The sequence below is a fragment of the Saccopteryx leptura genome, chromosome 9, assembly GCF_036850995.1.
Source record: "Saccopteryx leptura isolate mSacLep1 chromosome 9, mSacLep1_pri_phased_curated, whole genome shotgun sequence".
In the NCBI taxonomy this organism is placed as follows: Eukaryota; Metazoa; Chordata; class Mammalia; order Chiroptera; family Emballonuridae; genus Saccopteryx; species Saccopteryx leptura.
Window position 1 is genome coordinate 68,816,616 of NC_089511.1, and position 224,434 is coordinate 69,041,049.

Here is a 224,434-nt window from a genome sequence, read left to right on the forward strand (position 1 = left end):
CCCCTCTCTTTGTATATGGCTCCATGGACATGGGCAGTGGCGAATGCATACCGGCTGTCAGTGTAGATGTTGGCAACTTTTCCCTCTGCTATCTGTAAGGCTCGGGTTAGTCCTATTAGCTCTGCCCTTTGTGCAGATGTTCCTGCGGGCAGTGCTTTCTGCCACAGGACCTTATTTTCCATGGCCACTGCTGCCCCTGCATGTCGCTGTCCATCCTTAATAAAACTGCTCCCATCTGTAAAGAGGGTCAGGTCTGCCTTCCCATATGCTTGATCCCTTAAGTCCGGGCGGGAGCCAGTTACTGTGTCAAGGATTTGTTTGCAACTGTGGACCAAAGTGGAGTCGCTGGGTTCAGGGCAGCAGTTTTGAGGAACTGAACAGATGGAGGGTTCAGCAGCTGAGCCTGATACTGCATTAGCCGCACATTAGATAGCCACCTGTCAGGAGGTGCTTGCAGCACTTGCTCTACGTAGTGTTCCTCAATGACTTTGATGTCCTGCCCTAAAGTTAATTTACTAGCCTCCTTGACTAGTATGGAGGTGGCAGCAAGCGCCCTCAGACATGTTGGCCATCCCGAGGCTACAGGATCAAGTCTCTTGGACAGATAGGCGACAGGCCTCTTCTATGGCCCAAGTTCCTGGCTCAGTACCCCTAAGGCTACGCCTCCCTTTTCTGCTATAAATAGCTGAAAGGGTTTGGCCAGATCTGGCAGGGCCAAAGCTGGGGCAGCCGCCAGGGCCTCTTTCAGTGCTTGGAATGCTTGCTTCTTCTTATCTGTCCATGTGAACTGCTCTTCCTTACCCCTGGTCAGTTCGTGCAGGGGTTCAGCTAGTTCTGCAAAGCCTAATATCTACAATCGGCAGTATCCTACTGCACCCAGGAATTCTCGTACCTGTCTCTTGTTAGTAGGCTCGGGGATCTGCAAGACCGTCTGAATTCGCTGGCTGGACAATGTCCTTTGCCCTCCCTGTAAGTTATACCCCAAATAACTTACAGTTTGCATCACAATCTGGGCCTTCTTGGCGGAGACTCGATACTCTATTCACCTGAGATCTTGTAGCAGGTCCGAGGTAGCTTCCTCATACTCTCCTTCGTCCTTGGCAGCTATGAGGATGTCATCCACATACTGGAGCAGTACGATTGACGGATGGGAGAAGCGGAAAGCCTGCAGATCTTTGCTGAGGGCTTCATTAAAAATGGTGGGGGAATTCTTAAACCTTTGTGGTAGTCTGGTCCAAGTGAACTGCCCCACCAGTCTATTGTCTGGGTCATTCTATTCAAAGGCAAAGATCCCTTGGCTCTGAGGTGCTAGGAGAATACAAAAGAAGGCATCCTTCAAATCCAGGACAGAATAATAGGTATGGGTTGGGGGCAATGAGCTCAGTAAGGTATACGGATTGGGCACCGTGGGATGAATAGTCTCTACCTGTGCATTCACCTCCCGCAAATCCTGGACCGGATGATAGTCTTGGCTCCCTGGTTTCTGGACAGGAAGCAGCGGGGTGTTCCAGGCCGATTGGCACCTTCAAAGGATGCCTGCCTCCAGCAGGCGTTGCAAGTGCCGGGTGATTCCCTGTCTAGCTCGGGCTGGGACCGGGTACTGCCTGATCTTAACCAGTCTAGCAGTGCTAAGCAGTTGCACCAGGACAGGCGGTTGGTGAGCAGCCAAACCTGGGGGGTTGGTTTCCGCCCAAACCTCAAGTACCCAGGCGCGGAGGGCATTTGGAACCCCTTCCTTGGCCTCCTTACCTTCTAGGACGGTGGCAAGTAAGTGTTCTTCAGGCACTGGGACAGTTCCTTCCATGCTGACCTCTGCCTCTTTGTTCCCCATAGGGCTTTCCTCCCGTCGGAAGGTTATGGTGACCTGAACTTTCTGCAATAAGTCCCTTCCAAGCAGTGGGTAAGGGCAGTCTGGAATGACTAGGAAAGAGTGGGTGATGGTGCCTTGACCTAAGTCAGTAATTCCTGTGGTGGCCCATGGGTAGGCTTCTGCTTTGTCCGTTGCCCCTCTTATCTTAGTAGTTGTCTTCTGCATCTGGCCCTGTGGTTTCTTTAGGACTGAGTAGGTGGCTCCCATGTCGACTAGGAAGTCTATTAGTTTTCCTTCGACTGTTAAGGTGACCATGGGCTCCTGGGAGCTGGCGGGAATGGAGCCCTGGCCCCGTCAGTCTAAGGTTTGGAGCAAGACCTCTGGGCTCTGTCTTGGCCCTTGGCTGTTGGTCTTTAACCTTGGACACTCTCTTTTCTAGTGCCTTTTCTCTTTACAATAGGCACATTGATCTTTTGCTATTCACCATCCCTGGCCCTTCCTCTGTCCCCCTTTCCCTTTGGGGGGAGGTTTCTGGGCAGTGGCAGCAATCAGAATTTTGGCAACTTCCTTCGCCCTGCCAACCTCCGGATCATCCCTATTGGCATACATCTTCTGGGCTATCTCTAATAGCTTGCTTCTATTCTCTCCCTCGAACCCCTCAATCTTCTGAAGCTTTTTCCTAATATCTGAAGCGGCCTGAGTCACAAAGGCTATATTTACTAGTCTCCTGTTCTCTTCTGCCTCAGAATCTAGAGGGGTATATACTCTATAAGCCCCTATGAGTCTCTCTAGAAAGGCTGCTGGGGATTCCTCTCTTCTCTGGATGACTTCACTTACTTTGCTAAAGTTGGTTGACTTTCTAGCTGCTGCCTTGAGCCCCCTCAACAGAGCCCGGCAATACTGGAGGAGTACATCCCTTCCCCCAGCGGTATTAGGGTCCCAGGTAGGAGGTTGAGACGGGAGAACGTCTTCTATTTCCCTTCTTCCCTACTAAGTTTCCCTTTCTTCTCCTAATACCGCCTTAGCAGCTTCTCTCATTATTCTGTCCCTTTCTTCAGAAGTGAAGAGGGTTTGTAAAATCTGCTGACAATCATCCCATGTGGGCTCATGGGTCCTAAAAATGGTCTCAAGGAGAGATATTAGTCCCTGAGGTTTCTCGGAAAATGGGGGATTCTGATGTTTCCAATTGTATAAATCACTAGTGGAAAAAGGCACATAGATGAGGCGAGGAGGTGCCCGTGGGCCAGCATCTGGTGCCAGCGGCGCCTCCCGGAGGAGGAGGCAAAATGGCTGCACCTCCCAGAGGAGGAGGAAAAATGGCTGCCCTCCCAGAGGAGGAGGCAAAATGGCTGCCCTCCCGGAGGAGGAAACAAAATGGCTGTATCTACCCACACATCCATATACAGGTATTGGTCTGGGTGGGGAGCCCTATAGACCGTGGCTCTGACAGCAAATAAAATTAGAAGGTCAAAAGTGCCCTCTGTGGGCCATCCTACATTAAATGCAGGCTATTCCAGCTGGCTCAAGGTCCGGAGGAAACCTGGACTTGGCTGCGGACCTCCGTACCCCTGAGCCCTCTTCTGGAAATCAGAAAAATTCTTCAACAGGCACTCGAGCAGGGATCCTGGCACAGACTCCTGTTGTCCCATCCTAGATGACTCAGGAATAATGAGAAAGGGTAGGATACAGGCAACACACACTATTAACACAAGGAACACACTTGTCTCTCTCACACTCAACTCAGTCATTTGAGCTCAGACAAAACGCAGCGCAGCGCAAAACAGATTCTAATGTGACCAGTCACTCCCAAAGTTAACTCCTAGAGTTAACAATTCCTTTCAGAAAACGGCATCCCGTTCTGAAAGCCCTGGGTAGGTTACCAGCGGCGTCCCACCTACTACCTCAGGTTTATATGCTCCGGAGCCCAAAACCAAACCAAATGAGGATCCTCCGTGAATACTTACTCAGCTCGAGCTGTCCTTCCGGTCTCCGACCCAAAACTCCGCCAAGGGAGAATCCCGGACGAGCCCCCAAAATGTAGCATCCACCGGGTATGAGAACAAACGTAGGAGACTTTCAGGAGTTAAGATGTTACTTTATTGGCCAGTTTAACCTGCGCAGGGGTGAACTCCCGAGATGTCCGGAGACACCGTGCCCACAAGAAGCTGCAAATGGGAGCCGCGCCTGGAGCTTACAGCCAAGCCCTTATATATCCTAAGTGAGCAAGCATAGGACAGAAGCAGATGTGGCAGTTTAGCTATTGGCTAGGGAGGTCACACGCAGCATAGCAACAGGGGCCGGTTTTAGCTTAGTGGCAAATTTCAAACCTAAACTTCTGATAAGGGTCTCTGACCTTCTTTGTTCCTAGCCTCATAGGAGCCATATCAGCACTTACTGTTCCTTCAATAGTTACACTCTTTGGCAGCCCCAGTACTCCCTGAATCTAACAGTTCCCAACCCCAGGTCTAGACAATTCTGCCCAGCACTGCTGGTCTGAGATGGAGGTATTTTATCCTCTCCTCCTCCCACTTCAGTGAACTTATCCCTGGATCCCAACCCCCAAGCTTCGCCAATGTGGAAGTTCACCAGACTATGGAGCTTAGAAGAGAAAGTTGAATAGAAAGTACAAAAGGTGGAGAGGGCTACATTTCTCTTTTTGTCATCACAAATGGGGTTTATTAACACTGCAGTGGTTCTATCCCCAGTCAGGGCACATGCAAGAATCAACCAATGAATGCATAAATAAGTGGAACAACAAATCAGTATTCCTCTCTCTCCCTTCCTCTCTCTAAATAGCAATAAATAAATAAAATTGAAAACAAAACAAACCACTAAAGTCTGTCCTTCCCGGCTGATGCCTGATCTAGGCCTTGCCTCTTTGAGTTGTTGATCAAATTGTGATATGTTTCTGTTGAAGCTGCTTTCCTGTGCTTCTCTTTAGCAGTCTTCTCTTTAAATAGGTTACTCTCTTAGCAGGAGGGGATAAAAGTTCCAGCTCTGGAATTAATGTTGAAGAAGTCCTGCTTGTCCTAAAAGTTAATTTTATCTTCCCTTCTCAATCATGCTGTGTCTGGTCTGACTGGCACAGCATGTGTACTGGTTGCCCAGAGCAGAGTAGCAGCGAGTCTGCTGGGTGTGCCGGGGTAGGACCAGAGTGTTTGGGCCTGAAGGTCCACGAACCATTTGAACCTTGCCTACACCTCTTAAACTGCTCTGATATTGTTCAGTAGTGACTTTGTAGAACTTTGAGCTCCTCTCCTCCAGTCTAGCCAGCTGCTCTTTGTACAGTGCATACTTCTCTTTACCACTAGACCTTTCTCTTCTGCTGCTTAGCTAGGTGCTTTGCCTTAGCGTGCTCCTCCTCACTTGATATCCTCTCCAGAAGAATAGCTCTGGTTAAGAATAGCTCATTGGCAAAAGCCAATTCTCAGTTCAGTACTTTGCTTTGTTTTAATCATTTCTGACTTTCACATTCTTTCTTTCTTTTTTTTTTTTTTTACAGGGACAGAGAGAGAGACAGAGAGAGGGATAGATAGGGACAGACAGACAGGAACAGAGAGAGATGATAAGCATCAATCATCAGTTTTTCGTTGTGACACCTTAGTTGTTCATTGATTGCTTTCTCATATGTGCCTTGACCACGGGCCTTCAGCAGACCAGGTAAGCCCTTGCTCGAGCCAGCGACCTTGGGTCCAAGCTGGTGAACATTTTGCTCAAGCCAGATGAGCCCGCCCCTCAAGCTGGCAACTTCAGGGTTTTGAACCTGGGTCCTTCGCATCCCAGTCCTACACTCTATCCACTGCACCACCAACTGGTCAGGCTCTTTCTTTTTTAATAATTAAAAATTTTTATTATTTTTTTATTGATTTAAATTTATTGTGTTTACATAGATTCAGGTGTCCCACCAAATACCCCCCCCCCCGTATTCCTCTCAACATCCCACTTGCCCCCCTCCTCCCAACACCCTCCTCTCTTCTCTCCAGGATTTGCTTTTCTGCTCTCTATAACGCTGCGCTCTCTCTCTCTATATATATATATTTATATATAATTTCACCAATCTCCCTTCTCTGATCCCATCCTCTCATCCCCTTTCCCTCTGTCCGCTTTCCCTCTGGTCCTATTGATCCCGCCTCTGTCTCTATTCTGCTCCTCAGTTCATATTGTTCATTGGATTTCTCAAAAGAGTGAGGTCATATGATATTTTTCTTTCTCTGCCTGGCTTATTTCACTTAACATAATAGTTTCCAGGTCAATCCATGTTGTTGCAAAAGGTAAGATTTTCTTCTTTTTCATGGCCCCATAGTATTCCATAGTATATATGTACCAAAGCTTTTTTTTTTTTTTTTTTTTTACAGAGGCAGAGATAGACTGAGTAACCCCCTGCTGGAGCCAGTGACCTTGGGTCTAAGCTGGTAAGCTCTTTGCTCAAGCCAGATGAGCCCATGCTCAAGCTGGAGACCTCGGGGTCTCGAACCTGGGTCCTTCCGCATCCCAGTCTGACGCTCTATCCACTGCGCCACCACCTGGTCAGGCTGTACCAAAGCTTTTTATTCCACTCGTCCACTGACGAACACTTGGGCTGTTTCCAGATCTTGGCTATTATGAACAATGCTGCTATAAACATGGGGGTGAATTTCTCCTTTTGAAATAGTGCTATGGTGTTCTTGGGGTATATTCCTAAAAGTGAGATAGCTGGGTCAAAAGGAAGTTCGATTTTTAATTTTTTGAGGAATCTCCATACTGTTTTCCACAGTGGCTGCACCAGTCTGCATTCGGGTTCCCTTTTCTCCACATCCTCACCAACACTTATTCTGTGTTGTTTTGTTGATGAGCGGCATTCTGACTGGTGTGAGGTGATATCTTATTGTGGTTTTAATTTGCATTTCTCTAATGATTAGTGATGTTGAGCATTTTTTCATATGCCTATTGGCCACCTGTATGTCCTCTTTTTTTATTTTATTTCTTTAGAGAGACAGAGAGAGTCAGGAGGATAGATAGGGACAGACAGACAGGAATGGAGAGAGATGAGAAGCATCAATCATCAGTTTTCTGTTGCAACATCTTAGTTGTTCATTGATTGCTTCTCATATGTGCCTTGACCACAGGCCTTCAGCAGACCGAGTAACCCCTTGCTTGAGCCAGTGACCTTGGGTCCAAGCTGGCGAGCTTTGCTCAAACCAGATGAGCCCGTGCTCAAGCTGGCAACCTCGGGGTCTCAAACCTGGGTCCTCCACATCCCAGTCCGATGCCCTATCCACTGCATCACCGCCTGGTCAGGCTGTATGTCCTCTTTGGAGAAGTGTCTGTTCAGTTCTTTTGCCCATTTTTTTATTGGATTGTTTATCTTTCTGGTGTTGAGTTTTACAAGTTCTTTATAAATTTTGGTTATTAATCCCTTATCAAACACATTGTCAAATATGTTCTCCCATTGTATGATTTGTCTTTTTATTTTGTTAATATTGTCTTTAGCTGTGCAAGAACTTTTTAGTTTGATGTAGTCCCATTTGTTCATCCTGTCCTTTATTTCACTTGGCTGTGGAGATAAATCAGCAAATATATTGCTGCGAGAGATGTCAGAGAGCTTACTTGCCTATGTTTTCTTCTAAAGATGCTTATGGTTTCATGAGTTACATTTAAGTCTTTTATCCATTTTGAGTTTATTTTTGTGAACGGTGTAAGTTGGTGGTCTAGTTTCATTTTTTTGGAAGTACCTGTCCTATTTTCCCAACACCATTTGTTAAAGAGAATGTCATTACTCCATTATATGTTCTTACCTCCTTTGACAAATAACAATTGTCCATAAAGGTGCGAGTTTATTTCTGGGTTCTCTGTTCTGTTCCATTGATCTATATGCCTGTTCTTATGCCAGTACCAGGCTGTTTTGAGTACAATGGACTTGTAGTATAACTTGATATCAGGAAGTGTGATATCCTCCCACTTTATTCTTCCTTTTCATAATTGCTGAAGTTATTCGTGTTCTTTCTTGTTTCCTTATAAATTTTTGGAATATTTGTACATCTTTGAAGTATGTCATTGGTATTTTAATGGAAATTGCATTGAATTTATAAATTGCTTTGGGAAGTATAGACATTTTAATGATGTTTATTCTTCTTATTCCCGAACACGGTATATGCTTCCACTTATTTGTATTTTCCTTGATTTCTTTTATCAATGTTTTGTAATTTCTGAGTACAAGTCTTTAACCTCCTTGGTTAAATTTACTCCTAGGTACTTTATTTTTTTTGTTGCAATAGTGAAGGGAATTGTTTTTCTTAATTTCTTTTTCAGACAGTTCATTGTTGATGTATAAAAATGCCTCGATTTCCAAATATTAATTTTATATCCTGCCACCTCGTTGAATTCATTTATCAGGTCCAGTAGTTCTTTGACTGAGACTTTAGGGTTTTCTATGTACAGTGTCATGTCAATAGCAAATAATGATAGTTTTACTTCTTCTTTTCCTATTTGGATACCTTTTATTTCTTCTTCTTGTCTGATTGCTGTGGCTCGGACTTCCAGAACTATGTTGAATAAGAGTGGTGAAAGGGGGCACCCCTGCCTTGTTCCTGATCTTAAGGGGATTGCTTTTAAGTTTTTCCCATTGAGTATGATGTTTTCTGTGGGTTTGTCATACATGGCCTTTATCATGTTGAGGCATATTCCCTGTATTCCCACTTTGCTGAGAGTTTTGATCATAAATGGGTGCTGAATTTTATCAAATGCTTTTTCTGTATCTATTGATATAATCATGTGGTTTTTCTCCTTCCTTTTGTTTATGTGATGAATCACATTGATTGATTAGCAAATATTTTACCATCCATGCCTCCCCAGAAAAAAATCCCATTTGATCATGATGTATGATTTTTTTTCATGTATTGCTGGATCCGGTTTGCTAATATTTTGTGTGAATTTTAACATCTAGGTCCATCAGGGATATTGGCCCATAGTTTTCTTTCTTTGTAGTGTCTTTGCATGGTTTTGGAATCAGAATTATACTTGCCTCATAAAAGGAGTTTGGAAGTCTTTCCTCCTCTTGGATTTTTTGAAATAGCTTGAGAAGGATAGGAGTTAGTTCTTTTTTGAATATTTGGTAAAATTTGCCTGTGAAGCCATCTGGTCCAGGGCTTTTGTTTTTTGAGAGTTTGTTTTTTTTTTTTTTTTTTTTTACAGGGACAGAAAGAGAGTCAGATAGAGGGATAGATAGGGACAGACAGACAGGAACGGAGAGAGATGAGAAGCATCAATCATCAGTTTTTCGTTGCAACACCCTAGTTGTTCATTGATTGCTTTCTCATATGTGCCATGACCGCGGGCCTTCAGCAGACTGAGTAACCCCCCCACACACTTGAGCCAGTGACCTTGGGTCCAAGCTGGTGAGCTTTGCTCAAACCAGATGAGCCCATGCTCAAGCTGGTGACCTCGGGGTCTCGAACCTGGGTCCTTCCGCATCCCAGTCCGTCACTCTATCCGCTACGCCACCACCTGGTCAGGCTTTTGGGAGTTTTTGATAACTATTTCTATCTCATTTATTGTAATCGGTCTGTTTAGGTTTTCTGATTCTTCCACATTGATTTTTGAAAGATTATGTTTCAAGGAATTTGTCCATTTCTCCTAGGTTGTCTAATTTTTTGGCATACAGTTCTTAATAGTATTTTCTTACAATCCTTTGTATTTCTGCTGTGTCAATTGTTACTTCTCCATTCTCATTTCTAATTTTATTTATTTGAGTCCTCCCTCCTTTTTTCTTGGTGAGTCTGGTTAAAGGTTCATCAATCTTGTTTACCTTTTTAAAGAACCAGCTCTTGGTTTCATTGATCCTCTGTATTGTTTCTTTAGCCTCTATGTCATTTATTTCCGCTCTGATCTTTATTATTTCCTTTTTTTTTTTTACTTCCTCTGGACTTTACTTGCTGTTCTTTTTCTAGTTCTTTTAGATTCAGGATTAAATTGTTTATTTGAGCTTTTTCTAGCTTCTTAAGGTATGCCTGTAACACTATGAACTTCCCTCTCTGGACTGCTTTGCTGTGTCCCATAGATTTTTGCCGCGGACCAGCACAGCTTCCAAATAACGGTGCGGAATTAAGGAAACACACTTTGTCAGAACAAAACCGATGGGACCGGGAGGACCCCTCAAACTGCCTGGCAGCATCTGAGTGCCTCACAGCCCCAGTTCGCTTTATTATATGGACCTATGCAAATCAAGGACCCTGATACAAAGTTGCACATCAAAGGCTAAGACAGGAACTCTCCCAAGGAAAAAACAGGATACATTAGTGAAATTTACAAACATCTGAAACAAACAGAGTCAGAGGAAGGGCATGTATATTGCTTCCTGCAACCCAAGGAAGGAAGTGGAGTGGGTGCAAACACTCAGCATTAAAGCCAAATATGGAGATGGAAGAGGGAGAACTTAGCCCCCTGCCAAGCCTCGAATCTATAATGGCTTTTTGCCATTACCGGTCCACAACATATTCCCCTTTTCTTTTTAATTTGTGTGCTGAGATTTGCACTCATCTGATTTTCTAATTTGGAGGCAGACGGAAAAAATACAGAACAAACACAAAATTAGTATAGCCAATGCTAACAGGTACCCAAAACAAGTATACCAATACATCACAGTGATCAAAGCCTTTAAGCAAACTCTTTAAGCTAATACAACAAGAATCTATAAAAGAGTAATGTCCTTAAAGTGTTCACCAAGTCCAAGTTGGCACCTACACCATTCCAAATCTCTGCAAATGCAACCCAACCCCAGTTAAGTCCATCAAAAACTGTCACAGGAGCAGGAGTCCAGGAAAAGTCCACTTTCAGGAGAAGTCCACATGGCACTGGAATTGCTGTCACACTTCCACACTCTGCAGCTAGCATCAAAGTCCCAATGACCGCTGCTTCCCAGCTGGCAATGACCCAGGTAGACTGGAAAAGCCATCTGCAGCACGCATGAAGACGGAGCTTCCATTTTCTTTAAACTGGAAAGATGAACCCAGGGGTCCTATACTGGAGCTTTACAGCCATGGAGTGGTGAGGAGAACCTTGGGATACACTAAGCTGGGTGGCAGAGGTAAATTTGTAAGTTGGCAAAAAAAGGAAAAAAAGAGCTCTGAATTAGGAGTAGGTCCTAGCCTAAACTATGAGTGGGGCATTGAGGCAGGAGGAATAAAGGAAAGACTATATATTAATCAAAGCAGCAGAAAACAGGACTATCAATACCCACAACAGAGATCTTCGAGGGAAGAATAAAAAACCTGAATATTCAGGCAAGACCTAGTTAAATGACCCTTGTGTAAATGAGACCAGTCTACCAGCTACTTGGAAGAAATACCCCAGGCTCGTCCACAGTGTCGAAGATGGGGCCGACGGCCCTGGGCACCTTTTAGCCTTCAGTGGTAAATCCCAGTATTCTGGGCAAGGTTAGGTCACAGGTGGCTGGAGCAGGGCTGGAAGAGACTGAACCCTCCCTTAGAGGAGCGAGGAGGAAGCCTACCTTCCAGTGTGTCCCTTCTTCCTCACAGCAAAGGCATGTAAGCCTGGCAGGCTTTGGCTTAAATGACCATCCTTTCCACTATTGAAGCAGGGCCCTGATGAAGTTCCAGTTGGAGCGTTGGAGCCTCTGAGGGCGTATGCCAAGAGCTAGTATTTTACCTGATCTCCTTTGGGCTTTTTCGGCCTCTTGGTACCTTAAAAGCCATGCTCAGAAGATCTCACTGAGGGGCTTGAGAGTCCCTATCTGCCTATATATCTGGAGCTATTCAGAAAAGAACAAAACAGTGTCATTAGCTGGAATCAAATAAAAGTAAAAAAAAAAAAAAAAGGGTAGTAGTTTGCCAGACAAAAATTTGGGCATCTCTTGTACATCAGCATTCAAGATAAACTGTTTGAAGTAAAAAGCGTAACAGGGTAGACCTGCAGGAGCTCCAGGACATGACTCCCCCCCCCCTTTCTTTTTATATTATTTACAATTGAATCACACTTTACAATATTTTGACTTCAAATATTGCAAGAAATTCTTGACTTTGTTAACTTTTAACAAAAATAGAGTAAAAGCACCTCCAAACAACATTCCCACACTTATCAAAACACCCCCTTAACATTAATTAACAGGCACTTTAGAGAGTACATATCAAAACTGAAAAATCTCATTGTGATCTTCATTATTCTTCTACAGCAAAAAAAAATCTTTACACCTTTATTATGTAAATCTATGCTGCTTCAAGCCTTTCACTTGCGGCCTGGAGCAGCCTGGCCAAACCAGCAAGTCTTTTGGATCCAAAATGAGCGTGCTCTACTTATTCCAAACAAAATTATATTTATATAGGGAAATGAAATTATTCCTGTTTTGTTTTCAATACTACAGTCGGCACTTCCAAAACTATTATCATCATTATTTTTCATGTAAGGACTTAATTCAGGCCTTATAAACAAAAACACTTAGACATTAAACAAAGACTTCACATACAATCACACAAATCAAGAGTGAAACCCTGGGTTTTAGAGATTAAACTATGGCCTGCTTGATCTTAAGTAGGGCTACCTTAATAGGAACGTAATAAGGATATATACTAAACAGAGATCTCTCTCGAAAAATCTCAAGACGGCCGTATGAGATTTCTATTCAGCAATACCCAAATCAGGCCCCCCTTTCGCCTTCTTTTCAAGCAATGGATCAGGAAAATAAAATGATCTAAAACATTAAAAAAATTAGATAATAATTGAGAAAGGGAAGAGAGCATAGTAAGTCTTATGCAATTGCTCTTGTAAAGTGAGTCTCTCATCTAGAATCATGGTGTCTCACCAGTCGTTCAGGGATCTACCAAGGAGCTTCAGCAGACCTAGGAAAAACACACACATATCCTCGGCCCCATAAGAGAACAGGGTCTGGCCCTTGCCAGATTCCTGTGAGTGGGTCCCTCCATCGCACTTCAGGGAAGGCTTTCCTTGCAGGGTTCCAGAGTCTCTCTGCTGCTGAATGACTCTGTACATCAGTATTCAAAAAATTTAAAGTGAAAAGAGCATGACAAAGAAGATTTGCAGGAGTTTGAGGGTATAATTCCCCTTTTTTAATTTTTTCCAATTGGTTTTTAAGTGTTTGATGTGCACGCTCTACAATGCCTTGACCCTGGGGATTGTAAGGAATTCCTGTCCTTAGGTCAAGTCCAAAAGTCTGACAAAATGTAGTAAATGCTTTTCCTACATATGCAGGAGCGTTGTCAGTTTTAATCAGTTTAGGAAGTCCAATAATAGAAAATGCATACAAGCAATGAGCTATAACATGTTTAGCAGCCTCTCCTGTTCTGGCAGAGGCTACTATAAATCCAGAATAAGTATCTACTGTAACGTGGACAAAGGATTGTTTGCCAAATGAAGGTATATGAGTAACATCCATTTGCCAAAGTTGTCCCGGTAGGAGTCCTCGAGGGTTAATTCCAAACGAAGGGACAGATTGTAATATAGGGCACCTTGGACAAGATTTAACAATCTGCCGTGCTGCTTCCCGAGAAAGTTGAAACTGTTTACGCAGGGCTGCAGCGTTCTGGTGATGGATAGTATGAGACTGAATTGCTTGATCTGTCATGGTTGCTCCAATAATTTTCTTTTGGGTAGCTTGATCAACAAGGGCATTCCCTTGCGCTAAAGCTCCAGGGAGCATGGAGTGAGCTCGAATATGTCCTATAAAACACAGAGCTGTATGTTGACGTACAAGTCTTTGAAGAAGGAGGAACTGCTGAAATAGTTCCTCATCAGCAGTTGTCCCTAAGACAGCAGTCTCTATAGTGGAAACAACCATAAGTAAATATCTGCTGTCTGTATATAAATTAAAGGAGGAGTATGGCAAATGCTGAAAAGCCATGATAATGGCATGTAATTCTACTCTTTGGGCTGATTTTAAGGTGACTGTTTCAGTATAAAGCTGTCCATTGATTATTAAGTCTGCTATTCCTGAGCTGGATCCGTCAGTAAAGATTGTAGGTGCTTCAGGAATGGGCTCATTAACAATTGTCTTAGGAAATATAAAGGTAGTAATTAATGAAAATTGAACTATTTTATCAGCTGGGTAGTGAGAATCAATTTGGCCTGTAAAATTTGCAAAAGCGATTTGCCATTTTGTGGAAGTTTCCCAGAGCCATTGTTGTTGATCCTTTGAAAAAGGAACAACAATAGTCTGTGGCTCAAAACCTATAAGCTGCAAGAGTCGCCTACACCCCTTGATAATCAAGGAGGCAACAAGATCAAAATATGGAGATAAAACTTTCTTAGGAGTAACAGCTAAATGAATCCATTCAATAGGACCTGAAGCTTGCCACAATAGTCCTGTTGGAGTGTAACTTGAGGGACATATTAGTAGGGCAATTGATTCCTCAGGATTTATGCGTTTTAGTTGTGCTTGCTGCAAGGCCTTTTCTACAAGCTTTAAAGCTTGTTGTCCCGCAGGTGTAAGTAGCCGAGGAGAAGCTGGTTCAGCTGAGCCTCTAAGAATATCAAAAAGTGGCTTCAGTTCTCCAGTAGTTAATTTCAAGGAAGGTCTAAGCTAATTAATGTCTCCTAACAGTTTCTGGAAATCGTTTAAAGTTTGCAAATGATCTGTCCTGATTTCTATTTTCTGTGGGCGAATTTGTTGTCCCTCAATAATTTGTCCTAAATAAGAAAAAGGTAAAGATTGTTGTACCTTTTCAGGAGCTATATAAAGTCCTGATTTTTTCAGAGAATATTCTAGTTGTTGCAAAATGGTCAACACAGTGTCTTTATCTGGATGAGCAATAAGAATATCATCCATATAATGAATTATGTATGCCTTAGGGTGTTGCCTTCGTACTGGAGAGATGGCTTGAGCAACATATTTTTGGCACAAGGTAGGACTATTAGCCATACCTTGAGGCAAAACTCTCCACTGGTATCGCTCCATGGGAGCCTGAAAATTAAGTGAAGGAACACTGAATGCAAAACGCTTGCAATCATGAGGGCTTAAAGGAATAGTAAAAAAGCAATCCTTCAAATCAACAACTACAAGGTGATAGTTCCATGGAATGGCAGTAGGAGAAGGAAGTCCTAGCTGGAGAGGACCCATAATTTCCATAGTCTTATTTATTGCTCTCAAATCTTGTAATAGCCTCCAGTTTCCTGATTTCTTTTTAATGACAAATATAGGCATATTCCATGGACTATTAGATGGTTCAATGTGCCCAAGCTGTAGCTGTTCCTGTACCAATTGAGCAGCTGCCCTAAGTTTCTCCTGAGAAAGGGGCCATTGGTCTATCCATACAGGATTATCTGATTTCCAAGTAATTGGGTCTGCACAGTGCATTATTGGGGTAGCAGGAGCTACCAAGGCCCCTATGCTAAATTTTGATATCCTAATCTATGCCTTCTGGTATTGGGTGCCACTTCTATGGGGGTGAGAATTCCTCGCTGTTCTTTCCCTAGACCCTTAGTGGGCAAAAATCCCTGATCAAGCATTTGAGTGCTAACTAAACTATTAGGACTGACAAGCAATGCCCCCATATTTTTCAAAACATCTCTACCCCACAAATTAACTGGCAATCCAGGGAGCACATAAGGCTGAAAAAAATCCAGAATGACCTTCTTTATCTTCCCATTGTAAAAAACTAGAACTTTGTTGAGGGGATTTACTCTGCCCTATACCTTGTAATTCTGTGGCTGCTGCATGAGTGGGCCAGGAAGGAGGCCAATGTAGCTTAGCAATAACAGATACATCAGCCCCAGTATCTAAAAGCCCTTTAAATTTATGCCCTTGTATTGTTAGTTCCATTTCAGGGTGTTCCTGGCCTATTTTTTGAATCCAATAGGCAGTATCAGTGGAGCCAAATCTTTGATTCTCTCGGGGTCCCTTTAGCAGGGTTTGGCCTTGTCTTAAAAGAGGTAAAAGGATTAATTGAACAATTTTCATATCAGGGGAGATAGTGACTATATTCCTCAAAGTGTGAACCATTACTTTAATTTCCCCTGTATAATCAGAGTCTATCACTCCAGGAAGAACAAAGAATTCCCTCATAGTTAAACTACTTTTGCCTAACAAGATTCCTACTGTGTTACTGGGAAGTGGCCCAAAAATTCCAGTGGGTATGGCTTGAGGTCCCATCTCTGGAGTCAATACGAATTGGGAGGTGGGACTGAGGTCCAGTCCTGTACTGCCTGTTGTTGCCTGGGATAGTTGGGCAATGTTTGGCCTGCTGGAATCTGAATTTGCTGAGGAAACACTGACATTGCCCCTATTGTTTGATGGAGCCGGGGAGGGCCCCGTTGTTCGTTTCCCTGCCCTCCGGTAGTACATTTAGGCCTCCCCTTATTCTTCCAATGTTTCCCATGTCTACAAAGTGGGCAGAGGTCCGGAGCCTTAAGGGCTGGCTGTCCTTGAGGGAGAGGCCGAGACCAATATCCGGGGAAAGCAGGGCAATTTTTAGCAAAATGCCTCGAACCCCCGCATTGAAAACAGTTTCCACGGGCAAAAGTACTTCCCTGACCTTCCTTCCTTCGCTTGTTCTGTCCTTTATCAAAATTTTGTCCTGGAAATCTTGCCTTATTACCTGTGGTAAAGGCAAGACCTTGCATGTATGAAGGCCCAACATCGGCGCAAATTCTAATATAATCCTCTATATCTCCCTTCTTGCGGTGAGGCCGAAGTGCAGCCTGACAAGCAGAATTAGCATTTTCATAGGCTAGTTGTTTTATTAAAACCTTTCCCACATTTTTATCCCCTACTATTCTTTCAACTGCTTGAATTAGCCGTGAGACAAAGTCTTGAAATCGCTCGTCTGCACCCTGCCTAATTTTACCAAATTCTTCTGCTTTGGTCCCTGGAATAGGCAGGCATTTCCATGCCTGTGTGGCTAGCTGATTAATTATATCATAAATAGTTGGTCGATACTCTAATTGAGTATGGGCATACTGTCCTTCTCCAGTTAACATATCTACAGTAACAGCAACCTCCTCTTGCTGATTTTTCTCATCCAGCTCTATAGCCTTTTCATGAAAGTTTGACTTCCACAACAAATAATCACCCCCAGAGAGACAAGCACGAGCAATCGCCTTCCAGTCATTTGGGGGAAGAGCCTTTGCACTAATGGTATCTAATAAACCAAGTGTAAAAGGAGCAGTAGGCCCATACTGAGCACAAGCAAGTTTAAGCTCTTTCAGAGTTTTAAAAGGTACAGGTTCATGTTCTCGCACTAGTCTCCCTGTATCATCCTGTCTTTCCACAATAGGAAAACAGGCAAAGCCATCTATTGTTTCCCCTATATTTCGAGCCTGGTCTATAGATTGTTGGAGAGGAGATTTCCCAGATTTTGAGCTATAGACTATGGAATCAGCCCGATAAGGGAACGGAGGAGCAGAGGGTTGAATGTAGGAAGGAGCTGAGGGCAGCGGAGGCCCCGCAGCTAAGGCAGCCATAGCCACGGATTTTTCATCCCCCCTGTCATCCTCAGACTTCAAGTTATCCTCATATTCACATCCCTCTGTTTCCGGCTTACCCTGATACTCTTCAGACAATGATTTGTCTTCATATGGAAACATTTTTACAAAAAGGTCCCTTATTTTTTACCCTATCTGTCCCATATTCTTTTACTCCCAACTACACTTTCCCCAAAAACTTTCTTTACTCACTGTGCGCACTTCACTTTGGGGAGTTCCGTCACCTTCCTTCAGTTTTAGTTTCCTCGTACTCAAGTCGTCTGTTCGGGCGCCACTTGCCGTGGACCAGCGCAGCTTCCAAATAACGGTGCGGAATTAAGGAAATACACTTTGTCAGAACAAAACCGATGGGACCGGGAGGACTCCTCAAACTGCCTGGCAGCATCTGAGTGCCTCACAGCCCCAGTTCGCTTTATTATATGGACCTATGCAAATCAAGGACCCTGATACAAAGTTGCACATCAAAGGCTAAGACAGGAACTCTCCCAAGGAAAAAACAGGATACATTAGTGAAATTTACAAACATCTGAAACAAACAGAGTCAGAGGAAGGGCATGTATATTGCTTCCTGCAACCCAAGGAAGGAAGTGGAGTGGGTGCAAACACTCAGCATTAAAGCCAAATATGGAGATGGAAGAGGGAGAACTTAGCCCCCTGCCAAGCCTCGAATCTATAATGGCTTTTTGCCATTACCGGTCCACAACAGATTTTGAGTTGTTGTAGGTTCATTTTCATTTGTTTCAAGTAAATTTTTTATTTCTTCTTTGATCTCATTGTTAATCCATTCATTATTTAATAACATGCTATTTAGTTTCCAAGTGTTTGAGTGTTTTCCAGTTTTTCTATTGTAGTTGATTTCTAGTTTCATGCCATTATGATCTGTGAAGATACTTGATATGATTTCAACCTTCTTAAATTTATTGAGACTCGCTTTGTGTCCTAACATGTGGTCTATCCTAGAGAATGTACCTTGAGCACTTAAAAAGAATGTATATTCTGCTGCTTTAGGGTGAAAGGTTCTGAAGATATCTATTAAATCGAGTTGACCTAGTGTGTCCTTTAAGTCTGCTGTTTCTTTGTTAATTTTCTTTCTTGAGGACCTATCCAGTGATGTTATTGGGGTATTAAAATCCTCTACTATTATAGTGTTGCTGTTGATCTCGCCCTTTATGTCCATCAAAATCTGCTTTATATATTTAGGTGCTCCTATATTAGGTGCATAGATATTTATAATGGTTATATCTTCCTGTTGGATCGCTCCTTTTATCATTATGCAGTGACCTTCTTTATTCCTTACTATAGCCTTTGTTTTAAAGTCTATTTTGTCAGATATAAGTATTGCCACCCCAGCTTTTTTTTTCATTTCCATTTGCATGAAATATTTTTTCTCTCCATTTACTTTCAGTCTATATGTATCTTTTTTTTTGAGGTGGATTTCTTGTAGGCAGCATATGTATGGTTCCTGTTTTCTTACCCATTAGCTACCCTATGTCTTTTGATCGGATTATTTAATCCACTTACATTTAAGGTTATTATTGTTATGTAGTTGTTTATTGCTATTTTATTCTTTAAATCTCTATTTTTCTTTTACTAGATATTTTTCCCCTTTGTTCTGTTTACAACAGGCCCCTTAACATTTCTTGCAGCATTGATTTGGTTATAATGAATTCCTTGAGGGTTTTTTTTTTGTTGTTTTTATGAGGGGTGTTTTTTTTTTGGTCTGGAAAGCTTTTTATTTCTCCTTCAATTTTAAACAATAGCCTTGCTGGATAAAGAAGTCTTGGTTGTAGGCTCTTGTTCTACATTACTTTGAATATTTCTTGCCATTCCCTTCTGGCCTCAAGTGTTTCTGTTGAGAAGTCCGAAGTCATCCTTATGGGGGCTCCTTTGTAGGTGATTGACTGCTTTTCTCTGGCACCTTTTAGTATTCTTTTTTTTAACTCTTAGCTTTGGTATTTTAATTATGATGGGTCTTGTTATAAGTCTCTTTGGGATTCTCTGTGTTTCTTGAACTTGTGGGACTTTTTTCTTTATCAATTTAGGAAAATTTTCAGCTCTGATTTCTTCAATCAGGTTCTCTATGACTTGTTCTTTCTCTTCTCCTTCAGGAACCCCTATTATGTGGATGTTGTTTCTCTTCATGTTGTCACAGAACTCTCTTAGAGTTTCCTCAGACTTTTTGATCCTCTTTTCTTTTTGCTGTTCTGCTTCCATGCTTTCGCTTATCTTGTCCTCTAAATTGCTGATTCGATCCTCTGCTTCATCCAGCCTGCTTTTAATTCCTTCTAGTGTAGTCTTCATTTCTGATATGGTGTTTGTCATTTCTGTCTGATTCTTTTTTATGATTTTAATGTCCTTTTTATCTCTTTGCTTATGTGCTCATTTTGTCCCTCTATTGTTGCTCTAAGATCCTTGAGCATCCTAACAATCATTATTCTAAACTCTGCATCCAGTATTTTAGTTATTTTCATTTCATTCATTCTTTTTCTGGTGATTTCTGTTGCTGATTCATTTGAATTGCACTTTTCTGTCTTCTCATTTTGTCTCTGCTTAGACTACTCCTTTGGATGTGTTGTTTGTATAGCTAGCTGATTATAGGGTTGATGTTGTCTGCCTCCAGTTTTCAGTTTTGTTATTTCCAAATCTTCTTGGGATGGCTTCAGCTATTTTTAATCTGCTGTGGGCTACTTGTTGCTACTGCTCTTTTTGCTGTTTGTGACAGTGTTTTCTATGCCTTAGGTGGGTCATGTGTGAGGAGTCTTTCCTTAAGATACCACTCTAGCTATGGTTGTTAGGTCTTGAGCTGATACTCTCTGTATCTGGCCACTGAATGTACCAGCCCTGAACCTCCCTGGCCAGACCTGGTGCAGACCAGTGGGGGGTCACTGCTTTTTTATTAAACGTTTTTTTTTAATATTTTTATTTATTGATTGATTTTTTAGAGAGAGAGGAGTGAGAGAGAGAAAGACAGAGAGAGAGAGAAGGGGGAGGAGCAGGAAGCATCAACTCCCATATGTGCCTTGACCAGGCAAGCCCAAGAATTGGAACCGGCGACCTCACTGTTCCAGGTCAACGCTTTATCCCACTGCGCCACCACAGGTCAGGCGGGTCACTGCTTTTGACTGGCCCTTAGCAACATTCTTGGAGCTACAGGCAATCCAGAATTTGTGTCTGCCTCTGCTGGGCACGGATGCCATTGTAACTATCACTTGCACTCATAGGCTGATTTTTATTCACTCTTGGTCAGTGTTTGTGGCCTCTCTATTCCTGAGGTGAGGTTTTACCGCCAGCCCCCCCTCTGCCTTCACCTTCTCAGGCTCGTCAGGCCACAGTTTGGGCTGCACTGCAGGCAGGGGGACTCCTCACCTTGCTGGGCTCCGCCCCGCTGGTGCGTGGGCTGCCTCTCTGGGCTCCACCCCCACAGTCATGATGGATGACTCTTAGGGCTCTACTTCTCTCCTTCAGTGTAGGCTGCCAAGCTCTGGCCTTCATGGGTGTACGAGCTGCCTCTCTGGGCTCCGCTTTCTGCCACTGCCACATAGGTTGCCTCACTGGGCTCCACCCCCATCCACCTTGCGGGCCAAGTGCTGCAGCTGCCCTCCCACCCTCGGAGGGTACTCAGCAGGTTGGAGGGCCTGTGTAGCCCAGACCTCAGCACTCAGATCCTATGTCCCTGATGCGCCCCCTGTTTCTAAGTGTCTCTCTGCACTGATTGGAGCAGGAGAGCCTCTAGTGGGTGGGGTAATTGCTTCCCTTTGTTGGCTTGGTTCTCCCAGGAAGAATGGGCAATTTAGGTTTGGGGAGAGATCTAGTACAGGAGTCAGGGTGGCTGTCCCCCACAGTCTATCCCTGTGTCCCCAAGACTACACTCTTCTCTCACTTCTCCAGACCTCTCAGCGCTCCCCATTCCCAGAGCCCCAGGTAGGTGGCTGTAAACGACGTTTTCTGTATGGTCCTTTTAAGATGAAGCCTGTGTCTGAGAGTTCTGTCTCCCTCTCGCAAACAGTAACCTGGCTCTTCTTTCAGCTAACTACTGTCCGTATGCCTCCTCTAGTCTCTGGGACTCCAGGCTGGTGTTCTGATCCTGTGGCTGAGGGCCTACAACTCTCCAAGAATCCCACCCCACCATAAGACACTTTCCAGGCCACCTATCACTCCTGGGAATGGGGCAGCCCCTTCTGCATCTCCGCCTTTCCTACCAGCTCAGTGTGGTTCCTTCAATGTTGCTTGGTTATAGAGTCCTCTTAGTTTAGTCCAAATTGGGTTTTTGAGTGATTGTTCCTAAGTTAAGATATAATCCACTTTGGTTCTGGGAGGTAGGAGTTGAAACATCTGCCTACTCCATTGCCATTTTTCCTTTCTCTAAAATTTTTATTGTTTAAAAAGGATTTTCTTGATTTTTAGAGAGAGAATAAAGAGAAAGAGGTGGGGAGGAGCAGAAAGCATTAACTCATTGTTTCTTTCCATATGTTCCTTGACTGGACAAGCCCAGAGTTTCCAACCAGTGACCTCAGGATTTATCCACTGTACTACCACAGGTCAGGCTGATTTTCATGTTCTTTCTTGGCTTGCTCCAGTGCCAGCTCCTCAGCTACTCTTCCTTTCAATTCTTCATCAAAAACTGAGGCACTATAAGCACCAGAATACCACTGAGACTTCCATCCAGATCAGGGGTCCCCAAATTACGGCCCGCAGGCCGCATGCGGCCCCCTGAGGCCATTTATCCAGCCCCCGCCGCACACCCGGAAGGGGCACCTCTTTCATTGGTGGTCAGTGAGAGGAGCATAGTTCCCATTGAAATACTGGTCAGTTTGTTGATTTAAATTTACTTGTTCTCTATTTTAAATATTGTATTCGTTCCCATTTTGTTTTTTTACTTTAAAATAAGATATGTGTAGTGTGCATAGGGATTTGTTCATAGTTTTTTTATAGTCCGGCCCTCCAATGGTCTGAGGGACAGTGAACTGGCCCCCTGTGTAAAAAGTTTGGGGACCCCTGATCCAGATGGAGAGGTTTCCTTCATGGGATCAATCACTTTTCCCAAAAGCCAGATGCCCTGTACCATGGTGATGTTCTGTTTTCACTCTCATTTCTCATTTGTCTTAAATGAGACAAATGAGCAGGTGCTGGAGGTCCAGCCCATGGCTTCCTATGTCCTGCAAAGTCCAAGTGTCAGTCCATGAACACTTCAGACCCCATATGCACACAAATGTGTGGACATGCTCATACTCTTGCTTTGCTCAGCAGGAACAAATAAGATTAACATTTAGAAATGTAACTTTCCATACTTTTTCAAGTCTCTACAACCATATTTGTATGTAGGTTTGCATATAAGTATTTAAAAGTTTTAAAATAATAAAATGGTATATTATTTAATAATAAATAGGATAATAATATACACATTTTTGTGTAAATTGCTTTTTCACTCACAGTGTACCATTCGCATTCCTCAAGAACAACAGTTATAAATCTTTTTTTTTTTCAAGTTTTTTTTTTTTTTTTTTACAGAGACAGAGAGAGAGAGTTAGAGAGAGGGATAGTCAGGGACAGATAGATAGATGAGAAGCATCAATCATTAGTTTTTCATTGCACCTTGCAACACCTTAGTTGTTCATTGATTGCTTTCTCATATGTGCCTTGGCCGCGGGCCTTCAGCAGACTGAGTAACCCCTTGCTTGAGCCAGCGACCTTGGGTCCAAGCTGGTGAGCTTTTGCTCAAACTAGATGAGCCCACGCTCAAGCTGGTGACCTCGGGGTCTCGAATCTGGGTCCTCTGCATCCAAGTCTGATGCTCTATTCACTGTGCCACTGCCTCATCAGGCTATAAATCTTTTTAATGGTAGCTTAATGTGTCATAGCATATGTGTACTATACCATAATTTCATCAATAGGTTTCCAATTAAAGATATCTGTATTGTTTTGTCATTGTTGTTGTTTTTAATTTACTTGAGAGAGAGAAACAAACAGACAGACAGAAAGGGGATGAGGAGCATGAAGGTAGTAGTTGCTTCTTGTATGTGCCTTGACCTGGCAAGCCTGGGGTTTCAAATTGGCAACCTCAGCATTCTAGGCTGACACTTTATCCACTGCACCACTACAAGTCAGGCTGGATTGTTTCTTCACTTTTTCCCCAGCAACACTGATACCATAATAAACATTCTTGTAGTCATATCAGTACATATTCACACTTTTATTTCTTTAAGATGAATGAGAATTTGAATTGCAATGTATATGTGTATTTATAATTTTAGTAAGTATTTCCAGATTACTTTCCAACACTATGACAGCAGTGTATGAAAGTGTCAGTTTCCCCATATCCTGGCAAGTGAAAGATGGTAACAATAGAATTTGTTTTGTTTTTGCCTATTTTATGAATGAAAAATGCTGCCTTATTGTTTTACCTGCATATTCCTGACTACTAATAAATAGATTAGAGCATATTTTAAGTGTTCATGTAGTTAAAAATACATATATTTAAATAGTTCCTGTTTTAATTAAGAAGCTCTTTTTTATAAACTTTTATTTAATGACTTGAGAGAGGTAGAGATAGATTTGCTGTTCCACCTGTTTATGCATTGGTTGACTCTTGTATGTGTCCCACCTTGAACCCCTAACCTTGGTGTATCCAGACAACACTCCAACCAACTGACCCACCTGGTCAGGACAGCTCTATCTTGATGTAGTTATATAATATTCTAAAATGTCTTATTTTTATTGTATTTAAAATTTTTTTAATTTATTGATTTTAGAAAGAGAAAGAGAGAAAGATCGATCTGTTATTGTATGTGTTCTGACTAGAGATCACACTCACAACTCCTGCATTTCCAGAAAATGCTGTAACCAACTGAGCCATCCTGCCAGGGCTTATTTTTATTGTATTTTTTTTTTCATTTAGATCTTCAAACCTAGAATTTGTTTTTATATCTAGTATGAGGTAGGAATCTGTATGTATATTTTTCCATATTAATAGTCAGTTTTGCCAATACCATTTTTTAATTGATAGACTGATTTTAGAGACACAGAGAGAGGAAGCAGGGGAGAGAGAGAGAAAGAAAGAAGAGAAAGAGCGAGCACGTGCATTTATTTACTGTTCCACTTAGCTGTGCATTCACTGGTTGCTTTCTGTATGTGCCTAGACAGGGGATTGAACCCTCAACCTTTGTATCTCAGGATGCTCTAACCAATTGTGCTTTTCAGTCAGAGCCCTCCCCCCTTTTTTAAACTTCCTTATTAATTGTAGTTACACGAGACTGATATCAAGGCTATAAAGCCAGGTGCTGGCCATTTGGCTCAGTGGATAGAGCATTGGCCTGCCATGTGGACATCCTGGGCTCGACCCCTGGTCAGGGTACACTTGAAGAGCAACCGCTTCTTACCTCTCCCTCTCGCCCTTTTCTCTCTTTTCCCCTCTCGCAATTGGTCTGGGCATTGATCCCAGGCACTGAGGAAAGCTCTGTTGGCAGTAATTTTCAACCTTTTTTTTTTCATGGCACAAACACACACTAATTACTAAGGTCAGTGCCCCTGACTAAATACAACCATTTTCATCTTATGGCACAAATAAATTAGTTACTAAGGAAGAAGAGGTCAGGGCCCCTTTTTCTTTAGTAATTAGTTTATGAGTGTGTAAGAAACAAAGGTTGAAAATCACTGGATTAGAGCATCAGCCGTAGATGGGGGTTGCTGTGTAGACCCTGGTCCAGGTGCATGTGGGCATCTGTCTTTCTACCTTCCCTTCTCTCACTTAAAAAAAAAAAGCTAGAAAGCCAATTTATTTATATAAATAGAACTGCCATGTCATCCAGAATAGTAATGTTGGCTCCTTGACCCCCCCTCCCCCCGCTCCGTGCATAATTCTACATAGGAAAGAAATGACTGCTGAAGGCTGGCTGCCCAGGACAAGTGATTAGAGGGTGGGAACTTTCAGCTCCACCTCAGACCTCTAGGGAGAGGAGAACATGTGCTGGAGATGAACCTCTATCAGAAACTCTTTTGAATTGATTGATTGATTGATTTTAGAGCAAGAGGAAGGGACAAACATCGACTTGTTCCACCTATGCATGCATTCATTGGTTGCTCCTTGTATGTGCTCTTATGGACAATCCAACCCACTATGTTGGCATGTCCGACAACACTCCAACCAACTGAGGTATTTGCCAGGGCTTTATAAAAGACTTTTTTTTTTTTTTTTTTGACAGAGACAGTGAGAGAATCAAAGAAAGGGACAGATAGACAGGAAGAGAGAGAGAGGAGAAGCATCAATTCTTCGTTGTGGTACCTTAGTTGTTCACTGATTGCTTTTTTTTTTTTTTTTTTTTTAAATTTTCTGAAGCTGGAAACGGGGAGGCAGTCAGACAGACTCTCGCATGTGCCTGACCGGGATCCACCCAGCATGCCCACCAGGGGGCAATGCTCTGCCCCTCTGGGGTGTCGCTCTGTGGCGACCAGAGCCACTCTAGCGCCTGGGGCAGAGGCCAAGGAGCCATCCCCAGCACCCGGGCCATCCTTTTGCTCCAATGGAGCCTCAGCTGCGGGAGGGGAAGAGAAAGACAGAGAGGAAGGAGGGGGGGTGGAGAAGCAGATGGGCACCTCTCCTGTGTGCCCTGGCCGGGAATTGAACCCGGGACTCCTGCACGCCAGGCTGACACTCTACCACTGAGCCAACCAGCCAGGGCCTCACTGATTGCTTTTTGTATGTGCCTTGACCAGGGGGCTCCAGCCAAGTCAATGACCCCTTGCTCAAGCCAGCAACCTTCGGGCTCAAGCCAGTGGTCATGGGGTCGTTTTGATGATCTCAAGCTCAAGCTGGCAACTCTGCACTCAAGCTGGTGACCTTGGGGTTTTGAATCTGTCACCTAAGTGTCCCAAGTTGATGCTCTATCCACTGTGTACTGCTTGATTAGGCTGTTGTGTCTTTTTAAATATAATTTCAAACTCTCACTTATTCTACTTGCCATGATGTCCCATTTCTAACCTTTCAGCACACTGGTAATTGTATTGATAATATAACATTTCATAAACACCAGCAAGTGTCATAGAGGCACTATTTATATACATATATACACACATGTATACAGGAAGGATGTCCATAAGCTTACTCATATCTTTCTCAAAAAAGCTGAGAATTTCATTTCTTTTTTTGATGGGATACTGACTCTCAACATTTTATATATTACATCTTACCAATGTTGAGAACCAATTTATAAAATATTTTGTAGGATAACGTAAAGTTTAAATAGAACAAGGCCAAGTATGTCAGCCAGGAAGGGTGAAGTGCCTGTGCAGATAGGAATTGGAGAGAGTGTAGGAGGGAGGGAGGCACAGGATCTGGCCACTGATTGCATAGAGAGCATCAGTCTGAAGGAATACTTCCAAGATGATTCCAGGAAGAAAGAGACCATCATCACTTTCAGAAATGAAAAGTGACCAGTTCTAAGGGAAGCGTCTCAGTTTGAGGTACAAAGATTTTATCTTAATTTATTTTATAATTCATTTTTAGATTTTATTTATTCATTTTTAAAGTGAGAGGAGAGGGAGAGAGGAGGCAGGTGTGAATGACTCCTTGACCAGGCAAGCCCAGGGTTTTGAAGGGCAACCTCAGTGTTCCAGGTTGACGCATTATCCACTGTGCCACCCACGGTACAAAAATTTTAGATGGACCTTAGAGATACATTTCCAACACTGTAATTTAAAAAATGAAGTTCGCACAAGTAATAGGTGCAACATAGGCAGGACCCACATAAAGCTTAAGGGACGATTTATCATAAGCTTGGAGAGGTCCTTGAAAAACAATAGAACTGTTGCGTTCCAGAGGCAGATGCCCTACCAAGCTTTGGCTCTAGATCTGCCAAGTATTAAACAGTCCTTAGTTTAGGCGAGACAGGGAGTGATAAGAGTCCTGGAATTGCAGGGAAAAGTGGAAAGTAGAGAGGCTTCAAAGAGGGAAGAAACTAATATTTCTGAGCTCATGTACTCCTAACTTTACATTTGGCCATCTCATTTCTCACTACAAAACCTACAAAATAGGTACAGTATTACCATTTTAGAGATGAGAATCTTGGATTTAGAAAGGCTAAAGAAATTGTTCAAGCTAGAAGGGAACCATCTCAAATTGTAACTCAAACACAGATTTATATATGCCACATCCTGCTCACTCTGGGCTCTCCTTACACTCATTTTATGAAGTCCACCCAAAAGGGCATTCACACACATCTGGAGCCAAACTGGGGACAGAAAGCAGAATGGCTGAGTCCCATACCCCCTGATCAGAGGGTCTTTGGGTGAGGGAGGGCATGTTTAAGCTTTTAACACTGTACACTACTCTTTATAAGTCACCAATTTTCAACCTTTCTTCACCTCAAGGCACACATAAACTACTAAAATTCTGTGGCACACCAAAAAAAAAAAAAAATCATACATATATATTTTACTGATCAGACAGAAAAATAGATAAAATTTTTAGTCATTCACACCAGACAGCTATTGTGTTGGCTGTTGTCATTTTTAAATTTGACAGTCTAAGGGAAAAGAGGTCAGTGCCTTTGACTAGTCGGGTTTTACATGTTTTAAAGTCTGGTGGCACAGCGGTTGAAATCGCTGCTCTAAATGACAGAGTGAGGGAGAAGATCAGAGAGAGGCAAGGAGGAGCTGTGAGAATGAATGGTGAGGAGCTAACGCGCCCTTTTGCCTCTACCTAAACGTTGAGACCCGCAGTGAAGCAGTGAGCGTATGGGAGGGAGCCAGACCTTGGTCAGCTGCCTTATCACCTCGCAGGGACTACATTCAAGCCTTAGTTTAAATCTAGAGCAAGCAAGGTGTGCACTCCAGACAGCAGTAGAAACTGGCAATGAGAAAACTAAAACTTGAGCCACCAGCGACAGATTTCAGGACTGTCGGAAAGAGAAGTTAAGAAAGAGGCGAGCTTGGCCGCATGACGCAGCCAGCGCGGAGGGGTGGGGCCGCCGCACCCCCGGCGGCTTTCTCCGCAGGCCCACGCCGTTCCGCCCGCCACGTGACCCGCCGTGTTGTGGTTCGGCCCGCGTGGGTGGCGGGAGCCGCGGGAGGGCGGGGGCGAAGCGCGGCGGGTCACGTGACAGGGTTTAAATCTCCCGCAGCCCGAGCCGCGGGGGCGCCAGTGCCGCGAGTGCGAGCGGGAGCAGAGGAGGTGAGGGAGGAGGGCCAGAGAGGCAGTTTGAAGATGGCGGACGAGGCTGCGCTCGCCCTTCAGCCCGGCGGCTCCTCTCCGGCGGTGGCGGCCGAGAGGGACGCCGCGTCGCCGTCCACCGGGGAGCCGCTCCGGAAGAGGCCGCGCAGAGACGGCCCCGGCCTCGGGCGGAGCCCGGGCGAGCCCGATGGGGCGGCTCCTGAGCGTGAGGTGCTGGCGGGGGCCGGGGGCGGCCCGGCGGCGGCGGGCGGGGAGCGAGAGGCCCAGGCGCCGGCGGGCGGACTAGCAGACAATGGGCCGGGCCTGCAGGGCCTATCCGGAGACCCGCCGCCGGCCGAGGACTTCGACGACGACGACTACGAAGAGGGCGAGGAGGAGGAGGAGGAGGAAGAGGCGGCGGCCGTGGGGATTGGGTACCGAGGTGCGCAGGGCGCGGGCGGCCGGGACTGCGCATCGCCTCTCCCCTCTCCCGGGACCCCTCCTGGGTGCGGTGGAGGTGGGGGTGTCTGGGGCGGGCGGGTGGGAGCTGAGCGCTGCGTCTGCGGCGTCCTTACCGTCCTGCAGCCCGCAGCCGCGCGCCTCCGGGCCTCCCGGCCGGCTGCGGGAGCGGCCCGCGGGCTCGCTCGCCCCCACCCCTCCCCGCTTCCCTCCGTCCGCCGCCCGCCGGACGGCCCGGCGCCTGCGCAGCCGCCGGGCCGGGAGGCTCTCGCGGTTGGTTTTAAAGATGTTTCTTTCTCCTCTTACCCTTTTAGTGTATCGCTTTTGTTAAACATCATTCCCACTCCTCACCTCCCATCTGCTACTTTTGCCTGTATTTTTGTACTGACCTTTTGCAGTTGTCTTTATACACTGACACTTATGCAATTTGTGACTCTTTTTGTGGAGGATCTTAATTTTTATGCTTGTCTTAAATTTTAAAAGATCAAAGCTACTTCTAAAGTTAAGAAAGAGTCTTCAAATTTTCAAGAGCGTTTCTAAAGCGTTCTGTGGTGCCATTAATAGTGGGCATAGGAGAGTAACAGTACTTATAGAGCACTTTACGTGAATAGTATTTTTTCTCTAATGTTTTTTTTTTTTAAAGATTTTATTTATTCATTTTAGAAAGAAGAGAGAGAGAGAGAGAGAGAAAGGGGGCTGGAGCAGGAAACATGAACTCCCATATGTGCCTTGACCAGGCAAGCCCAGGGCTTCGTACTGGCGACCTCAGCATTCTAGGTCGATGCTTTATCCACTGTGCCACCGCGTCAGGCTTTTCTCTAATGTTTTAATATTTTTAAAATTAGATATAATCTTTTATTGTGTGTATAATTAACCCTGGAACACGAATTGACATTTTCCTGGTATACTAAATCAGATGTGTTATATATCATGTCATCTTTAAGTAAGGTTTCATATTTTCTATGTGAGAAATATGTGTCTATCAATATTTGCTTCAGTAAATCTAATTAGTGGACTGTTGGACTTTATGTAAAGGTAACGTGTGTGTTAGGGACAGAATCAAAAGACCTCTCATTTCAAGAAGCAGTTTAGGCCCTGGTCTGGTAGTTCAGCTGGTTAGAGCATGTCTTCCCCATTTGCCGAGGTTGTGGTTTGGATCCCTGGTCACTGAGCATAAGAGAATCAACCAATGAATGCATAAATAAGTGGAACAACACTTTCTCCCTTCCCTCTTCTCTCCTCTCTCAAATTAAAACAACAAAAAACCAAAACAGTTTGATAGAGGAAACAAATAAAGCTATCTTACATATTTAGAGGATTGCAAAGCGGCTGTAGATTTATTTGAACAACTTTGGGTAAATTTTTAATTGACAAGTTTCATGAGCTCTGTTTTTTGTGATAAATTCATTCTTAGCTAGATTAGTATTTTTTTGTGTTGGATTTAGTAGACTTAATTTATATCTGGAGTTTTGATGAGCTGAAACATTTAGATTGTGGTTCGAATCCCTAAAGATAAGGCTATACTGTGCCTTTGAACCATGCAAGCTGACTCAGTAGGCATTCTTTACGCAGGCAGTATGAATGGTGAGTGTTTTATTTAATGTCATTACATCATAACCATTACAGATCCTCATACATTTTAGATGCAGATTCTTTCAGCAGCCTTTAGTTACTTTTGGTTTCTTTTGCAGATAACCTTCTCTTTGGTGATGAAATAATCACCAATGGTTTTCATTCCTGTGAAAGTGATGAGGATGATAGAACCTCACATGCAAGTTCTAGTGACTGGACACCAAGGCCACGGATAGGTATGGTTTCAGAGCGTTAGAGCATAAATACTGTCTTTTTCTTTGTATTTTCATTTTATGCCAACTAAAAATATAATTCTTTCCCATTACAACGTGGTTGATGAGGTTCCTTTGGTACTTGCTAAGATTTAAGGTCAGTTTATGGTTCTAGGGAAAGTCTAGTGCTTCTGTTTTTCAATAGCTCTGGTGTTTCTCAAATAACCAGGTTCTTCGCACACCTCAGGTCCTTGGGTCCTTTCCATTTATTTCCCCTGTGTGGAATGTTCTTCCTGTAATTAAGAGTATCTTGTTTTCATACTTATTATTCTTAATTTTCTCTTAACACGTCACTTCTTAACAAGCTCTGTATCTTTTTATTGTTGTGTTTCCTATACTAGAATATAAGCCCCATTGAGGACAGGGTTTTGTTTTGTTTTGTTTTTACTAATTTGTATACTGTTTTGTCACTTGGTAGAAAAGCACCTGACACATCATTTGTGCTCACAGTAAATCTATCCATTATGGATGAAACGGAAAAGGACAGCAGTAGGCAAAAGTAGGTGGACAGTTACACAAATAATACAATAATACAAGAATAAACTCTCATGTACTCACAACTATAAACCTACTTGAGCAGTAGAGAGCAGTATCAGGTATTTACACCTAAGTTATAACCTGATTATCTGAAAAGTGATCTTTTTCTTAATGTGCTTTCATTTCTAATTATTTAATACAGTGATGATTAGTTCCTCTTTAGTGTCTTCAATGTTACTGTGTTTTTGGTTTTCTCAAGCAAGAAAACTGATGTAAGAAATGTCAGGGTAAAGAAATAACGCTCAAAACATGAGCATTATATGTATCATTTTGGGAGATTGGTTAAGATCAAGTTGAATATTATTACTGGAAAAATTTTAAAAGGTAATAGGTACGTAAAGATTGCCTTAGATAGATATATAGGTTTTCATATTCTTTTCCCTTATGGCTTTAATGATAGATAGTATGGGCTTTTGGGACTGGTAGGATCTTTTCTATATTGATTTGTAGAACCTTTTTGTACATCTTCCAGTTATTATGTTGTATTATATATTTCTGGATTTTAACCATCCACATTTAACTCTGGTAATTAGTTTCACTGTAAAAATACATATTTTGTATTTTATAATTCAAGGGGAAGCCTCATCTCCCTAATTTCATTGGGACATAGCATTATCTGAGGATGTCATAAGAATGAAATACCTTTAGTTTTATTTTTTAAATTTATTTATTGGTTTGAGAAAAAGTTAGAGAGGCATCTATGGTTTTGTTGTTCCACTTACTTGTGTATTCATTGATTGCTTCTTGTATGTGCCCTGATCAGGGATTGAACCTGCAACTTTGGCATGTAGGGATGATGCTGTAGCCACCTGAGCAACCTGGCCAGGGCTGAAATACCTTTGTATGGCATTTTATTACTTTATTTTAAACACATTAAATTCATTACTTAATTCATTACTTCAGAAAATAAATGAGATTTTAATTTACTTGGATGTGGATTTGATATAATTCTTTGTCCTCTTAATATAGGTCCCTATGCTTTTGTTCAGCAACATCTTATGATTGGCACAGATCCTCGAACAATTCTTAAAGATTTACTACCAGAAACAATTACTCCACCTGAATTGGATGATATGACACTGTGGCAGATTGTTGTTAATATTCTTTCAGAACCACCGAAAAGGAAAAAAAGAAAAGATATTAATACAATTGAAGATGCTGTGAAATTACTTCAGGAGTGCAAAAAAATAATAGTTCTCACTGGAGCTGGGGTATGTAACATGTATAAAACTCTAAAAAGGAGGAGGTCGTAAATGTCTTATGCCTTTTCCAATTGAACATTTTTCTGGTGTAGTAGAATTTATACTTACATGATAATGGTGTTTGTGTTTGGAAGCTGCTAAAAGAAGGCACGGCAGCAGTTGCTAAACTGGTTTAGTTTTTTAAAACCTCTCCAATAACCTTAAAAAAGATTTCCATTTGTTAGTACAATAAATAAGTGGAAATAAGACACAATTTTCACCTACATTATAAAGGAGATTCAGAAAATTCTGCTTGCATTAAAGTGTGCTAGGGTATGATGGAGAAATTGGGTATTTATTTCATCTTTTTGTATTTTTCTGAAATGAGAAGCTGGGAGGCAGAGAGAGACTCCTGCAGCCGCCCAATTGGGATCCACCTGGCATGCCCACCAGGGGGCGATGCTCCATTGCAACCAGAGCCATTCTAGCACCTGAGGCGGAGGCAGTGGAGCCATCCTCAGTGCCCAGGCCACTTTGCTGCAATGGAGCTTTGGCTGTGGGAGGGGTAGAGACAGAGAAAGGAGGGGGGGAAGAGTGGAGAAGCAGATGGTTGCTTCTCCTGTGTGCCTTAGCCAGGAGTCAAACCCAGGACTTCCACACACTGGGCTGATGCTCTACCACTGAGGCAACGGCCAGGGCCGGGTGTTTATTTCATCTTCATGGGGAAACCAGGAACCTAACTTATATTCACAAATAACTTAATGCTCGGAAGGTAACAGATTCCTACCTCCCTCCATTTAGATTAAGGTGATGTGATTGGGGTGGCTTGACATTTTTCATTTGCCCCCTCCCACACCTCCATAGAATTGCAGTTAACTAGTATGTAAGGCTGTTGTGTTTGTGTGTTTAATATAGAATATGTTAAGTCACCAGAGCAATACTGGAATAAAATTCAGCCATGCTTTCTGCCATTTTGAGTTAAGAGACAGTGCCACTTAATCTTAAATGATCCTCAAGAATAGTAATGCTTGCCTGACCAGGCAGTGGCACAGTAGATAGAGCGTCGGACTGGGATATGGAGGATCTAGGTTCGAGACCCCGACATCTCTGGTTGAAGCGCAGGCTCATCTGGTTTGAGCAAGGCTCACCCGCCTGAGCCCAAGGTCACTGGCTTGAGCAAGGAGTTACTCAGTCTGCTGTAGCCCCCCGGTCAAGGCACATATGAGAAAGCAATCAATGAACAACTAAGGTGCCACAATGAAATATTGAGGCTTCTCATCTCTGTCCCTTTCTGTCTGTCTGTCCCTATCTGTCCCTCTCTCTGTCTCTGCCAAAAAATAAGTAATGTTTTACTCCTAGACATGATTTAGATAAGTTTGGTTTACCCTGAGGTCAAATGGATCTGGTAAAATTGTGAAACAAAAGGTAACATTGAAATCCCTATTTAAAATGTCAAGGTTTATTTGTAGGAAAAGCATGTGTAAATCTGTTCTTAAAAATTAAGAATTGAAATAATGTACAACATAATGTTTTAAAGAAAATACAGAAATTTAGTATTTTTGAAGTAGTATGCCTCTAACTAGATGAGAGATTTCTTTGGAATCAATTGACTTACAGAAATTTTTGCCTGCTTTCTGGTTAAAATAATTTGAAATGATTTACTCACTTCTCAATCCATTCGTAGTTGCTTTAATTTGTTGGTTAAATGCTTAAAGGTTTGAAATTTTCCTGATTTAAAATTCCTTACCCCATTCTGAATGGAGTGTGGTGGATTTAGTAATATTTATTTTGGGGGTGTTTTATTTCCATTTTAAGTTGAAATAGGGTGGTATGTCTGTTACCCAAAAGAATTTAACACAAAAATATTCTTCAACTCCTCCCTAATTGTACTAGAGCAATTACAAAGGTAGAGGTAGAAGATTTAATTGTACACGTTGTGCCCTGTATATTGCAGGTTTCTGTTTCTTGTGGAATACCTGACTTTAGGTCGAGAGATGGTATTTATGCTCGCCTTGCAGTAGACTTTCCAGACCTTCCAGATCCTCAAGCAATGTTTGATATTGAATATTTCAGAAAAGACCCAAGACCGTTCTTCAAGTTTGCAAAGGTACTATGAACTCTCCTAGCTATTCCAGTGGCCTCCTCTCATGAAAACGTTTTCACATCCAGGTTTCTTAAGCTTAATAGTCATTGTCTAGTAACTTGGGTACTAGTGCTGTGGTGTGGAGTAAGAACACTAAAATGAGTCATTTCACTTAGAATTCCTTCTTCCTAGAAAGGATTCTCATTTACTTTTCTTCATTTTAGGGTTGAGTTTATTTTCTAAGAGGAGGCTATTTCATATTTTTCAAATTTGCACTTCAGTAATGGCTTTTACATTGTCCATGCATTTTTTAGAGGTCAGTAGACCAAATAAAGTGATACCACTTTTAATTTTTTTTATAGGTCATAAAGATTTTAACATTTGCTTTGCTATGCTTTATATTAGCCAGGTCCTAACACATGAAGATGTGCCTGAAAGTTTGTGGTTAGGGGTAGAGAGGATTCTACGGTTGCAGTTTAGTGTGGGTGCTCTATTCTGCTCTAGACTCTGTAGAGTTAACAGTTCAGTTCAGAAACCGCTAGCCACCTGGGGCTATTGAATACCTAGTGTATTGAGATATGATATAAGTGTGGAAGACAAACCAGATTTTGGAAACTAGTATGGGAAAAATAGAATATGTCATTAATTCTATTATATATAAACAAATATTGATTATATATAGAAATGATACTTTTGATATTGGGTTGTAAATTATGAAAATTGCATGCTTTTAATGTAGTTGCTAGAAAATTTTAAATTACATACATGGCTCACATTATATTTTTATTGGGCAGCTCTACTCTAGAGTACAAAGCTTGACAATACACTATAGCAACGATTTTCAGCTGGTGTGCCATAGCGCACTGGGTGGGTGCTGCAAGAATTTTTAAAACATCAGTATCTATTTAGTCAGGGCACTGACCTCTTTTCCTGTAGATTGTCAAATAAAAAAATGACAACACAATAATAGCCATTAGTGTGGGTGAATCAGAATTATATATATTTTTTTTAAGTCAGATCGGCAGAAAGTACTTTTTTGGTGTGTGGCAGAATTTTAGTAATTAGTTTGTGTGTGCCATGAGATGAAAAGTGTTGAAAATTACTGCATTATACCATGCCCAAGAGATTTTAGTCATTAGAAAACTTTTTCCCCATAGTTTGGTCTTATGGAAAGAAATTGTAGAATTGTTTTTGCTATGCTTCAGCATATTTTAAAGGGTTCTCTGTATTAGTGATTATTTTTAGTGAATCTAGAAGTTAAATGAACCTGAATTTTAATTAAAGGGTAACCTCAGCCACTTTCAAACCATGTGGACTAGTCTGGCTGGTGGTGGCGCAGTGGGTAGAGCATCAACCTGGGTTGCTTTTCTTTTTTTTTTTTTTTTTTTTAAATTTTTAGAGAGGGGAGAGGCAGGGAGAGAGAGAAACATTGATCTGTTGTTCCACTTACTTACGCATTCATTAGTTGATTCTTATAGGTGCCCTGACCAGGATTGAACCTACAACCTTAGCATTGCAGGCTGATGCTCTAACCAACTGAGGTCCTGGCCCAAGGCCTTAAATTTCTTGAATATGATTTAATTGCTAAAACTGAAAACTAAATTTAAGGAATTTTCAGGCTACTAAGAGAATTTTTAATTTTTCTAACCATCAACTTGAAACTTGTGAAAATTTTGAATTTTTTACTTTATGTATCAGCATAAAGTAAAATATTTAGCCTTTCAAACAGACATCTGGTTCATACTGGATTATATATATATATATAAATAAATAATGTAAAGTTTCTTTGCTTTATTTTCTTTTTATTAATTACAAGATTATGAAGTAGTAAAAATTTACTAGTCCTGGTAGTACTAATGTGTGATGTTGCAGACCAATGAAATATCACATAGTTACAGGTTTGAATTGGACAGAAGATACTGGCTTTATAACAGCTCTAGTTAGCAGAAATGAACACTTTTAGAAGGCCAGAAAGTAACTAGAAATTACTTTGATCTTATACCTGATTATAGAAGATTGATTCACTAGTCCATTTACATAATGCTTATAAGACTTGTAATTCTGTGTTCTGAAAGGAAGGACTTGTCAGTCCCCACCAGCCCTCTCATCACTTCAGTATGTACTAAATTACTTGGTAAAGTAGTAACCTGACACTTGGTAACTGAGAATAGAAATAAATAGCAAGGTGAAAACGATTGTAACTTTAGTTGTCTTATATGCAAACTGGGTGTTCATTTGTAGCTTAAACTAGCTTTGGTATATAAGAATCTGTAGAAATAATTTAGAATTACAATGACAGACAAATTATTAGAACTTTAGACAGTACATAAAAGAAATCGAGACAGTACATGAGAAATACGTGACTTACAATAAAATGGCGCACTGTTGATGAGTCACAGTGTTTTAACCCCTGTGTATAGGGTTATATACCACCTGGGAGAAGAAAGGGTTGGAGGGGATGGAATATTTTACTTTTTTATGAGTTTTGTATATTTTTATTGTTAATAAAATGAATATAAATTCATTTATAAATTCTATTCATTTATCTCTAGAGATAGGACGGGAGAGAGAGAGAGAGAGAAAAGCATCATCAATATGTTGTTCCAGTTACTTATGCATTTATTGGTTGATTTCTTTTATGTGGCCTGACTGGATATTGAACCCTGCAGCCTTGGCAAAAGGGGACAATGCTCCAACCAACTGAGCTTTCTGGCCAGGGCCTTAAGTTCATTTATGAAGTACAGCCTTTTCAGTCTTACATAAACTTAATTTTGCTTGATTATTTTTCTGAGTTTTCATTAGTTTCTGTTAAGAACTAAATAATTAACATTTGCAACTATTACTCATATAGAACTGTTGTACTTTAATGTTCACATTAGGAACTGCCTAAAAGAAAGCTTCTAGTTGCTGAAGTAGCACTTAAATAGTAAGAGGTAGAAGGGACTGTGTTGTTATTGGGTATAAAAATAAATAGTTGGGATAATAATTAAGGAGAAATAAGTAAGGCCACGGAAATATAGTATCCAAAAATGAAGAATGGGGAGGGTATGTAAATATTGTTATATTTTACTACATTTATAAAATATTACATGAATAAAATATTAATAACCTAAAATTTTCTACCATTTGCTATACTAGACAAAAAGTTTAAGACAGTTGATGATTTTTGCTAGTTAGAAGAGAAAATACTATAAATCTATTGGTGAAATTTAGACATTCTGTTTTTGTTTTTATTTTTTAGATTTTATTTATTCATTTTAGAGAGAGGATAGAGAGAGAGAAAGGGTTGGGGAGAGGAGCAGGAAGCATCAACTTATGTGCCTTGACCAGGCAAGCCCAGGGTTTCTAACCAGCAACCTTAGCCTTCCAGGTAGATGCTTTTATTCACTGCGCTACCACAGGTCAGATGAAATTTAGGCATTTTGGAAGGAAAGAATTTCCTTAATGTATCGAGCCATTGATTGTATGTAATTATTGAGAAGAAACTTAGATTTTATTTATACTGGAAATTTCAAGTAATAGAGAGGTGTGTTAAAGAGGTTACTGGCCCATTAGAGCAGTGTCTAAATCCATTGACATTTTGGGTGGTTAATTCTTTGCTGTGAGGAGCTGTCTTGTGCTTTGTAGGTATTTAACAGTATCTTCCTTCCCACTAAATGTCATTAATACCCAACCCCAGTCTTGATTATTAAAAAGGTCTCCACACATTTCCAAATGTCCCCTACAAAATTGCTCCATTATAACACAGGGTGCCTAGCATTGTTACCACTTTGAAATTTTTTACACAAGAATTGTTAATATTAAAGCTATATAGCCATGTCCTGAACCATTATCACCCTGCATAATAAGGGCTCCCAGGAGTCTAGAATAATTGACTGATGCTGATAAAATTGAGTGGTTATATTAAGAGCCAGTAAAGGTGAAACTGAGGATATATAAAATAACTTTTTTAAAAAAGAATACTGTATCCCAATTGTGTAATTGTTATCCTGTATATAATTCAGTGATTTGTTTTCCCCTTAAAGTGATTAAAACTCAAGAAAAAGTAGAGAGGAAAATGTGAACTGAATTTTACTCTTCTAAAAATATATCTTTATATTTATTCAATAAATTATCACTTTATTAATAATGTGCTAACCTACCAGATTATGTAGTTATAAAGTTGAGGAATCTTTAAACCAGTTTATTACCTAAAAATCAAAAACTGCAAGCCAAAAAATTAGCCTCAACACCATTTAACTAAAGACAATATGTTAATACCTATGTGTATGTCAATTACAGATGTAGAAATATAAGTATGAAGTATAGCTGGATATATATTACATTTTTATTATAAAATTGGGCTCTTTTTCCTACTGATACTGAATTTGTAGTATTTTCTGTTTAATAGACACTTAAATTACTTTATAATTGTCATACTGTAATTAATCCTGTAAGCATACATGCATACATGTGGATGTGTCCTACTTTCTGTTATTACAAAAAGTGTTGCTTTGATTATCCTTTATGATGTTTCCAGTGTTCTGAAAAGGAAATTGTTAAGTGTCCTGATACATTTTGCTGCATTGCTACCTGTGAAGGTTGAATGAAATATCTACTCCCACCAAAAGTATATGAGGGAGCTGGCTGGTTCACTCAGTGGATAGATTAGTGACCCAGCACATGGAAGTCCTGGGTTTGATTCCTGGTCAGGGCACACAAGAGAAGCCATTGTCTGCTCCTCTCTCACTTCTCTCTCCCTTTTCTCCTGCAGCCAGTGGCTTGATTAGTTCAAGCGTTGGCCCTAGGAGTTGAGGATTGCTCGGTTGATTTGAGCATGGGCCCCAGATGGGGGTGGACGGGTGGATCCTGATTGGGGTGCACTATCTGTCTCAATATCTCCCCTCTTCTCACTTAAGGAAAAAAAAGTATAGGAGAAGGTCCATTTAACATGCCACTGCCCACTCCCTCAAACCTTTTGCAGTATATTATTAGCATTAAAATATATATTTTTAAAATCTGTTTGTGTTGTGTCTGTGTTGTGAATATGGTTTAAAAAGAAATTCAAACAGTACAATACATAGATATCATTTGCCTTTTCCTTTAGTCTTCCCTGCCTCTAATCTCTTTCCTCAAAGGTTACTTTGTTTTCTTGGGCCTTCCAGGAAAAAAACCCACAAGTAAACCTGTGTGTGTGTGTGTGTGTGTGTGTGTGTGTGTGTGTGTGTGTAGGGGGGGGTGTTTTAAGTTTTAGTAATGCTTTGCAAATGATTACTAACGGAATTATATACGTTTCTCTAACCTTGATTTCCCCCCCACTTATTCTTGGAAATAGCTTATAATGGCATTTAACAGATATATTTAAGAAAAGGCTGTTTTGTTTTATAGTTGTGCCACAATATATTAAGTCAGTCTTTTGTTAATGGATAGCTAGAGTTCAATAGAAAAAATTGGCATTTTTTCTCATTAGTATTTTATTTTAGTTTATTAGTGTGAGTGATTGTTTTTTACAACTGGCCATGTGTATATCCTTGAATCATCTGATTATTCTTGGGTATTTTTTCCCACTGGGATGTTTTTCTTTTACTGATTTGTGGGAACCCTGTGTATTTTTTTTTTCTTTTTACAGGGACAGAGTCAGAGAGAGGGATAGATAGGGACAGACAGTAACGGAAAGAGATGAGAAGCATCAATCATTAGTTTTTCGTTGTGACACTTCAGTTGTTCATTAATTGCTTTCTCATATGTGCCTTGACCGTGGGCCTTCAGCAGACGAGTAACCCCTTGTTCGAGCTAGCGACCTTGAGTCCAAGCTGGTGAGCTTTTGCTCAAACCAGATGAGCCTGCTCTCAAGCTGGCGACCTCGGGGTCTCGAACCTGGGTCTTCTGCATCCTAGTCCGATGCTCCATCCACTGCGCCACCGCCCGGTCAGGCAAACCCTGTGTAGTCTTGAGGAGTGTTTTTCTGTTAGAGGGAGATTGAAATTCCAGCCTCCAGTAATCACATGAAGATGTGCTAAATGAAATGTACTTACTTAATTAATTTTATTAGACTAATTAGCCTAACAAATGATGCTTAGCTTAAAAGAAAAATGTGAAACTTGAGCATGAGGGCTCAAACATTGAAAAGGTATTGCTTGGTGGTTAATATCCACACTTTGGTATCAAAATGAGGTTTGAATGTTAGCTTTGCAACTTACTGGTTCTTGTGACTTTCGGCATTTTACTTCCGTGCTTAGGTGTTTTCATCTGCAAAATGGGGATATATACCCCACAATATAGCCAGCAGATCTTTTCTTTGTAGGGCCAGGTAGTAAATGTGACCTATTTTGTGGACAACGTAGGAGCTTTTTCATATGTTGTTTTCTTGTACAACTCTTTAAAAATAAAAACCCAGCCTTCATCCTAGTCTCTAGCATTATAATAAATTGCTCTTGTTTTGTCTAGTATATACTAAAACCTCATTAAATGGTAACTAATAGCTTGACTAATTGAAATTCTCTTGTGTTAGGTTAGTACAAGGGTTAGCAAACGACAGCCTCAGTCCACATGTAGCTTACTACCTCTTTATACTGTCTGTGAGTGGAGAGTTTTTAAATGGGAGGGGGAAAAATCAAGAGTAATTTTTCTTGGTATATGAACATTATATGAAAATTCTAATGTTGGCGACCATGAATAAAGTTTTATTGGAATACAGCCATGCTTATTCATTTGCGTATCATCTATGGTGCTTTTGCACTACAGTGGAAGATTAAGTGGTTGCAACAGAACCCATAGGGAGGACCGGGACAGTATGGCCTTTGAAGCCTTAAATATTTGCTGTCTGGTGTCCCTGTGTGTAACAAGTTTGCTGAACCTAAAGTTTCTCAGGGAACCAGACTTGGGAAAAAAAGGGCAACTGAATTTCTTTGTCAGGTGACTAACCTTAATTTGTAAGTGCTGATTAGGTAAGATGAGTAGTCTCTTTGAGTGTGGTTTTGTGCAATGAATGAAACAAGAATGTGAGGATTTTCCTAACCACGATTGATGGGGTTTTATTTCTTTCTAGCAGCATGGAGATTTTAGGGCAGTTTATTACCAACTCAACTTACTGCCACCCTCTGCTCTGTGGGAGAGGGTGGGTATTAACAAATAATAGCATCTCAAACTTTGATGAGTCCTTTTTTTGAGAGATTGCAATTAACACCCCTGCATTTGACTGGGGTCTCATGGGTAGATTCTGATTTTGAGAAGAAACCAAGAAGAGGGCATCTCTGAAGGAGAGCTGTTTCTGCATCTATGTGGCAGGTAGTTCTGAGCTTTAGTTTGGACCATATTGGTTGCCTATAGACAATTCTTGGATTGCTTTCATATTTCTGGACACAGCTGTTTGGAAGCAGTGGATATTTTTTAAAAAGTGTTTTGACCTTTAGTCCCAGCTCTGCTCTCTTTTGTTAGGGTCCCTGTGGCAATAATAGATTTGCCAAGTTCACATGATTGGTTCCTTATTAGGATTTTAGGATGTTCAGATTTGGGATGGCCTGTCGTGCTTAGAACAGGGATAGCATGACAAAAGTTCCAACACAGAAAGATGAATCCATACTTTTTAGCTGAAAGTCTTAACCCCAGCCGTTTGGTTTTTAGCAACTTTTTATGAAAAGCCTGCTTTAGAGTAGTATCTATTTAAAACAGTCCTTCCAGGGTAATTTTTGTTCATTATTTCAGATTATATTACTTAGTTTGAAACACAGTATTTAAATTTAATGGTTCAGACATGGTCTACTGCATATTTGGAAGAAAACACAAAAACATTTCAAGTTCTACATAAAATGTAGTCTTATAAAAGAAAAAAGCTTGCATAACTGATCCTCAACTACAGGAATTGATTTGTACTTTTTTTTTTTTTTTTTTTACAGAGAGAGTCAGAGAGAGGGATAGACAGGGACAGACAGACAGAAACGGAAAGATGAGAAGCATCAATCATTAGTTTTTCGTTGCACATGGCGACACCTTAGTTGTTCATTGACTGCTTTCTCATATGTGCCTTGACTGCGGGTCTTCAGCAGACCGATTAACCCCTTGCTCGAGCCAGCGACCTTGGGTCCAAGCTGGTGAGCTTTTGCTCAAGCCAGATGAGCCCGCGCTCAAGCTGGAGACCTCGGGGTCTCGAACCTGGGTCCTCTGCATCCCAGTCCGATGCTCTATCCACTGCGCCGCCGCCGGGTCAGGCTGATTTGTACTTTTAAGGGCTAAGCTACCGTGCACTGTTGTGGTTCGGACATGAAGGGAAACTGGAGTGTAGAGCTGATGCTAGTGTCTGCATATCTTTGTGATTCTTACCCTCCCCTTTATTTTATTTTGTTTTTTAAAGTTCCAAGATGGTATTTAAGAATATACAGTAAGACTTTATGGAGATAAATGCTTCTGGGTCTTACACCCCCCCCCCCTTTAAAAAAGAGCATTGGGGGGATAAAGTGCACAAAAGCTCATCTCCCAAATGTGGAGTCTTGGTGTCTTGGTACTCTTGCTCCCTGCTGCTCTGGACAGCATTTGTTCTTGTGTTTGGCATGCTTGTTACCACTTTTCTTCCTGATTTAGATCTTTATCTGTTGCCTAGCATATTCTAATATTTGTTAAAATTAACAGCTGTTCCCAGAAAAAGCTTTAATAAAAGACTGTGAGGCTTAATCCTCTAAATGTAAATATGAATATACTAGAACAAAACATCTTGGGGCTAAAACAATGGCTAGTACAGCACAACCCAGTCAGTGGTCTAGAACACAATGTGGCTTTCAATATTCTAATAAACATTGGTTTTATTAAGCTTTATGCTTGTTACTTCTATATATTATCTGTTTCTTAATTGCAAAGTTGTCCATGAAATTCATAATACTTTGAATGTGAAGCAGAATTTTTGGATTTTTTTGTAGCAGATTTTCAGCAACAAATGACACGTATGTAATAGATTTTATAAGGAGATTTGTTTATTATTTTTACATAAAAGGTATCCCGATAGTTTTTTAAAATTTGGAATAATAGGTTAAAACTAATGTCATTTATAATCTTACTAAACTTTTTTGTATAATATCAGAAGTGAAAGTTTCCCTGCCTGTTTATAGCTTGTGTGTATCCTTCCTGTCTTGATGTTTATATACATATCTTATATACATGTGCATATTATTTCCATTTTTACTTAATAACAAAACAATAAAAACAAAACACACCAGTGACTAACTTACTTTTTCATGTATGTCATGGACCATCTTCCAGGTCAGTGCATCTGAACCTCCCTTATTAATTTAATGGCTGCATACTCCATTATTATGGATGGTACCATAGATCTATCTACAACCTCTCCGCTATTGACGGACATGGTTGTTTCTAGTTTTTTGCTAGCATTGTAATAGGTTAGAGGCTGTAATGAATGGTAAGGAAGTAGGTGGCACTACTACTTTAATGAAAAAAGTAGAGAAGAAACTTCCTTTGCCATAATCACTTACTATATGAAATATAAAACACTGTCAAAAGTTGAGAGGACCAAAATTGATACTTTTTCTCTGATCTTTTTGCCATGTGTATATCTGAATTCTTTGTTTTTAAAGAAGAATCAGCATTGAAGCATTATTTGGGGGGAAAAACACACACACAAAATCCAGCAACTCAGCATTCATGAGCAACTCTATACTATACCAGTATGTGCCTGTGCAGTGGAAGGAAAACACTTTTGGTAAGGAATTAAACTTTAGCTTTAAACTTCCAACAGGTTGATATTTATAATGAATGATGAATCAAAAATTTTAATATTCTTAATGTTGACAGTACCTTTTTTTAGTTTTAAAAAAGTCACCATACCTTTAATACCTTTAATTACAGTTTAAACTATTCCCCTTTTTTCTTTAAAAGATGCCTGAATTTGCAGCCAACAAAAGTTAGTTATATCCTAAGGTGTGTATTTCTTTTGACTTTTATTAAAATAGCTGTTAACATTTATTAGAGATGTTTATGGGTTGATTTTATCCTTTTCAAGGGGCCAAGTTCAATAATTGCTGAGTTTTATACATTTTACAGCAACAATCCTTTTGTAGGTGAGTGTTGTACCCATTTAGATGCTATGAGATGCTCATGTAGTTTTTGAAATTATGTATACATGGGGGGTTATCTTTGGTAGTTTTATTTTTTTGTGAAACCTAAATATATGACATTTGTTATACTTTTTTTTTTATACTTATTTCTTAAATGTAATCTTCTTTTCTGCTTTTGCATTATATAGGAAATATATCCCGGACAATTTCAACCATCTCTCTGTCACAAATTCATAGCCTTGTCAGATAAAGAAGGAAAACTACTTCGCAACTATACTCAGAACATAGATACACTGGAACAGGTTGCAGGAATCCAAAGGATAATTCAGTGTCATGGTTAGTAAAATTCAGAATTGTTTTCTGTTGCTTAGTGTTGTTTTCTAGGAAAAATTAGAATAAGAAAGTAGGCTGCCATTCAGGAATGAAGATTAAGCTTTATTATTTACTCATGTTATCTAATCAATAGTGTATAAAATAAGAAAAATAGAATGCAAAATAAAAAACCAAAAGTATTAGCCTTGATATTTAATTGTACAAAACATCAGAAATCAATGGTTTTGGATTTCAAAAGATGTAGCAGTTGCATTTCATTAAATTTTTTGAGTAACCTTTTCTGGTTACAAAAGTATATTGCTCACAAAAATTAGGGGATATTTTACCACTGTATTTTGAAATATCCCCTAATTTTTGTAAACAATATATCATTAGCAAAGACATGATGTCTTTAGGTTATGAAACCAAAGGAACTGGGTTCAGATGAACAGGATGCAGAAATTTCAATCTATCACAAGTATGAACAGAACATTTTCTTTATGTATCTAAACTTTTTAAAACAAAACTGTTAATAATTAAAGTAATGTAATTGTAACCTTCCCACTCTGTCAAGTTTTAGCCCTGGAAGAGTTGGTTTATTGTATTGAAAAATACAGTGGTACCTTGAGATATGAATTTAATTCGTTCTGTAACTGAGCTCGTAAGTCAGTCAACTTGTACATCAAACTGCTGACACTGGACCTGTGCGCCACCACGCCAACTAGCGGTGCTTCCTGAATCTCGACTCATACAGTATCTCGGAATTTCGCTCGGATCTCAAACAAAAATATGGACTGAGTCGCAGCTCGTATCTTTTTTTTTTAGATTTTATTCATTTTAGAGAGAGGAGACAGAGAGAGAGAAGGGAGGGAGGAGCAGAAGGCATCAACTCCCATATGTGCCTTGACCAGGGAAGCCCAGGGTTTTGAACCAGCGATTTCAGTGTTCCAGGTCGATGCTTTTACCCACTGCGCCACTGCAGGTCTTTTTTTCAAAAGAAAATTTTTTTAGACGCAGCTCGTATCTTAAAAAAAAAAAAAAAAAAATCATATCTCAAGGTACCACTGTATAACTCTAGAGGTGTCATCATTTTAACATCTCAGCAATTAAGAATTGGATTCTCTCTCCCTATTTATAACTATTTTAATTATTTATTACCTAGATATTTTCCATGGACTCTCTTAAAATTTTTAAATAATCTAACGTTTCTGGTTAATTTTATATTACAACCTTTGTGTAGTATGTTTAATAAATGGAAACATTTCTTTAATAAAACATACATGTCGGTTATTTTAGGTTCCTTTGCAGCAGCATCTTGTCTGATTTGTAAATACAAAGTTGACTGTGAAGCTGTACGAGGAGATATTTTTAACCAGGTAATTTATCACCCATGTTTTAGGAATTATGTCTCTGATCTGTTTCTTCTTTTGTCTTCCAAACCTTTTCTTTTTCTGAAAAGGTATTCATGTGGTACAGGAAGAAACTTATTGGGAATCTGGGGAAATACACAAGAACATTTCAATGCCTTAAAGTGAAAACATTGGCCCTGGCTGGTTGGCTCAGCAGTAGAGCATCAGCCCAATGTGTAGAAGTCCCGGGTTTGATTCCTGGTCAGGGCACACAGGAGAGGCAACTATTTTCTTCTCTATTCTCTATCCCCCCCCCCCCCCCCCAAGCCATGGTTTGAGCAGAGATGGCCTTGGGCACTGAGGATGGCTCCATGGCCTTGCCTCAGGCACTAAAATAGCTCAGTTGCCAAGCAGCAGAGCAGCAGCCCCAGATGGGGCAGAGCATCCCTGGTAGGGGGCTTGCAGGATGGATCCCGATCAGGGATCATGTGAGTCTGTCTCTCAGCCTCCCTGCCTCTCAGTAATAAAAAAGAAAAAATTGAAAACATTGGTCCATATCTCAAAAATGATGAAATTGGCTCCTTAAAATAAAAACTGATTGTGAGTGAAATGTTGCTATATTAGTATTTCTCTTTACTCTCCCCTTTTATTTTTTATTTTTATTTTTTATTTTTTTTGTATTTTTCCGAAGCTGGAAACGGGGAGAGACAGACTCCTGCATGCGCCCGACCGGGATCCACCCGGCACGCCCACCAGGGGGCGATGCTCTGCCCCTCTGGGGCGTCGCTCTGTTGCGACCAGAGCCACTCTAGTGCCTGGGGCAGAGGCCAAGGAGCCATCCCCAGCGCCCGGGCCATCTTTGCTCCAATGGAGCCTCACTGCGGGAGGGGAAGAGAGAGACAGAGAGGAAGGAGAGGGGGAGGGGTGGAGAAGCAGATGGGCGCTTCTCCTGTGTGCCCTGGCCGGGAATCGAACCGAGGACCCTTTGCACACCAGGCTGATGCTCTACCACTGAGCCAACCGGCCAGGGCCTCTCCCCTTTTATTTTTAATTTACTAATTTTAGAGAGGAAGGGAGAGACAAACATCGATCTGTTTCTGTATATGTGCCCTGTCCAAGGGTCGAACCCACAACCTTTGTGTATGGGGATGACGCTTAAACCAACCAAACTAGCCAGCCAGGGCTTTACTTTCCCTTTTTAATTCCTATCAGATTCAAAATCTTGAATTATGGTGGTAATTCTTTAAATCATTAAAAAAAAATCATTGCAAGCCCTGGCTGGGTAGCTCAGTTGGTTAGAGCAGTGGTAGACTAATCTCATACAACGTCAGGGTGGCTAACTCTTCTGTGTACCAGTAGTTGAAAACCACTGGGTTCGTGTGTCATCCTGATAGGTCAAATATGACAAGATTGCAGGTTTGATCCCTGGTCAGGGCATATACGAGAGTCAACCAATGAATGCATAAGTGGAAAGACAAGTTAATATTTCTCTCTCAAATCTGTAAATAAAATTTTTTTTAAAGAATTATTGTAAAAGGTTTTCATGTATGCTTACTGCCAAAATACTGCAATAAAATATGGCAAAAAATAAAAACCACCCAGAAATAAATTCTATTTACTTACCTGCATTATATAATTGTGAAGAGGATAGTATATTAAAATGGAATCATATATCTTATAAAGTTATTTTAAAGGATTAAGGCTTCCTGGGTAGGGACATTGAACACACAATATAGTGTACAGAGATGTGTTGTAGAATTGGACACCGAAAATGTGTATAATTAAGTTAACCAGTGTCACCCCCAATAAATTCAGTTAAAAAAGAATTAAGTATATGTATAATATGTACGTGAGAGTGAGTGTGTGTCTGTGTGTATGCATGATACGTATATACACATTCCGGTATTTCTTTTTCATATACAGTGAACCCTTGAATATCAGATGTAGTTTTGAACAGATATATAATAGCATACACAGATAGTAGCAACAGTGTATAAACAAATGGTCAATGGGAATGGACATTGATGTTTAGGTTGTATCCACTTTCCCTGCTATTTATCCACAGCTTTTGTGTTTTGATGATTTTGAATTGAATTCTTAGGAAGTGTGGAAATGTTGATCATTTCTAACTTTGGCTTTTCCTCTTCTTCCACACCTCAACCAAAATTTTAAACATGCAGGTGGTTCCTCGATGTCCTAGGTGCCCAGCTGATGAACCACTTGCAATTATGAAACCAGAGATTGTCTTTTTTGGTGAGAATTTACCAGAACAATTTCATAGAGCCATGAAGTATGACAAAGATGAAGTTGATCTCCTGATTGTTATTGGGTCTTCCCTGAAAGTAAGACCAGTAGCACTAATTCCAAGTAAGTTAGTGATGATTTTTGGAGAATATTTCCATATATATTTCCATCACTGTACAATCAACCTAATGATCTTACTCTCTTTCTGGTTAATGAGTTGTGAAGAGCCAGACTTTATTTTTCAGATGACATTCTTGTTCATGAAGATTGAATAATCTGACTTTTGGTTGGGAGGGGAGTGGGTTACAAAATAATCTCAGATTTCTGATGTATATGAAAAATTTAAGACAAAAGAAACAGGTCAACTTAAATTGAGTTAAAGTGAATAGCTTGATAAAAATATAATGTATTATGTAAGCTAAAATTTGGGAATTGAAAATGATTGGCTTGTTTTTGTAAGAATAACAATCATGCTTTGTCATAATTGTAGTATGTGGATCTACTTTATCCATAAGGGTATTGGTGTGTTTAAAAATGCTCAAATATAGCCCTGGCCGGTTGGCTCAGTGGTAGAGCGTCGGCCTGGTGTGCAGAAGTCCCGGGTTTGATTCCCAGCCAGGGCACACAGGAGAGGCGCCCATCTGCTTCTCCACCCCTCCCCCTCTCCTTCCTCTCTGTCTCTCTCTTCCCCTCCCGCAGTTGAGGCTCCATTGGAGCAAAGATGGCCCAGGCGCTGGGGATGGCTCCTCGGCCTCTGCCCCAGGCGGTAGAATGGCTCTGGTCGCAACAGAGCGACGCCCCGGAGGGGCAGAGCATCGCCCCCTGGTGGGCAGAGCATCGCCCCCTGGCGGGCGTGCCGGGTGGATCCCGGTCGGGCGCATGCAGGAGTCTGTCTGACTGTCTCTCCCTGTTTCCGGCTTCAGGGGAAAAAAAAAAAAGCTCAAATATAATTGAAGGCCCTATTACAATCTTGTGGGAGCTTTCTTGTTAGATAACTGCTTTTCTCTTGCTGCTGTTAAGATTCTCTGTCTTTAACCTTTGGCATTTTAATTATATGTCTTGGTGTGGTCCTCCTTGGATTCATCTTTTGTGGACTCTGGAGTTGTATGTCTTTTTTTATTTTGCCAGGTTAGGAAATTTTTACTCATTTTCTTCAAATAGGTTTTCTGTTCTACAGTAGTGCACTCTCTCCTCTTCTTGAGACTCTATGATGTGAATGATAGTATCCTTGGTGTTGTCCCAGAGGTGCCGATCCTCAACCTTTGCTATTACAGTTGGGTGTTTTTCTGTTGTTTTCCAGATTGCTGATTTGTTTTTCTGACTTATCGAATTTGCTTTGAGCTCTAGTGTATTCTTATTTGCAGTTTTGATTGGGTCTTTTTATGATTTCTATCTCCTTTTCTATACTTTCTATCTCTTTGTTGAAACTCGGATTCATCTGTTGTCCCATGTCTGTTGAGTAGTCTTTATAAGTTCAGTGTTTTGAACTCCTCCTCTGGTAGATTGCTTGTCTCTGTTTTGTTTAGTTCTTTTGGTGGAATTTTGTTCTCTTTCATTGGGACATGGGTTTTTTTCTTCGTTTTGGCTGACTCTCTCTGTTTCTATGCATTAGTTAGATCTGCTGCAGCTCCCAGTCTTGACAGAGTAGCCTTATGTAGCTATCCTGTAGAGCCCAGTGGCACAGTCTCCTTGTCATCTGAACAGGGTGCTCCAGAGATGCCCCCTTGTGTAGATTGTGTTTCTTCTTGTTGTTGTTGGGCTTTGATTACTGCTGGTAGATCAGTGGGTGGGGCTGACCCTCATGCTGACTGGTTGTGGAGGGCCAGCTGCAACTACCACGGATGAGCTGTGGTGTGGGGGCTGACCCCACTGAGGATGAGTTGCGTTAGCATGGTTCTGGTGCCAGCTGAGGCCATCCTTGGGTGTATCAGTTATGGAGCTGGTTGAGGGGGGCTAAATCTGAAGCCGCCCACCAGGTGTACTGGGTGGGAGCATCTTGGGAAGGACTTCAGCCAATGCAGGCCAAGATTATCTGGGGCTTGTGCTGGTCATGGTGCAGCTTGGTACTGTGTGTGGTGGCTACTTGTGCTAGGGTTGGAAGTGCACAGAAGAGGCTCTGCTATGAACAAAGGCTGGCTGCCAGGTGTGCCAGACTTTGCACCCTTTGGTGGACACTACAGTGAGATGAGATCAGTTGCCATTTGTGTCAGGCTTGTGGCCACTTAGTTGGAGCTACATCACAAAGACTGGCTGCACTTAGCCAAGCCTACAGCCACCTGATTGGAGTCAGAATGCAAGTTGAGACTGGTTGCACTTGTTCTAGGCTTGGGGCTTGAACTTGGCAGGAGTTATAGTGCATTTTTAGTAAAATAACTTACTTTCTGTGCCAAGAACTTTCTTATACTCTTGAAATATATTAACTCATTTCATCCTTACTGCACCTTTGTGGGAAAGTAGTTATTCCCATTATACAGACAAGGAAATTAAAGTACAGAGTAAAAAAGTCTAAGATTGCTCAGAGGTAACCAGGTGACAGAACCTGACGTTTTATGAAAGATGTTTAACTGCTCATCTGTTTCCTTGATAGCTTGCTGAAATATTAATGGCTTGGTTATTAGTATTAGTGGCTGGTTTTTTGTTTTTGTTTTAAATGTTTATTTTATTGACTTTAGAGAGAGCAAGAGAGAGATGGGAACATCTGCTTCTGTATGTGCCCTGACCAGAGATTGAACTGGCAGCCTCTGAGCTTTAACCACCTGAGCCACACGGCCAGGGCATGCTTTATTTATTTTTTGGTATTGGGAGCATGTTAGATTTTTGCAGTATATTTGTTGTGGCTTTATTAGCTTACTTACCTCCTTCCCTTTTTCTAACTCTTATTTTTTACCCTATTTTTAGGTTCCATACCCCATGAAGTGCCTCAGATATTGATTAATAGGGAACCTTTGCCTCATCTACATTTTGATGTAGAACTTCTTGGAGACTGTGATGTCATAATTAATGAATTGTGTCATAGGTTAGGTGGTAACTATGCCAAACTTTGCTGCAACCCTGTAAAGCTTTCAGAAATTACCGAAAAACCACCACGAACACAAAAAGAGTTGGCTCATTTGTCAGAGTTGCCACCCACACCTCTTAATATTTCAGAAGGCTCAAGTTCATCAGAAAGAACTTCACCACCAGATTCTTCAGGGATTGTCACACTTTTAGACCAAGCATCAAAGAGTAATGTTGATGATCCAGATGTGTGTGTATCAAAAGATTATATAGAAGAAAAATCACAAGTAGTACAGACTTCTAGGAGCACTGAAAGGGTTACTGAACAGTTGGAGAGTCCGGATTTGAAGAACAATGGCTCCAGTAACGGGGAGAAAAATGAAAGAATTTTAGTAGCTGAAACAGTAAGAAAGTGCTGGCCAGCTAAGCTCGCAAAGGAACAGATTAGTAAACGGCTTGATGGTAAGAAACTATTTTGCAAGGTATAATTATTGTAATGAAGTATTTGCAAGAAACGAGCAACTGGCAGGTTTGTTGATGGGGTAGTTTTATGCAGCTGAATGTAACATTACAAAGTTGAGTAATCAAGCTAGAGAAAGATAAGTAGTACCATCTTACATTAAATGGGGAAGAAGTAGGTAGTGGGCTTGAAGTATGCTTAGTAGCTGTGTGTTACTCTAGGAAATGAAAAGGTAAGCATTAAATTGAGAAGAAAATTGGGCAATACTGAGTGCTCTGCCATCGTCTAGTGAGAGATTTATCTGGTAGAAATGATGAGTGAGATTTCAATACTTACTGTGTGTTAGCTGATTTATACACAATATTGGATTTTAATCTCATGAGATAGGAATGTACTATTACATCTCTGTAACAGGTGGGAAATCCAAGGACCATAAAGGTTAAATACCCCGTGCAAGGTAACAACTAGGATTTGGAAGAACCAAGATTAGATTCCAGTCACATCCCTACAGCCTGCCCTTTTAACCACTATGCTGTGTTGTCTGAGATCTAGAAAATTTCTGATTCCTCTCCATTAATTATAAGGAACAGCATCTACTCTGTTGCTACATGGCAGGTTCTTACCGATTATTATCAACATGGGTAAATCGCTTTCTCCTTTTTGGAAGTCCATGTGTAAGACCAGGTTAACATCTAGGGGAAAATCCTAATGTGATCAAAGTTAAAAAAAAAAAAAAAAAGACTAACATGGATGTAGTGATATTGTACAAACTTAAATCATTAAATCCGATTCCATTTACTATGCATGGTGAAAACTAACAACAAATCTTAGACAAATGAGTGTTCTGATTATTTGCTGTAAATGAATTTGTTTAGTTGAATAAGCCTTTGGACCTTTTCCATACTATGCATTGGAAAGTTCTGGAGACACAGTAATCAATCTAGTGATGTTTGTGTATAATTATAAAAACAGGTGAAATGTGAAAGTAGATGCTACTGGGACGTGATTAGGTTATAGAGACAGCTTTCCCCAAAAACCTAACTTCTGACTGTTCTTGAACAATAAGTAGAATTAAAAGTAGGGGAAGTTGGTCCTGGCCAGTTGGTTCAGTGGTAGAGCGTCAGCCTGTCATGTCAATGTCCTGGCTTTGACTCCCAGTCAGGGCTCACAGGAGGAGCAACCATCTACTTCACCCCTACCCCTCTCCCTCCACTTTGTCTCCTCCACCTCCCAGAGCCATGCCTTGATTGGTTTGAGCACATTGGCCCTAGGCGCTGAGGATGGTTTAGTGGAGCCTCCACCTCAGGCCCTAAAATAGTAGCTCGGTTGTGAGCAATGGCCTCAGATGGGCAGAGCATCGGCCCTAGATGGAGGTTTGTCGGGTGGATCTCGGTTGGGGCACATGTGGGAATCTTCTCCCCTCCTCTCTCTTGGAAAAGAAGCGGGGAGAAACTAGAGAAATCATAGAAGAATGCTTATTTTGCAAATGTGAGAGGACTCAGAAGTAGAAAACTTGCTATTGATTGTCCGATAATGTTAAGTGTCTACCATAGACAAAGTCTGCCTATACATTGGAAGACTTTTGCACTGGGTATTTTCTTTGAGTATCTTTTTGATGGATGAGTCAAACATACAAAATTCTTTGCCCCAGTAAACAAAGGTTAAACCTGGAGCTGTGTCCTTGGTATTATGCTTTGGTTTTACTTCAGTTTATCCTTAAAGGTGCAGGTTTTAGAATTAGACGCAAGTTGTTTCAGATCTACCTTGGACAAAGATATTTGATCTCTTGCTTTCTCAATCAGTAAAATGTAAATAAAATAGCACATACTTCACAGCACTGTGAGAATTTAAAAAGATAATCTATGAAAAGAGGATAAAATTGTGGCTGTTAAAACCGAATAACCACCTGACTTGACTCATTTTAGTTTGTTGTGTGGTCAAGGCTGAAAAGGAGGAAATGGGAGCAAAGATGAGAGAACTGAATCTATCTTGATGGTTGTCTTGGGCTGTGAAGTAATGATTTAGTTCTGGGGGCCCAGAAGAGAATAAAGCATTGTTCAGAAGCATGGACCAAAAGTATAGAAAGAAAAAGTGCAGCACAACCATGTGCTGGCACCTGGGGCCCCTTAGCAGACTGAGTGGGTGTGATTCAAAGGAGATGGCCCTATTAAGAAGTGCCAGATGGTTTTGTCTCTTAGCAGCTATCACATAAGTCCGTGACTCCCTCCTCTGATGGAAATTCATACAAGTGGCTTAGAAAACTGAAGAATACTGTGTTCTGAAACAGAAGGAAATAAGTGGTTTTTACATTGTAATTTGTAATCTGTTGGGATTGTGAGATCAGTTTTGTGACTTCTGATCAGAATGATCACAGTTAGGTTTTTTTTTACTGCAGGGGTCGGGAGCCAGATGTGGCTCTTTTGATGGCTGCATCTGGCTCGCAGACAAATCTTTAATAAAAAAAATGTTAAAAATATAAAACATTCTCATGTATTATAATCCATTCATTTCCTACCACTCATGTTCATGGTTGCGGGTGGCTGGAGCTAATCACAGCTGTCCTCCGGGACAACACCAAATTTTTATTGGATAATGCTTAACGTACACGGGTTGTTGTATGGCTCTCATGGAATTACATTTTAAAATATGTGGTGTTCATGGCTCTCTCAGCCAAAAAGTTTCCTGACCCGTTTTAGTGTATAAACTGGGTCATGGGATATGAAAAGGTTTGAAAGCCATTTTAAAGAAAACTAAGGTATGCCGAGCAGATGGCGAGTCACTGCAGATCAGTTATGACAGGCTTTTGTGAATCTGGGATATGGTGTTAAATAACATTTATTATATGTGAAAATAGACTTGGGTTAGAAGCTACTTATAAATTTAAGGGTAGAAAACATTTCATCTTTAATGTTATTGTTCCCACCCAGTTAAAAATTACAGTGTAAACAAGCTAAACCTAAACCATATCTGACCAAGCTGGAACTTCATTATTATTCATAGATGCAAACTGCTGTTCTTAAGAGTAGAACATATTAGATGAGATGCTCTTGACCTGGGTTCTATGGCTTGGGGGAGAGAGAACTCTTTTTACCATAGGTCAGATCTTATACTCTCAATGCAAATTTGGGAGGGGCTGGGAAAGAAGGGTAAAATCCATTCTAGATCAGTGCTTCCCGCACACTTCAGTGTGGGTCAGGACTCAAAAATAGATTCTGATTCAGTAGGTGGAAGTGAGGCCTGAGAATCTCAATTTCTAACAAACTCAGGTGATGCCAGAGTCTACAGACTATTTCAAGTAGATGGTGAAGCCATATTGATAAACTATTTTTAGGTTTATGAAAAATTTTAATAAAGATGCTTTAAAAGCATATGTGCCTTAAAGAAGTTATACAATGAACATGAATTAGGTATCTAATGTAGGATGTGCTGGATACTTCCGCCTCATCAGATTCGTTCAAAGGAGTTGGTTAACCTTTACTGAACATGATTCTCTTACATTTTTTTATAATTTATGACATAGGGTTGTTAAAATTATTTTTTTCCGGATGAGGAAATTGAGGCAGAGAAACCGCCTAAATTTACAAAGCTTTGGTGAGCAGCAGAACTAAGTTTTTGCAATATTACAGAGTCTACATCTTAGTTTTGAAAATCACTATAGTAATAATAGCCTCTACTAATGATACCTAAGTAAAAGGCAGAGCTGGAATCTGTATTTATTCCAGACAGGTCTATCAGACTGAGAGTTTCACAAAACTGGAAATAACATTTCTCTTTTATTGCTGTATTTTAGGTAATCAATACCTGTTTTTACCACCAAATCGTTACATTTTCCATGGCGCTGAGGTATATTCAGACTCTGAAGATGATGTCTTATCCTCTAGTTCTTGTGGCAGTAATAGTGATAGTGGAACATGCCAGAGTCCAAGTTTAGAAGAACCAATGGAGGATGAAAGTGAGATTGAAGAATTTTACAATGGTTTAGAAGATGATGCTGATATTAATGAGAGAGCTGGAGGAACTGAATTTGGAGCTGATCTGGAGGCAGTTAATGAAGCTGTATCTATGAAACATGAAGCACCAGACATTAACTATCCATCAAACAAATCATAATGTAATAATTGTCCAGGTACAAGAATTGTTCCACCAGCATTAGGAACTTTAGCATGTCAAAATGAATGTTTACTTGTGAACACATAGAACAAAGGAAACCAGAAAAGTGTAATATTTATAGACTGGTAAAATAGATTGTTGTTTTTTTTTAAATGGGTAATTTTCAACTTCCTTATTTCTGTACTTATACACTCAACACTAACTTTTTGTTGTTAAAGAAAGGTACTAAGTATCTTTAATCTGCTTTTGGTCAAGACCTTTCTTTTAAAGGTTCATTTGTATGAATACATCCATATGTATATAGTTTTGTTTATACATTTTGCCTAGTAAATTTCAACATGTTAAAAGTTTTCAAAAAGCCATTGGAATGTTAAATTAATGTAAAGGGAACAGCTTATCTAGACCAAAGAATGGTATTTTCACATTTTTCTTTGTAACATTGAATGGTTTGAAATCCTCAAGTCTTTGTTCTGCTAAACTTTTGATTCTTTATTAGCACAATTACCTATTTTTAAACACTGGCATTTTCCAAAACTTGTGGCAGCTAACTTTTTAAAAATCTCATGACATGAAATGTGAGTAGAAGTATGTCAACAGTAAGGGGGAGAGCACTCAGTTGTCTTTGCTTTTTTAAAGTAAGACTTGGTGCTAAGAGTTTCAGGAGTGTGATATTGTTCAAATGAAGATGGCTTTTGTACTTCCTGTGGACATGTAGAAATGTCTATGTTGGCTCATAAAAATAACCTATAAAACAAATAAATGCTTTGGAAATGTTTCAATTGCTTTAGAAATAATAGTGCCTGCCTGGGTCACCTTAGTTTTGAGAATATTTACCATTGTTGTTTAAATACCTATCACTGTGGTAGAGCTTACATTGATTCCTTTCCACAGATATTAAACTGCCAAGATGTGAATAATGCAAAAGCCTTTATGATCTGTAATGGTACTTTACCTGGGAAGAGTGTAATATTATGGACAGTTGCTTTTCTTTTCCATGGATGAGGAGAGTGACAGGTTACTGATTATGGTTCCAAAGTATTAAGATATTAATTATATGTAACTCAGCCAGTAAGTACATGTCTCCTGATGAGAGTATTTGGTGCAATAAACACCAAAACTGCTAGCTTAGTATTATGGAGATGAACATGATGTAACTTGTAATAGCAGAATAGTTAATGAATGAAATTAGTTCCTATTGTGTCTTTATTTAAAAGCTTAGCCTGCCTTAAAACTAGAGATCAACCTTCTCAGCTGCAGAAGCTTCTAGCCTTTCGAAGAATTCATACTTTATAAAATTGCACACTAAGCATTTTCTTCAGACTTTTTTTCGCAACATTACTCCCAAATTAAAGTATTCCTATGTTGCTTTGGTATTTATTACAGTTTTAAAAAAGGGTTTGAAATATAGCTGTTCTTTCAAACATAAAACACTCAGCTAGGACCATTATTACCAGAGAAAAAAAATTTTATTGAATGGCCACTTCCCTACCTAAAAGATGTCTCAATCTGAATTTATTTGGCTACACTAAAGAATGCAGTATATTTAGTTTTTCATTTGCATGATGTGTTTGTGCTATAGATATTTTAAATTGAAAAATTTGTTTTAAATTATTTTTACAGTGAAGACTGTTTTCAGCTCTTTTTATATTGTACATAGTCTTTTATGTAATCTACTGGCATATGTTTTGTAGACTGTTTAATGATGCTATCTTCCAACTTTTGAAATACAAAACCAGTGTTTTATACTTGTACACTGTTTTAAAGTCTATTAAAATTGTCATTTGACCTTTTTCCCGTTAACTTACATTGTTTAAACAGTTTAAAAATCTTGCAGTTTGTACAGCTTTGCGGGCTTTATTAGATACAGTAATTACTTTACATAGTAAATTTCTTCCTTCAGTTTGTCTAACTAGAATGATACTTAGGCAAACACTGATAGTACTTGTAGCAACTGGTGCATCACCAAAAGTTTCAAAACTAGTATTTCAATCGGTTTAGTAGGTAAAATGCAGAGGAAAGGCAGGGCCTAATAAAAACTTGACATATGAAGACTGGGGGAGGGACAATAGGAAATGGTGTAAATGTAGTGAATTGAAGAGCCCGTTTTCTCTGAAATTTAGTCTGGTGCTAGATTTTTCAAGTCTTCCCAAAAGGAACAAGACTGCAAAACTCATTGGGTATGAGCTTTTTGAGGCTGACCTGGATACCTACTTAGTCCATGACAGAAAGTACTATTGAAGAGGCAGGAACACACTCATTAAAAAGTGTATGTAAAAATAAATTCACTGCAGTTTCCTGCTCTCAGGTCTCCTTCCCTCTCTGGAAAACTTTTGAAGTGAATTAAAAGCTAATCAGCTTTACTAGAATGTCATTCTCAGATGTTATGAAATAATGTGTAACTTCTATCAATGCTGTTTTACATTACCCACCTACTAAGCATTTTGGGCTTTTTTTCTTTGTGAGAGGACAGGCAGGAAGGGAGAGATAAGAAGCATCAACTCAGCTGGGGCACCTTAGTTCAACTGCTTTCTCATATGTGTCTTGACCAGGGGGCTCCAATCGAGCCAGTGATCCCTTGCTCAAGCCAGTGACCTTTGGGCTCATGTCTAGGATTCCAAGTCTCAACTCCTAAACCTACGATTTAAAAGCAGTGTGATAAGCACTGCCAAAAACCTTTCCCCTCAGAAATGAACAAAGTCTACTAGACCTTAAGCGAGGATGCTAGCAGAAATAGAGTAAGGGTCTGTTTCTCCTCTTGAATGGTTCTCAACTGGAAACTTATGAGGTGACGCTCAGTAGGTTATATACTTTAGAGATAAAGATTTAATTGGGGCTTGTGCACAGAATAAGTACCCCAGATAGTTCAAAAGTATAGCAAGGGTTGGGAAAGGAATGGAGTTACCTTTTGCACTTAAACACTGTTCCCAAGGGATGGCCTAATGGAAGGCTGAGTTACATCAGTCAGATTCTATTCCCAATTTATTTCTAGAAATAGTTCATCAGTCAGCACTGCTGAGGGTGGGAAGCTACTGAAATAGGGTGAAAATAGTTTTCTTAGCAAAAGAAGAAAACTGAGTTTGGAAGGCCAAAGTGCAAAAGGAGAAGTGGGATGAGGCTGAGAACAGAACACTTGCCCCCTTTGCTTACAGAGCTCACTCACTATATGTATGCTCTATAGGTGAAGACTGCCCTATGCATATTACACTTTGATTTAGAGGGCTTTTTGTTAAACTAAATGCAATAATGTCAGGAAGGCCAAACATCTGTTAGTAAGAAATGAACCTCAATGAATGGTCCATTTGAGTAGACCTTATGCAAAGGCTGGGATCCTTGATTTAGGTCTGTCAGTTTTCTGGCTTTAGTTTATGCCAATATAAAGGCATGTCTTGGTTCTACTGCTTCCTCAGTCTGAACAGTGGCTATTGGTGAAACTTACTGAAGACAGGAGCTGCAAAGACAATTGCACTTCCAAATCTGTGAGGAGGCCAAATATTTTTAAGTTTAGCCAACTCTAGAACCCTTAAAAGTCCTATGCTCCTTAAAATTTAGTGAACTCAGGATTTACCTGCTTTCTATTCTGGTCTGTAAACCTTAAGGCGGCGGTCGGCAAACTCATTAGTCAACAGAGCCAAATATCAACAGTACAACGGTTGAAATTTCTTTTGAGAGCCAAATTTTTTAAACTATATAGGTAGGTACATTCCTTACCAAGGTAGCGCCCGCACCAGGCATTTTGTGGAAGACCCACGCCCAAGGGGCCAAAGAGCCGCATGTGCTTCGGGAGCTGCGGTTTACCAACCACTGCCTTAAGGCATAAGTCTTGTTTTGGTTTTAAAATGCAAATGAAAATTTTTGAAAAATTGTGCTATTTTAAAATTTTTACCTTGAATCTCCTTGTTAATGTTATCTTATGTCTCCAGCAACAGGAGGAGGAAAAGAGTATCAGACTTACCCAAATTCAGCCTGTACTGTTGTGTTCCCAGGTAAGATGCCAGGTCCTTGATCCAACATGGCTATTTCACAGATCAGTTTTATAGCATACTGAGGTTACTAAAGGGCAAAAGCACCGGACACATCCACATATTTTTATTTATTTATTTATTTTTACAGAGAGAGTCAGAGAGAGGGATAGACAGGGACAGACAGGAACGGAGAGATGAGAAGCATCAATCATTAGTTTTTCGTTGCGCATTGCGACATCTTAGTTGTTCATTGATTGCTTTCTCATATGTGTCTTGACCATGGGCCTTCAGCACACCGAGCAACCCCTTGCTTGAGCCAGCGACCTTGGGTCCAAGCTGGTGAATTTTTGCTCAAACCAGATGAGCCCACACTCAAGCTGGCGACCTCCGGGTCTCGAACCTGGGTCTTCCGCATCCCAGTCCAACGTTCTACCCACTGCACCACAACCTGGTCAGGCTCTACATGTTTTTGATGTGAACAATTACTACTCTCAAGGAATGGATGTAGAGGGAAATAGTATATCAGGTACATGGAATAATTTTCATAGGGAGGAATGCTATTTTGAGGGAAATTATCTTAGGTGAAAATACTGTTTTAGAGCTTCTATTTAAAAGGACACCTATGGCTCATCAGTAGAAGTTTTTAAGTTAAACTACCGTAAAGTACAAGGTTCACATCTCTTCTCCAGAAACCCTGTGCTCATTTTCATTTTGGGATTAAGAAAAATAATTTTATAAAGCACATATATTATGTAGCATGCCATATGGGTCTGAGGTAGCATATAAATCAAACAGTAAGAAATCAAACATGTTAATATAGTGGCACCTTGAGATACGAGTTTAATTCGTTCTGTAACCGAGCTCATAAGTCAGTCAACTCATATATCAAGTTTCTCCCATTTAAAACAACTGAAATAGATTTAATCCATTCCAGCCCTGTGAAACATCCCCAAACCACCCTCAATTATGAAAAAAGACATTTTTAAGAAACACGTATACTTTGCCAATGCATAACAAAATATATGAAATAAAAGAAAAAAGTTATTTAGTACTGTATTCTTACCTTGGAGACAGATGAGTGTGGCTAACGGAGGGGAATGGTGGAGGAGGAGGGAGGAAGGGATGCAGGCACTGTAGACACAAACTAAAACTGCACTTTAAATGTAAACTAAAACTGCATTTTCTTTAAACAAAACTAAAACTGCCCTTTCTTAAAATGAAACCACAAAAACTTAACTGTAAAAAAATGCACTTTCTTTAAACTTAACCTAAGCTTAACATGACGTATTTTTCATTTAATCACCACCTGTTTTTGCCCTTTGGGCTGCACTTTCTGCACTTTCACTTCCAGGACTTTGAATAAAAATCTATCCAAAGAGGTTTGCTTTTGCCTGCCTTTTAAAATGTAATGGAAATGTCACAAGTGTCATTAAAAAGTGCTGAAGCACAACTTGAAACTTTCTGGGTGTTTCTTTTCAATGAAACTTGAAAGCTTCTCCCACATTGCCAGTATGTCTTTAATTTCACTTGTAGAAATCACTTCCTCCGACTCTACCTCCTCCTCACTACTAATCTCTTGCAGAAGCTCCGTATGTTGCATCATCTGTAGGTCTTTCAACTCCTCAGTTGAGAGTTCCTCCTCATGTTCCTCGATGAGCTCGTTTACGTCACCCTCATCTACCTCCAGACCCATAGACTTTCCAAGGGACACAATCTCCTCCAATGCTTCTACCTTGGTCTCGGTCTCTGGTTCGAATCCTTCAAAGTCCCTGTCTGCAACAACATCAGGCCACAACTTTTTCCATGCAGAGTTCAAGGTTCTTCTTGTAACCTCTTGCCTTGCCAAGTCAATAATGCGTAACCATATCACGATGTTGTAGTGATCTTTCCAAAACCCTTAAAAAGTTAGATTTGTACTCTCAGTCACCTCAAAGCAGTGGCAGAACAAGTGCTTCGTGTAAAGCTTTTTAAGTTGTAAATGACCTGCTGATCCATAGGTTGCAAGATTGAAGTCGTGTTGGGTGGGAGGTAGAGGACTTTCACGAATTTGAACTCACTGAGAATGTCATCTTCAAGACCAGGTGGGTGGGCTGGAGCATTTTCAAGGATTAGAAATGCTTTCATTGGGAGTTTATTTTCTTGAAGATATTTCTTCACTGCAGGACCAAAGACAAGATTTACCCATTCAATAAAAAACTGCCGCGCAACCCATGCCCTAACATTGGCGCGCCACATAACCTGCAGTTTTTCTTTAAGAATCTTGTGAGTCTTAAAGGCTCGAGAATTTTCGGAATGATAGACTAGCAGTGGCTTTACAGTCACTGCTAGCATTTGCACACAATGCAAGGGTCAGACGGTCCTTCATGAGTTTATGGCCTGGCAGCTTCTTCTCCTCTGTGGTGATGAAAGTGCTCTGGGGCATTTTTTTCCAAAACAATACTGTTTCATCACAGTTGAACACTTGTTGGGAGATGTAGCCTTCCTTTGCAATAAGCGCAGCAAAACGTGTGATGTGCTCCTCAGCTGCCTTAACGTCAGCACTCGCAGCTTCACCATGCCTCACCACCGAGTGGATGCCAGATCTTTTTGAAATTTTCAAACCAGCCACGACTTGCCTTAAACATATCTTCTGCCTCTTTTGAGGTTGATGGTTCGTTCTTCTTCAAGTCGCCGTAAATAATACGTGCCTTTTTGCATATTACAGTCTCTGTCAATGTATGTCCTGCCAGCTCTTTCTCTTTCACCCACACCAGCAAAAGCTTCTCCATTTCTTCGTGGATATTTGTCCTTAATTGGGACAGAATTGTAGTTCCTCTCGCTGGATTTGCACTTTTGATGGCATCCTTTTGTTTAAGGATGGTACAAATTGTAGATGCACTGCAGTCGTTCAGCCTTGCCAGTTCAATCACTCGTACACCATGCTCATGTTTTTCTTATTTCTTGCTTTACTTCTGTCGACATCATTCTCTTCTCACCATTGTCCTTTACACTCACTTTCTTCAGCCCTATGATATCACACAAAAATAGTACAAAATGCAAAAATGATGGAAGAAAAAATACAGCACGAGATTTGACTTGATTCTGTGGGTAACACGTGAGAAAGAACAACATGCTGGTGTTGTGCTGCCGATACTGGACCCATGCGCCACCGCGCCATCTACCGGCAGCTTCCCGAATCACGACTCGTATTTCAGAATTTCGCTCGTATCTCAAACAAAAATTCAAAGTATTTTAAGATACGCAGCTTGTATCTTAAAAAAGTTGTATGTTAGTTTGCTTGTATCTCAAGGTACCACAGTAGTGCCACAATAAAATGTACAAATAGTCCCCTTTAATACCATAAATAGCCTCAACAATTCAGATCAGGTTTTAATACAAAAGGAGACAAGTTTTGTATGGGAATCAAAATTTAAGAGACTTTACCTGAGATATCACTTTTTTTTTTTTTTATCAAGAGACAGGAAGGGAGAAAGATGAGAAGTATCAACTCGTAGTTGCAGCACTTAGTTGTTCATTGATTGCTTTTCATACGTGCCTTGACGGGGGCGGGGGCGGGGGGGTCCAGTGAGCCAGTGGCCCCTTGCTCAAGACTGATGAGCCCACACTCAAGCCAGAGACCTCAGGGTTTCAAACCTGGGTCCTAATTATCCCAGGTTGCTGCTCTATCCACTGTGCCACTGCCTGGTCAAGTGAGACAATCTTCTTGAAGAATTTTGCATCTTGTGAAAATTTAAATATTAAATCAATCTTTATTTGAACAGTTTTCACAGCATATTTTTATAAATTTAAAAAAAATATTTGCATTATAGCAGAAAGTCACATGTGTTGCATCAACTGTTACAATTTAAAGATAGGAGATAACTAAGCATCAGCACTATAAAATTGCTAAGTTTTGTTTCTTAAAAATTTGAAGAAATACTTCTAAAGCACTGAAAGTTCTGACTACATAGCAGCCTGCAGCATCAATAATTTTGAAAGTTATAACCCAGTGATTGGTTCTCACAGAAACAGCCCATGTTTCTACTTCTGGCAACTGTAGGACAAAATTCTTCCATTACTATTTAAGCTTCCTGATCACCTCCCACTTATCAGTAGTAGCATCTCCAGATTCACTAAAGGAAAGAACTACAGTTATTTGATAACTCCTACTCATCGTTTAGGTTTGCACAAGGACATTGTAGCAAAAAAGCAAAGACTATGTTTTCACCATGCTAATTTTTTGCCTTTATAAGTTCTCAGAATAAGATTTAAATCATATTTTTAACCCTTAAAAGTCAGCTCAGTTCAATTACAACCATAGAAACTGTACTGGTATCAGAACATAACTATTTTATTACAAAACATTATTTACAAAATGAAAAAATAATCAAATGACTATTGCAGGCCAAAGTTAAAGATTTTCCACCCAGTAATTGAAAAAAATCAAGCAACATTTCCATGCACTCACACACCAGATCATTAGGGAAATATGCAAACTCTTAGAATTCATGTTAGTAAAACTTCAATGTATTCACAATACTTTTGTTTATTGGAAGATGGCAAAAAAAATCCAGGGTTCTGTACAGTAAGTTTAATATTAACACAGCTTGTACTTTTCCTTAATATTGTTCGGCTTTCATAAACACTGATAGCATCATTTTGCAAATAAGAATTATAATAGTACCTCTGTCACCTTGCTGAATCATCACAATAAAAACACAGTTTAATGCTTTTACAGTCAACAGAATAGTTAAAATGCTACAATTATATTAAACTGAAGCCTTCATTGTGATCAATAGCTTGGATCAGTTTAGAGCGTAGAGTTTCTTTTTCTGTGTATTTTGGAAGATCCAGAAGATTAAAACAGGTATGCGAAACTGGGAGATACTCCTCACCACCTCCAGTTGACTGGATAACTAGTTTTAGACTCTTCATACCAAGAATAGGAATGCGATCACTACCTGTCAAAAATACTGCCAAGAAAAATACCATTCAGCTGACCGTATTTATCAAAAACTATAGATTATCATCGTTATTTTCTACAGTTATTATAGCAAAGCTTTACATTAACATTGACTGTAATGTGGAAACCTATCTCCAGAATTTATGTGAGCATGACTTTTGAGACAGGATAATTATACATCCACACAATACTTTTTTCTTTATAAATGCATGTAATCTTACTACTAGCACACAGGAGATGTTTGATGAATTAATGACTATTGTCCCTGATAAAAAACATTTTGGGAGCCCTCCTTTTGGGAACAGCCATTTAGAACTAGTTTATAAATCAAATACAAGATGCAGTTTTGATCTGACAAGTCATTTTTAAACAAAAATTTGTAACTAGCAGTGAAACCTCAAATCACTTAAGAATGACCTGCCATTCTTATGATATGCAATATAATTTAATCAAGAGTCTCACTTCAATTATCAAAAAGAGATTGACAAAAAATATCCCAGGTAATAGCAGGATATCAAAAAAAGTGTCAATGATTTAGATAAATTCCAACTTTAAAAATTATTAAATTTTAATTAGTACGCCATTGTAACTAATGAAAGAAACTTTTATTATAAAAGTTATAAATAAAACAACTAAATCCTTGGCATAGTTCTATTTTCTCCAGGAATTCCCCAAGTTTTGGTGCAGAAGCAAAGAGATCAAGACCCAACAAAGGCAAGAGAGCTTTTGCTTTTAACAACCCTAGTTAATTGTAATCAGTATTATAGTTGTTTTCACTAAAAAGAACCAATTCTATTTTGGAGGCAAATTAAGTTTGACTTACGGAATAAGAAAACATGTAATAAACAGGACCTTGGAATAATACTATTAAAAAACTTCTATCCACCAAAGTGAATCAATTTCCTATGAGAATAAGTTTAATAATTAGATTCCATTCCCATAAAACATAGAACCATTTAGAAACACTTACACAGAAATTGCTTTTTCTTTTCCAATGGCAACTCATGAAATACATCCCAAAATATTTTTATCGTAGGGTGTTCTGCCCAATACTCCCCTTTGTATTCTGTATTCTAGAAAACAAACAAGCAAACAAACAAAACCTTTATTTAAAATTGAGGGATATTGTCTTGATTCTGAAAAACAGGTTTCACTTCCTTATTTAGCACATAAACATTGTTCAGCAGTTTGAAGCTCAACAAGATAGGATTGTAATATCTCTAAAAGTAGATATCTAAAAGATAAATAAGAATTACTAAAATGTTAATTATTAAATTCAACATGGAAAAACGTGATAATTATAAAAATTTTTCCCTATATTCCTGAATAAAAGTAAAACTATTTTCCATTCTATCTTCCCTTTAAAAAACTTTTACTAAGACCAACATTAATAATTTTCTGTGCTAGTCAGTTTCCAAGACGAGGGCTCCCTCAGATCTCTCTGCCTCTTCACTACTCATGCCCTTAGGGAGTCCCCTCCCACAATGAATAGGCCTGACCTCTGTAATCATTAAGATATTGCAGATATGAGAAATACATGACTTGTGAAGCTAGATCATGAAAAAACTGTGACTTCAGCCTCTTTGATTGCCCACACTTTGAGGGGAGAGCCAGTTGCCATTTCATAAGGACACTCAAACAGCTCTATGGAGAGAGGTTCGTGGCAAGGTCCTAGGCCACACCAGTGAGCTATCTTGAAAGGGAAACTCTTATCACTAATCAAGTCTTCAGATGGCTAACACACCAGTCAACAGTATCTTGACTACAACCTCATGAGAGAGCTCTGAGCTAAAATCACCAGGCTAAGACATTCCTGAATTCCTAACCCATAGAAACTGTGTGAGACAATATGTGTTCAGTTATTTTTAAGCCACTAAATTTTGGAGTGATTGCAGCAACTTCCCCTTTAAAAAATATCAGCACTAAGAAAAAAGGGTGATAGGGAGGAGAGAGAGAAGTAAATCTATACTGTGAAGTGAAGTGTGTGTTTTTTTTAAATCCAGCCACAGCTGCTCTTTTAGTTCTTAGCAAGAACCTTTCAGCATTAAGGCCTCTGGACACACTGTTCCCTCAGCATAGACCACTTGGACACAACTTCCTTTTTTCTTTGTTCATCAGGCTAATTTCTATTTATTCTTTGCGGTTCAGATTAAATATCACCTAATTCATTCAACAAATATTTAATGAATTTTAGTCAAAGTTTGGGGCGCTGGGGAAACTGCAGTGAACCAAGTCTACCTTTTGAAAACTACCATCTAGAAGAGGCATTCCCAGATTTGTGTAGCTAGGTTAGTACATACCATTCCACTAAACTCTTCCTTTACATTCATCACAGTTCAATTACTTAATGGCTAGTGTCCTTATTAGAGGGCAAAAACCAATCTCAATCTCAATACAGCTGTCTCCCTAATCTCCTGCAAAGTACTAGGCATCCAGCAAGAGCTCAATACATATCTGCTAATGGGCTTCTTGAATTTTGGACTCTATTTGTCTATGATTACCTCAATGGCCAAACTCTTGAAATCTACATGATACTTTTAGTAATTTGCAGAAAATGACTTTAATTCCAGCAGTCAGTTAATGTATTCACTTGTTTGAATTATATTCTGTGAGCATGTTAGTGAGGAATAAAAGGAGAACTGCTCAAGCTTTTTCTTTTTTCTTAAACCTCTGGATGGTTCTGGGGAAATGTGTACACAGTCTTGATGAAGAAAGGGCATTTAAAGTCACAAATCGTAATAACTAAAAATATAATGAATCAGAAAATGGAAAAAAACAAAGTATACTAACTATATTAAAATATACTAAAAATTACTGTCTTACTGAATTAATAATACAATCAATTACATATCTTCAGACAGGTTTTAAGTACTTACTGAGTACTAGGTTCTGGGAAAACGGAACAGATAAAAATCCTGCTTTCATGGTGATTACATTGTAATGAGGTGAAAAGAACAACAGACACTAAAGACAATTAAGTAAAATTTATATTTAGTTAAATTTAAAGATGAAAAATAAAGCAGGAGGTGATCGGGGGGCTGGATGAAAATGAATTTAGAAGTACAAGTTGGTAGCCACAAAACAGTCAGAGGGATGTAAAGTACAGCATAGGGTCAATTGTAACTATACTGTTCACTAAAGTTAGGGGATCTAAAATTGCTGGAATTAAAGTCATTTTCTCAAAGTCACTACATTTAAAGCTATAAAATATCCCCTAATTTTTGTGAGCAGTATATGCATAGTGTAAAATGGGTGCTAGAAATATTGGAACACTTTGTAAAATAGGTAATTGTCTAACCACCAACCAGAAATCAATACAACATGTAAACTGTAATTGAAAAATAAAATTAAAAAGATAATAATGAAAGGAAGACGAAGTGTGTGCACACGTGCATGTCTGCACTATTTCAGGTGTAGTTATCCAGTGAAGGTCTCTGAACAGTATAAAGACATACAGTGAGAGCAAGAACCATTTGGAATTATAAAGGTGAAGAGAATTCCAGGGACAGGCCCTGGCCGGTTGGCTCAGCGGTAGAGCGTCGGCCTGGCGTGCGGGGGACCCGGGTTCAATTCCCGGCCAGAGCACACAGGAGAAGTGCCCATTTGCTTCTCCACCCCCCCTCCTTCCTCTCTGTCTCTCTCTTCCCCTCCCGCAGCCAAGGCTCCATTAGAGCAAAGATGGCCCGGGCGCTGGGGATGGCTCCTCGGCCTCTGCCCCAGGTGCTAGAGTGGCTCTGGTCGCGGCAGAGCGACGCCCCGGAGGGGCAGAGCATCGCCCCCTGGTGGGCAGAGCATCGCCCCTGGTGGGCGTGCCGGGTGGATCCCAGTCAGGCGCATGCGGGAGTCTGTCTGTCTCTCCCCGTTTCCAGCTTCAGAAAAATACAAAAAATAAAATAAAATAAAATAAGAGAATTCCAGGGACATGGAATAGAGAGAAAGGCTCTAAGACTGGAGTGTTCCTGGAGGGCCCTAGGCTCAGCAAAGAAGCCAAGAACACTAAAGCAAAGTGAAAGAATAATAGGAAGTAAATCAAGGACAAATGGTGGAGGATCTCAAGTGTGAGGAGAAGCCATTATATTGTTTCTATTTTAGGGTGATTGGATGTGCAGCCCATTACCACTGGATTCTCCTTACAGTATAGCTTTTTCTTTTCAGCAGATCAGTTTACCCAACCCTCTCCTCCCGCTCCAACATATCTTCATGTTTCTTTCTGGGGGTACCACCTTTCCGAGTGCCATCTGTATTTCTAACTGGTCCCCAGATTCTAAAAAGCCTCTCTAGAGCCTTTTGTTGGGTAGGTCAAGGGACATAAAGGATCTAATAATTCCTTAAATTAGTTTTAAAGTAACTGTATTGCTTTTAATCCAACTCCACATCCCCACCACTATAACAACATGAAATAACAATTCCTGAGCCTTTCAGATTCTAGGGTGTGAAATGAGCTGCTTCTTGATAACCTTGTCCCTTCAGAGGCTTAGAATTCAATTTTCTTACCCTGAGTCACTCATAAATTCATCCATCTATTTTCCATCTCCCAAAACTACTTTTTCTCTTGTTCACTGTATTTGTATTTCTATTCATTTACTGTCATTCTAGTGAGATTTTGGGAGTGAGTAGACAAGACGTGCATTCATCCCATTATGTTTAACCAGAAGTCCGAAGTTATTTTTTAATTTAAAAACTCTAAGTTATCAACAGTAAAAATGATTTTATTTCTGGTGTATATGTAGTTTTATGACTTTGAAACACATGTATACATTATTCATGTAACCACCACCACCACCACCACCACCACCACCACCACCACATGGACACTGGAGTTTTTTTGTTTTGTTTTGTTTGTTTTTAATTCACTGAGAGGATGGGAGGCAGAGACAGACTCCTACATGTGCCCTGACTGGGATCCACACAGCAAGCCCGCTAGGGGGCAATGATCTGCCCATCTGGGGCAATGCTCCCATTGCTCAGCAACTGAGCTCTTCTTAGCACCTGAGGTGGAGGCCATAGAGCCATCCTCAGCGCCTGGGGCCAACTTGCTCTGATTGAGCCATGGCTGCAGAAGTGGGGGGAGAGGAAGAGAGAAAGAGAGAGAGAGAGAGACAGAGAGAGAAGCAAAGGGGGGGGTGGGGTGGAGAAGAAGATGGGTGCTTTTCTTGTGTGCCCTGACCAGGAATCAAACCCTGGACATCCACAAACCAAGCCAATAGTCTACCACTGAGTCAACTGGCCAGGGCCCTGAAGAGTTATATCACCGCCAAAGAAATCTCTTGCATTGCTGTTCTGCAGTTACACACTCCCTCCATCCCTAGCCTCTGGTCATAATAGTTTGGTTTTTTTTGTTTGTTTGTTTACAGGGACAGAGAGTCAGAGAGAGGGATAGATAGGAACAGACAGGAACGAAGAGCGATGAGAAGCATCAATCATCAGTTTTTCGTTGCGACACCTTAGTTGTTCATTGATTGCCTTCTCATATATGCCTTGACCGTGGGCCTTCAGCAGACCGAGTAACCCTTTGCTCAAGCCAGCGACCTTGGGTCCAAGCTGGTGAGCTTTTTGCTCAAACCAGATGAGCCCGCGATCAAGCTGGTGACCTCGGAGTCTCGAACCTGGGTCCTTCCGCATCTCAGTCTGACGCTCTATCTTCTGCACCACCATCTGGTCAGGCTGGTCATAATAGTTTTATCTAATCCTTTAAAATGAGCTTCTTTCATTCAGCATAAGGATGCTGAATCATCCCAGTTGTTAAATATATCAGTATCACATTTCTTTTTATTGCTCAGTAGGGTGTGGATATACCATAGTTCAATTACTCACTCAACCACCTGGGTTGTTTCCAGTTTTTGACTTGATTGAAGATTTTTAAACACATAAAGTTATAAAAATTGTGGTAAAATACACAAAACAAAGTCTACTAACTTCACACTTTTAAGTATATAGTTCAGTGGTGGGTTGTTGTTTTTTTACAGAGAGAGGGATAGATAGGAACAGACAGGAATGGAGAGAGATGAGAAGCATCAATCATCAGTTTTTCATTGCAACACCTTAGTTGTTCATTGATTGCTTTCTCATATGTGCCTTGACCGTGGGCCTTCAGCAGACCAAGTAACCCCTTGCTCGAGCCAGCGCCCTTGGGTCCAAGCTGGTGAGCTTTGCTCAAACGAGATGAACCTGTGCTCAAGCTGGCGACCTCGGGGTCTCAAACCTGGGTCCTCCGCATACCAGTTCGATGCTCTATCCACTGCGCCACCGCCTGGTCAGGCAGTTCAGTGGTATTAAGTACATTTACATTCTCGTGCAACCATAACCACCATCCATCTCCAGACCTCTTTTCATCTTGCAGAACTGAAACTCTGTAATCACTAAAAAATAACTCCCTATTCCCACCTTGTTTAGTAGTGATTTTTATGTAAATATTAACTGAATACCCTAGGAGTGGACCTGCTAGGTCATACAGCAAGTGTATGCTTAACTTTGTAAGAAAATGCCAAACTATTTCTAAAGTGGCTATATCATGTGTATTCATACCAGCAATATATGAGAATTCTCAATGCTCTGTATCCTTGTCTTAGTATTGTAATTTTTTTTTAATGTTAACTATCTTAATGGTTTTAGTCATTCAGTTTTAGCTAGGGCTTTATCCAGGCTTTGTCATAGGTGACACTTTTCTATATAAACACCACAATATCAGACACAAAAATGCCATCTAATTCATGCACAATTAAAACCCATTCATTGTAGAGTTAGAAGGGCATAGTGTTTTCCTTTAAAAGTGATAGTAATAGTGTAAAATGGAGAATAAACAAGAAGACAAGATTTCCATCAACAAACCATGTTTTCCTTTTTGCCTTTCCATTTAAACCAGGGGTAGTCAACCTTTTTATACCTACCGCCCACTTTTGTATCTCTGTTAGTAGTAAAATATTCTAACTACCCACCGGTTCCACAGTAATGGTGATTTATAAAGTAGGGAAGTAACTTTACTTTATAAAATTTATAAAGCAGAGTTACAGCAAGTTAAAGCATATAATAATAATTACTTACCAAGTATTTTATGTTGAATTTTCACTAAGTTTGGCAGAATAAATCTTTATAAAACAACTCAGTATAGTTAAATCTCTTTTTATTTATACTTTGGTTGCTCCGCTACCGCCCACCATGAAAGCTGGAACACCCACTAGTGGGCAGTAGGGACCAGGTTGACTACCACTGATTTAAACAATATCACAGATGTGTTCCCCCCTACCTTTTCCAATTCCTTCCAGTCATAATTTGTATTTCCAATGACCATTGCTTGTAGTTCATTAGGCTGGAAGAGCAGAAGTACTTTTCCTCCACAGACTTTATGAAAACCCGCATGAAAAGCATCGAATAAGGAAGCCACTGATTTATTGAATATGTAATCCACATAAGCATCAACAAACTCCTGCCTAGAAATGAAAAAAATCACACATGCAATATAACTTTTAAAAAGGAGAATATACTGTATATTGTGGTCTTATTAAAACTTTGAGTGCTCTTGTACTTTTTACTACTTATCTACAAATCTGATTAAGGGTTCAAAGGGGAGAAAGTCTTTATGGAGAACTTTATAATTCTTTCCATACAAAATCTGGTATGAGGCATGTAAACATATCTATCATTCACAGCCATTCTTAGGCTATTCCTATGTGAAACATGTCATTTCCTAATAGGAATAATAATGATGCAAATGGCTATTAAAAATTATTTTTATATCACAAATAATTTAAAATTTATATGCATCAATCCACATGCATCCCCCAAAAGAGTGATCTGCTAAAAGTATGAGGCAATGTAAAATGAGAGCTTTAGGAATCAGACTACTTGACAGACTGCAGTCTGTTTTCCTTGGGTTTCAAGAAATCTGGGACAAAACTTACTTTTAAAACTAAATACCATGAGAGGGCATTCACTACTCTTTTAGTATATAATCATTAAAGATTAAAAGTACAGGTTCTTTTCAAGTATATATATGTGTACACATACACAATCTTCTGATGCTTTTTTCCCCTATGATACAAAAGGAATCTGGAAAATAAAAAATGAAGCCCCTTTACCCAGTAATTAGAATTATGATTTTATTCAATTTGTTCTGCTACATACAAACACATCATGCAGCTATTTGGTCAAATAATGACAGTGAGTACTAGAGGATTTCAATACATATATATTTTTAATTATTAAGTGAGAGGTGGGGAGGCAGGGAGGCAGAGAGACAGACTCCTCCTGCATGTACACCGACAGGGATCCACCTGGCAAGCCTCCTACAGGGTAATGCTGCAGCTGCTCTGTTGCTCAGCAACCAAACTATTTTAGTGCCTGAGGCGAGGCCATGGAGCCATCCTCAGCACCTGGGGCCAAACTGCTCTAACCATTGGAGCCATGGCTGCAGGAGGGGAGGAAAGAGGGAGAGGGAGAGGAAGAGGGGGAGAGAAAGAAAGAGAGAGAGGGAGGAGAAAGGGAGGGGGAAACAGTTGGACAAACAGATCATCACTTCTCCTGTGTGCCTAACCAGGAATTGAACCCGGGACATCCACATGCCAGGACGACAGCTCTACCACTAAGCCAATTGGCCAGGGCAGATTTCAGTATTTTATACTCATTTTCCAAATTAAAAAGGATGATTCTACACATAAAATACTGGTAAACTTAGTCATCTACAGATAACTTTCTTAAAAAATTATAATTCCAAACTAAATTACATATATATAAGAAAAAAAGTCAAAAGAGGCCACTGTAAAATATAAAACATGACATTAAGTTTTGATAAGAAATATAACTTTTTCTAAATGGAAAAGGGGAGACAGTGAGACAGACTCCTGAATACACCCCGACTGGGATCCACCCAGCAAACCCCATATGGGGTTTGAATCAAAAGAGCTATTTCCAGCACCTACGGCTAACAGACCAACTGAGCCATCCTCAGCACTCAGGGCTGACACTCGAGCCAACTGAGCCACTGGCTGCAGGAGCAGGAGAGAGAGAGAAGGGGGAAAGAGCAGATGGTCGCTTCTCTTGTGTACTATCCTGACTGGGAATCGAGCCTGGGACATCCATACACCAGGTCAGTGCTCTATCCACTGAGTCAACTGGCCAGGGCCAAGAAATATTTTACAATTCACCTCATCAGAAAGTCAAATTTGTCTATACTAGTTAAGTCTCTTTAAAGTCCCTCAAGCAAAAAAGGCTAAATTGCTTTATACGCCAACATTTTTTCTCTAATACTTTCATTATGAAATAGAACTGGTAGTATAGGAATAAAAAAATTTAAATTATTCCTTTTTTAAAAAAAAAAATTGTTCATTTTAGAGAGGAGAGAGAGAGAGAGAAGGGGGAGGAGCAGAAAGCATCCCATATGCGCCTTGCCCAGGCAAGCCAGAGGTTTTGAACTGGGGATCTCGGTGTTCCAGGTCGACGCTTTATCCACTGCACCACCACACGTCAAGCCAAATTATTTCTCAAGTCAGTAATATTGTTTAGAAACTTAAAGAATTAGTCTAACAATAGAAACTTTAAAAGCAGAAAAAAATCTTTCTAAATAATTTTTCAATACCAAGATTAAAAAGAAGACAGCTGGAAAAACAATTTTTTTACACATTATTTTAGAAACATTCATTTTTATCAGAGACACATGCACAGTTAAAAATGCCAAACCATAATAATTCTAACAGCCAACATTTACTGAGCACATATATGTGCTAGGTACTATTTTAAGCATCTTGAAATTATTGCCTCATTTAATCCTCAAAATAACTGCAGGCAGTAGGTACAATTTACCATCCTGTTTTACAGAAAAGAAGACTTAGGCATGGAAACATCAAGTAAAATATCTAAATTTACACAGCTTCTAAGGAGCAGAATCAGGATTACAAATACTAGGATTAAGTTCCTGGTAACAGCCATTAAGCTAGTCTGTCTAAAGAATTAGAACAGAAGAGAACAAAGAAATTCTCTATACTACCCTTTCCACCAGAAATTACCGCTATTTGAAGACAACTATTTAACTCTTTTTACTATTCTTCCTGGTATTTACTTCAAACTTCAGTACAGTTCTATTGTTAGTCTTTGATTTTCATATTTAAATATTATCTAATGAACTATTTATTGTGAAAGGATTTAGCTTTCATTTAATTGCCCTTCTCTCACTTTGCTCCTATAATGTCCCCATTATAACAATTTTTGGTTCAATATTCATTGTTAACATTTTTATGATTACAAACATTATTCACAATTAAGCTACAGAGTATTCTATGCTTAACTTTTCTTAAAAAGAATTTTAGTTTCCCTTAGTTTGCTACTTGAACAAAACTGTCCCCAACTTCAACAGCACTGCCAACCTCTAGATTCATTCAAATATATTAGGTAGCATCAGCTGCACTTTTCTCCTGGAGACAAACATCCTGAAGGCCTCCATCCTCTTGATCCAACCCAGATCAGGTACTCCTACATGCTGCTGTACTTGCAGAAGGAACCTCTTTGCCTCTCTCCTATATTAAATTCTATTCATTGGGGATCCCGTGCCACCTTTTTGGTTTAATTGCCTGTTTTGGTAGAACACATCAGCCAGTAACTTCCTGAGAAAAATGAATTGGAAGGGAATTCTCTCAGAATCCGCATGTATAAAAACACAGGAGAAGCGCCCATCTGCTTCTCCACCCCTCCCCCCTCCTTCCTCTCTGTCTCTCTCTTCCCCTCCTGCAGCCAAGGCTCCATTGGAGCAAAGTTGGCCAGGGCACTGAGGATGGCTCTGTGGCCTCTGCCTGAGGCGCTAGAATGGCTCTGGTTGCAATAGAGCGATGCCCCAGATGGGCAGAGCATCGCCCCCTGGTGGGCGTGCCGGGTGGATCCCGGTCGGGAGCATGCGGGAGTGAGTCTGATTGCCTCCCCATTTCCAACATCAGAAAAATAAAAAAAAATAAAAATAAAAAATTTTATACACCCACATGCTTGATAGTTTCAAAGTTAAAATTTATTTTCTCCCAGAATTTTGACCTTCTAGCTTCAGTGTGATTTGTTAGAAGTCTATTATTCTGTTTAATTCTTTGCATGTGGTCTGCCTCTTTTTTCCTGGAAGGGTTGCCTTTTTCCAGAATTTTGAAATGTCATGTATTCTGCCGAGTATGTGTCTTGTTTTCACCTAAAGGCTTTCTTTTCTCTCTCTTTTTTAATGATTTTGTTTATTGACTTCACAAGGGTGGGTAGGTGGAGCAAGAAGTATCAGCTCATAGTGTGTCACTTTAGTAGTTCACTGCTTGCTTATATGCACCTTGACCATGCAAGCCCAGGGTTTAGAAGCTGTGACATCAGCATTCCAAGTTGCAGTTTTATCCACTGTGCAAGCACAGGCCAGGCATTCACTTACATGTTTTCTTAAAAGGCACTTCAATTTTTTTTATAACATTTCTTTGACAAATTTCATTCATTCCAATTCTTTTCATTTTTAACAGTATCCATATGGATCTTACCCTTATAATTTTTTTTTTTTTGTATTTTTCTGAAGCTGGAAACGGGGAGGCAGTCAGACAGACTCCCACATGCGCCCGACCGGGATCCACCCGGCACGCCCACCAGGGGGCGATGCTCTGCCCATCTGGGGTGTTGCTCTGTTGCAACCAGGGCCATTCTAGCGCCTGAGGCAGAGGCCATGGAGCCGTCCTCAGCACCCAGGCCAACTTTGCTCCAATGGAACTTTGGCTGTGGGAGGGGAAGAGAGAGACAGAGAGGAAGGAAAGGGGGAGGGGTGGAGAAGCAAATGGGCGCTTCTCCTGTGTGCCCTAGTCGAGAATCGAACCTGGGACTCCTGCACGCCAGGCCGACACTCTACCACTGAGCCAACCGGCCAGGGCTTACCCTTATAATTTTGAGGATATTGATTTTAGTTCCTTCATCTTGCATTACTTGCTTCTTTGGAATTCGTTTTTATTTTGGTCTTTCCTTAAATGTCTATTGACCTTTGGCTATCCAGTCACATTTAAAAGTTAGGCAGTGTTACAAGAGAAGAATCTTCCAATGAATAGTGTGAAATATATAGAAAGGAGCTGTAGATTCCCAAACTCTGTTTTCAGTTCAGCAAACTGTCCCTGGCTGTGTCTAACAGTCCCCAAACCCACAGTACCTTTATTTCAATCTTTCCAAAGGTATGTTTCCAATCTCTGCTCTGGCTAGAGACACAGTTTCCAGGCTACTGGTGTGATAAGGGAAGTGGGTTTCTAACTGCCGCTTATAACAGCCAATCTATCTGTTTCCAGCATTCCCCTAAGCCCATGCACTTTCTAACATGTTTTTATTCTCAATTGCAGAGCCTTTATTCTACCATATGAACTGGCTGCCTTCTTGGGTCCTCTTAGTCTATCTATCTTACGTTGCAGCTTTCCCTAGTTGGCTAGTCACCTCTGTTTTCTAGCATCCAAAAATGTTTTTGCTGCTTTCTCCCCTACCTTCTCTTTGCTCTTGTTTATGACTTTTTAACCCTTTATTAATATCTTGAAGGGATTTCAGGAGCAGAATGCAAATCACGTCCTCACTGACCATTTAAAAAGTTAAGTTTTATCTGAGTAAAAACTTAAAAATGTGACATGTTTCTAAATACAGAAAAAATGCCTACGGACTCTTACTGCTACCACTGATGCTGCTATAATTCACTTACCGATTTTGTTTGTTAACAGCTGTGTCTGCACCATTTAGAACCAGCTCTTTCACTTCTGTTGCACCAAAGTTTTCAACTGTGATCTATTTAAATTTTTAAAAAAAGTCAGTGTCAGACCCAAAACTTATTAGATTATTTTAATAACCTATTATTATATTCTACCTTTCATTAAATATAAAATAATCTGAGGTTAAACTCTGCTAACCACAAGCTTATTTGAATTCTGCATAAAGTCACAGTTACAAATTTTTATCTTCTCTAATAGTTGAAATCTTACCCTAATTATAAATTACCAAGTTAGCTAATAATAGGAAACTGAGTATTTATCATGTTTAAAATTTTAGAATGGTCATTACAGAGTAAAGTATTAGAAAGGATATTTTCCTTGGACAAGTAATACAAGTGTCAGAATGCGTTCGGCTTAGACCAGCAATGCATTCTTACCATATGAAAACTGCTGGTCCTGCACTCCTCAGACCTGCCTTGCTACATTCTTGACAGCAGGCAGTGTTTCAGTTGTGCCACTAACTTCGTTTATAAAGATAGTTGGTTATCTTGAAACTTTTTATTTCCCTTAGTAGTCTGCTAACTTTCCTGTAAAATATTACCGTTCCCACCTTTAAATCTTTTCTTTCTATTCCCACTTTTTGGAATATTATCCTCTTCTATTAAAACATTTTTTCAGTATTTGCTATCGATAAAAACACTATGGTGAGAGTGAGATGATAAGATAAAAAATGAATCCCTGCTCTGGAGTTTACAATCTAGTAAAGAAGAAAAAATATGATATGTAAATACCTCATTCTAATAAAGACAGAAACAAAATGCTATCACTCCACAGAGGAAAGAAAACTTCCTACTAACTAGAGAAGTACAAATACCTTGGGGAAGAAATGTCATTTGAAAAGCACCCAGATGAATGAGTAGGGCTCTGAAAATTTGGGAGGGGATGGGACTTCTGACTGGGTACACAGTTTGAACACAAAGAAAATATGAAAGTAGCTATCAAGTTCTGAAAAATGCATGGCACTAAAAAACAGTAAGGTAAGAGTACGTGAAAGAAACTGTGTGACATGACAGAACTTGGTATGAGTGGAAGAACAATGAAAAGTTAAATAACAAGGTTACCAGTATCTTTGTTGCCCACTCTAAAGCCATTATTCTGCAAGCAACAGAGAACCACTAAAAGTCTCTGGGAAAAATATGGCAGTGGGAATATATAAATTACCATAGCTCTTGAATATACTAAGCATTCACAAACTTGGTGATTGATAAATTAGAAATTAAATTGCTCAGAAACCAATGCTTAAGTCAGATGAGATGATAAATAAAGATTCAAAGACAACTGAGATATGCTTATGAATTAATTAAAAGGGGAATCAAAACTTCAATTGTACAGAAAAGTCTGAGGACTTTTTTCCAGAAAAAAACAATTATTGAAATAAATTTATTTCACCTTAAATCTATCAATGTTCTTAAAACTGCACCATGTGCCAATTCTTTTTTTTATGTGCCAATTCTTAAAATGATCAACAAACTGATCAATTTTTCTGAGGGGACACATAATTATTTTGGCAAATTGTATGAAGAGAATATGGTATCTTTTGTCAGCTTTGACCACAAGATCACAGAGGACTGTCTGGGAGGAAAACAAATATGCAAATAAAGTTCTAAAAAGAAAGAAAACTTAAGGTTTTACCTTTATTCAAGAATTTAATTTATAACATTCAAATTGTTCCTTAAGTGCCTTAGTATAATCCTTGCTGATTTTCTCTTCCTTAACTGTCAACTACATAGTCTACTTTTGCCAGATCCTCGTGTGACTTTGCCAGATCGACATGCTTTGCATGTGACTGGATGAGTTATTCAACATCCTTTTCACTAAATTAATACAATCTGCATCTTTTATCAGATTCGCAATTTCATTTTCCAAATATTCTAATATATTTGCCTTTCTATTATGTATGTCAGCCAACAATAAGTAAGACAAAATGGTCAAGGACAAATGTTAGTGTGAAGGAGAAAGAAATGTCTGAGAAGAAACTAACCTTTTAAGTGGTAAGTTCATTAATGAATAGTCTCACATTAAAATAACCATTGTTACTCTGAACAGTTTTGTAACTACAGTCTCAAAAATGAACACTTGAATGAAGAAGAGCTCTTATATTTATAAATATCTTTATTTTTTTTTTTAAACTTTATTTATTCATTTTAGAGAGGAGAGAGAGAGAGAGAAGGGAGGAGCAGAAAGCATCAACTCCCATATGTGCCCTGACCAGGCAAGCCCAGGGTTTTGAACCCGCGACCTCAGCGTTCTAGGTCAAAGCTTTATCCACTGTGCTACCACAGGTCAGGCTATAAATATCTTTAGCATAGTGATAAAGTATACTGGCTTTGAAGTCAGAGAACTGGGCATAAGTACTATCTCTAACAAGTAAGGACTGTTTTCAGTTTTCTTTATCTGTAAAACAAGGATAATAATACCAATCTCGTCAAACTGTTATGAGGATTAAATGAAATAATGCATGTACTAGGACTACCATCTAGTTAATGCTCAATAAATGTTAGTAACAGGGTTCTTTAAGCTAAAGAGTTCTTTAAGAAGTCCATCCAATCCTGCTCAGGGTACACAGAAGAATCAACCAATGACTGCATAAATAGGCAGAACAAAAATCAATGTTTCTCTCTCTCTTAAAAGAAAAAAAGGTTCATCCATCAAAATAAAGAAATACAAGGTACAGCCCTGGCCGGTTGGCTCAGCGGTAGAGCGTCGGCCTAGCGTGCGGAGGACCCGGGTTTGATTCCCGGCCAGGGCACACAGGAGAAGCGCCTATTTGCTTCTCCACCCCTCCGCCGCGCTTTCCTCTCTGTCTCTCTCTTCCCCTCCCGCAGCCAAGGCTCCATTGGAGCAAAGATGGCCCGGGCGCTGGGGATGGCTCTGTGGCCTCTGCCTCAGGCGCTAGAGTGGCTCTGGTCGACCCCTGGTGGGCAGAGCATCGCCCCTGGTGGGCGTGCCAGCGCGTGCCGGGTGGATCCCGGTCGGGCGCATGCGGGAGTCTGTCTGACTGTCTCTCCCTGTTTCCAGCTTCAGAAAAAAAAAAAAAAAAGAAATACAAGGTACAGCAGTTAAATAAAAGATATGATGAATAAGCAGACTACTCTTAAGTCTTTCCATCTTACCGTAAAATTAAGACAAAATGTTTCCTCGATATCATCTTCTGGATAATCCAATAATTGCTGCATGCTTCTGCAAAACAAAAAATGTTCCTTTTAGGTAAAACATTCTTAAGTATTATAACTATTCTGCTTTTGAGTAACTAACTATATAATTCTCATTCATTGATAAAATCCTTTAATTTGAACTTTTACATTTGTTGCAGAATGGTAGATGTACAATAGTAAACTTATAAAGTTGAAGAAAAATAATCATTCTAAGATGTTTATCTCTTCCTTAGAGTACAAGGGCCACGTAGCCACCCATTTTCAACATTTGCCCTTATTTATATTCAACATTCATTCCATTTTATGTAATAAATAAAAAGAAATTTTAAATATTCAAGCTAGGCATGAAGATAGTCAGAAGTAAAAATCCAAGTAAGTCATTTAACTACTCTCAGGAAACACCTTCCTAAATTTTACCTGACGTTAACAAAGTACTATTAAACCACTAAAAACCCAGCAAATGTTTTTATATTCATTAAGTCCTTTTCAGCAGAAAGTTTTAGATCAAAGTAACACATTGGGTTTTCCTATATTAGAGCAGTTTTTGTTTATTCTGAAAATTCAACAAGAATAACAATACACACCCATTTCGAAAAGGAAAGCTTTCTGTACATTTCCTATATCCTAAACCCCACCCTTTCCACTTTGTACAAACTAACCTCCCAACGTCAGGCATAAGTTCTTTCAAATCATCCAGGGATGGCTTCTTTTTTAACAGTTTCTTATATAAAGCCAAAGGAAAATGGAGGTCCACAATAGTAAAATTATAAATTGCTAATCCACAGATAACACCAATCAAATGGAACAAATCACTGTCTTCAAATGTCTAAAAATATAAGGAAAAAAAGTAAAGGCCTGTTCTCCAAGTTAAAAGAGTGAATATTTTCTGATTATAAAAACAAATACTTGTAGTAGAAAATATGGAAAATATAGAAAAAAGTAACAAATAATAAGAAAATGTTTATTCTCATTTCTATCTCTCTGGGATAAATAGTTGTATTTTCGCACATTTCCATTCAATGTATTCTCTAAGACAAAATTAAAACTGAGCTGAGATTGTATTACATATAACTTCAGAATGGGCATTTCCCCCAGAAATATGTGTTTCCATATCATTAAATAATTAATGATGACTAAAACTTTTTTCTGATTTAAAAATAATATATTCAAAATACAGAAAATAAACCATAAAAACTACTCAGAAGTCTATTCTAAAATATTTTTATGCATGTTCACCTATTGAAAGTTCAGAAAAACATTAAAACATATTTAAGCTTTTCTCATTTTTCTAATTACAAGTATTATCTTATGTCATCAAATATTCTTCCAGAAAATGATTTTTAATGGCTGCATATTATATCATATAAAAGTACAACGATTTGCTGAATTAGCTATTTTACTAGAATTGGACATTTAAATTATTAAACACTGAAAACAATGCTTATTCTACCTCTCTCCCCATCTTTAAAAAAGTAATATATAGTCACAGAAAAGTCTGTGAGCATGATAGTTAAAAGAAAAAAGTTTTTAAAGTAGATCTGGGGCACCAGATATGGTCCACTCACCATCTAGTCTCTATGTTTTCAAAGATAAAAATATTATTTACCTCACATGGTGGTTGTGAGGAGTAAATGAGATAATGTATATAAAATGATTTTAATGTAGTTCCTGAAGTACACAGTAAAGGCTCAATAAATGTTAGTTATTCTAACTACCATAACAAGTTTCAAAATAATATAGGCAAAACTGTATTTTGGTCAACAGTTTGAAGCATTTCCTTAGGAGAAATTTTGCTTCATAAGGGAAGAATTACAGGGTGAAAAGGTAGTTAAGCATACTGCCAAACTGTTTTCCGCCACATCTATTCCAGTTTCTGCTTACCTTTCTACATTTTCATCTACATGTACACACTACAAACACATGAACACACATTTCTGTCTGATTTAAAATGTCTTCTTTTGGTACATACTTTTTACTATTAGTGACACTGAGAAGTAGGGGTTTGTGTGTGCTTATGAAATACCTCATCAGGTACTTGGCCCATTTATCTTTTCAGGATCTAATGTTTTCTTATATATTTGTATTTGAATTCTTCAGGGTATTACCCCATGTCACATCTGTTATATATACACCCTGTCTGTTATAAGCTTTTTAATTGTACATTTTCTGTTATGTATAAAATTCATATTTCTCAGTGTCAAATTAATCTTTTTCCTTTGTGATCTGTGACACTGTGCTCAAGTTTAGAAAGTCCTTCTTAAATAGGGCAGGCTGCCTAATGTGTTACTCTCTCTTACTTCTTACATCTCTCTAAGTGAGAGTAAAAGAAGAAAAATGGCACAAACCCACACAAAAAAACTAGGGAAGAGTCTTAATAGCACTGAAAAGATGTTAATATTAAATAAAACAATATTTTTCTTTTTCCCCCTTCTTTTCCAAGTTGAGAGGAGTAGAGATAGACAGACTCCCTCACACGCACCCTGACTGGGATCCACCTGGCAACCCTGGTCTGGGGCCAATGCTCTGCCCATCTGAGGCTATGCTCGCAACCGAGTACCCATAACATCCAGCTTTGAAAACCAGTGAGGCTTATGCCTGGGAGAGCCAAAGGGCTATAAGAAACCCAGGTTGTGTTCTTTCTGAGTCCTGGGACAGATGCAGCAGTTTGAAAAGCATGTAGGAAATATATGAAGGTGACACACTGATTAATTTTAGGGTGTATGCTGGAGGAACAGGGATTTATTGGAATTTTCTCCTGAGATGCTGGTATGTGTGATCCCCCCCCCTTCTATAATCTAGCTGGTCTGACCCTGGCAGGCACTATTTCTGACACTCTCCATTAAACTTGCTAACACTGTTCACCACACCCTGGCATTTCCCTGAAGACCCACCCAGGCTAGTACACCTCCGAAGTGACTCGTTTTGCCACATTTGGTGGGTGACCTTAGTTGGCACCAGCACACACCAGTGTGTCTGCAATGGCATGGCTAAGCCTCATAGCCTGCCACATCAAAAGCCTGGCCTGCACACCAGTGAGTTCATGACTTTTATGTCAAGGCCTCACAGCCAGCAGGCCAGGGGCCAGCCTCACCTGCCAGTGTGTCCATAGAACTTGTGGCTAACATACAACAAGAGGCTACACTAGTCCACTAAGGGAACACCTCTGGAGCACTTGGCTCTGGTGACTAGGGGGTTTCTACTACTGGACCACACACAACACCAAAATAAGGCCATGTTTTCAAGACCAGGATATTTAGCCTACCTACTTCATACCTAAAAACAAACAGGTAAAATGAAAGAAAAGAATATGTTCCAAACAAAAAACCAGAACAAAACGCACAAAAAAAGAACTAAATGAAACTGAAGTAAGCTATCTATTAGATGAAAAGTTCAAAGCAATAATCATAAAGATGGTCATTGAACTTCCTAAACAAATGGGTCAACTCAATGAGAACTTTAATAAAAAGATAAAAATTATAAAAAAGGACCTATCAAACTGAAAAACTTAACTGATACAAAAAATTACAATGGTGGAAATCAGCATCAAATTAAATAATGCAGAAGAATGAATCAGCAATCAAGAAGAAAGGATAGTAGAAAATACCCCACTGAAAGATCAAAAAGAAAAAAAGAATTAAAAAGAATGAGTAAAACATTAAGGGCCCTTTGGGACAAAATCAAGCGTAGTAACATTTGAATAAACAGGGGCCCTAGAAGGAGAAGAGAGAGAGAAAATCTATTTGGAGCAATGGTAGCTGAATACTTCCTTAACTTGGTGAAGGAAACAGACAACCAAGTCCAGGAAGCACAAAAAGTCCCAAAAAGATGAATCCAAAGAGACCCACACCAAAACACATTATAATTAAAATGTTACAAGTTAAAGGTAAAGAGAGAATGTTAAAAGCAGCTAGAAAAAAACAAGAAGTTACATACAAGGGAATGCCCATAAGGCTATCAGCTGACTTTACAAAGAAAATAAAACACTAATTCAAGAAGATATATGCACCCCTATATTCACTACTGTATTAATTACAATGGCCAAGATATGGAAAAACCTTAATGTTCATCAATAGATGACTAGATAAAGAAGTGGATACAAGTAACATACACACATTACTCAGCAATGAAAAAGAATTAAATCTTTCCATTCGTGACAATATGTATAAACCTAGAGAGTACTGGCTAAGTGAAATAAGAGAGAAAGACAAACACTGCATCATTTCACTTACGTGTGGAATCTAAAACAATGAAACAAATGAACAAAGATTCACAGACAGAGAAATAGTTTCCACAAGGTTGAGTGTTTGGGGTATGGGCAAAAAGGTGAAGGGGATTAAGAGGTACAAACTTATTTACAAACATAAATCACTGATATATACAGTAGCATATAGGAAACAAAGTCTAGAATATCACAATAACATTTCACGGTGACAAATAGTGGACCTTTGGTGTTGATTACTTTGTAAGGTATGTAAGTGTGAAATTTCATTATGTTGTACATTTGAAACAAACAGCTTCAAAAAAAAAAAAAGGAAACAGGGAAAAGAAGTATGGCATATCACCAAACAAAAACTGACAGAAACACAAAAGAGAAGAACCAAAAGAGAAACAGAGCTGCCAGAAAACAAAACATAAAATGGCTATAGGAAATTTTCAAGCATCAATAATTACCCTAAGTATAAATCAACTGAACTCACCAATAAAGAGGCAAAGAGTAGCAGATTGGATCAGGAAGCAAAACCCAACCGTATGCTGCTTTCAGGAGACAACCTAAGCTACAAGGATAAAAGCAGACTCAAAGTGAAAGGTTGGAAAACTATTCTCCAAGCAAATAATACCCAAAGAAAAGACATACTAATATCTGACAACACTGACTTCAAGACAACAAACATAGTAAGAAACAAAGATGAACATTTCATAATGATAAAGGGGACACTAACTGTATCAAGAAGATATAATACTTCTTAATATATATGCACCAAATCAGGAAGCACCAAAATATAAGACATCTACTAATAGATCTAAAAACAGAAACAGACAAAAACACAATCATAGTTGGGAAATCTCAACATGCTATTGACAGCTTTAGACAGATCATCCAAACAGAAAATCAATAAAAAAATACAGGGGGTCCTTGGGTTATGACAGTCTTGACATATGATGTTTCAAGTTTAAAACATTCCCATAAAATTTTTTTAAATTTATTTATTCATTTTAGAGGAGGGAGAGAGAGAGAGAGAAGCAGGAAGCTTCAACTCCCATATGTGCCTTGACCGGGCAAGCCCAGGGTTTTGAACCAGCAACCTCAGCATTCCAGGTCAATGCTTTATCTACTGCACCACCACAGGTCAGGCCACTCCCATAAAAATTTTTAAAAATTTAGATGCGTTTCATATTATGCCATTAGCGTCATACTTACACAGACTAAGTGGACAAACTAGTTTGGTTGTGTGTGGCGGAAGAATATGCAGTGTTCTTTTTTCTGTGGATTAGTTGTATTTTTATGATCCAAATTATGATATTACAACTGTGCTAGGATAGGTAAGTGACTTAGGCTAGCGTATGTGTTTCAACTTATACCAAAAATCTGGTTCCATCACTGATATAGGAACAGATTGTGCTGTAACTCAAGGACCCCTGTATTGGTCTTAAATGACACAGTAGATCAAATAAAAATAGACATTTATAGAAAATCTCATCCCAGAACATCAGATTATACTTTTTTTTCTCAGTGTGCATGGAATATTCTCAAGGATAGACTATATGCTGGGCCACTAAATAACCTCATCAAATTCAAGAAGATTGAAATTACATGAAGCATATTCTCTGACCATAAAGCTTTGAAATTAGAATTCAACTGAAAAAAGGAAGTAAAGAAACCCACAAAAACATGGAAATTAACATAATTCTAAAAAAAAGACTGGGTCAAAGAATGACAACACAACATATCAAAACTTTTGGGATGTAGCAAAAGCAGTAATAAGAGGGAAGTTTATAACATTACAGGCTTATATCAAGAAAAAAGGGAGATCCCGAGTAAACAACCTAACATTACATCTGAAAGAACTAGAAAAATAATACAGGCCTCCCAAAGTCAGCAGAAGGAACAAACAGTAAATATTAGAGCAGAGCTAAATGAAATAAAGAACAACAACAACAAAAAAAACTTTAGAAAAAATTAATAAGACAATGATCTGGTTCTTTGAAAAGATCATTAAAAGTGACAAACTCCTAGACTCATTGAGGAAAAAAGAGAAATGACTCATATAAACAAAATCCGAAATACAGAGGAGAAATTACCACAGACATCATAGATATACAAAGGATCATACTAGAATACTATCAAAGATTATATGCCAATAAATTCAAGAATCTAGAAGAAATGGGTAAGTTCCTAGAACTATAAAATCTTCCTAGACTGAATGACACAGATGTGGAAAACCTAACGAGACCCATATGCAGAGAGAAAATAGAAATAACTATCAAAAACTTCCCCAAAAATACAAGTCCATGACCAGATGGCTACACCAGTGAATTCTACCAAATATTCAAAGATTTGGTACTTATCCTTCTTCAAGTCTTCTAAAAAATAAAAGATGAAGCAATATTCCCTAACACATTTTACGAGGCCAACATAACCCTGACCCAAAACCTGGCAAACACAACACAAAAAAGGAAAACTACAGACCAGTATCTCTAATGAATACAGATGCAAAAGTCCTAACAAAATGAATACAACAACACATTAAAAAATACATCTGAATACAACAACACATTAAAAAAATACATCACAATCAAGTGAAATTTATTCCAGGAGCACAAAGGATGGTTCAACATATGCAAATCAATCAATATAATATACCACATCAACCAAACAAAAAACAAAAACCGTATGATCCTATCAGTAGATGCAGAAAATGCATTCTATAAGATACAGCATCCATTTATGTTTAAAACATTCAATAAGCCCTGGCCAGATAGCTCAGTTGGTTAGAACATCATTCTGAAGCACAGAGGTTGCTGTTTTGAAACCCAATTAGGGCACATATAACTAATCAATGTTCCTGTCTCTTTCTCACACCTTCCCTTCCTCTCTCTAAAATCAATAAAATAAACATTTTAAAAAAACCATTCAATAAAATGTGTATAGAAGAAAAATAACTCAATATAATAAAGGCCATATATGACAAACAATCAGCCAATATCATAATCAATGGTGAAAAAATAAAGGTTTTTCCTCTAATAATCAGGAACAAGACAAGGCTGGCCATTCTCTACATTCTTATTCAACATAGTACTGAAAGTCTTACAGCAATCTGGCAAGAGAAAGAAATAAAAGGCACCCATGTTGGGAAAGAAGTAAAGGTATCATTTTTTACAGATGATATGATCCTGTATATGAAAAACCCCAAAGATTCTACTGAAAAACTACTGGAAACAATAAAGAGTAAAATAGAAGAATACAAAATCAATACACAAAAGTTTACTGCTTTCCTATATGCCAACAATAAAACTTCAGAAAATTAACTGAATAAAAACATTCCTTTTATTATTGCAATAACAACAACAAAAGTATCTAGAAATAAACAATAGATGTGAAGGATATATATAAGGAAAATTTTATATCAAGCATTATTGGAAGAAATTAAAAAGACACAATGAAACAGAAAAATCTTCCATGTTCATGGATCAGAAGAATCAACCTATTTAAAATGGCCATATTACCTAAAGCAATAAACAAATTTAATGCAATTCCCATGAAAATCCCAAACAAAAAAATCACCAGATTGGTATGGAACCATAAAAAACCCCAAATAACAAAAGTAATCCTGAGAAAAAAGAATGTAGTTGGTGGTATCACACTACCTAACTTCAAATTATACTACAGAAACACAATAATCAAAACAGCATGTTACTGGCAGAAAAGACATACCGACCAATCAAACAGAAGCAAAAGCCCACTAATAAAACCACATTTTTATAGATGAATAATCTTCGACAAAGGAGCCACAAGTACAGAATGGAAATAAGAAAGCCCCTTCAATAAATAAATGGTGCTGGGAAAATTAGAAAGCCACACGCAAAAGAACAAAAACTGACCATACCTTGTCCCCATGCAAAAACATTAATTAAAAATGAATCAAAGACCTAAATATAAGATCTGAAACAATAAATTACATAGAAGAAAACAGGTACTAAACTTACGCATTTTTGGCTGTAGATAACATTTTATGAAGTTGACCCCAAAGGCAAGGAAAGTAAAGGCAAATAAATAAATGAAACTGTATCAAACTAAAAAGCTTCTGCACAGCAAAAGAAACCAACAACAAAACAAAAAGTCAGCCAACCAAATGGGAGATAATATTCACAAACAACTTTGATAAGAGGTTAATATACAAAATATATAAAGAACTCACAAAGCTCAGCTACAAACAATCCAATTAAAAAAGGGGAGAAGACCTGAACAGATATGTTTCCCATGAAGACATACTAACAAAGAGATACAAGAAAAGATGCTCATCTTCACTAGCTATTAGAGAGATGCAAATTAAAACCACAATGAGATATCACCTCACACCTGTCAGATTGGCTGTTATCAACAAGACAGATAATAACAAGTGTTGGAGAGGCTGTGGAGAAAAAGGAACCCTCATTCACTGCTGGAGGGAATGTAAACTGGCATAGCCATTATGGAAGAAGGTATGGTGGTTTCTCAAAAAATTAAGAATAGAATTACCATATGACCTAGCAATCCCTCTAGTCTACTGGGTAGCTACCCAAAAAACCTAGTATGCAAAGACACATGCAGCCCCATGTTCATCACAGCATTATTCACGGTGGCCCACACATGGAAACAACCAAAGTGTCCCTTGATAGATGATTGGATAAAGAAGATGTGGTGCTGTACATATATACCAAGTGTCCCCAAACTACGGCCCGCGGGCCACATGTGGCCCCCTGAGGCCATTTATCCGCCCCCTCCCCCCCCCCCGCCGCACTTCCAGAAGGGACACCTCTTTCATTGGTGGTCAGTGAGAGGAGCACTGTATGTGGTGGCCCTCCAACAGTCTGAGAGACAGTGAACTGGCCTCTTGTGTAAAAAGTTTGGGGATTCCTGCAGTGAAATACTACTTACCATAAGAAATTATGACATAAGGCCATTTACAACAACATGGATGGACCCTGAGAACATTACACTAAATGAAATAAGTAAATCAGAAAAAGCTAAAAACTATATGATTTCACACATAGGTGGGATATAAAACTGAAACTCATGGACATAGATAAAAATAAAGTGGTCACGGGGGGGGGGGGGGAATGGGCGTAAAGAGGGATAACTATACAATGACAGAAAATGATTTGACTTTGGGTAATGGGCACACAACACAATAATTCAAATGCTATAGAAATGTTCACATGTAAAACCTGTGTATTCTTATTGATAAATGCCACCCTTAAATTTAATAATAAATAAATAAATAATAAAAAATAAATACATATGCTCAAAGAGCTAAAGAACCATTTAAAAAACTAAAGAAGCCTGACCAGGCGGTGGCGCAGTGGATAGAGCGTCGGACTGGGATGCGGAGGACCCAGGTTCGAGACCCTGAGGGTGCCAGCTTGAGCGCAGGCTCATCTAGTTTGAGCAAAAAGGTCACCAGCTTGGACCCAAGGTCACTGGCTCGAGCAAGGGGTTACTCGGTCGGCTGAAGGCCCGATGGTCAAGGCACATATGAGAAAGCAATCAATGAACAACTAAGGTGTCGCAACAAAAAAACTGATGATTGATGCTTCTTATCTCTCTTTGTTCCTGTCTGTCTGTCCCTATCTATCCCTCTCTCTGACTCTCTCTGTCCCTGTAAAAAAAAAAAAAAAAAAAATTAAAAAACTGAAGAAAAGCAAGATAACAATGTCTCATCGAAGAATATCAGTAAAGAGATAAATATTATGAAAAAGGATCAAATAGAAATTCTGGAGCTGAAAAGTACAATAACTAAAATGAAAAATTCATTAAAGGGTACAACGAAACAAAATTTTAACAGGTAGGAAAAAATCAGCGAACTTGAAGATAGGTCAATTGCAATGATCTCCTTTGAGAAGTAACAGCATAAAAGAAGAAATACAAACGCAGCCTCTTCTAAGAGACCTGCAGGATACCATAATGTGTACCATCCATCATACAAATAGTCAAGTCCCAGGAGGTATGAGAGGGATAGAAAAATATTTGAAGGAAGTGTTGAAAGCCAATTACGAGGAGCATATTGAAAGCAGCAAAAGAAAACTACCTCATCACATAGCAGGGCTTCTCAATGAGATTAATAGCTAATTACTAATCAAAATCCATGGATGCCAGAAAGCTGTAGAATTATATATAAAAGGGCTAAAAGAAAAAATTGGCAAATAAGAATTCTCTATTCAGGAAATCTCAGATAAATAAAAATTGAAGGTAGTTTATTGCTACTAGACCTTCTCTAAAAGAAATGCTAAAGTCTGCAAGCTGAAAGGAAAGAATGCTACACAGTAATGCAAACCATACAAAAGAAAGGTAAAGGTAGATAAAAAGGTAAATAAAAAGTTAATATATATTATTGCATTTTTGATTTGTATCTCCTCTTTTTTCCCTATATGGTTTAAAAAAGACAAATTCATAAACTAATGATAAATCTATATTAATGGGCACACAATATATAAAGCTCTAAGTCATGAAGATAAAATAAAGGGGTAGCCCTGGCTGGTTGGCTCAGCAGTAGAGCATGGGCCTGGCATGTGAAAGTCCCAGGTTTGGTTCCTGGGCAGGGCACACAGGAGAAGAGACCTTTTGCTTCTCCACTTCTCCAACCCGTCTCTCTGTCTTCCCCTCCTGCAGCCAAAGGCTTGAATGGTTGGACCAGAGTTGACCCTCAAGCCCTGAGAATGATCCATGACCTTGGCCTCAGGCACTACAATAGCTTGGTTGCCAAGCAACAGTGACCCAGAGCTGTAGCCCAGCTGGGAAGAGCCTTGTAGGGGCTTGTTAGGTGGACCCCAGTCAAGGGTGCATGCAGAAGTCTGTCTCTGCCTCCCCGCCTCTCCCTTAATATAAATGAATGAATGAATGAATGAATGAATGAATGAAGAGAGAATGACAGAACCATTCTAAGAGCAGAGTCTCTGTATATTATTGAAACTGGTATTAATTCAAACTAGATTGTTATAAATTTAAAATGCAAAAAATAAAAGAATTAAGCAAAGAAAAAAATCTTATAGCCACCAACAATGGTGTGGAGATTACAGAGGGAAACAGGAATGGGGGGAGGTAGAGGAGGGTAGAGGAGAGATAAATGGTGATGAAGGGAGACTTGACTTGGGGTGGTGAACACACAATGCAATATACAGATAAAGTATTATATAATTGTACACCTGAAATCTGTGTAATTAACCAATGTAACCAAAATCAGTAAAATATTTTAAAAATTAATTAAAATGTTAATTGTAACATTCAGAGAAACTACTAATAACAGAAATAGATATAAGGAAAGGAGAAGGAAATAAAACAATGCACTAGAAAAAATATCAATTAAACACCAAAACTGAAGAAGTACTGGAAGAACTGAAGAATGAAGAAAATATGACATATAGAAAACAAATAGCAAAACAGCAGGAGTGCTTTCTTATCAGTAGTGGTTTTAAATGTAAATGAACTAAGTTCTGCAATCAAAAGGCAGAGAACTGCACAATGAATTTACAAAAACAAAACAAATCATGATTCCTAGGTTGTCTACAAGCGTCACTTTAAGACACAATGAGGTTGAAAGTACAAGTTTATAAAAAGATATTCCATGCAGGGAATAAGCAGAAAGAGAGCACAGTGAAAAAAAAATACTTTGTCAAATATTGTTACAAGAGACAAAAAAGAATATATTGATAACAGTGTCAATCATCAAGAAGATATAACATTTACAAACATACACTGTATAAAAATATAGTTTCAAAATATCGGAAGCAAAAACTGTCAGAATTGAAGGAAAAAAACACAGTTCTAAAACAATAGTTGAAAGCCCACTTCCAATAATGGTGAAGACAATCAGAAGACCAATAAAGAAATAGAGGACTTAACACTATAAATCAACTAGACCTAATAATAGCTAATAATAGCTAGACCTATTACACTTTTCAGGATAGACCATATATTAGATCACAATAAGATTCAATAAGTAGTAGTTGTTGTTTTTACAGAGACAGAGAGAGGGATAGATAGGGACAGACAGGAACAGAGAGAGATGGAGAAGCATCAATCATCAGTTTTTCGTTGTGACACCTTAGTTGTTCATTGATTGCTTTCTCATATGTGCTTTGACCATGGGGCTACAGCAGACTGAGTGACCCCCTTGCTCAAGCCAGCGACCTTGTGTCCAAGTTGGTGAGCTTTGCTCAAACCAGATGAGCCCACTTTCAAACTGGCGAGCTCAGGGCCTCGAACCTGGGTCTTTGGCACCCCAGTCTGACGCTCTATCCACTGCACCACCGCCTGGTCAAGCTTCAATAAGTTTATTAAGACTAAAATCATTAACAAATTTTCTTGAACTATAATGGAATAAAATTAGAAATCAGTAACAGAAGGAAATATAGAAAATTTACAAATGTGGAAATTAAAACACTCAACATACAGGTCAAAGAATGTATCATCACAAGGGAAATCAGAAAATACTCAGAAACTAAAGGGAATGAAAACACAACATACAGAAACTTAAAGGGATGCAGGGAAAGTAGTGTTTGGAAGAAAATTTAACCAAGGAACCACAAAAAGAAGAGCAAATTAAACTCAAAGGTAGCATAGGGAGAAATAACAGTCAGTACTCCGTATCTGAGGGTTTCACATCTAATTGTAGATTGAAACAGTATTTTTGATCTGTGGCTAGGAATCTATGGATGCAGAGGGCTGACTATATGCATTGATCCATGCCATTTTTATATAAGGGATTTGAGCGTCCACACATTATGGCTCCCATGAGGTCCTGAAACCAATCGTCCTTGAATATTGACGGACAACTACAATAAAGATTAAAGTGATCAATGATATAGAGAATAAAAACAATGCACAGAAGCAGTAAAACTAAAAACTGATTCTTTTAATCTTTAAAATTGATTTGAGAGAGAAATATCAACTTCGTCGTATCAATTACTTATACATTCATTGGCTGATTCTTGTATGTGCCCTGACTTGGAATTGAACCCGCAAACTTGGGAATACTGGCTCAGCACTCTGACCCACTGAGATACCTGGCCGGGGCAAAAGTTGATTCTCTTAAAAGAGCAACAAAATTGACAAACCTTTAGATTGAATGACCAAGAAAAAAAGTGAGATGACTCACTTTACTAAAATCAGGATTGAAAGTAGAGATGTTACCTATCAACCCACAGAAATAAAAAGGATAGTAAGAGAATACTATGAATAATTGTAGCAAACAAAATAGATCATCTAGATGAAATAGACAAGCTCCCAGAAATATACAAACTACCAAAGAGATACTAGAAGAACTTAGAAGACCTAAAAAAAAAATCTATTTCAAGAAAAGAGCAAATCAATCAAAAATCTCCCAACAAAGAAAAGAGTGGGGCCAGATTCTAGGAAACATTTAAATAAGAATAATATCAATACTTCTCAAACTCTTCCAAGAAATGAAAGCAGAGGGAACAGTCATAATTTATTTTATGAGGTCAGCACTACCATGATACCAAAGCCAACGACATCACACACATAAAAAAAAGAGTACTATATTACCAGTGTGCTTTACAAATAAGGATGGAAATACCGGTCGTTAACAGAATACTAGCAAACTGAATCCAGTAGCATTTTAAAGGGATTATATACATCATGACCAAGTGGGCTTTATTACAGAAATGCAAGGTGGTTTAACATAATAAAATCAATCAATACAATACATCAAATTAATGGAAGTTAACTATATGATCATCTCAATTAATGCAAAAAAACTTTGGATAAAATCCAACATGCTTTAACGACACTCAACAAATTAGGCATAGAAGGAAACTTTGTTAACATGATAAAAGAGATTTATGGAAAAACCCATAGCTAACATCCCACCCAGATCAGGCACAAGAGAGAAGCATGTTCGCTATTACCATCTGTATTCAACAATGAATTGAAAGTTCAACTGTAGTTTGCTGAGTAGTTACCACTGCCCTCAGTGATAAAGGTAGGGAAATCAATGATCCTTAAAGATAAATAAATTCTTCCCAGATGGCAGTTAATCTGGTAATTATTATTCAATCCTCAACTCTAAATCAGCAGAAGAAATGGTCAACATTTTCAGGCTGACCATTCCTTAATTTATTTTGCTAAACTGAAATATGTAGTAAGCATTATTGTGTTCTGATGACTGAGTGCAAAGTTTATCATTTTTCAAATTACAGTAAGGCCGATTTCTAAATCAAATATGTCAGGAATCCAGGAATAACTCTTATTTACTGAGCTAACTTGATATATATAGGTATATATATATAGATGTAATTTAGATGGTTGGGCTTTTTACCTTATCAGAAAACCAAATGAGCCTGGAATCTTCATAGTATCTAAACATGCCATATTTAGGATCCAATAATTCCCTCATGATGAGTAAGAAAAATTCTTTGCGTACCCCTCCTGCATCAACAGCATCTTCTCCAACAAATATAACCTAAGATAGCATAATGCAAACATTGAATGCAAAGACATGACAGTATATACTGGAGACCTTATAACATGTTATTAATTACAAATAAGTGCTCAACAATAAACAGTTAAAACATTTTTTTAAGTATATAATTTTATTAAGTTTCAAAGATACACAAAAAAACAAAGAGGGAAACTCTAAACATATTTTCTGAAAAAGTCTCATCTATACAATGAAAAAGTCAAATTACCTTGAGTGGCTTTTTGTAGTCTACATTCTTTGTTTTCCTAAGGACTTCCATTGTATCTCCTACGATATTTTCTCTGCGTACCACCAGAATTAAGCAGGGATTCACAGATTCAATCACTGGGAGAAAAAGAGAGGAGACATTCTGCCTGTGGGCCTGGTCAATAGCCATCTAGAAAATAAAAGATCAAAATTTTAATGGCAACAATACTAAATAAACCAACTTCTACCTATTAATTAGATATCCTATATTCCCTATAATTCCTATCCTACTGAATTCATATAGCACCTAACAGTATCTAATACAGTACAAGAGCTTAAACTGTTCTGGTCTGATCAGGTGCTGTTCTGGCGCACTAAGGTCACAGATACATGATCCCCGGTCAGGGCACATTCAACAAGTAACCAATAAGTACACAAATAAATAAAATAAATAAGTAAAACAATGAGTTGATGCTTCTCTCTCTCAACTCAATGGAAAAAATTATAAAATAATAAACTATGTTTTGACCATAAAGAGTACCCTTCTGAATTTTTTATATTCACATGCAACAAATGATACCATTAAGTAATAAGCATGGAACTGTAATACTGATAAATCTAATCACTGTTGCTTCTCAAAAGACAACTAAGATGGAGAGTGAGGTAAAAAAAAAATAGCGTTTTAAAACAAATCTCCAAAAGGAATAAGAAACAACCTGGTTAAGGAGGTATTACAGAAATTCATCTAATAGAATGATCACCACATGTGCTCACAAAGCAAGCATTTGGCTTTTACCAATTAGAGCCTTTGTTCTTTTCCTGTGGTTTCCCTTGTTCTTGTTCTAAGATGAAAAATCCTACATTAAATGCACCAATGATTACCTTAGTTTATTGTTTTAACAAAGGCCATCAAAAAAAAAAAAAAAAAAAAAACCTAATTGATTTATGAGCTATTAATATAGATCCCTACAAAAAGACTTATTTTTTTCTGTTGCTGAAAATGGAAATAAGCACACCTCTAAATCCCCTTAGTATCTATTATTTAAATATCTAGAGAAATATTTTAAAGAAGGTCACTTCTTGTTCATTCAAATAATATATTTTTAAGATTTTTATTTATTCCCTGGATGGCTGGCTCAGCAGTAGGGCATCAGCCAGGCTTGTAGAAGTCCCAGGTTTGATTCTTAGGACACACAGAAGTGACCATCAGCTTATCCATCCCTCCCCCTTCTCTCTCTCTCTTTCTCTCTCTCTCTCTCTCTCTCTCTCTCTCTCCTCCTCCCGCAGCCATGGCTCAAATGGTTTAAACAAGTTGGCTCCGGGAGCTGAGGGTGGCTCTGTGGTCTCACGTCAGGTGCTAAATAACTCAGTTGCCAAGTAATGGAGCAGTGGCCCCAGATGGGCAGAGCATCGCCTGGTAAGGGGTTTGTTGGGTGGATCCCAGTAGAGGTGCATGTGGGAGTCTGTCTCTGCTTCCCTGCTTCTCACTCAATTGAAAAAAAAAAAAGATTTTATTTATTGATTTTACAGAGAGGAGGGGGAAGCAAGAAGTATCAACTCAGTTGCTTCACTTTAGTTGTTCATTGCTTGCTTGTCATATGTGCTTTGACAGGACAAGACCAGGGTTTCGAACTGGTGACCTCAGCATTCCAGGTCCACACTCTATCCAATGCACCACCACAGGCCAGGATGCACTAATTTTAAAAGAATGAAAACAGCTATCAACACTAGGGGAAGTGGTTAATTTTTAAAAGCATGTTTGGAATATTAAATGCCCCATGGTCTCTTCTTCTTTTCTTAGTGCACGGTCTCTATAGATATTCTATACCAGAAAAGGAAATTTAAAACCTTTTTTTATTTACAGGTTCAAATGACAAAGCAAACCTACTGTAGCCCTTCAAAGTCATAATGTAAACTAGTTTTAAAAACCCTCATTACAAACAAAAGAGTGCCAAACATAAAACAGAGGGAATGGAGGAAGAAAGGAAAGGAAGAAGGAGACAATGAAGCTCAGAAAAATATTTTTTACTTAAACTATTTTTTTTTTAATTCAGTGAGAGAAGGGGAGGCAGAGACAGGCTCCTACATGCGCCCTGATGGGGATCCACCCAGCATGCCTACCAGGGGCGATGCTCTACCCATCTGGGGCGTTGTTCTGTTGCTTAGCATTGGAGCTCTTCTTAGGCTTGAGGTGGAGGCCATGGAGCCATCCTCAGCGCCCAGGGCCAACTCACTCCAATCGAGCTATGGCTGCAGGAGAGGGGGAGAGAGGGGGAGAGAGGAGGGGGAGGGGTGGGGGAGGGGGAGGGGGAGGGGGAGTGAGAGGGGGAGGGAGAGGGAGAGGAGAAGCAGATGGGTGTTTCTGTGTGCCCTGACAGGGAATTGAACCCGGGATATCCACATGCTGGGCCAATGCTCTACCACTGAGCCAACTGTCCAGGGCCACTAAAACTTTCTTCAAGGAAACTTCATAATCCTCCTTCTAACAAATGATCAAATGCATCCTACTTTAACATCATTTCACCTCTAGTCACTTCTATGTTTTACCAACTATATAAATGAGATACATAATAAAGCAAGACTTGAAACAAACCAACATTTAATCAACTTTAGAGATCATTTAATTATTTAGAGATCACATATTTCTATAATGAAAGAGGCTTATACTATTTTTCAGATATACCATGACTAAAGGCTAAATTATTCTATTTTTATCTAAATACATATAAGTAGCCCTAATAAGAACATAACACATCATATGCAATAGTCCTCTATAGGTACCAAAGGTACTCTGCCAAAGAAAGACCATAAAAGTACAAATTGTCCCCAAAGATTATTGATTATAAGCGAGATTCAAATATTTAATTTTTTAAATTTTTTTTGAGAGAGGAAGGGAGAAAGACAGGAACATCGAGCTGTTCCTGTATATGCCCTGACCAGGGAATTGAACCAACAACCTCTGTACTCCAGGACTGAACAATCTGGCCAGGGCTTAGTTTTTGTTGATTTTTAGAAACAGAAAAAAGAAGGGAGAAACAGGAGAGACGGGAGGGGGAAGAAAAGTATTTGTTGTTCCACTCAGTTGTGCATTTTTTGGTTGCTTCCCATGTGTGCCCTGACTGGCAACTGAACCCGCAACCTTGTTGTTTTGGGACATTGCTCTTAACCAACAGAGTATTTACTTTTTTTAAAACTTCAATAAAACAATCCAAAAACCACTCTCAAATCTGATTAGTATTATACAATATTTTACCTGCATCTGTAAAACTGCATCTGTTTGTAACAAAGTAGTTTTTGCTTGTGCATCAAATACAAATGGGTATGTGCAGATTGTAACAGGAATATCTGCCAACTGGAAACAAAAAATTAACTCATTAGTACAAATTGGTTTTAATCATTGTATTTCTTATAGGTACTATCCCTTCTATAATAATAAAGTGATCACATTCTTAGTCATTCAGGAATTATAAATATGTTGCTAGTTTCTAAATACAAACATACCTCACAAATATTGCAGATTTGGTTCCAGATCACTGCAATAAAGAGAGTATTGCAATAATTCAAGTCTTAATCTTTCTGTTGGTAGAGGGTCTTACCTTCAATTTGTAAAAAACTAACATCTGGAAGCACAATTAAGTGCAATAAAATGAGATTATGCCTGTATGAAATATTTACTGATAATTAGATGAGGCACTGAAATAATCCAATTCCCAGTTTTAAGGAGGGAATTACTAAGAGTCCACAAAATCATAAATTACAGGTATTTTTTGCTTAACATATTTACTACAAGTTCCAGTGAAGAAAGTTGCAAGTTTATTCTAAAATTTGGAATCCCTAAGTTAAATATATTTAGTTCTTATATGTTAAGGCTAATAATCTAGCAACTGAAGCCCATGTTAAAGCAATCTGCTTATTTATTCATTTAACAATATTTACTGCCAGCCATTAGGGTGTCACTATTATGAGCCAAACAATCTGTTCATTCAACATACAAAATAAGCACTATCAGTATTATACCTTGTCAACCTTTAAAATTGGGAGAACTGATATATTACTAAACCTATTTTATCATGTTAGTCATCTCATAGACCAATGTTTTTCAACCGCTGGTCCACAGGAATTAACCACCCTGATGTTGTAAGAAGATTAACTCTTTTAGAAACAAAATTTCTGGCAGACTGGCACTGGTCTGCGAACTAGCAGTTGAAAACCACTGTTACAGACAATTACTTACTCTTACAGATAATGCAGTGATTGATTTCTAAGAGTTTTAACAGTGAAAAAAAAAAAGAAAAATGGAGCTATGAACTGCAGGTCACAGCTTCTTGATGTTGGACAAAGATGTACTCCTACTACCTACCTAATAAGGCAATATTTTTGTGCCAGCCCTGACACAGAGCTCCTGCTATAAGGCTTCCAATGAAAACTCAACACACCATGAAACAGTCCACTTCTTTTTAAGTGCTCAGAAAGTTCTTTACATTAATCTGAATCTGCATTTCTATGCATCACTGTGCATGACTCATTTTGTATTTCAGTCTTCATTTTGCCTTTGCAGGGAAGTATATATGGTTTAAATATTTCAAGTCCTCATGCTCTCTCCCTAGGTTGTCTTTTTGTATACACTAAATACTCCTAGTTTTCTCAGCCATTCTGAAAATAAATATGGTTTCCAGCTCTTCTCTTAACTATGGCCACAAAAAAACCCATAATCCAATAGTGCCCAATCAGTACAGAATATCCAATCTGTTTTCAACATATAAGACAACACTTGAATTATATTAACCTTACACTAATTTATTCTTCATTTTTCTTATGACAATTTTTACCTCTGTCCTGTATCCATGTCACTAGTTAGCTACTAACAGTAGAAAGTCATTTTACTACTCTGAAACTCCAAAAGACTGAGGTGATTTCTAAAGTCCCCCTTGGCTCCACAACTCTGCTTGATAATTTTATGTGCTACTTCTATTTGAGGATGAGAAAACAGAAAACGGTAAGCCTATAATTTAAAGCTAACTCTAAATGCTTCATTGGTTCAAGTGAGAAAAAAAGCGAAGCAAAACAAAATCTAGCCTATCACAGAAGTATAAAAGAAGTACTGTAATATTCCCAAGTATTAAAAAGACAGCTTTAGGATTGCTGATTATGTAAAACAAAGTGAAGATGATCATACTGAAAGTTTACTTAATTTTTTTGAGGCCACTTTGTGTATCAATTATGAGTTTAAAAATTAAAGATTATTTTACTTCTCTAATATATTGCTGAAAGGAATTATACAGGTATAATGTTAAAACAGAGATTTTAAAGTTCTTCATAAAATTCCTCTGAAATGCTATACAGGACAATTTCTAAATATTCATTTTTATAAATAATTATATATACATATGTTTATGTTTTAAAGTCACAAACAAGGAAACTTTGGCTCTCCTACCACTTAAGACAAAGCAAGTAATATTTTACTCTGAACATGAGACTATTACAACCAATCTTACCTCAGTTAATCCAAGGTTGACATCCTAAAGTCAGCAGTGCAGAATGTAACAATGAGGAAAGAGCAATATTAGTGTCTAAATTTAACTATTTCTATTCAAAGTAATATTTCATATATAGAAGAATACTGAATTAATGAAGTAGACCAAAATACATCTACAACAAAACTTATCCTTTCCACATGTATCTTACATAACTATGAATGTATCACCTTTGTTTTAGGTACCTAGTGATTAAAAAGTTACTGAGACTTGAACAAAAATTAGGCGTCAGCAGTCAAGCACCCCATTTGCAGAATTCAGGTAGAAGAGGGAAACTAAATCCTAGTCTAACTTGGTTTTGGAGTGAGAACGGCCTGAAAAAGTGTTCAAAAGTCTCATGGTCTAAATCAGACTTCACCAAAACTTTTAACTCCAATGGTGAATGATGGTTCCAGACAGTTATAGACAGAAAAGATGCAGCACCCAGGCATGTTTTAGTTTCAACTAATTACTATAGCAAACCACTACCAATGCTGGTGTCACCTTGATTTAAGGGCATCACATAACATTGTTCCAATTAGGTACAAAGAGAGGATACCAAAGTTATTGAAATAATTCACATAAATATGAAAGGTCTGGGCAGCTTAATAGAAATAAAAAGATACTTTTAAAACATAAAGGAAATGGAAAATACATAAGTATATTTTGGTAACCCAATGTGTAAGGAATCAATTCAAGAGTCTACAAAATATCAATGTCATTAGAAACAAAACGAAAGCTTTAAAAATAGAGAATTTTGAAGAAATATTTTAGTTGCAAGGGAGCACAAGTGTTCTTTAATTTCATTTTATTCAATGAAGAAAAATCAAACCCAAGAAGTTAAGTACTGCTATATTTTCCCAAAGCTGGTCTCCCAAGCTTTCTTCCTAGTTTGCTGGTGAGTATGTCATTTTACTAGCTAGCACTGTCCAGTTAAAGTACAAGAACTTAACTCAAGAACAAATATAGTGATAATTTATATACACAGCACAATATTAAATAAATAAGACATGCAACTTAAAAATACACATGTATATAGTATCAAAGACTATAAAAAATTACACCAATTTACCAAACATCTTAATTTATGTACCTCTATCTGACAAGTCTTTCATAGGTATATATAGATCTTAAAATAAACAAATATGCATTTTTAAAAAATGCTTAATTTAAATCTTAATGTAATTCAAATGGGCACAGACCCAGTATTGACTTTTCTATAATTCATTCTAAATTAGTCAAATTTTATTAGACATAAATTGATAATAAGTATGTATAGTAACTGAAAGTGTAAGAAAGGAAAGAAAAAAATAGTTTAATAGTAACCACTAAGGCAAATTAAGAGAAAGTTAACAAAGGGTAAGGAAATGTACAACTGAGAATAGTATCAAGAAAGTAGAACCTGACCAGGCGGTGGCGCAGTGGATAGTGTCAGACTGGGATGCGAAGGACCCAGGTTTGAGACCCCGAGGTCGCCAGCTTGAGCGCGGGCTCATCTGGTTTGAGCAAGACTAACCAGCTTGCACCCAAGGTCGCTGGCTTGAGCAAGGGGTTATTCAGTCTGCTGAAGGCCCACAGTCAAGGCACATATGAGAAAGCAATCAATGAACAACTAAAGTGTCGCAACAAAAAACTAATGGTTGCTTCTCATCTCTCTCCGTTTGTGTCTGTCTATCCCTATCTGACCCTCTCTCTGACTCTCCGTCTCTATGAAAAAAAGAAAAGAAAAATCATCAAATAGCAGAAGGTAAGAAGAGAAAGAAAGAACCCATGTGCCTTTGTTTTGCCAGATTATCAATGAGGGAGAAAAACAGATCAAAAGAAATCCAAATTTAAAAAGTTTCATACATCAAGATCAGAGCTGTGAAAAACAACACAAAGAGGCTTATACAAGTAACCAGCAGGAGCAGGAGGAGTAAATCAAAACTTCATAAAAACGCCTGACCAGGCGGTGGCGCAATGGATGAAGCATCGGACTGGGATGCAGAGGACCCAGGTTCGAGACCCCGAAGTCGCCAGCTTGAGCATGGGCTCATCTTGTTTGAGCAAAAGCTCACCAGCTTGAGCCCAAGGTCGCTGGCTCGAGCAAGGGGTTACTCGGTCTGCTGAAGGCCCGTGGTCAAGGCACATATGAGAAAGATCAATGAACAACTAAGGTGTCGCAATGAAAAACTGATGATTGATGTTTCTCATCTCTCTCTGTTCCTGTCTGTCTGTCCCTGTCTATCCCTCCCTCTGACTCTCTCTCTGTCCCTGTAAAAAAATAAATAAATAAATAAAAAACTTTACGAAAACATGTTAAGAGAAGAATTAGGTGGAAAAAGGATGGGGAAATAGAAGGGGATGAGATACAGTTAGAAATCTCACCGGTAAAAAGGCTATTACAAGGAAAACAAAGAATCTCATAGAATTAGTTTTTAATAGTTAGAAATCTGGGATGTGTATACCTGATAGTTCTTAAAATCCTTGACTGGTAAAGAACATAAATGAAGAAAGAATATTTTAAACTTTCATACTGAAGCAAAGGAATTATTTGAAGATCATAAGTCTTGTTCAATAATACTATACATGTGTGTGTATGTGTATATGAATACATATACACCCACCTGTATCATCAGGAAATACACTGCTCACAAAAATTAGGGGACCAGGGAACATGCAGATACTCTCGTACTTTCAGCCTTTTGTACAGTGCATTTTCACCAATGAAAGAAAAGTTGGTTTTGCATCTCATTTACATAATAAAACAACTTTCTTTGGTCGTTTGCTTTTCTGATGTTTTTGTTTAATAAAAAAAAATATCAAAAGCTGCTTTTTCTTATCCCTTCACATTCATTTTGAAATATCCCTTAATTTTTGTGAGCAGTATAGCATGTAAGTACCTTAAGATAGATTCTTTAAAACTTTACTTATAAGTCCAATCTAATGTTTGACTCAGTATTAAGATTAGTGATGCAAGTACGAATTTTATAAAGAGGCCCCAGGAAAAAGTCTTTATTATGTGCAAATGTGATATACTAAAGTGCTTTGAACTCTCTCAAAGAAAGACTCTCTGGCCCTGGCCAGATAGCTTGGTGGGTTGGAGCATCATCCTGAAGCACAGAGGTTGCCAGTTTGATCCCTGGTCAGAGCACATACAGGAACAGATCTAGGTTCCTGTCTCTCTCTTGCTCTCCATTCCTCTCTTTCTCTCAAGTCAATAAATAAACACTTTCAATGTAAAATGTCAGCCTTCTATTCCCAGAGATAAATTAGAAGAATCCAAATCTGGATTTGGGTTCTTGACTCTGATTTGTAAGATATTATATTAAATCCTATACAAATTAAGGAGTAAGTGGAAACTGTCAGGACAACCTATTCAATATCACTCTATCTATAAATAAAGGGAAAGCATGTTTGGAAGAGTAAAGTAATAGGGGGCAATTCTTAAGTATAGCAACCATAAAATAGATCCAAAGAGAATGAGAAGCAAAGACAAAAGCCAAGAAATAAGAAGGTGGCCCTCAAACTTACCAGAAAATAGTAGCAACAAAATAGCTCCGAAGAAATTCAATTTGATATCACCTTTGTTATATATCAAGATGAATTTGCATAAAGGCCTGCCACACTGGTAAGCAAATAATCAAACCATACCTTCTCCACTGAGCACAAGGTTATTGCTAACTAAAAAAATCCTATCAGACTGACATTTCTCTTAATTTGCTAATACAAGTAATTTATGATCTATCCATTAGATGTAAATTCAGATATCAAAGGACATCTGCTATAATTCACGGTGATCCAGGAGAATTTGACTCTCCAGGATAATGCTTCTAAAACTGAGCTTATAGATTCCTGGGGGATATATCTTTAGTGCTATGATCACTCTAGAAGAACTTTTTTTTTTAGTGAGAGGAGGGGAGACAGTGAGACAGACTCCTGCATGTGCCCCAACAGGGATCCACCTGGCAATCAGTCTTGGGCTGATGAAAGAATCAACCAAGCTATTTTTAATGCCTGAGGCTCACGTGTGCTCGGACCAACCACGCAGACCAACTTAGCTATCCTAAGTGCCGGGACCCTCGCTTGAACCAATCCAGCCACTGGCTGTGGCAGAAGAAGAGGGAGAGGGAGAAGGAGAAGGAGAAGGAGAAGGAGAGAGAGAGGGAGAGGGAGAGAGGAAGACCGGGGGGGGGGGGGGGGGGGGGAGAAGCAGATGGTCACTTCTCTTGTGTACCCTGACCAGGAATCAAACCTGGAACGTCCATATGCTGGCCGATGCTCTATCCACTGAGCAACCAGCCAGGGCCAAGGATTTTTAATTTTAGGTTTAGATCTCTGTATCTAGGACTTTATGATGTGCTTCCAGAGTGAAGGCCAAATGAGAACTGCATCTCACCCTAAAAGCAAATGTTTCATTGTAATTCACATAAAGAAAGGCAGCAGAAGTTATCAGGCATCTGAGAATCAAGGTTACTTACTACCTAACTTAACGTATGTGTCAGACAACCAATAACAACAACCACCATTTTACCAAGACTTAACTATGCTCCTGAAACTGCCCTAAGCATTTTAAATAGATCATATCAATTAATCCTCTCAATAACTAAAAAAGATAGGTGTTATTATCCCTAATTTACAGAAAAGGAATTAAGTAATTTCCCCAAGAACATAAAATGAATAAAAGAGGAGACAGAATTTGAACCTGTTACATTGCCTTTTTTTTTTTACATGCACACGAGTGAGAGAGAGAGACAAACACACACACACACACAGGAAGGAAGATGAGAAGCATCAACTCAGAGCTGTGGCACCTTAGTTTTTCACTGATTGCTTTCTCATATGTGCCTTGATGGGGGGTAGGGGGTATGCTGTCCAGCTAAGCCAGTGACCTTGGGCTCAAGCCAGTGATCTTTGGGCTCAAGCCAGCAACCATGGGGTAAAGTTTAGGATCCCATGCTTAAGCTGGCAACCCCATGCTGAAGCCAGTGACCTCAGGTCTTCGAGTCTGGGTCCTCAGTGTTCCAGGCCAATGCTCTATCCACTGCACCACCGCCTGGTCAGACTACACTGCTTCTTGTTCTTTTGGTATGAGCTAAGATTCCTGATCATCAGAACATAATCATTCTCCATACTAAACATTAACTTTATTTTAAAATTTGTGGTGTTATATATAATTTATAAATTTGTTATGGTTTTAAGAGTTCTTCTAAAAGCTAAGCACCAGGAGTTTAGAACTAGTTTAGGATTTGTATATTTTTAAATAAAACAATCATAAATAATGTTAGTGAACACTAAGCTTCTTAAGAAATTGTTTTACTTCAAAAGGAGTCCATATATCACTCCATTTCAAAAACACTGCTCAAAAACCTACAGTATTCTAAGTGGTGTGTTAGGTTTATATGCAGTCCTGGAATAAAAAAAAAGTTCATTTATTGAAACATCAATTTTCCTCAATGGCAAATAATTTAAATCTTGTTTCCATTGTAATAAACACAGGGTTGGAGAAAAGTAGGTTTACAGTTGTGAGAACATGAAAGAGTTTATTCTTGTATTATTATTAATTCTTATAGCAACTATTTTTCCACACAAACAACTGTAAATTTACTTTTGACCACCCTTTACTATGTCCAAAATCTGTGTTTGTTTAAAGATAACATGAGACTTCAAGGGAAAGTTAACCTCAAAGAAACAGGGTTTTCCCCTATTATGGATGCTGTGGGAAAAGAGCTTGAAAAGTTTTGCCTAGGTGAGACATTTAGTTTAAATAGGGAAGGGAAAGGAAATAATCATTCAAAACTTTCCTGAGGTCAAGTATTTTCTTTTTAAAAAATTGTTGTCTCTGGGCTCCAGTGACCAGTCTACTTTTTTACTGCTTCCTCTTCAAGGCAAAACTTCTTGGAAATGGCCTGTGATTGCTGTTCCTTATCCCTCACCTCCAATCTCCCTTATGCATGGCTCACCCTGGACTACTAGCATTAGCCAGGTTACCAGTAACCTTCATGTAACCAAACTCATCGCTCAATTCTGTAAGTTTATACTATTTCTCAATAACATTCAATAGTCTCTTTCATTTAATTTTGGTTTCCATAACTCTCTTCTAGTTTTCCTCCTACCTTACCCATCATGCCTTAATCTTTGTTTTCTCTCCTTTCCTCATTTCATCTCTAATTCCATCAGCAATTCTTGTCCCTTTACTTCTGAGAGGTATTCCATGTCCACTTCCCTCTTCCATCCATAAGCTGCCATCCTAGTCAAACCAATCATTTTATCTTCCCTATTCTACTAAGTCTTCTAACTAGTCTCCCCTCTTCCACTTTTGCTCTATTCCCTTCAATCCATTCTCCAGAGCTGACGAATGGTGATTTAAAAGCATAAATCACATTGTAATCCCCCTGCTTACCACCCTCCTCTAATGGTTTATCACAACACTTCAGATCAAATGCAAGTTCCTGACACTGATTTATAAAACCTCTGTGATCTGGTACTTTCCCATTTCTTGATCATTTTCCAGAACTTGTCCCACTCCCACATTTTAGAGCCATACCGGCCTATTTCTATCCTTCCAACATGTTAAGCTTCTTCTCACCCAAGGTCTTTTACTAGATGCTCATTTTCCCTGAAATTCTCTCTACTCTGATCTTATACAGCTGGTTCTTAACATTTATATTACAGCTCATACTTCATTAAATAAGACTTTTCTAATTATCCAATTGCATGAAACCATATAGTCCTTATTACATTCTCTTATTTTAATTCTCTACATAAGTGCATATTATTAACTAATATGTTCTGCTTTATTTGATTATTGTCCATCTTGTCCACTAGATTATAAAGTCCATGAGAACAGGGCCCTTAACTATCTGGTTCATCACTGCACTTCCAAAACCTAAATAAGTTCTTGTTAAATAGAAATTCCCAATAAATAATGAGTAGACCTAAAGCTGTAGCATAACTGTAAACTTGACCTTAGATTTCCAATGATTCAGGAAGTACGGGGATGGGGGTGGATCAACAGATCTCTCCCAATCCAGACCCAAGTATCAAGAGAAGCAAAGAATCTTCTAGAAGTGACCTAATACCTACAAGTGAGAGCACCCTAAATATAGCATGAACTAATCACATTGCCATTCAAAAACTACAATACTTTTTTAGTACCTACTAGACAAACTCCAGACACTATTATAGGTGCTGGTGAATAAACTGACAGAGAGCTTATCCACAATGAGCTTACACCTGTTGCCAGAAATCAGTGAAAAGCTACTCATCAATCTATAACTGCTACATACAAAATGCTTAAATTATCTGCTGCAAGGGTGGAAAGGATGGCTTCAAGTATACTTCAAAGGTTAGTAAATAAGAGTATTAAACCTGACCGTTTTATATCTAGCTGCTTACCCACTTTTATATTAAAATTTTGCAGGCCTAATTCAAGCTTTATAAGACTAGGCTTTCATTAGAAGGGGACATTAAGTGTCCAGTTATTAGAGACTTAGCCACATAGAAAGAAGTGTATATACATGTGGATATATACCAAAAACTCTGAATAAAATTAAAACATATAAAAGGAGAAAACACAGAAATAGAATCAGTGGTCCTAGGGCTCTGCTCCGGTAGTTCTGAGGCACTGATCTTACAACAGTCATACAGGAGCAGGCAAAAGTAGGTTTGCAGTGCCACTGGGACATTCTTTTGGGTTTATAACATACTGTAGTAACCATAACCTCCATGTCTTTTTCCATATGAACAACTGTAAACCTACTTTTGTCCACCTCTGTCCAGTATCGGGGACTCAGTATTGTCAACATTAGAGAATTAAGAGGCAAACACATGGAAAACAAATGACAGTTATAAATGCATGTCAAATTTGCATTTTTCTTTAGAAAAGGGTAATCTGTTTCTTTGGTTTAGCTTTGGTGTAAGAGTGAAATGTTTAATTATAAATATACATAATATATAGCCGCTCCTTTGCAATGTGTTTTTATTTCAATAATAAGCTCTAAAAAAACTTTGGTGTTTCAAAAAAATATATTGTTTTGTATTAGGACAAATGATAAAAATGAAATCATAAAATGCAATAGGAAACATACCATTCCATAGGCTTGTTGTTGAACCCAGTTGATATAATCATTCCTTATGTCTATCATTTCTTGTACTTCATGTATATAAAATTTATCATACTGTATAATCTGCCCCGTTTTCTCATTCACCTACAAAAAAAAGTATAATTAACAGTACATTTAACCAGTACCTAAGAAAGAGAATGAAAAATGTTTTAACAGAAAAGGCTTGAGATTTCTTAGCTAATTTTCTCTTCCTATAAAAAAAAATTTACTGATTGCCTATTATACACAAAATATTAGTTAAGTACTGTGGGAAACAGATTTATAAAATATGATACATGCATTCAGTACCTAAAAATCCAGTGAAAATAAAAAATATATAACCAATATGAGATATACGCCATTAAAACACACATAACATAGGGCCTGGCCAGGTGGCTCAGTGGCTAGAGCATCATCCTGAAATGCCAAGGTCATGGGTTCGATTCCCAGTCAGGCTACATACAAAAAGCAACCAATGAGTACACAACTAAATGGAATAGCTAAGTAGAACGGGTTGATGCTTTTTCTCTCTCCTGATTCCTCTTTTCTCTCAAATCAATGGAAATATTAAATATAAACTAGAAATTATATGTTATTATATATTATTATATATCACAATATTATCTATAGTATAGATATAATACATATTATATATACATATATATGTATATATAAACTAGATACTATAAGGACTTTTGGTTGGGGATGGTACTTAATAATAAGAATAGCTAATGCTTAAGGGTCTGAATAGAATATAAGAGGTAACATTTGAGTAGGATGTGAAAAATAAGAGACTGCAAATTAGCACCCCAGAAATTACTTAATAATTACAAAGGGAAAAACATCTCTTTACAGCAAAGAGAACCACCTTAACTGAGTGATCAAACTATTCACCACTGACACTAGGAAAAATATATTATCCTGCTGATAAAATGCAACAGGAAGAACAGACATTATCTATGAAGCCAGGAAATGTTTACCCTGAATCTAAGACTCTTGATACAAATTTAGTTTATAGGAAACATAAAGGACAGAAACAAGTTACATATCACCCTAAGAAAACAATCAGAAAATATCCTGATTGTGGGACTTTTAAAAGAAGACTGTCCAGGACTCTCCAAAAAGTCAAAGTAATAGGACTTAAAAACAAAATAAAACAGCAGAGGTTCCAAATTTTTTTCCATGAAAATATTGTCAAATCAACATGAGAGGAAGGGGACCGAGCTCAACCAGAAAGCAGAAGTTTTACCAGAAAGAGGAGTCGGTCAGAGATTGAGGCCCTCAATGTGGTAGATAAGAATAAAACCCAGAGGGTGAAGCCCCAAAAATCTGTAGGCAAATTCTCCCCACATCATTAGCCAACTCTTCCTATTTTTTTTTAAAGTCAGAGAGACTGACAGACAGGGAGAGAGAGAGATGAGAAACATCAACTCATAGTTGAAGCACTTCAGTTGTTCATTGATTGCTTTACGTATGTGCCTGGGGGAGGGGGGCTCCAGCCAAGCCAGTGACCTTGGGCTAAAACCAGTGACCTTGGGGTCTGAAACCTGAACGTTGAAGACGTCCCAGGTCAATGCTTTATCCACAGCACCACTACCAGGTCAGGCCCTTTGACCAGCTATTTTATTTTATTTGTTTGTTTGTTTATTTTAGTATATATGCTGCCAAAGGAAACACTTTGGCCTACCCTTTAACCATTAAGTCTACAAGGTGAGACTTGGGGGAGAAACACCTCAGCAGAAAAAGGCAACTGGGAGGCTACTCTTAAAGTAGACTTCAAGACAAGCATTACCAGAGTAAAAGCAGCACATTTCATAATGATAAGATGATTAATTTCTCAAGAAGTCCTAACAATCCCAAACAACAGTTTCAAAATACAGAAAGAAGCAAATCAACAGAACCACTATCAGAGTTGGAAATTTTAATACCCTTCTCTCAGTAACTAATAGGAAAAAATAACTAAATATAGAAGACTTAAATATTTTCAATTAACTCACTATTATAGAAGATTCCCACTCATTATTCATAGAACATTCACTAAAATAGACCATAAAACAATTCTTAATATATATAATATATATATTATATATATATATAATTTATTTATTTTACAGACACAGAGAGAGAGGGGGATAGCTAGGGACAGACAGGAACAAAGAGAGATGAGAAGCATCAATCATCAGTTTTTCGTTGTGACACCTTAGTTGTTCATTGATTGCTTTCTCATATGTGCCCCAACCGCGGGCCTTCAGCAGACCGAGTAACCCCTTGCTCAAGCCAGCGACCTTGGGTCCAAGCTGGTGAGCTTTGCTCAAACCAGATGAGCCCGCGCTCAAGCTGGCGACCTTGGGGTCTCGAATCTGGGTCCTCCGCATCCCAGCCTGACGTTCTATCCACTGTGCCACCTGATCAGGCTAATAAACATATTTAAAGGAATCCAAAGTATACAAAGTATGTTCCCTGACCACAATGGAATTAAAACTACAGTAACAAAAGGATAACTGAAAAATCTAAGAACACTGGCAATTAAACAAATTTTCTTGAATCCACCAGGGAGCTGAAGTCGTAAGACAACCAAGTAGCCTAAATTCCAGGAATGGACTGATACTTCCAAAGAGAAATAGGATGTCAGAAGAGGGTCACTGGCAGCAGAGCAAGAGGAAGATACTGCTGTCACATAAGCAGAAATCACCTAAAACTATAAGGAACTGCTTAAGTCTAACTATGGGATAACTTGACAGTATAAAATCCTTGGGAATCCCAGTTTGCACTCACATATACATGCTCAGTGCCCACGAGAAAGACTTGTTTCCTAGGAAAGAAATGGCTATCATTTCTTGCCTTATAAAGATAAGAGAAATGACTTTCCATCCCTAGGAAATGTGAACATTCTAAATACAATAGAAAAGAGTAATTTTAAAGTTAAGTCGGCCCTGTCCAGTTGGCTCAGCTGTATAGCATCAGACAGGCATACGGGTCCCGGATTCAATTCCTGTTCAGGGCACACAGGAGAAGTGACCACCTGCTTCTCTACCCCTCCCTCCCCAACCCCTCCTGTATTCATGGCTCGAAAGAGCAAGTTGGCCCCAGGCATTGAGGATGGTTTTCTGGCTTCACCTCAGGCACTAAAATAGCTCGGTTGTCCAGCAACGGAGCAGCAGCCCCAAATGGACAGAGCATCAGCCCTAGATAGGGGTTGCTAGGTGGATCCAGTTGGGCAAATGCAGGAGACTGTCTCTCTGCCTCCCTGCCTCTTACTTGATAAAAAAAATAAAAGTCAAGTCATTTAGAAAATACACAGAAACTTCACCAAAAGAATAAAAAGGAAAAATAAATACTCCATAAGGTTTCTTTCTTACAGAGACCAGAAGGACTACCTTCTTTATTCTCTTGCCATTTGCCTCAGTACTAAGCAAGAAGAGTCTGAAATCATTAAAGACGTTGTTAAGGGGATGAAACTAAAGAGGTAAAGGTTCACAGGGGCTTTTTAGTCATTTGTGAGGCTAGAAACTAAGCTTCTCCCTTAGGCCATGTCTCCCAAGAAGAAAATAGCCTCTCAAGAATACCAAATGGTGTAATTGAGATATATCTACCAGCTGTCAGAGATGTCTCAAATCCATCTTTAATGAAAACAGCTGAGGCTACTTTCTCATCTAACACTGAACTGCTACACGTATAAAAGATACTATTTCTTACACTGAGAGGAAGGGCAGGAAGGAACAGTAGGTAAATGAATGAATTATATATGGTTCCAATTTCAATTTAGTCATGTTTCAAATAAAATGTTCTACTTTAATTAAAGACATTATTAGTACACCAATAGCAAAAAAAACGTGGTTTAATTCTCATAATCACAACTAGGATTCAGTCTCTTTCATATGATAATCACCTGTAAATAACAAAAAAAAGTTATTTAAACTAACAAACTGTGTTCTCCACAAGAAAATATAAAAATAATTCTAATTCATTAGTATGCTCTTGTTCTGCCCAACTACAGACAGGTTATCTGTAAATACCTAACAAAAGTCAAATAATACCAAAGCTTCAAAATACAGATGTAGTATATCTTTTAAAAAAAACTTTAGATAAATTTTTTTCAAATTTCTATTATGTATCTTTTATGCCAATGTAAATCTATAATATAAATGTTAAAGTAAGCATCATTAATCTGTTGGCAGCAACAGGGGAAGAGGAAAATAAACTATTAGACATACCCTATGTAATATTTCTAAAACCTTTAATGCAGTATGAAGAAAACTGTTGAAAATTCTTCTTTCAGAAGGGGGAATGCCAATCTTGCAGAGTTTCAAAAGATGTACCACAACTTCCTTAAAAAGTTCTACAATCTTGAGGAATAGTGGAGGTTCAAGTACTGACCACCAGTTCTCTGTTATTAAAAGGTAAACACACAAATAAAATGAATTTAAATAATCACAATTTTCAAAATCATACTGACTTTTCTTCTAAAGCAATGGCTCTTAACCCTTTGAAAATCCCAGGAAGATACACATCAAACTATTTTATGTAACATTTCTACATACACATGAAATAATATTTTATGTAACATTTCTAGGGTTTACAGACCTCACCTCACCCTCAACTTAAAGGATACTATTCTAAAAGCTCTCAAAAGTAAAAATATACAGATGATGTGTTGTGGAATTGTGAACCTGAAACCTGTATAGTTTTCTTAACCAGTGTCACTCCAATAAATTCAACAAAAAGAGGGAAGAAAGCAAAAATAAAGGTCTATTAAATTTATATTTTTGGTTTCCTAAATTACATTAAAAATTCATCAAAAGTACCTTGGAGTCCCTGGCTGGTTGGTTCAGCGGTAGAGCCTACGCCCAGCGTGTCGAAGTCCTGGGTTTGATTCCCAGTCAGGGCACACAGGAGAAGCAGTCATCTGCTTCTCCACCCCTCCCCCTCTCCTTCCTCTCTGTCTCTCTCTCCCCTCCTGCAGCCAAGTCTCCACTGGACAAAGTTGGCCCTGGCACTGAGGATGGCTCCATGGCCTCCGCCTCAGACACTAGAATGGCTCCCACGGCAACCGAGCAATGCCCCAGATGGGCAGAGCATCGACCCTGGTGAGCATGCCGGGTGGATCCCGGTCTGGCTCATGTGGAAATCTGTCTGACTGCCTCCCCTCTTCTAATTTCAGAAAAATAGAGGGGGAAAAAAGTGCCTTGGAAATCAGAAATTTATTTTTTAAACAACACATTTTAAAACTGTATTGCTCCAATATTTAAGGATCTTTTCAAGCTTTCTCTCTCAACACAAAATTAAAATACTTTAAAATGCAAGGTACTCTGGAAAATCAAACACAGAAGTTGAACAATATAAAGTATGTGTGTCTTCCCCACATACGCTACTTGTTGTTATTAACTACAAATACCACAATCCTGAGGCAGAGAGAAAGAATACAAAAACTGACAACACAATAATATTCTGAGTCCCTGCTTCACTCTTTTATTACTAGCCAATTCCCTAGGATTCCAGGATTCTACCCCTTCACTTGTTGCTTCCTCTGCTAACCTTCAGTCTAAAAATTCTTGTACTGACTTAATTACATCCATAATCTTAGCTTCACATACCTAACGACCATTAGGAAGGAAAGCATTGGGTTAAATGTAGCAAGCAAACTATAAAGGCTAGGAGACAGAAATGAAATCCTTACAATTAGAAAAATTAAGAAAAATTTTGGCCAGAAATCACAAGCAGATACAGAACTCTAAGATCAGATAAGCAGCAGAATCTCATCTACACGCAGAGAAATAAATCAAATATCAGGAAATTAGCTAGTGAGGGAAACAGAAGGCAAAGGGTTTAAAGGAGTTCAAGGAGGATTAAATACCCATGTTAGTCCAATTTTAATTATTCTTCCTCCTTTACTTCTTTAATAGCAAGATCACTTTGTGGAGATGGGGGAGGGGAATATGAAAAACAATGATCTTTTCTGTTACTGTCTCTGCTATGGCATTTGATTAAAATTTTGATATTGCCTCCAACAACTTCAACACTAACATCAGATGACTGGAAAAAAGCAACAAAAGGAAAAAGAGGTTGAATTTTCCCCGAGACAATGACAAATAAGCAGGTAGCAAAATTTCAAACAGCAAAAAAATAAGACTTAGGAGCTTTTTCATTTAAAGAGGAAAGGTTTAAAATTAAATAAATAAATAAACAAACGTTAAAATTCTTACCAAGTACTTTCAGTGGTGCCTTTTCTAGGTTCACAAGAGCTGTACCAAAGGGAATTGCTATTGTTGTAAAGTTGTTGGAATCACTCATCAGGGGACATTCTGGTAGAGTAAGATAAAACCTCAGTGCTTCAACATCAGGTAAGGAGCTAGTCAGTTTAGGAATCAGGTTCTTTTCCAAACTAGCTGCCACCTATATTTTGACAAAGAGTAAAACCTACTTCATTTAAAATAAAAGTACTTTCAAAAAAAAAATTAGAACAAAAAAAGATAATCTTATACTACAGCAAACATGAAATGGTGAAAGAAAAAAAAAGTCTTGCAATGAATCAGTGAATGTACTTTGGAGCAAAATAAAAATTAATGCCTAAGCATTGCTAAGAGAATTCTTGTATGTTAGTCTCATTTAAACTCTCTACCTATGTGGTTATATAAAGACTTAACCAATATGGTAATTAAGGGTCTGCACAAAACATCTGAAAAGATTTACAGATTTTTGACAGCTAAATTATAAATGTTTTAAAATAAAACCTTATTTTAATTTTTATTTATATATTTAATAAAACCATACAAAGTGCATCATAATGAATATAAAACTGTAAAGTTAATTAGGTTACAAACATAAAATAACATGCAATAAAAAACCTCAAGAGGCTATGTAATCAAATATAAAGTAATTAGAAAACAAACCTGTTGAGATATCTGAGGATGATCAGGTTGTATAAGTTTGTGGAATAAAAGCCTAGCAGAATTCATATCAACCCCTGAGAATCTGGTGCCTGTTCTGTAGTGATCATCATTGCTATTCAAAAGAAGAGGGGAAAAAATTAAAACTTTAAAATTATTTCACTTATTTAATGTTTATATTTAATTATATTTAATATTTATATTTAATATTTTAAATATAATTTTAAAAATTCAGTATATCAAAGAGTTGCCACTTACCTAACAGCTAAAAAACTTCCATTCAGGCAACCAGAAGAAGAAAATGTTCCGTCTATTTCACTAAAAAGGAATTAAGAAATTACAAAATCACAAAATGAGAAATATTTTGTTTTTTTAAAATTAAAATTAATGTTTAATCTATTATTTAATGCTATAAAAGCATTGTTCTAATGCTCAATTAGAATAAATCAGAATTTTTTTCATAATAAAGATTGATTAAATAATACTTGAAAGATGAATGACTATATCCTTGAGTTTCTCAAATATAACTTTTATCCTCTGATCCACTGAACAAATCTGTTCTTAATAAAAATTTTTTTACAAAGACATGAACAATTAATTTTCTTAATTCCACACAGCAGTAAATCTCATCTGGGATGTTCTCTTTTTGAAGCCGACTCTTTGGACTTTTAAGAAGAATTTCAGTTTGGAAAACTATCTAAAATTTAAAACTGCTTATCAAGTACAGCCCCTCACCCAACATCAATACAACCTACCCTTAGAAAACTGTAAGCACTAACAAGTTCATCTATATGCAAAATAGTCAAGAAAGTAATACTCATATCTCCCAGGGAGTATAATTATTAAAGACAGTGATTACTATGAAGCTAAAAGAAACATATTTCAAGCCCAATGCTAAAGTGGCTATATTTAATATTTTAAGTCACTTCATATTATATACATGCAAGAATTATAATATAAATCTAAATGAAAACATCTCTTAAAGTATCCATTAGTACAGAAATTCTAGATATTTTAACTTTTGTATATAAACCACTCAGTGACTGATATTTAATAAAATAAAAATTCCTAAGTACAGGCTGCTCTACCAGGAGTTGAGAGGTTGTGTTTCTGTAGGTAAAATGTTTTTCTTACTTGGCTATCTCCACAGGAAACCGTCCAGAGGGATAGCTCAGCCACTTCTGAATCAGAGCTTCACTCACAGTCCAGATCTGCTTTGAAGTATCAGGATATCTAAAGTCATCTGGTGGCCCACAGTTCTAAATTTTAAAACAAGCAGATCAGTCAGAGAAAAGAGATATTATATATAACTTAAACCTAGACATATCATTCAATATACATTGTATTTAACTTTTTAAGAAACAGAAGTATCTATTGAACACCTATAACAAAAATTTCTTAAATGAGTAAGAAAAACCTTGTGAACTTGAGGGAAAAAAAATAAGGTAATTACTTTATAGCACACAAACAATATTAATGTGGGTTTAAAAATTTCTTCAAAATTATTTCAGCTTAATAATTATTTATATGATTACTATTACCTGGGGGTTAGAGTAATGTGAAAAGCTTTGATCTCCACCTGAGAAAATTCTTTTCACACAGAAACTTTCTTCAGACTCTGTGATAAAAAAAAAAATCAAGATTTATATTACATTTTTCAAAGCAGCAAATATGCTACCGGACTTTCTCTTAATCAGACCTCCCATTCATGAACTCAATGATATAAAATGAACTGAAATATTCTCACTGCTATGGAAATGAGACTGACCAAGTGACAAACCAAACATTAAATGGTCTCATAAGCATAAGCAGCATTTGGTAAGCTTACAAATCTTTCTTCTGACCTGCACACAAAAAAAAACAGTGGTGTTTTCTGGTCTGTATCTTTATTATCACAACAATTTTAAACTGAACACACAATATGGTTCTAGAATAGGCACATGAAACCTGTATAATTATGCTATCCGGTGTCACCCCAATAAATCCAATTTAAAAAAAAGAAGAAACATCAAACAAAAAAGATTTACAGGGAATAAACTGATGGTTGCTGGTTATAAAAACGCATGAGGATATAAAGTACAGCACAGGGAATAGAGTCAATAATTTTGTAATAACTATGTATGGTGCCACATGGGTACTAGATTTAGTGGGGTGGTGACTCTGCAAGTTATATCAAGTCAAATTACTATCTTGAACACCTGAAACTAATATAATATTGTACGTCAACCATAATGAAAAATTTTTTTAAAATAAAATGATGATGTAAAAATTGAATGAAAGGTGCAAAAGACAGTTCAAAAGAAAATTTTAAAAATTCATTTTTAAAAGAATGACACAAACAAGTAAAATGTTAACTCTTGAGTAAATATCTCATAGCACAAAATTATTTTCCTTTTGAATATAACTGTACAAATGAAAGACAACACCCACAGCTCTTTCATGGCAACTACTTACTAGTAAAATCCAAATCAGTTCCAAAAATATAAAAATGAATAAAAAAATTTAGTAGAAGGAAAGAAGGGGTAATAAACTCCATTTCAAAAAGATATTCAAAGACACTCTTCTCCTCCAATTGGAGAGTATTTATTATCAAAAATACTTCTGGGCTAGTAGAGTACCACATACCAATACAGCAAAGCTTCACATGTAACTTAAGGCTAGTTATTTCCAAATATAATCCATTTCTGGCATCCTATTTCCAACCTACACCCTTTATTCACCTATTTCTTTTTTTTATTTTTTATTCACCTATTTCATCACCTTATATTATTTGTAAACATAGTTACTAAAGAATTATAAGTTCATTTTAAAAAATATTTTAAATTATTTATTTTTAAAGAGAGAAATATTGATTTGTTATTCTACTTATTTTTGCATTCATTGGTTGTTTTTTTATGTGCCCTGACCAGGGGTTGAACTCACAATCTTGGCATGTTGGGCAATGCTCTTACTAACTGAGCTACCTGTGGCTGCCCAGGGCTCACAATTATAAATTCTTATGGAAGGGACCACATCTTAATTTCCTTGATTATTCCCTCCTACAAAAGTACACATTTATTAAAAAAAAACCTCAATACCAATTTAATTAATTGGAATACATAATACAGAATAATATTTACCTAACTTAGGACATCATCATAAGAACTTCAGAGTTCAGAATATTAATACGACCAAACCTTCCACAAGTAACAAGAGTGCTTTAAGGGCAAAAGCAACTTTTAAGAATAGATTAAAAGGGTAAATAAACTGATTATTCAACTTTAAAAAATCTTTTCTCTCCAGCATTCTCACACGTCTTCATGAAATCATTCACTTTCCCAAAAAAATTAGTGTAGTGGGATGCTATTCTTTTACTCCTAAAATGTAATTCTTTTCTCTATAAATATGTATCAAGAAGACAGATGAGCCTGACCAGGTGGTGGCGCAGTGGATAGAGTGTCAGACTGGGATGCAGAGGACCCAGGTTCGAGACCCCAAGGTCGCCAGCTTGAGCGCGGGCTCATCTGGTTTGAGCAAAAAGCCCACCAGCTTGGACCCAAGGTCGCTGGCTCAAGCAAGGGGTTACTCGGTCTGCTGAAGGCCCACGGTCAGGGCACGTATGAGAAAGCAATCAATGAACAACTAAGGTGTTGCAACGTGCAATGAAAAACTAATGATTGATGCTTCTCATCTCTCTCTGTTCCTGTCTGCCTGTCCCTGTCTATCCCTCTCTCTGACTCACTCTCTGTCTCTGTAAAAAATAAATTAAAAAAAAAAAAAAAGAAGACAGATGACCAGGGGGGTATGAGGGAAGAAGGCAGATGACTAATCTACAGAACATGAATGGGTTTCTGGGGACTGTGAGTAGGACATCAAAAATTATTTTCCTTAATTCCTTTTAATTAATTATACCCCAAAAGTTTGTAAAGTCTAGTCATTTGTCCTATACTGCTAGCTTCCTGCAGAACAGATTTTGCTGACTGTATCCTCAAGTTTTCTCCTAACATTTTTCATGGATATTCTATATATCCTGCATATTGGTAGTTACAACTAGAGAGAACTTAATTAGTCTGATTATTTCAACATAATTATTACATAGGCCTGACCAGGTGGTTGGGCAGTGGATACAGCATCAACCTGGGAAACTGAGGACCCAGCTTAGAAACCCAAGGTCGCCAGCTTATCTGGCTGGAGCATGGGCTCACTGGCTGGAGCATGGGATTACAGACATGATTCCATGGTTGCTGGCTTGAGCCCAAAGTCGCTGGCTTGAGGAAGGGGTCACTGGCTCAGCTGGAGCCCCCTGGTCAAGGCACTTATCAGAAACAATCAATGAACTAAAGTGCACAACTATGAGTTGATGTTTCTCTACCTTCTCCCTTTCTGTCTGTCTCTATAAAAACAAAACAAAATAAAAACACTATTACATGGTTAAGAAAGATGGGTTCCGCCTGACCAGGTGGTGGCGCAGTGGATAGACCGTCAGACTGGGATGCGGAAGGACCCAGGTTCGAGACCCCGAGGTCGCCAGCTTGTGCGCAGGCTCATCTGGCTTGAGCAAAGAGCTCACCAGCTTGGACCCAAGGTCGCTGGCTCCAGCAGGGGGTTACTCGGTCTGCTGAAGGCCCATGGTCAAGGCACATGTGAGAAAGCAATCAATGAACAACTAAGAAGTCACAACGCGCAACGAGAAACTGATGATTGATGCTTCTCATCTCTCTCTGTTCCTGTCTGTCTGTCTGTCCCTGTCTATCTCTGCCTCTGTAAAAAAAAAAAAAGATGGGTTCCAGCTCCATGCTTAGACCATTCATTGTGGGTTGAAAAGGATGAAACACAAACATTACTTCTATATCTTACAGCTGGACCATTAGCTTTATCCTATCTACTACACAGCTTATTACCCTGCAATAAGGAAAGAAAGGTTTAATGCCTTATCATTCTCATTTATTTACTATACTCTTGCTTTTTGAATCTGTATTTCTTGATACTACATAAGGTAATAATTTTTGCATTTTTTTTTAATTTTTACAGAGACAGAGAGAGAGTCAGAGTGAGAACAGACAGACAGGAACGGAAAGAGATGAGAAGCATCAATCATTAGTTTTTCATTGCAACACCTTAGTTGTTCATTGATTGCTCTCTCATATGTGCCTTGACCGTCGTGGGGCTACAGCAGACTGAGTAACCCCTTGCTCAAGCCAGCGACCTTGGGTCCAAGCTGGTGAGCTTTGCTCAAACCAGATGAGCCTGAGCTCAAGCTGGTGACCTCGGGGTCTTGAACCTGGGTCCTCCACATCCCAGTCTGACGCTCTATCCACTGCGCCACCGCCTGGTCAGGCTACATGTTTTTTAATAACATGAAGTTTGTTTTCCGGAGCTTCTTTCAATTTACCTATTTGGTATCTTCAGACTTGACTAACTTATTTATTAGGTATCTTCCTATCTTGCTCACCAATATCTATAAACACTTTAAAAATTGATGTTATTAATCATAGATTGTATTTGCTACAAATATTTTCATGTGTTAGGTAATTCTTCTCCCTTCTCCATAGGTGAGTTTTGCCTTGTTTTAAGCTTATAAAAAAGCACACCCTGGCCGGTTGGCTCAGTGGTAGAACGTCGGCCTGGCATGCGGAAGTCCCGGGTTCAATTCCCGGCCAGGGCACACAGGAGAGGTGCCCATCTGCTTCTCCACCCCTCCCCCTCTCCTTCCTTTCTGTCTCTCTCTTCCCCTCCCGCAGCCAAGGCTCCATTGGAGCAAAAGATGGCCCGGGCGCTGGGGATGGCTCCTTGGCCTCTGCCCCAGGCGCTAGAGTGGCTCTGGTCGCGACAGAGCGACGCCCCGGATGGGCAGAGCATCGCCCCCTGGTGGGCATGCCGGTGGATCCCGGTCGGGCACATGCAGGAGTCTGTCTGACTGCCTCCCCGTTTCCAGCTTCAGAAAAAAAAACAAAAAAAAACATACACCTGACAGCCTACTGTAATCCTCTCCAGAGAACTCAGAGGAATGGCCCCGTCTTTGTGCTTTCCCTCTGCCACTCTCCAGAGCACAAGTATCTCCCAGAGAAGAGCTTGTATACACATCTGGTGCTTTGATTTTTATTATCAGGAGTCCTGGTTTATGTGGCTGCTGCATAGCAGACCCCTTGCAAGACTGCCTGGCTCTGGCGGAGAGCGGGGCTTGCATTCCTGGATCCCATGGAACTGCAACAATCCAAAACAATTCTTAGCTGGCTACACCACCAATGCACAGTGCAAACAGCAGACTGATACCCCCCTCCCAACTTTCTGTGTGAAAGTGCTAGTTGCTTGTCCTGCAGATTCACCTGACAGGCAGCTTCTGGTTTGATCCCTGGGGATGGAGACTGGTGGATACCATCCTTGTGTTCTCCTTCTGCCTTACTTCCAAGTCTACTGGTATCTCCTAGAAAGGAGATAGTACTGCTGTCCAGTGCCCCTGACTTTCATGGTTGCTGCCCAGGGGATACCAATAGATTGCCTAGGTATGGTGGACAGTGGGACTTAACTTTGTAGTCCCAGAGGACTGTACATATTTGCATCCTTTAAAGCTGCTGCCTAAAGATCTGGCTTCCAATTAACCGAAATCTAGGTGCTGACTGACCCTTACGACACTGACAGATCTTGACACACCCTCAACTACTGGAAGCCACTAAAAATAAAATAGACTGCTTGGACAATCACAAGGTTTGAGAGGCAACCAAGAGCTAGGGTAGGCTTGAATAATATTAAAATGCTATAGTAATCAAACCAGTATGGTATTGACATAAAAACAAATAGATCAGTGGTAGAGCATCGGCCTGGCGTGCAGAAGTCCCGCGTTCGATTCCCGGCCAGGGCACACAGGAGAAGCGCCAATCTGCTTCTCCACCCCTCCCCCTCTCCTTCCTCTCTGTCTCTCTCTTCCCCTCCCGCAGCGAGGCTCCATTGGAGCAAAGATGGCCCGGGCGCTGGGGATAGCTCCTTGGCCTCTGCCCCAGGCGCTAGAGTAGCTCTGGTCGCAACAGAGCGACGCCCCGGAGGGGCAGAGCATCGCCCCCTGGTGGGCAGAGCGTCGCCCCCTGGTGGGCGTGCCAGGTGGATCCCGGTCAGGCGCACGCGGGAGTCTGTCTGACTGTCTCTCCCCGTTTCCAGCTTCAGAAAAATACAAAAAAATAAAAAAATAAAAAAAACAACAGATCAGTGGAACAGAACAAAGCCTAGAAATAAACCCATATATATACGGGCAAGTAATTTACAACAAAGAAGCCAAGAATAACAAAGAAGAAAAAACATCTCTTCAATAAGTGGTGTTGGGAAAACTAGAGAGCTGCATGAGAAAGAATAAAGCTAGACCACTATCTTACACCACATACAAAAAGTAACTCAAAATGGAGTAAAGGCTTAAATGCATGACCTGAAAACATAAAACTCCTAGAAGATAACATAAGCTTTTTGACTTAACTCTTGGCAATCATTTTTCTGGATTTGACAGCAAAAGTAAAGGCATCAAAAGCAAAATAAACTAGTAAGGCTATACATTAAACTAAAAGGCTTCTGCACACCAAAGGAAATAATCAACAAAATGAAAAGGCAACCTATGGAACAGAAGAAAATATCTGCAAATCATATATTTAATAAGGGGTTAATATCCAAAATATACAGCCTGACTGGTGGTGGCGCAGTGGACAGAGCATAGACCTGGGATGCTGAGGTCCCAGGTTTGAAATCCCAAAGTAACCTGCTTGAGCAGGTTTAATAAATAAACAAATTTAATAAATAAATAGATTTAAATAAATAAAGCATGAAAAAATAATGTGCAGTATAGTGGCTATAATTAATAATTCTGTATTGCATATCTGAAAGTAGCTAAAAGTATAAGTCTTAAAAGTTCTCATGATAAGAAAAAAAATTATAAATAAGGTGATGGCTATTAACTAGACTTACTATGATGATCATTTCAATCAGTGCAATATATATAAATACTGAGTCATTATGCTATACATCTGAAACTAAAATAATGTTATGTCAGTTATAAGATTATATATTTTCCTTACTGATCACCAGATCTCAATAAGAATGTAAACTCTTACTAGATCTCCCTTCTTTCAATAGTTATAATTATTTGCATGGATTCAGTAAGAATCTGTTTTCCTTCTTACCAGTTTTTAACTCTTTCATAATTGATGGACCAAATCAATTATGCAAGCAAGGATTTACCATGTCACACTTGAGAATGATGGTTGTATGACAAGTAATTTTAAAGAACAAAGGCTGGCTGTACTTAAGAAGCCAATGCCTCCAGTACAGTAAAGGATTAACTCATCACATCTAGGGCAATGTCATGGATTGAATTTGATTCCCCAAAATTTGTATGTTAAAGTCTTTTTTTTTTTTTTTTGTATTTTTCTGAAGCTGGAAACGGGGAGAGACAGTCAGACAGACTCCCGCATGTGCCCGACCGGGATCCACCCGGCACGCCCACCAGGGGCTACGCTCTGCCCACCAGGGGACGATGCTCTGCCCCTCCGGGACGTCGCTCTGCCGCGACCAGAGCCACTCTAGCGCCTGGGGCAGAGGCCAAGGAGCCATCCCCAGCGCCCGGGCCATCTTTGCTCCAATGGAGCCTTGGCTGCGGGAGGGGAAGAGAGAGACAGAGAGGAAGGAGGGGGGGTGGAGGAGCAAATGGGCGCTTCTCCTATGTGCCCCGGCCGGGAATCGAACCCGGGTCCCCCGCACGCCAGGCCGACGCTCTACCGCTGAGCCAACCGGCCAGGGCCTGTATGTTAAAGTCTTTATTCCAAGTATCTCAGAATGTAACCTTATTCATAAATAGGACCATCAGATATGTAAGTACTTGAGCTGAGGTCATATATAGGACTGGGGTGGGCCCCTAATACAAGATGACTGGTGTCCTTACGAAAGAGGGAAGTTGAGACACAGATATGAACACAGAAAGAATGCCATGTGAAGATGAGGCAGATTCTACTAGCCAAGGAATGTCAAAGATTGTCAGCAAAACAGATTTTCCATTACAGCCCACAGAAGGAAGCAACCCTGCCAATATCTTGATCTTGGGACTTCTAGCCTCCAGAACTGTGAGTTAATAAATTTTGTGTTGTTGAAGCCACCCAGTTTATATTTTGTTATAGCAGCCCCAGCAAACTAATACAACTGCCCAAACTTTACACCTTCTAAAGGAAGTCTGGTCCTTCACCTAACTCCAATGAAATAATCTTGAAGTCTTTGGAATATCCTGTTAAAAGTGTTATCTGTGGCCTTGAGGCCACACCAGATAAGTTTAACCCTTTCTGAAGTACAAACATTCTTGTACGTCCTCATGCCTCCTGACCATCCAGAGTATGATCGAATTATTTTAAAAATGTGTAAGGCAACATTAAAAAAAGGTAAATGTATGTTCTCCTTGTTTCCACAAATTGGTTATCTAACAAACATGATTTTAAGTTAATAAAACTGTAACTGGATGCCTGACCAGGCGATGGCGCAGTGGATAGAGCGTCGGACTGAGATGCAAAGGACCCAGGTTCAAGACCCCGAGGTTGCCAGCTTGAGCGTAGGCTCATCTGGCTTGAGCAAAGCTCACCAGCTTGGACCCAAGTTTGCTGGCTCGAGCAAGGGGTTACTTGGTCTGCTGTAGTCCCACAGTCAAGGCACATATGAGGAAGTAATCAATGAACAACTAAGGTGTCACAACAAAAAAGTGATGATTGATGCCTCTCAGCTCTCTCTGTTCCTCTCTGTCTGTCCCTATCTATACCTCTCTCTGACTCTGTCTCTATAAAAATAATAATAATAATAATAATAATAATAATAAATCAAAAAAATGTAAAAAAAACAACTGGAACTGGAACTAATTTCATTTTTTGAAAAAAAAACTCATTCCCGGGGGGTCAGCGAGCATAAAAAAGACTCACTAAAAGGGTTAAAGTTTATGCTCACAATGTAATTTCTGGTGGGGACGTTGGGCTTCACCTCTGAAGGGGTTGAGTAAATTGAAATCACATTTAACCAGTGTTTATGTTACACAGCTTTAGTATAGCGCAAAAAAAAAAAATCAAACATTAAACACGGTGGTGCAAAAGTAGGATTATAATTGTATAGAAAATGATACAATAAATTAATTGGTAATAATACGTATATATATATTTTTAGAGACAGAGACAGGAAGGGAGGGAGATGAGAAGCATCAGCTTGTAATTGTGTCACTTGTACTTCTTCATTGATTGCTTCTCATCTATGCCTTTACCAGGTGCCCCAAGCCCAGCCAGTGACCCCTTGCTCAAGCCAGTGACCTCGGAGTTTCGAACCAGGGACCTCAGTGTCCGAAGTCGATACTCTAACCACTGTGCCATCACTGGTCAGGCTAAAAATATATATAGTGGTAAAAGACACATAACAAAATTTATCATTTTAACCATTTTAAAGTGTACAATTCAGCAGAATTGAGTACAATGGTCCCTTGTCTATTATGGAGGTTAGGTTCCAGAACCCCTCGCAATAGGCAAAGATCCACAAAGTAGCAACCTTATATTTATTTTTATTATTTATATATATTTTAAGGCTTTATAACCTTTCCCACACTATTAACCTTTCCCACACTTATTTTACCACAAAAATAATTAATATATAAAAATACCTATATACCACAAAATCCCGCCCGCATACAGCAAAAAATTCACGATACAAAATTAGATATGTACAGTTTAAAAATCCATGATATAGTGAGATCACGAAAAGTGAACCGCAATATGGTGAGGGACAACTGTGTATCCACAATGTTGCACAACTATCTTCATGATTCATCTCCAGAACGTTTTCATCATCCCGAACATTCGGTACCCATTAAATAACAATTCCTTGTTCTCCTTCTCCTTTCCTCTAGTAAGATGTATTGTACTTTCTGTTTCTATAAATCTAACTGTTTAAGGTACTTCAAAAAAGACAGGATAAACAAATGGGACTATATCAAACTAAAAAGCTTTTGCACAGCTAGAGATAAGAACAGAATAAAAAGACAAACTACACAACGGGAGAACATATTCAACAATACATCTGATAAGGGGTTAATAACCAATCAATACAAGGAAGACAGACAATCCAATCAAAAAATGGGCAAAAGAAATGAACAGACACTTCTCCAAATAGGACATACAGACAGTCAACAGGCATATGAAAAAATGCTTAACATTACTAATCATTAGAGAAATGCAAATTAAAACCACAATGAGATATCACCTCACACCAGTCAGAACGGCGCTCAGCAACAAAACAACACAGAATAAGTGCTGGCGAGGATGTGGAAAAAAGGGAACCCTCCTGCACTGCTGGTGGGAATGCAGACTGGTGCAGCCACTGTATGGAGATTCCTCAAAAAATTAAAAATCAAACTACCTTTTGACCCAGCTATCTCACTTTTAGGAATACACCCCAAGAACACCATAGCACTGTTTCAAAAGGAGAAATGCACCCCATGTATATGGCAGCATTGTTCACAAAAGCAAATATCTCCGGCCTGGCGTGCATAAGTCCCGGGTTCGATTCCCGGCCAGGGCACACAGGAGAAGCGCCCATCTGCTTCTCCACCCCTCCCCCTCTCCTTCCTCTCTGTCTCTCTCTTCCCCTCCTGCAGCCGAGGCTCCACTGGAGCAAAGATGGCCCGGCGCTGGGGATGGCTCCTCGGCCTCTGCCCCAGGCGCTAGAGTGGCTCTGGTCGCGACAGAGCGACGCCCCGGAGGGGCAGAGCATCGCCCCCTGGTGGGCACGCTGGGTGGATCCCGGTCAGGCGCATGCGGGAGTCTGTCTGACTGTCTCTCCCCGTTTCTGGCTTCAAAAAAATACAGAAAAAAAAAAAAGGCAAAGATCTGGAAGCAGCCCAAGTGTCTATCAGTGGACGAGTGGATTAAAAAGCTTTGGTACGTATATACTATGGAATACTACTCAGCCATAAGAAATGATGACATCGGATCATTTACAGCAGCGGTTCTCAACCTGTCGGTCGCGACCCCGGTAGGGGTCGAACGACCAAAACACAGGGGTTGAACGACCAAAACACAGGGGTCGCCTAAAGCCATCGGAAATATTTAAAAATGTATTGTATAATAAATATTTATTTTCCAGTGGCTTTAGGCGACCCCTATGTTTTGGTCGTTCGACCCCCGCCGGGGTCGCGACCCAGGGGTTGAGAACCGCTGATTTACAACAACATGGGTGGGCCTTGATAACATTATAACTGAGTGAAACAAGTAAATCAGAAAAAACTAAGAACTATGTGATTCCATACATAGGTGGGACATAAAAATGAGACTAAGAGATATGGACAAGAGGATGGTGGTTACGGGGGGAGGGGCACAAAGAAAACCAGATAGAAGGTGACGGAGGACAGTTTGACTTTGGGTGTGGGTATGCGGCATAATCAAGTGTGGAGGTAGCCTGGGGGTGTTTTCTCTGAACATATGCACCCCGATTTATCAATGTCATCCCATTAAAATTAATAACAATAAAATAAAGAAAATGAAGAAATAAAAGGTACCTCAAATAAGGAGTTATATGATATTTGTCTTCTTATGCCTGGCTTCTTTCACTTATGTTTTCAAAGTTGATCCATATTGTAGCATAGATAACAATTTCATTCCTTTTTATGGTTGACTACTACTTGATTACATGTATGTACCACCTTTTTTCATCTATTCATCAGATGGACACTTAAAAGTTGTTTGTACCTTTTGGCTACTGTGAATCAATATTTTTTTATAAAAATAAATTATAGCAAATGACTACTTTTAAAACTCTTATCTCCCTTCTCATTTTAATGCAAATACATAATCTCAAGGTATACAGCTTCAGTGGTGACAATATGCACTCCCAAGTGACTAAATCATATAAGCAGAAAAACATGTTTCTTTACAATACTCATACTGCTTTAAAATACAAAATCCGTTAGGTGATTAGTGCCTTTTATGAAAGAAATGGATATGATGAAACATCAACATGCTGCTGAGGACACAAGGATAAGTGAACTAAGATTAAAATAAATGCTCCAAACCTAAAAGTAACAGGAAGAAAATAAAGCCATATTCAAAATACAAAAATCAAACAAAGGACAAGAAAAAAAATAGTATTACATCTTAAACTTTGTATATAAAAAAAAAAAAAAGCATAGCTGAGACAGCCTTTTAGTTACCAAAAATATATTAAAAAAATAATAATCTTCAAGGTTGCCTGACCCAGTGGTGGCACAGTAGATAGAGCACTGAGGTCCCAGGTTCAAAACCTCAAGGCTGCCAGCTTGAGCATGGGATCATCAGCTTGAGCGCAGGATCTCAGACATGACCCAATGATCACTGGCTTGAGCCCAAAGGTCGCTGGCTTGAGCAAGGGGTCACTGGCTCTGTTGGAGCCCCCTGGTCAAGGCACATATGAGAAGCAATCAATGAACACCTAAAAGTTCCACAACAATAAGTTGATGCTTCTCATTTCCCTCCTTTCCTGTCTGTCTCGCTTTCTTGCAAAAAAATCAATCTTCAAGGTTATTCATAACAAAAAGTTATGGACTTTTTCAAATGTCAAACTTCAAAGTATGTTGCTCACTCACCCCTGAATATAGTTTCAATAAACAGAAGTCCCTCAATTCAGAGAAAAATCCTCCCCAAAATCAGACACAGATAAAGAAAATATTTCTGAAGAATAGTATAGGATGGTAAAGAAAAAAAATATGCAAGCATATTTTGACCGTAACAAGCTAAAGTAGTAAATGAGAAACTAGCTCTTGAATATTTCAAATGCTTTAAGGAATAAATTAATGACAATGAAAAATAACCAGATCTATTGAAAGGATAGAAAATAATAAGTAAATTACATATTTGGCTAAAGCAGTAGGGATATAAAAAGAAAATTTTAAAATATTGTTTTAAATAAGCAATACATTCATATTTCAAAAAATAGAATATATTAACAATTTTAAAGTCCCATATATATACCCAAAAGAACTGAAAGCAGGGTCATGAAGAGATATTTGTACATCCATGTTTATGACAGCATTGTTCTCAATAATCAAAAGATGAAAACAATCCTATTGTCCATCAACAGATGAATAAACAAAACAAGTCTAGACATATAATAAAATATTATTCAGCCTTAAAAGAATTCTAACATATGTTACAACATGGATGAACCTTAAAGAGATTATGCTACGCTTATGAAATAAACCAGTCACAAAAGATAAATACTATATGATTCTACTTATCTGAGGTACCTAAATCAAGTCAAATTCATAGAGACAATGTAGAATATAGTGGTTGCCATACAGTGGGGACAGTAAATGAAGAGTTGTTGTTTAATGAAAGATGAAAAGAGTTCTTTAGTTTTGAAAGATAAAAAGAGTTCTGGAGACTGGCTGCACAACAACGCAAATGTACTTAACAGTACTGAACTATACACTTAAAAAATGGTTGCGCTCATAAATTTTAAGTATTGTGTATTTTACCACAATTAAAAATAAAAAACAAAAATACTCTTTTCTATTTGTATCTAGATACTACCCAATTCCCATATATCCAAGCCTCTAAAACCACTTTTTCTTTATTTAGCCCAAGTTCCCTTATTCAAAGAAGCAAATATAAACAAACTGAGCAACCATATACACTGTTTTACTTATGCTTTATTTTCATTAAACAATGTATTTCGAATTCTTTCATTTCAAATACAAAACTTCATGATTAAAGAGCTACATTTAAACAACTTTAATATTAGTGTGTAGCGAAGCTTTAATATAACAGAACTTACCAACATCTGGTGGACACTGCCCATTATAAGAAAACCAATTTCCTTTCACAGTGAAAGGACTTTTCCTGTTGCTTGTTGAACCAGTTCCAAGCTGCCCATTACCACCAAGTCCAAAGGAATAAATTCGTCCTGATGAAGGAACAAAGGCAGAAGTGTGCTGCCTAGAGTAAGACGATAGAAAATCCCAGACTTAATGTTACCTGCTAAGCAATTTACATTTAGTAAATAGCAAACATCAATTGATATAAATTTTCTTATAAAAATAAAACCATTATAATTCTAAAATATTCTGTACAAACTATTTATTACTCTACATTAATGAATTTTGTACCACACAGCTAAGCTTGGTCCAAAAAATTTCCACAAATGCCTCAACTTAAAAAGATCCAGATCTATACGGTAATTCCTTATAACAGATAACTTAGCATTAGAGCTAGCATTTAACTATGTTATCTAAGAAAAGCCCTCCCCATCCCCACCCCCTCTTCCTGCCTCCCTTCCCTGTTAGGTTCCAGTGCAGACCTATGGTCCATAAGGGCCCACTATTTGGGCACCACTCTAAATTTAGTTTTAGGATAAGAGCTGGAAAGCAACCCAGTAACAACCAGAATGTTTGTATATATCGTGTGTGTGTGTGAGAGAGAGAGAGAGTGTGTGTGTGAGAGAGAGAGAGAGAGAGAGAGAGAGAGAATATATATACGCGTGTGTACAGGGGACCAAGGAGCCACCTCAGTTCAACCAGCCTAAGGAAAGCCATGCTAATGAAAGTAAAGCTTAAAAGAGTTGCCCTAATTTGCAGCAAAAATAATAGCCAATCCATCTGACTCACCACCCAAGAAAGAACCAACTCAGCCAATCCAGAGCAAGAAATAAGTATTTATCATTCAATGTCACTAACATGATGTTTACACATACCACTAGGCCAATATAATCATTGTAAACTTTGTCAGTATGTTGAAAATTTAGGCAAAAATGAAAAAATTCTTCTAAAAACTTAACTTACCGATAACTGACACAAGAAAAAATTTAAAAAGCTACCTTATAGCTATTTAAAAATTTTTTAAATGTTTTTAAAATTCAAAAAAAGAAAATATCAGGCCTAGATGGCTTTAATAACAAGGCCTACCAACCTTGAAAGTGGTTTTACTTCAAACAAATAGAAAACAAGAGTACATTCCCCAATTTATATTAGACTAGTATAACCTTTAATAACAAAATCTGATAAAAATAACAGAAAAACACTTAAAGCACACACTATAACTGTGAAATACTGAAAGTTTTCCCACACAGATGAAACAGAACAAGTATATCTTCATCCTTCACCACTTCTAGTGAACATTATCCTGGTATACTAGCCAGGACATTAAGGCAAGAAATTTATATATGCATGTGTTAAGATAAGTATTAGAAATAAAACTAAATTGAGTCACAGATGATATGACTGTGTGTACATGAAAAAGTTATAATTATAAGTGTTTACCCAGGTGGTTAGATTCAAAATCAATATGTAAAGTAAAATTTTAAAATAACAGCATTAAAAAAAAAAGTATGTAAGAATAAAAACACCAGAAGATATACAAGACCTCTATGATAAAAAATTTTAAGTATTAGAAGACATTAAAGTTTCAAGGTTGATTAGAAAAATCAAAATTATAAAGCTAACAACTTTTCTTCTTCCTTTTTTTTCCTCCATTTTTTTTTTCTTTTTTCCTTTTTTAAATCTTAAGTCCCAAAATGTCCTTGACTGGTATCTGATTTCTTGCTCCTCCGTGGGAATGAAGTTTGTATGTGGAAATCCTGGGGCTTCCCCTACTGGTTAGAAGGTGCATCTAATGGCAAACTGTAGAGGGTGGAAGGCGAGGGGATGTTGTGGTTGTTACATCAAGAAACCTCTCCAGGGAATCTAACCAAATATCAGAAATATCTTATGTGCAACTTTATGAAGGTGAGCCTCCGATCCTTGATAGATCTCCACTTGGAACTCATGAAATGGGTAGTTTAGCCCTCCAACCCCTTTTTACAAGTGTTCCTTTGATGTTCTACCCAGGGAGCCAGAAAGCTAGGTTGTGACAAAAGCTAACAACTTTTCATAGATACTCAATACACTACTTATCACAATCCTAAAAAGATGTTTTAAGAGAATTTGACAGGTTTAACATTTCAATGACAGTATAAGCTCAAAGCAGTCAAGGCATTCTGAAAGAAGAGGAACAATAACAAAAACTTGCTTTATCACAAACAACAGATTTAACTGAATTTATTATAGTGTCACAAAAATTATGTAGTGTGAAAGTGGCACAGACTAGACACATGGATTGAAGAAGATAGAGATCACAAAAACAGATCCATGTATTAAGGAACTTAATTTATGCAAACAGTGGCACTAAAGAGTAGGAAGGTGAAAGAGTGGTCAAAGATGGAGCTATGAGAGCATGATTCTGAGAAGATGATGAGTAGGAAGAACCAGGAATCTTGTATTCTCACTTAATCAAAACAATTGCACTGGCAGTATCTGTCTTTTATAACTATGTTGGAACTCTTGAGTTTATTGAAGTCTTGTTATTTCCAGGGAAAGGCTTGGGTGGTAAACTGCAATTGATTTTGGTCAATTTCAGCTCTTAGCACACCACCAGCCCTATGATTGGCAGCGATCCACATACTCCAGGATTAGCCTGTACACAGTTTTTTAGAGCTAAGGTAGGCAATAAAGACTGTGTCCTTCATTTTGAGATTGGTGCTCTGATCACTGATTACTGCTTCTGATCACAGAGGTGCAAACACAAAAGTGGGTAAGCCATTGTTGCACCCCTTTCAACCACTGTACCACTCCAGCTGAAGAGATTTCCAGAGGATTTAAAGCACTGTTGCTTTTTTATCTTATTATCTTCTCACATACACACCCTTCATTTCTTTTTCTTTTCCCCCTTTTGGGAGTCAGACATTCAAATATGTAAGATCTATGACATTCAAAAATAACTGTGTATAAAGGGCAATTTTGAAAGTCACTGTGTATACCCAAAAAAAGGTGCATGCTCAGAAAAGACCTAAGACCTCAGGCTTACTCATCAAACTGATCCCTGGCATACAGATCAACTACAACAATAAAAAACAAAAAGAAAAAAATATTTATAATTGCAGAGAAACAAGATGGCGATGGAGTAGGCGGACGTACCAACTTCCACCTCCCAGAACCAAAGTGGACTACAAACTAATTTTAAGAATTGTCATCTGGAAAAACCAACTTTGGACTAAATTAAGAGGACTCTTCAACCAAGGAACACTGAAGAAATGACAACGAGAATGGTAGGAAAAGCGGAAACGTGGAGAGGGCTGCCCAGCTCCCTGGAGCAAACGGCAGTCGGGAGAGACTCGCGTGGCGGGAAGTGAGTTTAGCAGAGAGGGGAGGGTCCTGAGTCCCAGAACAAAGCCCCAGCCTGCAGCCCCAGAGCCTAGAAGAGGCATATGGACAGTATTTAGCTGGAAACAAGACAGGATACTATTTGTGAGAAAGAGACTGATTTCTCAGACCCAGGATTCTTCTTAAAGGGACCACACAGAAAACCTCCTCACAACAACTAACCCGGGGCTCCAGGGGACGGGGAGAGAGGAGAGGACCGGAGTAGCAGAAAGAGAGTGTAATCTAGGAGGCACAGGGAGAAACATTTTGAGAGACAGCCACCCTAACCTCTGGGACGAGTCACTCCCCAAATCTGAAGTGAATATTTCCCCTGGAAACAGAAATACCAGCAAAGGGATGCAGGACACCAGCCAAACAAGTTCTCCCAAGGCACTCAGAGCAGAGTCGCTTAGAAGGAGGGAGCTTTTGGGACCGCACAGCTAAGGACTCACCTGAGGGCAGGCAGCCGCGGGACATGGAAGTGCAGTTAGGTGGCAAGGGCAGAAGCCGCTGGCCACCACTGAGGCACAGGTATGAGCTCAGTCTTGCCCAGCTGGGGAGGAGGGGACGTGGGAAAGTGGTCAAGCACAGCTGCGGGCCGCTTGCAATACAGCCTACAGGGGGAAGGGCGGGAACTCTGGATGTGGTGGAGACCTGCACTTGAGTAAGGGCACAGGAGCACAGCCCTGACATGCCCATGGAACCGAGACTTGTGGCCTGACTTGGTAGCCGGCTCCTCTCCCCACCAAGGGTGGAGCCAAAAGCCCAGAACAGACGAAGTCCCGCTACTAAGCGTGGGCTCGCAGTCCAACTGGGCCTGTGGAGCTAAGGCTTGTAGCCCTCCCATGAGCGGGCTTCTCCTGAAAGGGCGGGGTGAAAGCCCGGAATAAGGCAGAGACCCGCAGCTGAACAAAGGTGCTCACCTCTGCCCTCAGAACCGAGCATACTGCCACCTGCAGGGGCAGGACAAAGCCCAAAGCCAGCGAGGCTTGTATACCTGAGCATGTGATCACAGCCACTCCCATGAAGGAGAGGAGGAAACCACAGCAAAAGCCGCAGTGGGTAGGCACTGGCAACACCCATACCTGGACGCCCTAGGCAGCAACAGCAGAGAGGGTGGTGGGCCTGCAGACAAATCACACCAAGGGAACACAGAGGCCACACCCAGTGGACTCTAGTGACCAAAACCTTTTTACACAGATAAGATGAGAAAGCAAAGAAATGCAACACAAATGAATCAAGAGAAATCCCCAGGAAAGGACCTGAATGAGTCAGATATAACCAAATTACCAGATGCTGAGTTTCAAATAACGACTGTAAGGATGTTCAAAGATATTAGAACAACAATAGATGGTTATTACGAACACCAAAATAAAGAGATAGCAAATATAAAAAAGGACATTGAAATAATAAAAAAAGACTCAGTCAGGCCCTGGCTGGTTGGCTCAGTGGTAGAGCGTCGGCCTGGCGTGCAGGAGTCCCGGGCTCGATTCCTGTCCAGGGCACATCTGCTTCTCCACCCCTCCCCCTCTCCTTCCTCTCTGTCTCTCTCTTCCCCTCCCGTAGCTGAGGCTCCATTGGAGCAAAGTTGGCCCGGGCGCTGAAGATGGCTCTGTGGCCTCTGTCTCAGGAGCTAGAATGGCTCTGGTAGTAACAGAGCAATGCCCCAGATGGGCAGAGTATCGCCCTCTGGTGGGCAGGCCAGGTGGATCCCGGTCGGGCGCATGCGGAAGTCTGTCTGACTGCCTCCCGTTTTCCAACTTCAGAAAAATACAAAAAATAAAAGAAATAAAAGAATCAGTCAGAAATTACAAATACAGTATCAGAAATGAAGGCCCTGGCTGGTTGGCTCAGCAGTAGAGCGTCGGCCTGGCATGCGGGGGACCGGGTTCGATTCCCGGCCAGGGCACATAGGAGAAGCACCCATTTGCTTCTCCAACCCCCCTCGTTCCTCTCTGTCTCTCTCTTCCCCTCCCGCAGCCAAGACTCCACTGGAGCAAAGATGGCCCGGGCGCTGGGGATGGCTCCTTGGCCTCTGCCCAGGCGCTAGGGTGGCTCTGGTCGCGGCAAAGCAACGCCCCAGAAGGGCAGAGCATCGCCCCCTGGTGGGCAGAGCGTCGCCCCTGGTGGGTGTGCCGGGTGGATCCCGGTCAGGCGCATGTGGGAGTCTGTCTGTCTATCCCCGTTTCCAGCTTCTGAAAAAAAGAAAAAAAAGAAGAAAAAAAAAGAAATGAAGAACACACTGGAAGGAATTAAAATCAGGATGGATGAAGCTGCGAATGGAATCAGCGAGTTAGAGGACAAGATAAATAACGGCACGGAGGCAGAGCAGAAAAAAGAAAAGAGACCATAAAGTCTGAGGAAACTCTAAGAGAGCTCTGTGACACCATGAAGAGAAATAACATCCGCATCATACGGGTTCCTGAAGAAGAAGAGAAAGAACAAGGGATAGAGACTTTGTTTAAACATATCATAGCTGAAAACTTCCCTCAATTAAGGCAGGAAAACATCTCACTAGTTCAAAAAACACAGAGAACTCCATTAAAGAGAAACCCAAAGAAACCTACACCAAGATACATCATAATTAAAATACCAAAGCTAAGTGATAAAGAGAAAATATTAAAAGCTGCTAGAGAAAAAAAGACTATCACCTACAAAGGAGCCCCCATAAGGATGACTTCCGACTTCTCAACAGAAACACTTGAGGCCAGAAGGGAATGGCAAGAAATATTCAAAGTAATGAAAAACAAGAGCCTACAACCAAGACTACTTTATCCAGCAAGGCTATCGTTTAAAATTGAAGGAGAAATAAAAAGCTTTCCAGACAAGAAAAATCTCAAGGAATTCACTAGGACCAAACCAAGGCTGCAAGAAATGCTAAGGGGCCTGTTGTAAACAGATCAAAGGAGAAAAAGAATATAGCAACAGAGGAATACAGTTTTAAAGAATAAAATGGCAATAAACAACTACATAACCTTAAATGTAAATGGATTAAATGATCTGATCAAAAGACATAGGGTAACTGCGTAGATAAGAAAACAGGACCTATACATATGCTGTCTACAAGAGACACACCTTAAAAAAGATACACATAGACTGAAGATAAAAAGGATGGAAAAAAATATTTCACGTAAATGGAAATGAAAAAAAAGCTGGGTAGCAATACTTATATCAGACAAAATGGACTTTAAAGCAAAGACTATAGTAAGAGATAAAGAAGGTCACTACATAATGATAAAGGGAGCAATCCAACAGAAAGATATAACCATTATAAATATCTACACACCTAATATAGGAGCACTTAATATATATAGCAGACTTTGATGGATTGGAAGGGCAAGATGAACAATACTATAATAATAGGGGATTTCAATACCCCACTAATATCACTAGATAGATCCTCAAGAAAGAAAATTAACAAAGAAACAGTTGACTTAAAGGACATACTAGCCTGACCTGTGGTGGCGCAGTGGATAAAGTGTCAACCTGGAAACAATGAGGTTGCCGGTTCAAAGCCCTGGGCTTGCCTGGTCAAGGCACATATGGGAAGTGATGCTTCCTGCTCCTCCCCCCTTCTCTCTCTCTCCCTCTCTCTCACTCTTTCTCCTCTCTATAATGAATAAATAAAAAATCCTTAAAAAAAAAAAAAAAAACCTAAAAAAAAAAGTTAAAAAAAAAAAAAAAAAAAAAGACATACTAGATCAACTCAATTTAATAGATATCTTCAGAACCTTTCACCCTAAAGTAGCAGAATATACATTCTTTTCAAGTGCTCATGGAACATTCTCTAGGATAGACCACATGTTAGGGCACAAAAGCGGCCTCAACAAATTTAAGAAGATTGAAATCATATTAAGCACTTTCTCTGATCACAATGGCATGAAACTAGAAATCAACCACAATAGAAAAACTGAAAAATACTCAAACACTTGGAAACTAAATAGCATGTTATTATTAAATAACAAATAGGTTAACAATGAGATCAAAAAAGAAACTGCAGGGCGTGGTGGCGCGCGCCTATAGTCCCAGCTACTCGGGAGGCTGAGGCGGGAGGGAGGATCGCTTGAGCCCAGGAGTTCTGGGCTGTAGTGCGCTATGCCGATCGGGTGTCCGATTGGCATCAATATGGTGACCTCCCGGGAGCGGGGGACAACCAGGTTGCCTAAGGAGGGGTGAACCGGCCCAGGTCGAAAAAAAAAAATTAAAAAATTCCTAGAAACGAACGATAACAAGTATACATCAACTGAAAATATATGGGACACAGCAAAAGAAGTCCTGAGAGGGAAGTTCATAGCATTACATACATACCTCAAGAAGCTAGAAAAAGCTCAAATAAACAACTTGACCCTGCATCTAAAAGAATTAGAAAAAGAACAGCAAGTAAAGCCCAGAGCTAGTAGAAGGAAGGAGATAATAAAGATCAGAGCAGAAATAAATGACATAGAGGGTAAAGAAACAATACAGAGGATCAATGAAACCAGGAGCTGGTTCTTTCAAAAAGGTGAACAAGGTCGATGAACCTTTAACCAGACTCACCAAGAAAAAAAGAGAGAGGACTCAAATAAATAAAATTAAAAATGAGAGTGGAGAAATAACAACTGACACAACAGAAATACAAAATATAGTAAGAAAATACTATGAAGAACTGTATGCCAAAACACTAGACAACCTAGATGAAATGGATAAATTCTTTAAAACATATAATCTTCCAAAAATTAATCTGGAAGAATCAGAAAACCTAAACAGACCAATTACACAAATGAGAAAGAAACAGTTATCAAAAAACTCCCAAAAAAGAAAAGTCCTGGGACTGATGGCTTCACAAGTGAATTCTACCAGATATTCAAAGAAAAACTAACTCCTATCCTTCTCAAGTTATTTCAGAAAATTCAAGAGGAAGGAAGACTTCCAAGCTCCTTTTATAAGGCGAGTATAATTCTGACTCCAAAACCAGGCAAAGACAACACAAAGAAAGAAAATTATAGGCCAATATCCTTGATGAATATAGATGCAAAAATCCTCAACAAAATATTAGCAAACCATATCCAGCAATATATGAAAAAATCATACACCGTGATCAAGTGGGATTTATTCTTGGGAGGCAAGGCTGGTACAATATTCGCAAATCAATCAATGTGATTCATCACATAAACAAAAGGAAGGAGAAAAAAACCACATGATAATTTCAATAGATGCAGAAAAAGCATTTGATAAAATCCAGAACCCATTCATGATCAAAATTCTCAGCAAAGTGGGAATACAGGGAACATACCTCAACATGATAAAGGCCATCTATGACAAACCCACAGCCAACATCATACTCAATGGGCAAAAATTAAAAGCAATTCCCTTAAGATCAGGAACAAGGCAGGGGTGCCCCCTTTCTCCACTCTTATTCAACATAGTTCTGGATGTCCTAGCCATAGCAATCAGACCAAAAAAAAGAAATAAAAGGCATCCAAATTGGAAAAGAAGAAGTAAAACTATCATTATTTGAGATGATATGATATTGTATATAGAAAACCCTAAAGTCGCAGTCAAAAAATTACTAGACCTGATAAATGAATTCAGCAAAGTGGCAGGATATAAAATTAATACTCAGAGATCAGAGGCATTTTTATACACTAACAATGAACTGTCAGAAAGAGGAATTAAGGAAGCAATCCCCTTTACTGTTACAACCAAAAAAATAAAGTACCTAGGAATAAATTTAACAAGGGTGATTAAAGACTTGTACTCGGAAAATTATAAAACATTGATAAAAGAAATCAGGGAAGATACAAACAAGTGGAAGCATATACAGTGCTCATGGTTAGGAATAATAAACATCATTAAAATGTCTATATTACCCAAAGCAATTTATAAATTCAATGCAATACCAATTAAAATACCAATGACTTACTTCAAAGATATAGAACACATATTCCAAAACTTTATATGGAACCAAAAGAGAACACAAATAGCCTCAGCAATCTTGAAAATGAAGAATAAAGAGGGAGGTATCACACTTCCTGATATCAAGTTATACTACAAGGCCATTGTACTCAAAACAGCCTGATACTGGCATGAGAACAGGTATATAGATCAAGGGAACAGAACAGAGAACCCAGAAATAAACCCAAAGCTCTATGGACAACTGATATTTGACAAAGGAGGTAAGAGAATACAATGGAGTAAAGACAGCCTGTTCAACAAATGGTGTTGGGAAAATTGGACAGCTACCTGCAAAAAAATGAAACTAGACCACCAACTTACACCGTTCACAAAAATAAACTCAAAATGGATAAAAGACTTAAATGTAAGCCGTGAAACCATAAGTATCTTAGAAGAAAACATAGGCAGTAAGCTCTCCGACATCTCTCGTAGCAATATATTTGCCGATGTATCTCCACAGGAAGTGAAATAAAAGACAGGATAAATAAATGGGACTATATCAAACTAAAAAGCTTCTGCACAGCTAAAGACAATAAGAACAGAATAAAAAGATAAACTACACAATGGGGAATATATCTGACAATACGTCTGACAAGGGGTTAATAACCAAAATTTATAAAGAACTTGTAAAACTCAATACCAGGAAGACAAACAATCCAATCCAAAAATGGGCTAAAGAAATGAATAGACACTTCTCCAAAGAGGACATAGAGATGGCCAATAGGCATATGAAAAAATGCTCAATATCACTAATCATTAGAGAAATGCAAATTAAAACCACAATGAGATATCACCTCATACCAGTCAGAACGGCGCTCATCAACAAAACAACACAGAGTAAGTGCTGGCGAGGATGTGGAAAAAAGGGAACCCTCCTGCACTGCTGGTGGGAATGCAGTCTGGTGCAGCCACTGTGGAAAACAGTATGGAGATTCCTCAAGAAATTAAAAATCAAACTGCCTTTTGACCCAGCTATATACCACTTTTAGGAATATACCCCAAGAACACCATACACTTTTTCAAAAGTAGAAATGCACCCCCATGTTTACAGCAGCATTGTTCATAATAGCCAAGATCTGGAAACAGCCCAAGTGTCCGTCAGTGAATGAGTGGATTAAAAAGCTTTGATACATATATACTATGGAATACTACTCAGCCATAAGAAATGATGACATCGGATCATTTACAACAACATGGATGAACCTTGATAACATTATACTGAGCGAAATAAGTAAATCAGAAAAGACTAAGAACTGTATGATTCCATACAGAGGTGGCACATGAAAATGAGACTCAGAGACATGCATAAGAGTGTCGGGTTATGGGGTGGGGGGAGGAGATTGAGAGGATTGGCGGAGGGGAGGGGCACAAAGAAAACCAGTTAGAAGGTGACGGAAGACAATTGGACTTTGGGTGATGGAATGCAGCATAATCAAATGTCAAAATAACCTAGAGATGTTTTCTCTGAACCTATGTACCCTGATTTATCAATGTCACCCCATTGAAATAAATAAATAAATAAATATCTAATCATTTACACCTGAAACTATAAAAAAAAAAAATTGCAAACCCTGGAGAAGGAAGAAAATCTGGTTTCCACATTTACCACGTATTACCAGTTAAAAAAAAAAATCATAGGCATACAAATAATGGAATGTATGGCCCATTTAAAGAAGGAAAACCAATATAGGAAAGTAAAATCATACAACCACTTTGGAGGTTTCTTACAAAACTAATCATACTATTACGATATTATCCAGCAATTAGGCTCATTATTTATCCAAAGGAGTTAAAAACTTGTGTTCACACAAAATCCTGCAAACAAACATTTATAACATAATTATTCATAACTACTTAAAATCAACTAATATATCCTTCAGTAGGTGAATGGATAAAGAAACCATTATACATCCAGACAATTAAACGCTAAAAAGAAAACAGCAATCAGGCAATGGAAAAACATGGAGGATCTAACTGCATATTACTAAGTGAATAAAAGGCAACTTTAGAAGGCTACATACTGTATGATTCCAACTATATGATATTCTGAAAAAGACAAAACTATGAGAGTAAAAAGATAAGTGATTACCTGCATTTAGGTAGGAGGGAGAAATGAATAGGTGAAGCATGCAGGATTTCTAGGGCAGTGAAATTATTCAATATAATACATCACAGAAATCTGTCTGTACCCTCCATTTAATTTTGTGGTGAACTTAAAACTGCTATAAATAAAGTCTATTCAACCCTAATAAATACCAAATAATGAATCTTAAAAGACAAAAACAAACAATTATCTTAAAATGCTCAAAAACTGACTGACCAGAGGTTGTGCAGTGGATAGAGCGTCAACCTGGGATGCTGAGGTCCAAGGTTCAAACCCCTAGGTGGCTGGCTTGAAGCTCAAGGTCACTGGCTTAGCTGAAACCCTGCCCCAGTCAAGGCATGCATGAGAAGCAACCAATAAACAACTGAAGTGAAGCAACTACGAACTGATGTTTCTCATCTCTCTCCTCCTTTTCTCCTTTGTGTCTCTCTCAAAAACAAAAGAGAATAACACAGCTTTACAAAAAAAAAAACCCAAAACTAGAAGAAAATAAAGATTAGAACTGAGATAAATGACAGAAAGAGAATAGAAACATATCTAAACTCAATAAAAACAAAGAGCAACAAAAACCTTTACAAAGAGCAACAAAATTGACAACACTTTAGCAAGACTGACTAAAAGAATAGGAATTATTAAAATCATAAATGAAGCCTGACCTGTGGTGGCACAGTGATAAAGTACGGTATCAACCTGGAACGTTGAGGTCACCAGTTCAAAACCCTGGGCTTGTCTGGTCAAGGCACATAAAGGAAGCAACTACCATGAGTTGATACTTCTGCTTCTCCCCCCTTTCTTTCTCTCCCTCTCTTTCTCTCTATCTCCTCTCTAAAAATCAGTAATTTTTTTTAATCATAAATGAAAGTAGAGACATTACTACTAATGCTGCTTAAATAAAAATGGTCATAAGAAAGTACTATACACAATAATTTGCCAACAAAATTAGATCTCATATGTAGATGGAATGAAAAAAATCCTAGAAATACAAAATGTACTCACTATATCAAAAGAAAAAGAAAATTAGAATAGTCCTATAACTAGTAAAAAGATTAAAACAATCAAAAAACTCCCAACAGCCTGACCAGGCGGTGGCACAGTGGATAGAGCGTCGGACTGGGATGTGGAGGACCCAGGTTCGAGACCCCGAGGTCTCCAGCTTGAGCGCAGGCTCATCTCGTTTGAGCAAAAAGCTCACCAGCTTGGACCCAAGGTTGCTGGCTGGAGCAAGGGGTTACTCGGTCTGCTGAAGGCCCGCGGTCAAGGCACATATGAGAAAGCAATCAATGAACAACTAAGGTGTCGCAACGAAAAACTGATAATTGATGCTTGTCATCTCTCTCTGTTCCTGTCTGTCCCTATCTATCCCTTTCACTGACTCTCTCTCTATCTCTGTAAAAAAGGGAAAAAAAAAAAATCTCCCAACAAAGAAAAGCCTTGAACCAAATGGCTTCACTGGTGAATTAAATCATTTAAAGAACATGAATTCTTACACTTTTTGAAAAAAATTAAGTGGAAACATTCGAACTCATTCTATGAGGCCAGCATAATATTGATATAAAAGCCCAAGAAGCACACTACAAAAAAAAAAAAAAAAAAAAAAAAATAGAGACCATTATTCCTTATGAACACCAATGCAAAAATTCTCAAAAGAACACATACAAACTGAATTCAGTAGCATATTAAAAACACTATACAGGTCTGACCAGTGGGTAGTGTTGACCTAGGAAGCTGAGGTCAAAGGTTCGAAACCGTAAGGTCAATGGCTTGAGCTTGGGCTTGCCGGCTTGAGCAAGGGAGCAAGGGGTTACTGGCTCACTTGAGCCACCTTTCCTCATCAAGGCATGTGTGAGAAGCAATCAATGAACAAGTGAAGGAACTACCATTAGATGCTTCTCATCTCTCTCCTCCCTCTCTATTTTCCTTCCTGCCTCTCTCAAATCAATTCAAAAAAAAAAAAAGGATATATGGCATAACCAACTAGAATTTATTCCTGGAATACAAGGATAGTTTAACATACAGAAACCAATCATACAACATAAACAGAATAAAGAAAATACTCACATGATCACCTCAACTGATGCAGATAAAAAAATTCAAAAGAGTTGACGCCCTTTCACCTGACCAGGTGGTGGCACAGTGGATAGAGCATCAGATTGGGACATGGAGGACCCCGAGGACACCAGCTTGAGCTCAGGCTCATCTGGTTTGAGCAAAGCTCACCAGCTTGAGCCCAAGGTCGCTGGCTTGAGCAAGGGGTCACTTGGTCAGCTGCAGCTCACCCCCCCACCCCTCTTATATGTTAAGGCACATAATAGAAAGCAATCAATGAAAAACTAAAGTGCCACAATGAAGAACTGATGCTTCTCATCTCTCTCCCTTCCTGTCTGTCCTTACCTGTCCTTCTCTGTCACACACACACACACACAAAAGTCAATGTCCTTTCATAATAAAAGCGTCAAACTGCCTGATGGGTGGTGGCACTGTGGACAGAGTTTTGACCTGGGACACTGAGGTCAAAACCCCAAAGTTTTCAGCTTGAGCATGGGATCATCAACATGATCCCATGGTTGCTGGCTTGAAGCCCAAGGTTGCTGGCTTGAGCAAGGGGTCATTGGATTGGCTGGAGCCCCCCCAAGCAAGGGACATATGAGAAGCAATCAATAAACAACTAAAAGTTCTGCAACTATGAGTTGATGCTTCTCGTCTCTCCCCTTTCCTTCCTGTCTCTCTCATTAAAAAGATAAAATAAAAGCCCTCAAAAAAGAAACAGAAGAAAACTAACTCAACATAATAAAAGCCATGTATAAGAAATCCACAGCAAACATACTCAGTAATGAAAAACTGATAGCTTTCCCTCTAAGATCAAGAACAAGACAAAAATGCCTGCTTTGACCACTTCTATTAAACTTGGTACTGGAAGTTTTAGCCAGAACAATTAGGCATGGAAAAGAAATAAAAGGCATCTAAATCAGAAAGGAATTAACAAAATTATCTCTGTATACAGATTATGATTTCATATGCAGAAAACGTTAAAGTATCCACCAAAAAAACTATTAGAGCTAATAAAAATCAATATGCAAAACGCAGTTGCATTTCTATACACTAGACAGAACAATCCAAAAAGAAATTAAGAAAATGCCATTTACAGTATTATCAAAAAGAATAAATATATAAGAATTAACTTAAGCAAAAAGGTAAAGTCAATAAAAACTACAAGATATTACTGAAAAAAATTAAAGATATAAATAAATTAAAAGATATCCCATATTCAGGGGTTGGAAAACTTAATATTGTTAAGATGTAAATACTTCCCAAATGATCTACAGATTCAATGCAATCCCTATAAATCATGAAAATGCAAATTAAAATCATGATTAAGTAATACTACATATCCAAGAATTAAAATATTTAAAAGTTGGACAATACCAAATGGTGACAAAGACACCAAATGTCAGGAATTTTCATACAGTACTAATGGGAATGTAAACTGGTATAACCATTTTGGTAAACAGGGTGACATTAACTCACAAAATTCAAGTTAAGTATCCTCTATAACCCAGCAACTCTATTCTAAGTATATACTTTAGAAATACAAACATCACTTAACAAATGTTCTAAACAACATTTGTAATTGATAAAAAAATGGAAGCACCCAAATGCCCATTAGTAATAGAATAATTATTTACACATATAATTAAATATAACACAGCAATGAGACCTAATGATAAGGAGCCATAGCTACACATAGGGATAATCATGTAGTATGATGTTAAAAAAAAAAGTCATGGAAGGCTACCTACAGTGTGATTCCATGTATCTGAAGCTATCAGTGGGTAAAACTAAACTGTATTGTATAAGGATATATACTAGATCAGTAAGAAGCTAAGTGCTTAAACTGAGTTAACTAGTCAAAATACATTTTACCTCTTGGGGTCTATATAATTTTTTTATTATTTTTAAATTATTTTTTATTGATTATTTTAGAGGTAGGGAGAAGGGGGGAGGGGAAAAGAGAGAAAGTAAGTGGGGGGAGAAGCAGGAAGCATCAACTTAGTTGCTTCTTGTATGTGCCTTGACAGGGAAGCCCAGATTTTCAAACCAAGGACCTCAGTATTCCAGGTCAGAACTTTATCCACTGTGCCACCAGAGGTCTTGGGGTATATATAATTTAAACAACCAAAGACAAAGCTCATTTCAAGGTTCTGACTTTTCTATTTACTCTGAACTGGGAATCAAAAGATCTGTATTCTAATTCAATTTTCACCATAAACTAATCAAATGTGTTAGTCAATTCCCTTTCTTAAAAAAGGGTGAAAACAAAAAAGATCTAGATTTTCCCTTCAAGTGTGATGCTATCAACAAAACAGTATTACTTATGTTATATCTTGTCTCAGTTAAAGAAAGGTATAATAATCAGTATAAAAAATTTTTTCACAGCCCTGGCCAGTTGACTCAGTGGATACAGCATTGGCCTAGTGTATGGATATCCTGAACTCAGTTCCTAATCAGAGTACACAAGAAAAGTGACCATTTACTTTTCTCCCCCTCCACCTCTGCCTTCCACAGCCAGTGGTTCAATTGGTTGCAGCATCGGCTTGTGCACTGAGGCTTGTGCTCAGTTGGTCCAGGGGTCTGTCTCAGGCACTAAAAATAGTTCGGCTGATTCGAGCATCAGCCCAAGATGGGGGTTACTAGGTGGATCCTGGTCAGGGGACAAGCAGAAATCTGTCTCACTATCTCCCCTCCTCACACTTAAAGATATATACATATATATTTCTCCTGTTAATATGACTACTTAGTAGCACAAATTAGGCATTAGATGAGAATTTTTTATCTTAGATTACCAGATTCCTTAATAACACATTTTAAAAAATTCTTACTTTCAGCTGAAACTGCCATCTTCCACTAATTTGCAAAAATGACCAACACAAATGGAAAGAGAGGCATCCCTGTATGTTCTCTAGGCCTTTTAGAAAATATGAAGTTGGAGTTACCTCAAAAAATTAAAAAGGCCCTGGCCGGTTGGCTCAGCGGTAGAGCGTCGGCCTGGCGTGCGGGGGACCCAGGTTCAATTCCTGGCCAGGGCACATAGGAGAAGCGCCCATTTGCTTCTCCACCCCCCCTCCTTCCTCTCTGTCTCTCTCTTCCCCTCCCGCAGCCAAGGCTCCATTGGAGCAAAGATGGCCCGGGCGCTGGGGATGGCTCCTTGGCCTCTGCCCCAGGCGCTAGAGTGGCTCTGGTCGCGGCAGAGCGACGCCCCGGAGGGGCAGAGCATCACCCCCTGGTGGGCAGAGCTTCGCCCTGGTGGGCGTGCCGGGTGGATCCCGGTCGGGCGCATGCGGGAGTCTGTCTGTCTCTCCCTGGTTCCAGCTTCAGAAAAATACAAAAAAAAAAAAAATTAAAAACACAACTAACTGCCTTATGACCCAAGGATTCCACTTCTGGGAATTTATCCAAAGAAACCCAAAACACTAAGTCAAAAGAATATATGCACCGGCCACTATGTTCACTGCAGAGTTATTTACAATAGCCAAGATTTGGAAGCAGCCCAAGTGCCTATCAGCAGATAAGTAGAAAAAAATGCAGTAGTACAAGAGAATGCCACTCCATTGTAAGAAAAAAGAAAATAGTACCTTTTGTGACAGCATGAATAGACCTGGAGAGTATTACACTAAGTGAAATAGCTAGTCAGAGAAAGACAAGTACAATATGATTTCACTATATGTAGAATCTAATGAACAAAACTAACTAACAAGCAAAACAGAGACAGATTCATAGAGAGTAGGCTGACAGCTGTCAGGGGTGGCTGGGGGGTGTTCGGTAAGAAGGGTGGCAGGATTCAGCAAAAAAGGACAAGAAAGATTAAAGGACTGAAGCTCCAGCCTGCTCTGCCCACAAAATCAGACTTTGTGAGACTTGAGTGGCTAGAACCAATTCCCTACAAATTCGTGGCATAACAAACAGATGTCAAAAAAATATAAAACCCTCTGAACTGTTAAAAAAATATATTCCCTAAGTAATTGTGTTATACAAACCAAAATATAGAAGGTCCTTGGGTTAAGACACAGTTCTGTTCCTACAACAGTGATGAACCTGAATTTTGGTGTAAGTCGAAACACACCCTGGCCTAAGTCATTAACCTATCCTAACACAGTTGTAAAATCATAATCTAAAACATAAAAACACAAGCCACAGAAAAATACTGCGTCTTCTATCACTACACACAAACAAACTAGTTCACCCACATACTCTGTAAGTATGATGCTAACAACGTAAGTCAAAACACTCACGTCTCAGTTATTTTGTTTTTATGAGAGTATTTAAACTTGAAAAGATGTATGTTGAGACTGCCGTAACTCAAGGACCCCCTGTACTCTTATGTAACAGCTTACCTGCCACAAGCAATCTGAGTGACAATGCTTCCCATAAGTTCAAAAACTTTTCTTGGGTTTATTTCATGACTAGTAGAGTTATGACCCAACTGACCATACCCTCCAGCTCCAAAAGTAAATACTCCACCTTCCTAAAAAAAGACAAAACCCTGTATAATTATAAGGCCTGATAAAAGAAAATAATTTTCAGGAAAATAAATCTTTAATAGGGAGTTTTTTACTTTTATTATCTTCACAAAACAGATGATACCTGGCAATTTAAAATAAAATGTCTTAAAACAAAGAGAGTTCCGGGTTCATGGCTAAGTATTTTCACATATTTTTAGAGTATTTAATTATGTTCTTGTCATTATATTTAGTTGAAGTTATCATTAAAGAGATACTAATAATTATTTTTCCATTGCCTTTCATTGTCATTATATTCCTGTTGAATCGCAAGTACACAGCTATAAAATTTCACAAAACCATTAAAATAGTATCATCTTCTGTTTTCAAACTATGTAGTAATACTTTTTATTATTCATTTTTAGATAAGAGAAAAAGAGAAAGAGAAGGGGGAGGAGCAGGAAGCATCAACTCCCATTATGTGCCTTGACCAGACAAGTCCAGGGTTTCGAACCTCAGCATTTCAGGTTGATGCTTTATCCACTGTGCCACCACAGGTCAGGCAACCTAGTTATACTTTTAACATAAAAGCTCTGCAAATATATGGAACCAGAGTGCACAAATATAGCTATTTTTATAGTTACTAAAGACAATATAGTCTTTATTATAAAAATATAAAGCTGGATCACAGTTTATATTAAAAAAGAGTAAGCTTTGACAGCTTTAACACAAACACAATCATATTTCTCAATTGATTTTCTTCATAGTTATAGCTATATATACAATTTTATATCTTGCTTTTATCATTTAGTAGCATTAAATATTTATACATATTGCTACATTAAAAAATTTATTTTTCTGACTCTGGCCAGTTGGCTCAGTGGTAGAGCACTGGCCTGGCATGTGGATGTCCTGGGTTCGATTCTTAGTCAAGGCACACAGGAGAAGCAATCATCTGCTTCTGTACCCCTTCCCCTCCTCCTCCTCTCTTCCCCTCTTGCAGCCATGGCTCCATTGGTTCAAGCGCATCAGCCATGGCGCTGAGGATGGCTCCATGGAGCCTCCACCTTAGGTGTTAAAAATAACTAAGTTGCAAGCATGGCCCCAGGTGGGCAGAGCATTGGCCCTAGATGGGGGTTGCCAGGTGGATACCAGTTGGGGCACATGTGGGAGTCTATCTCCCCTCTTCTCACTTGGAAAAGAAGAAAACAAAAAGGAAAATAAATCGATTTTTCTTTTTAAAACTTTTCTTCATGGAAAATTTCAAAGAAATAGAAAATCAGAGACAAAAATATACATGAATTATCATATAATCATCCCTCAGTTTCAACAACCGGCAAGTTATATAATTGTTTCATGGATGTCCCCTAACCCCCTTTTGCAGAGTATTTTAAAGCAAATTTTGGTCATGAAATCATCTCACCTATCAATGTATATACATCTTCACTGGCTTATACCTCTAACAGGTAAAAATATATAATACAATACTATTACCACACAAAGTTAATATTAATTTCCTTTTCTGGATAGAAAGAGCAACAATGTTAATTTTCATTTGAATTTTATAACTGGTATTTTTTTCCAAGTTTTATTTACTTATAAATTGCCAAAAAAACTGTATATAAAATATACAGTGAGTTTGATCTGTAAACACTGTGAAATGACTGCCACAATGAAGTTAATACATCCATTACCTCACATACTTCCTTGTGTGTGAGAAGGCTTCAGATCTACTCTCAGCAAATTTCAAGTATATACGACATAGTATTGTAAAATAGTTTAACATGTACATGGAATCCAGAACTTACTCATCTTATAACTGAAACCTTGTACCCTTGACCAAACTCCCCATTTCCCCCAACCCTCTGGTAACCACCATTCTACTGTTTCTATGAATTTAATTTTTTTAAATTCCACTTATAAATGATACCATATAGAATTTGTCTTTCTCTGGCTTATTTCAATTAGCATACTACCTCTCAAGGTCCATCTACGTTGTTGCAAATAAATTTTTTTATAGCTGAATAATATTCCACTTTGTGTATTTTCTTTATTCATTCATCTGACAATGAACACTTAAGTCGTTTCCATAACCTGGCTACTGTGAACAATGCTGTAATGAACATGAGAATCCAGTTATATCTTCAAGAGTCTGTTTTCACTTCCTTCATATATCCAGAAGTGGCACTGCTTGCTCATATAGTAGTTCTATTTGTAATTTTTTGAGGAATCTCCATAATGTTTTCCATAATGGCTGTGCCAATTTATCCTCCAACCAACAATGTACAAGGGTTCTCCTTTTTTTTACATCCTCCGCAATACCTGACTTTTGTGTGTTTTTTTATAATAGCCATTCTAACAAATATGAAATGATATCTCATTGTGAATTTAGTCCGCATTTCCTTGATGACTGTGATGTTGACATTGATACCTTTTCCTGTATCTGTTGGGAAAGATGTACATCTTCTTTGGGAAAATGTCTATTAAGGCCCATTCCATTTTTAAATTAAATTATTTTGTAATTATTAAATTATGAGTTCCTTATATATTTAATATTAACTCTTACTAGATGTTTTACAAATATTTTTCCCATTCTATAGGTTGCCTTTTCATTTTATTGACTGTTATTTCCTTTGCAGCACAGCTTTTTTAGTTTGATATGGTCCGCCAGGGCTGTTGGAAGAGTTGTTCATTACTGATTCAGTCTTCTTAAAGGTCTGTCCAAGTCTTCTATTTCCTCACAATTCAGTCTTGGTTTATGTTTCTAGGAATTTATCCATTTTAGCTAGGTCAGTGGTTTTCAACTGCTGGTCCACAGATAAGTGGAAGTCCACCAGAAATTTCATGTTAACCACCCTGATATTGTATGAAGACTGTAAAGTCTATCATCATTGGGTCTATCATCTTCAAACAACATTGTGCTTAACTCTTATGAGGACCTGCACCAGTCTGCAGACTGGCGGTTGAAAAACACTGATCTAGGTTATCCAATGTTAGTGTATGAGTATTCATAGTCTCTTTTGCATCAGCTGTAATATCTCCTTTTAAGTTTTGATTTTGACTCTCCTTTTTTCTTAGTCTATCTAACCTGTTAATTTTTAGCCTTTTCAGAAAAACATTTAATCTTTTCTAATGCTTTCTGGTCTCTATTTCTGATTTTTATTTCCTTCCTTCTGTGGACTTAGGTTTTTTTTCCCCTCTAGTTCCCTGAGGTATGAAGGCACTGTTCATTTGAGAACTTTCTTTTTCTTAAAGTAGGTGTTTTATAAGTGTCAACTTCCCTCTTAGAGCTTTGTTACTACATCCCATAAGTTTGGGTATATTGTGTTGCCATTTTCATTTCTCAAGCTAGTTTTTGATTACCCTTTTATTTCTTCTTTGACCCACTGTTTATTCAGGAGTGTGCTTTTTAGTTTCCACACACTGGGAAAATTCCGTCTTTCCTCCTGTTACTAGTTTCATACCATTTTGGCTGGAAAAAAATACCTGATATGATTTCCACCTTCTTGCATTTGTTAAACATTCCTGCAGAATGTTTCATGTATGCTTGAGAAAAAATGTGTATTCTGCTGCTGCTGCTGCTGGATGAAATGTTCTGTTTAAGTCCACCTGATATAAAATGCAGTTCAAGTACAACGTTTCATTATTAATTTCTGTCTGGATGATCTAACCATTGTTAAAAGTGAGGTACTAAAATCCCCTGCTATTACTGTGTTCTTGTCTCTTTCAAACTGTTAATATTTGTTTAATATATTTAGTTGTTCCTATGTAGGGTGCGATATAGGCACAATTGTTATATCCTTTTGATTAACTGATCCCTTTACTATTAATTTCTTAATATCATCTAATATTGAGAGCATGTTTTAATTTTTCTGATTATTTTATTGCATCATATCAGAATGCATGTCTGGTAGATGATATTAAAAATAAGTAGGCCAAAATAATAAAATTTTAACTGTATGTCAATTATAATTTTTTTTAAAAGTAGGTCAATGTGTTTTAGCCTAATTAAACATTAAGCTTAATGTTGCTGATCTTTACCTAGATCCATTATTTCATTGGAGAGTATAAAATGGAGATTTTCTCATCTTATTTCTTCTGGATTTATTAGTTGGAGTTCTTCTAAAGAGAATTTATCTCATCAACTATTAAGTTACTCTGAAATACAATCTGCTAATAAGAGGTAGAATAAATGATTGTTAGAATTTTAAGAAAAATGAGTTGTCCTAGCAACCTCCAAAGAAAAGCAATGAAATTGAATTTTTATTAATTTGGGGGAAAGTATCATTACAAAGTCATGGATTTTTATATATTTGATATATTTACATCTATTGTAGTCATTATTTCCTTTTGTAAACCAATGAAAGTATCTTCAAGTTGTCCTTCTAACGTGACCATAGTAGTCTTTGAGCTTTTGTAACAAAATGCCTAAGACTATTCTTGCTACAAGCCCTGATTCCTTTTAGTATGAAGTGTACAACAATCAAGGAATGATCACTGCTTCATGACAGTACATTGGTAATTACTTCTAGGACCTTGATGTTGTCCTAAAAAATAAAGGGGAAAAAAAGAAAACTCATTTTTATAGAGGGAAAAAAAAAGTTTATAATGATATTTGTGATTCAAAGTAAAGATCACAGGGTTTTAACTCCTACCATTTTATATCTCTTTTCTCTAAAGCTGAAAATCAGCTTCTAATGAGTACTTATTTGCTTTATCCTACTTTCTATATATTGAAAAAAATATTACCAATTTTACTGCTATCAATTTGTGAATGGTTTATCCTTAGGCTATTTTCCACTAGTGATATACAACAAAATATTGTAATTTATAAGGACCTAAAAGAATTCTTCCTGCAGTTGTACCATTAGTTGTGTTTTTGTTTTAAATTTTTAAGAAATGTTTAAATATTAAAATATATGTTTGCTTTTTATTATAATAGTCTATACATTCCAATGTCAAAGCTATAAGGCAAGGTAAATATGATCTAGCTTTAATTTTTTAAAAATGTAACTAAAATGTAACATTTATATTTCACCCCCTCCTATACAAAAGGAAACTATTCTGTTCTTTTGTCTTTTTCCTTAACAATATATTCTGAAGATCATTCTACATCACAATACAGAGATCTTCCTTATTCTGTTTTATCAGCCACGGTATTCCATTGCATGGAGTTACCAGTATATGCAACGAGACTGCTACTAATGGACATTAGATTCTTCCATTCTTTTGCTATTAAAATAATGCCATAATAAATAGCCTTATGTATACTGAACTTCTTATCTTTGTGATAGATTCTTAAAAGTGGATAATTAAGTCAAAAAGGATATGTATATATGATTTTCATAATGAATCTTTAAATTAACTTGAAAATTTCTGACATCTTTATAGTAGTGTCCTCATATCCATTATCATAAAAGTCTTCCTATTTAGTTTTTGAGTTTGTATTAAATTTTTCCCTAACATCATTTTCCTATTAAAGATTTTACACAAATAAACTGTTTCATAAAGCAATCTTAATTTGCAAAATATTCTTCCAGAAAAGCAAAAGATATAGAGATATGGACTATATTCTAACTTAAATCAAGGCAAAATAAACTGTTTTACTTTTGGGATATTTAAAATGATCTGATTTTGTTAAAAATAATATACACCAAAAACTCCAATGAGTAAGTATCACCAGCTACTTATTAGAGAAAATAAAAAAGAATACTATAATTAGCATTTTTAATAACTCAAATATAGATAGTCATATATCCTAGGAAAGTAAGAGGAATGGTTATTTGAAAAGCATTAACATCGAGTTTTTCTACCACAAAGTTAGTCCCAAAGAATAATATTACGCAAAATGTTTTATACTGTTATTTCAACATAGCCGTATTTCTTCCAAATACCAATGACAGAAGAGAATGACTAAAATTTATAACTTCCAATATGATTTAATAAGACTTTAGTGACATTTGTAATCTGAATTATAACAATGAATAACCTATGGTAATAAGATCAACAGGTAACTACAAGTAAAACTTCCTTACTAAATGGCAAGTAATATAAAATTTTTAAAAATTAACTTTTATAATTTGTCATATTTTTTAAATGAGTACACTATATTTGATAATGACTAAGAATGATTCTTATCATGCTAAAATTCCAATGTGGGAGTGTTATAAAGCCTGATTAGAAGTTAATTTTTTCTTGCCAATTTTATATACTATGCAAGATGAAGAAACAGAAGCAAAATCATTAATTTCTAAGTAAGCCAATGGAAACTTTCCAGTTCCTTTGTTAACATGACTATAATAATATTCCTGGTAAAGGTTGATGTTTTTATTTTCATTTTACTTCTAACCACTAGAGAGGTACTATACTCAATACTGATACTGAATTGGCACATACCAAATAAAGTGAGGATATCAGAGTTAAAGCCATTAACATTGCAATGAAAACTCATTATAACTGCTTGCATAACACTGGCCTATGGATAATAACAAATAATCTGATACTTGTTATATCATCTATTCGGTATTCTCTATTACTTGTTATATACATATTTATAAGCCAAATGGGAGCTAAATTAAAACAAGGCAGAGTTATGCATAAGTGGGAATGATATACACATCACGGCAAACCTGACAAACTTGAAAGGAATTCTTTCATTCAAAATATTATTGAAGCAGTATTTCACACAAGGCTGAGAAACTCAACAATATAAACTATCATCACATTTCACAGATTACAATTCACATTTCATAACAAATTTGAAAATTAAGTCATTTTTGAGAACAAATAATAAGCAAGGTCCTTTTTCCAAGATAAATTACTTTTTAAACATCAATAACACTCAACTTTTAATGTACATATTATGAAAACATTTACTAATTATGAAGTAACAATAAAGAAGTTTCATAGAAGTACAATACCTTGGTTAGTGCCGCAGTATGATCCTCTCCACAACATATATAAACTATTTTCTGAGTTCTTAGTGACTTTAGTAAATTAGGAAAATACCTATCTGAAAATTCCAACAAGAGATGTTAACAATATTTTTTAAATTAAAACTTTTCTAAAGTGTGTTTCCTCTATAGCTTATCAAGCTTAGTGGACAGTGATGACTAAATAATGTTAACCATGATTCAATGATTTTTGTACTACAAGCCAACTAATCTAGGTTCCCAGGCCTTTCTATTTTACTGTGATAAAGGAGGAATTTAAAAAGAATAATTTAAGTGTTAAACTGCCTAAATGCCAATCAGCAATCAAGGAATTTCAAAACTATCTGACTGTTTCAATATATCATATTTTATATTCAACTCATGATAATTAAGCTCAGAGGATCCTACTTAAAAGTTTGAAAATCTTTCTGCTATTTTGTAGCAGAAAAGAGATACAACGCCCTAATCTGTCTTATGCAGAAAAACAATATTCTGAAATTCTCTTTGAGAGTATTATTTGCTTTTCATTACCAGTTGTTACTAGATCAACAACTCACTTTTGTCCACTTAAGTCATTACTATTATGTTGAACTTCATGAAATTAGTATTTGTATTTCAAATACTGGCATTTGACCAAATATAGTTATAAAAAATCAATTCCAAGACCCCAACTTGTTTCAAGTAGTTATATTTTTTAAAATACAAAATGTTTATTTTCAAGACTCTAGCATTAATGTTAAAAGTGGAATCCAAGGCCCTGGCCGGTTGGCTCAGTGGTAGAGCGTCGACCTGGCGTGCAGAAGTCCCGGGTTCGATTCCTGGCCAGGGCACACAGGAGAAGCACCCATCTGCTTCTCCACCCCTCCTCCTCTCCTTCCTTTCTGTCTCTCTCTTCCCCTCCCGCAGCTGAGGCTCCACTGGAGCGGGGATGGCCTGGGCGCTGGGGATGGCTCCTTGGCCTCTGCCCCAGGTGCTAGAGTGGTTCTGGTGGCAACAGAGCTAAGCCCCGGAGGGGCAGAGCATCGCCCCCTGGTGGCGTCGCCCTCCTGGTGGGCGTGCCGGGTGGATCCCGGTCGGGTGCATGCGGGAGTCTGTCTGACTGTCTCTCCCGGTTTCCAGCTTTAGGAAAAAAAAAAAAAAAAAGTGGAACCCAAACTGAAGATTAACTTAATGACTCAGATTACTTCAATATTTCCTTAAAAATCTCAAATAGATTAGCACTTCATGTTACATTGCTACTTTCCACCAACACTGGCCAACAACAGGATAACCAATTTGACATACGTACTGTTTTCCAACTTTCTTTTAATGAACATCTAACAGCAAAAAAATTTTATATAATTTTACTTTTTATATTTTATGATAAAATATTATTTTGGGGGGGGCCTTCCATCATCTCCTAAAACTATTATTAAATGAAATTTTTAAATTAACCTCCTCTAGCCCTACCTCCCTATCAAGGAAGTTATGAGTATATTTCTCTCTTAAACTAAGAATCACTGATCCATCTCAAAAGACCATCTCTTTTTAAAAGTACAACTATAATAACGAAAACCTACCATTTTCATCATTAAGACCTAGTTGACCAAATTTGTTGCGTCCCCATCCAAAGATAGCTCCAGAAAGGGTGAGTACAAAACTATGGGCTCCTCCTGCTGCAATTTGCATGAAAGGGATTCCAAGCAAAGATTTAATCAGCTGTGGTGAAGCCTGCTTTTTACAGTCAATGCCTAAACCCAATTGGCCATATTTATTCTGTCCCCAAGAGAAGACTTCACTTGCTGTAAAACAAAAATCAGAAAATTAACAATTTTTCTCACACACACAGTTTCATTTGAAAATCATCAGTTATTTTGGGATATTCTTTCATCAGATGGAAATGCACATTCCTCTTTATTTAGTTTATTTCTCTATGGAAACATAATATTACCTAGAAAAATGTTCTGTAATACACTTTAAGTTGACTGATTTTAGTGATGAATGGGTAAATCACCTAACTTATGCTCCTCAGGACAGGACTGTCTCTTTTTAACATTCCTCAGGTTTCACTTTTGTTTTGTAATTTTTCCTAAGAGGTACTCATCCAACCTCAAAGTTTTAGTTCTCAATTATATGCTCGTCATACTCAAACTTTCACTAGCCTAGACCTTTCTGTTAACAATATGCCCATGTATCAATTTGTTTACCTGATATTTATGCTTGTATATTTCAAAGCACTTCCAGTTCAGTGTTCCCCAAATGAACTCATGACCCTCACCCTACCTCCCATACCTGGACCTCTTCCCAGTGTCCCCCCATCTCACTAAATGACATCATAACTAATTCAGTAGCACAAGTCACAAAAACAAGGAATCATCCTTAATACTCTTCTCTCCTCTCGTATGGCATACAGAGACTGGTATCAGTCTATTTAATCTATCACCAAGTTACATACAGTTTTCTTTCCAAAAAAAAACATGGCAAAGGGATCCACTCCCCACCATCTCACCTGGTTCCCATAACAATTTGTCTGGTGGTACTTTTGCCACCCCACTTCCACCGTCATTTGCAACTTCAGACATCTTTTTATTTATTTCTATTAAATAAATGACACTAAACTAATAATTGATGCACTAACAACTAATTTTTAAAAGTTCTTACTATATAAAACATTTAAAGTGTACATTTAAAGTAAGTCTCCCTCTAAAATTAGGTCTCTGGTTCCTCTTCCAAGAGACAGCTACTCTTAGCAACTATTGCTATGTATTACCACAAATATTTTATGCACATATTAGCATTATACTCAAGCCACACTCACCTTCCTTTACATTCTTCAATGTCCATTTCTCACACACTTGCTGTTCCCTCATCTTTGTCTAATTCACTTCTATTCTCTCCCAGCTGAAGTCCTTTGTTATCTCCCAGATTTTCAGTCCCGTTATATGTTCTAAATACCCTAAATTTTTTTTCTTTACAGCATTTTTTCATAATATATCATTATAGTGTTATTTGTGTGACTGTTCCATAAGGGCTAGTAGTGTACTGCTTACCACTGCACACTGTATACCTTAATGTGCCTCGTTCATACTAAGTAATCAAAAAAAAAAAAAAAAAGAAATTCATTTAATAAATAAGATATGGCACCAAGCATAAAGATGAACAAGGCAAAGAGTATCTATGAGTCAAGCCTGACCAGTTGGCAGCACAGTGGATAGAGCATCGACCTGGAACACTGAGGACCCAGGTTCGAAACCTCAAGGATGCTGGCTCGTATGCTGGATCATCAGCTTGAGCGTGGGATCACAGACATGACCCCGTGATGTCTGGCTTGAGGCCAAAGGTCGCTGGCTTGAGCAAGGGGTCACTGGCTCAGCTGGTGACCTCAGTCAAGCTGCGTATAAGACACAATCAATGACAACTAAAATGATGCAACTAAGAGTAGATGCTTCTCATCTCTCTCCCTTCCTGTCTGTTTCTGTCTGTCTTTCAAAAAAAAAATTCTTATGAGTCAAGATAGAGAACTACCCTCAAAAGTAAAACCTCTAGGTTTAAATTTATCTTGGATTTACCTACCAAAATATCAAAAGAGGAGTTGGCAAAGTAACAATAAAGAGTATTGGGAATGCTAGCTTCCCTACTATCCACAGAAGTCTAAATTACTTAATATGGCATTTAAGACCCAGTGTAACAAATCTGTTTTCCTTCAGCTCCTATAGAAATCTGAGTGTGTCTCCCATGTTCTTACAATTACATGTCAATACTCAAACAAAATATAAATACTTTCCTGATTCTGTGCCTTTAATAATACAATCACCTTAGCCAATCCTCAATATTTCCCACAGCTATTTCTAAACATTTCTCCATTTCTGAATAAAGTCTTGCTTATCTCTCAAGATTTGCATCAGATACCAATCCATTCCTTATTGTTACTAATTCTATTGACTGGAACTAATAACACTTTTTCCTTTATTCCTCTAGCATTTTACTTTTACCTTGACCAAAGTAGTATTTTTTTCTGCCGTAATCTATAGCTATTTATTTGTATATCTGTCTCTTTTACTAGATGATATGATCCCTAAAACTGTCTGTATACTTATCTGTATTTCCCTAAAGCTCTAGCATTGTGCTTCATTCATAGTAGGCCTCACTAGGAATTTAATGAATTAAAATAATATTAATAAAGAAACCACTGGAACTTTTTTTAATGGTGAAAACAAATATATGGCAGGTTCCTTACCAACCCAAGTTACAATCCTTACCCAACAAAATAAAAAACTTAAGAAAGGAAAGCAAATAGGAATAGGAAAACAAAGATAATAGGAATCTTAGCCTTCTCTATTTTTATTTATAAAAGGTTATCTGTGAGAGCAAATAAAATTGGGCAAGTTAGAACTTTCCCCAGCTATAAAGAAACAGCATGTAACAGACTAATGTAAACAGATACAAAAGTCAATTTCATTCATATCTATATGTCTATATACTAGTAATATATAATTCAGAAAAATTAAAAGTAGATTAAAATAAATGGAGGAAAATAACATGTTCAAGGACTAAAAGACAACATGTATTGTATGACTTTCCTCAAATTGATTTATGGAGACAGTGCAATACCAAACTCCAAGTAGTGTATATGTCTGTGAAAACTGTCAACCTATTTAAAAAATGTATATGGAAATGAAAAGAATCAAGAACTAGGACAATCTTAAATAAGAACAACAAAGTTGGAGGACTTTCTGTTCAATTAAAGCATCAAGTAATAAAACTGAAAAAGAAAAAATAATAAAAACAATGCTTACCTTTAGAAAGTGCAAGTGAATGATAGTAACCGCAAGCAACCTGTACTATCTGGATATCTGACAAACTTTTAATATTTCTAGAAAAGAAGAAGAGAGACCAGGATAAGTTAATTCCATTTAATAAATGGACCCTAAATGCCATACCTATCTACTTATCCAACTACCTACCTACCTACCTACCTACCTATCTACCTATCTATACACATATATGAATAGATATACTCTATTTATCAACCACCTACTATGTACAAGTACTTTCCTACCAACCTAGCAGTTCACGTTTAATTTACAAGCCGAGTTTATCAAAAATTTTCACTGAAGTCAGTAAACAAAATCTAGAAATAAAAAAGTGTGATGAGAAAATACGTTTGCTTTTTACTTTTTCCAAAAAATACTCCAAAAGCACATTTAAGCAATATTATGCATACACCTCAATTACTCCTCAGAGTGTTTTTACAATTTAGAAGATTTTTTATTATCAGAATTTAAAAAAATTTTTAGGCTAAAACATAAAACTTACAACATATATTTGTAAAACAAATATACATGATGTTTGACCTAGTTTTAACGTGTCTTCTTCTATTAGGTTCCTTAAGAACAAATAACATGCCTATCATGTGGTATCACCAAGTCACAAATTAGGAACTCTATTCCTTTCAGGCTCTCCCTGTGCATTACATCTAAATCAGGGATATTCAATTTAATTCCTCAGTAGGGAAATCTAATCAATGCACATTTATTATAATCACTGATGTGTTCAAATTTCTGCCATCTTGGGTTTTTTCCTTTTATTTTTATAATTTCTTTTGTTCACCTATTTCTGATCTTTCCTTAACTGCAATGTGATTTTAAAATCTTAACAAATATCAAGTAATTGTGCATTAAACATCTCAGGTTTTTCTTAAGTATTTTCATTTACCTGACCATTCTACTGTTTTTACTTCATGAAGGTTTCAAGGAAAAAAAAAAAAAGTAGGAAGCAAACATAATTATGGTTCTTATTTCCCTTTACCTGATACTGCCACCTGACCTGATTCTGCCAAATGAGAGTCCGGAGCAAGTTCTGACCAGAGTGTCGATACTCGTGATTTTCGGGAGGCAGCTTCAGCAAATCAAATTTTGAGCAGGAGAAAGATGAGTTACTCTAATCCCATATTATGTATTTAAAATATTTTTATTTAGTGGATTTATGTTCTTAACTAAAAATCTGAAAGTTGTACTGCTACAATTTAGCAGAATCCAGCAAGTTAGCAGGATCCAATGTACCCTCCTCAGATTTTAAAAGGTAGCAAAATACCATGTTTCTGCAATTAGCAAAATCGAACATTGGCAATGCAAAATAGGAATTAATATCCTGTTTTTTTCCTTCACAGTATTTCTTATTATTAATTACTGGTATATTTACTCATTTATTACCGCTGTAATGTTAAACAATAAGCTCTCTCTGAAGGTAGATTCTGTGTCTTATACCCATGAATCTCTAGCATCTATCACAGTGCCTTGCAAAAAGTACGCAATGAGTCCACTTAAAGGATAAGTGAGTTTGTCAAGTCTTCAAGACTAAAGTATTAAAACTATTGTAATACAGGTATATATTTAAAACTGAGTGAAATTAAGAAAATGATTTTATTTTTGACCAAGCTATTTAATTTCTATAGTCCAAAAGAAGCTGTTCTCACAAGGATCATATCACACTTTTCTATTTTTTATTGCATATGTCAAATAAATAGAATTTTGAAAAATACACTAAAACTTCATTTCCAGCAATTAATTTTCTAAAGTTTGCATGCAGAAGTATGTACTTCCACTCACATTAAACTAAAAGTAAAATCAGACTTTATTTTTATGAAGGTATAACATATATCTTACATTTAAAAACATAATAACAAGCCAAAATATCAGGTCTATAGAGATTATTGATATTGAATAATTTCAGTCTTTCTCCAAGAAGTAATGATTTCAAAATACAACAAAATTAGAAAGATTATCAAAAGTAAAAGTTTCAATATATTTTATATCAATTCTACATTTTTTAATTTTAAAGTCCCACTTAATTTACATACTCAGCTTTTGGCATAAAAATGGATTTTGTTCTTGAGAAAGTACAGCCTAATGTGAATCTTCACATTTCTAGTCCCTCTTATAAAAATCATAAACAGTAATTTTTAAAAATCTGTTTACATATATTTGAGTTTCCTTCTCTTCTATTAATGTTTTATTCAAAGTGTACATGAAATTTACAAAGCTGGGTGACATCTCTAAGAATCTAGAAAAGGCCTGACATCTAAAATATCCTAGGGTACTGAAACTTGAAAAAAAAATTACTGTCTATCTTTCATAAAAATATACTATACTGAAATACTAAATTACCTTTTAAATTGAAAACATCAGTAAAAACTAGGTATATGTCATAAATCAGATTATATTCATGAAAAATGTAGTGAGCTTAAACAGAAGAACACAGCTTAAAGTTAATATAGATTTTTAGAAAAAAATATAAAAACAGAAGTTTAAAGCAAAGGAATCAAGTAAGAACTCTTTCAGGTCCCCCCATCCAAGGTCATAAAATGATAATGTCACAAATACATCATTTATGCCTGAACAGGTGGTGGCGCAGTGGATAGAGCACTGACCTAGAACACTGAGGACTCAGGTTTGAAACCCAAGGTCACTAGCTTGAGCAAGGGGTCATTAGCTCAGCAAGAACAGCCCCCCCCCCCACCGATTAACGCACATATGAGAAAGCAATCAATGAACAACTAAAGTGCCACAGCTATGAGCTGATGTGTCTCATCTCTAACCTTTCCTTCCTGTCTCTCTATTGCAAAAAAAATAAAACAAAAAAACCCAACAAAAATATAATTATTAGGCAATCTTCAAATAAACTGTCATATAGTAAAATTCTCAGTCCTGGCCGGTTGGATCAGTAGTAGAGCATAGGCCTGGCATGTGGATATCCCAGGTTCAATTCCTAGTCAGGGCACACAGGAGAAGCACCCATCTGCTTCCCCACTCTTCCCCCTTCGCTTCTCTCTCTCTCTCTCTCTCTCTTCCTCTCCCACAGTCATGGCTCGATTGGAGCAAGTTGGCCTCAGGCATTGAGAATGGCTCCATGGCCTCCACCCCAGGCGCTAAGAAGAGCGTAGTTGCTGAGCAACAAGCAACACCCCATATGGACAAAGCATCGCTCCCTAGTGGGTTTGTCGAGTTGATCCCAGTCAGGGTACATGTAGGAATCTCTCTCCTGCCTCTCCTCCTCTCACTGAATTAAAAAAAAATAAATAAATATATAAAAAATAAAATTCTCTCCTTAGTTACACCTTTGTTTCCCATTTACTAATTATCTATGGATTAGTGACTGAAATCCCTTATACCAGAAGCAGAAACAAAAATTAAGTATGAAAATTAAGAAACCAGTGGAGTAAAAATGAAGTAAACTAGAAAGCTCTGCCATGAATCATGGTCTTGAGAATATTAACTTAGAAAATCTAACATGTAAGTCCCTTTACAACCATAAAAAACATAAAATTTAAAAAATCTTAAATTAAAAACCTCGTTCTACAACAATTACTTGAAAGAGGAAATAAAAACAGTAGAGGGCATGACAAACATAAGGTCACTATGTTTCTATGAATGCTTTGTATTATCTAGCCAATACTGTTTGGTTGCAAATGACCATTTTCTGAAAGAAATCAAAATTGAAATGACTAAAAGAATTCAATTTACTTAGCTTAAGAAAAAAGTTTTCTCCCAACAGCACCATCATTAAGAGACATTAAAAGTATAATGAGAACACTGCTTGTTTCATTATCCCAAGTATTTAATTGTTATTGCAAAAGAAACAATGGGGAAAAATTTGTTGAGTTTTGTGAAATTTAGTTATAAATTCAATAAAGAAAATAGGGGATTGTGATGTATCCAAAAGTCTCAACAGATAATCCATTTCCACAATAAATATAAAATGTCAAACTAAAGATAAAAAACGTTTTAATATGTTACAACACAGGGAAGTTTATAGGTTTATTAAAGGAGCTACCTTTCCTAGTTTAAAACAAAAAATCCCTCAGCCCTGGCCAGTTGCTCAGTGGATAGAGCATCGGCACAGCAAGTGAAAGTCCTGTGTTCAATCCCTGGTCAGGGCACATATGAGAAGCGACCATCTGCTTCTCTTCCCCTCCTTATCCCCCTTCTCTCTCTCTTCCAACCTTCCGGCCAGTGGCCTGATTGGTTTGAGCGATGGCCCCAGGCACTGAGGACAGCTCGGATGGGGCTGCTGCTCCTCTCCTCAGAAAAGAACTCATTCTAACAGTGATAAGAGTTCCTGTTACTGAAACATTAGTTCCTGTGCTCCATTTTCTCATTCTAGTAGTGACATCATATTTCTGAAACCAAAATAAACAGTATCAATTTTAAATTAAAAATATCTCAATGTGTATTTAAAAAGTGCTACCTAGCCCTGGCCGGTTGGCTCAGCGGTAGAGCGTCGGCCTGGCGTGCGGGGGACCCAGGTTCGATTCCCGGCCAGGGCACATAGGAGAAGCGCCCATTTGCTTCTCCACCACCCCCCCTCCTTCCTCTCTGTCTCTCTCTTCCCTTCCCGCAGCCAAAGGCTCCATTGGAGCAAAGATGGCCCGGGCGCTGGGGATGGCTCCTTGGCCTCTGCCCCAGGCGCTAGAGTGGCTCTGGTCGCTGCCGCGACCCCCCCACCCAGAGGCAGAGCATCGCCCCCTGGTGGGCAGAGCTTCGCCCCTGGTGGGCATGCCGGGTGAATCCCGGTCGGGCGCATGCAGGAGTCTGACTGTCTCTCCCCGTTTCCGGCTTCAAAAAAATACAAAAAAAAAACAAAGTGCTACCTAAATCTAAAACTAGCTAAAGTCCTTGGTTTTCTGAAAAGTTCTCTTTTGTCCGTACAACTATTAGTAGGAATAAAGAACAAGAGTTTAAGGCGGCAAGAATTTGTATAATTTAAAAAGTATGAGTTAGTATATTATTTATTTATTTATAAGAAATTAGGTATTTTTCTTTAAATCTTTAATTTATATTTTTCCTAGATATGTTCATGCTCTTACAATTTTTAATATTAAAACAATGCCTATACCCTGTATAAAGTTTTAAGATTACACTGATAAAGCATTTTAATTTTTAAATAATTCTATGATTAATTTAATGGTTAAGAAATTAAATAGTGGTCACTGCTATATAAAGAAGTGTAAAGCGACTAAATTATTTTTACATTAACCATGTAAAACTTCTGTATTCAATAAAAACAATAAAGATTTAAAAATAAGATAAAGAAACATGCAATCAACCAATATTTAATAAACATGTCAATATCTGGACTACTCAAGACATGTGGGAGAACACATAAAGTACATAAAAAAAGAACACTCAACCCAAAGTAAAGGTAATAACCTAAACAGTAAACTTAGGAACTTAAAGGGGAGAAATAATTAGGCGTCAACTCCTCCATGCTCACAGTACACAGAACAATTTAATAATAAATTTATGATAAAATATTGTTAAAGACCTCATTTTGGTCACCTTTGTTACCTGGGGACTCTGGTACATTCCTCTGATCCTAGAAGGCCAAGTTGTCCATCAGAATCGAGACCCCAAGCATACACCTGGCCCTTGTCATTTAGTGCTAATGTATGAGCTTCTCCACATGAAACAGCTACAATATTTTGGGCATCCAGGGCAACAACCTGCTCTACAGAAATCAAGGAGAGAGACATTATATTCTAGTTTTGAACTACCAATGAGAATAAAACAATCTTCATCTTGCATAAAAAAGCTAAGGAAATGCTGAAATACAGACTAAGTATAACTTCAGTTACTCTGAAAGAATCTATCAAATATGCTCTATACAAAACTTTCACTATGGTAAATATAGATATACATTGTAGGGCATAACTGACTCAGAATATTAAGTGACTTGAACATTTGGGTGAAGATGTTTAAGGACTTATAAAGATTCAGAAAATCATCTTCATTCAATCAAAGCCATTAAACAATATAAGAGTCTAGCTGAAAAGGGAATCACTTAAATAACCTAGGCTGTTTGTTTTTTTAATAATAAAATTACAATCGGCACTTACATTACTATACAGATGTACTCTGAACTTAATGAAATAATCTAAATGTGCAATTTCTGAAAGGAAACAAATTCTTTACAGAGCTCATAAATAAATCATCTACTGGATATGCTGAGGAGAGAATTGAAAGGCAACGGGTCCATAACAAATAGGGTTCAGATAAAAACTCTGTATGTGGTTAAAACATGCTCAAGTTTTAAACCAGGAATTAAATCTAAATATTAGCCCTTCATAAAACTGACAGTAACTACTGACAAATCAGTAAAGAAAGTGCAATTGTCTCCTTAGTCTTAAGATATGTGCAATTCCTACCAATTTTTTACTATTAATAGTACCACTATAAGATTTTTTAAGATGCCATTTAATTCTTTTAAGCTTAATAAGAAAGCTATAATTTGTGTCTTCAATAAACTGAAAGCCTCGCGTTGAAGAGTTGTTAAAACTGAATCAATCAAATATTCTTTCTTCAGAAGAATATTTTAGCTCTGTGTACAAACGCAGCCCTTCAATAATGAAACAGATTGTATCAAGGTTTAAATTCCTATGTATAGAGAAATTCAAATTGTATCTGTATTATCACTACCCTGCATTTTGGGGTGGGAGGTTAGCCCTAGACAGCCTCTAGGAATCTGTCCAACTCTAGTGATACATATATTTTTTAATGTTTACTGATTTTAGAGAGGAAAGGAAAGAAAAAGAGAGAGGAGGACAGAAATCGGATGTGCCCTGATTGGGGATCGAACCGGCAACCTCTGAGCTTTGGGACAATGCTATAACCAACTGAGCTATCTGGCCTAAGCAACCCTAATGATATTTTAAGTACTTACCTTAAAGAACTATATGAGTGAATAATAAGAAGCTGTTGAAGAGTACGTAATAGTTCGCTATACTAGTCTCACTTTTTATATGAATGTCTTTTATGTAATTATATTGCAGAAACATACAAAAATAAAAAAGGAAAACAAGATATAAAATAGTGTCCCCCCCCCAAAGAAATTAAGAAAAAAGGACTTAGAAGTGTGGCTTCATTTCTTTATAGCAAAACATTCCCATAAATCTTAACTATGAACAAACAAATAAAACAGAAAAGATCTGTACTGTCCCACAGAGACCCCAAAAAGAAGTCAATGTTTCTCCAAAACAGTCTTCAAGGGAAGAATGAGAAGAAAATGTCAAAATGAAAAGAGTAAGACTGATTGGTTAAGCAATAACAAATTAGGAATACCTAATTAGATAGCAATAGTTGTAAAATCAAGACATCAAAATCCAAAACACAAAGAAACAATCATTCATACTAAGCAATATTTAGTGTATACCTCCTGTGCTCCAACAAAAATAAGAGTTCTAGACCGCAGAGTTTATAGTCTAGAGAAAAACAGGTGGGATAAGGATTGTAACTAAATGCTAAGATATACAAAAGAGAAATGGCAATTGTTAAAGTCTTGAATGATACCAGGAAGAATTTTGGAAGACCCTGACACTCTAGCTAAGTACTGAACTGAGGAAAGAATAATAGATTCCATTTACCCATGCAAGAAAATTCTGTTATAGTAAAACTAACTAAAAGCAGTAAAGAGCCTGACCGGTAGTGCAGTGGATAGAGCATCAACCCGGAATGCTGAGGCCCTGGTTCAAAACCTTTAAATCGCCAACTTGAGCACAGGCTTGCTGGCTACAGCAGAGGGTCACCAGCTTGGGCAAAAGGTCACTGGCTCATCTTGAACCCTCCGGTCAAGGAACATATGAGAAGCAATCAATGAACTAAGAAGTGAAGCAACTACTACTTGATAGTTCTCATCTCTCTCCTACCTCTCTCACAAAAAAATAAGTAAAAATAAATAAAAACAGTAAAAAGACAGGTAAGAAAAATTGGGAAATAATATGTTTACTTAGAATTCATAAAGCCATACACTTCTAATTTATGTACTTTTCTATGTGGGTTTACCTTTGATTATAAAAATTTACATTTATCAAGAGAATGAGAAGACAACCAGACAGGAAAAAATTTGTAAAAGATTTATCTAATAAATATTATCCAAAGTATACAAAAAAACTCTTAAAATTCAACAGGAAAGTAAACAACCCAATTAAAAAACAGGGGAAAGACCTGAACAGACACCCTCCCAAGGAAAATCTAGATGGCAAGTTAAGAATGGTCTACTCATCATAAGTCATTAGGAAATTTGCAAATTAAAATAAGATACCACTATTCACCTGTTAACAGAGCCAAAATGCAAAACGCTAACAAAAGCCTGACTGGTGACCGAGCAGTAGACAGAACATCAGCTAGAACTCTGAGGTCGCCGGTTCAAAACCCCAAGGTTTCCAGGTTGAGTGCAGGGTTGCAGGTTTGAGCAAGGCGTCACTGGCTCAGAATGTGCCATCACCCTCCTACCCCGTCAAGGCATGTATGAGAAGTAATCAATAAACAACTAAAGTGAAGCAACTATGAGATAATGCTTCTCATCTCTCTCCTCCCGGCTCTCTCCCTTCCTATCTCTCTCTGTCTAAAAACAACAAAAAAGAACTAACAACAAATGCTGGCAAGGATATAGCGCTACAATCTCTCACTGCTGGTAGTCAAGCAAATGGTATAGTCACTGGAAGACAGTTTGGCAGTTCCTTACAAAACTAAACACACTATTATCCTAATGATCCAGTAACTGTGCTCCTCGTTATTTACTAAAAGGAGTTGAAAACTTACACTCACGTAAAAACCTTCACACAGGTGTTTATAGCATCTTTATTTATAACTAGCAAAACTTGGAAACAACCTAAATGTCCTTCATTAGGTAAATGGATAACTGTGGTACATCCAGATGATGGAATATTATTCCACACCAAAAAGAAATGAGCTAGCAAGCCATGAAAAGACATGGAAGAAAACTGAATACCTATTTCTAGTAAAAGATGCCAATATGAAGTGTACATACTGTATGATTCCAACTACTGTATACGACATTCTGGAAAAAAACTTTGGAGACAGTAAAAAGTTCTAACCTGCTGGGGAAAAGGGCATTCACATGTTACAGTAATACAATGTTATAGTAATTAAATATATAGAAATATAGAAAAATATGAAAGATATACAGAAATAAGTTAGGATATAATATTAGAAAACCATTAAGGCAAGTAAATAAGGCTATGCTTTTTGAGTGGGAATTAATCTAGTGTGTACAGACATGATAGGTAGACTATGTATGCCTTTTGTGCAGGGCCCAGTAGTGTGCATGTAAAGTTACATATAGATAAAAGGTGGCTTCTTTAGGAGTATCTTAAAAGTGGCTTGTGTGATATTTCTGTAAATTAACATAAAAGGGTTTCCTGTTAGGAATTTCCAAAAAGGTGGTTTGAGGTGATAATCCTGTAGATTGACATCTGTTAGAAGGTGTAGGCCAGAAAGGGTACTAAAGCTGAGGGACCCCTTGCTGCAGTAGTTGCTCAGACTCCAACATTGAACATGGACTGTCTCCATGCTGCTCTGACCAAGGACAGCTGAGAGGAGCAACCCAAAGGGGCCCCATTTAGCTGTACCCAGGCACACCATAGGATTTATGAGTAATAAACTGCCTCTGTGATTCTTGCAACTAACTTGTGTGTTGGTCGTCTTTCCTCCAGTGGCAACTGGTCTTGGTACCAATAAGTAGAACTCCTCATCGCCTCCACAAGAGCAGTCTCAAAGAGGCTGCAGTCCTGCTGTTAAGCAGGAGTGTCCCACTGCATGGGGAAGTTGAATCAGGGACGCCTGATCGACCATAGAGCTCAAGCTCTACTGGGACATATATTGATAGCAGGAGTACAAAATACAACAATCTTTATGGAAAGGAGTGCGGCATATCTAACAAAATACATGTTTACCTTTTGGACACAGCAATTCTGGCTCCAAGAAATTATCCTACAGATATACCAAAGTGCTGAAGGGTAGCAATATATGCTACCCAAAATAAACCACTTTGACATAAGGATTATTTTCAGCTGAAGGCCATTAAGAAGAAGGAAATACAAGAAAAGCTCTCTGCCCTCCTTGTATTTGCCTAAAAGTAGGATATAGATTTGTGAAGGTGCCCCCTTACCGCTCTCTCAGAAAAGGTAGAAGTTAATCACTAGAGACAATTTTAGACCCTTAACAGCTCAGAGAAGGCCCCAGAAGTTACATAATAAACTTTACTAACTAGCCCTTATTAGTTACCTTCCCACAATTTACCACTCAGAAATTCAGAGTCCTTTTTGTTTTGTTATTTCTCTAAATATTTATTGTTCTCATTTTAAGATGCTATATTAGTCCATATTGTACCACCCCTTGACCCAGGTGTAAGTGCAACTCATTTGTTAATAAACTTGGTTTGTTTTCCTCTCATTAATCTGTCTTTTGTCTAGAGCAGGGGTCCCCAAACTTTTTACACAGGGGGCCAGTTCACTGTCCCTCAGACTGTTGGAGGGCCGTACTATAAAAAAAACTATGAACAAATCCCTATGCACACTGCACATAGCTTATTTTAAAGTAAAAAAACAAAACGGGAACAAATACAATATTTAAAATAAAGAACAAGTAAATTTAAATCAACCAACTGACCAGTATTTCAATGGGAACTATGCTCCTCTCACTGACCACCAATGAAAGAGGTGCCCCTTCCAGAAGTGCAGCGGGAGCCGGATAAATGGCCATAGGGGGCCGCATGCGGCCCGCGGGCCATAGTTTGGGGACCCCTGGTCTAGAGAGGTCCCAGCTGGACAACAAAGGAAGAAAGAGTACAAATACGTGTATGAGAGAATATGTGTTTATGTACAACTACAGCACTGTACATAATATAGCACTGTACATAATTCCCCTTAAAACTAACATAAGCTCTTTAATTTTTTTCCACATAGTAAAAACTCAAGTAATTTTGGTTCTTCAGAATTTTAATCCCATCAAAGTAATGAGATACATAGTTTGAGAATGTTTACTTCAGAAATACATTATTAAAGAATTATTACCCCCACACCTAAGGCTGAGCATGTGAGACTGTAAGGGCAGCAGAATATGCAGACAAATCTGACTTCATCTGTTAAGCTAGGCCTAACTCTTGACTTAACCTGGACCCAGTTGCCCTATTTACCTCAAGATTGAAGGATGAATTAAAAAAGGTGGGAATTATAATACAGTGAAATGCCTGCTCTCTCTGAAGGCCTTCTGGCTAATAACTACTGCTACGGATATGCTAATCAAATAAAGAAATTCTACTGAGGCTTGAGCAGCCCATTGTCAGGATAAAGATGGGGAAATATGTATATGTCAAGTAATGACGAGAGCCTAGACTCAGACTGAGGGTGGAAGGAGTAGACAAGGAACAAAGGGATTTAGCAATTTCAACTGTTCCTTGGATCCCTTTTGATGACAACCACTCCGTGCTGGCAAAGGAGAAGACGGAGAGGGTGTGTGGAAGATACCACTTGCCTTGCCTTCCTTGCCAATAAAAGATGCCTGAATTCCAGATTTCTCTGTGTGGATTTGAAAATTAGTTCTCTAGGCCTTCTGGATCAATAAACCCTTACTCAAAAAAGTATATAAAAATAAAGAACCATTAACAGTTGTATTTCTTGGGGACAATATTTAATACAGACTTTTCAGACACCAGATACACAAAACTAGTAACTTCTACATACAATTATTAACCATTACTTATTTTTTCTAAATGACTCATCAAAATTAAGAGCAACTTGGGGTAATGAACACTTGATGCAATAAACAGCTGATATATTATAGAACTGTGTACCTGAAACCTATATAATTTTGTTAACCAATGCAACCACAATAAATTTTATAAAATTTTTTTTAAAAAATGAATAGCCTCAATCATTTCCCCACAATATGCTAGAATGTCTAATCAATGGTACAGTGAGATATTTCACAACCTGGTCAAATTCTAGTTAAATGCTTGAAACCAGATGGCCTGAAAAGGAAGTCAATTATAAGCAAGAATTGAGGTAAAGCCTGACCAGGCGGTGGCACTGTGGATAAAGCATCAGACTAGGACGCAGAGGACCCAGGTTCGAAACCCCTAAGTTGCTAGCTTGAGCACACGCTCATCTGGTTTGAGCACAGCTCATCAGCTTGAACCCACGGTCAGTGGCTTAAGTAAGGTGTCACTCACTCCGCTGTACATCCCCCGGTCAAGGCACATATGAGAAAGCAATCAATGAACAACTAAAGTGCCAAAACAAGGAACTGATGCTTCTCATCTCTCTCCCTTCCTGTCTGTCCCTATCTGTACCTCTCTCTCTCTCTGTCTCTGTCATTAAAAAAAAAGAAAAAAAAAGAAGGTAGAATGAACCCAGCAAAACAAAACAATTCACTAGAAAAAAATCATTCCAATGATGCCCTGCGTGAGAAAGAGAAGAAAATAATTCATACCACATCCAACAGCTAACGTTTATTAAGTGTTTACTATTACCAGATACCATGCAAACTCTATAAAAGTTCTAATCATCAAGCTACATTTGCCTTTCAAGGCCAAGAAACAGTTAAAAAAGCAAGGGATAAGTGGGGATTAATTCAATTTAGGATGGATATGGATATAAAGGACAGAAAGCAGAAGAAAAAATTGCCAAACATGTCCATTAAAAAATAATTGATTCTTTAGATAAATAGGTGCTACAAGATGTAGGAATTATGAACATCTAATCCAGGGATCCCCAAACTACGGCCCACGTGCCACATGCGGCCCCCTGAGGCCATTTATCCAGCCCCCCCGCACTTCCGGAAGGGGCAGCTCTTTCATTGGTGGTCAGTGAGAGGAGCATAGTTCCCATTGAAATACTGGTCAGTTGGTTGATTTAAATTTACTTGTTCTTTATTTTAAATATTGTATTTGTTCCCGTTTTGTTTTTTTTACTTTAAAATAAGATCTGTGCAGTGTGCATAGGGATTTGTTCATAGTTTTTTTTGTTTGTTTTTTGTTTTTGTTTTTTTATTTATTCATTTTTAGAGAGGAGAGAGAGACAGAGAGAGAGAGAGAGGAGAGAGAGAGACAGAGAGAGAGAAAGGGGGAGGAGCTGGAAGCATCAACTCCCATATGTGCCTTGACCAGGCAAGCCCAGGGTTTCGAACCGGAGACCTCAGCATTGCCAGGTCGACGCTTTATCCACTGCGCCACCACAGGTCAGGCTGTTCATAGTTTTTTTTATAGTCTGGCCCTCCAATGGTCTGAGGGACAGTGAACTGGCCCCCTGTGTAAAAAGTTTGGGGACCCCTGATCTAATCCTAAACCTGTTGGAAAAGTTTTAATAACAATACATAATTATAGCAAACTATAATTTAGAAAGAAAATATCTATTTTTAAAAAATAAAAATAAAGACAAAAATATATGGCAAAATTTTAACTGTTGGTCATTATGCTACTCTTTCAACATTGTGCTTCAAAATATTCATATTAAAACTTTAAGAAAAGTAACACTGTTCATATCATGTTTACAGTTCACAATATTCCTCCTCTTCAAGGGAAAAAAAAAAAGGAACATTTAGTTCTGGGAGGCCCAAAGAGGCAAAGAAAACATAAGTGGAGGACATTCCTTTGGGGGAAAAAAAATACATATTCAGAAACAGGAGCAGTAAGTGAAAAGCTGAAGAACTAGAGAGATATAATATAGTACATCCAAGTTATAAATAATGATAGCAGATATATTCCAAATACATCACAAAGGCCTTACACCTCATTACTTCCGGTTCTTCTTACAATTTATATTGTTATCCCTTTGAGTAGTGAGTTTTTTCATGCTTGCTAACCCCCGAGAGTAAGTTTTTTTCAAAAAATGAAATTATTTCCAGTTACAGTTTTATTAACTTAAAATCATGTTTGTTTGATAATCAATTTATGGAAACAAAAAGAACATACATTTGCCTTTTTTTAATGTTGCTTTATACATTTTTAAAATAAATCAATCGTATTCTGATAGTCAAGAGGCACAAGGACGTATACAAACATTCGTACTACTCAAAAGGGTTAAAATGCAGTATTTTTGAAAACTGATGACATATTATTTTAGTGAGGTAAAAGCCCTCTTCTCCACTCCATAAATGCATAACATTTTTAGATTTATAAAAAGCAATTAGGGCCTGACCTGTAGTGGCGCAGTGGATAAAGCGTCAACCTGGAAATGCTGAGGTCGCCGGTTCGAAACCCTGGGCTTGCCTGGTCAAGGCACATATGGGAGTTGATGCTTCCAGCTCCTCCCCCCTTCTCTCTCTCTGTCTCTTCTCTCTCTCTCTCTCTGTCTCTCCCTCTCCTCTCTAAAATGAATAAAAAAAAAAAAAAAAGCAATTAGGCCCTGGCCGGTTGGCTCAGTGGTAGAGCATCGGCCTGGTGTGCAGGAGTCCTGGGTTCGATTCCCGGCCAGGGCACACAGGAGAAGCGTCCATCTGCTTCTCCATTCCTCCCCCTCTCCTTCCTCTCTGTCTCTCTCTTCCCCTCCCACAGCCAAGACTCCATTGGAGCAAAGTTGGCCCGGGCGCTGAGGATGGCTCTATGACCTCTGCCTCAGGTGCTAGAATGGCTCTGGTTACAACAGAGCAACACCCCAGATGGGCAGAGCATCGCCCTCTGGTGGGTATGCCGGGTGGATCCCAGTCGGGCGCATGCGGGAGTCTGTCTGACTGCCTCCATGTTTCCAACTTCAGAAAAATAGAAAAAAAAACAATTAAAATGTTCAACCAAATGATGATTTTGACTGTGTGTGTGTGTGTGTGTGTGTGTGTGTGTGTGCGCGCGCGCGACAGACAGGAAGGAAGAGATGAGAAGATGAGAAGCATCAATTCTTCGTTGTGACTCCTTAGTTGTTTGTTGATTGCTTTTTTATTATGTGCCTTGACTGGGGGGAGGGGCTGGGGTTACAGCAGAGCGAGTGACCCCTTGCTCAAGCAAGTGACCTTGGGCTCAAGCCAGCGACTTTGGGCTTCAAACCAGTGACCTCTGAGCTCAAGTCAGCGACTTTGGGGTTTCAAACCTGGGTCCTCTGCGTCCATGTCCGACTCCCTATCCATTGCGCCACCGCTGGGTCAGGCATGATTTTCATTTCTACTTCATCTGTTTCCTTGAAATTACACCTTTTTGTGCACACCTGACTTTCAGCATTTGTTCACTTAAACACAATATCAAATAAATTTTGCTGCACAAACATCCTAAAAAAGAATACTGTCGGCCCTGGCCAGTTGGCTCCTCAGCAGTAGAACACTGCCCTGGTGTGTGGAAGTCCCAAGTTCAATTCCTGGTCAGGGAACACAGGAGAAGTGACCATCTGCTTCTCCACCCGTCCCCTTCCTCCTTCTATCTCTCTCTCTTTCTCTCTCTCTCTCTCTTCTCCCACAGCCACGGCTCAAATGGTTTGAGTGAGTGGCCCTGGGCACTGACGATGGCTCCATGGCCACCACCTCAGGAGCTAAAAAAGTGGCTCCAGTTGCAACAAAGCAAGGGCCCCAGATAGGCAGAGCATCACCCCCTAGTGGGCTTGCTAGGTGGATCCTGGTTTGGGCACAGGCCCCCCCCATACTCTCACTAAATAAAAAAATAGAAATAAATAAAAAAAAGAAAAGAATACTAACACATATCCTTTTAGCAATACAGGATAGGTCCAGGTTCTCATAAAATGTTAAATGAAGACAATCCTTCCTCTTGAATAAGTAACTGCATAAGAACATCCTATTTATTTTGGAACCTAAAATATATATTCCTCAATTCTTGAGTTTGTCAAAATTCATGTAAAAATATCATCTCCAAACTCATTAAGAGACTGCTTATAGCCTGGCCTGTGGTGCCACAGTGAATAGAGTATTGACCAGGAATACTGAGGTCACTGGTTCAGAACCCTGGGCTTTCCTGGTCAAGGCACATACGACAAACAAGCAATGAATAACTGAAGTGAAGCAACTAAGAGTTGATATTCCTCACTCTCTCACTCTCCATTCTCTATAAAATCAATAAACAAAAATCTTTGAGAAAAAAAATCACTTATATGATCAATTTCACCATCATCAGACAGTGGTACTATTTACAGTCACCTTCTGATTTGTCTAGTAATGGTGAAATAGCTTTCTCTGTAAATTTTCTTCTCTTTGTCATTAAATGAAAATTTCTTAACTCTCAACTGTGGTCAATAAAGCTACTAAAGGAGGCCCTGGCCAGTAGCTCAGTGGTAGACCGTCGGCCTGGCGTGCGGAAGTCCCGGGTTCGATTCCTGGCCAGGACACACAGGAGAAGCACCCATCTGCTTCTCTACCCCTCCCCCTCTCCTTTCTCTCTGTCTCTCTTCCCCTCCTGCAGCCGAGGCTCCATTGGAGCAAAGATAGCCCAGGCGCTGGGGATGGCTCCTTGGCTTCTGCCCCAGGCGCTAGAGTGGCTCTGGTCGGAGGGGCAGAGCATCGCCCCCTGGTGGGCAGAGCGTCGCCCCTGGTGGGCGTGCCAGGTGGATCCCAGTCGGGCGCATGCGGGAGTCTGTCTGACTGTCTCTCCCCGTTTCCAGCTTCAGAAAAAAATGTAAAAAAATAAAAAATAAATAAAATAAAGCTACTAAAGGAGAAAAATAGCCTGGCCAGGCGGTGGCGCAGTAGATAAGAGCGTTGGACTGGGATGCGGAAGGATCCAGGTTCGAGACCCCAAGGTCACCAGCTTGAGCGCGGGCTCATCTGGTTTGAGCAAAAAGCTCACTGGCTTGGACCCAAGGTCGCTGGCTCCAGCAAGGGGTTACTCGGTCTGCTGAAGGCCCACGGTCAAGGCACATATGAGAAAGCAATCAATGAACAACTAAGAAGTCGCAAGGCACAAGGAGAAACTAATGATTGATGCTTCTCATCTCTCTCCGTTCCTGTCTGTCTGTCCCTGTCTATCTCTGCCTCTGTAAAAAAAAAAGGAGAAAAATAAAGCCACAGAGATGGTGACTCCAGACTTCTTTTATACCTTGTTAAAGGAGATGCAAGACCTGTGGTAATGCAGAGGATAAAGTGTTGATCTGGAATGCTGAGGTTGCCGTCCAAAACCCTGGGCTTGCCTACTCAAGGTACAAATGAGAAACAACTACAAGTTGATGCTTCCTGCTTCTCCCCACCTTCCTCTCTCTCTAAAAAAAAAAAAATCAATTAATAAAAATAAATTGGCCCTGGCCAGTTGGCTCAGTGGTAGAGCGTCAGTCCCACATGTGGAAGTCCAGGGTTTGATTCCCAGCCAGGACCCAGAGGAGAAGCGCCCATCTGTTTCTCCACCCTTCCCCCTCTCCTTCCTCTCTGTCTCTCTCTTCCCCTCCCGCAGCCAGGGCTCCATTGGAGCACAATTGGCCCGGGCGCTGAGGATGGCTCCATGGCCTCCGCCTCAGGTGCCAGAATGGCTCCCGTTGCAGCAGAGCAACGCTCCTGATGGGCAGAGCATCACCCCTGGTGGGCATGCCGGGTGTAGCCTAGTCAGGTGCATGCAGGAGTCTGACTGCCTCATGCTTCTAACCTCGGAAAAATTTTAAAAAAAATTTTTTTAAGGAAAAATTAAATGAGCCCAACCAGGCAGTGGCTCAGGGAATACAGCATCAGCCTGGGATGCAGAGGACACAGGTTTGAAACCCCAAGGTCACCAGCTTGAGCCTGGGATCATAGACATGACCCCATGGTCACTGGCTTGAGCCCAAAGGTTGCTGGCTCAGCTGGAGCCCCTCTCCCCCGTCAAGGCACATATGAGAAAGAAATCAATGAACAACTAAGATGCCGCAACAAAGAATTGATGCTTCTCACCTCTCTCCCTTCCTGTCTGTCTGTACATCTCTCTGTGCCTGTTTCTCACATCAAAAAAATTTAAATTTAAATTTAAAAAATGATGTAAAACGCTACAAAATCTATGAAGAAAACCAAAGGAAACTAAATACTGTTTTTATTTCACTACTGCACCATTCTTTTAGGAAATTCCATCTTTGTTCTACTTATAACTTCAGTCATTTAATTTTAGTGTAGTTGGGAATACAATCAATTATTGTTAGGTCACCATGAATACTTATTTAGCAACAAATACATAAATTTTAGCCCCTTAGGAATATACAGAATTAGGTTCCTATAAAGCTCTGATCATATTTTTGGCAACTAATCAATACATAATCTTTCAAGAATGTTTCTGTTTAAAGGCATCTTAATTAATATATAGTTGATTCATTAACAATTAATTCACACCTAACAGCACCATAACTCACGTGTCAATGTATTTTCTTGTAAGGCATATCACAGCCCTCTTGGGCTTAGAAACACCAAACACCATTTTAAACTGTGAAATCACCAAACAAAAAATACAAAATGCAGAAAATGCGACACTAAATGTACTGCAAAAAGGACAACTGTTTACAGGATAAGAGCTGAAACAAGAAGGGAAAACACTGCTTTGCAGAACCTCAGCTGGGAATGCACACATTAAGAGACTCAAATAGTTTGCAGCTCTATGTACACGTGCAGGAATGACCATGCAAAGCCCCAAGATTACTGACTATGACCCAGGTTAACTTAATAACAGTATACATAAACACATCTTCCTAAACAACCATGAGCACGGTATATGCTTCCACTTATTTGTATCTTCAATGATTTCTTTTATCAATGTTTTATAATTTTCCGAGTACAAGTCTTTAATCTCCCTGGTTAAATTTATTCCTAGGTACTCTATTTATTTGGTTGCAATGATACAGGGAATTGATTCCTTAATTTATTTTTCTGACAGTTCACTGTTAGTGTATAAAAATGCCTCTGATTTCTGAGTAATAATTTTATATCCTGCCACCTTGCTGAATTCATTTAACAGGTCTAGTAGTTTTTTGACTGCAACTTTAGGATTTTCTAAATACAATATCAAATCATCTGCAAATAATGATAGTTTTACTTCTTTTCCACTTTGGATGCCTTTTATTTCTTTTTCTTGTCTGATTGCTCTGGCTAGGACTTCCAGAATTATGTTGAATAAGAGTGGTGAAAGGGGGCACCCCTGCCTTGTTCCTGATCTTGAGGGGATTGCTTTTAATTTTTGCCCATTGAGTATGATGTTGGCTGTGGGTTTGTCATATATGGCTTTTAACTTGTTGAGGTATGTTCCCTGTATTCCCACTTTGCTGAGAGTTTTGATCATGAATGGGTGCTGGATTTTATCAAATGCTTTTTCTGCATCTACTGAAATTATCATGTGGTTTTTTTTCTCCTTCCTTCTGTTTATGTGATGAATAACATTGATTGATTTGCGAATATTGTACCAGCCTTGCCTCCCAAGAATAAATCCCACATGATCCTGGTGTATGATTTTTTTCATATATTGCTGGATCCGGTTTTGTTGAGGATTTTAGCATCTAAATTCATCTAAATTCATCAGAGATATTGGCCTATAATTTTCTTTGTTTGTGTTATCTTTGACTGGTTTTGGAATCAGAATTATACTCGCCTCATAAAGGGAGCTTGGAATTCTTCCTTCCTCTTGAATTTTTTGAAATAGCTTGAGAAGGATAGGAGTTAGTTCTTCTTTGAATATCTGGTAGAATTCACTTGTGAAGCCATCAGGCCCAGGACTTTTCTTTTTTGGGAGTTTTGTGATAACTGTTTCAATCTCATTTGTTTTAATTGGTCTGTTTAGGTTTTCTGATTCTTCCAGATTAATTTTTGGAAGATTATATGTTTCAAGGAATTTGTACATTTCATCTAGGTTGTCTAGTTTTTTGACATACAATTCTTCATAGTATTTTCTTACAATATTTTGTATTTCTGTTGTGTCTGTTGTTATTTCTCGACTCTCGTTTCTAATTTTATTTATTTGAGTCCTCTCTCTTTTGTTCTTGGTGAGTCTGGCTAAAGGTTCATCAATCTTGTTTGCCTTTTCAAAGAACCAGCTCCTGGTTTCATTGATCCTCTGTATTGTTTCTTTAGCCTCCATATCATTTATTTCTGCTCTGATCTTTATTATTTCCTTCCTTCTACTAGCTCTGGGCTTTACTTGATGTTTTTTCTAGTTCTTTTAGATGTGGGGTCAAGTTGTTTATTTTAGCTTTTTCTAGCTTCTTGAGGTATGCCTGTAATGCTATGAACTTCCCTCTCAAGACTGCTTTTGCTGTGTCCCATAAATTTTGAGTTGATGTATGCTCATTATCGTTCGTTTCTAGCAATTTTTTAATATTTTCTTTGATCTCACTGTTTCCCCATTCATTATTTAATAATGTGCTATTTAGTTCTCAAGTGTTTGAGTATTTTTCAGTTTTTCTGTTGTGGTTGATTTCTAGTTTCATGCCATTGTAATCAGAGAAAGTGCTCGATATGATTTCAATCTTCTTAAATTTGTTGAGACCGCTTTTGTGCCCTAACATGTGGTCTATCCTAGAGAATGTACCATGAGCATTTGAAAAGAATGTATATTCTGCTGCTTTAGGGTGAAAGGTTCTGAAGATATCTATTAAATCAAGTTGATCTAGTATGTCCTTTAAATCTGCTATTTCTTTGTTAATTTTCTTTCTTGAGGATCTATCTAGTGATGTTAGTGGGGTATTGAAATCCCTTACTATTATAGTATTGCTGTTGATCTCACCCTTTAAACCATCAAAGTCTGCTTTATATATTTAGGTGCTCCTATATTAGGTGGGTAGATATGTATAATGGTTATATGTTCCTGTTGGATTGCACCCTTTATCATTATGTAGTGACCTTCTTTATCTCTTACTATACCCTTTGTTTTAAAGTCCATTTTGTCAGATATAAGTATTGCTACCCCTGCTTTTTTTTCATTTCCATTTACGTAAAAAAATTTTTCCATCTTTTTATCTTCAGTCTATGTGCATCTTTTGTTTTAAGGTGTGTCTCTTGTACACAGCATATGTATAAGTCCTGTTTTCTTATCCACATAGCTACACTATGTCTTTTGATCGGATCATTTAATCCATTTACATTTGAGGTTATTATTGATATGTAGTTCTTTATTGCCAATTTATTCTTTGAACCTGTATTCCTCTTTAGCTTTATTCTTTTTCTCCTTTGATCTGTTTACAACAGGCCCCTTAGCATTTCTTGCAGCCTTGGTTTAGTTGTAGTGAATTCCTTGAGGTTGTTTTTTTTTATTGTCTGGAAAGCTTTTTATTTCTCCTTCAATTTTAAACGATAGCCTTGCTGGATAAAATAGTCTTGGTTGTAGGCTCTTGTTCTGCATTACTTTGAATATTTCTTGCCATTCCCTTCTGGCCTCAAGTGTTTCTGTTGAGAAGTCCGAAGTCATCCTTATGGGGGCTCCTTTGTAGGTGATAGTCTTTTTCTCTCTAGCAGCTTTTAATATTTTCTCTTTATCACTAAGCTTTGGTATTTTAATTATGATGTGTCTTGGCGTTGATTTCTTAGGGTTTCTCTTTAATGGAGTTCCCTGTGCTTCCTGAACTAGTGAGATGTTTTCCTGCCTTAATTGAGGGAAGTTTTCAGCTATGATATGTTTGAACAAAGTCTCTATCCCTTGTTCTTTCTCTTCTTCTTCAGGAACCCCTATGATGCAGATGTTATTTCTCTTCATGTTGTCACAGAGCTCTCTTAGAGTTTCCTCAGACTTTTTGAGTCTCTTTTTTTTCTGCTCTGCTTCCGTGTCTTTATTTATTGTATCCCCTGATTCGGTTCTCAGCTTCATTCATCCTCCTTTTAACTCCTTTCATTCTGTTCTTCATTTCTAATATTGTATTTGTAATTTCTGACTGATTCTTTTTTATTATTTCAATGTCCTTTTTTATATTTGCTATCTCTTTATTTAGGTGTTCGTAATGACCATTATTATTCTAATATCTTTGAGCATCCTTATAATCATTATTTTAAACTCTGCATCTGGTAATTTGGTTATATCTGACTCATTCAGGTCCTTTTCTGGGGATTTCTCTTAATTCATTTGTGTTGCATTTCTCTGCTTTCTCATTTTGTCTGTGTAAAAGAAGGTTTTGGCCACTGGAGTCCACTGGGTGTGGCCTCTGTTCCCTCGGTATGGTCTGTCTGCAGGCCTGCCACCCCCTCTGCTGTTGCTGCCTAGGGAGTTTGTGTATGGACGTTGCCGATACCTGCCCACTGGGGCTGTTGCTGTGGTTTCCGCCTCTCCTTCACGGGAGTATCCCAGATCACGTGCTCAGGTGTACAAGACTTGGTGGCCTTGGCCTTCGCTCCGCCCACTTGGGTGGTGTTATGCTCAGCCCTGAGGGCAGTGGCGAGCACCTTTGTTCAGCCGCGGGTCTCTGCCTGATTCTGGGCTTCCGCTTTGCCCTTCCAGGAGGAGCCTGCTTGTGGGACGGCTGCAAGCCTTCGCTCCACAGAGGCCAGGTGGGACTGTATGCCCACGCTCAGTAGCAGGACACTGCCTGTTCTGGGTTTTTGGCTCCACCCCTGCGGGAGAAGCCGGCTCCCAAGTCAAGCCATAAGCCTCGGTTCCGCGGGCCTGATTCTGATTTTGAAAGTTTTTTTTTTTTATAAATAAATTATTTAATGGGGTGACATCAATAAATCAGGGTACATATATTCAAAAAAAACACTTCCAGGTTATCTTGTCATTTAGTTCTGTTGCATACCCATCACCCAAAGAGAAATCGTCCTACGTCACCCTCCATCCAGCTCTCTCTGTACCCCTCCCCCTCCCCCTCTACCTCATTCCCTCCCCCCACCCCCCATAACCACCACACTCCTGTCCATGTCTCTTAGTCTCACCCTTATGTGTCACCAATGTATGGAATCCTGCAGTTCCTGTTTTTTTCTGATTCACTTATTTCACTCCGCACAATGTTATCAAGATTCCACCTTTCTGCTGTAAGTGATCCGATGTCATCATTTCTTCTAGCTGAATAGTATACCATGGTGTATATGTGCCCCATCTTCTTTATCCAGTCTTCTATTTTTTTTACAGTGATTAAAAGCCTTTAAGCAAACTCTTGGCCAATACAGCAAGAATCCATAAAAGAGTAGTGTCCTTAACATGTTCACCAAGTCCAAGTTGGCCCCATCACCATGCCAAATCCCTGAAAAATGCAACCCAACCACAGTTCAGTCTGTTAGGAGCTGTCACAGGGATCAGGAGTCCAGGAAAGTCCACATCCAGACAAAGTCCGCATGGCATTGAAATTGTTGTCACCATTCTATACTTTGCAGCTCATGTCCAAGTCCCAATGACCGTTGCTTCTAGCTGGTAATGATTCAGGTAGACTGGAAAAGCCATTTGCAGCATGCGTGGATATAGAGCTTCTGTTCTCCTCTGCCTGGAGAGATGAGAGCAGGTTGCTTTTCCCTGGAGCTCTGCGACTGTGTCATGGTAAAGAGAACCTTGGGATACACTAAGCAGTCTCGGTGTGGCTTCTGTTGCTGTGGTTTCCACCTCTCCTTCACAGGAGTATCCCAGATCACGTGCTCGGGTGTACAAGCCTTGGTGGCCTTGGCCTTCGCTCCGCCCACTTGGGTGGTGTTATGCTCAGCCCTGAGGGCAGTGGCGAGCACCTTTGTTCAGCTGCATGTCACTGCCTGTTTCTGGGCTTCCACTTTGCCCTTCCAGGAGGAGCCTGCTTGTGGGACGGCTGCAAGCCTTGGCTCCACAGGCCAGGTGGGACTGTATGCCCACGCTCAGTAGCGGGACACTGCCTGTTCTGGGTCTTTGGCTCCACCCCTGCGGGAGGAGCCGGCTCCCAAGTCAAGCCACAAGCCTCGGTTCCGCGGGCCTGATTCTGATTTTGAAAGTTGATATTAATCACTTGAGATTAGTGAATAGCATTGATAAACAATTCAGAATGCTTTCTTTAACTTTATATAATCATATGACTAATTTTATTACAGAGACAACAATCAAAAGGCTATTTCACTCCAGACATGTACTTTCTTATTCCTAAAATGAAATTACTGTTTACTGACACTTTTTAAAGGACCTTTAATATAATTCAGGTAATAATCATACTGTATTATTATTGATTAACAATTAAATAAAACTAAAATATCAAAAAAGTTAAAGTATCCATTCTTTATATTATTACCAATAAGTAATTACCAGTAGAAATGTGAAATGGTAAAACATGAAAACATTTTAATGTTTCCTAATTAAATCTAAAGTTAATATAGAGTAAACTTACATGTTTTTGTTGCTAACCCACAATAAAATAATATTCATATGGATATACAACTAGATTTTTAAAATTCTTTACAAATGGATGTTTACAAGTTCATACCCCTTTTATGCATTCTATCTACATAGAAGTATACAATTAACATACATCAGGGCTTATTATATGCCTAGCACTGTGCTAAAGCACTTAGTCATCTCATTCAATCCTCATAACACCAGGAGGCAGGTGTATCATCATCCCTACTTCACAGATAAAGATACAAACATTCTCCTATTTACTGACCTATTGCCCTTTGGTTAATAATATTTAAGTAACATGATTATGTTTTAATAACTTATTTTTCAAAATATATTTAATATTTTATAAATATTTAGTGCTTTACAATATTTTTCCTTTAGAAAAGTCCTTTCTAGACATCAGAGAAATGGCGCTGTGAGGAGTGCGACCAATAAATCTCCCCAAAATTTCAACAAAGTGGATCAACCAGAGACAAAAATCTATCTTTGGAGCATCCGGGAGTTCCATACATTGAAGGCGAAGGTAGGATCAAGCAAAAAATTGACTAAATATATAATCAACCCTGAAAGAAATAAGTCGGACAAAGGAACACTCTGCCTTCCTCACTAACCTGAGCAAAGGCTGCTTTCACTTGGAACTGAGAGTCGGGGGGGCTAAGGGTGTGGAGGAACCCAGGCTGAGGCATGGACATTGGTTCAAGCCGAGGAAAGAGTGTGCCTGTGGTGAATCAGCCCATGCAAGCAAACGCCCGCGCGCCATGAGCAGCAGCTGCCAGCAGCACGCGGGGAGTGTGCCAATGCGAACTTCCCTACGCCCAAGCTTCTCTAGGCAGGCGGGGCACGTCACCCAGCCATTCAAGCTAACAAACAAGCATCGGGGGAGGGGCGCAGGGGAAGCTTGCAGTCCTTTCTGGAGCAGATCTGCGATCCAATCGCTGAAATTAGCTTAACCCACAGTCTGCTCACCTCCCAACTGACCTACACAGCTCTAATTGACAAGATCTCTCTCAGTTCAGTGATCTAAGACAAGAGGTGTGGTATTTTTTAGTGCCTCTTGCTAAAGGTGTGGAGGCAACTTCTGATTGGCAGAACTTTCATACTCAGGGATATACGCTAAAAAGAGGGACTTGGCAGATGTTAAGACCTCCTGTACTGCATGCAGCGACTAGGGCATCTTCTACCCAACCAAAACAGGTTACAAAGTACGAAAACCCTGGAGAGAGTGGTCCAAAGAGTGCTAGGCATGCTGAACAGGCCTGGAGGCTCATAGAAAGTCACCTTGATAGCAATTGGCTCCCAGCCACACCTGATTACGCTGGCGGCTCTAACTGCCAGAGTCTTACCTAGAGCCGTGCATTGAGTGGGGATAGAGTGGGGATTTGCCAGCTCTTTGAGCCTCTTACTCCCCAGGCAGAGGCAGCAGTCGCCTCATAGCTGGATCATTAGGCTGCTAATTCAGAAGGAGAGACTAGAAGAGAGGCTCTGGGAAAACGGACTCTCTCATTGTTGGAGCCTGCAAATGCTAACAAGCCTTGACTACCAACAAGACTGAAGCCTAATATATGACATCGCCGTAGAGTCTCCTCAACTGTAAACCTCTACCTAAGCGTGCTATAGGCAGAGCCTGGAGGACAGTCACCGACCAGGAAGAGGGAGAGGAAAGAAAAAGGAAGAAGTTAAACTCTCAAAAATCAAGAAAAATCCACAGACTTTATAACTTGTTCCACTATATTTTTGTTTCATTCATCTTCTTGCCTTTATTATTATTATTTCTATTTCCTCCACCTTGGTCCTTTTACTCTCTGCCCATATTATTCTTTCCTCTTCTTGAACTATATTACCCATAAGTGTTACACTTTATTTCTTTTCTCCTTCCTTATTCTCCATGAGGGTTACACTCCAAAACCCTTAACTCTCTCTCTCTCTCTGTTTTTTTTTCTTTTTTCTTCTTTTCCTTTTCCTCTTTTTCTTATTTCTCCCTCTCTCTTATTTCTTCCCTTCTCCTTTTACTTTTCCTCTCATTCAATCCTCAATCACGAAAAAATTATTTAATTTGGGACTCAAGTTTTTTTTGTGTGGCATTTTGGGTGCTTTTTACTACGCTTTTTAAATCATTAGCATTCCTCCCAACCCAAGATTTCCTTTCTATTTAGTTTTTGTTCCACTTAATACAATAGTTATTTTTTTCTCCATTTTTCTGTTTCCCTCTTATTCCTCTCATTATATCTCTTAGTCGACCATCACTTACAAGCAAATCATTTTATACTTGACACAAATTTTTTCCTTTTTTGCATTTTGTGGGTCCCTACTTCCTTTTTTGCCCCCTTGAACACTTCCCCTCAACTCAGGCCCTCCGTTATAGGCAGTTTTTGTTCCATTTAGCATAATATAATTCACAGTTCATCACGATATTTTCCTAAGGAGGAGGGGAGAAGAGGGGAAGAGAAGAAAGAAAAGGGGGGAAATAATAAATTATTAGTGGGTTTTATTGTGTTTTTTTTCCAATTTTTTCTTTTTTTTACTTCTTTTTGTTTACTTTTTATTCTTTCTTAACTCTCATTAGTGCTATCAACAGGACCACCCTCAGATGCCATTAAGAAAAAGGAAATCAAATATCATGGATACAAAAGATAGAGAAACAGCAGAGAGAGATGTGGAAAAATCTATGGAGAAAAAAAATTAAATATATATGAAGCCTAGGAGCTAAATGACAAAGAATTTAAAATAGAAATCCTAAAAATACTCAGAGATATACAAGAAAGCACAAAAAGGCAATTTAGGGAGCTCAGAAAACAACTCAACACAAAGAATATATTACCAAGGAAAATGAAACTATAGAAACAAATCAAACAGATATGAAAAACTCAATTCATGAAAACTGAAAAATGAGGTAACAAGCTTAGCTAATAGAACAGGCCAGAAAGAAGGTAGGATTAGTGACATAGAAGACAAGCAACTTCAGGCACAATAAAGAGAAGAAGAAAGAGACTCAAAAATTTAAAAAAATGAGAAAGCCCTACAGGAATTGTCTGACTCCATCAAAAAGAATAACATAAAAATAATAGGTATATCAGAGGGAGAAGAGAGAGAAAATGGAATGGAGAATATATTCAAACAAATAATAGACGAGAACTTCCCAAGCCTGTGGAAAGACTAAAGCCTCTAATTCAAGAAGCACACAGAACACCGAGTTTTCTTAATCACAACAAACCTACTCCAAGGCACATCATAATGAAATTGGCACAAACCAATGACAAAGAAAAATTTTCAAAGCAGCCAGGGAAAAGAAGAATACAACATATAGAGGAAGGCCTATTGGATTATCATCAGATTTCTCAGCAGAGACTCTACAAACTAGAAGAGAGTGGAACCCAATATTTAAAGCCCTGAAAGAGAGGAACTTTCAGCCAAGAATACTATACCCATCAAAGCCATCCTTCAAATATGAATGAGAAATAAAAACATTCACAGATATAGAAAAGATGAGGGAATTTATCATCATAAAACCCCCACTCCAGGAAATACTAAAGGGGGTTTTCCAACCAGATTCAAAAAACAGAACCACAAGTAAAAGCTCCACCAAGAACACAATAAAACCAAATTTAAAACTGTGACAACAAAAGCAAAAAAACAGGAGAGAAGACGGAGATTAACAGTAGCAAAAGACGATGAAGTGCAGAAACACTCATAAGATAGGGTACTACAATGAATATGGTAGGTACCCTTTTCATTACTTAATGGTAACCACCCTTGAAAAAACCACCACAGAAGCACATGACTTAAAAAAGGTAGCAAGAGAGGAAAGAAGTATGGAATACAAACAAACAAAAACAAATGATAGAAAAACAAGAGAAGAAATAAACAAGATACAAAACTAACAGAAAGCAATTTATAAAATGGCAATAGGGAACCCACAAGTGTCAATAATTACATTAAACTTAAATGAATTAAACTCACCAATAAAAAGACACAGAGTAGCAGAATGAATTAAAAAAGAAAATCCAACTGTATGCTGCCTACAAGAAACACATCTAAGCAACAAGGATAAAAACAAATTCAAAGTGAAAGGCTGGAAAACAATACTCCAAGCAAATAACATCCAAAAAAAAGCAGGTGTAGCAATACTCATATCTAATAATGCTGATTATAAGACAGAAAAAGTACTGAGAAAAAAATGGTCATTTCATAATGATTAAGGGGACACTGAATCAAGAAGACATAACAATCCTTAATATATATGCACCAAACCAAGGAGCACCAAATATAAGACAGCTACTTATTGACCTAAAAACAAAAACTGACAAAAATAAAATCATACTTGGAGACCTCAATACACCGCTGATGGCTCTAGATTGTTCATCCAAACAGAAAATCAATAAAGATATATTGGCCTTAAACGAAACACTAGAGCACCTGGATATGATAGACATCTACAGGACACTTCATCCCAAAGCGACAAGAGTATACATTTTTCTCTAGTGTACATGGAATATTCTCAAGAATTGACCATATGTTGGGTCACAAAAATAACATCAGTGAATTCAGAAAAATTGAAATTGTCCCAAGCATATTTCCTGATAATAAAGGCTTGAAACTAGAATTCAACTGCAAAAAAGAGGACAAAAATGTGAAAACTAAACAACATACTTTTAAAAAATGAATGTGTCAAAGAAGAAATAAGCGCAGAGATCAAAAGATATATACAGACAAATGAAAATGACAATACGACAGATCAGAATCTATGGGATGCAGCAAAAGCAGTAATAAGAGAAAAGTTCACATCACTTCAGGCCTATATGAACAAACAGAGAGAGCCCAAGTGAACCACTTAACTTCACACCTTAAGGAACTAGAAAAAGAAGAACAAAGACAACCCAAAACCAGCTGAAGAAAGGAAATAATAAAAATCAGAGTAGAAATAAATGAAATAGAGAACAGAAAAACTATTGAAAAAATTAATAAAACAAGGAGCTGGTTCTTTGAAAGATCAACAAAATGGACAAACCCTTGGCAAGACTAACCAAAGAAAAAAGAGAAAGGACTCATATAAACAAAATCCAAAATGAAACAGGAGATATCACCACGGACATCATAGATATACAAAGAATTATGGTAGAATACTACGAAAAACTATATGCCACTAAATTCAACAATCTAGAAGAAATGGATAAATTCCTAGAACAATACAATCTTCCTAGACTGAGTCATGAAGAAGCAGAAAGCCTAAACAGACCAATTAGCAGGGAGGAAATAGACAAAACTATTAAAAAACCTCCCCAAAAATAAAAGTCCAGGCCCAGACGGTTACACTAGTGAATTGTATCAAACATTCAAAGAAGACTTGGTTCCTATTCTACTCAAAGCCTTCCAAAAATTTGAAGAAGAAGCAATACTTCCAAACACATTTTATGAGGCCAACATAACCCTCATACCAAAACCTGGCAAGAACGGCACAAAAAAGAAAACTACAGACCAATATCTCTAATGAATAAATAGAGATGCAAAATATTAAACAAAATACTGGCAAATCGAATACAACAACATATTAAAAAAATAATACATCATGATCAAGTGGGATTCATCCCAGAATCTCAAGGATGGTTCAACATACGTAAAACGGTTAACGTAATACACCATATCAACAAAACAAAGAACAAAAACCACATGATCTTATCTATATATGCAGAAAAGGCATTCGATAAAATACAACACAACTTTATGTTTAAGACACTCAACAAAATGGGTATAGAAGGAAAATATCTCAACATGATAAAAGCCATATATGATAAACCATCAGCCAACATCATGTTAAATGGCATAAAACTGAGGACTTTCCACTTTAAATCAGGAATAAGACAGGGTTGTCCACTCTCCCCACTCTTATTTAACGTGGTGCCAGAAGTTCTGGCCAGAGCAATCAGACAAGAGAAAGAAATAAAAGGCATCCATATCGAAAAAGAAGAAGTAAAGGTATCACTTTTTGCAGATGATATGATCCTATACATCGAAAACCCAAAGACTCCACAAAAAGATTACTAGAAACAATAAACCAATACAGTAAGGTTGCAGGATACAAAATTAACATACAAAAGTCCATAGCCTTTCTATATGCCAACAATGAAATATTAGAAAACGAACTCAAAAAAATAATATCCTTCACGATTGCAACAAAAAAAAATAAAATACCTAGGAATAAACATAACAAAGAATGTAAAGGACCTATATAACGAAAACTACAAAGCATTGTTAAAGAAAATCGAAAAAGATACGATGAGATGGAAAAATATTCCATGTTCTTGGATAGGAAGAATAAATATAATCAAAATGGCCATATTACCCAAAGCAATTTATAAATTCAATGCAATTCCCATCAAAATTCCTCTGATATTTTTTAAAGAAATGGAACAAAAAATCATCAGATTTATATGGAACTATAAAAAACTATCCGAATAGCCAAAGCAATGCTAAGGAAAAAGAATGAATCTGGGGGCATTACAATACCTGACTTCAAACTACATTATAGGGCCACGACAATCAAAACAGCATGGTATTGGCAGAAAAACAGACCCTCAGACCAATGGAACAGAATAGAAAGTCCAAAAATAAAACCACATATATATGGTCAAATAATTTTCGATAAAGGGGCCAACAACACACAATGGAGAAAAGAAAGCCTCTTCAACAAATGGTCCTGGGAAACCTGGAAAGCCACATGCAAAAGAATGAAACTCGACTACAGCTTGTCCCCTTGTACAAAAATTAATTCAAAATGGATCAAAGACCTAAATATAAGACCTGAAACAATAAAGTACATAGAAGACATAGGTACTAAATTCATGGACCTGGGTTTTAAAGAGCATTTTATGAATTTGACTCCAAAGGCAAGAGAAGTGAAGGCAAAGATAAATGAATGGGACTACATCAGACTAAAAAGTTTTTACTCAGCAAGAGAAACTGACAACAAAAACAGAAAGCCAACTAAATGGGAAATGATATTTTCAAACAACAGCTCAGATAAGGGCCTACTATCCAAAATATACAAAGAACTCATAAAACTCAACAACAAACAAACAATCCAATAAAAAATGGGAAGAGGACATGAACAGACACTTCTCCCAGGAAGAAAGACAAATGGCCAACAGATATATGAAAAGATGCTCATCTTCATTAGTTATTAGAGAAATGCAAATCAAAACTACAATGAGATACCACCTCACACCTGTTAGATTAGCTATTATCAACAAGACAGGTAATAACAAATGTTGGAGAGGCTGTGGAGAAAAAGGAACCCTCATTCACTGTTGGGGGGAATGTAAAGTAGTACAACCATTATGGAAGAAAAGTATGGTGGTTCCTCAAAAAACGGAATATAGAACTACCTTATGACCCAGCAATCCCTCTACTGGGTATATACCCCCAAAACTCAAAAACATTGATACGTAAAGACACATGTAGCCCCATGTTCATTGCACCATTGTTCACAGTGGCCAAGATATGGAAACAACCAAAAAGCCCTTCAATAGAAGACTGGATAAAGAAGATGTGGCATATAGCCCTTGCCGGTTGGCTCAGCGGTAGAGCGTCGGCCTGGCATGCGGGGGACCCGGGTTCGATTCCTGGCCAGGGCACATAGGAGAAGCACCCATTTGCTTCTCCACCCCCACACCTCCTTCCTCTCTGTCTCTCTCTTCCCCTCCCGCAGCCAAGGCTCCATTGGAGCAAAGATGGCCCGGGCGCTGGGGATGGCTCCATGGCCTCTGCCCCAGGCGCTAGAGTGGCTCTGGTCGCGGCAGAGCGACGCCCCGGAGGGGCAGAGCATCGCCCCTGGTGGGCGTGCTGGGTGGATCCCGGTCGGGCGCATGCGGGAGTCTGTCTGACTGTCTCTCCCCGTTTCCAGCTTCAGAAAAATACAAAAAGAAATTGTGGCATATATACACTATGGAATACTACTCAGCCATAAGAAATGATGACATTGGATAATCTACAACAAAATGGTGGGATCTTGATGACATTATATGGAGTGAAATAAGTAAATCAGAAAAAACCAAGAACTACATGATTCCATACATTGGTGGGACATAAAAACGAGACTAAGAGACATGGACAAGAGTGTGGTGGTTACGGGGGGCAGGGGGCCGCAGGAGGGAAGGAGGGAGAGGGGAAGGGGCACAAAGAAAACTAGATAGAGGGTGACAGAGGACAATCTGACTTTGGCTGATGGGTATGCAACATAATTGAATGACAAGATAACCTGGATATGTTTTCTTTGAATATACGTACCCTAATTTATTGATGTCACCCCATTAACACTAATAAAAATTTATTTATAAAAAAAAAAAAAGAAAGAAATGCTGAAATTACCGTATTCCCAATGTATAACACACTCCCATGTATAAGACACATCTTAATTTTGGGGCCCGAAATTTGGAAAAAAAATGTATTGCATAGTTATTGAACTCAAGTTTTATTCATCATAAAATTCATACAACTCTTCATCACTGGTCAAACTCCCATCCATTAGCTTGTTCTCATCTGTGTCTGATGACGAATCACTGTCTTCAACAATGAACGCAAAAACAAGCGAAAAGGCGGGAAATGCAAGTAAAAAAAATCTACAACTACAGCTAGTACTCAACTTACAACCACAATCGGTCTGACAGATGGGTTGTAACATGATTTGGTCATAAGTTGAGTAGGCTATATGTACAGTACTGTGAAATGATATTATAAAAATCTTTAAGTCATATTTTATAATAATTTTCTTTCATTATTGTTATATATCATAATTTTCTTTGTTCATTTTATGCCATTTGTATAATCTCTACATCATTTTGTTTCTTATTTTTACATTTGTCAGGTTTAAGTAAAACACCGCATTACCAATACAACTGGTTTAATATTTACAAAGACAATTTCCTCTTGGTAGACATCTTGGAAGGGGTTTGATGAAAAATATCCAAGGCACAAAACACAAATTGCTGTACTGAGACTGGGATAACAGTTGAAATGGTGCATTCGGAGATGGTAGTGCTGCCAGAAGCTGGTCCACACTGTTGTACACCCAGCTGGGCAACACTTGCGCTGCCAGACACGGAGCAGTCGTGGCTAGCAATTGTGGTCGTAACGTCGAATGGTCATAAGTTGCATAGGTCATAAGTTGATCAATATTTGTACTGTGTAAGACACACCCAGTTTTTAGACCCCAATTTTAAAAAATAATAAGTAAATAAATAATTTTGCAGTGTGCATCTTATACATGGGGAAATACAGTAAAAGACTCTAACATAAATGAAATATATTGCTTAACTTTAATTTCTTTTTTAAAAAAGAATGAATCCTCAGAATATACTAGCCAATTTTTTATTCTTCCTTTTTAAGATTCTTTATATGTATGGGTTTTTTGTTTGTTTGTTTTGTATTTTTCTGAAGTTGGAAATGGGGAGGCAGTCAGTCAGACTCCCGCATGCGCCTGACCGTGATCCACCTGGCATGCCCACCAGGGGGTGATGCTCCGCCCATCTGGGGCATTGCTCTGTTGCAACCAGAGCCATTCTAGCACCTGAGGCAGAGGCCAGAGAGCCATCCTCAGCGCCCGGGCTAACTTGGCTTCAGTGGAGCCTTGGCTGCAGGAGGGAAGAGAGAGACAGAGAGGAAGGAGAGGGGAAGGGGTGGAGAAGCAGATGGGCGCCTCTCCTGTGTGTCCTGGCCGGGAATTGAACCCGGGACTCCTGCACGCCAGGCCGATGCTCTACCACTGAGCCAATGTATGTTTGGCACCCATTCATCACAGGACCAAACTCTAATTTCTAAAGATAACAACTTGCCTACTAGCATGCTTTTCATATGCAACCCAAACAATCTAGAGTTTATACCACCAACTATGTCCTTATCTAACTCTCACACACCAAGCCAGTATTTCACCTACCCTAAATCATCCCAGGACCAGATCTCCCCCGTGTCTGGTCTTCTGCCTCCTCACTACCCTAATATCTTCCCCTATGGCCCTGTGTGGTATGTGGTGACCCCTCTCTCCAGATCTGAGTGTAAAAATCTTCTTGTTAGCCTCATTCCTGTTTCTTCTTCTGACCACATCAACTTTTCTATACCCTATCCAACATGTACATTGTTAGAACAGTTTCAAATTTTAAATTTTTGGGTGTAATGTAGCTGATGGCCAGCAAGCTCACTGAAACAGGTGTCTAATTATCCTCCCTTCCTATGGCATATCCAATAAAATATACTGACAATATGTACATTCAGTAAGCCCCTCTATGGTCCTTCTGTGTGTACCGTAGTGTTGCCAGTATAGTGATAAAGACACATAAGGTAAGGTTTCTACCCTTCAGAAACTGACATGGTAAAGAAGATTTGCATCCAAATAATTGGTAAAACAACTTATATACTGAATGCCAGGTAACTAACTATACTTGGTACTTCACAAAACATGCACTTTGAGTTCTTACAACAGTGACCAGTGAGACATAAGACATGGTGCTTCAGCAGGGCAAATTAAAGAGGCAGAAATGGAAATATGCCTTAGAAAGATTAATCCTAAATTAATAAGGATAATTAGAACAGGAAGATCAGTTAGAAAGCTACTGCCACATTTTTTACATAGACCAGTAACAAAATAAAAACAAATAATTTTAGACTGAGATAGGAGGAAACTATTGCCCAAGACTTTAAGGTTCCTAGCTGAAGGTCACATACATAGCCATTTGTAAAGAAAATGAAATGTAAGTGCTACTAGAAAAAGAAGCAATAAGATTTGGCAATAAAATCAATGTATGCTATGGGCTAGAAAGCAGACCCTAAGGTGAATTTAAGTTCTGAATCTAAGTGAATTCAAGAAGCATTAATAAGCAAGGATGAAGAGTTGTTTTTGCAGTTTATTTTAGAGGTAGAGATAGCTAACTTACAGTACAATGGTTTCCATTTAAAATATCCCTTTTTCGTTCTCTACATTTTATCAGTTTTATAATCTCAGAAATACGTATATTTGGGTCCTGGCCAGTTGGCTCAGTGGAAGACCATTGGCCTGGTGCATGGATGTTCCAGGTTTGATTCCTGGTCAAGGCACACAGAAGTGCCCATATGCTTCTCCACCTCTCCCCCTCTCACTTCTCATGCATGCTCGTTCTCTCTCTCTCCCCTTCTCCTGCAACCATGGCTCCACTGGAGCAAGCTGGCCTTGGGGGCTGAGGATGGCTCCATGGCCTCACCTCAGGAGCTAAGAAGAGCTCAATTGCTGAGCAACAGAGCAATGCCCCAGATGGGCAGAGCTTCACCCCCTAGTGGGTTTGCTGGGTGAATCCCGGTGCAGGTGCATGCGCGAATCTTATCTCTCACTGGATTTAAAAAAATAAAAAAAGCCTGACCAGGTGGTGGCGCAGTGGATAAGCACAGGCTGGGCCGCCGATGACCCAGGTTCGAGACCCCAAGGTCGCCAGCTTGAGTGCGGGCTTATCTGGTTTGAGCAAAAGCTCACCAGCTTGGACCCAAGGTCGCTGGCTCAAGCAAAAGGTTACTTGGTCTGCTGAAGACCCACGGTCAAGGCACACATGAGAAGGCAATCAATGAACAGCTAAGATGTCGCAATGCACAACAAAAAACTAATGATTTATGCTTCTCATCGCTCCATTCCTGTCTGTCCCTATCACTTTCTCTGTCTTTGTAAATAAATAAATAAATAATAAAAAGAAAAAAATATATATATTTGTTTGTACTGATATAGATATTTCTCCCATAGTCAAGCACTATAAAATAGTGGATGCCCTGTTTATTAACATATTTATATACTAAAGCAGATAAGTTTAGGCATTGTTGTTAAAATAGCTACAACCATAAAATAAGAGAGATGTAATTAAATGCGCTTTTTTTTTTTTTTTTTACAGAGACAGAGAGTCAGAGAGAGGGATAGACAGGGACAGACAGACAGGAACAGAGAGAGATGAGAAGCATCAATCATCAGTGTTTCATTACGACACCTTAGTTGTTCATTGATTGCTTTTGCATATGTGCCTTGACCGTGGGCCTTCAGCAGACCGAGGTTTATGCTATGTGAAGACATAATGAGAAGACGAACATCTTTGAACCTGGAAGTGGAGTCCTCACCTGACACCAAATCTCCTAGCACCTCGATCTGGGACTCCACAAGATATAATAAAATATATATGTATATAACTAGATATGAACATATTTTAATTCTGCTCTTATTTTTCAGTTTTTCACATGAATTAGAGAATCCATTTGTCCCCGTGCAAAAAAAACACCTTTGGTATTTTTATTAGGATCACATTAAATTGACAAATGAATTTTAGAGGAGAGTGGCAGGTGTATGTAGGTTGAGTGTTCCTACCCACAAATGTGGTTTCCATTTGTTCAAGTCTTTGTGGCCCTCAGGGTGCTTCCTAAGTCTTCTTCATATAGATCACGCACATTTCAAGCTTACAAAAGAGATGAAGTAGAGTGGGCAACTATTTAGGTTATCCTTAATTTATAAAGTTGTTATATATATTACCTTTCTGTGCATATAAATATTTAAACATTTTCAAATCTACAAACCTATCTCATTCTCAACCAGGGGACTGCCCGGTATAGTCTTCCAGCTCATATGCCATCCTTCCTATAACAACTCATCTATAAGCTATTCCATCCCAAATGGTTACAATATTCATGTTAGACATAGACAGCACTGCTCATGCACTTTAAAAGACTTAGCACATTTAATATTTATATGCATTACTATTTATTTGTGCACTTATTTTATCTTCCCTTCTAAATCTTTAAATGATATTCATCACATTATACTCAAAAAGTTGTCAAATGAACAAATTTAAAACTTTCATTTGAGCCTGACCAGGTGGTAGCACAGTGGATGGAGTGTCATCTGGGATCCTGATGGCCCAGGTTTGAAACCCCAAAGTCGATGGCTTGACATGGAATCATAGACATGACTCCAAAGTCACTGGCTTGAGCCCAAAGGTCACTGGCTTGAGCCAAAGGTCACTGGCTTAAGCAATGGGTCACTGGCTAGCTTGAGCCCCAATCCACCCCAATGAAGGCACATATGAGAAAGCAATTCTTTAACAACTAATGTGCACAACTATGAGTTGATGCTTCTCATCTCTCTCTCTTCCTGCCTCTCACTAAAAAACAAGAACAAAAAATTTCATTTGCAAATATCTTCTTATGAGCTTATCAATTTTGTAAAGTGAGGCACAACTGTGCTTAAAATGTTTAAATAAATTTAGTTATCAGTCCTTCTACACTAAAATTAAAAATGTTCTCTTTCCTAAAGAAATAAACAGAGATGGAAATAAAGACTACATTTATGTATGTGTCCCTGGCAGCATTATATGTAACAAAAATCTGGAAATAAATTCCAAAAAATTAGAACACAAATACATTTTGGTACATTTAAATGAAATGTTAAATTATCATTAATAGGCCCTGGCCTATTGGCTCAGTGGATAGAGCATCAGCCCAGCATGTGGATGTCCTAGGTTCAATTCACAGTCAGGGCATACAGGAGAAGTGACCATCGGCTTCTCCACTCCCCCCATCTCTTTCTCTTCTCCCTGCCTACCGCAGCCAAGGCTCAATTAGTTCAAGCACATTGGCCCCAGGCACTGAGGATGACTTCGTGGAGCCTCAGCCTCAGGGGCTAAATATTAGCACAGTCTCGAGAATGGCCCCAGATGGGCAGAGCATCGGCCCCAGATGGGGATTGCCGAGTAGATCCCAGTCAGGAGTCTGTCTCACTATCTCCCTTCCTCTCATTTAATAAATATATATATATTATATAAGTATATATAATATATTCTCATTTAATAAATATATATATTATATAAATATAAAATAATGTGAAAAAACAATTCTAAAGAATTCTAAAATGTTTTCCTATGGTCAAGAAAAGCTAAACTATAATTCTGCCATGGGGGGGAAAAAAAAGAATTTCAGGTAAATAAAATATTATGGTTTACAGACTGAGCCACCAAAATTTAAGAAATTTCCCTTTTAACAAAAATAACTGCAACAATACAATTGTACACAGATTTTTCTAGCATGTAATTATCACAATTTGTTTAGATATAAAAATTGTTGCCTTTTAAATTCCATCAGCATGGAAATAAAACATAAAAGCTGAAAGGAATTAAACCACAGACTCTTTGATATAGTCTCTTCATTAATGCCCACTTTTCTACTTACTAAAACAACCCTGACCCCCAAAACACCTTGTAACAATGTCTGAATACATTTTCTCATTAGGTTTACTTTAATAGTATCCAAAATACCTGCTATGCTCTATAACCTAGGAAAACTAAGTATCTATGAAAATGAGGCTTGGCTTATTTATTCAAAACAATTAAAAAAAATACATGGGGTTTGCCCTAGCTGGGTGGCTCAGTGGATCAGGTGTTGACCCAGTGCACCAGAGGTCACAGGACTAACCCCGGTCTGGGAACAAACAAGAACCAATCAGTGAGTACACAACTAAGGGGAACTACTAAGTGAAACAAGTTGATGCTTCCCTCTCCCTCTCTTTCCCTTCCTCTCTCTCCCTCTCAAATCAAAGGAAAGCTTTTTTAAATAAAATACATGGGATTTGTGAGTAATGATCTTCAACATGCTACATCTGTATGGCATACTGCGGACACGGATCCCTTGGAAAACTTATTAAGGAAATGACAGAAACTAGACCACCTAGGTTCTCATCTTTAGCAGGGCTCCTTAATAAATGCCCAAAATGTAGAACTGAAATCTACCATACTCCAGGTTCTTTCAAGGAAAAAAATATAGCTCACCTCCAATCAGATACAACTCAAGATCCTCCTCCTTCTCCCTCCAGGGAGCACAGACTCACTGTTCCCTTACCCCTCTTGCTCTTCTTCCCCCACGTGTCCATCTCCTAAACTGTAAGGATCCTCAAGAGACTTGCAACCAGGAGAACAGGGGCAGCGGCAGCTCATCCTGGGCTAACCTCTTCTGACTTCCCAGTGTAGGCTCATTTCTTTCCCATACTCTTCCTAGAGAGCCAAAGCAGCCCCACCTAGACTCTCCCCTGTTGCTTCTTCTATTCTAGACCCTTCTTTGTTTCACTGTCTCCAGCTTTAATAAACATACTCTCAAAAAAAAAAACAACAACCCACTAACATGCCAACCAAAAAGAGAAAATCATTGCTTCAAATTTTTTTTTAAAAGCCTCTATTTGTTAAAACTGCTCAGATTAGGCAACTACTGTTATTAATGTCTTCTCTGTGGGTTAAGGTTTTTATAAAGCATGCACCAAACCAATGCATCTTACAGAAAGGTAAACAGCAGACAACATAACTAACCCAAGTTCCAATATTAGTCATCAAATTAATGGCATCTGGCAGTTTACCCTGAACCTTGGCTAGTAGCACAGCATAGCATTAGACAACAAAGACATACAAAATGATATATAACGAGGTGCTACCATAATAGATTTTTGTTCATTTGTTTGAATATTTGTCATACCACACAAGAATATACTGAAGTACCAAAGTGGTATCACAGTGCAAGATCTTGGTAAAATAATGATTTCAATAAGTCATCAAATAGAATGGCACAGAAACAATCTCTACATTAGAATTTGATCTGCCTCAAATAGAAGATATTACTATAAATAATTCTAAACATAAGCACAATATAGTGAATAAGGTAGGAGACTGGTAGACTTAAATTTTAAGATTCACCAGTGACCACCTGCTCTTTTGACATTACTTACCAACTTGTGCTGCCATTTCTCCGTAAACTTATCCCCTAAGATGAGGATAATTCTTGCAAATTGTGTCACAAGCATTTTGAAAGGAACCATGAGTTATTGTGTAATGCTCTTGAAAGTCCTCAGATGTAGGGTCCTACACAAAGTAAAGTATTATTACACATCTCTCTAAAAGTAGTCATCTGTTTGCATTATGATTTTTGTTCCTACCCTTGACACTGAGATTCTTGGGCACAAACCTTTCTCAAAGTGTCCAAAATAAGCCTCCATTCCTGACTCAAGTAATTATTTTTGTCAAGTCTTCACATTTCATCCATATTTTTCTCTTCCTTAGAAGGTACAGTTAAAATTAGGTGTTATAAAACATAATGAGCTTCTTTGGTATTACATGCTTTGGTTCAAGAAATATGTGGAATAATTTGGTACTTTAAATCCACTCTTAAGTATCTTTATTTTCCATATTAATACATTTATTTTTCCTTATTTTAAAAATCTCAACTACATTTTAAGAAGTTCATTAACAGACTTGCTTTATGAACAAGAAAGCAGGTCAGAAACTGAAGCAAGAGCAAACAAGGAATTACTGCTATGTGGCCAAAATACTTGATTGGAATGACCCAACAATAGAAATGATCATTCTGGGCTACAAGAAACAGAATCTTTATATCTTCTAGAGAAGAGTTTTACCATACTATTCTAAACTACTCCGGTGGCTTTGCTAATCACATTAGCCTTTGAGTCAAGAATAAAATAGACCCTGGCCAGTCAGCTCAGTCGGTAACAGTGAGATATGATACCCTCCTCTTCTACTAAGAAGCTTCAAAGGCATTTTATGACTTAGGCCAAGCGTTCTGAGAGATTTTGTAAAAATCATTTTTATACATGAGTGTGATTTACACCAGCTCAAGATGGCCGATCGCAATCCTGCTTAGGAAGGGCTGTTATATTGTAAATGAGGAGGTTTTCATCCTACGTTTTGAATGGAAGGAGGAAGGAGACTGGGACTCTCTTCCTTCCCCACACCTGTGAGGAGGAAGGTTAAACAGCCAGGAATGCAGGGAGATTTGAGTAGCCCTTTCCTTTCCCCTCTCTTTCTTCTTAATAGACAATTTACAAATGCTTATCCTCTGAAATCATGTAAGCCCCCTCCCATTCTGAAATCATGTGATTGACGTATGTACCTCTAGACCAGAGGTCAGGAAACTTTTTGGCTGAGAGAGCCATGAACACCACATATTTTAAAATGTAATTCCATGAGAGCCATACAACGACCCGTGTACGTTAGGCATTATCCAATAAAAATTTGGTGTTGTCCCGGAGGACAGTTGTGATTGGCTCCAGACACCCGCAACCATGAACATGAGCGGTAGGAAATGACTGGATTGTAATACATGAGAATGTTTTATATTTTTAATGTTATTATTTTTTTTATTAAAGATTTGTCTGCGAGCCAGATGCAGCCATCAAAAGAGCCACATCTGGCTCACGAGCCATAGGTTCCCAACCCTTGCTCTAGACCAGGGGTCTCAAACTCGCGGCCCACCCACCAATTTTGTGCGGCCCGCAGACTGGCCTGCAGACTAATCCACGAAGTTTGATTAGTCTGCGGGCCGCACAAAATTGGTGGGCGGGCCGCATGCAGCCCACGGGCCACGAGTTTGAGACCCCTGCTCTAGACAAAAGAATCACAAGACCCATGTATATGAACTTGTGTTCTGTAAAGGGTATATAAGATATAAGAAATCTAAGTTCAGGGAGCACGTGTCTTTGGAGCCACAGGCCCTGCGTGTTCCGCCGGCTTTAATAAATTCTCTTTTTCCTCTTATACAGTTTTCTGAGTGTCTATCCTCCATTAGGTTGCCTTCCTGCAACAAGAGCATTGCCCCAAACTATCAAGGTTGTGGGTTCAATCCCAGGTCAGGGCACATATGGGAAGTGACCAATGAATGCACAACTAAGTGGAACAAATGAATGCCTCTCACCCTCTCTCTCTCTCTAAAGTCAAACTTAAAAATATATACATATTTAAGAATTTAGTTGGTGTTGGTGCAATATTATATATTTAAAATAAAACTCTCAACCTTCTTATATGGTTCCTAAAATGGCTTCTCTTTGAATTTATGCATGGAGGGGGGGAGAAAATATATCTTCATTGTATAACCTTAATTATAATTTTTTTTTTATTTTTTTATTTTTCCAAAGTATTAAGTGGGGAGGCAGAGAGACAGACTCCCACACATGCCCAGCTGGGATCCACATGGCATGCCCACCAGGAGGCGATATTCTGGCCACCTGGAGCATTGCTCTGTTGTGGCTTGAGCCATCCTAGTGCCTGAGGAGGACATGGAGCAGTCCTCAGCCCCTGGGGCAACTTTGCTCCAAAAGAGCCTTGGCTGCAGGAAAGGAAGAGAGAGATTGAGAGGAAGGAAAGGGGAAAGGGTGGAGAAGCAGATGGGCACTTCTCCTATGTGCCCTGACCGGAAATCAAACCCAGGACTTCCACATGCCAGACTGACGCTCTACCGCTGAGCCAACCGGCCAGGGCCTATAAAATAATTTTAAGAGATTATTTTAACCTTCAGAATTACATTAAAATACTGGTAGAAATTAGTTTCCTCCTAGGTAAATATTCTCTACCTTCTAAATATGGCATAGAAAAAACTTTGTGGGATATGGGAAAAATCAGAGCATTTAGGCTAGTAATAGTTGGTTAGTCTCTTATTCTTTTTTAAAGTTTCCTCATCTGTAAAATGGGGAACATAAAACCTGCCCCATTTTTGAGGATTAAATGAGATAATCTACTTAAAAGAATTTTGCAAACCATAAAATCCTATCAAAAGTCATTTTCTAATAGAACTATATCACATTACTTAGATTATGGTCATAAAATAGTTTAGTACTATTTTTTACATGAAACAGGGAAATTAATGTACAAAACATATTTAGGACCATGGTCACCAAATTATACCTAAGATTTTTCCATATATAGTGAATAAATTATCTTAAGTACACTTCCTATGTTATCATAAAGTCTTTAGACATGAATTTGTAAGTATAAAATTAAAACAACTTAGTTGCACTGGCCTAGCATACTGAAGATTAAATACATTTACCTATTAGCTATGAATTAAGAAACTGAGAGCCACTAATTAAAAAAAAAAGTTAAAAAAATTCTTATGAAAGAAAAATACATACATGAAAGTGAAACAGATGTTCTTTTCTCTGGAAGTTAATTAGAAAGAGCCGGTAGTGATAGCAAGGGGTATACACATACAAGAGAACCAGAGTTGAACATGGATATAATCTGCACTCTTGGTATAAGGAAAATCAGTGAAATCTTCCTATGTTGTTTCTAAAAAGTTTAAATGGTAAGCTCTCCCAACAGGCCCTAAGTCAAATCTATTAACTATACTGTAAGGCCAAGTCCGCCAGTAGGTTATCACAGCTCTTAGAAATAGCTTAACCTTAATGAATGAGACCACCTTTCTCTTTATTATATTTAGTACAGTTACAAAGCCAATCTCTGTAAGAAACAATTTTTAGCACCCTCTACACAAGTTTAAAGCTCTTATGAAGTGAATCATTATGTTTATAACATGGTCCTAGAAATTCAACCAGACTCACTCAATTACCAGAAAAATTTAAAACCAATTAAGAATGAACTTATCTGCTTATTCAGTTCTCAAACTCACAAATTTTAAAAAGAGTTGGAGAAGGGGTGCTTTTAAATCACCAAGGAATTATTATAAAGGGAAATGCTTTTAGTTGAAAACATTAAAATTTTCCACCCAAGCACTTCAAATCAAAACTGAGGTTAAATGTTCCTGTAAGAGGCCCTGGCCAAGCGACCCAGTGGATAAAGTGCCATCCTGGTGCACCGAGTTTGTGGGTTCAATTGCTGGTCAGGGCATGTACAAGAAGCAATCAATGAGTGCACAACTAATTGGAACAAGTTGATGCTTCTCTTGCTCTCACTCTCTCCCCCACTTCCTCTCCTTCTCAAATCAATGGGGGGGGGGGGGGAGTCCCTATCAGAGTAACTACCTCCCTTTGAACTTTTACTTTCTCTCCTACCTCTCTATAACCTTGGTACACTTCAATATAACACAGAACCTGAACTTCTGGTAATAAGGAATCAGGATCCTCTCCTTAAAAAACAAAACTATTCCAGCCCCAGATTTATTTTTTGGCTATTTATGTGACCAATGATTGAATTAAACTTAGGACTTCATTTTCTCTCAGAAATCTTTCTTTAATTCTATCCCACAATGTCATTTCCCATCATTTAAACTTCCTAGACTCAAAGTACATATCACATCATGCAAATTTTCAATTCTCTCCAGTTATTTCATTTATGTGTGCCTTAACTCCCAACCCAGGCACTACATTTTTCAAAACAAAGTTCATGCCTTTCAATTCCCTATACCATAGACTGTGGTGTACCCTGGACAATGAGGCAATCCTAAAGAGGTATCACAAATCAGGTAAACCCAACCTCCCAGCCTTCTATTACCAAATAATGTTTCCAGGATGAATCAACATGTCACAATGCAATTATTACAATGTCAACACAAGAAACTTCTTCTAGGTAGTTAAGTTTCTCAGAATCTCACCTACAGAGCTAAAAGCTGTTCCAGCACTACAATCGTTATACTATTCATGCAGTGTCTACCCCTGTCCTGGATATAGAACAGGTGTTTGTTTAATAACATTTATAATTTTTAAAGCTTAGCCAATTTAAGTAACTATATTGGTAATTCCTATGTGCTGGCTTTATACTATACTTTCTACTTGCCTCTAGCCTCTCAAAAATTACTAAAGCAATACAGAGGTATGTTCAGTTATTTCTGTGGGACATGTTAAATATAAGAATAGCAATACCCCCATACCATGAAAATTTCAACCTGAGGCAGCATTCCAAGCCAATCAAAAAAAGGTAAAGGATTCATCTGCCTCTAACAGTAATAACAAATACTTATCAGTAAATTATTATTCATGTCTACCAACATAGCCTACATGCCTAAGATTATGAAAATCTGATAAGATTCTATAAAATAGTCTTAGTGAGGTGAAGTACAAGAAAGCTTCCATTTATCTCGGGTTCTGCAATATTCAAACCTACTGTATTAAGCATCACAACCATTCATCCCCAAAAAAGTTATATTAAAAATTAAGGCAGAAGAAAACAGATTAAGACTCAACAAAAAAGGGTGAAAACTACACAGTATTTTACAAGATACAAGAGTGAAATCTAGAAAGGTGGTGAGATGGTTTGAAAGATGAATAATATACCTTAATATTTTAATATTTGATACCTACATTAACCCCTCAAAAAAAACTAACACTAAAAAACTCTTAAGTAAGTTCTAAAGAGAAATCCCTGCCACAGAAAATAGTTAAGTGTCATATTGTTGAAGTTAAAAGAAACTGTAAATCAATATACCTCCAGTCTTATCTAAATTACCACCTTAAGAGTAAAACTTCAATTATAATTAAAGCAAAATTCACACTATGATATTTCTGTGGTAATATTTTATTTCAAAATATGTATAGCCAGAAAAACAGAGCATAAAATGTGACCAAATTCCTCAAAATTCTCTTTACCCCACAAATTATTTTAAATTTGGCTTGTACGACTACTATAAAATCAGGACATCTCACAGTCACAAAAGTTTTAATAGCTAGTGATGCTACTTGCAACTCAGTGATTAGGGGAAAGAAGACATCTCACACTATACCAAATAAAATTATATACAATATTTAAAATGCTACAACAGGAAGAAAAATAGAAGAATTAGGATATATTTTAGGAAAGTAAAATGCTTTCATTTAGTGTTTTTTTCTTTCTAATGTATGGAAAACAACACAGTAAACTATGCATTTAAAATCTGCCCAAGGTGGCTAAAGAGCATTTGTTAAAGAAGACCTATATACTATATACTCTATGTACTCTGTACCAAATATCAGAACAATGCAGATTGGTTTTCCCTATTTGTTTTGCATCACCATAATTATGTTCTGAAACTAACGCTTCACACAGTAAGAATTTATAACAGTAGTTTAAAAAGTAAACCACACACTAAAGCACTCAGAAATATGCAAATGTAAAGGACATATTTAAATCCTGGTTTTGCTTTTAAGGCTTGATAAAAATTATAGGTTTAGAACTAGAGAAATTATTTGATGTTTCAAATATAAATGATATAATTATTAGAAATACCAAATAAAACCATTTTCAACTTACCTGGCTTCTTCCTGGATTTTTCATGACCTAGCTGTCCTAGATCATTACATCCACACGTGTACACTGTTCCATCATCCAGAACAAATACAGTATGTCTGAGTCCACATCCCACATCTTGAACCTTTTTGTTTATAAAAAAGTCACTTTTTCTGGGCTCTAATACAATTTCTTCATCAATTCCACCTAAACCTAGCTGTCCAAAAGATGCATTTCCCCAGCACAACATGTTTGTAATTCTTTAGGTCTTCCAGTTTCAATAAAAAACTCCCTTCTGAAACACTGGAAAGTTGGAGGTATTCCTAAAACTGAGGAGATAGAAAAAAAGTTAAGATGACTTCAAAGGCAATATGATGCATTGCTACTCTTTAACTAGCAAGGCTACAATAATCACTATATAATAAAACATTAAATCTATTTTGTATCATGCTACAATACATACAAGTATCATTCAGTTTCAAACGCCAATCGGTTGTTTTTTAAAAAATATATAACATAGAAAGTTTAGGGCAAATTTATCACTCTCCATGATTCTTTGTAAAAGTTAAAACATTTATTTTTTATTTTTTATCACCTTGTGATACTTCTACTAGAATTATGAAGTCTCTTGATAATATTAGTCTTCTTTTATTTTTGCTTTACATAATTTGAATGGAAGAAAGAAAACATCTATTTATTGCCTCGACAATAAAGCAGATAGGGAAAAACTGAGCTTTGAGAATCCCTAAAACAACATTTATTGTATAGGTTTACAACCACAATAACAACCTTAAAACTAAATGTCAATTTTCATTTGTTGAATAAAAAAACATAGAATCCTGAAATCTCCCTCAAGTCACAGCAGAATTAAACCTTCTAATTCCTACCTCCACATCAACAGAAAACTGAACTTCTAGTCTGTAATAAAAAACCAGTAATGTAACTTGAAATTTCCCACGATTTAAATGACTTTCAATTATTCACGCCAATATTGAGGCCCTAGAGAAAAATTCTCGTCAAGTCTTGATCTTAAGATGACCACCTCCGAAGATTATAGAAAATAAATAAATAGTAACACTCCGCCCTCGCTACAAGTTTAATTTTAAAACTAAATTGATGTACATAATTATAATACAAAAGAAAATAATGCAACTTAATATCAAGTTTCCCATTCAAATTCAACATTTTCTATTGTGAGCCTAACCGTGACTGAAAAATCGTTCCCCTGGGCAATCTAGATCTATCTATACCTGAGAGAATTATTTGAAGATGGAAAAAAAGAACTGCAAGTAACTCCAAGGCTGCTGATTTTTCGAGAATAGGGATGGGGGTTGGGCCACTGATAGTGTGGTGGCGAAATCTATGGAACTTTCCAGTACACCGAGTATTTTTTTGTCTGTCAAGACACAGATAAGAGTCCACTCACCTAAATCTACACAGATCTTTATATACATCCCGTTCCTAAATAACACAATTACAGGAAGTCAGCCTTAATCCCGTAGTAGGTACCCACGTTCCCCACAGAGACGCTAAGAGATTTCAGAACCCAACTTCGCTACGTTCCGGCTAGCAAGTGCCGAAGCTGTTCCATTCCATGAACCCATCTATTCACAGAAGTTTGATTTCGTTCTTTTGGGGCATCAGAAGTCGCTAGTTCCCAAGAGCTCTACATTGTCTACCCGTATTTTTTTTTTATCACTTTTTTATTTTAAGAGAGCACGGGGAAATACCCCTTGGCTTCAGCACACGAGGTTTAACCAACCTTTTCTTTTATAAGTGGGAAGGGGAATAAGAAAGGCGTCCTCACTCCAGCAACAGGTAGAGGGACGAGAGGCAGTTTTTTACTCCTATCATATTCCCTGAACATCCACTCAAATCAGTACGGGGGACCAGGGCAGAGGAACCCTCTGCACACAGCCAACCTCGTGGGCCGACCAGTCAATTACGGCAGCCGTCCGCTCCCAAAAGTCTCCGAGTCCCGCGGCCAAGGCTCGGCACCTCGGCGGCGCTCAGTCCGAGGGGCCCTTCCACAGGGAGGTGAGACAGTCCAGCCCCCGGCCAAGGAGCCCCGACACCGCGCTCGTCCCCCGTCCCCCACCACGAAGAAGCGCCAAGAAAGCACCCTGCGCCAGGCTGGCCTGTATCCACCCAGCCCCGCCTGCGCGACCTTAACGCCGTCACCCGCCCCGAACCCACCCGGACGACTCACCCGGCCCCTCAAGGGAGGGGAAGCCCAGGGCGAAGCGGGCGGTGCCTCGCCGGAGAGCTAGGTAACAAGCAGCCACGGCAGGTCTCCAGCTCTTGGACCCTCTTCCTTGAACCAGTGGCGGCAAACACCAGGCAGGTCTCCTTCGATAGAGGAACCGCTGCTCCTCTTTCCGGCTCCTATGAAACTTTGCCGGGTTCCTCTAAGAAGAGCAGCCGTCACCGCTGTCCAGTCCAGAGACAACGGTCAGCGACCTGGATGGACCCGGAGAGGAAGGACAGGAGCCAAGCTGGGTGGAGAGGGCGAAGGGTGGGAAGAGGAAAGGGAGAGACTGGGGAGAAGGGAGAGGGAGAGCTGTCTAGGCGAGGGAGGGGGGAGGGTAGAGCCGGCCGGAAGTGAATCACGGAGCACGCGCGCAAGCCCGCCCACTTCCCGCTCCGCGCGACAACGCCAGAATGCTCCTCTAGGGCGCTCCGATCCCGGCGCCTGCGTACTGTGCTGCTTTGCGTTGCTTTGAGAGGAAAGTGCTGAATACCCAAGTTTGAGTTTGCTGAAAGCGACGGAGGTGTGAGCGTGTTTTGTAACAACACTTCAGCCTGTTCAGGGGCATTTTAGTAAAAAAAATCTTTGTTTTTTTATTTGACTTTCTGCTCATAGGTTCCAGTCTTATTTTATTCTGCCTTTTACCAAGGAGAATTTTAAGTACCAGATGAAATGTAAATATAGTTTTAAAGGCGGGTGAAGGCTTTTATTTTGTCCCATAGTCTCAGCTGGAGCTAATCTAGGGATGACAGGAATGTTCAACGTAATGGCATTAAATGTCAGTACAGTACCACTATTTCAGGTTCCTCTAATGATGGCTGCCATCATTTTCTGCACTCTCCCCGGAAGATGAACTTACATTGCAGAATCTTCTTCATTCAGAGAAAATTAACTAATGCATATGACTGAAGTCCCTGCTTTATAAAAACGAAGTTCGGATATTCTAGTCTCATCTCTTAATAATAATATCTTATAATAATATCTTATAATCTTATACTAATAATATATAATATCAAAACTAGAAACGCACTTTTGGTCATTTGTTACACTTTGTTAGAACCTGTGACTTTGGAGTGAATCTTGAGATCTTAGAAAAAATTCCACAATAAGTAATGTTTCTTAATCTCATTGAAAAGTATATTTCATATTAGTTAGTGTCTGTGCTAGAATATGTGTAAGTATATATATTAGTTTCTTAGCTGCCGGCTGCGGTAACAAAATACTACCAAGTGGATGGCTTAAAACAACAAATTTATCGTCTCCGTAATGAGAGCCAGAAGTCTGGAATCAAGGTGACAGCAGGATTGGTTTGTGTTGGGCTCCCAGATAATTTTTTTTCCGTTCTTCTCTCCTGGCTTCTAGTGGTTACTGACAATCCTTGGTATTCACTGCAATCCCTGCCTCCAGCTCCACAGGTTGTTCCTCTGTCTCAACAGTCTGAGCATTATTTAGTGTCCAAATTTCCCTCTTAAAAGGATACCAGTCATTGCATTAAGGCCTACCTTAATTTATTTTGACCTCTTTTTTAACTGGATTATATCTACAGAGACCCTATTTCCAAAAAGATCACATACTTAGGTAATAGGGATTAGTATTTCAACAAATCTCTTTGGGAGACCCAATTCAACCAACAGTAGTATGTTAAGAAGTAAGTGTAAAAATGGCAAGATGCTGGCCCTGGTGGGTTGGCTCAGTGGTAGAGCATCGGCCTGGCATGCAGGAGTCAATTCCCAGCCAGGGCACACAGGAGAAGCGCCCATCTGCTTCTCCACCCCTCCCCCTCTCCTTCCTCTCTGTCTCTCTCTTCCCCTCCAGCAGCCAAGGCTCCATTGGAGCAAAGTTGGCCCGGGTGCTGAGGATGGCTCTGTGGCCTCTGCCTCAGGTGCTAGAATGGCTCTGGTTGCAACAGAACAACCCCCCAGATGGGCAGAGCATCGCCCCTTGGTGGGCGTGCCGGGTGGATCCTGGTCCAGCACATGCGAGAGTCTGTCTGACTGCCTCCCCATTTCCAACTTCAGAAAAATGCAAATAAATAAATAAAAATGGCAAGATGCTTAAGCAAAGAAAGCATAATTTCAGTGTTGGAAGTGATGAGAATGTCCATAAAACATACTTGCCAAAATAATTTGTCACCAATCGCTACCAAATCATAGGTTTCACCTTCACTGGACAGCTGGAAAAGTTCCCTCTAGTCATTTTACCCCACCTGCTTTCTGATCAAGCAGTTACACAGCACCACTTTCCATCAATGAGTCTGTAAGAACTGCAGAATTCTCTTTTCATCCCCTGTCTTATGGTCCCCATAGCCATTTCTCCTTGGCCTTTGACCTAGCTTTATTGCTTCAATCTGAAATGTATACAAGGCAGATATTCTACAAGATTCTTCAATAAGTCTTTACTGAGCACCTACTCTGTGTTGCCTTCCCAATTCCAGTAGTAAAGATAGGGTAAAAAAAAAACTAGGCAAGCAAGTAACAGCACTTCAAATTTTAATAAATACTAAGAGTACAAACAAGGGATAGAAATGAACAATAATAGCGAAAGTCCTTGAAATAAAATGTACAGTGAAGGCCTCAAAGAAGGAGCAGTTATTAAAACTGAGAACAAAAGAGAGAGGTGAGAAACATTCGAGGTGGGGGGAACAAAGCAAAGCCCTTGAGGAAGAAAAGTTGGCATTTTCCAGGAACTGAAAGAAAATTAATATACATAATAGAGCACAGGGGTCCTAGATAGGTTTGTTGAAAGGTGAACAGAGTCCAGATCCAGTAGAGCACATCAAGTAGTTTTATTCTATGTACTAGTAGTCAATCGTTTTATGCTGGGAAAAGGAACAACAATTATACGGGTAAGAAAAAGATTACATTTGCTGCTGAACTGAATAGTACTGCTGAATTAGAGGACTGTCAAAACGGAGGGTGTAGACTATTTAGCAGGTTTTTGCAGTAATCAAATGAGAGAATAGTGGTGGGAACTAAGGTGATTATGATGGAGATAAAATAAAGAAAGATTCAAAATATACTGTAGGGATAAGATTATCAGGATTGTGATGGATGGTTTGTAGGGAATAAGAGAATGGGAGGAATGCTGGGCCACTGGTAGTTTTCTGACTTGATATTATCTGTTATGATATATGCTATTTAATGTATAACATAAAAAATAATAATTCTTTTTTTTCTTTTATTTTTTTTTACAGAGACAGAGAGAGAGAGTAAAAAAAAAAAGGGATAGGCCCTGGCTGGTTAGCTCAGTGGTAGAGCGTCAGCCTGGCGTGCAGGAGTCCCGGGTTCGATTCCCGGCCAGGGCACACAGGAGAAGTGTCCATCTGCTTCTCCACCCCTCCCCCTCTCCTTCCTCTCTGTCTCTCTCTTCCCCTCCTGCAGCCAAGGCTCCATTGGAGCAAAGTTGGCCCGGGTGCTGAGGATGGCTCTGTGGCCTCTGCCTCAGGTGCTAGAATGGCTCTGGTTGCAACAGAACAACCCCCCAGATGGACAGAGCATCGCCCCTTGGTGGGCGTGCTGGGTGGATCCTGGTCCAGCGCATGCGGGAGTCTGTCTGACTGCCTCCCCGTTTCCAGCTTCAGAAAAATACAAAAATAAAAAATAAAAAAAAAGGGATAGATAGGGACAGACAGACGGGAATGGAGAGAGATGACAAGCATCAATCATTAGTTTTTCGTTGCAACACCTTAGTTGTTCATTGATTGCTTTCTCATATGTGCCTTGACCGTGAGGCTACAGCAGACCGAGTAACCCCTTGCTCGAGCCAGCGACCTTGGGTCCAAGCTGGTGAGCTTTGCTCAAACCAGATGAGGTCAAGCTGGCGACCTCGGGGTCTCGAACCTGGGTCCTCCACATCCCAGTCCGACGCTCTATCCACTGCACCACCGCCTGGTCAGGCAAAAAAATAATAATTCTTGATATTTATTATAGAATCCTTCTCAGCTCTCATTCTCACGATTGTACTAACCTCCTTTCCTGCTCCAAATTTACATTCTCGTAGCAATTTCCTTCTCAGTAGCACAGTGTGAAACAGTAGAGATGTTCATATTATGAACATTTTGTAAAAATACTTATTTTATAACTCTATAACTTGTGTTTACTTTTCATCCCCTAATTATTAGGAATTCAACTGGCACTGAACTAGGCATAAGCCTGAAGAAATCACATGTAATGTGGCCCTTGACCAGTATGTGGGGATGTGTTCCTGCCTTTGAAATTACTGTGTGATTACTCCAGTCACTACACTTTCTGAACAGAGAAAGTGCTCAAGATGCCCTGGTGTTTTGTATTTATCAGTAAAGAATAAAAATTGTTTTTAAAAACAAAGACTCAACTGTATCATAAACTGTGCTTTAAAGTTAATTTTATCCCATAGCAATCATAAGATGAGGGTTCTGCCAGTTCTACTTAATAATGAGCATCACCAAAATAATACAATATGAAGTGCAGGATCTATATTTATATGAATCGTTCTTTTTAAGTCTATGCATTTTTCTTTTAAAGGAAACAATTAAAATAGCAATAAAGATGAGAAATCTCAATTATAGAACTTAGTCAAATTTTGGATAGCAAATTGAACTATTTTGTTGCTAGTGATTTGAAGGGTCTTACAAAGATATTTGAAGTTAGATAGTTCTAATTTAACTTTCAGAAATAGGAAATCTTGGAAGCTTACTTTATTTTATTCCTTGCGTCAGGTCCCATACCAACCTCAATCAGTAATATAACCTTCATCAACTCAAAAGGCAAGATTATATACATACGTGGCATGTCTCACTGCTTTCAAATATGATCAGGACTAATACTAATTGTAACTACAGGTCTTTCTCAAATTAATAATGCTACTTGTTTGAATAGAAACTAGGGTCAGAATGATTGTGTTTATCTATTGAATCCTTTATTAATAACTTTCAAAGTAATGGTATAAAAGAAACAGCATTGCTGTGCATTTTATTCAGTTATCACTTTTTATAAGGGGAATTGAGAATACATTTCAAATTTTTTTTGAGAGAGAGAGAGAGAGGGAGAGAGAGATGTTAGGAAGAGAGAGAAGCATCAACTTGTTCCACTTAATTATGCCATTGATTGCTTCTCATATGTGCCCTGACCGGGACACTCAATGTAAAATGTGATAGCTTGAAGGAACAGTTGAGAAGTAGTGACTAGGAAGGACAGTGCTTCCTAGAAAACGAATTATAGTTGCCATTTATACATTACCTAAAAGCTAATACACACACACACACACACACACACACACTGCTCACAAAAATTAGGAGATATTTCAAAATGAATAGGAAGCGATTAAAAAGCATTTGATTTTTTTTTGTATTTTTTTCTGAAGTTGGAAACGGGGAGGCAGTCAGACAGACTCCCGCATGCGCCTGACCACCCGGCATGCCCACCAGGGGGCAATGCTCCGCCCATCTGGGGCGTCGCTCTGCTGCAACCAGAGCCATTCTAGCGCCTGAGCCAGAGGCCATGGAGCCATCCTCAGCACTCAGCTCCGGGGCAAATTTTGCTCCAATGGAGCCTGGGCTGCAGGAGGGGAAGAGAGAGACAGAGAGGAAGGAGAGGGGGAGGGGTGGAGAAGCAGGTGGGCGTTTCTCCTGTGTGTCCTGGCCGGGAATCAAACCCAGAACTCCTGCACGCCAGTCCGATGCTCTACCACTGAGCCAACCGGCCAGGGCCTGATTTTTTTATTAAACAAGATTATCAGAAAAGCAAATGACAAGTAAAAAAAAGTTGTTCAATTATGCAAATGAGATGCAAAATCAATTTTTATTTCATTGGTGAAAATGCACCATACAAAACGCTGAAAGTACTGGAGTATCTGCACAGTCCCTGATCCCCTAATTTTTATGAGCAGTATAGTTTAACTATACTAAAATGACAGAAATCTTTGCCCAAGAGAAAAGCCATGCAGTTCAAGCTACTGTTGTACTTTCTAAAAAGGAGAATACTCTTTGTAAACATAAGTATATTAAGAGGTGAATTAAAGTGTTTTGAGCTGTTCACTTTCAACAAACAACAAACTTAATCTGTCCAATCTTTAAAAGGTATCTAATGTCCAGAAAGCAGCTTCCAAACTGCTCTCATTCACAAGCTCTGATAGTGTTGACAATGAAATAGAAATCCTGCGGAGCAGTGGATGTTAGAATTGTCCTTAGTGTAGAAAATATCTTTCTGTTTTTTAAGTACTACACCATCAGAGAATATAATTGTAGGCACACCTTGTTTTTGTACTTTGCTTTAATGTGCTCCATAGGTGTGTTTTTTTTACAAACTGAAGGTAAGACCCTCTGCCAGCAAAAAGATTACAACTCACTTTATTACAGTGGTCTGGAACCAAACCTGCAGTATACCCAAGATATGTCTGTACTCATTATATTTTGTGATGGCCAGCAAAAAGATTACAACTCACTTTATTACAGTGGTCTGGAACCAAACCTGCAGTATATCCAAGATATGTCTGTACTCATTATATAAATATTTTGTGATAGTCTTTTTCCCCTAGTTTTATTGTGATATAATTGACATATAACATTGTGTATGTTTAGTGTGTATAATGTGATGATTTCACACACATATATATTGTGACATGATTACCACAGTAAGATTAACACCTCCACAAACACAAAAATCTTAAATTGAATATAACATATGTCTTGTTACATAGATAATTATCATATGTGCTTTGACTGCCTGGAATGGCTTCTCCAGGTTCTCCAATCCCTGTAGCTCCATAGAAGAGCTAAATGCTCAAGGAGAGATATTAGAGACCCTTGAGATACTGTTTAGCATATGTATCTTGTCTACAGAACTTGCATATTTATATTCTTTATTAATAAGCAATTTGTTTGATTATGTCAATGATATATGAAGACATAATTTCATAACCTTCACTATTCCTGCCACTATCTCATTTCCAACTATCATCAGTTCCAATCTGGACTTCTGCCACAGCTGTGGACTTGGCTTTTTGGTCCATCCACACGGCCACTGGGGTAATCTTTTTAAAATGCAAACTTGATCACATATTCTTAAAATATTTATCATCTAGGCATTCAACATCCTACATAATAAAGTCTTTATCATCCTCTGCAACTTCATTCTTGCCACATTCTCCAAATCACACCTTATCTTTCTTCTATAAGCTATAAAATATGCTCTCTCACACCTTTCAACATTTTCATGTTGTTCCTTCAACCTAGTGAGATTATCATTTTTCAAGACTTGGCTCAGTTCTTTCTTTCTTTTTTTAATTTTTTTAAAATTTTTATTTATTTATTTATTTATTTATTGAGAGAGGGATAGATAGGGACAGACAGACAGGAACAGAGAGAGATGAGAAGCATCAATCATCAGTTTTTCGTTGCGACACCTTAGCTGTTCATTGATTGCTTTCTCATATGTGCCTTGGCTGTGGGGCTACAGCAGACCGAGTAACCCCTTGCTCAAGCCAGCGAACTTGGGTCCAAGCTGGTGAGCTTTTTGCTCAAGCCAGATGAGCCCGCACTCAAGCTGGCGACCTTGGGGTCTCGAACCTGGGTCCTTCTGCATCCCAGTCCAATACTCTATTCACTGTGCCACCGCCTGGTCAGGCAGATAGTTCTTTCTTAATGAAGACTTGCCCTATCTATGACAATTAAAAGACCTCCCCTCCCCCAAACTTGATTCCATCTTTTATTGTAGAACTTGCCACATTACAACATAATCAGTTACCTGTCTTCTTCACTAGATTGCTAGCTCAAGGTCAAGAACTTGAGTCTTTTCACCCTCGTATCCCCAAGAATGAACAAATACAAATTGATTCGTATTAGTCAGAAGCTCTTGTTGCCAAAATTTTTATCTTTAAGTCATAAAATATGAAAAGTAAATTGTTTGAAATATTTTTAGTACAAAATCTTTCAAAACAATGTCTTAGGGTAAAAGATAATTAAGAAGCCCTCAGTGGAGAAGACTATGAAAATGTATATAGTAAAAACCCATTAAGTATTTGTTAATTGAGTAATTGTTCCTTGTTTAGATTATAATCTTCCTAAGGGAGGGACCTGTATTATTATTATACTTTTTTTTTTAATTCCCTCCAAGGCCTAGCAGAGTACTATGTTAATAGAATAATTTCAGGCCATTTTTATTGAACAACTGAATGAATGAATTCATTCTATCAAAACTAAATCTCAACAGGAATTTATAAGCCCCGTCTTTTGGATCTCTATGTATATTGAAATATCTTTGATGATAGGGGCCACACCTTACTGATTTTTATATTCTCAGGTCTTAACACAGAGCACCGAACACAGTGGAAATTTGCTAAATCTCTGTTACCAAGATCACTTCAGTGAAATACACATCTGTTTGCTCATCATTGTATCCCTGTGACCTAGGCAGCATCTTATCTACAGTAAAAATCTAGTAAATATTTGCTAGGTACACATGATTTGGAAATACGGCTACTGGAAGGTACAACTAAAATCGAATATAAAAAGTTTTTCTTGGTCCCTTGGATTCAGTAATAAATTCAGATTAGAGTTAGCATAATTCTGAAGGATACTTTATTTATTACTATAAAATATCTCAATCCCACAGAGGTGGAGAGGAGTGGGCAGAGAAGGGAGAGAAATTGGAAACAAACAAGTGAGGCTCATAGGAGAAAATAGCTCCTCAGAGGGGAGCCACATACTCGGATACCCATGGCAGACACATGAGGAAGCAACCTAAAATTAGCTGGATGGGCAAGCCCAGCAAGGGAGAGCCAGGCAACTTTCCCTGCCCTCAAGAAGTAAAGTGAGGGGCTTGGAGCCCAGGCAGAAGCCTCCTAACCTGTGGAGCTCCGTCCGCTACAGTGTGTGCCAGGTAAGGCCTTCCCTGGGAATTAAAGCAAGAGCTTTCTTAAGGGGATATCCAAACAATTGAAAACTCTAATATTGCCTAGGAAATTTTACTAGGAAATTTCCTGGTGCCTCCAGGAATCTAATGTTTAAGAGAGCAATATAAGTATTGTTATTAATATATCCATCCTTACTCAAGGTTTTCATCTGAACCACCCCTTTTCTCTTGGTGGAATTGGGCTCTCTGAGGAGTGTAGGTGCTGTTTTTTTTCAAGTGTTGGAGTACAGAAAGGAGGCTGTCCTAGAAAATTTGTAAAACCACGTGGAAGAGTAACAAGGAAAGGGTAACTCCAACTAATATTAAAAAATGGATCAGATACTGCAGAGCCAAAAAGGAAAGGTTGGAAATTACACAAATAGGACTCGATAGGCAACAAGTGTGCTATTTTTCATGGATGAAGTACAGAGTGGTTGACCTGGTCAAAGACAGACAACAAAATCCTGGAGGGGACTAGGATTTTCCCAGTGTTATTATTTCATAAAGAACTACGGGTAGATCAGTGATTTACTTTATGATGCTCTTAAGTTATTCCCAGTTAGAGTATTTACCATTCGCCATGGTTTCTATAAGTTTCTGTCTTCTGTACTGGAATTTATTTTTATATTACCTGTTGCTTTTTGAAAGTACAATTCATTAATGCTAATGAGTTGGGATCTCTCATGCTATTAAGATGGGATCTCACAGGGTCACTCTAAACGGATTGTTAATTAGACAGCAAAAATTCAGAACTTAAAAAAATTACAGCTTTATTAAGATATATTCATATACTACACAATAAACCACCTGAAGTATATGCTTCAGTGGTTTTTAGTATATTCACAGAGTTTCAAATCATTGCCACCATTAATTTTAAAATGTTCATCACCCTCCTCCCAAAAAACCCACAATCATTTAGCAGTCATTTTTATTTGGATATTTCCTGTAAGTGAAATCATACTTCTTTCCCTTTTCTTCTTGTCATTCTGATGACCTCCTCAAATGTAAATGTAGATATAGAAATAGATATAGACACAAATTTTTTAGGCACACAAATTTATATTTATATATACACACATACATTTGATAAATAGATGCCATCAATCAATTAGGCAGTAGCTGAATTAGACAGTAGCTCTTTTTTTAAATCTTCTGGTGTACTTGAGGCTTTGGTTGGGGGGGGGTGTTTGTTTGTTTTGGGGATTTGGCTTGAAGGGAGACTTTTGCTATTTTTTTCTATATAAATATAATACACCCTACCCTTATTAGAAGTTTTTTAAAAGTGCTTTTTAAAATTTATTTCAAAGAGGGAGAAAGGAAGAGAGAGAAACATCAATATGTTATTCCATTTATTTATGCAATGTTGGTTGATTCTTGCATGTGCCCTGACAGGGGATCAAACCTGAAACCTTGGCATATAGGAACAACATTCCAACCAACTGAGCTACCCAGCCAGGGCTTATTAGGTGCTTGTTAAAAGTATAGCTAAAAAAATATATATGAGAGAAAAACCTCTTATAATTCCACTACTTATTTACAACTATTCAAAATTTCAGACTATTGTACTAAAATTTTAAAAAATAAAATGGGATCTAAGTAAACTATAATTAAGAGATAAATTTTAAATAAATAAATAAATAAAATAGGTTTTGAAGACTTTTAAAATTTTATATATAATAATTATTCTTCCATGTTAAAAAATGTATGTTGTTCCCACTTTTATTTATTTATTTATTTTGCTAGAGAGACAGAGAGAGGGACAGACAGACGGGAAGGGAGAGAGATGAGAAGCATCAATTATTCCTTGTGGCACCTTAGTTGTTCACTGATTACTTTCTTAAATGTGACTTGAGGTGGGCGGGGGGGCTCCAGCTAAGCCAGTGACCCCTTGCTCAAGCCAGTAACCTAGGCTTCAAGCCAGATGTCTATGATCCCACACTCAAGCCAGTGACCCCGCACTCAGGCTAGTGACCCCGTGCTCACACTAACGACCTCGGGGTTTCAAACCTGGTTCCTCTGCGTCCCAGGCCAATGTTCTCTCCACTGTATCACTGCCTGGTCTGGCCCACATTTATTCTATTACAAATAGTTCTTTATGAACATCCTCATAATTATATTAGAATTATAGTTCTTTTTGTAAGGTGTCAAAATTTACATACATTAGTCATTTTATGTTGATTTTCTATTTTAATCTTTAGTATTCAAGGTTCTCTGCTGGTGACTCCATGCAGTGGTGGGATTCAGCCGGGTCACAGTGGTTCGGCAGAACCGATACCCAATTTTTTATTGAGTTAGGCAATCCGGTTGTTAAAATGGCACTTGTAATCAGATTTCTTCCTAAGGTGGGCACCTGGGCAGCCACCCAATGTGGAAATCACAAATTTACATTCCTTACTCTTTTTTAACGTTCATCTGTACAACAGCGTTTTCTAAGTGCCTGTAGTGATGTTCATTCCATCCATACGTGAAAAAAATTGCAAGTGAGGACACCAATCAAGAAGCAATATGGAAATATCTTAAATAACAGTTTTTTTTGTTTGGGGTCAAGTATTATTTAATATTTTTTCATTAATATTTTAGAACTCTTTCTTTTTCCTTTTTTTTTTTTTTTGTACTTTTCTGAAGTTGGAAACAGAAAGGCAGTCAGACTCCTGCATGCGCCCGACCGTGATCCACCCAGCATGCCCACCAGGGGGTGATGCTCTGCCCATCTGGGGTGTCGCTCTGTTGCAACCAGAGCCATTCTAGCGCCTGAGGCAGAGGCTATAGAGCCATCCTCAGCACCTGGGCCAACTTTGCTCCAATGGAGCCTTCCCTGCGGGAGGGGAAGAGAGCGACAGAAAAGGGGAGGGATGGAGAAGCAGATGGGCGCTTCTCCTGTGTGCCCTGGCTGGAAATCAAACCCGGGACTCCTGCATGCCAGGCCAACACTCTACCACTGAGCCATCCGGCCAGGGCTAGAACTCTTTCTTATAATCTAGTGTTATATACCTCTTGTTGTTCTTATTTAAGTATTAAATGCATTAAATAATAAACCACCTTTCGGTATATCATTTTTTTATACTTAAACAATCATTAGGACAGAGAACCAGATGTTAAATTATTTGAATCCAGCCCTGGCTGGTTGGCTCAGTGGTAGAGCGTCGGCCTGGCGTGCAGAAGTCCCGGGTTCGATTCCCAGCCAGGGCACACAGGAGAAGCGCCCATCTGCTTCTCCACCCCTCCCCCTCTCCTTCCTCTCTGTCTCTCTCTTCCCCTCCAGCAGCCAAGGCTCCATTGGAGCAAAAATGGCCCAGGCGCTGGGGATGGCTCCTCGGCCTCTGCCCCAGGAGCTAGAGTGGCTCTGGTCGCAACAGAGCGACGCCCCCTGGTGGGCACAGTGCCGCCCCCTGGTGGACGTGCCGGGTGGATCCCGGTTGGGCACATGAGGGAGTCTGTCTGACTGTCTCTCCCCGTTTCCGGCTTCAGAAAAATACAGGAAAAAAAAAAGTTTTTTGTTTTATTTATGTATATGTTCACATTTAGATTTTAAATATATAATGTATTTTTATACTAACTAATCTCCTGATGTAAGTAAAGAAAAGAAACATTTTCCTCACTTTTTAGTAGCGGAAAAAGATAAGTTAACTAAAGCATACGGAATGGTTTTTCTCAAGATCATGTATCTAGTGAATGACAGAGCTGGGCTAGAAGATTCTTTTTTAAATTTTTTTATTTGTTGATTTTACAAGAGAGAAAGGAAGAGGGAAGAGATAGGAACATCAAGCTGTTCCTGTAGTGCGCTGATCATGGATCGAATCGGCAACCTCTGTGCTTCAGGATGATGCTCTAACCATTCAAGCTATCCAGCAGGGGCAGTTCTTTTTTCTTAGATCAGTAGTTTCTCTCTTGTGAGCAAGACCTACAGGGCCATAAAGCAATTTTAAAGGATCCAAATCCATGTGTGCATCAAGCAATGTCTGGAAACAGAATAAACATTATTAGAAGCGTTACAATTAATAAAATTAATTTGTTGGAAGTAAATATTAAATTAATGGTTGTTTTTTTGTTTACATATTTTCTAAATCAATGAATAAAAATTATATTTGTCATCACTTGTTTAAACCTACAATATTTTTTAATATTGGAAAGGCTCCTTATACTTGAAAAAATTAGGAACCAATGCTTTTGATTTTTGGGGTTCACCATATTTGCTCTCAAGTATTATAACATGTCTTAAAACTCTTGACAAAACCACGCTGTAAAGATATAGCCAGCAATATTTAATCACAAACAAAATTTCCACTATGATAAAAATTATGCTGCTCTGAATTATTCTTATTGGGTCTTGTCCTTTAGAACTTTCAAAGAAAAAAGAACAGGTGGTGAAACTGTAAAGATGTAAAACATGAAAGGCAATACATGTAAATAATTCTTTCTTGCCGTAGCTTGTAGAAACATCCTGGGCATTGGCAAGGTAGGCAAGCCAATCATAAATCACACTGCAGACCAGACATCTTTGCCTGAACTACTAACCATTTCACAACTACTAAATCAGAGTGCCTAGAACCAGCCTAATGTGGATCCTTATGGCAGAACCCTTACAGAATCTTACTTCACAGACTAACTAGAAATGCATAATTTCAGGAAGTTTTCTCTTTAAGCTTCCTTTAAGACACGAAACATTTGTGAATGCTCATAAATTACATAGTTATCTGAAACTATAAGTAGTCATATTCTTAGGGACAGAGAGTAGAATAGTGGTTGCCAGGGTCTGAGGGTGAGGGGTATGGAAAATTATTGTTTTATAAGTAAAAGTTTCAGTTTTGCAAGATAAAAAATGTTTTCCCCTGGGTCTCTCATAGTGCCCCATGCCAGAGCAAACCGTGGCCCTGAACCATTGCCTGGCCTCTGCCCATAGGCTGCTGGCACTGAAGCGGGCTGCACAGTGGAAAAAAAAAAATGTTTGGAGATAGAACATAGTAATCGTTGCACACATGAATGTACTTAATGCCACAGAACTGTACATTTAAAAATGTTTAAAATGGTAAATTTTATTTTATGTATATGATACCACAATTAAAAATAACTGATATTTTTTTTAAAAAGTAGGTTAGACCTTGGCCAGGTGGCTCAGTGGACAGAGAATTGTTCTTATGCACCAAGGTTGCAAGTTTGATCCCCTGTCAGGGCACATACAAGATGCAACTAATGAGTGCACAAGTAAATGGAACAACTACCTGAAGCAACAAGTTCATCGATCTCTCTTTCTCTCTCAAATCAATAAGAAAAAAAAAGAGTAGGTTACCTGAAGGTTAGATTTTGAAATATATTTTTTATTAGAAAATTTGCTCACAAAATCAAAATACAACAGAATTATGCTAAAACATTTCACCTTTTAAATTTTTTCCATTGATTTAAGAGAGAGGGAGTGGCAGGGAGAGGGTAGGGAGGGGAAAAAGGTAGAGAGAGAGAGAGAGAAGCATCAACGTATTCCACTTAGCTATTCCATTTAATTTTGCATTTATTCATCGGCTGTCCTTCATGACCCGACTGGAATGCAACAGGAGACCTCCATGAGCCAGGAGGATGCTTTATCCACTGAGAAACCCAGACAGTGCCAAATACTTCTTTTCTTTTAGTATAAAATTGATTCAGAAATGGGTAAAAGGTAATGTATATAAATCAACAAATACTTTCAATAATTCCTAAATCATATCTATGCTTTTATGTAGGGGGACATAATTCACAAAAACTTGAAGATAAAGAAAATAGTAATGTATGCAAATAATAAATCAATACTCAGATATTTTTCTAGTAGAGTGAGTCCTCAATATTATCAATAGGTTCTTGGAAACTGCAACTTTAAGCAAAATGACTTAAAACAAAACATTTTACCATAAATTAACTGATATAAATAAGTTCTTATGGCATATTTCTGGTCACAAAAACATCACCAAGTTCTAAATCAGTGGTAGTCAACCTGGTCACTACCGCCCACTAGAGGGCATTCCAGCTTTCATGGTGGGCGGTAGTGGAGCAACCAAAGTATAAATAAAAAGATAGATTAACTATAGTAAGTTGTTTTATAAAGATTTATTCTGCCAAACTTAGTGAAAATCCTACATAAAATACTTGGTAAGTAATTATTATTATATGCTTTAACTTGCTGTAACTCTGCTTTATAAATTTTATAAAGTTATTTTTCTACTTTATAAATCACCATTACTGTGGAACCGGTGGGCAGTTATAAAATTTTACTACTAACAGAGATACAAAAGTGGGCGGTAGGTATAAAAAGGTTGACTGCCCTTGCTCTAAATAAAAAATCAAAACACTAAAATAAATGTGAGCTATACAAGAATTTAATAAAGATTATCATATTTCCACCATGTATAAGATGCAACTTTTTTTAAAAAATTTGGGGTCTAAAAACTGAGTGCGTCTTATATAGTGGTTGTAGAATTTTTTACTTGCATTTCCCACATTTTCTCTTGTTTTTGCACTCATTGTTGAAGACAGTGACTCATCATCAGACACAAATGAGAGGACAAGCTAATGGGTGAGAATTTTGACAGTGATGAGGAGTTGTATGAATTTTATGACAAATAAAA

At 38.5% G+C, this 224,434-nt stretch overlaps 2 protein-coding genes and 1 non-coding gene across 10 annotated transcripts; 2 read left to right on the top strand and 1 right to left on the bottom strand.

Moving 5' to 3' along the window:
- Positions 1-28,241: 28,241 nt before the first annotated feature.
- SIRT1 (sirtuin 1) lies at positions 28,242-56,774 on the top strand. 3 transcript variants are annotated; one of them, XM_066349270.1, is made up of 9 exons: positions 28,244-28,821; positions 30,530-30,646; positions 32,189-32,430; positions 34,355-34,507; positions 44,712-44,859; positions 46,132-46,211; positions 48,365-48,551; positions 51,327-51,887; positions 55,676-56,774. In XM_066349270.1, the coding sequence occupies exons 1-9, from the start codon at positions 28,434-28,436 to the stop codon at positions 55,993-55,995; spliced, it is 2,196 nt and encodes a 731-aa protein (XP_066205367.1). In that variant the 5' UTR covers positions 28,244-28,433; the 3' UTR covers positions 55,996-56,774. The 3 variants fall into 3 exon arrangements, with proteins under 3 accessions (XP_066205368.1, XP_066205367.1, XP_066205369.1); XM_066349271.1 differs by lacking the exon at positions 30,530-30,646 and having other exon boundaries at positions 28,242-28,821; XM_066349272.1 differs by lacking the exons at positions 28,244-28,821; positions 30,530-30,646; positions 32,189-32,430; positions 34,355-34,507 and adding an exon at positions 44,044-44,168.
- A 6,912-nt stretch (positions 56,775-63,686) lies between these two features.
- HERC4 (HECT and RLD domain containing E3 ubiquitin protein ligase 4) lies at positions 63,687-209,329 on the bottom strand. Of its 6 annotated transcripts, none has more exons than XM_066348960.1 (26): positions 208,936-209,329; positions 206,751-207,055; positions 166,116-166,275; positions 161,596-161,667; positions 160,566-160,642; positions 157,350-157,571; positions 155,779-155,870; positions 148,754-148,884; positions 130,930-131,090; positions 117,693-117,769; positions 117,286-117,410; positions 116,410-116,469; positions 116,155-116,266; positions 115,468-115,657; positions 113,479-113,651; positions 109,250-109,369; positions 101,163-101,186; positions 98,921-99,019; positions 95,690-95,857; positions 95,320-95,463; positions 81,445-81,611; positions 80,744-80,810; positions 77,564-77,646; positions 72,143-72,326; positions 65,870-65,972; positions 63,687-64,909 (listed from the first exon to the last, which is right to left on the bottom strand). In XM_066348960.1, exons 2-26 carry the CDS (start codon positions 206,974-206,976, stop codon positions 64,701-64,703), a joined length of 3,246 nt encoding a protein of 1,081 aa, XP_066205057.1. In that variant the 5' UTR covers positions 206,977-207,055; positions 208,936-209,329; the 3' UTR covers positions 63,687-64,700. The 6 variants fall into 6 exon arrangements, with proteins under 6 accessions (XP_066205057.1, XP_066205056.1, XP_066205062.1 ...); XM_066348959.1 differs by having other exon boundaries at positions 161,578-161,667; XM_066348965.1 differs by lacking the exon at positions 208,936-209,329 and adding an exon at positions 200,510-200,642 and having other exon boundaries at positions 161,578-161,667; positions 206,751-206,877.
- A 13,308-nt stretch (positions 209,330-222,637) lies between these two features.
- LOC136381656 (small nucleolar RNA SNORA42/SNORA80 family) lies at positions 222,638-222,771 on the top strand. Its single transcript, XR_010747137.1, has one exon. It is a non-coding gene; the product is annotated as a small nucleolar RNA SNORA42/SNORA80 family (small nucleolar RNA).
- The last annotated feature ends 1,663 nt before the right edge of the window (positions 222,772-224,434 follow it).

Bases quoted from the DNA above. Each gene is read 5' to 3' on its own strand.
- SIRT1 (XM_066349270.1), top strand. From the start codon at position 28,434: ATGGCGGACGAGGCTGCGCTCGCCCTTCAGCCCGGCGGCTCCTCTCCG. The intron at 30,647-32,188 runs GTATGGTTTCAG...CTCTTAATATAG, and splicing joins GACACCAAGGCCACGGATAG to GTCCCTATGCTTTTGTTCAG. The intron at 34,508-44,711 runs GTACTATGAACT...TGCATTATATAG, and splicing joins CGTTCTTCAAGTTTGCAAAG to GAAATATATCCCGGACAATT.
- HERC4 (XM_066348959.1), bottom strand. From the start codon at position 206,976: ATGTTGTGCTGGGGAAATGCATCTTTTGGACAGCTAGGTTTAGGTGGA. The intron at 99,020-101,162 runs GTAAGATTGGTT...TTTTGTTTCCAG, and splicing joins TCAACCTTGGATTAACTGAG to TTGGCAGATATTCCTGTTAC. The intron at 77,647-80,743 runs GTAAGATGGAAA...AAATTTAAATAG, and splicing joins CATTTTGTCTTAATTTTACG to ATCACAGTTGAAAACTTTGG.